Genomic DNA, 278,982 nt, shown 5'->3' with positions numbered 1-278,982 from the left:
ACAAGCAATCAGCCCCAGTCTCTGTGCCTCTGTGCGAGCAGTGCCATGGGCAGATGAGGCTGAGAAACAGCTTTCCAGGCTAGCCCCTTCTGGCTGCCAGCTATCTGCAGACGTTCGCACTTTCGAAGCAGGGCTGCGAAAGGAGCCTGGCAGGGACAACCCACATTCCCCACATGCGTTTGAAGTTTCAAGTGGCAAGATAAGCAAGAAGCCCCATTCTCTGTGCCTCTATGCGAACAGTGCCATGGGCAGATGAGGCTGAGCAACACCTTTCCAGGCTAGCCCCTTCTGGCTGCCTGCTATCTGCAGACGTTCGCATTTCAAGGGCAGGGCTGCGAAACGAGCCTAGCAGGGACACCAACTTTCCCAGGCTATATTTGAAGATTGGGGTGGCAAGACAAGCAATCAGCCCCAGTCTCTGTGCCTCTGTGCGAGCAGTGCCATGGGCAGATGAGGCTGAGCAACAGCTTTCCAGGCTAGCCCCTTCTGGCTGCCAGCTATCTGCAGACGTTCGCATTTTAAGAGCATGGCTGCAAAAGGAGCCTGGCAGGGACACCACCATTCTAAGGCTACGTTTGAATTTTCAAGTGGCAAGACAAGCAAGCAGCCCCAGTCTCTGTGTGAGCAGTGCCATGAGCAGATGAGGCTGAGCAACAGCTTTCCAGGCTAGCCCCTTCTGGCTGCCAGCTATCTGCAGACGTTCGCACTTTCGGAGCAGGGCTGGTAAAGGAGCCTGGCTAGGACACAAACTTTCCCATGCTACATTTGAAGTTTGAGGTGGCAAGACAAGCAAGCAGCCCCAGTCTCTGAGCCTCTGTGCGAGCAGTGCCATGGGCAGATGAGGCTGAGAAACAGCTTTCCAGGCTAGCCCCTTGTGGCTGCCAGCAACCTGCAGACGTTTGCATTTTAAGAGCAGGGCTGGTAAAGGAGCCTGGCAGGGACAATCCACATTCCCCACATGCGTTTGAAGTTTCAAGTGGCAAGATAAGCAAGAAGCACCAGACTCTGTGCCTCTATGCGAACAGTTCCATGGACAGATGAGGCTGAGCAACAGCTTTCCAGGCTAGCCCCTTTGGCTGCCAGCTATCTGCAGACGTTCGCACTTTCGGAGCAGGGCTGGGAAATGAGCCTGACTGTGACAACAAATTTCCCAGGCTACGTTTGAAGATTGGGGTGGCAAGACAAGCAAGCAGCCCCAGTCTCTGTGCCTCTGTGCGAGCAGTGCCATGGGCAGATGAGGCTGAGCAACAGCTTTCCAGGCTAGCCCCTTCTGGCTGACAGCTATCTGCAGACATTCTCATTTTAAGAGCATGGCTGTGAAAGGAGCCTGGCAGGGACAAACCACGTTCCCAGCATGCGTTTGAATTTTCAAGTGGCAAGAAAAGCAAGCAGCCCCATTCTATGTGCCTCTGTGCGAGCACTGCCATGGGCAGATGAGGCTGAGCAACAGCTTTCCAGGCTAGCCCCTTCTGGCTATCAGCTTCTGCAGACGTTCGCAGTTTTGGAGCAGGGCTGGTAAAGGAGCCTGGCTGGGACACCACCATTCCCAGGCTACGTTTGAAGTTTCAGGTGGCAAGAGAAGCAAGCAGCCCCAGTCTATGTGTGAGCAGTTCCATTGGCAGATGAGGCTGAGCAACAGCTTTCCAGGCTAGCCCCTTCTGGCTGCCAGCTATCTGCAGACGTTCGCACTTTCGGAGCAGGGCTGCGAAAGGAGCCTGGCTGGGACACAAACTTTCCCATGCTACATTTGAAGTTTGAGGTGGCAAGACAAGCAAGCAGTCCCATTCTCTGTGCCTCTGTGCGAGCAGTGCCATGGGCAGATGAGGCTGAGCAACAGCTTTCCAGGCTAGCCCCTTCTGGCTGCCAGCTATCTGCAGACGTTCGCACTTTCGGAGCAGGGCTGCGAAAGGAGCCTGGCTGGGACACCAGCTTTCCCAGGCTACGTTTGAAGATTGAGGTGGCAAGACAAGCAAGCAGCCCCAGTCTCTGTGCCTCTGTGCGAGCAGTGCCATGGGCAGATCAGGCTGAGCAACACCTTTCCAGGCTAGCCCCTTCTGGCTGCCAGCTATCTGCAGATGTTCGCATTTCAAGAGCATGGCTGCGAAAGGAGCCTGGCAGGGACACAACCATTCTAAGGCTACGTTTGAAGTTTCAAGTGGCAAGATAAGCAAGCAGCCCCATTCTCTGTGCCTCTATGCGAACAGTGCCATGGGCAGATGAGGCTGAGCAACAGCTTTCCAGGCTAGCCCCTTCTGGCTGCCTGCTATCTGCAGACATTCGCATTTCAAGGGCAGGGCTGCGAAACGAGCCTAGCAGGGACACCAACTTTCCCAGGCTATATTTGAAGATTGGGGTGGCAAGACAAGCAATCAGCCCTAGTCTCTGTGCCTCTGTGCGAGCAGTGCCATGGGCAGATGAGGCTGAGCAACAGCTTTCCAGGCTAGCCCCTTCTGCCTGCCAGCTATCTGCAGACGTTCGCATTTTAAGAGCATGGCTGCGAAAGGAGCCTGGCAGGGACACCACCATTCTAAGGCTACGTTTGAATTTTCAAGTGGCAAGACAAGCAAGCAGCCCCAGTCTCTGTGTGAGCAGTGCCATGAGCAGATGAGGCTGAGCAACAGCTTTCCAGGCTAGCCCCTTCTGGCTGCCAGCTATCTGCAGACGTTCGCACTTTCGGAGCAGGGCTGCGAAAGGAGCCTGGCTAGGACAGAAACTTTCCCATGCTACATTTGAAGTTTGAGGTGGCAAGACAAGCAAGCAGCCCCAGTCTCTGAGCCTCTGTGCGAGCAGTGCCATGGGCAGATGAGGCTGAGAAACAGCTTTCCAGGCTAGCCCCTTCTGGCTGCCAGCTACCTGCAGACGTTTGCATTTTAAGAGCAGGGCTGGTAAAGGAGCCTGGCTGGGACAATCCACATTCCCCACATGCGTTTGAAGTTTCAAGTGGCAAGATAAGCAAGAAGCACCAGACTCTGTGCCTCTATGCGAACAGTGCCATGGACAGATGAGGCTGAGCAACAGCTTTCCAGGCTAGTCCCTTCTGGCTGCCAGCTATCTGCAGACGTTCGCACTTTCGGAGCAGGGCTGGGAAATGAGCCTGACTGTGACAACAAATTTCCCAGGCTACGTTTGAAGATTCAGGTGGCAAGACAAGCAAGCAGCCCCAGTCTCTGAGCCTCTGTGCGAGCAGTGCCATGGGCAGATGAGGCTGAGAAACAGCTTTCCAGGCTAGCACCTTCTGCCTGACAGCTATCTGCAGACATTCTCATTTTAAGAGCATGGCTGGTAAAGGAGCCTGGCAGGGACAATCCACATTCCCAGCATGCGTTTGAAGTTTCAAGTGACAAGACAAGCAAGCAGTCCCAGTCTCTGTGCCTCTGTGCGAGCAGTGCCATGGGCAGATGAGGCTGAGCAACAGCTTTCCAGGCTAGCCCCTTCTGGCTGCCAGCTATCTGCAGACGTTCGCACTTTCGGAGCAGGGCTGCGAAAGGAGCCTGGATGGGACACCAACTTTCCCAGGCTACGTTTGAATTTTGAGGTGGCAAGACAAGCAAGCAGCCCCAGTCTCTGTGCCTCTGTGCGAGCAGTGCCATGAGCAGATGAGGCTGAGCAACAGCTTTCCAGGCTAGCCCCTTCTGGCTGCCAGCTATCTGCAGACGTTCGCACTTCCGGAGCAGGGCTGGTAAAGGAGCCTGGCTGGGAAACCACCATTCCAGGTTACGTTTGAAGTTTGAGGTGGCAAGACAAGCAAGCAGCCCCAGTCTCTGGTCCTCTGTGCGAGCAGTGCCATGGGCAGATGAGGCTGAGAAACAGCTTTCCAGGCTAGCACCTTCTGGCTGACAGCTATCTGCAGACATTCTCATTTTAAGAGCATGGCGGTGAAAGGAGCCTGGCAGGGACTATCCACATTCCCAGCATGCTTTTGAAGTTTCAAGTGGCAAGACAAGCAAGCAGCCCTATTCTCTGTGCCTCTGTGCGAGCAGTGCCATGGGCAGATGAGGCTGAGCAACAGCTTTCCAGGCTAGCCCCTTCTGGCTGCCAGCTATCTGCAGACGTTCGCACTTTCGGAGCAGGGCTGGTAAAGGAGCCTGGCAGGGAAAACCCACATTCCCCACATGCGTTTGAAGTTTCAAGTGGCAAGATAAGCAAGAAGCCTCAGTCTCTGTGCCTCTATGCGAACAGTGCCATGGGCAGATGAGGCTGAGCAACAGCTTTCCAGGCTAGCCCCTTCTGGCTGCCAGCTATCTGCAGACGTTTGCACTTTTAGAGCAGGACTGCGAAAGGAGCCTGGAAGGGACACCACCATTCCCAGGTTACGTTTGAAGTTTGAGGTGGCAAGACAAGCAAGCAGCCCCAGTCTCTGTGCCTCTGTGCGAGCAGTGCCATGGGCAGATGAGGCTGAGAAACAGCTTTCCAGGCTAGCCCCTTCTGGCTGCCAGCTATCTGCAGACGTTCGCACTTTCGAAGCAGGGCTGCGAAAGGAGCCTGGCAGGGACAACCCACATTCCCCACATGCGTTTGAAGTTTCAAGTGGCAAGATAAGCAAGAAGCCCCATTCTCTGTGCCTCTATGCGAACAGTGCCATGGGCAGATGAGGCTGAGCAACACCTTTCCAGGCTAGCCCCTTCTGGCTGCCTGCTATCTGCAGACGTTCGCATTTCAAGGGCAGGGCTGCGAAACGAGCCTAGCAGGGACACCAACTTTCCCAGGCTATATTTGAAGATTGGGGTGGCAAGACAAGCAATCAGCCCCAGTCTCTGTGCCTCTGTGCGAGCAGTGCCATGGGCAGATGAGGCTGAGCAACAGCTTTCCAGGCTAGCCCCTTCTGGCTGCCAGCTATCTGCAGACGTTCGCATTTTAAGAGCATGGCTGCAAAAGGAGCCTGGCAGGGACACCACCATTCTAAGGCTACGTTTGAATTTTCAAGTGGCAAGACAAGCAAGCAGCCCCAGTCTCTGTGTGAGCAGTGCCATGAGCAGATGAGGCTGAGCAACAGCTTTCCAGGCTAGCCCCTTCTGGCTGCCAGCTATCTGCAGACGTTCGCACTTTCGGAGCAGGGCTGGTAAAGGAGCCTGGCTAGGACACAAACTTTCCCATGCTACATTTGAAGTTTGAGGTGGCAAGACAAGCAAGCAGCCCCAGTCTCTGAGCCTCTGTGCGAGCAGTGCCATGGGCAGATGAGGCTGAGAAACAGCTTTCCAGGCTAGCCCCTTCTGGCTGCCAGCAACCTGCAGACGTTTGCATTTTAAGAGCAGGGCTGGTAAAGGAGCCTGGCACGGACAATCCACATTCCCCACATGCGTTTGAAGTTTCAAGTGGCAAGATAAGCAAGAAGCACCAGACTCTGTGCCTCTATGCGAACAGTTCCATGGACAGATGAGGCTGAGCAACAGCTTTCCAGGCTAGCCCCTTTGGCTGCCAGCTATCTGCAGACGTTCGCACTTTCGGAGCAGGGCTGGGAAATGAGCCTGACTGTGACAACAAATTTCCCAGGCTACGTTTGAAGATTGGGGTGGCAAGACAAGCAAGCAGCCCCAGTCTCTGTGCCTCTGTGCGAGCAGTGCCATGGGCAGATGAGGCTGAGCAACAGCTTTCCAGGCTAGCCCCTTCTGGCTGCCAGCTATCTGCAGACGTTCGCACTTTCGGAGCAGGGCTGCGAAAGGAGCCTGGCTGGGACACCACCATTCCCAGGTTACGTTTGAAGTTTGAGGTGGCAAGACAAGCAAGCAGTCCCAGTCTCTGGGCCTCTGTGCGAGCACTGCCATGGGCAGATGAGGCTGAGCAACAGCTTTCCAGGCTAGCCCCTTCTGGCTGACAGCTATCTGCAGACATTCTCATTTTAAGAGCATGGCTGTGAAAGGAGCCTGGCAGGGACAAACCACGTTCCCAGCATGCGTTTGAATTTTCAAGTGGCAAGAAAAGCAAGCAGCCCCATTCTATGTGTCTCTGTGCGAGCACTGCCATGGGCAGATGAGGCTGAGCAACAGCTTTCCAGGCTAGCCCCTTCTGGCTATCAGCTTCTGCAGACGTTCGCAGTTTTGGAGCAGGGCTGGTAAAGGAGCCTGGCTGGGACACCACCATTCCCAGGCTACGTTTGAAGTTTGAGGTGGCAAGAGAAGCAAGCAGCCCCAGTCTATGTGTGAGCAGTTCCATTGGCAGATGAGGCTGAGCAACAGCTTTCCAGGCTAGCCCCTTCTGGCTGCCAGCTATCTGCAGACGTTCGCACTTTCGGAGCAGGGCTGCGAAAGGAGCCTGGCTGGGACACCACCATTCCCAGGTTACGTTTGAAGTTTGAGGTGGCAAGACAAGCAAGCAGCCCCAGTCTCTGGGCATCTGTGCGAGCAGTGCCATGAGCAGATGAGGCTGAGCAACAGCTTTCCAGGCTAGCCCCTTCTGGCTGACAGCTACCTGCAGACGTTGGCATTTTAAGAGCAGGGCTGGTAAAGGAGCCTGGCAGGGACACCACCATTCTAAGGCTACGCTTGAAGTTGGAGGTGGCAAGACAAGCAAGCAGTCCCAGTCTCTGGGCCTCTGTGCGAGCACTGCCATGGGCAGATGAGGCTGAGCAACAGCTTTCCAGGCTAGCCCCTTCTGGCTATCAGCTTCTGCAGACGTTCGCAGTTTAGGAGCAGGGCTGGTAAAGGAGCCTGGCAGGGACAACACACATTCCCGACATGCGTTTGAAGTTTCAAGTGGCAAGATAAGCAAGCACCCCATTCTCTGTGCCTCTTTGCGAGCAGTGCCATGAGCAGATGAGGCTGAGCAACAGTTTTCCAGGCTAGCCCCTTCTGGCTGCCAGCTATCTGCAGACGTTCGCATTTTAAGAGCATGGCTGCGAAAGGAGCCTGGCAGGGACACCACCATTCTAACGCTACATTTGAATTTTCAAGTGGCAAGACAAGCAAGCAGCCCCAGTCTCTGTGTGAGCAGTGCCATGAGCAGATGAGGTTGAGCAACAGCTTTCCAGGCTAGCCCCTTCTGCCTGCCAGCTATCTGCAGACGTTCGCATTTCCGGAGCAGGGCTGGTAAAGGAGCCTGGCTGGGACACTACCATTACCCACATGCGTTTGAAGTTTGAGGTGGCAAGACAAGCAAGCAGCCCCAGTCTCTGTGCCTCTATGTGAACAGTGCCATGGGCAGATGAGGCTGAGCAACAGCTTTCCAGGCTAGCCCCTTCTGGCTGCCAGCTATCTGCAGACGTTTGCACTTTTGGAGCAGGGCTGCAAAAGGAGACTGGCAGGGACACCACCATTCCCAGGTTACGTTTGAAGTTTGAGGTGGCAAGACAAGCAAGCAGCCCAAGTCTCTGTGCCTCTGTGCGAGCAGTGCCATGGGCAGATGAGGCTGAGCAACAGCTTTCCAGGCTAGCCCCTTCTGGCTGCCTGCTATCTGCAGACGTTCGCATTTCAAGAGCAGGGCTGCGAAGCAAGCCTAGCAGGGACACCAACTTTCCCAGGCTATATTTGAAGATTGGGGTGGCAAGACAAGCAATCAGCCCCAGTCTCTGTGCCTCTGTGCGAGCAGTGCCATGAGCAGATGAGGCTGAGCGACAGCTTTCAGGCTAGCCCCTTCTGGCTGACAGCTATATGCAGACATTCTCATTTTAAGAGCATCGCTGTGAAAGGAGCCTGGCAGGGACAATCCACTTTCCCAGCATGCCTTTGAAGTTTGAGGTGGCAAGACAATCAAGCAGCCCCATTTTCTGTGCCTCTGTGCAAGCAATGCCATGGACAGATGAGGCTGAGCAACAGCTTTCCAGGCTAGCCCCTTCTGGCTGACAGCTATCTGCAGACGTTCGCACTTTCGGAGCAGGGCTTGTAAAGGAGCCTGGCAGGGACAACCCACATTCCCCACATGCGTTTGAAGTTTCAAGTGGCAAGATAAGCAAGCAGCCCCAGTCTCTGTGTGAGCAGTGCCATGAGCAGATGAGGCTGAGCAACAGCTTTCCAGGCTAGCCCCTTGTGGCTGTCAGCTACCTGCAGACATTTGCGTTTTAAGAGCAGGTCTGGTAAAGGAGCCTGGCTGGGACACCACCATTCCCAGGCTACGTTTGAAGTTTGAGGTGACAAGACAAGCAAGCAGCCCCAGTCTCTGTGCCTCTGTGCGAGCAGTGCCATGGGCAGATGAGGCTGAGCAACAGCTTTCCAGGCTAGCCCCTTCTGGCTGCCAGCTATCTGCAGACGTTCGCATTTTAAGAGCATGGCTGCGAAAGGAGCCTGGCAGGGACACCACCATTCTAAGGCTACGTTTGAATTTTCAAGTGGCAAGACAAGCAAGCAGCCCCAGTCTCTGTGTGAGCAGTGCCATGAGCAGATGAGGTTGAGCAACAGCTTTCCAGGCTAGCCCCTTCTGCCTGCCAGCTATCTGCAGACGTTCGCACTTCCGGAGCAGGGCTGGTAAAGGAGCCTGGCTGGGACACCACCATTCCCAGGGTACGTTTGAAGTTTGAGGTGGCAAGACAAGCAAGCAGCCCCAGTCTCTGTGCCTCTGTGCGAGCAGTGCCATGGGCAGATGAGGTTGAGCAACAGCTTTCCAGGCTAGCCCCTTCTGGCTGCCAGCTATATGCAGACACCTCATTTTAAGAGCATGGCTGTGAAAGGAGCCTGGCAGGCACAATCCACATTCCCAGCATGCGTTTGAAGTTTCAAGTGGCAAGACAAGCAAGCAGCCCCAGTCTCTGGGCCTCTGTGCGAGCAGTGCCATGGGCAGATGAGGCTGAGCAAAGCTTTCCAGGCTAGCCCCTTCTGGCTGACAGCTATATGCAGACATTCACATTTTAAGAGCATAGCTGTGAAAGGAGCCTGGCAGGGACAATCCACTTTCCCAGCATGCTTTTGAAGTTTGAGGTGGCAAGACAAGCAAGCAGCCCTATTCTCTGTGCCTCTGTGCGAGCAGTGCCATGGGCAGATGAGGCTGAGCAACAGCTTTCCAGGCTAGCCCCTTCTGGCTGCCAGCTATCTGCAGACGTTCGCACTTTCGGAGCAGGGCTGCGAAAGGAGCCTGGCAGGGACAACCCACATTCACCACATGCGTTTGAAGTTTCAAGTTGCAAGATAAGCAAGAAGCCCTAGTCTCAGTGCCTCTATGCGAACAGTGCCATGGGCAGATGAGTCTGAGCAACAGCTTTCCAGGCTAGCCCCTTCTGCCTGACAGCTATCTGCAGACGTTTGCACTTTTGGAGCAGGGCTGCGAAAGGAGCCTGGCAGGGACACCACCATTCCCAGGCTACGTTTGAAGTTTGAGGTGGCAAGACAAGCAAGCAGCCCCAGTCTCTGTGCCTCTGTGCGAGCAGTGCCATGGGCAGATGAGGCTGAGCAACAGCTTTCCAGGCTAGCCCCTTCTGGCTGCCAGCTATCTGCAGACGTTCGCATTTTAAGAGCATGGCTGCGAAAGGAGCCTGGCAGGGACACCACCATTCTAAGGCTACGTTTGAATTTTGAGGTGGCAAGACAAGCAAGCAGCCCCAGTCTCTGTGTGAGCAGTGCCATGAGCAGATGAGGCTGAGCAACAGCTTTCCAGGCTAGCCCCTTCTGGCTGCCAGCTATCTGCAGACGTTCGCACTTTCGGAGCAGGGCTTTTAAAGGAGCCTGGCAGGGACAACCCACATTCCCCACATGCGTTTGAAGTTTCAAGTGGCAAGATAAGCAAGAAGCCCCAGTCTCTGTGCCTCTATGCGAACAGTGCCATGGGCAGATGAGGCTGAGCAACAGCTTTCCAGGCTAGCCCCTTCTGGCTGCCAGCTATCTGCAGACGTTTGCACTTTTGGAGCAGGGCTGCGAAAGGAGCCTGGCAGGGACACCACCATTCCCAGGTTACGTTTGAAGTTTGAGGTGGCAAGACAAGCAAGGAGCCCAAGTCTCTGTGCCTCTGTGCGAGCAGTGCCATGGGCAGATGAGGCTGAGCAACAGCTTTCCAGGCTAGCCCCTTCTGGCTGCCTGCTATCTGCAGACGTTCGCATTTCAAGAGCAGGGCTGCGAAGCGAGCCTAGCAGGGACACCAACTTTCCCAGGCTATATTTGAAGATTGGGGTGGCAAGACAAGCAATCAGCCCCAGTCTCTGTGCCTCTGTGCGAGCAGTGCCATGAGCAGATGAGGCTGAGCAACAGCTTTCCAGGCTAGCCCCTTCTGGCTATCAGCTATCTGCAGACATTCGCACTTTCGGAGCATGGCTGCGAAAGGAGCCTGGCTGGGACACCAACTTTCCCAGGTTACGTTTGAAGTTTGAGGTGGCAAGACAAGCAAGCAGCCCCATTTTCTGTGCCTCTGTGCAAGCAATGCCATGGACAGATGAGGCTGAGCAACAGCTTTCCAGGCTAGCCCCTTCTGGCTGACAGCTATCTGCAGACGTTCGCACTTTCGGAGCAGGGCTTGTAAAGGAGGCTGGCAGGGACAACCCACATTCCCCACATGCGTTTGAAGTTTCAAGTGGCAAGATAAGCAAGCAGCCCCAGTCTCTGTGTGAGCAGTGCCATGAGCAGATGAGGCTGAGCAACAGCTTTCCAGGCTAGCCCCTTGTGGCTGTCAGCTACCTGCAGACGTTTGCGTTTTAAGAGCAGGTCTGCGAAAGGAGCCTGGCTGGGACACCACCATTCCCAGGCTACGTTTGAAGTTTGAGGTGGCAAGACAAGCAAGCAGCCCCAGTCTCTGTGCCTCTGTGCGAGCAGTGCCATGGGCAGATGAGGCTGAGCAACAGCTTTCCAGGCTAGCCTCTTCTGGCTATCAGCTATCTGCAGACGTTCGCACTTTCGGAGCAGGGCTTGTAAAGGAGGCTGGCAGGGACAACCCACATTCCCCACATGCGTTTGAAGTTTCAAGTGGCAAGATAAGCAAGCAGCCCCAGTCTCTGTGTGAGCAGTGCCATGAGCAGATGAGGCTGAGCAACAGCTTTTCAGGCTAGCCCCTTGTGGCTGTCAGCTACCTGCAGACGTTTGCGTTTTAAGAGCAGGGCTGGTAAAGGAGCCTGGCAGGGATACCACCATTCTAAGGCTACGTTTGAATTTTCAAGTGGCAAGACAAGCAAGCAGCCCCAGTCTCTGTGTGAGCAGTGCCATGAGCAGATGAGGTTGAGCAACAGCTTTCCAGGCTAGCCCCTTCTGCCTGCCAGCTATCTGCAGACGTTCGCACTTCCGGAGCAGGGCTGGTAAAGGAGCCTGGCTGGGACACCACCATTCCCAGGCAACGTTTGAAGTTTGAGGTGGCAAGACAAGCAAGCAGCCCCAGTCTCTGTGCCTCTGTGCGAGCAGTGCCATGGGCAGATGAGGCTGAGCAACAGCTTTCCAGGCTAGCCCCTTCTGGCTGCCAGCTATCTGCAGACACCTCATTTTAAGAGCATGGCTGGTAAAGGAGCCTGGCAGGGACAATCCACATTCCCAGCATGCGTTTGAAGTTTCAAGTGGCAAGACAAGCAAGCAGCCCCAGTCTCTGGGCCTCTGTGCGAGCAGTGCCATGGGCAGATGAGGCTGAGCAACAGCTTTCCAGGCTAGCCCCTTCTGGCTGCCAGCTATCTGCAGACGTTCGCACTTTCGGAGCAGGGCTGCGAAAGGAGCCTGGCAGGGACAACCCACATTCCCCACATGCGTTTGAAGTTTCAAGTGGCAAGATAAGCAAGAACCCCCATTCTCTGTGCCTCTATGCAAACAGTGCCATGGGCAGATGAGGCTGAGCAACAGCTTTCCAGGCTAGCCCCTTCTGGCTGCCTGCTATCTGCAGACGTTCGCATTTCAAGAGCAGGGCTGCGAAACGAGCCTAGCAGGGACACCAACTTTCCCAGGCTATATTTGAAGATTGGGGTGGCAAGACAAGCAATCAGCCCCAGTCTCTGTGCCTCTGTGCGAGCAGTGCCATGAGCAGATGAGGCTGAGCAACAGCTTTCCAGGCTAGCCCCTTCTGGCTGCCAGCTATCTGCAGACGTTCGCACTTTCGGAGCAGGACTGCGAAAGGAGCCTGGCTGGGACAACAACTTTCCCAGGCTACATTTGAAGTTTGAGGTGGCAAGACAAGCAAGCAGCCCAAGTCTCTGTGCCTCTGTGCGAGCAGTGCCATGGGCAGATGAGGCTGAGCAACAGCTTTCCAGGCTAGCCCCTTCTGCCTGCCAGCTATCTGCAGACATTCTCATTTTAAGAGCATGGCTGTTAAAGGAGCCTGGCAGGGACAATCCACTTTCCCAGCATGCTTTTGAAGTTTGAGGTGGCAAGACAAGCAAGCAGCCCCAGTCTCTGTGCCTCTGTGCGAGCAGTGCCATGGGCAGATGAGGCTGAGCAACAGCTTTCCAGGCTAGCCCCTTCTGGCTGCCAGCTATCTGCAGACGTTCGCATTTTAAGAGCATGGCTGCGAAAGGAGCCTGGCAGGGACACCACCATTCTAAGGCTACGTTTGAATTTTGAGGTGGCAAGACAAGCAAGCAGCCCCAGTCTCTGTGTGAGCTGTGCCATGAGCAGATGAGGCTGAGCAACAGCTTTCCAGGCTAGCCCCTTCTGGCTGCCAGCTATCTGCAGACGTTCGCATTTTAAGAGCATGGCTGCGAAAGGAGCCTGGCAGGGACACCACCATTCTAAGGCTACGTTTGAATTTTCAAGTGGCAAGACAAGCAAGCAGCCCCAGTCTCTGTGTGAGCAGTGCCATGAGCAGATGAGGCTGAGCAACAGCTTTCCAGGCTAGCCCCTTCTGCCTGCCAGCTATCTGCAGACGTTCGCACTTTCGGAGCAGGACTGCGAAAGGAGCCTGGCTGGGACAACAACTTTCCCAGGCTACATTTGAAGTTTGAGGTGGCAAGACAAGCAAGCAGCCCTAGTCTCTGTGCCTCAGTGCGAGCAGTGCCATGAGCAGATGAGGCTGAGCAACAGCTTTCCAGGCTAGCCCCTTCTGCCTGACAGCTATCTGCAGACATTCTCATTTTAAGAGCATGGCTGTTAAAGGAGCCTGGCAGGGACAATCCACATTCCCAGCATGCGTTTGAAGTTTCAAGTGACAAGACAAGCAAGCAGCCCCAGTCTCTGTGCCTCTGTCCGAGCAGTGCCATGGGCAGATGAGGCTGAGCAACAGCTTTCCAGGCTAGCCCCTTCTGGCTGCCAGCTATCTGCAGACGTTCGCACTTTCGGAGCAGGGCTGCGAAAGGAGCCTGGCTGGGACACCATCTTTCCCAGACTACGTTTGAATTTTGAGGTGGAAAGACAAGCAAGCAGCCCCAGTCTCTGTGCCTCTGTGCGAGCAGTGCCATGAGCAGATGAGGCTGAGCAACAGCTTTCCAGGCTAGCCCCTTCTGCCTGCCAGCTATCTGCAGACGTTCGCACTTTCGGAGCAGGACTGCGAAAGGAGCCTGGCTGGGACACCACCATTCCCAGGTTACGTTTGAAGTTTGAGGTGGCAAGACAAGCAAGCAGCCCCAGTCTCTGGTCCTCTGTGCGAGCAGTGCCATGGGCAGATGAGGCTGAGCAACAGCTTTCCAGGCTAGCCCCTTCTGGCTGCCAGCTATCTGCAGACGTTCGCACTTTCGGAGCAGGATTGCGAAAGTAGCCTGGCTGGGACAACAACTTTCCCAGGCTACATTTGAAGTTTGAGGTGGCAAGACAAGCAAGCAGCCCCAGTCTCTGTGCCTCAGTGCGAGCAGTGCCATGGGCAGATGAGGCTGAGCAACAGCTTTCCAGGCTAGCCCCTTCTGGCTGCCAGCTATCTGCAGACGTTCTCATTTTAAGAGCATGGCTGTTAAAGGAGCCTAGCAGGGACAATCCACATTCCCAGCATGCGTTTGAAGTTTCAAGTGACAAGACAAGCAAGCAGCCCCAGTCTCTGAGCCTCTGTGCGAGCAGTGCCATGGGCAGATGAGGCTGAGCAACAGCTTTCCAGGCTAGCCCCTTCTGGCTGCCAGCTATCTGCAGACGTTCGCACTTTCGGAGCAGGGCTGCGAAAGGAGCCTGGCTGGGACACCATCTTTCCCAGGCTACGTTTGAATTTTGAGGTGGAAAGACAAGCAAGCAGCCCCAGTCTCTGTGCCTCTGTGCGAGCAGTGCCATGAGCAGATGAGGCTGAGCAACAGCTTTCCAGGCTAGCCCCTTCTGGCTGCCAGCTATCTGCAGACGTTCGCACTTCCGGAGCAGGGCTGCGAAAGGAGCCTGGCTGGGACACCACCATTCCCAGGTTACGTTTGAAGTTTGAGGTGGCAAGACAAACAAGCAGCCCCAGTCTCTGGGCCTCTGTGCGAGCAGTGCCATGGGCAGATGAGGCTGAGCAACAGCTTTCCAGGCTAGCCCCTTCTGGCTGACAGCTATATGCAGACATTCTCATTTTAAGAGCATGGCTGTGAAAGGAGCCTGGCAGGGACAATCCACATTCCCAGCATGCGTTTGAAGTTTCAAGTGGCAAGATAAGCAAGAACCCCCATTCTCTGTGCCTCTATGCGAACAGTGCCATGGGCAGATGAGGCTGAGCAACAGCTTTCCAGGCTAGCCCCTTCTGGCTGCCAGCTATCTGCAGACGTTCGCATTTCAAGAGCAGGGCTGCAAAACGAGCCTAGCAGGGACACCAACTTTCCCAGGTTATATTTGAAGATTGGGGTGGCAAGACAAGCAATCAGCCCCATTCTCTGTGCCTCTGTGCGAGCAGTGCCATGAGCAGATGAGGCTGAGCAACAGCTTTCCAGGCTAGCCCCTTCTGGCTGCCAGCTTTCTGCAGACGTTCGCACTTTCGGAGCAGGGCTGCGAAAGGAGCCTGGCTGGGACACCAACTTTCCCAGTTTACGTTTGAAGTTTGAGGTGGCAAGACAAGCAAGCAGCACCATTCTCTGGTCCTCTGTGCAAGCAATGCCATGGACAGATGAGGCTGAGCAACAGCTTTCCAGGCTAGCCCCTTCTGGCTGCCAGCTATCTGCAGACGTTCGCACTTTCGGAGCATGGCTTGTAAAGGAGGCTGGCAGGGACAACCCACATTCCCCACATGCGTTTGAAGTTTCAAGTGGCAAGATAAGCAAGCAGCCCCAGTCTCTCTGCCTCTATGCGAACAGTGCCATGGGCAGATGAGGCTGAGCAACAGCTTTTCAATCTAGCCCCTTTTGGCTACCAGCTATCTGCAGACGTTCGCATTTCAAGAGCAGGGCTGCGCAACGAGTCTAGCAGGGACACCAACTTTCCCAGGCTATATTTGAAGATTGAGGTGGCAAGACAAGCAAGCAGCCCCAGTCTCTGTGCCTCTGTGTGAGCAGTGCCATGAGCAGATGAGGCTGAGCAACAGCTTTCCAGGCTAGCCCCTTCTGGCTGCCAGCTATCTGCAGACGTTCGCACTTTCGGAGCAGGACTGCGAAAGGAGCCTGGCTGGGACACAAACTTTCCCATGCTACATTTGAAGTTTGAGGTGGCAAGACAAGCAAGCAGTCCCAGTCTCTGTGCCTCTGTGCGAGCAGTGCCATGGGCAGATGAGGCTGAGCAACAGCTTTCCAGGCTAGCCCCTTCTGCGTGACAACTATCTACAGACATTCTCATTTTAAGAGCATGGCTGTGTAAGGATCCTGGCAGGGACAATCCACATTCCCCACATGCGTTTGAAGTTTCAAGTGGCAAGATAAGCAAGCAGCCCCATTCTCTGTGCCTCTGTGCGAGCAGTTGCATGGGCAGATGAGGCTGAGCAACAGCTTTCCAGGCTAGCCCCTTCTGGCTGACAGCTATCTGCAGACGTTCGCACTTTCGGAGCAGGACTGCGAAAGGAGCCTGGCTGGGACACCAACTTTCCCAGGCTACGTTTGAAGTTTGAGGTGGCAAGACAAGCAAGCAGCCCCAGTCTCTGTGCCTCTGTGCGAGCAGTGCCATGAGCAGATGAGGCTGAGCAACAGCTTTCCAGGCTAGCCCCTTGTGGCTGTCAGCTACCTGCAGACGTTTGCGTTTTAAGTGCAGGGCTGGTAAAGGAGCCTGGCTGGGACACCACCATTCCCAGGCTACGTTTGAAGTTTGAGGTGGCAAGACAAGCAAGCAGCCCCAGTCTCTGAGCCTCTGTGCGAGCAGTGCCATGGGCAGATGAGGCTGAGCAACAGCTTTCCAGGCTAGCCCCTTCTGTCTGCCAGCTATCTGCAGACGTTCGCATTTCAAGAGCAGGGCTGCGAAACGAGCCTAGCAGGGACACCAACTTTCCCAGGCTATATTTGAAGTTTGAGGTGGCAAGACAAGCAAGCAGCCCCAGTCTCTGTGTGAGCAGTGCCATGAGCAGATGAGGCTGAGCAACAGCTTTCCAGGCTAGCCCCTTGTGGCTGTCAGCTACCTGCAGACGTTTGCGTTTTAAGAGCAGGGCTGGTAAAGGAGCCTGGCTGGGACACCACCATTCCCAGGACACGTTTGAAGTTTGAGGTGGCAAGAGAAGCAAGCAGTCCCAGTCTCTCTGCCTCTGTGCGAGCAGTGCCATGGGCAGATGAGGCTGAGAAACAGCTTTCCAGGCTAGCCCCTTCTGGCTGCCAGCTACCTGCAGACGTTTGCATTTTAAGAGCAGGGCTGCGAAAGGAGCCTGGCTGGGACAATCCACATTCCCAGCATGCGTTTGAAGTTTCAAGTGGCAAGACAAGCAAGCAGTCCCAGTCTGTGGGCCTCTGTGCGAGCAGTGCCATGGGCAGATGAGGCTGAGCAACAGCTTTCCAGGCTAGCTCCTTCTGGCTATCAGCTATCTGCAGACGTTCGCACTTTCGGAGCAGGGCTGCGAAAGGAGCCTGGCTGGGACACCAACTTTCCCAGTTTTCGTTTGAAGTTTGAGGTGGCAAGACAAGCAAGCAGCCCCATTCTCTGTGCCTCTGTGCAAGCAATGCCATGGACAGATGAGGCTGAGCAACAGCTTTCCAGGCTAGCCCCTTCTGGCTGCCAGCTATCTGCAGACGTTCGCACTTTCGGAGCAGGGCTGCGAAAGGAGCCTGGCAGGGACAACCCACATTCCCCACATGCGTTTGAAGTTTCAAGTGGCAAGATAAGCAAGAAGCCCCATTCTCTGTGCCTCTATGCGAACAGTGCCATGGGCAGATGAGGCTGAGCAACAGCTTTCCAGGCTAGCCCCTTCTGGCTATCAGCTATCTGCAGACGTTCGCATTTCAAGAGCAGGGCTGCGAAACGAGCCTAGCAGGGACACCAACTTTCCCAGGATATATTTGAAGTTTGAGGTGGCAAGACAAGCAATTAGCCCCAGTCTCTGTGCCTCTGTGCAAGCAATGCCATGGACAGATGAGGCTGAGCAACAGCTTTCCAGGCTAGCCCCTTCTGGCTGCCAGCTATCTGCAGACGTTCGCACTTTCGGAGCAGGGCTTGTAAAGGAGCCTGGCAGGGACATCCCACATTCCCCACATGCGTTTGAAGTTTAAATTGGCAAGATAAGCAAGAAGCCCCATTCTCTGTGCCTCTATGCGAACAGTGCCATGGGCAGATGAGGCTGAGCAACAGCTTTCCAATCTAGCCCTTTTTGGCTACCAGCTATCTGCAGACGTTCGCACTTTCGGAGCACGGCTGCGAAAGGAGCCTGGCAGGGACACCACCATTCTAAGGCTACGTTTGAAGTTTCAAGTGGCAAGATAAGCAAGCAGCCCCAGTCTCTGGGCCTCTGTGCGAGCAGTGCCATGAGCAGATGAGGCTGAGCAACAGCTTTCCAGGCTAGCCCCTTGTGGCTGTCAGCTACCTGCAGACGTTTGCGTTTTAAGTGCAGGGCTGGTAAAGGAGCCTGGCTGGGACACCACCATTCCCAGGCTACGTTTGAAGTTTGAGGTGGCAAGACAAGCAAGCAGCCCCAGTCTCTGAGCCTCTGTGCGAGCAGTGCCATGGGCAGATGAGGCTGAGCAACAGCTTTCCAGGCTAGCCCCTTCTGTCTGCCAGCTATCTGCAGACGTTCGCATTTCAAGAGCAGGGCTGCGAAACGAGCCTAGCAGGGACACCAACTTTCCCAGGCTATATTTGAAGTTTGAGGTGGCAAGACAAGCAAGCAGCCCCAGTCTCTGTGTGAGCAGTGCCATGAGCAGATGAGGCTGAGCAACAGCTTTCCAGGCTAGCCCCTTGTGGCTGTCAGCTACCTGCAGACGTTTGCGTTTTAAGAGCAGGGCTGGTAAAGGAGCCTGGCTGGGACACCACCTTTCCCAGGATACGTTTGAAGTTTGAGGTGGCAAGAGAAGCAAGCAGTCCCAGTCTCTCTGCCTCTGTGCGAGCAGTGCCATGGGCACATGAGGCTGAGAAACAGCTTTCCAGGCTAGCCCCTTCTGGCTGCCAGCTACCTGCAGACGTTTGCATTTTAAGAGCAGGGCTGCGAAAGGAGCCTGGCTGGGACAATCCACATTCCCAGCATGCGTTTGAAGTTTCAAGTGGCAAGACAAGCAAGCAGCCCCAGTCTGTGGGCCTCTGTGCGAACAGTGCCATGGGCAGATGAGGCTGAGCAACAGCTTTCCAGGCTAGCCCCTTCTGGCTATCAGCTATCTGCAGACGTTCGCACTTTCGGAGCAGGGCTGCGAAACGAGCCTAGCAGGGACACCAACTTTCCCAGGCTATATTTGAAGTTTGAGGTGGCAAGACAAGCAATTAGCCCCAGTCTCTGTGCCTCTGTGCGAGCAGTGCCATGAGCAGATGAGGCTGAGCAACAGCTTTCCAGGCTAGCCCCTTCTGGCTATCAGCTATCTGCAGACGTTCGCACTTTCGGAGCAGGGCTGGGAAAGGAGCCTGGCTGGGACACCAACTTTCCCAGTTTACGTTTGAAGTTTGAGGTGGCAAGACAAGCAAGCAGCCCCAGTCTCTGTGCTTCTCTGTGCAAGCAATGCCATGGACAGATGAGGCTGAGCAACAGCTTTCCAGGCTACCCCCTTCTGGCTGCCAGCTATCTGCAGACGTTCGCACTTTCGGAGCAGGGCTTGTAAAGGAGCCTGGCAGGGACATCCCACATTCCCCACATGCGTTTGAAGTTTAAATTGGCAAGATAAGCAAGAAGCCCCATTCTCTGTGCCTCTATGCGAACAGTGCAATGGGCAGATGAGGCTGAGCAACAGCTTTCCAATCTAGCCCTTTTTGGCTACCAGCTATCTGCAGACGTTCGCACTTTCGGAGCAGGGCTGCGAAAGGAGCCTGGCTGGGACACCACCATTCTAAGGCTACGTTTGAAGTTTCAAGTGGCAAGATAAGCAAGCAGCCCCAGTCTCTGGGCCTCTGTGCGAGCAGTGCCATGGGCAGATGAGGCTGAGCAACAGCTTTCCACGTTAGCACCTTCTGGCTGCCTGCTATCTGCAGACGTTCGCATTTCAAGAGCAGGGCTGCGAAACGAGCCTAGCAGGGACACCAACTTTCCCAGGCTATATTTGAAGATTGGAGTGGCAAGACAAGCAATCAGCCCCAGTCTCTGTGCCTCTGTGCGAGCAGTGCCATGAGCAGATGAGGCTGAGCACAGCTTTCCAGGCTAGCCTTTTCTGGCTGCCAGCTATCTGCAGACGTTCGCATTTTAAGAGCATGGCTGCGAAAGGAGCCTGGCAGGGACACCTCCATTCTAAGGCTACGTTTGAATTTTCAAGTGGCAAGACAAGCAAGCAGCCCCAGTCTCTGTGTGAGCAGTGCCATGAGCAGATGAGGCTGAGCAACAGCTTTCCAGGCTAGCCCCTTCTGGCTGCCAGCTATCTGCAGACGTTCGCACTTTCGGAGCAGGACTGCGAAAGGAGCCTGGCTGGGACACAAACTTTTCCATGCTACATTTGAAGTTTGAGGGGGCAAGACAAGCAAGCAGTCCCATTCTCTGTGCCTCTTTGCGAAGAGTGCCATGAGCAGATGAGGCTGAGCAACAGCTTTCCACGCTAGCACCTTCTGGCTGCCTGCTATCTGCAGACTTTCGCATTTTAAGAGCAGGGCTGGTAATGGAGCCTGGCAGGGACAATCCTCATTTCCCACATGCGTTTGAAGTTTCAAGTGGCAAGATAAGCAAGAAGCCCCATTCTCTGTGCCTCTGTGCGAGCAGTGCCATGGGCAGATGAGGCTGAGCAACAGCTTTCCAGGCTAGCCCCTTCTGGCTATCAGCTATCTGCAGACGTTCGCACTTTCGGAGCAGGGCTGCGAAAGGAGCCTGGCTGGGACACCAACTTTCCCAGTTTACGTTTGAAGTTTGAGGTGGCAAGACAAGCAAGCAGCCCCATTCTCTGTGCCTCTGTGCAAGCAATGCCATGGACAGATGAGGCTGAGCAACAGCTTTCCAGGCTAGCCCCTTCTGGCTGCCAGCTATCTGCAGACGTTCGCACTTTCGGAGCAGGGCTGGTAAAGGAGCCTGGCAGGGACAACCCACATTCCCCACATGCGTTTGAAGTTTCAAGTGGCAAGATAAGCAAGAAGCCCCATTCTCTGTGCCTCTATGCGAACAGTGCCATGGGCAGATGAGGCTGAGCAACAGCTTTCCAGGCTAGCCCCTTCTGGCTTACAGCTATCTGCAGACGTTCGCATTTCAAGAGCAGGGCTGCGAAACGAGCCTAGCAGGGACACCAACTTTCCCAGGCTGCATTTGAAGTTTGAGGTGGCAAGACAACAAGCAGCCCCAGTCTCTGTGTGAGCAGTGCCATGAGCAGATGAGGCTGAGCAACAGCTTTCCAGGCTAGCCCCTTGTGGCTGTCAGCTACCTGCAGACGTTTGCGTTTTAAGAGCAGGGCTGGTAAAGGAGCCTGGCTGGGATACCACCATTCCCAGGCTACGTTTGAAGTTTGAGGTGGCAAGAGAAGCAAGCAGCCCCAGTCTCTGAGCCTCTGTGCGAGCAGTGCCATGGGCAAATGAGGCTGAGAAAAGGCTTTCCAGGCTAGCCCCTTCTGGCTGCCAGCTATCTGCAGACGTTTGCATTTTAAGAGCAGGGCTGCGAAAGGAGCCTGGCTGGGACAATCCACATTCCCAGCATGCGTTTGAAGTTTCAAGTGGCAAGACAAGCAAGCAGCCCCAGTCTCTGGGCCTCTGTGCGAGCAGTGCCATGGGCAGATGAGGCTGAGCAACAGCTTTCCAGGCTAGCCCCTTCTGGCTATCAGCTATCTGCAGACGTTCGCACTTTCGGAGCAGGGCTGGTAAAGGAGCCTGGCAGGGACAACCCACATTCCCCACATGCGTTTGAAGTTTCAAGTGGCAAGATAAGCAAGAAGCCCCATTCTCTGTGCCTCTATGCGAACAGTGCCATGGGCAGATGAGGCTGAGCAACAGCTTTCCAGGCTAGCCCCTTCTGGCTGCCAGCTATCTGCAGACGTTCGCACTTTCGGAGCAGGGCGGCGAAAGGAGCCTGGCTGGGACACCAGCTTTCCCAGGCTATATGTGAAGATTGGGGTGGCAAGACAAGCAAGCAGCCCCAGTCTCTGTGCCTCTGTGCGAGCAGTGCCATGGGCAGATGAGGCTGAGCAACAGCTTTCCAGGCTAGCCCCTTCTGGCTGCCAGCTATCTGCAGACGTTTGCACTTTTGGAGCAGGACTGCGAAAGGAGCCTGGCTGGGACACCAACTTTCCCATGCTACATTTGAAGTTTGAGGTTGCAAGACAAGCAAGCAGTCCCAGTCTCTCTGCCTCTGTGCGAGCAGTGCCATGGGCAGATGAGGCTGAGCAACAGCTTTCCAGGCTAGCCCCTTCTGCATGACAGCTATCTGCAGACATTCTCATTTTAAGAGCATGGCTGTTAAAGTAGCCTGGCAGGGACAATCCACATTCCCAGCATGCGTTTGAAGTTTCAAGTGACAAGACAAGCAAGCAGCCCCATTCTCTGTGCCTCTGTGCGAGCACTGCCATTGGCAGATGAGGCTGAGCAACAGCTTTCCAGGCTAGCCCCTTCTGGCTGCCAGCTATCTGCAGACGTTAGCGCTTTCGGAGCAGGGCTGCGAAAGGAGCCTGGCAGGGACACCACCATTCCCAGCATGCGTTTGAAGTTTCAAGTGGCAAGATAAGCAATCAGCCCCATTCTCTGTGCCTCTGTGCGAGCAGTGCCATGAGCAGATGAGGCTGAGCAACAGCTTTCCAGGCTAGCCCCTTCTGGCTGCCAGCTAAATGCAGACGTTCGCATTTTAAGAACATGGCTGTGAAAGGAGCCTGGCAGGGACAATCCACATTCGCAGCATGCGTTTGAAGTTTCAAGTGGCAAGATAAGCAAGAAGCCCCATTCTCTGTGCCTCTATGCGAACAGTGCCATGGGCAGATGAGGCTGAGCAATAGCTTTCCAGGCTAGCCCCTTCTGGCTGCAATCTGTCTGCAGACGTTCGCACTTTCGGAGCAGGGCTGCGAAAGGAGCCTGGCTGGGACACCAACTTTCCCAGGCTACGTTTGAAGTTTGAGGGGGAAGACAAGCAAGTAGCCCCATTCTCTGTGCCTCTGTGCGAGCACTGCCATGAGCAGATGAGGCTGAGCAACAGCTTTCCAGGCTACCCCCTTCTGGATGTCAGCTATCTGCAGACGTTCGCACTTTCGGAGCAGGGCTGCGAAAGGAGCCTGGCTGGGACACCAACTTTCCCAGTCTACGTTTGAAGTTTGAGGTGGCAAGACAAGCAAGCAGCCCCAGTCTCTGTGCCTCTGTACGAGCAATGCCATGGACAGATGAGGCTGAGCAACAGCTTTCCAGGCTACCCCCTTCTGGATGTCAGCTATCTGCAGACGTTCGCACTTTCGGAGCAGGGCTGGTAAAGGAGCCTGGCAGGGACAACCCACATTCCCCACATGCGTTTGAAGTTTCAAGTGGCAAGATAAGCAACCAGCCCCATTCTCTGTGCCTCTGTGCGAGCAGTGCCATGGGCAGATGAGGCTGAGCAACAGATTTCCAGGCTAGCCCATTCTGGCTACCCCTTCAGGTAGCTACCTGCAGACGTTCGCATTTTAAGAGCAGGGCTGGTAAAGGAACCTGGCTGGGACACCACCATTCCCAGGCTACGTTTGAAGTGTGAGGTGGCAAGACAAGCAAGCAGCCCCAGTCTATGTGTGAGCAGTGCCATGAGCAGATGAGGCTGAGCAACAGCTTTCCAGGCTAGCCCCTTCTGGCTGGCAGCTATCTGCAGACGTTCGCACTTTCGGAGCAGGGCTGTGAAAAGAGCCTGGCAGAGACACCACCATTCCCAGCATGCGTTTGAAGTTTCAAGTGGCAAGATAAGCAAGCAGCCCCAGTCTCTGGGCCTCTGTGCGAGCAGTGCCATGAGCAGATGAGGCTGAGCAACAGCTTTCCAGGCTAGCCCCTTCTGGCTGCCAGCTATCTGCAGACGTTCTCATTTTAAGAGCAGGTCTGCGAAAGGAGCCTGGCTGGGACACCACCATTCCCAGGCTACGTTTGAAGTTTGAGGTGGCAAGACAAGCAAGCAGCCCCAGTCTCTGTGCCTCTATGCGAGCAGTGCCATGAGCAGATGAGGCTGAGCAACAGCTTTCCAGGCTAGCCCCTTCTGGCTATCAGCTATCTGCAGACGTTCGCACTTTCGGAGCAGGGCTGCGAAAGGAGCCTGGCTGGGACACCAACTTTCCCAGTTTACGTTTGAAGTTTGAGGTGGCAAGACAAGCAAGCAGCCCCATTCTCTGTGCCTCTGTGCAAGCAATGCCATGGACAGATGAGGCTGAGCAACAGCTTTCCAGGCTAGCCCCTTCTGGCTGCCAGCTATCTGCAGACGTTCGCACTTTCGGAGCAGGGCTGGTAAAGGAGCCTGGCAGGGACAACCCACATTCCCCACATGCGTTTGAAGTTTCAAGTGGCAAGATAAGCAAGAAGCCCCATTCTCTGTGCCTCTATGCGAACAGTTCCATGGGCAGATGAGGCTGAGCAACAGCTTTCCAGGCTAGCCCCTTCTGGCTGCCAGCTATCTGCAGACGTTCGCATTTCAAGAGCAGGGCAGCGAAACGAGCCTAGCAGGGACACCAACTTTCCCAGGCTATATTTGAAGTTTGAGGTGGCAAGACAACAAGCAGCCCCAGTCTCTGTGTGAGCAGTGCCATGAGCAGATGAGGCTGAGCAACAGCTTTCCAGGCTAGCCCCTTCTGGCTGTCAGCTACCTGCAGACGTTCGCACTTTCGGAGCAGGGCTGCGAAAGGAGCCTGGCTGGGACAATCCACATTCCCAGCATGCGTTTGAAGTTTCAAGTGGCAAGACAAGCAAGCAGCCCCATTCTCTGTGCCTCTGTGCGAGCAGTGCCATGGGCAGATGAGGCTGAGCAACAGCTTTCCAGGCTAGCCCCTTCTGGCTGCCAGCTATCTGCAGACGTTAGCGCTTTCGGAGCAGAACTGCGAAAGGAGCCTGGCAGGGACACCACCATTCCCAGCATGCGTTTGAAGTTTCAAGTGGCAAGATAAGCAATCAGCCCCATTCTCTGTGCCTCTGTGCGAGCAGTGCCATGAGCAGATGAGGCTGAGCAACAGCTTTCCAGGCTAGCCCCTTCTGGCTGCCAGCTAAATGCAGACGTTCGCATTTTAAGAACATGGCTGTGAAAGGAGCCTGGCAGGGACAATCCACATTCGCAGCATGCGTTTGAAGTTTCAAGTGGCAAGATAAGCAAGAAGCCCCATTCTCTGTGCCTCTATGCGAACAGTGCCATGGGCAGATGAGGCTGAGCAACAGCTTTCCAGGCTAGCCCCTTCTGGCTATCAGCTATCTGCAGACGTTCGCACTTTCGGAGCAGGGCTGCGAAAGGAGCCTGGCTGGGACACCAACTTTCCCAGTCTACGTTTGAAGTTTGAGGTGGCAAGACAAGCAAGCAGCCCCAGTCTCTGTGCCTCTGTACGAGCAATGCCATGGACAGATGAGGCTGAGCAACAGCTTTCCAGGCTACCCCCTTCTGGATGTCAGCTATCTGCAGACGTTCGCACTTTCGGAGCAGGGCTGGTAAAGGAGCCTGTCAGGGACAACCCACATTCCCCACATGCGTTTGAAGTTTCAAGTGGCAAGATAAGCAACCAGCCCCATTCTCTGTGCCTCTGTGCGAGCAGTGCCATGGGCAGATGAGGCTGAGCAACAGATTTCCAGGCTAGCCCATTCTGGCTACCCCTTCAGGTAGCTACCTGCAGACGTTCGCATTTTAAGAGCAGGGCTGGTAAAGGAACCTGGCTGGGACACCACCATTCCCAGGCTACGTTTGAAGTGTGAGGTGGCAAGACAAGCAAGCAGCCCCAGTCTATGTGTGAGCAGTGCCATGAGCAGATGAGGCTGAGCAACAGCTTTCCAGGCTAGCCCCTTCTGGCTGGCAGCTATCTGCAGACGTTCGCACTTTCGGAGCAGGGCTGTGAAAAGAGCCTGACAGAGACACCACCATTCCCAGCATGCGTTTGAAGTTTCAAGTGGCAAGATAAGCAAGCAGCCCCAGTCTCTGGGCCTCTGTGCGAGCAGTGCCATGAGCAGATGAGGCTGAGCAACAGCTTTCCAGGCTAGCCCCTTCTGGCTGCCAGCTATCTGCAGACGTTCGCATTTTAAGAGCAGGTCTGCTAAAGGAGCCTGGCTGGGACACCACCATTCCCAGGCTACGTTTGAAGTTTGAGGTGGCAAGACAAGCAAGCAGCCCCAGTCTCTGTGCCTCTATGCGAGCAGTGCCATGAGCAGATGAGGCTGAGCAACAGCTTTCCAGGCTAGCCCCTTCTGGCTATCAGCTATCTGCAGACGTTCGCACTTTCGGAGCAGGGCTGCGAAAGGAGCCTGGCTGGGACACCAACTTTCCCAGTTTACGTTTGAAGTTTGAGGTGGCAAGACAAGCAAGCAGCCCCATTCTCTGTGCTTCTGTGCAAGCAATGCCATGGACAGATGAGGCTGAGCAACAGCTTTCCAGGCTAGCCCCTTCTGGCTGCCAGCTATCTGCAGACGTTCGCACTTTCGGAGCAGGGCTGGTAAAGGAGCCTGGCAGGGACAACCCACATTCCCCACATGCGTTTGAAGTTTCAAGTGGCAAGATAAGCAAGAAGCCCCATTCTCTGTGCCTCTATGCGAACAGTTCCATGGGCAGATGAGGCTGAGCAACAGCTTTCCAGGCTAGCCCCTTCTGGCTGCCAGCTATCTGCAGACGTTCGCATTTCAAGAGCAGGGCAGCGAAACGAGCCTAGCAGGGACACCAACTTTCCCAGGCTATATTTGAAGTTTGAGGTGGCAAGACAACAAGCAGACCCAGTCTCTGTGTGAGCAGTGCCATGAGCAGATGAGGCTGAGCAACAGCTTTCCAGGCTAGCCCCTTCTGGCTGTCAGCTACCTGCAGACGTTCGCACTTTCGGAGCAGGGCTGCGAAAGAAGCCTGGCTGGGACAATCCACATTCCCAGCATGCGTTTGAAGTTTCAAGTGGCAAGACAAGCAAGCAGCCCCAGTCTGTGGGCCTCTGTGCGAACAGTGCCATGGGCAGATGAGGCTGAGCAACAGCTTTCCAGGCTAGCCCCTTCTGGCTATCAGCTATCTGCAGACGTTCGCACTTTCGGAGCAGGGCTGCGAAAGGAGCCTGGCTGGGACACCAACTTTCCCAGTATTCGTTTGAAGTTTGAGGTGGCAAGACAAGCAAGCAGCCCCATTCTCTGTGCCTCTGTGCGAGCAATGCCATGGACACATGAGGCTGAGCAACAGCTTTCCAGGCTAGCCCCTTCTGGCTGCCAGCTATCTGCAGACGTTCGCACTTTCGGAGCAGGGCTGCGAAAGGAGCCTGGCAGTGACAACCCACATTCCCCACATGCGTTTGAAGTTTCAAGTGGCAAGATAAGCAAGAAGCCCCATTCTCTGTGCCTCTATGCGAACAGTGCCATGGGCAGATGAGGCTGAGCAACAGCTTTCCAGGCTAGCCCCTTCTGGCTATCAGCTATCTGCAGACGTTCGCATTTCAAGAGCAGGGCTGCGAAACGAGCCTAGCAGGGACACCAACTTTCCCAGGCTATATTTGAAGTTTGAGGTGGCAAGACAAGCAATTAGCCCCAGTCTCTGTGCCTCTGTGCGAGCAGTGCCATGAGCAGATGAGGCTGAGCAACAGCTTTCCAGGCTAGCCCCTTCTGGCTGTCAGCTATCTGCAGACGTTCGCACTTTCGGAGCAGGGCTGCGAAAGGAGCCTGGCTGGGACAATCCACATTCCCAACATGCGTTTGAAGTTTCAAGTGGCAAGACAAGCAAGCAGCCCCAGTCTGTGGGCCTCTGTGCGAACAGTGCCATGGGCAGATGAGGCTGAGCAACAGCTTTCCAGGCTAGCCCCTTCTGGCTATCAGCTATCTGCAGACGTTCGCACTTTCGGAGCAGGGCTGCGAAAGGAGCCTGGCTGGGACACCAACTTTCCCAGTATTCGTTTGAAGTTTGAGGTGGCAAGACAAGCAAGCAGCCCCATTCTCTGTGCCTCTGTGCGAGCAATGCCATGGACACATGAGGCTGAGCAACAGCTTTCCAGGCTAGCCCCTTCTGGCTGCCAGCTATCTGCAGACGTTCGCACTTTCGGAGCAGGGCTGCGAAAGGAGCCTGGCAGTGACAACCCACATTCCCCACATGCGTTTGAAGTTTCAAGTGGCAAGATAAGCAAGAAGCCCCATTCTCTGTGCCTCTATGCGAACAGTGCCATGGGCAGATGAGGCTGAGCAACAGCTTTCCAGGCTAGCCCCTTCTGGCTATCAGCTATCTGCAGACGTTCGCATTTCAAGAGCAGGGCTGCGAAACGAGCCTAGCAGGGACACCAACTTTCCCAGGCTATATTTGAAGTTTGAGGTGGCAAGACAAGCAATTAGCCCCAGTCTCTGTGCCTCTGTGCGAGCAGTGCCATGAGCAGATGAGGCTGAGCAACAGCTTTCCAGGCTAGCCCCTTCTGGCTATCAGCTATCTGCAGACGTTCGCACTTTCGGAGCAGGGCTGGGAAAGGAGCCTGGCTGGGACAACAACTTTCCCAGTTTACGTTTGAAGTTTGAGGTGGCAAGACAAGCAAGCAGCCCCATTCTCTGTGCCTCTGTGCAAGCAATGCCATGGACAGATGAGGCTGAGCAACAGCTTTCCAGGCTAGACCCTTCTGGCTGCCAGCTATCTGCAGACGTTCGCACTTTCGGAGCAGGGCTTGTAAAGGAGCCTGGCAGGGACATCCCACATTCCCCACATGCGTTTGAAGTTTAAATTGGCAAGATAAGCAAGAAGCCCCATTCTCTGTGCCTCTATGCGAACAGTGCCATGGGCAGATGAGGCTGAGCAACAGCTTTCCAATCTAGCCCTTTTTGGCTACCAGCTATCTGCAGACGTTCGCACTTTCGGAGCAGGGCTGCGAAAGGAGCCTGGCAGGGACACCACCATTCTAAGGCTACGTTTGAAGTTTCAAGTGGCAAGATAAGCAAGCAGCCCCAGTCTCTGGGCCTCTGTGCGAGCAGTGCATGGGCAGATGAGGCTGAGCAACAGCTTTCCACGTTAGCACCTTCTGGCTGCCTGCTATCTGCAGACGTTCGCATTTCAAGAGCAGGGCTGCGAAACGAGCCTAGCAGGGACACCAACTTTCCCAGGCTATATTTGAAGATTGGAGTGGCAAGACAAGCAATCAGCCCCAGTCTCTGTGCCTCTGTGCGAGCAGTGCCATGAGCAGATGAGGCTGAGCACAGCTTTCCAGGCTAGCCTTTTCTGGCTGCCAGCTATCTGCAGACGTTCGCATTTTAAAAGCATGGCTGCGAAAGGAGCCTGGCAGGGACACCTCCATTCTAAGGCTACGTTTGAATTTTCAAGTGGCAAGACAAGCAAGCAGCCGCAGTCTCTGTGTGAGCAGTGCCATGAGCAGATGAGGCTGAGCAACAGCTTTCCAGGCTAGCCCCTTCTGGCTGCCAGCTATCTGCAGACGTTCGCACTTTCGGAGCAGGACTGCGAAAGGAGCCTGGCTGGGACACAAACTTTCCCATGCTACATTTGAAGTTTGAGGGGGCAAGACAAGCAAGCAGTCCCATTCTCTGTGCCTCTTTGCGAAGAGTGCCTTGGGCAGATGAGGCTGAGCAACAGCTTTCCACGCTAGCACCTTCTGGCTGCCTGCTATCTGCAGACTTTCGCATTTTAAGAGCATGGCTGTGAAAGGAGCCTGGCAGGGACAATCCTCATTCCCCACATGCGTTTGAAGTTTCAAGTGGCAAGATAAGCAAGAAGCCCCATTCTCTGTGCCTCTGTGCGAGCAGTGCCATGGGCAGATGAGGCTGAGCAACAGCTTTCCAGGCTAGCCCCTTCTGGCTATCAGCTATCTGCAGACGTTCGCATTTTAAGAGCATGGCTGCGAAAGCAGCCTGGCAGGGACAACCCACATTCCCCACATGCGTTTGAAGTTTCAAGTGGCAAGATAAGCAAGAAGCCCCATTCTCTGTGCCTCTATGCGAACAGTGTCATGGGCAGATGAGGCTGAGCAACAGCTTTCCAGGCTAGCCCCTTCTGGCTGCCAGCTATCTGCAGACATTCGCACTTTCGGAGCAGGGCGGCGAAAGGAGCCTGGCTGGGACACCAGCTTTCCCAGGCTATATGTGAAGATTGGGGTGGCAAGACAAGCAAGCAGCCCCAGTCTCTGTGCCTCTGTGCGAGCAGTGCCATGGGCAGATGAGGCTGAGCAACAGCTTTCCAGGCTAGCCCCTTCTGGCTGCCAGCTATCTGCAGACGTTTGCACTTTTGGAGCAGGACTGCGAAAGGAGCCTGGCTGGGACACCAACTTTCCCATGCTACATTTGAAGTTTGAGGTTGCAAGACAAGCAAGCAGTCCCAGTCTCTCTGCCTCTGTGCGAGCAGTGCCATGGGCAGATGAGGCTGAGCAACAGCTTTCCAGGCTAGCCCCTTCTGCATGACAGCTATCTGCAGACATTCTCATTTTAAGAGCATGGCTGTTAAAGTAGTCTGGCAGGGACAATCCACATTCCCAGCATGCGTTTGAAGTTTCAAGTGACAAGACAAGCAAGCAGCCCCATTCTCTGTGCCTCTGTGCGAGCACTGCCATTGGCAGATGAGGCTGAGCAACAGCTTTCCAGGCTAGCCCCTTCTGGCTGCCAGCTATCTGCAGACGTTAGCGCTTTCGGAGCAGGGCGGCGAAAGGAGCCTGGCAGGGACACCACCATTCCCAGCATGCGTTTGAAGTTTCAAGTGGCAAGATAAGCAACCAGCCCCATTCTCTGTGCCTCTGTGCGAGCAGTGCCATGAGCAGATGAGGCTGAGCAACAGCTTTCCAGGCTAGCCCCTTCTGGCTGCCAGCTAAATGCAGACGTTCGCATTTTAAGAACATGGCTGTGAAAGGAGCCTGGCAGGGACAATCCACATTCGCAGCATGCGTTTGAAGTTTCAAGTGACAAGATAAGCAAGAAGCCCCATTCTCTGTGCCTCTATGCGAACAGTGCCATGGGCAGATGAGGCTGAGCAACAGCTTTCCAGGCTAGCCCCTTCTGGCTATCAGCTATCTGCAGACGTTCGCACTTTCGGAGCAGGGCTGCGAAAGGAGCCTGGCTGGGACACCAACTTTCCCAGTCTACGTTTGAAGTTTGAGGTGGCAAGACAAGCAAGCAGCCCCAGTCTCTGTGCCTCTGTACGAGCAATGCCATGGACAGATGAGGCTGAGCAACAGCTTTCCAGGCTACCCCCTTCTGGATGTCAGCTATCTGCAGACGTTCGCACTTTCGGAGCAGGGCTGGTAAAGGAGCCTGTCAGGGACAACCCACATTCCCCACATGCGTTTGAAGTTTCAAGTGGCAAGATAAGCAACCAGCCCCATTCTCTGTGCCTCTGTGCGAGCAGTGCCATGGGCAGATGAGGCTGAGCAACAGATTTCCAGGCTAGCCCATTCTGGCTACCCCTTCAGGTAGCTACCTGCAGACGTTCGCATTTTAAGAGCAGGGCTGGTAAAGGAACCTGGCTGGGACACCACCATTCCCAGGCTACGTTTGAAGTGTGAGGTGGCAAGACAAGCAAGCAGCCCCAGTCTATGTGTGAGCAGTGCCATGAGCAGATGAGGCTGAGCAACAGCTTTCCAGGCTAGCCCCTTCTGGCTGGCAGCTATCTGCAGACGTTCGCACTTTCGGAGCAGGGCTGTGAAAAGAGCCTGACAGAGACACCACCATTCCCAGCATGCGTTTGAAGTTTCAAGTGGCAAGATAAGCAAGCAGCCCCAGTCTCTGGGCCTCTGTGCGAGCAGTGCCATGAGCAGATGAGGCTGAGCAACAGCTTTCCAGGCTAGCCCCTTCTGGCTGCCAGCTATCTGCAGACGTTCGCATTTTAAGAGCAGGTCTGCTAAAGGAGCCTGGCTGGGTCACCACCATTCCCAGGCTACGTTTGAAGTTTGAGGTGGCAAGACAAGCAAGCAGCCCCAGTCTCTGTGCCTCTATGCGAGCAGTGCCATGAGCAGATGAGGCTGAGCAACAGCTTTCCAGGCTAGCCCCTTCTGGCTATCAGCTATCTGCAGACGTTCGCACTTTCGGAGCAGGGCTGCGAAAGGAGCCTGGCTGGGACACCAACTTTCCCAGTTTACGTTTGAAGTTTGAGGTGGCAAGACAAGCAAGCAGCCCCATTCTCTGTGCCTCTGTGCAAGCAATGCCATGGACAGATGAGGCTGAGCAACAGCTTTCCAGGCTAGCCCCTTCCGGCTGCCAGCTATCTGCAGACGTTCGCACTTTCGGAGCAGGGCTGGTAAAGGAGCCTGGCAGGGACAACCCACATTCCCCACATGCGTTTGAAGTTTCAAGTGGCAAGATAAGCAAGAAGCCCCATTCTCTGTGCCTCTATGCGAACAGTTCCATGGGCAGATGAGGCTGAGCAACAGCTTTCCAGGCTAGCCCCTTCTGGCTGCCAGCTATCTGCAGACGTTCGCATTTCAAGAGCAGGGCAGCGAAACGAGCCTAGCAGGGACACCAACTTTCCCAGGCTATATTTGAAGTTTGAGGTGGCAAGACAACAAGCAGACCCAGTCTCTGTGTGAGCAGTGCCATGAGCAGATGAGGCTGAGCAACAGCTTTCCAGGCTAGCCCCTTCTGGCTGTCAGCTACCTGCAGACGTTCGCACTTTCGGAGCAGGGCTGCGAAAGAAGCCTGGCTGGGACAATCCACATTCCCAGCATGCGTTTGAAGTTTCAAGTGGCAAGACAAGCAAGCAGCCCCAGTCTGTGGGCCTCTGTGCGAACAGTGCCATGGGCAGATGAGGCTGAGCAACAGCTTTCCAGGCTAGCCCCTTCTGGCTATCAGCTATCTGCAGACGTTCGCACTTTCGGAGCAGGGCTGCGAAAGGAGCCTGGCTGGGACACCAACTTTCCCAGTATTCGTTTGAAGTTTGAGGTGGCAAGACAAGCAAGCAGCCCCATTCTCTGTGCCTCTGTGCGAGCAATGCCATGGACACATGAGGCTGAGCAACAGCTTTCCAGGCTAGCCCCTTCTGGCTGCCAGCTATCTGCAGACGTTCGCACTTTCGGAGCAGGGCTGCGAAAGGAGCCTGGCAGTGACAACCCACATTCCCCACATGCGTTTGAAGTTTCAAGTGGCAAGATAAGCAAGAAGCCCCATTCTCTGTGCCTCTATGCGAACAGTGCCATGGGCAGATGAGGCTGAGCAACAGCTTTCCAGGCTAGCCCCTTCTGGCTATCAGCTATCTGCAGACGTTCGCATTTCAAGAGCAGGGCTGCGAAACGAGCCTAGCAGGGACACCAACTTTCCCAGGCTATATTTGAAGTTTGAGGTGGCAAGACAAGCAATTAGCCCCAGTCTCTGTGCCTCTGTGCGAGCAGTGCCATGAGCAGATGAGGCTGAGCAACAGCTTTCCAGGCTAGCCCCTTCTGGCTGTCAGCTATCTGCAGACGTTCGCACTTTCGGAGCAGGGCTGCGAAAGGAGCCTGGCTGGGACAATCCACATTCCCAGCATGCGTTTGAAGTTTCAAGTGGCAAGACAAGCAAGCAGCCCCAGTCTGTGGGCCTCTGTGCGAACAGTGCCATGGGCAGATGAGGCTGAGCAACAGCTTTCCAGGCTAGCCCCTTCTGGCTATCAGCTATCTGCAGACGTTCGCACTTTCGGAGCAGGGCTGCGAAAGGAGCCTGGCTGGGACACCAACTTTCCCAGTATTCGTTTGAAGTTTGAGGTGGCAAGACAAGCAAGCAGCCCCATTCTCTGTGCCTCTGTGCGAGCAATGCCATGGACACATGAGGCTGAGCAACAGCTTTCCAGGCTAGCCCCTTCTGGCTGCCAGCTATCTGCAGACGTTCGCACTTTCGGAGCAGGGCTGCGAAAGGAGCCTGGCAGTGACAACCCACATTCCCCACATGCGTTTGAAGTTTCAAGTGGCAAGATAAGCAAGAAGCCCCATTCTCTGTGCCTCTATGCGAACAGTGCCATGGGCAGATGAGGCTGAGCAACAGCTTTCCAGGCTAGCCCCTTCTGGCTATCAGCTATCTGCAGACGTTCGCATTTCAAGAGCAGGGCTGCGAAACGAGCCTAGCAGGGACACCAACTTTCCCAGGCTATATTTGAAGTTTGAGGTGGCAAGACAAGCAATTAGCCCCAGTCTCTGTGCCTCTGTGCGAGCAGTGCCATGAGCAGATGAGGCTGAGCAACAGCTTTCCAGGCTAGCCCCTTCTGGCTGTCAGCTATCTGCAGACGTTCGCACTTTCGGAGCAGGGCTGCGAAAGGAGCCTGGCTGGGACAATCCACATTCCCAGCATGCGTTTGAAGTTTCAAGTGGCAAGACAAGCAAGCAGCCCCAGTCTGTGGGCCTCTGTGCGAACAGTGCCATGGGCAGATGAGGCTGAGCAACAGCTTTCCAGGCTAGCCCCTTCTGGCTATCAGCTATCTGCAGACGTTCGCACTTTCGGAGCAGGGCTGCGAAAGGAGCCTGGCTGGGACACCAACTTTCCCAGTATTCGTTTGAAGTTTGAGGTGGCAAGACAAGCAAGCAGCCCCATTCTCTGTGCCTCTGTGCGAGCAATGCCATGGACACATGAGGCTGAGCAACAGCTTTCCAGGCTAGCCCCTTCTGGCTGCCAGCTATCTGCAGACGTTCGCACTTTCGGAGCAGGGCTGCGAAAGGAGCCTGGCAGTGACAACCCACATTCCCCACATGCGTTTGAAGTTTCAAGTGGCAAGATAAGCAAGAAGCCCCATTCTCTGTGCCTCTATGCGAACAGTGCCATGGGCAGATGAGGCTGAGCAACAGCTTTCCAGGCTAGCCCCTTCTGGCTATCAGCTATCTGCAGACGTTCGCATTTCAAGAGCAGGGCTGCGAAACGAGCCTAGCAGGGACACCAACTTTCCCAGGCTATATTTGAAGTTTGAGGTGGCAAGACAAGCAATTAGCCCCAGTCTCTGTGCCTCTGTGCGAGCAGTGCCATGAGCAGATGAGGCTGAGCAACAGCTTTCCAGGCTAGCCCCTTCTGGCTATCAGCTATCTGCAGACGTTCGCACTTTCGGAGCAGGGCTGGGAAAGGAGCCTGGCTGGGACAACAACTTTCCCAGTTTACGTTTGAAGTTTGAGGTGGCAAGACAAGCAAGCAGCCCCATTCTCTGTGCCTCTGTGCAAGCAATGCCATGGACAGATGAGGCTGAGCAACAGCTTTCCAGGCTAGACCCTTCTGGCTGCCAGCTATCTGCAGACGTTCGCACTTTCGGAGCAGGGCTTGTAAAGGAGCCTGGCAGGGACATCCCACATTCCCCACATGCGTTTGAAGTTTAAATTGGCAAGATAAGCAAGAAGCCCCATTCTCTGTGCCTCTATGCGAACAGTGCCATGGGCAGATGAGGCTGAGCAACAGCTTTCCAATCTAGCCCTTTTTGGCTACCAGCTATCTGCAGACGTTCGCACTTTCGGAGCAGGGCTGCGAAAGGAGCCTGGCAGGGACACCACCATTCTAAGGCTACGTTTGAAGTTTCAAGTGGCAAGATAAGCAAGCAGCCCCAGTCTCTGGGCCTCTGTGCGAGCAGTGCATGGGCAGATGAGGCTGAGCAACAGCTTTCCACGTTAGCACCTTCTGGCTGCCTGCTATCTGCAGACGTTCGCATTTCAAGAGCAGGGCTGCGAAACGAGCCTAGCAGGGACACCAACTTTCCCAGGCTATATTTGAAGATTGGAGTGGCAAGACAAGCAATCAGCCCCAGTCTCTGTGCCTCTGTGCGAGCAGTGCCATGAGCAGATGAGGCTGAGCACAGCTTTCCAGGCTAGCCTTTTCTGGCTGCCAGCTATCTGCAGACGTTCGCATTTTAAAAGCATGGCTGCGAAAGGAGCCTGGCAGGGACACCTCCATTCTAAGGCTACGTTTGAATTTTCAAGTGGCAAGACAAGCAAGCAGCCGCAGTCTCTGTGTGAGCAGTGCCATGAGCAGATGAGGCTGAGCAACAGCTTTCCAGGCTAGCCCCTTCTGGCTGCCAGCTACCTGCAGACGTTCGCACTTTCGGAGCAGGACTGCGAAAGGAGCCTGGCTGGGACACAAACTTTCCCATGCTACATTTGAAGTTTGAGGGGGCAAGACAAGCAAGCAGTCCCATTCTCTGTGCCTCTTTGCGAAGAGTGCCTTGGGCAGATGAGGCTGAGCAACAGCTTTCCACGCTAGCACCTTCTGGCTGCCTGCTATCTGCAGACTTTCGCATTTTAAGAGCATGGCTGTGAAAGGAGCCTGGCAGGGACAATCCTCATTCCCCACATGCGTTTGAAGTTTCAAGTGGCAAGATAAGCAAGAAGCCCCATTCTCTGTGCCTCTGTGCGAGCAGTGCCATGGGCAGATGAGGCTGAGCAACAGCTTTCCAGGCTAGCCCCTTCTGGCTATCAGCTATCTGCAGACGTTCGCACTTTCGGAGCAGGGCTGGTAAAGGAGCCTGGCAGGGACAACCCACATTCCCCACATGCGTTTGAAGTTTCAAGTGGCAAGATAAGCAAGAAGCCCCATTCTCTGTGCCTCTATGCGAACAGTGTCATGGGCAGATGAGGCTGAGCAACAGCTTTCCAGGCTAGCCCCTTCTGGCTGCCAGCTATCTGCAGACGTTCGCACTTTCGGAGCAGGGCGGCGAAAGGAGCCTGGCTGGGACACCAGCTTTCCCAGGCTATATGTGAAGATTGGGGTGGCAAGACAAGCAAGCAGCCCCAGTCTCTGTGCCTCTGTGCGAGCAGTGCCATGGGCAGATGAGGCTGAGCAACAGCTTTCCAGGCTAGCCCCTTCTGGCTGCCAGCTATCTGCAGACGTTTGCACTTTTGGAGCAGGACTGCGAAAGGAGCCTGGCTGGGACACCAACTTTCCCATGCTACATTTGAAGTTTGAGGTTGCAAGACAAGCAAGCAGTCCCAGTCTCTCTGCCTCTGTGCGAGCAGTGCCATGGGCAGATGAGGCTGAGCAACAGCTTTCCAGGCTAGCCCCTTCTGCATGACAGCTATCTGCAGACATTCTCATTTTAAGAGCATGGCTGTTAAAGTAGTCTGGCAGGGACAATCCACATTCCCAGCATGCGTTTGAAGTTTCAAGTGACAAGACAAGCAAGCAGCCCCATTCTCTGTGCCTCTGTGCGAGCACTGCCATTGGCAGATGAGGCTGAGCAACAGCTTTCCAGGCTAGCCCCTTCTGGCTGCCAGCTATCTGCAGACGTTAGCGCTTTCGGAGCAGGGCGGCGAAAGGAGCCTGGCAGGGACACCACCATTCCCAGCATGCGTTTGAAGTTTCAAGTGGCAAGATAAGCAACCAGCCCCATTCTCTGTGCCTCTGTGCGAGCAGTGCCATGAGCAGATGAGGCTGAGCAACAGCTTTCCAGGCTAGCCCCTTCTGGCTGCCAGCTAAATGCAGACGTTCGCATTTTAAGAACATGGCTGTGAAAGGAGCCTCGCAGGGACAATCCACATTCCCAGCATGCGTTTGAAGTTTCAAGTGGCAAGATAAGCAAGAAGCCCCATTCTCTGTGCCTCTATGCGAACAGTGCCATGGGCAGATGAGGCTGAGCAACAGCTTTCCAGGCTAGCCCCTTCTGGCTGCAAGCTGTCTGCAGACGTTCGCACTTTTGGAGCAGGGCTGCTAAAGGAGCCTGGCTGGGACACCAACTTTCCCAGGCTACGTTTGAAGTTTGAGGGGGAAGACAAGCAAGTAGCCCCATTCTCTGTGCCTCTGTGTGAGCAGTGCCATGAGCAGATGAGGCTGAGCAACAGCTTTCCAGCCTAGCCCCTTCTGGCTATCAGCTATCTGCAGACGTTCGCACTTTCGGAGCAGGGCTGCGAAAGGAGCCTGGCTGGGACACCAACTTTCCCAGTCTACGTTTGAAGTTTGAGGTGGCAAGACAAGCAAGCAGCCCCATTCTCTGTGCCTCTGTACGAGCAATGCCATGGACAGATGAGGCTGAGCAACAGCTTTCCAGGCTACCCCCTTCTGGATGTCAGCTATCTGCAGACGTTCGCACTTTCGGAGCAGGGCTGGTAAAGGAGCCTGGCAGGGACAACCCACATTCCCCACATGCGTTTGAACTTTCAAGTGGCAAGATAAGCAACCAGCCCCATTCTCTGTGCCTCTGTGCGAGCAGTGCCATGGGCAGATGAGGCTGAGCAACAGATTTCCAGGCTAGCCCATTCTGGCTACCCCTTCAGGTAGCTACCTGCAGACGTTCGCATTTTAAGAGCAGGGCTGGTAAAGGAACCTGGCTGGGACACCACCATTCCCAGGCTACATTTGAAGTGTGAGATGGCAAGACAAGCAAGCAGCCCCAGTCTATGTGTGAGCAGTGCCATGAGCAGATGAGGCTGAGCAACAGCTTTCCAGGCTAGCCCCTTCTGGCTGGCAGCTATCTGCAGACGTTCGCACTTTCGGAGCAGGGCTCTGAAAAGAGCCTGGCAGAGACACCACCATTCCCAGCATGCGTTTGAAGTTTCAAGTGGCAAGATAAGCAAGAAGCCCCATTCTCTGTGCCTCTATGCGAACAGTTCCATGGGCAGATGAGGCTGAGCAACAGCTTTCCAGGCTAGCCCCTTCTGGCAGCCAGCTATCTGCAGACGTTCGCATTTCAAGAGCAGGGCTGCGAAACGAGCCTAGCAGGGACACCAACTTTCCCAGGCTATATTTGAAGTTTGAGGTGGCAAGACAACAAGCAGCCCCAGTCTCTGTGTGAGCAGTGCCATGAGCAGATGAGGCTGAGCAACAGCTTTCCAGGCTAGCCCATTGTGGCTGTCAGCTACCTGCAGACGTTTGCGTTTTAAGAGCAGGGCTGGTAAAGGAGCCTGGCTGGGATACCACCATTCCCAGGCTACGTTTGAAGTTTGAGGTGGCAAGAGAAGCAAGCAGCCCCAGTCTCTGAGCCTCTGTGCGAGCAGTGCCATGGGCAAATGAGGCTGAGAAACAGCTTTCCAGGCTAGCCCCTTCTGGCTGCCAGCTACCTGCAGACGTTTGCATTTTAAGAGCAGGGCTGCGAAAGGAGACTGGCTGGGACAATCCACATTCCCAGCATGCGTTTGAAGTTTCAAGTGGCAAGACAAGCAAGAAGCCCCAGTCTCTGGGCCTCTGTGCGAGCAGTGCCATGGGCAGATGAGGCTGAGCAACAGCTTTCCAGGCTAGCCCCTTCTGGCTATCAGCTATCTGCAGACGTTCGCACTTTCGGAGCAGGGCTGCGAAAGGAGCCTGGCAGGGACAACCCACATTCCCCACATGCGTTTGAAGTTTCAAGTGGCAAGATAAGCAAGAAGCCCCATTCTCTGTGCCTCTATGTGAACAGTGCCATGGGCAGATGAGGCTGAGCAACAGCTTTCCAGGCTAGCCCCTTCTGGCTGCCAGCTATCTGCAGACGTTCGCACTTTCGGAGCAGGGCTGCGAAAGGAGCCTGGCTGGGACACCAGCTTTCCCAGGCTATATGTGAAGATTGGGGTGGCAAGACAAGCAAGCAGCCCCAGTCTCTGTGCCTCTGTGCGAGCAGTGCCATGGGCAGATGAGGCTGAGCAACAGCTTTCCAGGCTAGCCCCTTCTGGCTGCCAGCTATCTGCAGACGTTTGCACTTTTGGAGCAGGACTGCGAAAGGAGCCTGGCTGGGACACCAACTTTCCCATGCTACATTTGAAGTTTGAGGTGGCAAGACAAGCAAGCAGTCCCAGTCTCTCTGCCTCTGTGCGAGCAGTGCCATGGGCAGATGAGGCTGGGCAACAGCTTTCCAGGCTAGCCCCTTCTACCTGACAGCTATCTGCAGACATTCTCATTTTAAGAGCATGGCTGTTAAAGGAGCCTGGCAGGGACAATCCACATTCCCAGCATGCGTTTGAAGTTTCAAGTGACAAGACAAGCAAGCAGCCCCATTCTCTGTGCCTCTGTGCGAGCACTGCCATTGGCAGATGAGGCTGAGCAACAGCTTTCCAGGCTAGCCCCTTCTGGCTGCCAGCTATCTGCAGACGTTAGCGCTTTCGGAGCAGGGCTGCGAAAGGAGCCTGGCAGGGACACCACCATTCCCAGCATGCGTTTGAAGTTTCAAGTGGCAAGATAAGCAACCAGCCCCATTCTCTGTGCCTCTGTGCGAGCAGTGCCATGAGCAGATGAGGCTGAGCAACAGCTTTCCAGGCTAGCCCCTTCTGGCTGCCAGCTATCTGCAGACGTTCGCATTTTAAGAACATGGCTGTGAAAGGAGCCTGGCAGGGACAATCCACATTCGCAGCATGCGTTTGAAGTTTCAAGTGGCAAGATAAGCAAGAAGCCCCATTCTCTGTGCCTCTATGCGAACAGTGCCATGGGCAGATGAGGCTGAGCAACAGCTTTCCAGGCTAGCCCCTTCTGGCTGCCAGCTATCTGCAGACGTTCGCACTTTAGGAGCAGGGCTGCGAAAGGAGCCTGGCTGGGACACCAACTTTCCCAGGCTACGTTTGAAGTTTGAGGGGGAAGACAAGCAAGCAGCCCCATTCTCTGTGCCTCTGTGCGAGCACTGCCATTGGCAGATGAGGCTGAGCAACAGCTTTCCAGCCTAGCCCCTTCTGGCTATCAGTAATCTGCAGACGTTCGCACTTTCGGAGCAGGGCTGCGAAAGGAGCCTGGCTGGGACACCAACTTTCCCAGTCTACGTTTGAAGTTTGAGGTGGCAAGACAAGCAAGCAGCCCCATTCTCTGTGCCTCTTTACGAGCAATGCCATGGACAGATGAGGTTGAGCAACAGCTTTCCAGGCTACCCCCTTCTGGATGTCAGCTATCTGCAGACGTTCGCACTTTCGGAGCAGGGCTGGTAAAGGAGCCTGGCAGGGACAACCCACATTCCCCACATGCGTTTGAAGTTTCAAGTGGCAAGATAAGCAACCAGCCCCATTCTCTGTGCCTCTGTGCGAGCAGTGCCATGTGCAGATGAGGCTGAGCAACAGATTTCCAGGCTAGCCCATTCTGGCTACCCCTTCAGGTAGCTACCTGCAGACGTTCGCATTTTAAGAGCAGGGCTGGTAAAGGAACCTGGCTGGGACACCACCATTCCCAGGCTACGTTTGAAGTGAGAGGTGGCAAGACAAGCAAGCAGCCCCAGTCTATGTGTGAGCAGTGCCATGAGCAGATGAGGCTGAGCAACAGCTTTCCAGGCTAGCCCCTTCTGGCTGCCAGCTATCTGCAGACGTTCGCACTTTCGGAGCAGGGCTGTGAAAAGAGCCTGGCAGAGACACCACCATTCCCAGCATGCATTTGAAGTTTCAAGTGGCAAGATAAGCAAGCAGCCCCATTCTCTGTGCTTCTGCGCGAGCACTGCCATTGGCAGATGAGGCTGAGCAACAGCTTTCCAGGCTAGCCCCTTCTGGCTGCCAGCTATCTGCAGACGTTCGCACTTTCGGAGCAGGGCTGCGAAAGGAGCCTGGCTGGGACACCAACTTTCCCACGCTACGTTTGAAGTTTAAGGTGGCAAGACAAGCAAGCAGCCCCATTCTCTGTGCCTCTGTGCGAGCAGTGCCATGAGCAGATGAGGCTGAGCAACAGCTTTCCAGGCTAGCCCCTTCTGGCTGCCAGCTATCTGCAGACATTCGCACTTCCGGAGCAGGGCTGGTAAAGGAGCCTGGCTGGGACACCACCATTCCCAGGTAACGTTTGAAGTTTGAGGTGGCAAGACAAGCAAGCAGCCCCAGTCTCTCTGCCTCTATGCGAGCAGTGCCATGGGCAGATGAGGCTGAGCAACAGCTTTCCAGGCTAGCCCCTGCTGGCTGCCAGCTATCTGCAGACGTTCGCATTTTAAGAGCATGGCTGCGAAAGCAGCCTGGCAGGGACACCACCATTCTAAGGCTATGTTTGAAGTTTCAAGTGGCAAGATAAGCAAGCAGCCCCAGTCTATGTGTGAGCAGTGCCATGAGCAGATGAGGCTGAGCAACAGCTTTCCAGGCTAGCCCCTTCTGGCTGCCAGCTATCTGCAGACGTTCGCACTTTCGGAGCAGGGCTGCGAAAGGAGCCTGGCTGGGACACCAACTTTCCCAGGCTATGTTTGAAGTTTGAGGTGGCAAGACAAGCAAGCAGCCCCAGTCTCTGTGCCTCTGTGCGAGCAATGCCATGAGCAGATGAGGCTGAGCAACACCTTTCCAGGCTAGCCCCTTCTGGCTGCCAGCTATCTGCAGACGTTCGCACTTTCGGAGCAGGGCTGCGAAAGGAGCCTGGCTGGGACACCAACTTTCCCAGGCTACATTTGAAGTTTGAAGTGGCAAGACAAGCAAGCAGCCCCATTCTCTGTGCCTCTGTGCGAGCAGTGCCATGAGCAGATGAGGCTGAGCAACAGCTTTCCAGGCTAGCCCCTTCTGGCTGCCAGCTATCTGCAGACGTTCGCACTTTCGGAGCAGGGCTGCGAAAGGAGCCTGGCTGGGACACCAACTTTCCCAGGCTACATTTGAAGTTTGAGGTGGCAAGACAAGCAAGCAGCCCCATTCTCTGTGCCTCTGTGCGAGCACTGCCATTGGCAGATGACGCTGAGCAACAGCTTTCCAGGCTAGCCCCTTCTGGCTGCCAGCTATCTGCAGACGTTAGCGCTTTCGGAGCAGGGCTGCGAAAGGAGGCTGGCAGGGACACCACCATTCCCAGCATGCGTTTGAAGTTTCACGTGGCAAGATAAGCAAGCAGCCCCATTCTCTGTGCCTCTGTGCGAGCAGTGCCATGGGCAGATGAGGCTGAGCAACAGATTTCCAGGCTAGCCCCTTCTGGCTGCCAGCTACCTGCAGACGTTCGCATTTTAAGAGCATGGCTGTGAAAGGAGCCTGGCAGGGACAATCCACATTCGCAGCATGCGTCTGAAGTTTGAAGTGGCAAGACAAGCAAGCAGCCCCAGTCTCTGGGCCTCTGTGCGAGCACTGCCATGGGCAGATGAGGCTGAGCAACAGCTTTCCAGGCTAGCCCCTTCTGGCTGCCAGCTATCTGCAGACGTTCGCACTTTCGGAGCAGGGCGGCGAAAGGAGCCTGGCTGGGACACCAGCTTTCCCAGGCTATATGTGAAGATTGGGGTGGCAAGACAAGCAAGCAGCCCCAGTCTCTGTGCCTCTGTGCGAGCAGTGCCATGGGCAGATGAGGCTGAGCAACAGCTTTCCAGGCTAGCCCCTTCTGGCTGCCAGCTATCTGCAGACGTTTGCACTTTTGGAGCAGGACTGCGAAAGGAGCCTGGCTGGGACACCAACTTTCCCATGCTACATTTGAAGTTTGAGGTTGCAAGACAAGCAAGCAGTCCCAGTCTCTCTGCCTCTGTGCGAGCAGTGCCATGGGCAGATGAGGCTGGGCAACAGCTTTCCAGGCTAGCCCCTTCTGCCTGACAGCTATCTGCAGACATTCTCATTTTAAGAGCATGGCTGTTAAAGGAGCCTGGCAGGGACAATCCACATTCCCAGCATGCGTTTGAAGTTTCAAGTGACAAGACAAGCAAGCAGCCCCATTCTCTGTGCCTCTGTGCGAGCACTGCCATTGGCAGATGAGGCTGAGCAACAGCTTTCCAGGCTAGCCCCTTCTGGCTGCCAGCTATCTGCAGACGTTAGCGCTTTCGGAGCAGGGCTGCGAAAGGAGCCTGGCAGGGACACCACCATTCCCAGCATGCGTTTGAAGTTTCAAGTGGCAAGATAAGCAACCAGCCCCATTCTCTGTGCCTCTGTGCGAGCAGTGCCATGAGCAGATGAGGCTGAGCAACAGCTTTCCAGGCTAGCCCCTTCTGGCTGCCAGCTGAATGCAGACGTTCGCATTTTAAGAACATGGCTGTGAAAGGACCCTGGCAGGGACAATCCACATTCGCAGCATGCGTTTGAAGTTTCAAGTGGCAAGATAAGCAAGAAGCCCCATTCTCTGTGCCTCTATGCGAACAGTGCCATGGGCAGATGAGGCTGAGCAACAGCTTTCCAGGCTAGCCCCTTCTGGCTGCCAGCTATCTGCAGACGTTCGCACTTTAGGAGCAGGGCTGCGAAAGGAGCCTGGCTGGGACACCAACTTTCCCAGGCTACGTTTGAAGTTTGAGGGGGAAGACAAGCAAGCAGCCCCATTCTCTGTGCCTCTGTGCGAGCACTGCCATGAGCAGATGAGGCTGAGCAACAGCTTTCCAGCCTAGCCCCTTCTGGCTATCAGCTATCTGCAGACGTTCGCACTTTCGGAGCAGGGCTGCGAAAGGAGCCTGGCTGGGACACCAACTTTCCCAGTCTACGTTTGAAGTTTGAGGTGGCAAGACAAGCAAGCAGCCCCATTCTCTGTGCCTCTGTACGAGCAATGCCATGGACAGATGAGGCTGAGCAACAGCTTTCCAGGCTACCCCCTTCTGCCTGACAGCTATCTGCAGACATTCTCATTTTAAGAGCATGGCTGTTAAAGGAGCCTGGCAGGGACAATCCACATTCCCAGCATGCGTTTGAAGTTTCAAGTGACAAGACAAGCAAGCAGCCCCATTCTCTGTGCCTCTGTGCGAGCACTGCCATTGGCAGATGAGGCTGAGCAACAGCTTTCCAGGCTAGCCCCTTCTGGCTGCCAGCTATCTGCAGACGTTAGCGCTTTCGGAGCAGGGCTGCGAAAGGAGCCTGGCAGGGACACCACCATTCCCAGCATGCGTTTGAAGTTTCAAGTGGCAAGATAAGCAACCAGCCCCATTCTCTGTGCCTCTGTGCGAGCAGTGCCATGAGCAGATGAGGCTGAGCAACAGCTTTCCAGGCTAGCCCCTTCTGGCTGCCAGCTAAATGCAGACGTTCGCATTTTAAGAACATGGCTTTGAAAGGAGCCTGGCAGGGACAATCCACATTCGCAGCATGCGTTTGAAGTTTCAAGTGGCAAGATAAGCAAGAAGCCCCATTCTCTGTGCCTCTATGCGAACAGTGCCATGGGCAGATGAGGCTGAGCAACAGCTTTCCAGGCTAGCCCCTTCTGGCTGCCAGCTATCTGCAGACGTTCGCACTTTAGGAGCAGGGCTGCGAAAGGAGCCTGGCTGGGACACCAACTTTCCCAGGCTACGTTTGAAGTTTGAGGGGGAAGACAAGCAAGCAGCCCCATTCTCTGTGCCTCTGTGCGAGCACTGCCATGAGCAGATGAGGCTGAGCAACAGCTTTCCAGCCTAGCCCCTTCTGGCTATCAGCTATCTGCAGACGTTCTCACTTTCGGAGCAGGGCTGCGAAAGGAGCCTGGCTGGGACACCAACTTTCCCAGTCTACGTTTGAAGTTTGAGGTGGCAAGACAAGCAAGCAGCCCCATTCTCTGTGCCTCTGTACGAGCAATGCCATGGACAGATGAGGCTGAGCAACAGCTTTCCAGGCTACCCCCTTCTGGATGTCAGCTATCTGCAGACGTTCGCACTTTCGGAGCAGGGCTGGTAAAGGAGCCTGGCAGGGACAACCCACATTCCCCACATGCGTTTGAAGTTTCAAGTGGCAAGATAAGCAACCAGCCCCATTCTCTGTGCCTCTGTGCGAGCAGTGCCATGGGCAGATGAGGCTGAGCAACAGATTTCCAGGCTAGCCCATTCTGGCTACCCCTTCAGGTAGCTACCTGCAGACGTTCGCATTTTAAGAGCAGGGCTGGTAAAGGAACCTGGCTGGGACACCACCATTCCCAGGCTACGTTTGAAGTGTGAGGTGGCAAGACAAGCAAGCAGCCCCAGTCTATGTGTGAGCAGTGCCATGAGCAGATGAGGCTGAGCAACATCTTTCCAGGCTAGCCCCTTCTGGCCGCCAGCTATCTGCAGACGTTCGCATTTTCGGAGCAGGGCTGCAAAAGGAGCCTGGCTGGGACACCAACTTTCCCAGGCTATGTTTGAAGTTTGAGGTGGCAAGACAAGCAAGCAGCCCCAGTCTCTGTGCCTCTGTGCGAGCACTGCCATGAGCAGATGAGGCTGAGCAACAGCTTTCCAGGCTAGCCCCTTCTGGCTGCCAGCTATCTGCAGACGTTCGCACTTTCGGAGCAGGGCTGCGAAAGGAGCCTGGCTGGGACACCAACTTTCCCAGGCTACTTTTGAAGTTTCAAGTGGCAAGACAAGCAAGCAGCCCCATTCTCTGTGCCTCTGTGCGAGCACTGCCATTGGCAGATGACGCTGAGCAACAGCTTTCCAGGCTAGCCCCTTCTGGCTGCCAGCTATCTGCAGACGTTAGCGCTTTCGGAGCAGGGCTGCGAAAGGAGGCTGGCAGGGACACCACCATTCCCAGCATGCGTTTGAAGTTTCACGTGGCAAGATAAGCAAGCAGCCCATTCTCTGTGCCTCTGTGCGAGCAGTGCCATGGGCAGATGAGGCTGAGCAACAGATTTCCAGGCTAGCCCCTTCTGCCTGCCAGCTACCTGCAGACGTTCGCATTTTAAGAGCATGGCTGTGAAAGGAGCCTGGCAGGGACAATCCACATTCGCAGCATGCGTTTGAAGTTTGAAGTGGCAAGACAAGCAAGCAGCCCCAGTCTCTGGGCCTCTGTGCGAGCAGTGCCATGGGCAGATGAGGCTGAGCAACAGCTTTCCAGGCTAGCCCCTTCTGGCTTACAGCTATCTGCAGACGTTCGCACTTTCGGAGCAGGGCTGCGAAAGGAGTCTGGCAGGTACAACCCACATTCCCCACATGTGTTTGAAGTTTCAAGTGGCAAGATAAGCAAGCAGCCCCATTCTCTGTGCCTCTGTGCGAGCAGTGCCATGGGCAGATGAGGCTGAGCAACAGATTTCCAGGCTAGCCCCTTCTGGCTGTCAGCTACCTGCAGACGTTCGCATTTTAAGAGCAGGGCTGGTAAAGGAACCTGGCTGGGACACCACCATTCCCAGGCTACGTTTGAAGTGTGAGGTGGCAAGACAAGCAAGCAGCCCCAGTCTCTGTGCCTCTATGCGAGCAGTGCCATGAGCAGATGAGGCTGAGCAACAGCTTTCCAGGCTAGCCCCTTCTGGCTCCCAGCTATCTGCAGACGTTCACACTTTCGGAGCAGGGCTGCGAAAGGAGCCTGGCTGGGACACCAACTTTCCCAGGATACATTTGAAGTTTGAAGTGGCAAGACAAGCAAGCAGCCCCATTCTCTGTGCCTCTGTGCGAGCGCTGCCATTGGCAGATGAGGCTGAGCAACAGCTTTCCAGGCTAGCCACTTCTGGCTGCCAGCTATCTGCAGACGTTCGCACTTTCGGAGCAGGGCTGCGAAAGGAGCCTGGCTGGGACACCACCTTTCCCAGGCTACGTTTGAATTTTGAGATGGCAAGACAAGCAAGCAGCCCCATTCTATGTGTGAGCAGTGCCATGAGCAGATGAGGCTGAGCAACAGCTTTCCAGGCTAGCCCCTTCTGGCTGCCAGCTATCTGCAGACGTTCGCACTTTCGGAGCAGGGCTGCGAAAGGAGCCTGGCTGGGACACCAACTTTCCCAGGCTATGTATGAAGTTTGAGGTGGCAAGAAAAGCAAGCAGCCCCAGTCTCTGTGCCTCTGTGCGAGCAGTGCCATGAGCAGATGAGGCTGAGCAACAGCTTTCCAGGCTAGCCCCTTCTGGCTGCCAGCTATCTGCAGACGTTCGCACTTTCGGAGCAGGGATTGTAAAGGAGCCTGGCAGGGACACCACCATTCCCAGCATGCGTTTTAAGTTTCAAGTGGCAAGATAAGCAACCAGCCCCATTCTCTGTGCCTCTGTGCGAGCAGTGCCATGGGCAGATGAGGCTGAGAAACAGATTTCCAGGCTAGCCCCTTCTGCCTGCCAGCTACCTGCAGACGTTCGCATTTTAAGAGCATGGCTGTGAAAGGAGCCTGGCAGGGACAATCCACATTCGCAGCATGCGTTTGAAGTTAGAAGTGGCAAGACAAGCAAGCAGCCCCAGTCTCTGGGACTCTGTGCGAGCACTGCCATGGGCAGATGAGGCTGAGCAACAGCTTTCCAGGCTAGCCCCTTCTGGCTGCCAGCTATCTGCAGACGTTCGCACTTTCGGAGCAGGGCTGCGAAAGGAGCCTGGCTGGGACACCAACTTTCCCAGGCTACGTTTGAAGTTTGAGGGGGCAAGACAAGCAAGCAGCCCCAGTCTCTGTGCCTCTGTGCGAGCACTGCCATGAGCAGATGAGGCTGAGCAACAGCTTTCCAGGCTAGCCCCTTCTGGCTATCAGCTATCTGCAGACGTTCGCACTTTCGGAGCAGGGCTGCGAAAGGAGCCTGGCTGGGACACCACCTTTCCCAGGCTACGTTTCAATTTTGAGGTGGCAAGACAAGCAAGCAGCCCCATTCTATGTGTGAGCAGTGCCATGAGCAGATGAGGCTGAGCAACAGCTTTCCAGGCTAGCCCCTTCTGGCTGCCAGCTATCTGCAGACGTTCGCACTTTCGGAGTAGGGCTGTGAAAAGAGCCTGGCAGAGACACCACCATTCCCAACATGCATTTGAAGTTTCAAGTGGCAAGATAAGCAAGCAGCCCCATTCTCTGTGCTTCTGTGCGAGCACTGCCATTGGCAGATGAGGCTGAGCAACAGCTTTACAGGCTAGCCCCTTCAGGCTGCCAGCTATCTGCAGACGTTCGCACTTTCGGAGCAGGGCTGCGAAAGGAGCCTGGCTGGGACACCAACTTTCCCAGGCTACATTTGAAGTTTAAGGTGGCAAGACAAGCAAGCAGCCCCATTCTCTGTGCCTCTGTGCGAGCAGTGCCATGAGCAGATGAGGCTGAGCAACAGCTTTCCAGGCTAGCCCCTTCTGGCTGCCAGCTATCTGCAGACATTCGCACTTCCGGAGCAGGGCTGGTAAAGGAGCCTGGCTGGGGCACCACCATTCCCAGGTAACGTTTGAAGTTTCATGTGGCAAGACAAGCAAGCAGCCCCAGTCTCTGTGCCTCTATGCGAGCAGTGCCATGGGCAGATGAGGCTGAGCAACAGCTTTCCAGGCTAGCCCCTTCTGGCTGCCAGCTATCTGCAGACGTTCGCATTTTAAGAGTATGGCTGCGAAAGCAGCCTGGCAGGGACACCACCATTCTAAGGCTATGTTTGAAGTTTCAAGTGGCAAGATAAGCAAGCAGCCCCAGTCTATGTGTGAGCAGTGCCATGAGCAGATGAGGCTGAGCAACAGCTTTCCAGGCTAGCCCCTTCTGGCTGTCAGCTATCTGCAGACGTTCGCACTTTCGGAGCAGGGCTGCGAAAGGAGCCTGGCTGGGACACCAACTTTCCCAGGCTACATTTGAAGTTTGAGGTGGCAAGACAAGCAAGCAGCCCCATTCTCTGTGCCTCTGTGCGAGCAGTGCCATGGGCAGATGAGGCTGAGCAACAGATTTCCAGGCTAGCCCCTTCTGCCTGCCAGCTACCTGCAGACGTTCGCATTTTAAGAGCATGGCTGTGAAAGGAGCCTGGCAGGGACAATCCACATTCGCAGCATGCGTTTGAAGTTTGAGGTGGCAAGACAAGCAAGCAGCCCCAGTCTCTGGGCCTCTGTGCGAGCACTGCCATGGGCAGATGAGGCTGAGCAACACCTTTCCAGGCTAGCCCCTTCTGGCTGCCAGCTATCTGGAGACGTTCGCACTTTCGGAGCATGGCTGCGAAAGGAGCCTGGCAGGGACACCAACTTTCCCAGGCTACGTTTGAAGTTTGAGGGGGCAAGACAAGCAAGCAGCCCCAGTCTCTGGGCCTCTGTGCGAGCACTGCCATGAGCAGATGAGGCTGAGCAACAGCTTTCCAGGCTAGCCCCTTCTGGCTATCAGCTATCTGCACACGTTCGCACTTTCGGAGTAGGGCTGCGAAAGGAGCCTCGCTGGGACACCAACTTTCCCAGTCTACGTTTGAAGTTTGAGGTGGCAAGACAAGCAAGCAGCCCCATTCTCTGTGCCTCTGTGCGAGCAATGCCATGGACAGATGAGGCTGAGCAACAGCTTTCCAGGCTAGCCCCTTCTGGCTGCCAGCTATCTGCAGACGTTCGCACTTTCGGAGCAGGGCTGCGAAAGGAGCCTGGCAGGGACACCACCATTCCCAGCATGCGTTTTAAGTTTCAAGTGGCAAGATAAGCAAGCAGCCCCATTCTCTGTGCCTCTGTGCGAGCAGTGCCATGGGCAGATGAGGCTGAGCAACAGCTTTCCAGGCTAGCCCCTTCTGGCTGCCAGCTACCTGCAGACGTTCGCATTTTAAGAGCATGGCTGTGAAAGGAGCCTGGCAGGTACAATCCACATTCGCAGCATGCGTTTGAAGTTTGAAGTGGCAAGACAAGCAAGCAGCCCCAGTCTCTGGGACTCTGTGCGAGCACTGCCATGGGCAGATGAGGCTGAGAAACAGCTTTCCAGGCTAGCCTTTTCTGGCTGCAAGCTATCTGCAGACGTTCTCATTTTAAGAGTATGGCTGCGAAAGCAGCCTGGCAGGGACACCACCATTCCAAGGCTATGTTTGAAGTTTCAAGTGGCAAGATAAGCAAGCAGCCCCAGTCTATGTGTGAGCAGTGCCATGAGCAGATGAGGCTGAGCAACATCTTTCCAGGCTAGCCCCTTCTGGCTGCCAGCTATCTGCAGACGTTCGCATTTTCGGAGCAGGGCTGCGAAAGGAGCCTGGCTGGGACACCAACTTTCCCAGGCTATGTTTGAAGTTTGAGGTGGCAAGACAAGCAAGCAGCCCCAGTCTCTGTGCCTCTGTGCGAGCACTGCCATGAGCAGATGAGGCTGAGCAACACCTTTCCAGGCTAGCCCCTTCTGGCTGCCAGCTATCTGCAGACGTTCGCACTTTCGGAGCAGGGCTGCGAAAGGAGCCTGGCTGGGACACCAACTTTCCCAGGCTACATTTGAAGTTTGAAGTGGCAAGACAAGCAAGCAGCCCCATTCTCTGTGCCTCTGTGCGAGCACTGCCATTGGCAGATGAGGCTGAGCAACAGCTTTCCAGGCTAGCCCCTTCTGGCTGCCAGCTATCTGCAGACGTTAGCGCTTTCGGAGCAGGGCTGCGAAAGGAGGCTGGCAGGGACACCATCATTCCCAGCATGCGTTTGAAGTTTCACGTGGCAAGATAAGCAAGCAGCCCATTCTCTGTGCCTCTGTGCGAGCAGTGCCATGGGCAGATGAGGCTGAGCAACAGATTTCCAGGCTAGCCCCTTCTGCCTGCCAGCTACCTGCACACGTTCGCATTTTAAGAGCATGGCTGTGAAAGGAGCCTGGCAGGGACAATCCACATTCGCAGCATGCGTTTGAAGTTTGAAGTGGCAAGACAAGCAAGCAGCCCCAGTCTCTGGGCCTCTGTGCGAGCAGTGCCATGGGCAGATGAGGCTGAGCAACAGCTTTCCAGGCTAGCCCCTTCTGGCTTACAGCTATCTGCAGACGTTCGCACTTTCGGAGCAGGGCTGCGAAAGGAGTCTGGCAGGTACAACCCACATTCCCCACATGTGTTTGAAGTTTCAAGTGGCAAGATAAGCAAGCAGCCCCATTCTCTGTGCCTCTGTGCGAGCACTGCCATTGGCAGATGACGCTGAGCAACAGCTTTCCAGGCTAGCCCCTTCTGGCTGCCAGCTATCTGCAGACGTTAGCGCTTTCGGAGCAGGGCTGCGAAAGGAGGCTGGCAGGGACACCACCATTCCCAGCATGCGTTTGAAGTTTCACGTGGCAAGATAAGCAAGCAGCCCATTCTCTGTGCCTCTGTGCGAGCAGTGCCATGGGCAGATGAGGCTGAGCAACAGATTTCCAGGCTAGCCCCTTCTGGCTGTCAGCTACCTGCAGACGTTCGCATTTTAAGAGCAGGGCTGGTAAAGGAACCTGGCTGGGACACCACCATTCCCAGGCTACGTTTGAAGTGTGAGGTGGCAAGACAAGCAAGCAGCCCCAGTCTCTGTGCCTCTATGCGAGCAGTGCCATGAGCAGATGAGGCTGAGCAACAGCTTTCCAGGCTAGCCCCTTCTGGCTGCCAGCTATCTGCAGACGTTCACACTTTCGGAGCAGAGCTGCGAAAGGAGCCTGGCTGGGACACCAACTTTCCCAGGATACATTTGAAGTTTGAAGTGGCAAGACAAGCAAGCAGCCCCATTCTCTGTGCCTCTGTGCGAGCACTGCCATTGGCAGATGAGGCTGAGCAACAGCTTTCCAGGCTAGCTCCTTCTGGCTATCAGCTATCTGCAGACGTTCGCACTTTCGGAGCAGGGCTGCGAAAGGAGCCTGGCTGGGACACCAACTTTCCCAGGCTACGTTTGAATTTTGAGGTGGCAAGACAAGCAAGCAGCCCCATTCTATGTGTGAGCAGTGCCATGAGCAGATGAGGCTGAGCAACAGCTTTCCAGGCTAGCCCCTTCTGGCTGCCAGCTATCTGCAGACGTTCGCACTTTCGGAGCAGGGCTGCGAAAGGAGCCTGGCTGGGACACCAACTTTCCCAGGCTATGTTTGAAGTTTGAGGTGGCAAGAAAAGCAAGCAGCCCCAGTCTCTGTGCCTCTGTGCGAGCAGTGCCATGAGCAGATGAGGCTGAGCAACAGCTTTCCAGGCTAGCCCCTTCTGGCTGCCAGCTATCTGCAGACGTTCGCACTTTCGGAGCAGGGCTGCGAAAGGAGCCTGGCAGGGACACCACCATTCCCAGCATGCGTTTTAAGTTTCAAGTGGCAAGATAAGCAAGCAGCCCCATTCTCTGTGCCTCTGTGCGAGCAGTGCCATGGGCAGATGAGGCTGAGCAACAGATTTCCAGGCTAGCCCCTTCTGCCTGCCAGCTACCTGCAGACGTTCGCATTTTAAGAGCATGGCTGTGAAAGGAGCCTGGCAGGGACAATCCACATTCCCAGCATGCGTTTGAAGTTAGAAGTGGCAAGACAAGCAAGCAGCCCCAGTCTCTGGTACTCTGTGTGAGCACTGCCATGGGCAGATGAGGCTGAGCAACAGCTTTACAGGCTAGCCCCTTCTGGCTGCCAGCTATCTGCAGACGTTCGCACTTTCGGAGCAGGGCTGCGAAAGGATCCTGGCTGGGACACCAACTTTCCCAGGCTACGTTTGAAGTTTGAGGGGGCAAGACAAGCAAGCAGCCCCAGTCTCTGGGCCTCTGTGCGAGCACTGCCATGAGCAGATGAGGCTGAGCAACAGCTTTCCAGGCTAGCCCCTTCTGGCTATCAGCTATCTGCAGACGTTCGCACTTTCGGAGTAGGGCTGCGAAAGGAGCCTGGCTGGGACACCAACTTTCCCAGGCTACATTTGAAGTTTGAGGTGGCAAGACAAGCAAGCAGCCCCATTCTCTGTGCCTCTGTGCGAGCAATGCCATGGACAGATGAGGCTGAGCAACAGCTTTCCAGGATAGCCTCTTCTGGCTGCCAGCTATCTGCAGATGTTAGCACTTTCGGAGCAGGGCTGGTAAAGGAGCCTTGCAGGGACAACCAACATTCCCCACATGCGTTTGAAGTTTCAAGTGGCAAGATAAGCAAGCAGCCCCATTCTCTGTGCCTCTGTGCGAGCAGTGCCATGGGCAGATGAGGTTGAGCAACAGATTTCCAGGCTAGCCCCTTCTGGCTGTCAGCTACCTGCAGACGTTCGCATTTTAAGAGCAGTGCTGGTAAAGGAGCCTGGCTGGGACACCACCATTCCCAGGCTACGTTTGAAGTTTGAGGTGGCAAGACAAGCAAGCAGCCCCAGTCTATGTGTGAGCAGTGCCATGAGCAGATGAGGCTGAGCAACAGCTTTCCAGGATAGCCCCTTCTGGCTGCCAGCTATCTGCAGACGTTCACACTTTCGGAGCAGGGCTGCGAAAGGAGCCTGGCTGGGACACCACCATTCCCAGCATGCGTTTGAAGTTTGAAGTGGCAAGACAAGCAAGCAGCCCCATTCTCTGTGCCTCTGTGCGAGCACTGCCATTGGCAGATGAGGCTGAGCAACAGCTTTCCAGGATAGCCCCTTCTGGCTGCCAGCTATCTGCAGACGTTCGCGCTTTCGGAGCAGGGCTGCGAAAGGAGGCTGGCAGGGACACCAACATTCCCAGCATGCGTTTGAAGTTTCAAGTGGCAAGATAAGCAACCAGCCCCATTCTCTGTGCCTCTGTACGAGCAGTGCCATGGGCAGATGAGGCTGAGCAACAGCTTTCCAGGCTAGCCCCTTCTGGCTGCCAGCTACATGCAGACGTTCGCAATTTAAGAGCATGGCTGTGAAAGGAGCCTGGCAGAGACAATCCACATTCGCAGCATGCGTTTGAATTTTGAAGTGGCAAGACAAGCAAGCAGCCCCAGTCTCTGTGCCTCTGTGCGAGCACTGCCATGGGCAGATGAGGCTGAGCAACAGCTTTCCAGGCTAGCCCCTTCTGGCTGCCAGCTATCTGCAGACGTTCGCACTTTCGGAGCAGGGCTGCCAAAGGAGCCTGGCTGGGACACAAACTTTCCCAGTCTACGTTTGAAGTTTGAGTTGGCAAGACAAGCAAGCAGCCCCATTCTCTGTGCCTCTGTGCGTGCAATGCCATGGGCAGATGAGGCTGAGCAACAGCTTTCCAGGCTAGCCCCTGCTGGCTGCCAGCTATCTGCAGACGTTCGCATTTTAAGAGTATGGCTGCGAAAGCAGCCTGTCAGGGACACCACCATTCTAAGGCTATGTTTGAAGTTTGAAGTGGCAAGATAAGCAAGCAGCCCCAGTCTATGTGTGAGCAGTGCCATGAGCAGATGAGGCTGAGCAACAGCTTTCCAGGCTAGCCCCTTCTGGCTGCCAGCTATCTGCAGACGTTCGCATTTTCGGAGCAGGGCTGCGAAAGGAGCCTGGCTGGGACACCAACTTTCCCAGGCTATGTTTGAAGTTTGAGGTGGCAAGACAAGCAAGCAGCCCCAGTCTCTGTGCCTCTGTGCGAGCACTGCCATGAGCAGATGAGGCTGAGCAACAGCTTTCCAGGCTAGCCCCTTCTGGCTGCCAGCTATCTGCAGACGTTCGCACTTTCGGAGCAGGGCTGCGAAAGGAGCCTGGCTGGGACACCACCATTCCCAGGCTACATTTGAAGTTTGAAGTGGCAAGACAAGCAAGCAGCCCCATTCTCTGTGCCTCTGTGCGAGCACTGCCATTGGCAGATGACGCTGAGCAACAGCTTTCCAGGCTAGCCCCTTCTGGCTGCCAGCTATCTGCAGACGTTAGCGCTTTCGGAGCAGGGCTGCGAAAGGAGTCTGGCAGGGACACCACCATTCCCAGCATGCGTTTGAAGTTTCAAGTGGCAAGATAAGCAAGCAGCCCCATTCTCTGTGCCTCTGTGCGAGCAGTGCCATGGGCAGATGAGGTTGAGCAACAGATTTCCAGGCTAGCCCCTTCTGGCTGTCAGCTACCTGCAGACGTTCGCATTTAAAGAGCAGTGCTGGTAAAGGAGCCTGGCTGGGACACCACCATTCCCAGGCTACGTTTGAAGTTTGAGGTGGCAAGACAAGCAAGCAGCCCCACTCTATGTGTGAGCAGTGCCATGAGCAGATGAGGCTGAGCAACAGCTTTCCAGGATAGCCCCTTCTGGCTGCCAGCTATCTGCAGACGTTCACACTTTCGGAGCAGGGCTGCGAAAGGAGCCTGGCTGGGACACCAACTTTCCCAGGCTACATTTGAAGTTTGAAGTGGCAAGACAAGCAAGCAGCCCCATTCTCTGTGCCTCTGTGCGAGCACTGCCATTGGCAGATGAGGCTGAGCAACAGCTTTCCAGGATAGCCCCTTCTGGCTGCCAGCTATCTGCAGACGTTCGCGCTTTCGGAGCAGGGCTGCGAAAGGAGGCTGACAGGGACACCAACATTCCCAGCATGCGTTTGAAGTTTCAAGTGGCAAGATAAGCAACCAGCCCCATTCTCTGTGCCTCTGTACGAGCAGTGCCATGGGCAGATGAGGCTGAGCAACAGCTTTCCAGGCTAGCCCCTTCTGGCTGCCAGCTACATGCAGACGTTCGCATTTTAAGAGCATGGCTGTGAAAGGAGCCTGGCAGAGACAATCCACATTCGCAGCATGCGTTTGAATTTTCAAGTGGCAAGACAAGCAAGCAGCCCCAGTCTCTGTGCCTCTGTGCGAGCACTGCCATGGGCAGATGAGGCTGAGCAACAGCTTTCCAGGCTAGCCCCTTCTGGCTGCCAGCTATCTGCAGACGTTCGCACTTTCGGAGCAGGGCTGCGAAAGGAGCCTGGATGGGACACGAACTTTCCCAGTCTACGTTTGAAGTTTGAGTTGGCAAGACAAGCAAGCAGCACCATTCTCTGTGCCTCTGTGCGTGCAAGGCCATGGGCAGATGAGGCTGAGCAACAGCTTTCCAGGCTAGCCCCTGCTGGCTGCCAGCTATCTGCAGACGTTCGCATTTTAAGAGTATGGCTGCGAAAGCAGCCTGTCAGGGACACCACCATTCTAAGGCTATGTTTGAAGTTTGAAGTGGCAAGATAAGCAAGCAGCCCCAGTCTATGTGTGAGCAGTGCCATGAGCAGATGAGGCTGAGCAACAGCTTTCCAGGCTAGCCCCTTCTGGCTGCCAGCTATCTGCAGACGTTCGCATTTTCGGAGCAGGGCTGCGAAAGGAGCCTGGCTGGGACACCAACTTTCCCAGGCTATGTTTGAAGTTTGAGGTGGCAAGACAAGCAAGCAGCCCCAGTCTCTGTGCCTCTGTGCGAGCACTGCCATGAGCAGATGAGGCTGAGCAACAGCTTTCCAGGCTAGCCCCTTCTGGCTGCCAGCTATCTGCAGACGTTCGCACTTTCGGAGCAGGGCTGCGAAAGGAGCCTGGCTGGGACACCACCATTCCCAGGCTACATTTGAAGTTTGAAGTGGCAAGACAAGCAAGCAGCCCCATTCTCTGTGCCTCTGTGCGAGCACTGCCATTGGCAGATGACGCTGAGCAACAGCTTTCCAGGCTAGCCCCTTCTGGCTGCCAGCTATCTGCAGACGTTAGCGCTTTCGGAGCAGGGCTGCGAAAGGAGGCTGGCAGGGACACCACCATTCCCAGCATGCGTTTGAAGTTTCACGTGGCAAGATAAGCAAGCAGCCCATTCTCTGTGCCTCTGTGCGAGCAGTGCCATGGGCAGATGAGGCTGAGCAACAGATTTCCAGGCTAGCCCCTTCTGCCTGCCAGCTACCTGCAGACGTTCGCATTTTAAGAGCATGGCTGTGAAAGGAGCCTGGCAGGGACAATCCACATTCGCAGCATGCGTTTGAAGTTTGAAGTGGCAAGACAAGCAAGCAGCCCCATTTTCTGTGCCTCTGTGCAAGCACTGCCATGGGTAGATGAGGCTGAGCAACAGCTTTCCAGGCTAGCCCCTTCTGGCTATCTGCTATCTGCAGACGTTCGCACTTTCGGAGCATGGCTGCGAAAGGAGCCTGGCAGGGACACCAACATTCCCAGGCTACGTTTGAAGTTTGAGGGGGCAAGACAAGCAAGCAGCCCCAGTCTCTGGGCCTCTGTGCGAGCACTGCGATGAGCAGATGAGGCTGAGCAACAGCTTTCCAGGCTAGCCCCTTCTGGCTATCAGCTATCTGCACACGTTTGCACTTTCGGAGTAGGGCTGCGAAAGGAGCCTCGCTGGGACACCAACTTTCCCAGTCTACGTTTGAAGTTTGAGGTGGCAAGACAAGCAAGCAGCCCCATTCTCTGTGCCTCTGTGCGAGCAATGCCATGGACAGATGAGGCTGAGCAACAGCTTTCCAGGCTAGCCCCTTCTGGCTGCCAGCTATCTGCAGACGTTCGCACTTTCGGAGCAGGGCTGGTAAAGGAGCCTGGCAGGGACAACCCACATTCCCCACATGCGTTTGAAGTTTCAAGTGGCAAGATAAGCAAGCAGCCCCATTCTCTATGCCTCTGTGCGAGCAGTGCCATGGGCAGATGAGGCTGAGCAACAGCTTTCCAGGCTAGCCCCTTCTGGCTGTCAGCTACCTGCAGACGTTCGCAATTTAAGAGCAGGGCTGGTAAAGGAACCTGGCTGGGACACCACCATGCCCAGGCTACGTTTGAAGTTTGAGGTGGCAAGACAAGCAAGCAGCCCCAGTCTATGTGTGAGCAGTGCCATGAGCAGATGAGGCTGAGCAACAGCTTTCCAGGCTAGCCCCTTCTGGCTGCCAGCTATCTGCAGACGTTCGCACTTTCGGAGCATGGCTGCGAAAGGAGCCTGGCAAAGTCACCACCATTCCCAGCATGCGTTTTAAGTTTCAAGTGGCAAGATAAGCAAGCAGCCCCATTCTCTGTGCCTCTGTGCGAGCAGTGCCATTGGCAGATGAGGCTGAACAACAGCTTTCCAGGCTAGCCCCTTCTGGCTGCCAGCTACCTGCAGACGTTCGCATTTTAAGAGCATGGCTGTGAAAGGAGCCTGGCAGGGACAATCCACATTCGCAGCATGCGTTTGAAGTTAGAAGTGGCAAGACAAGCAAGCAGCCCCAGTCTCTGGGACTCTGTGCGAGCACTGCCATGAGCAGATGAGGCTGAGCAACAGCTTTCCATGCTAGCCCCTTCTGGCTATCAGATATCTGCAGACGTTCGCACTTTCGGAGTAGGGCTGCGAAAGGAGCCTGGCTGGGACACCAACTTTCCCAGTCTACGTTTGAAGTTTGAGGTGGCAAGACAAGCAAGCAGCCCCAGTCTCTGTGCCTCTGTGCGAGCAATGCCATGGACAGATGAGGCTGAGCAACAGCTTTCCAGGATAGCCCCTTCTGGCTGCCAGCTATCTGCAGATGTTAGCACTTTCGGAGCAGGGCTGGTAAAGGAGCCTGGCAGGGACAACCCACATTCACCACATTCGTTTGAAGTTTCAAGTGGCAAGATAAGCAAGCAGCCCCATTCTCTGTGCCTCTGTGCGAGCAGTGCCATGAGCAGATGAGGCTGAGCAACAGCTTTCCAGGCTAGCCCCTTCTGGCTGCCAGCTATCTGCAGACGTTCGCACTTTCGGAGCAGGGCTGCGAAAGGAGCCTGGCAGGGACACCACCATTCCCAGCATGCGTTTTAAGTTTCAAGTGGCAAGATAAGCAAGCAGCCCCATTCTCTGTGCCTCTGTGCGAGCAGTGCCATGGGCAGATGAGGCTGAGCAACAGATTTCCAGGCTAGCCCCTTCTGCCTGCCAGCTACCTGCAGACGTTCGCATTTTAAGAGCATGGCTGTGAAAGGAGCCTGGCAGGGACAATCCACATTCGCAGCATGCGTTTGAAGTTAGAAGTGGCAAGACAAGCAAGCAGCCCCAGTCTCTGGGACTCTGTGCGAGCACTGCCATGGGCAGATGAGGCTGAGCAACAGCTTTCCAGGCTAGCCCCTTCTGGCTGCCAGCTATCTGCAGACGTTCGCACTTTCGGAGCAGGGCTGCGAAAGGAGCCTGGCTGGGACACCAACTTTCCCAGGCTACGTTTGAAGTTTGAGGGGGCAAGACAAGCAAGCAGCCCCAGTCTCTGTGCCTCTGTGCGAGCACTGCCATGAGCAGATGAGGCTGAGCAACAGCTTTCCAGGCTAGCCCCTTCTGGCTATCAGCTATCTGCAGACGTTCGCACTTTCGGAGTAGGGCTGCGAAAGGAGCCTGGCTGGGACACCAACTTTCCCAGTCTACGTTTGAAGTTTGAGGTGGCAAGACAAGCAAGCAGCCCCATTCTCTGTGCCTCTGTGCGTGCAATGCCATGGACAGATGAGGCTGAGCAACAGCTTTCCAGGATAGCCTCTTCTGGCTGCCAGCTATCTGCAGATGTTAGCACTTTCGGAGCAGGGCTGCGAAAGGAGCCTGGCAGGGACAACGGACATTCCCCACATGCGTTTGAAGTTTCAAGTGGCAAGATAAGCAACCAGCCCCATTCTCTGTGCCTCTGTGCGAGCAGTGCCATGAGCAGATGAGGCTGAGCAACAGCTTTCCAGGCTAGCCCCTTCCGGCTATCAGCTATCTGCAGACGTTCGCACTTTCGGAGCAGGGCTGCGAAAGGAGCCTGGCTGGGACACCCCCTTTCCCAGGCTACGTTTCAATTTTGAGGTGGCAAGACAAGCAAGCAGCCCCATTCTATGTGTGAGCAGTGCCATGAGCAGATGAGGCTGAGCAACAGCTTTCCAGGCTAGCCCCTTCCGGCTGCCAGCTATCTGCAGACGTTCGCACTTTCGGAGCAGGGCTGTGAAAAGAGCCTGGCAGAGACACCACCATTCCCAACATGCATTTGAAGTTTCAAGTGGCAAGATCAGCAAGCAGCCCCATTCTCTGTGCTTCTGTGCGAGCACTGCCATTGGCAGATGAGGCTGAGCAACAGCTTTACAGGCTAGCCCCTTCAGGCTGCCAGCTATCTGCAGACGTTCGCACTTTCGGAGCAGGGCTGGTAAAGGAGCCTGGCTGGGACACCACCATTCCCAGGTAACGTTTGAAGTTTGAGGTGGCAAGACAAGCAAGCAGCCCCAGTCTCTGTGCCTCTATGCGAGCAGTGCCATGGGCAGATGAGGCTGAGCAACAGCTTTCCAGGCTAGCCCCTGCTGGCTGCCAGCTATCTGCAGACGTTCGCATTTTAAGAGTATGGCTGCGAAAGCAGCCTGGCAGGGACACCACCATTCTAAGGCTATGTTTGAAGTTTCAAGTGGCAAGATAAGCAAGCAGCCCCAGTCTCTGTGTGAGCAGTGCCATGAGCAGATGAGGCTGAGCAACAGCTTTCCAGGCTAGCCCCTTCTGGCTGCCAGCTATCTGCAGACGTTCGCACTTTTCGAGCAGGGCTGCGAAAGGAGCCTGGCTGGGACACCAACTTTTCCAGGCTATGTTTGAAGTTTGAGGTGGCAAGACAAGCAAGCAGCCCCATTCTCTGTGCCTCTGTGCGAGCAGTGCCATGAGCAGATGAGGCTGAGCAACAGCTTTCCAGGCTAGCCCCTTCTGGCTGCCAGCTATCTGCAGACGTTCGCACTTTCGGAGCAGGGCTGCGAAAGGAGCCTGGCAGGGACACCACCATTCCCAGCATGCGTTTTAAGTTTCAAGTGGCAAGATAAGCAACCAGCCCCATTCTCTGTGCCTCTGTGCGAGCAGTGCCATGGGCAGATGAGGCTGAGCAACAGATTTCCAGGCTAGCCCCTTCTGGCTGCCAGCTACCTGCAGACGTTCGCATTTTAAGAGCATGGCTGTGAAAGGAGCCTGGCAGGGACAATCCACATTCGCAGCATGCGTTTGAAGTTTGAAGTGGCAAGACAAGCAAGCAGCCCCAGTCTCTGGGACTCTGTGCGAGCACTGCCATGGGCAGATGAGGCTGAGAAACAGCTTTCCAGGCTAGCCTTTTCTGGCTGCAAGCTATCTGCAGACGTTCTCATTTTAAGAGTATGGCTGCGAAAGCAGCCTGGCAGGGACACCACCATTCCAAGGCTATGTTTGAAGTTTCAAGTGGCAAGATAAGCAAGCAGCCCCAGTCTATGTGTGAGCAGTGCCATGAGCAGATGAGGCTGAGCAACATCTTTCCAGGCTAGCCCCTTCTGGCTGCCAGCTATCTGCAGACGTTCGCATTTTCGGAGCAGGGCTGCGAAAGGAGCCTGGCTGGGACACCAACTTTCCCAGGCTATGTTTGAAGTTTGAGGTGGCAAGACAAGCAAGCAGCCCCAGTCTCTGTGCCTCTGTGCGAGCACTGCCATGAGCAGATGAGGCTGAGCAACACCTTTCCAGGCTAGCCCCTTCTGGCTGCCAGCTATCTGCAGACGTTCGCACTTTCGGAGCAGGGCTGCGAAAGGAGCCTGGCTGGGACACCAACTTTCCCAGGCTACATTTGAAGTTTGAAGTGGCAAGACAAGCAAGCAGCCCCATTCTCTGTGCCTCTGTGCGAGCACTGCCATTGGCAGATGACGCTGAGCAACAGCTTTCCAGGCTAGCCCCTTCTGGCTGCCAGCTATCTGCAGACGTTAGCGCTTTCGGAGCAGGGCTGCGAAAGGAGGCTGGCAGGGACACCACCATTCCCAGCATGCGTTTGAAGTTTCACGTGGCAAGATAAGCAAGCAGCCCATTCTCTGTGCCTCTGTGCGAGCAGTGCCATGGGCAGATGAGGCTGAGCAACAGATTTCCAGGCTAGCCCCTTCTGCCTGCCAGCTACCTGCAGACGTTCGCATTTTAAGAGCATGGCTGTGAAAGGAGCCTGGCAGGGACAATCCACATTCGCAGCATGCGTTTGAAGTTTGAAGTGGCAAGACAAGCAAGCAGCCCCAGTCTCTGGGCCTCTGTGCGAGCAGTGCCATGGGCAGATGAGGCTGAGCAACAGCTTTCCAGGCTAGCCCCTTCTGGCTTACAGCTATCTGCAGACGTTCGCACTTTCGGAGCAGGGCTGCGAAAGGAGTCTGGCAGGTACAACCCACATTCCCCACATGTGTTTGAAGTTTCAAGTGGCAAGATAAGCAAGCAGCCCCATTCTCTGTGCCTCTGTGCGAGCAGTGCCATGGGCAGATGAGGCTGAGCAACAGCTTTCCAGGCTAGCCCCTTCTGGCTGTCAGCTACCTGCAGACGTTCGCATTTTAAGAGCAGGGCTGGTAAAGGAACCTGGCTGGGACACCACCATTCCCAGGCTACGTTTGAAGTGTGAGGTGGCAAGACAAGCAAGCAGCCCCAGTCTCTGTGCCTCTATGCGAGCAGTGCCATGAGCAGATGAGGCTGAGCAACAGCTTTCCAGGCTAGCCCCTTCTGGCTTCCAGCTATCTGCAGACGTTCACACTTTCGGAGCAGGGCTGCGAAAGGAGCCTGGCTGGGACATCAACTTTCCCAGGATACATTTGAAGTTTGAAGTGGCAAGACAAGCAAGCAGCCCCATTCTCTGTGCCTCTGTGCGAGCACTGCCATTGGCAGATGAGGCTGAGCAACAGCTTTCCAGGCTAGCCCCTTCTGGCTATCAGCTATCTGCAGACGTTCGCACTTTCGGAGCAGGGCTGCGAAAGGAGCCTGGCTGGGACACCAACTTTCCCAGGCTACGTTTGAATTTTGAGGTGGCAAGACAAGCAAGCAGCCCCAGTCTATGTGTGAGCAGTGCCATGAGCAGATGAGGCTGAGCAACAGCTTTCCAGGCTAGCCCCTTCTGGCTGCCAGCTATCTGCAGACGTTCGCACTTTCGGAGCAGGGCTGCGAAAGGAGCCTGGCTGGGACAACAACTTTCCCAGGCTATGTTTGAAGTTTGAGGTGGCAAGAAAAGCAAGCAGCCCCAGTCTCTGTGCCTCTGTGCGAGCAGTGCCATGAGCAGATGAGGCTGAGCAACAGCTTTCCAGGCTAGCCCCTTCTGGCTGCCAGCTATCTGCAGACGTTCGCACTTTCGGAGCAGGGCTGCGAAAGGAGCCTGGCAGGGACACCACCATTCCCAGCATGCGTTTTAAGTTTCAAGTGGCAAGATAAGCAAGCAGCCCCATTCTCTGTGCCTCTGTGCGAGCAGTGCCATGGGCAGATGAGGCTGAGCAACAGATTTCCAGGCTAGCCCCTTCTGCCTGCCAGCTACCTGCAGACGTTCGCATTTTAAGAGCATGGCTGTGAAAGGAGCCTGGCAGGGACAATCCACATTCGCAGCATGCGTTTGAAGTTAGAAGTGGCAAGACAAGCAAGCAGCCCCAGTCTCTGGGACTCTGTGCGAGCACTGCCATGGGTAGATGAGGCTGAGCAACAGCTTTACAGGCTAGCCCATTCTGGCTGCCAGCTATCTGCAGACGTTCGCACTTTCGGAGCAGGGCTGCGAAAGGAGCCTGGCTGGGACACCAACTTTCCCAGGCTACGTTTGAAGTTTGAGGGGGCAAGACAAGCAAGCAGCCCCAGTCTCTGTGCCTCTGTGCGAGCACTGCGATGAGCAGATGAGGCTGAGCAACAGCTTTCCAGGCTAGCCCCTTCTGGCTATCAGCTATCTGCAGACGTTCGCACTTTCGGAGTAGGGCTGCGAAAGGAGCCTGGCTGGGACACCAACTTTCCCAGTCTACGTTTGAAGTTTGAGGTGGCAAGACAAGCAAGCAGCCCCATTCTCTGTGCCTCTGTGCGAGCAATGCCATGGACAGATGAGGCTGAGCAACAGCTTTCCAGGATAGCCTCTTCTGGCTGCCAGCTATCTGCAGATGTTAGCACTTTCGGAGCAGGGCTGGTAAAGGAGCCTGGCAGGGACAACCAACATTCCCCACATGCGTTTGAAGTTTCAAGTGGCAAGATAAGCAAGCAGCCCCATTCTCTGTGCCTCTGTGCGAGCAGTGCCATGGGCAGATGAGGTTGAGCAACAGATTTCCAGGCTAGCCCCTTCTGGCTGTCAGCTACCTGCAGACGTTCGCATTTTAAGAGCAGTGCTGGTAAAGGAGCCTGGCTGGGACACCACCAATCCCAGGCTACGTTTGAAGTTTGAGGTGGCAAGACAAGCAAGCAGCCCCAGTCTATGTGTGAGCAGTGCCATGAGCAGATGAGGCTGAGCAACAGCTTTCCAGGATAGCCCCTTCTGGCTGCCAGCTATCTGCAGACGTTCACACTTTCGGAGCAGGGCTGCGAAAGGAGCCTGGCTGGGACACCACCATTCCCAGGCTACATTTGAAGTTTGAAGTGGCAAGACAAGCAAGCAGCCCCATTCTCTGTGCCTCTGTGCGAGCAGTGCCATTGGCAGATGAGGCTGAGCAACAGCTTTCCAGGATAGCCCCTTCTGGCTGCCAGCTATCTGCAGACGTTCGCGCTTTCGGAGCAGGGCTGCGAAAGGAGGCTGGCAGGGACACCAACATTCCCAGCATGCGTTTGAAGTTTCAAGTGGCAAGATAAGCAACCAGCCCCAGTCTCTGGGCCTCTGTGCGAGCAGTGCCATGGGCAGATGAGGCTGAGCAACAGCTTTCCAGGCTAGCCCCTTCTGGCTGCCAGCTATCTGCAGACGTTCGCATTTTAAGAGTATGGCTGCGAAAGCAGCCTGTCAGGGACACCACCATTCTAAGGCTATGTTTGAAGTTTGAAGTGGCAAGATAAGCAAGCAGCCCCAGTCTATGTGTGAGCAGTGCCATGAGCAGATGAGGCTGAGCAACAGCTTTCCAGGCTAGCCCCTTCTGGCTGCCAGCTATCTGCAGACGTTCGCATTTTCGGAGCAGGGCTGCGAAAGGAGCCTGGCTGGGACACCAACTTTCCCAGGCTATGTTTGAAGTTTGAGGTGGCAAGACAAGCAAGCAGCCCCAGTCTCTGTGCCTCTGTGCGAGCAGTGCCATGAGCAGATGAGGCTGAGCAACACCTTTCCAGGCTAGCCCCTTCTGGCTGCCAGCTATCTGCAGACGTTCGCACTTTCGGAGCAGGGCTGCGAAAGGAGCCTGGCTGGGACACCACCATTCCCAGGCTACATTTGAAGTTTGAAGTGGCAAGACAAGCAAGCAGCCCCATTCTCTGTGCCTCTGTGCGAGCACTGCCATTGGCAGATGACGCTGAGCAACAGCTTTCCAGGCTAGCCCCTTCTGGCTGCCAGCTATCTGCAGACGTTAGCGCTTTCGGAGCAGGGCTGCGAAAGGAGGCTGGCAGGGACACCACCATTCCCAGCATGCGTTTTAAGTTTCACGTGGCAAGATAAGCAAGCAGCCCATTCTCTGTGCCTCTGTGCGAGCAGTGCCATGGGCAGATGAGGCTGAGCAACAGATTTCCAGGCTAGCCCCTTCTGCCTGCCAGCTACCTGCAGACGTTCGCATTTTAAGAGCATGGCTGTGAAAGGAGCCTGGCAGGGACAATCCACATTCGCAGCATGCGTTTGAAGTTTGAAGTGGCAAGACAAGCAAGCAGCCCCAGTCTCTGGGCCTCTGTGCGAGCACTGCCATGGGCAGATGAGGCTGAGCAACAGCTTTCCAGGCTAGCCCCTTCTGGCTGCCAGCTATCTGCAGACGTTCGCACTTTCGGAGCAGGGCTGCGAAAGGAGTCTGGCAGGTACAACCCACATTCCCCACATGTGTTTGAAGTTTCAAGTGGCAAGATAAGCAAGCAGCCCCATTCTCTGTGCCTCTGTGCGAGCAGTGCCATGGGCAGATGAGGCTGAGCAACAGCTTTCCAGGCTAGCCCCTTCTGGCTGTCAGCTACCTGCAGACGTTCGCATTTTAAGAGCAGGGCTGGTAAAGGAACCTGGCTGGGACACCACCATTCCCAGGCTACGTTTGAAGTGTGAGGTGGCAAGACAAGCAAGCAGCCCCAGTCTCTGTGCCTCTATGCGAGCAGTGCCATGAGCAGATGAGGCTGAGCAACAGCTTTCCAGGCTAGCCCCTTCTGGCTGCCAGCTATCTGCAGACGTTCACACTTTCGGAGCAGGGCTGCGAAAGGAGCCTGGCTGGGACACCAACTTTCCCAGGATACATTTGAAGTTTGAAGTGGCAAGACAAGCAAGCAGCCCCATTCTCTGTGCCTCTGTGCGAGCACTGCCATTGGCAGATGAGGCTGAGCAACAGCTTTCCAGGCTAGCCCCTTCTGGCTATCAGCTATCTGCAGACGTTCGCACTTTCGGAGCAGGGCTGCGAAAGGAGCCTGGCTGGGACACCAACTTTCCCAGGCTACGTTTGAATTTTGAGGTGGCAAGACAAGCAAGCAGCCCCATTCTATGTGTGAGCAGTGCCATGAGCAGATGAGGCTGAGCAACAGCTTTCCAGGCTAGCCCCTTCTGGCTGCCAGCTATCTGCAGACGTTCGCACTTTCGGAGCAGGGCTGCGAAAGGAGCCTGGCTGGGACACCAACTTTCCCAGGCTATGTTTGAAGTTTGAGGTGGCAAGAAAAGCAAGCAGCCCCAGTCTCTGTGCCTCTGTGCGAGCAGTGCCATGAGCAGATGAGGCTGAGCAACAGCTTTCCAGGCTAGCCCCTTCTGGCTGCCAGCTATCTGCAGACGTTCGCACTTTCGGAGCAGGGCTGCGAAAGGAGCCTGGCAGGGACACCACCATTCCCAGCATGCGTTTTAAGTTTCAAGTGGCAAGATAAGCAAGCAGCCCCATTCTCTGTGCCTCTGTGCGAGCAGTGCCATGGGCAGATGAGGCTGAGCAACAGATTTCCAGGCTAGCCCCTTCTGCCTGCCAGCTACCTGCAGACGTTCGCATTTTAAGAGCATGGCTGTGAAAGGAGCCTGGCAGGGACAATCCACATTCGCAGCATGCGTTTGAAGTTAGAAGTGGCAAGACAAGCAAGCAGCCCCAGTCTCTGGGACTCTGTGCGAGCACTGCCATGGGCAGATGAGGCTGAGCAACAGCTTTACAGGCTAGCCCATTCTGGCTGCCAGCTATCTGCAGACGTTCGCACTTTCGGAGCAGGGCTGCGAAAGGAGCCTGGCTGGGACACCAACTTTCCCAGGCTACGTTTGAAGTTTGAGGGGGCAAGACAAGCAAGCAGCCCCAGTCTCTGTGCCTCTGTGCGAGCACTGCGATGAGCAGATGAGGCTGAGCAAGAGCTTTCCAGGCTAGCCCCTTCTGGCTATCAGCTATCTGCAGACGTTCGCACTTTCGGAGTAGGGCTGCGAAAGGAGCCTGGCTGGGACACCAACTTTCCCAGTCTACGTTTGAAGTTTGAGGTGGCAAGACAAGCAAGCAGCCCCATTCTCTGTGCCTCTGTGCGAGCAATGCCATGGACAGATGAGGCTGAGCAACAGCTTTCCAGGATAGCCTCTTCTGGCTGCCAGCTATCTGCAGATGTTAGCACTTTCGGAGCAGGGCTGGTAAAGGAGCCTGGCAGGGACAACCAACATTCCCCACATGCGTTTGAAGTTTCAAGTGGCAAGATAAGCAAGCAGCCCCATTCTCTGTGCCTCTGTGCGAGCAGTGCCATGGGCAGATGAGGTTGAGCAACAGATTTCCAGGCTAGCCCCTTCTGGCTGTCAGCTACCTGCAGACGTTCGCATTTTAAGAGCAGTGCTGGTAAAGGAGCCTGGCTGGGACACCACCAATCCCAGGCTACGTTTGAAGTTTGAGGTGGCAAGACAAGCAAGCAGCCCCAGTCTATGTGTGAGCAGTGCCATGAGCAGATGAGGCTGAGCAACAGCTTTCCAGGATAGCCCCTTCTGGCTGCCAGCTATCTGCAGACGTTCACACTTTCGGAGCAGGGCTGCGAAAGGAGCCTGGCTGGGACACCACCATTCCCAGGCTACATTTGAAGTTTGAAGTGGCAAGACAAGCAAGCAGCCCCATTCTCTGTGCCTCTGTGCGAGCAGTGCCATTGGCAGATGAGGCTGAGCAACAGCTTTCCAGGATAGCCCCTTCTGGCTGTCAGCTATCTGCAGACGTTCGCGCTTTCGGAGCAGGGCTGCGAAAGGAGGCTGGCAGGGACACCAACATTCCCAGCATGCGTTTGAAGTTTCAAGTGGCAAGATAAGCAACCAGCCCCAGTCTCTGGGCCTCTGTGCGAGCAGTGCCATGGGCAGATGAGGCTGAGCAACAGCTTTCCAGGCTAGCCCCTTCTGGCTGCCAGCTATCTGCAGACGTTCGCATTTTAAGAGTATGGCTGCGAAAGCAGCCTGTCAGGGACACCACCATTCTAAGGCTATGTTTGAAGTTTGAAGTGGCAAGATAAGCAAGCAGCCCCAGTCTATGTGTGAGCAGTGCCATGAGCAGATGAGGCTGAGCAACAGCTTTCCAGGCTAGCCCCTTCTGGCTGCCAGCTATCTGCAGACGTTCGCATTTTCGGAGCAGGGCTGCGAAAGGAGCCTGGCTGGGACACCAACTTTCCCAGGCTATGTTTGAAGTTTGAGGTGGCAAGACAAGCAAGCAGCCCCAGTCTCTGTGCCTCTGTGCGAGCACTGCCATGAGCAGATGAGGCTGAGCAACACCTTTCCAGGCTAGCCCCTTCTGGCTGCCAGCTATCTGCAGACGTTCGCACTTTCGGAGCAGGGCTGCGAAAGGAGCCTGGCTGGGACACCGCCATTCCCAGGCTACATTTGAAGTTTGAAGTGGCAAGACAAGCAAGCAGCCCCATTCTCTGTGCCTCTGTGCGAGCACTGCCATTGGCAGATGACGCTGAGCAACAGCTTTCCAGGCTAGCCCCTTCTGGCTGCCAGCTATCTGCAGACGTTAGCGCTTTCGGAGCAGGGCTGCGAAAGGAGGCTGGCAGGGACACCACCATTCCCAGCATGCGTTTGAAGTTTCACGTGGCAAGATAAGCAAGCAGCCCATTCTCTGTGCCTCTGTGCGAGCAGTGCCATGGGCAGATGAGGCTGAGCAACAGATTTCCAGGCTAGCCCCTTCTGCCTGCCAGCTACCTGCAGACGTTCGCATTTTAAGAGCATGGCTGTGAAAGGAGCCTGGCAGGGACAATCCACATTCGCAGCATGCGTTTGAAGTTTGAAGTGGCAAGACAAGCAAGCAGCCCCAGTCTCTGGGCCTCTGTGCGAGCACTGCCATGGGCAGATGAGGCTGAGCAACAGCTTTCCAGGCTAGCCCCTTCTGGCTGCCAGCTATCTGCAGACGTTCGCACTTTCGGAGCATGGCTGCGAAAGCAGCCTGGCTGGGACACCAACTTTCCCAGTCTACGTTTGAAGTTTGAGGTGGCAAGACAAGCAAGCAGCCCCATTCTCTGTGCCTCTGTGCGAGCAATGCCATGGACAGATGAGGCTGAGCAACAGCTTTCCAGGATAGCCCCTTCTGGCTGTCAGCTATCTGCAGATGTTAGCACTTTCGGAGCAGGGCTGGTAAAGGAGCCTGGCAGGGACAACCCACATTCACCACATTCGTTTGAAGTTTCAAGTGGCAAGATAAGCAAGCAGCCCCATTCTCTGTGCCTCTGTGCGAGCAGTGCCATGGGCAGATGAGGTTGAGCAACAGATTTCCAGGCTAGCCCCTTCTGGCTGTCAGCTACCTGCAGACGTTCGCATTTTAAGAGCAGTGCTGGTAAAGGAGCCTGGCTGGGACACCACCATTCCCAGGCTACGTTTGAAGTTTGAGGTGGCAAGACAAGCAAGCAGCCCCAGTCTCTGTGTGAGCAGTGCCATGAGCAGATGAGGCTGAGCAACAGCTTTCCAGGCTAGCCCCTTCTGGCTGCCAGCTATCTGCAGACGTTCACACTTTCGGAGCATGGCTGTGAAAGGAGCCTGGCAGAGACAATCCACATTCGCAGTATGCGTTTGAATTTTGAAGTGGCAAGACAAGCAAGCAGCCCCAGTCTCTGAGCCTCTGTGCGAGCACTGCCATGGGCAGATGAGGCTGAGCAACAGCTTTCCAGGCTAGCCCCTTCTGGCTGCCAGCTATCTGCAGACGTTCGCACTTTCGGAGCAGGGCTGGTAAAGGAGCCTGGCTGGGACACCAACTTTCCCAGTCTACGTTTGAAGTTTGAGTTGGCAAGACAAGCAAGCAGCCCCATTCTCTGTGCCTCTGTGCGTGCAAGGCCATGGGCAGATGAGGCTGAGCAACTGATTTCCAGGCTAGCTCCTTCTGGCTGTCAGCTACCTGCAGACGTTCTCATTTTAAGAGCAGGGCTGGTAAAGGAGCCTGGTTGGGACACCACCATTCCCAGGCTACGTTTGAAGTTTGAGGTGGCAAGACAAGCAAGCAGCCCCATTCTCTGTGCCTCTGTGCAAGCAGTGCCATGAGCAGATGAGGCTGAGCAACAGCTTTCCAGGCTAGCCCCTTCTGGCTGCCAGCTATCTGCAGACGTTCGCACTTTCGGAGCAGGGCTGCGAAAGGAGCCTGGCTGGGACACCACCATTCTCAGGATACTTTTGAAGTTTCAAGTTGCAAGACAAGCAAGCAGCCCCATTCTCTGTGCCTCTGTGCGAGCAGTGCCATGAGCAGATGAGGCTGAGCAACAGCTTTCCAGGCTAGCCCCTTCTGGCTGCCAGCTATCTGCAGACGTTCGCACTTTCGGAGCAGGGCTGCGAAAGGAGCCTGGCTGGGACACCACCATTCCCAGGCTACGTTTGAAGTTTGAGGTGGCAAGACAAGCAAGCAGCCCCAGTCTATGTGTGAGCAGTGCCATGAGCAGATGAGGCTGAGCAACAGCTTTACAGGCTAGCCCCTTCTGGCTATCAGTTATCTGCAGACGTTCGCACTTTCGGAGCAGGGCTGCGAAAGGAGTCTGACTGGGACACCACCATTCTCAGGCTACTTTTGAAGTTTCAAGTGGCAAGACAAGCAAGCAGCCCCATTCTCTGTGCCTCTGTGCGAGCAGTGCCATGGGCAGATGAGGCTGAGCAACAGCTTTCCAGGCTAGCCCCTTCTGGCTGCCAGCTATCTGCAGACGTTTGCACTTTCGGAGCAGGGCTGCGAAAGGAGCCTGGCTGGGACACCAACTTTCCCAGTCTACGTTTGAAGTTTGAGAGGGCAAGACAAGCAAGCAGCCCCAGTCTCTGTGCCTCTGTGCGAGCAGTGCCATGAGCAGATGAGGCTGAGCAACAGCGTTCCAGGCTACCCCCTTCAGGATGCCAGCTATCTGCAGACGTTCGCACTTTCGGAGCAGGGCTGCGAAAGGAGCCTGGCTGGGACACCAACTTTCCCAGGCTACGTTTGTAGTTTGAGGTGGCAAGATAAGCAAGCAGTCCCATTCTCTGTGCCTCTGTGCGAGCAGTGCCATGGGCAGATGAGGCTGAGCAACAGCTTTCCAGGCTAGCCCCTTCTGGCTATCAGCTATCTGCAGACATTCTCATTTTAAGAGCATGGCTGTGAAAGGAGCCTGGCAGGGACAATCCACATTCCCCACATACGTTTGAAGTTACAAGTGGCAAGACAAGCAAGCAGCCCCATTCTCTGTGTGAGCAGTGCCATGAGCAGATGAGGTTGAGCAACAGCTTTCCAGGCTAGCCCCTTCTGGCTGCCAGCTATCTGCAGACGTTCGCAGTTTCGGAGCAGGGCTGCGAAAGGAGCCTGGCTTGGACACCACTATTCCAATGTTACGTTTGAAGTTTGAGGTGGCAAGACAAGCAAGCAGTCCCAGTCTCTGTGCCTCTATGCGAGCAGTGCCATGGGCAGATGAGGCTGAGCAACAGCTTTCCAGGCTAGCCCCTTCTGGCTGCCAGCTATCTGCAGACGTTCGCGCTTTCGTAGCAGGGCTTCGAAAGGAGGCTGGCAGGGACACCACCATTCCCAGCATGCGTTTGAAGTTTCAAGTGGCAAGATAAGCAAGCAGCCCCATTCTCTGTGCCTCTGTGCGAGCAGTGCCATGGGCAAATGAGGCTGAGCAACAGCTTTCCAGGCTAGCCCCTTCTGACTGCCAGCTACCTGCAGACGTTCGCACTTTCGGAGCAGGGCTGCGAAAGGAGCCTGGCTGGGACAACAACTTTCCCATGCTACATTTGAAGTTTGAGGTGGCAAGACAAGCAAGCAGCCCCATTCTCTGTGTCTCTGTGCGTGCAATGCCATGGACAGATGAGGCTGAGCAAAAGCTTTCCAGGCTAGCCCCTTCTGGCTGCCAGCTATCTGCAGACGTTCGCACCTTCGGAGCAGGGCTGCGAAAGGAGCCTGGCAGGGACAACCCACATTCCCCACATGCGTTTGAAGTTTCAAGTGGCAAGATAAGCAAGCAGCCCCATTCTCTGTGCCTCTGTGCGAGCAGTGCCATGGGCAGATGAGGCTGAGCAACTGATTTCCAGGCTAGCCCCTTCTGGCTGTCAGCTACCTGCAGACGTTCGCATTTTAAGAGCAGGGCTGGTAAAGGAGCCTGGCTGGGACACCACCATTCCCAGGCTACGTTTGAAGTTTGAGGTGGCAAGACAAGCAAGCAGCCCCATTCTCTGTGCCTCTGTGCGAGCAGTGCCATGAGCAGATGAGGCTGAGCAACAGCTTTCCAGGCTAGCCAATTCTGGCTATCAGCTATCTGCAGACGTTCGCACTTTCGGAGCAGGGCTGCGAAAGGAGCCTGGCAGGGACAACCCACATTCCCCACATGCGTTTGAATTTCAAGTAGCAAGATAAGCAAGCAGTCACAGTCTCTGTGCCTCTGTGCGAGCAGTGCCATGGGCAGATGAGGCTGAGCAACAGATTTCCAGGCTAGCCCCTTCTGGCTGTCATCTACCTGCAGACGTTCGCATTTTAAGAGCAGGGCTGCGAAAGGAGCCTGGCTGGGACACCACCATTCCCGGACTACGTTTGAAGTTTGAGGTGGCAAGGCAAGCAAGCAGCCCCAGTCTATGTGTGAGCAGTGCCATGAGCAGATGAGGCTGAGCAACAGTTTTCCAGGCTAGCCCCTTCTGGCTGTCAGCTATCTGCAGACGTTCGCACTTTCGGAGCAGGTCTGCGAAAGCATCCTGGCTGGGACACCACCATTCTCCGGCTACTTTTGAAGCTTCAAGTTGCAAGATAAGCAAGCAGCCCCAGTCTCTGCGCCTCTGTGCGAGCAGTGCCATGAGCAGATGAGGCTGAGCAACAGCTTTCCAGGCTAGCCCCTTCTGGCTGCCAGCTATCTGCAGACGTTCGCACTTTCGGAGCAGGGCTGTGAAAGGAGCCTGGCAGAGACACCACCATTCCCAGGCTACATTTGAAGTTTCAAGTGGCAATATAAGCAAGCAGAACCATTCTCTGTGCCTCTGTGCGAGCAGTGCCATGAGCAGATGAGGCTGAGCAACAGCTTTACAGGCTAGCCCCTTCTGGCTGTCAGCTACCTGCAGACGTTCGCATTTTAAGAGCAGGGCTGCGAAAGGAGCCTGGTTGGGACACCACCATTCCCGGGCTACGTTTGAAGTTTGAGGTGGCAAGACAAGCAAGCAGCCCCAGTCTCTGTGCCTCTGTGCGAGCAGTGCCATGAGCAGATGAGTCTGAGCAACAGCTTTACAGGCTAGCCCCTTCAGGCTGCCAGCTATCTGCAGACGTTCGCACTTTCGGAGCAGGGCTCCGAAAGGAGCCTGGCAGGGACACCACAATTCCCAGGCTACGTTTGAAGTTTGAGGTGGCAAGACAAGCAAGCAGCCCCATTCTCTGTGCCTCTGTGTGAGCAGTGCCATGAGCAGATGAGGCTGAGCAACAGCTTTCCAGGCTAGCCCCTTCTGGCTGACAGCTATCTGCAGACATTCTCATTTTAAGAGCATGGCTGTGAAAGGAGCCTGGCACGGACAATCCACATTCCTCACATGCGCTTGAAGTTACAAGTGGCAAAACAAACAAGCAGCCCCAGTCTCTGGGCCTCTGTGCGAGCAGTGCCATGGGCAGATGAGGCTGAGCAACAGCTTTCCAGGCTAGCCCCTTCTGGCTGCCAGCTATCTGCAGACGTTCGCACTTTCGGAGCAGGGCTGCGAAAGGAGCCTGGCTGGGACACCACCATTCCCAGGCTACGTTTGAAGTTTGAGGTGGCAAGACAAGCAAGCAGCCCCAGTCTATGTGTGAGCAGTGCCATGAGCAGATGAGGCTGAGCAACAGCTTTCCAGGCTAGCCCCTTGTGGCTATCAGTTATCTGCAGACGTTCGCACTTTCGGAGCAGGGCTGCGAAAGGAGTCTGACTGGGACACCACCATTCTCAGGCTACTTTTGAAGTTTCAAGTGGCAAGACAAGCAAGCAGCCCCATTCTCTGTGCCTCTGTGCGAGCAGTGCCATGGGCAGATGAGGCTGAGCAACAGCTTTCCAGGCTAGCCCCTTCTGGCTGCCAGCTATCTGCAGACGTTTGCACTTTCGGAGCAGGGCTGCGAAAGGAGCCTGGCTGGGACACCAACTTTCCCAGTCTACGTTTGAAGTTTGAGAGGGCAAGACAAGCAAGCAGCCCCAGTCTCTGTGCTTCTGTGCGAGCAGTGCCATGAGCAGATGAGGCTGAGCAACAGCGTTCCAGGCTAGCCCCTTCAGGATGCCAGCTATCTGCAGACGTTCGCACTTTCGGAGCAGGGCTGCGAAAGGAGCCTGTCTGGGACACCAACTTTCCCAGGCTACATTTGAAATTTGAAGTGGCAAGACAAGCAAGCAGCCCCATTCTCTATGCCTCTGTGCGAGCACTGCCATTGGCAGATGAGGCTGAGCAACAGCTTTCCAGGCTAGCCCCTTCTGGCTGCCAGCTATCTGCAGACGTTCGCGCTTTCGTAGCAGGGTTTCGAAAGGAGGCTGGCAGGGACACCACCATTCCCAGCATGCATTTGAAATTTCAAGTGGCAAGATAAGCAAGCAGCCCCATTCTCTGTGCCTCTGTGCGAGCAGTGCCATGGGCAGATGAGGCTGAGCAACAGCTTTCCAGGCTAGCCCCTTCTGGCTGCCAGCTACCTGCAGACGTTCGCATTTTAAGAGCATGGCTGTGAAAGGAGCCTGGCAGGGACAATCCACATTCGCAGCATGCGTTTGAAGTTTCAAGTGGCAAGACAAGCAAGCAGCCCCATTCTCTGTGCCTCTGTGCGAGCAGTGCCATGGACAGATGAGGCTGAGCAACTGATTTCCAGGCTAGCCCCTTCTGGCTGTCAGCTACCTGCAGACGTTCGCATTTTAAGAGCAGGGCTGGTAAAGGAGCCTGGCTGGGACACCACCATTCCCAGGCTACGTTTGAAGTTTGAGGTGGCAAGACAAGCAAGCAGCCCCATTCTCTGTGCCTCTGTGCGAGCAGTGCCATGAGCAGATGAGGCTGAGCAACAGCTTTCCAGGCTAGCCCCTTCTGGCTGCCAGCTATCTGCAGACGTTCGCACTTTCGGAGCAGGGCTGCGAAAGGAGCCTGGCTGGGACACCACCATTCTCAGGCTACTTTTGAAGTTTCAAGTTGCAAGACAAGCAAGCAGCCCCATTCTCTGTGCCTCTGTGCGAGCAGTGCCATGAGCAGATGAGGCTGAGCAACAGCTTTCCAGGCTAGCCCCTTCTCGCTATCAGCTATCTGCAGACGTTCGCACTTTCGGAGCAGGGCTGCGAAAGGAGCCTGGCAGGGACAACCCACATTCCCCACATGCGTTTGAAGTTTCAAGTAGCAAGATAATCAAGCAGTCACAGTCTCTGTGCCTCTGTGCGAGCAGTGCCATGGGCAGATGAGGCTGAGCAACAGATTTCCAGGCTAGCCCCTTCTGGCTGTCATCTACCTGCAGACGTTCGCATTTTAGGAGCAGGGCTGCGAAAGGAGCCTGGCTGGGACACCACCATTCCCGGACTACGTTTTAAGTTTCAGGTGGCAAGGCAAGCAAGCAGCCCCAGTCTATGTGTGAGCAGTGCCATGAGCAGATGAGGCTGAGCAACAGTTTTCCAGGCTAGCCCCTTCTGGCTGTCAGCTATCTGCAGACGTTCGCACTTTCGGAGCAGGTCTGCGAAAGCATCCTAGCTGTGACACCACCATTCTCAGGCTACTTTTGAAGCTTAAAGTTGCAAGATAAGCAAGCAGCCCCAGTCTCTGCGCCTCTGTGCGAGCAGTGCCATGAGCAGATGAGGCTGAGCAACAGCTTTCCAGGCTAGCCCCTTCTGGCTGCCAGCTATCTGCAGACGTTCGCACTTTCGGAGCAGGGCTGCGAAAGGAGCCTGGCTGGGACACCACCATTCTCAGGCTACTTTTGAAGTTTCAAGTTGCAAGACAAGCAAGCAGCCCCATTCTCTGTGCCTCTGTGCGAGCAGTGCCATGAGCAGATGAGGCTGAGCAACAGCTTTCCTGGCTAGCCCCTTCTCGCTATCAGCTATCTGCAGATGTTCGCACTTTCGGAGCAGGGCTGCGAAAGGAGCCTGGCAGGGACAACCCACATTCCCCACATGCGTTTGAAGTTTCAAGTAGCAAGATAAGCAAGCAGTCACAGTCTCTGTGCCTCTGTGCGAGCAGTGCCATGGGCAGATGAGGCTGAGCAACAGATTTCCAGGCTAGCCCCTTCTGGCTGTCATCTACCTGCAGAAATTCGCATTTTAAGAGCAGGGCTGCGAAAGGAGCCTGGTTGGGACACCAACTTTCCCGGGCTACGTTTGAAGTTTGAGGTGGCAAGACAAGCAAGCAGCCCCAGTCTATGTGTGAGCAGTGCCATGAGCAGATGAGGCTGAGCAACAGCTTTCCAGGCTAGCCCCTTCTGGCTGTCAGCTATCTGCAGACGTTCGCACTTTCGGAGCAGGGCTGCGAAAGCAGCCTGGCTGGGACACCACCATTCTCAGGCTACTTTTGAAGCTTCAAGTTGCAAGACAAGCAAGCAGCCCCAGTCTCTGCGCCTCTGTGCGAGCAGTGCCATGAGCAGATGAGGCTGAGCAACAGCTTTACATGCTAGCCCCTTCTGGCTGTCATCTACCTGCAGACGTTCGCATTTTAAGAGCAGGGCTGCGAAAGGAGCCTGGTTGGGACACCACCATTCCCGGGATACGTTTGAAGTTTGAGGTGGCAAGACAAGCAAGCAGCCCCATTCTCTGTGCCTCTGTGCGAGCAGTGCCATGAGCAGATGAGTCTGAGCAACAGCTTTACAGGCTAGCCCCTTCAGGCTGCCAGCTATCTGCAGACATTCGCACTTTCGGAGCAAGGCTCCGAAAGGAGCCTGGCTGGGACACCACAATTCCCAGGCTACGTTTGAAGTTTGAGGTGGCAAGACAAGCAAGCAGCCCCATTCTCTGTGCCTCTGTGCGAGCAGTGCCATGGGCAGATGAGGCTGAGCAACAGCTTTCCAGGCTAGCCCCTTCTGGCTGACAGCTATCTGCAGACATTCTCATTTTAAGAGCATGGCTGTGAAAGGAGCCTGGCACGGACAATCCACATTCCTCACATGCGCTTGAAGTTACAAGTGGCAAAACAAACAAGCAGCCCCAGTCTCTGGGCCTCTGTGCGAGCAGTGCCATGGGCAGATGAGGCTGAGCAACAGCTTTCCAGGCTAGCCCCTTCTGGCTGCCAGCTATCTGCAGACGTTCGCACTTTCGGAGCAGGGCTGCGAAAGGAGCCTGGCTGGGACACCACCATTCCCATTCTACGTTTGAAGTTTGAGGTGGCAAGACAAGCAAGCAGCTTGTCTATGTGTGAGCAGTGCCATGAGCAGATGAGGCTGAGCAACAGCTTTCCAGGCTAGCCCCTTCTGGCTATCAGTTATCTGCAGACGTTCGCACTTTCGGAGCATGGCTGCGAAAGGAGTCTGACTGGGACACCACCATTCTCAGGCTACTTTTGAAGTTTCAAGTGGCAAGACAAGCAAGCAGCCCCATTCTCTGTGCCTCTGTGCGAGCAGTGCCATGGGCAGATGAGGCTGAGCAACAGCTTTCCAGGCTAGCCCCTTCTGGCTGCCAGCTATCTGCAGACGTTTGCACTTTCGGAGCAGGGCTGCGAAAGGAGCCTGGCTGGGACACCAACTTTCCCAGTCTACGTTTGAAGTTTGAGGTGGCAAGACAAGCAAGCAGCCCCATTCTCTGTGCCTCTGTGCGAGCAGTGCCATGGGCAGATGAGGCTGAGCAACAGCTTTCCAGGCTAGCCCCTTCTGGCTATCAGCTATCTGCAGACATTCTCATTTTAAGAGCATGGCTGTGAAAGGAGCCTGGCAGGGACAATCCACATTCCCCACATACGTTTGAAGTTACAAGTGGCAAGACAAGCAAGCAGCCCCATTCTCTGTGTGAGCAGTGCCATGAGCAGATGAGGTTGAGCAACAGCTTTCCAGGCTAGCCCCTTCTGGCTGCCAGCTATCTGCAGACGTTCGCAGTTTCGGAGCAGGGCTGCGAAAGGAGCCTGGCTTGGACACCACTATTCCCATGTTACGTTTGAACTTTGAGGTGGCAAGACAAGCAAGCAGTCCCAGTCTCTGTGCCTCTATGCGAGCAGTGCAATGGGCAGATGAGGCTGAGCAACAGCTTTCCAGGCTAGCCCCTTCTGTCTGCCAGCTATCTGCAGACGTTCGCATTTTAAGAGCATGGCTGTGAAAGGAGCCTGGCAGGGACAATCCACATTCGCAGCATGCGTTTGAAGTTTCAAGTAGCAAGACAAGCAAGCAGCCCCAGTCTCTGGGCCTCTGTGCGAGCACTGCCATGGGCAGATGAGGCTGAGCAACAGCTTTCCAGGCTAGCCCCTTCTGGCTGCCAGCTATCTGCAGACGTTCGCACTTTCGGAGCAGGGCTGCGAAAGGAGCCTGGCTGGGACACCAACTTTCCCAGGCTACGTTTGAATTTTGAGGTGGCAAGACAAGCAAGCAGCCCCATTCTCTGTGCCTCTGTGCGTGCAATGCCATGGACAGATGAGGCTGAGCAACAGCTTTCCAGGCTAGCCTCTTCTGGCTGCCAGCTATCTGCAGACGTTCGCACCTTCGGAGCAGGGCTGCGAAAGGAGCCTGGCTGGGACAACCCACATTCCCCACATGCGTTTGAAGTTTCAAGTGGCAAGATAAGCAAGCAGCCCCATTCTCTGTGCCTCTGTGCGAGCAGTGCCATGGTCAGATGAGGCTGAGCAACTGATTTCCAGGCTAGCCCCTTCTGGCTGTCAGCTACCTGCAGACGTTCGCATTTTAAGAGCAGGGCTGGTAAAGGAGCCTGGCTGGGACACCACCATTCCCAGGCTACGTTTGAAGTTTGAGGTGGCAAGACAAGCAAGCAGCCCCATTCTCTGTGCCTCTGTGCGAGCAGTGCCATGAGCAGATGAGGCTGAGCAACAGCTTTCCAGGCTAGCCCCTTCTGGCTGCCAGCTATCTGCAGACGTTCGCACTTTCGGAGCAGGGCTGCGAAAGGAGCCTGGCTGGGACACCACCATTCTCAGGCTACTTTTGAAGTTTCAAGTTGCAAGACAAGCAAGCAGCCCCATTCTCTGTGCCTCTGTGCGAGCAGTGCCATGAGCAGATGAGGCTGAGCAACAGCTTTCCAGGCTAGCCCCTTCTGGCTATCAGCTATCTGCAGACGTTCGCACTTTCGGAGCAGGGCTGGTAAAGGAGCCTGGCTGGGACACCACAATTCCCAGGCTACGTTTGAAGTTTGAGGGGGCAAGACAAGCAAGCAGCACCATTCTCTGTGCCTCTGTGCGTGCAATGCCATGAGCAGATGAGGCTGAGCAACAGCTTTCCAGGCTAGCCCCTTCTGGCTGCCAGTTATCTGCAGACGTTCGCACTTTCGGAGCAGGGCTGCGAAAGGAGCCTGGCTGGGACACCACCATTCCCAGGCTACGTTTGAAGTTTGAGGTGGCAAGACAAGCAAGCAGCCCCATTCTCTGTGCCTCTGTGCGAGCAGTGCCATGGGCAGATGAGGCTGAGCAACAGCTTTCCAGGCTAGCCCCTTCTGGCTGCCAGCTATCTGCAGACATTCTCATTTTAAGAGCATGGCTGTGAAAGGAGCCTGGCACGGACAATCCACATTCCTCACATGCGCTTGAAGTTACAAGTGGCAAAACAAACAAGCAGCCCCAGTCTCTGGGCCTCTGTGCGAGCAGTGCCATGGGCAGATGAGGCTGAGCAACAGCTTTCCAGGCTAGCCCCTTCTGGCTGCCAGCTATCTGCAGACGTTCGCACTTTCGGAGCAGGGCTGCGAAAGGAGCCTGGCTGGGACACCACCATTCCCAGGCTACGTTTGAAGTTTGAGGTGGCAAGACAAGCAAGCAGCCCCAGTCTATGTGTGAGCAGTGCCATGAGCAGATGAGGCTGAGCAACAGCTTTCCAGGCTAGCCCCTTCTGGCTATCAGTTATCTGCAGACGTTCGCACTTTCGGAGCAGGGCTGCGAAAGGAGTCTGACTGGGACACCACCATTCTCAGGCTACTTTTGAAGTTTCAAGTGGCAAGACAAGCAAGCAGCCCCATTCTCTGTGCCTCTGTGCGAGCAGTGCCATGGGCAGATGAGGCTGAGCAACAGCTTTCCAGGCTAGCCCCTTCTGGCTGCCAGCTATCTGCAGACGTTTGCACTTTCGGAGCAGGGCTGCGAAAGGAGCCTGGCTGGGACACCAACTTTCCCAGTCTACGTTTGAAGTTTGAGAGGGCAAGACAAGCAAGCAGCCCCAGTCTCTGTGCCTCTGTGCGAGCAGTGCCATGAGCAGATGAGGCTGAGCAACAGCGTTCCAGGCTACCCCCTTCAGGATGCCAGCTATCTGCAGACGTTCGCACTTTCGGAGCAGGGCTGCGAAAGGAGCCTGGCTGGGACACCAACTTTCCCAGGCTACGTTTGTAGTTTGAGGTGGCAAGATAAGCAAGCAGTCCCATTCTCTGTGCCTCTGTGCGAGCAGTGCCATGGGCAGATGAGGCTGAGCAACAGCTTTCCAGGCTAGCCCCTTCTGGCTATCAGCTATCTGCAGACATTCTCATTTTAAGAGCATGGCTGTGAAAGGAGCCTGGCAGGGACAATCCACATTCCCCACATACGTTTGAAGTTACAAGTGGCAAGACAAGCAAGCAGCCCCATTCTCTGTGTGAGCAGTGCCATGAGCAGATGAGGTTGAGCAACAGCTTTCCAGGCTAGCCCCTTCTGGCTGCCAGCTATCTGCAGACGTTCGCAGTTTCGGAGCAGGGCTGCGAAAGGAGCCTGGCTTGGACACCACTATTCCCATGTTACGTTTGAACTTTGAGGTGGCAAGACAAGCAAGCAGTCCCAGTCTCTGTGCCTCTATGCGAGCAGTGCAATAGGCAGATGAGGCTGAGCAACAGCTTTCCAGGCTAGCCCCTTCTGGCTGCCAGCTACCTGCAGACGTTCGCATTTTAAGAGCATGGCTGTGAAAGGAGCCTGGCAGGGACAATCCACATTCGCAGCATGCGTTTGAAGTTTCAAGTAGCAAGACAAGCAAGCAGCTCCAGTCTCTGGGACTCTGTGCGAGCACTGCCATGGGCAGATGAGGCTGAGCAACAGCTTTCCAGGCTAGCCCCTTCTGGCTGCCAGCTATCTGCAGACGTTCGCACTTTCGGAGAAGGGCTGCGAAAGGAGCCTGGCTGGGACACCAACTTTCCCAGGCTACGTTTGAAGTTTGAGGTGGCAAGACAAGCAAGCAGCCCCATTCTCTGTGCCTCTGTGCGTGCAATGCCATGGACAGATGAGGCTGAGCAACAGCTTTCCAGGCTAGCCTCTTCTGGCTGCCAGCTATCTGCAGACGTTCGCACCTTCGGAGCAGGGCTGCGAAAGGAGCCTGGCAGGGACACCACCATTATCAGGATACTTTTGAAGTTTCAAGTTGCAAGACAAGCAAGCAGCCCCATTCTCTGTGCCTCTGGGCGAGCAGTGCCATGAGCAGATGAGGCTGAGCAACAGCTTTCCAGGCTAGCCCCTTCTCGCTATCAGCTATCTGCAGACGTTCGCACTTTCGGAGCAGGGCTGCGAAAGGAGCGTGGCAGGGACAACCAACATTCCCCACATGCGTTTGAAGTTTCAAGTAGCAAGATAAGCAAGCAGTCACAGTCTCTGTGCCTCTGTGGGAGCAGTGCCATGGGCAGATGAGGCTGAGCAACAGATTTCCAGGCTAGCCCCTTCTGGCTGTCATCTACCTGCAGACGTTCGCATTTTAAGAGCAGGGCTGCGAAAGGAGCCTGGTTGGGACACCAACTTTCCTGGGCTACGTTTGAAGTTTGAGGTGGCAAGACAAGAGAGCAGCCCCAGTCTCTGTGTCTCTGTGCGAGCAGTGCCATGAGCAGATGAGGCTGAGCATCAGCTTTCCAGGCTAGCCCCTTCTCGCTATCAGCTATCTGCAGACGTTCGCACTTTCGGAGCAGGGCTGCGAAAGGAGCCTGGCAGGGACAACCCACATTCCCCACATGCGTTGGAAGTTTCAAGTAGCAAGATAAGCAAGCAGTCACAGTCTCTGTGCCTCTGTGCGAGCAGTGCCATGGGCAGATGAGGCTGAGCAACAGATTTCCAGGCTAGCTCCTTCTGGCTGTCATCTACCTGCAGACGTTCGCATTTTAAGAGCAGGGCTGCGAAAGGAGCCTGGTTGGGACACCACCATTCCCGCGCTACGTTTGAAGTTTGAGGTGGCAAGACAAGCAAGCAGCCCCAGTCTATGTGTGAGCAGTGCCATGAGCAGATGAGGCTGAGCAACAGCTTTCCAGGCTAGCCCCTTCTGGCTGTCAGCTATCTGCAGACGTTCGCACTTTCGGAGCAGGGCTGCGAAAGGAGCCTGGCTGGGACACCAACTTTCCCAGGCTACGTTTGTAGTTTGAGGTGGCAAGATAAGCAAGCAGTACCATTCTCTGTGCCTCTGTGCGAGCAGTGCCATGGGCAGATGAGGCTGAGCAACAGCTTTCCAGGCTAGCCCCTTCTGGCTATCAGCTATCTGCAGACATTCTCATTTTAAGAGCATGGCTGTGAAAGGAGCCTGGCAGGGACAATCCACATTCCCCACATACGTTTGAAGTTACAAGCGGCAAGACAAGCAAGCAGCCGCATTCTCTGTGCCTCTGTGCGAGCAGTGCCATGAGCAGATGAGGCTGAGCAACTGATTTCCAGGCTAGCCCCTTCTGGCTGTCAGCTACCTGCAGACGTTCGCATTTTAAGAGCAGGGCTGGTAAAGGAGCCTGGCTGGGACACCACCATTCCCAGGCTACGTTTGAAGTTTGAGGTGGCAAGACAAGCAAGCAGCCCCATTCTCTGTGCCTCTGTGCGAGCAGTGCCATGAGCAGATGAGGCTGAGCAACAGCTTTCCAGGCTAGCCCCTTCTGGCTGCCAGCTATCTGCAGACGTTCGCACTTTCGGAGCAGGGCTGCGAAAGGAGCCTGGCTGGGACACCACCATTCTCAGGCTACTTTTGAAGTTTCAAGTTGCAAGACAAGCAAGCAGCCCCATTCTCTGTGCCTCTGTGCGAGCAGTGCCATGAGCAGATGAGGCTGAGCAACAGCTTTCCAGGCTAGCCCCTTCTCGCTATCAGCTATCTGCAGACGTTCGCACTTTCGGAGCAGGGCTGCGAAAGGAGCCTGGCTGGGACACCAACTTTCCCAGGCTACGTTTGAAGTTTGAGGGGGCAAGACAAGCAAGCAGCCCCAGTCTCTGGGCCTCTGTGCGAGCACTGCCATGAGCAGATGAGGCTGAGCAACAGCTTTCCAGGCTAGCCCCTTCTGGCTGCCAGCTATCTGCAGACGTTCGCACTTTCGGAGCAGGGCTGCGAAAGGAGCCTGGCTGGGACACCAACTTTCCCAGGCTACGTTTGAAGTTTGAGGGGGCAAGACAAGCAAGCAGCCCCAGTCTCTGGGCGTCTGTGCGAGCAGTGCCATGGGCAGATGAGGCTGAGCAACAGCTTTCCAGGCTAGCCCCTTCTGGCTGCCAGCTATCTGCAGACGTTCGCACTTTCGGAGCAGGGCTGCGAAAGGAGCCTGGCTGGGACACCAACTTTCCCAGGCTACGTTTGTAGTTTGAGGTGGCAAGATAAGCAAGCAGTCCCATTCTCTGTGCCTCTGTGCGAGCAGTGCCATGGGCAGATGAGGCTGAGCAACAGATTTCCAGGCTAGTCCCTTCTGGCTATCAGCTATCTGCAGACATTCTCATTTTAAGAGCATGGCTTTGAAAGGAGCCTGGCAGGGACAATCCACATTCCCCACATGCGTTTGAAGTTACAAGTGGCAAGACAAGCAAGCAGCCCCATTCTCTGTGTGAGCAGTGCCATGAGCAGATGAGGTTGCGCAACAGCTTTCCAGGCTAGCCCCTTCTGGCTGCCAGCTACCTGCAGACGTTCGCGCTTTCGTAGCAGGGCTTCGAAAGGAGGCTGGCAGGGACACAACCATTCCCAGCATGCGTTTGAAGTTTCAAGTGGCAAGATAAGCAACCAGCCCCATTCTCTGTGCCTCTGTGCGAGCAGTGCCATGGGCAAATGAGGCTGAGCAACAGCTTTCCAGGCTAGCCCCTTCTGGCTGCCAGCTACCTGCAGACGTTCGCATTTTAAGAGCATGGCTGTGAAAGGACCCTGGCAGGGACAATCCACATTCGCAGCATGCGTTTGAAGTTTCAAGTAGCAAGACAAGCAAGCAGCCCCAGTCTCTGGGCCTCTGTGCGAGCACTGCCATGGGCAGATGAGGCTGAGCAACAGCTTTCCAGGCTAGCCCCTTCTGGCTGCCAGCTATCTGCAGACGTTCGCACTTTCGGAGCAGGGCTGCGAAAGGAGCCTGGCTGGGACACCAACTTTCCCAGGCTACGTTTGAAGTTTGAGGTGGCAAGACAAGCAAGCAGCCCCATTCTCTGTGCCTCTGTGCGTGCAATGCCATGGACAGATGAGGCTGAGCAACAGCTTTCCAGGCTAGCCTCTTCTGGCTGCTAGCTATCTGCAGACGTTCGCACCTTCGGAGCAGGGCTGCGAAAGGAGCCTGGCAGGGACAACCCACATTCCCCACATGCGTTTGAAGTTTCAAGTGGCAAGATAAGCAAGCAGCCCCAGTCTCTCTGCCTCTGTGCGAGCAGTGCCATAGTTAGATGAGTCTCAGCAACTGATTTCCAGGCTAGCCCCTTCTGGCTGTCAGCTACCTGCAGACGTTCGCATTTTAAGAGCAGGGCTGGTAAAGGAGCCTGGCTGGGACACCACCATTCCCAGGCTACGTTTGAAGTTTGAGGTGGCAAGACAAGCATGCAGCCCCATTCTCTGTGCCTCTGTGCGAGCAGTGCCATGAGCAGATGAGGCTGAGCAACAGCTTTCCAGGCTAGCCCCTTCTGGCTGCCAGCTATCTGCAGACGTTCGCACTTTCGGAGCAGGGCTGCGAAAGGAGCCTGGCAGGGACACCAACTTTCCCAGCATGCGTTTGAAGTTTCAAGTTGCAAGACAAGCAAGCAGCCCCATTCTCTGTGCCTCTGTGCGAGCAGTGCCATGGGCAGATGAGGCTGAGCAACAGATTTCCAGGCTAGACCCTTCTGGCTGTCATCTACCTGCAGACGTTCGCATTTTAAGAGCAGGGCTGCGAAAGGAGCCTGGCAGGGACACCACCATTCCCGGGCTACGTTTGAAGTTTGAGGTGGCAAGACAAGCAAGCAGCCCCAGTCTATGTGTGAGCAGTGCCATGAGCAGATGAGGCTGAGCAACAGCTTTCCAGGCTAGCCCCTTCTGGCTGCCAGCTATCTGCAGACGTTCGCACTTTCGGAGCAGGGCTGCGAAAGCATCCTGGCTGGGACACCACCATCCTCAGGCTACTTTTGAAGCTTCAAGTTGCAAGACAAGCAAGCAGCCCCAGTCTCTGCGCCTCTGTGCGAGCAGTGCCATGAGCAGATGAGGCTGAGCAACAGCTTTCCAGGCTAACCCCTTCTGGCTGCCAGCTATCTGCAGACGTTCGCACTTTCGGAGCAGGGCTGTGAAAGGAGCCTGGCTGAAACACCACCATTCCCAGCATGCGTTTGAAGTTTCAAGTGGCAATATAAGCAAGCAGCCCCATTCTCTGTGCCTCTGTGCGAGCAGTGCCATGGGCAGATGAGGCTGAGCAACAGATTTCCAGGCTAGCCCCTTCTGGCTGTCAGCTACCTGCAGACGTTCGCATTTTAAGAGCAGGGCTGCGAAAGGAGCCTGGTTGGGACACCACCATTCCCAGGCTACGTTTGAAGTTTGAGGTGGCAAGACAAGCAAGCAGCCCCAGTCTCTGTGTGAGCAGTGCCATGAGCAGATGAGGCTGAGCAACAGCTTTCCAGGCTAGCCCCTTCTGGCTGCCAGCTATCTGCAGACGTTCGCAGTTTCGGAGGAGGGCTGCGAAAGGAGCCTGGCTGGGACACCTCTATTCCCATGTTACGTTTGAAGTTTGAGGTGGCAAGACAAGCAGGCAGCCCCAGTCTCTGTGCCTCTGTGCGAGCAGTGCCATGGGCAGATGAGGCTGAGCAACAGCTTTCCAGGCTAGCCCCTTCTGGCTGCCAGCTATCTGCAGACGTTCGCATTTTCGTAGCATGGCTGCGAAAGGAGCCTGGCAGGGACACCACCATTCTAAGGCTACGTTTGAATTTTCAAGTGGCAAGACAAGCAAGCAGCCCCAGTCTATGTGTGAGCAGTGCCATGAGCAGATGAGGCTGAGCAACAGCTTTCCAGGCTAGCCCCTTCTGGCTGCCAGCTATCTGCAGACGTTCGCACTTTCGGAGCAGGGCTGCGAAAGGAGCATGGCTGGGACACCACCATTCTCAGGCTACTTTTGAAGTTTCAAGTTGCAAGACAAGCAAGCAGCCCCATTCTCTGTGCCTCTGTGCGAGCACTGCCATGGGCAGATGAGGCTGAGCAACAGCTTTCCAGGCTAACCCCTTCTGGCTGTCAGCTATCTGTAGACGTTCGCACTTTCGGAGCAGGGCTGCGAAAGGAGCCTGGCTGGGACACCAACTTTCCCAGGCTACGTTTGAAGTTTGAGGTGGCAAGACAAGCAAGCAGCCCCATTCTCTGTGCCTCTGTGCGTGCAATGCCATGGACAGATGAGGCTGAGCAACAGATTTCCAGGCTAGTCCCTTCTGGCTGCCAGCTACCTGCAGATGTTCGCATTTTAAGAGCATGGCTGTGAAAGGAGCCTGGCAGGAACAATCCACATTCGCAGCATGCGTTTGAAGTTTCAAGTGGCAAGACAAGCAAGCAGCCCCAGTGTCTGGGCCTCTGTGCGAGCAGAGCCATGAGCAGATGAGGCTGAGCAACAGCTTTCCAGGCTAGCCCCTTCTGGCTGCCAGCTATCTGCAGACGTTCGCACTTTCGGAGCAGGGCTGCGAAAGGAGCCTGGCTGGGACACCACCATTCCCAGGCTACGTTTGAAGTTTCAAGTGGCAAGACAAGCAAGCAGCCCCAGTCTCTGTGCCTCTGTGCGAGCACCGCCATGAGCAGATGAGGCTGAGCAACAGCTTTCCAGGCTAGCCCCTTCTGGCTATCAGCTATCTGCAGACGTTCGCACTTTCGGAGCAGGGCTGGTAAAGGAGCCTGGCTGGGACACCACAATTCCCAGGCTACGTTTGAAGTTTGAGGTGGCAAGACAAGCAAGCAGCACCATTCTCTGTGCCTCTGTGCGAGCAGTGCCATGGGCAGATGAGACTGAGCAACAGCTTTCCAGGCTAGCCCCTTCTGGCTGCCAGCTATCTGCAGACGTTCGCACTTTCGGAGCAGGGCTGGTAAAGGAGCCTGGCAGGGACAACCCACATTCCCCACATGCGATTGAAGTTTCAAGTGGCAAGATAAGCAAGCAGCCCCATTCTCTGTGCCTCTGTGCGAGCAGTGCCATGGGCAGATGAGGCTGAGCAACAGATTTCCAGGCTAGCCCCTTCTGGCTGTCAGCTACCTGCAGACGTTCGCATTTTAAGAGCAGGGCTGGTAAAGGAGCCTGGCTGGGACACCACCATTCCCAGGCTACGTTTGAAGTTTGAGGTGGCAAGACAAGCAAGCAGCCCCAGTTTCTGTGTGAGCAGTGCCATGAGCAGATGAGGCTGAGCAACAGCTTTCCAGGCTAGCCCCTTCTGGCTGCCAGCTATCTGCAGACGTTCGCACTTTCGGAGCAGGGCTGCGAAAGGAGCCTGGCTGGGACAACAACTTTCCCAGGCTACGTTTCAAGTTTGAGGGGGCAAGACAAGCAAGCAGCCCCAGTCTCTGTGCCTCTGTGCGAGCACCGCCATGAGCAGATGAGGCTGAGCAACAGCTTTCCAGGCTAGCCCCTTCTGGCTGCCAGCTATCTGCAGACGTTCGCACTTTCGGAGCAGGGCTGCGAAAGGAGCCTGGCTGGGACACCAACTTTCCCAGGCTACGTTTGAAGTTTGAGGGGGCAAGACAAGCAAGCAGCCCCAGTCTCTGGGCCTCTGTGCGAGCACTGCCATGGACAGATGAGGCTGAGCAACAGCTTTCCAGGCTAGCCCCTTCTGTCTGCCAGCTATCTGCAGACGTTCGCATTTTAAGAGCAGGGCTGCGAAAGGAGCCTGGCAGGAACAATCCACATTCGCAGCATGCGTTTGAAGTTTCAAGTGGCAAGACAAGCAAGCAGCCCCAGACTCTGTGCCTCTGTGCGAGCAGTGCCATGGGCAGATGAGGCTGAGCAACAGATTTCCAGGCTAGCCCCTTCTGGCTGTCAGCTACCTGCAGACGTTCGCATTTTAAGAGCAGGGCTGGTAAAGGAGCCTGGCTGGGACACCAACTTTCCCAGTTTACGTTTGAAGTTTGAGGTGGCAAGACAAGCAAGCAGCCCCATTCTATGTGTGAGCACTGCCATGAGCAGATGAGGCTGAGCAACAGCTTTCCAGGCTAGCCCCTTCTGGCTGCCAGCTATCTGCAGACGTTCGCACTTTCGGAGCATGTCTGCGAAAGGAGCCTGGCTGGGACACCACCATTCTCAGGCTACTTTTGAAGTTTCAAGTTGCAAGACAAGCAAGCAGCCCCATTCTCTGTGCCTCTGTGCGAGCAGTGCCATGGGCAGTTGAGGCTGAGCAACTGATTTCCAGGCTAGCCCCTTCTGGGTGTCAGCTACCTGCAGACGTTCGCATTTTAAGAGCAGGGCTGGTAAAGGAGCCTGGCTGGGACACCACCATTCCCAGGCTACTTTTGAAGTTTGAGGTGGCAAGACAAGCAAGCAGCCCCAGTCTCTGTGTGAGCAGTGCCATGAGCAGATGAGGCTGAGCAAGAGCTTTCCAGGCTAGCCCCTTCTGGCTGCCAGCTATCTGCAGACGTTCGCACTTTCGGAGCAGGACTGCGAAAGGAGCCTGTCTGGGACACAACCATTCCCATGTTACATTTGAAGTTTGAGGTGGCAAGACAAGCAAGCAGCCCCATTCTCTGTGCCTCTGTGCGAGCAGTGCCATGAGCAGATGAGGCTGAGCAACAGCTTTCCAGGATGGCCCCTTCTGGCTGCCAGTTATCTGCAGACGTTCGCACTTTCGGAGCAGGGCTGCGAAAGGAGCCTGGCTGGGACACCAACTTTCCCAGGTTACATTTGAAGTTTGAAGTGGCAAGACAAGCAAGCAGCCCCATTCTCTGTGCCTCTGTGCGAGCACTGCCATTGGCAGATGAGGCTGAGCAACAGCTTTCCAGGCTAGCCCCTTCTGGCTGCCAGCTATCTGCAGACTTTCGCGCTTTCGGAAGAGGGCTGCGAAAGGAGGCTCGCAGGGACACCACCATTCCCATCATGCGTTTGAAGTTTCGAGTGGCAAGATAAGCAAGCAGCCCCATTCTCTGTGCCTCTGTGCGAGCAGTGCCATGGGCAGATGAGACTGAGCAACAGCTTTCCAGGCTAGGCTCTTCTGGCTGCCAGCTACCTGCAGAAGTTCGCATTTTAAGAGCATGGCTGTGAAAGGAGCCTGGCAGGGACAATCCACATTCGCAGCATGCGTTTGAAGTTTCAAGTGGCAAGACAAGCAAGCAGCCCCAGTCTCTGGGACTCTATGCGAACAGTGCCATGGGCAGATGAGGCTGAGCAACAGCTTTCCAGGCTAGCCCCTTCTGGCTGCCAGCTATCTGCAGACGTTCGCAGTTTCGGAGCAGGGCTGCGAAAGGAGCCTGGCTTGGACACCACTATTCCCATGTTACGTTTGAAGTTTGAGGTGGCAAGACAAGCAAGCAGTCCCAGTCTCTGTGCCTCTATGCGAGCAGTGCCATGGGCAGATGAGGCTGAGCAACAGCTTTCCAGGCTAGCCCCTTCTGTCTGCCAGCTATCTGCAGACGTTCGCGCTTTCGTAGCAGGGCTTCGAAAGAAGGCTGGCAGGGACACCACCATTCCCAGCATGCGTTTGAAGTTTCAAGTGGCAAGATAAGCAACCAGCCCCATTCTCTGTGCCTCTGTGCGAGCAGTGCCATGGGCAAATGAGGCTGAGCAACAGCTTTCCAGGCTAGCCCCTTCTGGCTGCCAGCTACCTGCAGACGTTCGCATTTTAAGAGCATGGCTGTGAAAGGAGCCTGGCAGGGACAATCCACATTCGCAGCATGCGTTTGAAGTTTCAAGTAGCAAGACAAGCAAGCAGCCCCAGTCTCTGGGACTCTGTGCGAGCACTGCCATGGGCAGATGAGGCTGAGCAACAGCTTTCCAGGCTAGCCCCTTCTCGCTATCAGCTATCTGCAGACGTTCGCACTTTCGGAGCAGGGCTGCGAAAGGAGCGTGGCAGGGACAACCCACATTCCCCACATGCGTTTGAAGTTTCAAGTAGCAAGATAAGCAAGCAGTCACAGTCTCTGTGCCTCTGTGGGAGCAGTGCCATGGGCAGATGAGGCTGAGCAACAGATTTCCAGGCTAGCCCCTTCTGGCTGTTATCTACCTGCAGACGTTCGCATTTTAAGAGCAGGGCTGCGAAAGGAGCCTGGTTGGGACACCAACTTTCCCGGGCTACGTTTGAAGTTTGAGGTGGCAAGACAAGAGAGCAGCCCCAGTCTCTGTGTCTCTGTGCGAGCAGTGCCATGAGCAGATGAGGCTGAGCATCAGCTTTCCAGGCTAGCCCCTTCTCGCTATCAGCTATCTGCAGACGTTCGCACTTTCGGAGCAGGGCTGCGAAAGGAGCCTGGCTGGGACAACCCACATTCCCCACATGCGTTGGAAGTTTCAAGTAGCAAGATAAGCAAGCAGTCACAGTCTCTGTGCCTCTGTGCGAGCAGTGCCATGGGCAGATGAGGCTGAGCAACAGATTTCCAGGCTAGCTCCTTCTGGCTGTCATCTACCTGCAGACGTTCGCATTTTAAGAGCAGGGCTGCGAAAGGAGCCTGGTTGGGACACCACCATTCCCGCGCTACGTTTGAAGTTTGAGGTGGCAAGACAAGCAAGCAGCCCCAGTCTATGTGTGAGCAGTGCCATGAGCAGATGAGGCTGAGCAACAGCTTTCCAGGCTAGCCCCTTCTGGCTGTCAGCTATCTGCAGACGTTCGCACTTTCGGAGCAGGGCTGCGAAAGGAGCCTGGCTGGGACACCAACTTTCCCAGGCTACGTTTGAAGTTACAAGTGGCAAGATAAGCAAGCAGTCCCATTCTCTGTGCCTCTGTGCGAGCAGTGCCATGGGCAGATGAGGCTGAGCAACAGCTTTCCAGGCTAGCCCCTTCTGGCTATCAGCTATCTGCAGACATTCTCATTTTAAGAGCATGGCTGTGAAAGGAGCCTGGCAGGGACAATCCACATTCCCCACATACGTTTGAAGTTACAAGTGGCAAGACAAGCAAGCAGCCGCATTCTCTGTGTGAGCAGTGCCATGAGCAGATGAGGTTGAGCAACAGCTTTCCAGGCTAGCCCCTTCTGGCTGCCAGCTATCTGCAGACGTTCGCATTTTAAGAGCATGGCTGTGAAAGGAGCCTGGCAGGGACAATCCACATTCGCAGCATGCGTTTGAAGTTTCAAGTAGCAAGACAAGCAAGCAGCCCCAGTCTCTGGGACTCTGTGCGAGCACTGCCATGGGCAGATGAGGCTGAGCAACAGCTTTCCAGGCTAGCCCCTTCTGGCTGCCAGCTATCTGCAGACGTTCGCACTTTCGGAGCAGGGCTGCGAAAGGAGCCTGGCTGGGACACCAACTTTCCCAGGCTACGTTTGAAGTTTGAGGGGGCAAGACAAGCAAGCAGCCCCATTCTCTGTGCCTCTGTGCGTGCAATGCCATGGACAGATGAGGCTGAGCAACAGCTTTCCAGGCTAGCCTCTTCTGGCTGCCAGCTATCTGCAGACGTTCGCACCTTCGGAGCAGGGCTGCGAAAGGAGCCTGGCTGGAACAACCCACATTCCCCACATGCGTTTGAAGTTTCAAGTGGCAAGATAAGCAAGCAGCCCCATTCTCTGTGCCTCTGTGCGAACAGTGCCATGGTCAGATGAGGCTGAGCAACTGATTTCCAGGCTAGCCCCTTCTGGCTGTCAGCTACCTGCAGACGTTCGCATTTTAAGAGCAGGGCTGGTAAAGGAGCCTGGCTGGGACACCACCATTCCCAGGCTACGTTTGAAGTTTGAGGTGGCAAGACAAGCAAGCAGCCCCATTCTCTGTGCCTCTGTGCGAGCAGTGCCATGAGCAGATGAGGCTGAGCAACAGCTTTCCAGGCTAGCCCCTTCTGGCTGCCAGCTATCTGCAGACGTTCGCACTTTCGGAGCAGGGCTGCGAAAGGAGCCTGGCTGGGACACCACCATTCTCAGGCTACTTTTGAAGTTTCAAGTTGCAAGACAAGCAAGCAGCACCATTCTCTGTGCCTCTGTGCGAGCAGTGCCATGAGCAGATGAGGCTGAGCAACAGCTTTCCAGGCTAGCCCCTTCTCGCTATCAGCTATCTGCAGACGTTCGCACTTTCGGAGCAGGGCTGGTAAAGGAGCCTGGCTGGGACACCACAATTCCCAGGCTACGTTTGAAGTTTGAGGTGGCAAGACAAGCAAGCAGCCCCATTCTCTGTGCCTCTGTGCGAGCACTGCCATTGGCAGATGAGGCTGAGCAACAGCTTTCCAGGCTAGCCCCTTCTGGCTGCCAGCTATCTGCAGACTTTCGCGCTTTCGGAGGAGGGCTGCGAAAGGAGGCTCGCAGGGACACCACCATTCCCATCATGCGTTTGAAGTTTCGAGTGGCAAGATAAGCAAGCAGCCCCATTCTCTGTGCCTCTGTGCGAGCAGTGCCATGGGCAGATGAGACTGAGCAACAGCTTTCCAGGCTAGGCTCTTCTGGCTGCCAGCTACCTGCAGAAGTTCGCATTTTAAGAGCATGGCTGTGAAAGGAGCCTGGCAGGGACAATCCACATTCGCAGCATGCGTTTGAAGTTTCAAGTGGCAAGACAAGCAAGCAGCCCCAGTCTCTGGGACTCTATGCGAACAGTGCCATGGGCAGATGAGGCTGAGCAACAGCTTTCCAGGCTAGCCCCTTCTGGCTGCCAGCTATCTGCAGACGTTCGCAGTTTCGGAGCAGGGCTGCGAAAGGAGCCTGGCTTGGACACCACTATTCCCATGTTACGTTTGAAGTTTGAGGTGGCAAGACAAGCAAGCAGTCCCAGTCTCTGTGCCTCTATGCGAGCAGTGCCATGGGCAGATGAGGCTGAGCAACAGCTTTCCAGGCTAGCCCCTTCTGTCTGCCAGCTATCTGCAGACGTTCGCGCTTTCGTAGCAGGGCTTCGAAAGAAGGCTGGCAGGGACACCACCATTCCCAGCATGCGTTTGAAGTTTCAAGTGGCAAGATAAGCAACCAGCCCCATTCTCTGTGCCTCTGTGCGAGCAGTGCCATGGGCAAATGAGGCTGAGCAACAGCTTTCCAGGCTAGCCCCTTCTGGCTGCCAGCTACCTGCAGACGTTCGCATTTTAAGAGCATGGCTGTGAAAGGAGCCTGGCAGGGACAATCCACATTCGCAGCATGCGTTTGAAGTTTCAAGTAGCAAGACAAGCAAGCAGCCCCAGTCTCTGGGACTCTGTGCGAGCACTGCCATGGGCAGATGAGGCTGAGCAACAGCTTTCCAGGCTAGCCCCTTCTCGCTATCAGCTATCTGCAGACGTTCGCACTTTCGGAGCAGGGCTGCGAAAGGAGCGTGGCAGGGACAACCCACATTCCCCACATGCGTTTGAAGTTTCAAGTAGCAAGATAAGCAAGCAGTCACAGTCTCTGTGCCTCTGTGGGAGCAGTGCCATGGGCAGATGAGGCTGAGCAACAGATTTCCAGGCTAGCCCCTTCTGGCTGTTATCTACCTGCAGACGTTCGCATTTTAAGAGCAGGGCTGCGAAAGGAGCCTGGTTGGGACACCAACTTTCCCGGGCTACGTTTGAAGTTTGAGGTGGCAAGACAAGAGAGCAGCCCCAGTCTCTGTGTCTCTGTGCGAGCAGTGCCATGAGCAGATGAGGCTGAGCATCAGCTTTCCAGGCTAGCCCCTTCTCGCTATCAGCTATCTGCAGACGTTCGCACTTTCGGAGCAGGGCTGCGAAAGGAGCCTGGCTGGGACAACCCACATTCCCCACATGCGTTGGAAGTTTCAAGTAGCAAGATAAGCAAGCAGTCACAGTCTCTGTGCCTCTGTGCGAGCAGTGCCATGGGCAGATGAGGCTGAGCAACAGATTTCCAGGCTAGCTCCTTCTGGCTGTCATCTACCTGCAGACGTTCGCATTTTAAGAGCAGGGCTGCGAAAGGAGCCTGGTTGGGACACCACCATTCCCGCGCTACGTTTGAAGTTTGAGGTGGCAAGACAAGCAAGCAGCCCCAGTCTATGTGTGAGCAGTGCCATGAGCAGATGAGGCTGAGCAACAGCTTTCCAGGCTAGCCCCTTCTGGCTGTCAGCTATCTGCAGACGTTCGCACTTTCGGAGCAGGGCTGCGAAAGGAGCCTGGCTGGGACACCAACTTTCCCAGGCTACGTTTGAAGTTACAAGTGGCAAGATAAGCAAGCAGTCCCATTCTCTGTGCCTCTGTGCGAGCAGTGCCATGGGCAGATGAGGCTGAGCAACAGCTTTCCAGGCTAGCCCCTTCTGGCTATCAGCTATCTGCAGACATTCTCATTTTAAGAGCATGGCTGTGAAAGGAGCCTGGCAGGGACAATCCACATTCCCCACATACGTTTGAAGTTACAAGTGGCAAGACAAGCAAGCAGCCGCATTCTCTGTGTGAGCAGTGCCATGAGCAGATGAGGTTGAGCAACAGCTTTCCAGGCTAGCCCCTTCTGGCTGCCAGCTATCTGCAGACGTTCGCATTTTAAGAGCATGGCTGTGAAAGGAGCCTGGCAGGGACAATCCACATTCGCAGCATGCGTTTGAAGTTTCAAGTAGCAAGACAAGCAAGCAGCCCCAGTCTCTGGGACTCTGTGCGAGCACTGCCATGGGCAGATGAGGCTGAGCAACAGCTTTCCAGGCTAGCCCCTTCTGGCTGCCAGCTATCTGCAGACGTTCGCACTTTCGGAGCAGGGCTGCGAAAGGAGCCTGGCTGGGACACCAACTTTCCCAGGCTACGTTTGAAGTTTGAGGGGGCAAGACAAGCAAGCAGCCCCATTCTCTGTGCCTCTGTGCGTGCAATGCCATGGACAGATGAGGCTGAGCAACAGCTTTCCAGGCTAGCCTCTTCTGGCTGCCAGCTATCTGCAGACGTTCGCACCTTCGGAGCAGGGCTGCGAAAGGAGCCTGGCTGGAACAACCCACATTCCCCACATGCGTTTGAAGTTTCAAGTGGCAAGATAAGCAAGCAGCCCCATTCTCTGTGCCTCTGTGCGAACAGTGCCATGGTCAGATGAGGCTGAGCAACTGATTTCCAGGCTAGCCCCTTCTGGCTGTCAGCTACCTGCAGACGTTCGCATTTTAAGAGCAGGGCTGTGAAAGGAGCCTGGCTGGGACACCACCATTCCCAGGCTACGTTTGAAGTTTGAGGTGGCAAGACAAGCAAGCAGCCCCATTCTCTGTGCCTCTGTGCGAGCAGTGCCATGAGCAGATGAGGCTGAGCAACAGCTTTCCAGGCTAGCCCCTTCTGGCTGCCAGCTATCTGCAGACGTTCGCACTTTCGGAGCAGGGCTGCGAAAGGAGCCTGGCTGGGACATCACCATTCTCAGGCTACTTTTGAAGTTTCAAGTTGCAAGACAAGCAAGCAGCACCATTCTCTGTGCCTCTGTGCGAGCAGTGCCATGAGCAGATGAGGCTGAGCAACAGCTTTCCAGGCTAGCCCCTTCTCGCTATCAGCTATCTGCAGACGTTCGCACTTTCGGAGCAGGGCTGGTAAAGGAGCCTGGCTGGGACACCACAATTCCCAGGCTACGTTTGAAGTTTGAGGTGGCAAGACAAGCAAGCAGCCCCATTCTCTGTGCCTCTGTGCTTGCAATGCCATGAGCAGATGAGGCTGAGCAACAGCTTTCCAGGCTAGCCCCTTCTGGCTGCCAGCTATCTGCAGACGTTCGCACTTTCGGAGCAGGGCTGCGAAAGGAGCCTGGCTGGGACACCAACTTTCCCAGGCTACGTTTGAAGTTTGAGGGGGCAAGACAAGCAAGCAGCCCCAGTCTCTGGGCCTCTGTGCGAGCACTGCCATGAGCAGATGAGGCTGAGCAACAGCTTTCCAGGCTAGCCCCTTCTGGCTGCCAGCTATCTGCAGACGTTCGCACTTTCGGAGCAGGGCTGCGAAAGGAGCCTGGCTGGGACACCAACTTTCCCAGGCTACGTTTGAAGTTTGAGGGGGCAAGACAAGCAAGCAGCCCCAGTCTCTGGGCGTCTGTGCGAGCAGTGCCATGAGCAGATGAGGCTGAGCAACAGCTTTCCAGGCTAGCCCCTTCAGGATGCCAGCTATCTGCAGACGTTCGCACTTTCGGAGCATGGCTGCGAAAGGAGCCTGGCTGGGACACCAACTTTCCCAGGCTACGTTTGTAGTTTGAGGTGGCAAGATAAGCAAGCAGTCCCATTCTCTGTGCCTCTGTGCGAGCAGTGCCATGGGCAGATGAGGCTTAGCAACAGATTTCCAGGCTAGTCCCTTCTGGCTATCAGCTATCTGCAGACATTCTCATTTTAAGAGCATGGCTGTGAAAGGAGCCTGGCAGGGACAATCCACATTCCCCACATGCGTTTGAAGTTACAAGTGGCAAGACAAGCAAGCAGCCCCATTCTCTGTGTGAGCAGTGCCATGAGCAGATGAGGTTGCGCAACAGCTTTCCAGGCTAGCCCCTTCTGGCTGCCAGCTACCTGCAGACGTTCGCGCTTTCGTAGCAGGGCTTCGAAAGGAGGCTGGCAGGGACACAACCATTCCCAGCATGCGTTTGAAGTTTCAAGTGGCAAGATAAGCAACCAGCCCCATTCTCTGTGCCTCTGTGCGAGCAGTGCCATGGGCAAATGAGGCTGAGCAACAGCTTTCCAGGCTAGCCCCTTCTGGCTGCCAGCTACCTGCAGACGTTCGCATTTTAAGAGCATGGCTGTGAAAGAACCCTGGCAGGGACAATCCACATTCGCAGCATGCGTTTGAAGTTTCAAGTAGCAAGACAAGCAAGCAGCCCCAGTCTCTGGGCCTCTGTGCGAGCACTGCCATGGGCAGATGAGGCTGAGCAACAGCTTTCCAGGCTAGCCCCTTCTGGCTGCCAGCTATCTGCAGACGTTCGCACTTTCGGAGCAGGGCTGCGAAAGGAGCCTGGCTGGGACACCACCATTCCCAGGCTACGTTTGAAGTTTCAAGTGGCAAGACAAGCAAGCAGCCCCAGTCTCTGTGCCTCTGTGCGAGCACTGCCATTGGCAGATGAGGCTGAGCAACAGCTTTCCAGGCTAGCCCCTTCTGGCTATCAGCTATCTGCAGACGTTCGCACTTTCGGAGCAGGGCTGGTAAAGGAGCCTGGCTGGGACACCACAATTCCCAGGCTACGTTTGAAGTTTGAGGTGGCAAGACAAGCAAGCAGCACCATTCTCTGTGCCTCTGTGCGAGCAGTGCCATGGGCAGATGAGACTGAGCAACAGCTTTCCAGGCTAGCCCCTTCTGGCTGCCAGCTATCTGCAGACGTTCGCACTTTCGGAGCAGGGCTGGTAAAGGAGCCTGGCAGGGACAACCCACATTCCCCACATGCGATTGAAGTTTCAAGTGGCAAGATAAGCAAGCAGCCCCATTCTCTGTGCCTCTGTGCGAGCAGTGCCATGGGCAGATGAGGCTGAGCAACAGATTTCCAGGCTAGCCCCTTCTGGCTGTCAGCTACCTGCAGACGTTCGCATTTTAAGAGCAGGGCTGGTAAAGGAGCCTGGCTGGGACACCACCATTCCCAGGCTACGTTTGAAGTTTGAGGTGGCAAGACAAGCAAGCAGCCCCAGTTTCTGTGTGAGCAGTGCCATGAGCAGATGAGGCTGAGCAACAGCTTTCCAGGCTAGCCCCTTCTGGCTGCCAGCTATCTGCAGACGTTCGCACTTTCGGAGCAGGGCTGCGAAAGGAGCCTGGCTGGGACAACAACTTTCCCAGGCTACGTTTCAAGTTTGAGGGGGCAAGACAAGCAAGCAGCCCCAGTCTCTGTGCCTCTGTGCGAGCACCGCCATGAGCAGATGAGGCTGAGCAACAGCTTTCCAGGCTAGCCCCTTCTGGCTGCCAGCTATCTGCAGACGTTCGCACTTTCGGAGCAGGGCTGCGAAAGGAGCCTGGCTGGGACACCAACTTTCCCAGGCTACGTTTGAAGTTTGAGGGGGCAAGACAAGCAAGCAGCCCCAGTCTCTGGGCCTCTGTGCGAGCACTGCCATGGACAGATGAGGCTGAGCAACAGCTTTCCAGGCTAGCCCCTTCTGTCTGCCAGCTATCTGCAGACGTTCGCATTTTAAGAGCAGGGCTGCGAAAGGAGCCTGGCAGGAACAATCCACATTCGCAGCATGCGTTTGAAGTTTCAAGTGGCAAGACAAGCAAGCAGCCCCAGACTCTGTGCCTCTGTGCGAGCAGTGCCATGGGCAGATGAGGCTGAGAAACAGATTTCCAGGCTAGCCCCTTCTGGCTGTCAGCTACCTGCAGACGTTCGCATTTTAAGAGCAGGGCTGGTAAAGGAGCCTGGCTGGGACACCACCATACCCAGGCTACGTTTGAAGTTTGAGGTGGCAAGACAAGCAAGCAGCCCCATTCTATGTGTGAGCACTGCCATGAGCAGATGAGGCTGAGCAACAGCTTTCCAGGCTAGCCCCTTCTGGCTGCCAGCTATCTGCAGACGTTCGCACTTTCGGAGCATGTCTGCGAAAGTAGCCTGGCTGGGACACCACCATTCTCAGGCTACTTTTGAAGTTTCAAGTTGCAAGACAAGCAAGCAGCCCCATTCTCTGTGCCTCTGTGCGAGCAGTGCCATGGGCAGTTGAGGCTGAGCAACAGATTTCCAGGCTAGCCCCTTCTGGGTGTCAGCTACCTGCAGACGTTCGCATTTTAAGAGCAGGGCTGGTAAAGGAGCCTGGCTGGGACACCACCATTCCCAGGCTACTTTTGAAGTTTGAGGTGGCAAGACAAGCAAGCAGCCCCAGTCTCTGTGTGAGCAGTGCCATGAGCAGATGAGGCTGAGCAAGAGCTTTCCAGGCTAGCCCCTTCTGGCTGCCAGCTATCTGCAGACGTTCGCACTTTCGGAGCAGGACTGCGAAAGGAGCCTGTCTGGGACACAACCATTCCCATGTTACATTTGAAGTTTGAGGTGGCAAGACAAGCAAGCAGCCCCATTCTCTGTGCCTCTGTGCGAGCAGTGCCATGAGCAGATGAGGCTGAGCAACAGCTTTCCAGGATGGCCCCTTCTGGCTGCCAGTTATCTGCAGACGTTCGCACTTTCGGAGCAGGGCTGCGAAAGGAGCCTGGCTGGGACACCAAGTTTCCCAGGTTACATTTGAAGTTTGAAGTGGCAAGACAAGCAAGCAGCCCCATTCTCTGTGCCTCTGTGCGAGCACTGCCATTGGCAGATGAGGCTGAGCAACAGCTTTCCAGGCTAGCCCCTTCTGGCTGCCAGCTATCTGCAGACTTTCGCGCTTTCGGAGGAGGGCTGCGAAAGGAGGCTCGCAGGGACACCACCATTCCCATCATGCGTTTGAAGTTTCGAGTGGCAAGATAAGCAAGCAGCCCCATTCTCTGTGCCTCTGTGCGAGCAGTGCCATGGGCAGATGAGGCTGAGCAACAGCTTTCAGGCTAGGCTCTTCTGGCTGCCAGCTACCTGCAGAAGTTCGCATTTTAAGAGCATGGCTGTGAAAGGAGCCTGGCAGGGACAATCCACATTCGCAGCATGCGTTTGAAGTTTCAAGTGGCAAGACAAGCAAGCAGCCCCAGTCTCTGGGACTCTATGCGAACAGTGCCATGGGCAGATGAGGCTGAGCAACAGCTTTCCGGGCTAGCCCCTTCTGGCTGCCAGCTATCTGCAGACGTTCGCAGTTTCGGAGCAGGGCTGCGAAAGGAGCCTGGCTTGGACACCACTATTCCCATGTTACGTTTGAAGTTTGAGGTGGCAAGACAAGCAAGCAGTCCCAGTCTCTGTGCCTCTATGCGAGCAGTGCCATGGGCAGATGAGGCTGAGCAACAGCTTTCCAGGCTAGCCCCTTCTGTCTGCCAGCTATCTGCAGACGTTCGCGCTTTCGTAGCAGGGCTTCGAAAGGAGGCTGGCAGGGACACCACCATTCCCAGCATGCGTTTGAAGTTTCAAGTGGCAAGATAAGCAACCAGTCCCATTCTCTGTGCCTCTGTGCGAGCAGTGCCATGGGCAAATGAGGCTGAGCAACAGCTTTCCAGGCTAGCCCCTTCTGGCTGCCAGCTACCTGCAGACGTTCGCATTTTAAGAGCATGGCTGTGAAAGGAGCCTGGCAGGGACAATCCACATTCGCAGCATGCGTTTGAAGTTTCAAGTAGCAAGACAAGCAAGCAGCCCCAGTCTCTGGGACTCTGTGCGAGCACTGCCATGGGCAGATGAGGCTGAGCAACAGCTTTCCAGGCTAGCCCCTTCTGGCTGCCAGCTATCTGCAGACGTTCGCACTTTCGGAGCAGGGCTGCGAAAGGAGCCTGGCTGGGACACCAACTTTCCCAGGCTACGTTTGAAGTTTGAGGTGGCAAGACAAGCAAGCAGCCCCATTCTCTGTGCCTCTGTGCGTGCAATGCCATGGACAGATGAGGCTGAGCAACAGCTTTCCAGGCTAGCCCCTTCTCGCTATCAGCTATCTGCAGACGTTCGCACTTTCGGAGCAGGGCTGCGAAAGGAGCGTGGCAGGGACAACCCACATTCCCCACATGCGTTTGAAGTTTCAAGTAGCAAGATAAGCAAGCAGTCACAGTCTCTGTGCCTCTGTGGGAGCAGTGCCATGGGCAGATGAGGCTGAGCAACAGATTTCCAGGCTAGCCCCTTCTGGCTGTTATCTACCTGCAGACGTTCGCATTTTAAGAGCAGGGCTGCGAAAGGAGCCTGGTTGGGACACCAACTTTCCCGGGCTACGTTTGAAGTTTGAGGTGGCAAGACAAGAGAGCAGCCCCAGTCTCTGTGTCTCTGTGCGAGCAGTGCCATGAGCAGATGAGGCTGAGCAACAGCTTTCCAGGCTAGCCCCTTCTGGCTGTCAGCTATCTGCAGACGTTCGCACTTTCGGAGCAGGGCTGCGAAAGGAGCCTGGCTGGGACACCAACTTTCCCAGGCTACGTTTGAAGTTACAAGTGGCAAGATAAGCAAGCAGTCCCATTCTCTGTGCCTCTGTGCGAGCAGTGCCATGGGCAGATGAGGCTGAGCAACAGCTTTCCAGGCTAGCCCCTTCTGGCTATCAGCTATCTGCAGACATTCTCATTTTAAGAGCATGGCTGTGAAAGGAGCCTGGCAGGGACAATCCACATTCCCCACATACGTTTGAAGTTACAAGTGGCAAGACAAGCAAGCAGCCGCATTCTCTGTGTGAGCAGTGCCATGAGCAGATGAGGTTGAGCAACAGCTTTCCAGGCTAGCCCCTTCTGGCTGCCAGCTATCTGCAGACGTTCGCATTTTAAGAGCATGGCTGTGAAAGGAGCCTGGCTGGGACAATCCACATTCGCAGCATGCGTTTGAAGTTTCAAGTAGCAAGACAAGCAAGCAGCCCCATTCTCTGTGCCTCTGTGCGAGCAGTGCCATGGGCAGATGAGGCTGAGCAACTGATTTCCAGGCTAGCCCCTTCTGGCTGTCAGCTACCTGCAGACGTTCGCATTTTAAGAGCAGGGCTGGTAAAGGAGCCTGGCTGGGACACCACCATTCCCAGGCTACGTTTGAAGTTTGAGGTGGCAAGACAAGCAAGCAGCCCCATTCTCTGTGCCTCTGTGCGAGCAGTGCCATGAGCAGATGAGGCTGAGCAACAGCTTTCCAGGCTAGCCCCTTCTGGCTGCCAGCTATCTGCAGACGTTCGCACTTTCGGAGCAGGGCTGCGAAAGGAGCCTGGCTGGGACACCACCATTCTCAGGCTACTTTTGAAGTTTCAAGTTGCAAGACAAGCAAGCAGCACCATTCTCTGTGCCTCTGTGCGAGCAGTGCCATGAGCAGATGAGGCTGAGCAACAGCTTTCCAGGCTAGCCCCTTCTCGCTATCAGCTATCTGCAGACGTTCGCACTTTCGGAGCAGGGCTGGTAAAGGAGCCTGGCTGGGACACCACAATTCCCAGGCTACGTTTGAAGTTTGAGGTGGCAAGACAAGCAAGCAGCCCCATTCTCTGTGCCTCTGTGCTTGCAATGCCATGAGCAGATGAGGCTGAGCAACAGCTTTCCAGGCTAGCCCCTTCTGGCTGCCAGCTATCTGCAGACGTTCGCACTTTCGGAGCAGGGCTGCGAAAGGAGCCTGGCTGGGACACCAACTTTCCCAGGCTACGTTTGAAGTTTGAGGGGGCAAGACAAGCAAGCAGCCCCAGTCTCTGGGCCTCTGTGCGAGCACTGCCATGAGCAGATGAGGCTGAGCAACAGCTTTCCAGGCTAGCCCCTTCTGGCTGCCAGCTATCTGCAGACGTTCGCACTTTCGGAGCAGGGCTGCGAAAGGAGCCTGGCTGGGACACCAACTTTCCCAGGCTACGTTTGAAGTTTAAGGGGGCAAGACAAGCAAGCAGCCCCAGTCTCTGGGCGTCTGTGCGAGCAGTGCCATGAGCAGATGAGGCTGAGCAACAGCTTTCCAGGCTAGCCCCTTCAGGATGCCAGCTATCTGCAGACGTTCGCACTTTCGGAGCATGGCTGCGAAAGGAGCCTGGCTGGGACACCAACTTTCCCAGGCTACGTTTGTAGTTTGAGGTGGCAAGATAAGCAAGCAGTCCCATTCTCTGTGCCTCTGTGCGAGCAGTGCCATGGGCAGATGAGGCTTAGCAACAGATTTCCAGGCTAGTTCCTTCTGGCTATCAGCTATCTGCAGACATTCTCATTTTAAGAGCATGGCTGTGAAAGGAGCCTGGCAGGGACAATCCACATTCCCCACATGCGTTTGAAGTTACAAGTGGCAAGACAAGCAAGCAGCCCCATTCTCTGTGTGAGCAGTGCCATGAGCAGATGAGGTTGCGCAACAGCTTTCCAGGCTAGCCCCTTCTGGCTGCCAGCTACCTGCAGACGTTCGCGCTTTCGTAGCAGGGCTTCGAAAGGAGGCTGGCAGGGACACAACCATTCCCAGCATGCGTTTGAAGTTTCAAGTGGCAAGATAAGCAACCAGCCCCATTCTCTGTGCCTCTGTGCGAGCAGTGGCATGGGCAAATGAGGCTGAGCAACAGCTTTCCAGGCTAGCCCCTTCTGGCTGCCAGCTACCTGCAGACGTTCGCATTTTAAGAGCATGGCTGTGAAAGAACCCTGGCAGGGACAATCCACATTCGCAGCATGCGTTTGAAGTTTCAAGTAGCAAGACAAGTAAGCAGCCCCAGTCTCTGGGCCTCTGTGCGAGCACTGCCATGGGCAGATGAGGCTGAGCAACAGCTTTCCAGGCTAGCCCCTTCTGGCTGCCAGCTATCTGCAGACGTTCGCACTTTCGGAGCAGGGCTGCGAAAGGAGCCTGGCTGGGACACCAACTTTCCCAGGCTACGTTTGAAGTTTGAGGTGGCAAGACAAGCAAGCAGCCCCATTCTCTGTGCCTCTGTGCGTGCAATGCCATGGACAGATGAGGCTGAGCAACAGCTTTCCAGGCTAGCCTCTTCTGGCTGCTAGCTATCTGCAGACGTTCGCACCTTCGGAGCAGGGCTGCGAAAGGAGCCTGGCAGGGACAACCCACATTCCCCACATGCGTTTGATATTTCAAGTGGCAAGATAAGCAAGCAGCCCCATTCTCTCTGCCTCTGTGCGAGCAGTGCCATAGTTAGATGAGTCTCAGCAACTGATTTCCAGGCTAGCCCCTTCTGGCTGTCAGCTACCTGCAGACGTTCGCATTTTAAGAGCAGGGCTGGTAAAGGAGCCTGGCTGGGACACCACCATTCCCAGGCTACGTTTGAAGTTTGAGGTGGCAAGACAAGCAAGCAGCCCCATTCTCTGTGCCTCTGTGCGAGCAGTGCCATGAGCAGATGAGGCTGAGCAACAGCTTTCCAGGCTAGCCCCTTCTGGCTGCCAGCTATCTGCAGACGTTCGCACTTTCGGAGCAGGGCTGCGAAAGGAGCCTGGCTGGGACACCACCATTCTCAGGCTACTTTTGAAGTTTCAAGTTGCAAGACAAGCAAGCAGCCCCATTCTCTGTGCCTCTGTGCGAGCAGTGCCATGGGCAGATGAGGCTGAGCAACAGATTTCCAGGCTAGACCCTTCTGGCTGTCATCTACCTGCAGACGTTCGCATTTTAAGAGCAGGGCTGCGAAAGGAGCCTGGCAGGGACACCACCATTCCCGGGCTACGTTTGAAGTTTGAGGTGGCAAGACAAGCAAGCAGCCCCAGTCTATGTGTGAGCAGTGCCATGAGCAGATGAGGCTGAGCAACAGCTTTCCAGGCTAGCCCCTTCTGGCTGCCAGCTATCTGCAGACGTTCGCACTTTCGGAGCAGGGCTGCGAAAGCAGCCTGCCTGGGACACCACCATTCTCAGGATACTTTTGAAGCTTCAAGTTGCAAGACAAGCAAGCAGCCCCAGTCTCTGGGCCTCTGTGCGAGCACTGCCATGAGCAGATGAGGCTGAGCAACAGCTTTCCAGGCTAGCCCCTTCTGGCTGCCAGCTATCTGCAGACGTTCGCACTTTCGGAGCAGGGCTGTGAAAGGAGCCTGGCTGAAAAACCACCATTCCCAGCATGCGTTTGAAGTTTCAAGTGGCAATATAAGCAAGCAGCCCCATTCTCTGTGCCTCTGTGCGAGCAGTGCCATGGGCAGATGAGGCTGAGCAACAGATTTCCAGGCTAGCCCCTTCTGACTGCCAGCTACCTGCAGACGTTCGCATTTTAAGAGCAGGGCTGGTAAAGGAGCATGGCTGGGACACCACCATTCCCAGGCTACGTTTGAAGTTTGAGGTGGCAAGACAAGCAAGCAGCCCCATTCTCTGTGCCTCTGTGCGAGCACTGCCATGGGCAGATGAGGCTGAGCAACAGCTTTCCAGGCTAGCCCCTTCTAGCTATCAGCTACCTGCAGACATTCTCATTTTAAGAGCATGGCTGTGAAAGGAGCCTGGCAGGGACAATCAACATTCCCCACATGCGTTTGAAGTTACAAGTGGCAAGACAAGCAAGCAGCCCCATTCTCTGTGCCTCTGTGCGAGCAGTGCCATGGGCAGATGAGGCTGAGCAACAGCTTTCCAGGCTAGCCCCTTCTGGCTGCCAGCTATCTGCAGACGTTCGCATTTTAAGAGCAGGTCTGCGAAAGGAGCCTGGCTGGGACACCACAATTCCCAGGCTACGTTTGAAGTTTGAGGTGGCAAGACAAGCAAGCAGCCCCAGTCTCTGTGTGAGCAGTGCCATGAGCAGATGAGGCTGAGCAACAGCTTTCCAGGCTAGCCCCTTCTGGCTGCCAGCTATCTGCAGACGTTCGCAGTTTCGGAGCAGGGCTGCGAAAGGAGCCTGGCTGGGACACCTCTATTCCCATGTTACGTTTGAAGTTTGAGGTGGCAAGACAAGCAGGCAGCCCCAGTCTCTGGGCCTCTGTGCGAGCAGTGCCATGAGCAGATGAGTCTGAGCAACAGCTTTCCAGGCTAGCCCCTTCTGGCTGCCAGCTATCTGCAGACGTTCGCATTTTCGTAGCATGGCTGCGAAAGGAGCCTGGCAGGGACACCACCATTCTAAGGCTACGTTTGAATTTTCAAGTGGCAAGACAAGCAAGCAGCCCCAGTCTATGTGTGAGCAGTGCCATGAGCAGATGAGGCTGAGCAACAGCTTTCCAGGCTAGCCCCTTCTGGCTGCCAGCTATCTGCAGACGTTCGCACTTTCGGAGCAGGGCTGCGAAAGGAGCCTGGCTGGGACACCACCATTCTCAGGCTACTTTTGAAGTTTCAAGTTGCAAGACAAGCAAGCAGCCCCATTCTCTGTGCCTCTGTGCGAGCACTGCCATGGACAGATGAGACTGAGCAACAGATTTCCAGGCTAGTCCCTTCTGGCTGCCAGCTACCTGCAGACGTTCGCATTTTAAGAGCATGGCTGTGAAAGGAGCCTGGCAGGAACAATCCACATTCGCAGCATGCGTTTGAAGTTTCAAGTGGCAAGACAAGCAAGCAGCCCTAGTGTCTGGGCCTCTGTGCGAGCAGAGCCATGAGCAGATGAGGCTGAGCAACAGCTTTCCAGGCTAGCCACTTCTGGCTGCCAGCTATCTGCAGACGTTCGCACTTTCGGAGCAGGGCTGCGAAAGGAGCCTGGCTGGGACACCAACTTTCCCAGGCTATGTTTGAAGTTTCAAGTGGCAAGACAAGCAAGCAGCCCCAGTCTCTGTGCCTCTGTGCGAGCACTGCCATTGGCAGATGAGGCTGAGCAACAGCTTTCCAGGCTAGCCCCTTCTGGCTATCAGCTATCTGCAGACGTTCGCACTTTCGGAGCAGGGCTGGTAAAGGAGCCTGGCTGGGACACCACAATTCCCAGGCTACGTTTGAAGTTTGAGGTGGCAAGACAAGCAAGCAGCCCCATTCTCTGTGCCTCTGTGCGTGCAATGCCATGGACAGATGAGACTGAGCAACAGCTTTCCAGGCTAGCCCCTTCTGGCTGCCAGCTATCTGCAGACGTTCGCACTTTCGGAGCAGGGCTGGTAAAGGAGCCTGGCAGGGACAACCCACATTCCCCACATGCGATTGAAGTTTCAAGTGGCAAGATAAGCAAGCAGCCCCATTCTCTGTGCCTCTGTGCGAGCAGTGCCATGGGCAGATGAGGCTGAGCAACAGATTTCCAGGCTAGCCCCTTCTGGCTGTCAGCTACCTGCAGACGTTCGCATTTTAAGAGCAGGGCTGGTAAAGGAGCCTGGCTGGGACACCATCATTCCCAGGCTACGTTTGAAGTTTGAGGTGGCAAGACAAGCAAGCAGCCCCAGTTTCTGTGTGAGCAGTGCCATGAGCAGATGAGGCTGAGCAACAGCTTTCCAGGCTAGCCCCTTCTGGCTGCCAGCTATCTGCAGACGTTCGCACTTTCGGAGCAGGGCTGCGAAAGGAGCCTGGCTGGGACAACAACTTTCCCAGGCTACGTTTCAAGTTTGAGGGGGCAAGACAAGCAAGCAGCCCCAGTCTCTGTGCCTCTGTGCGAGCACCGCCATGAGCAGATGAGGCTGAGCAACAGCTTTCCAGGCTAGCCCCTTCTGGCTGCCAGCTATCTGCAGACGTTCGCACTTTCGGAGCAGGGCTGCGAAAGGAGCCTGGCTGGGACAACAACTTTCCCAGGCTACGTTTGAAGTTTGAGGGGGCAAGACAAGCAAGCAGCCCCAGTCTCTGGGCCTCTGTGCGAGCACTGCCATGGACAGATGAGGCTGAGCAACAGCTTTCCAGGCTAGCCCCTTCTGGCTGCCAGCTATCTGCAGACGTTCGCATTTTAAGAGCAGGGCTGCGAAAGGAGCCTGGCAGGAACAATCCACATTCGCAGCATGCGTTTGAAGTTTCAAGTGGCAAGACAAGCAAGCAGCCCCAGACTCTGTGCCTCTGTGCGAGCAGTGCCATGGGCAGATGAGGCTGAGCAACAGATTTCCAGGCTAGCCCCTTCTGGCTGTCAGCTACCTGCAGACGTTCGCATTTTAAGAGCAGGGCTGGTAAAGGAGCCTGGCTGGGACACCACCATACCCAGGCTACGTTTGAAGTTTGAGGTGGCAAGACAAGCAAGCAGCCCCATTCTATGTGTGAGCAGTGCCATGAGCAGATGAGGCTGAGCAACAGCTTTCCAGGCTAGCCCCTTCTGGCTGCCAGCTATCTGCAGACGTTCGCACTTTCGGAGCATTTCTGCGAAAGTAGCCTGGCTGGGACACCACCATTCTCAGGCTACTTTTGAAGATTCAAGTTGCAAGACAAGCAAGCAGCCCCAGTCTCTGTGCCTCTGTGCGAGCAGTGCCATGGGCAGTTGAGGCTGAGCAACAGATTTCCAGGCTAGCCCCTTCTGGGTGTCAGCTACCTGCAGACGTTCGCATTTTAAGAGCAGGGCTGGTAAAGGAGCCTGGCTGGGACACCACCATTCCCAGGCTACTTTTGAAGTTTGAGGTGGCAAGACAAGCAAGCAGCCCCAGTCTCTGTGTGAGCAGTGCCATTGGCAGATGAGGCTGAGCAACAGCTTTCCAGGCTAGCCCCTTCTGGCTGCCAGCTATCTGCAGACTTTCGCGCTTTCGGAAGAGGGCTGCGAAAGGAGGCTCGCAGGGACACCACCATTCCCATCATGCGTTTGAAGTTTCGAGTGGCAAGATAAGCAAGCAGCCCCATCCTCTGTGCCTCTGTGCGAGCAGTGCCATGGGCAGATGAGGCTGAGCAACAGCTTTCCAGGCTAGGCTCTTCTGGCTGCCAGCTACCTGCAGAAGTTCGCATTTTAAGAGCATGGCTGTGAAAGGAGCCTGGCAGGGACAATCCACATTCGCAGCATGCGTTTGAAGTTTCAAGTGGCAAGACAAGCAAGCAGCCCCAGTCTCTGGGACTCTATGCGAACAGTGCCATGGGCAGATGAGGCTGAGCAACAGCTTTCCAGGCTAGCCCCTTCTGGCTGCCAGCTATCTGCAGACGTTCGCACTTTCGGAGAAGGGCTGCGAAAGGAGCCTGGCTGGGACACCAACTTTCCCAGGCTACGTTTGAAGTTTGAGGGGGTAAGACAAGCAAGCAGCCCCATTCTCTGTGCCTCTGTGCGAGCAGTGCCATGAGCAGATGAGGCTGAGCAACAGCTTTCCAGGCTAGCCCCTTCTGGCTGCCAGCTATCTGCAGACGTTCGCACTTTCGGAGAAGGGCTGCGAAAGGAGCCTGGCTGGGACACCAACATTCCCAGGCTACGTTTGAAGTTTGAGGTGGCAAGACAAGCAAGCAGCCCCATTCTCTGTGCCTCTGTGCAAGCAATGCCATGGACAGATGAGGCTGAGCAACAGCTTTCCAGGCTAGCCCCTTCTGGCTATCAGCTATCTGCAGACGTTCGCACTTTCGGAGCAGGGCTGCGAAAGGAGCCTGGCTGGGACACCACCATTCTCAGGCTACTTTTGAAGTTTCAAGTTGCAAGACAAGCAAGCAGCCCCATTCTCTGTGCCTCTGTGCGAGCAGTGCCATGAGCAGATGAGGCTGAGCAACAGCTTTCCAGGCTAGCCCCTTCTCGCTATCAGCTATCTGCAGACGTTCGCACTTTCGGAGCAGGGCTGCGAAAGGAGCCTGGCAGGGACAACCCACATTCCCCACATGCGTTTGAAGTTTCAAGTAGCAAGATAAGCAAGCAGTCACAGTCTCTGTGCCTCTGTGCCAGCAGTGCCATGAGCAGATGAGGCTGAGCAACAGCTTTCCAGGCTAGCCCCTTCTGGCTGTCATCTACCTGCAGACGTTCGCATTTTAAGAGCAGGGCTGCGAAAGGAGCCTGGTTGGGACACGACCATTCCCGGGCTACGTTTGAAGTTTGAGGTGGCAAGACAAGCAAGCAGCCCCAGTCTCTGGGCCTCTGTGCGAGCAGTGCCATGAGCAGATGAGTCTGAGCAACAGCTTTACAGGCTAGCCCCTTCAGGCTGCCAGCTATCTGCAGACGTTCGCACTTTCGGAGCAGGGCTGCGAAAGGAGCCTGGCTGGGACACCACCATTCTCAGGCTACTTTTGAAGCTTCAAGTTGCAAGACAAGCAAGCAGCCCCAGTCTCTGTGCCTCTGTGCGAGCAGTGCCATGGGCAGATGAGGCTGAGCAACAGCTTTCCAGGCTAGCCCCTTCTGGCTGACAGCTATGTGCAGACATTCTCATTTTAAGAGCATGGCTGTGAAAGGAGCCTGGCACGGACAATCCACATTCCTCACATGCGCTTGAAGTTACAAGTGGCAAAACAAACAAGCAGCCCCAGTCTCTGGGCCTCTGTGCGAGCAGTGCCATGGGCAGATGAGGCTGAGCAACAGCTTTCCAGGCTAGCCCCTTCTGGCTGCCAGCTATCTGCAGACGTTCGCACTTTCGGAGCAGGGCTGCGAAAGGAGCCTGGCTGGGACACCACCATTCCCAGGCTACGTTTGAAGTTTGAGGTGGCAAGACAAGCAAGCAGCCCCAGTCTATGTGTGAGCAGTGCCATGAGCAGATGAGGCTGAGCAACAGCTTTCCAGGCTAGCCCCTTCTGGCTATCAGTTATCTGCAGACGTTCGCACTTTCGGAGCAGGGCTGCGAAAGGAGTCTGACTGGGACACCACCATTCTCAGGCTACTTTTGAAGTTTCAAGTGCAAGACAAGCAAGCAGCCCCATTCTCTGTGCCTCTGTGCGAGCAGTGCCATGAGCAGATGAGGCTGAGCAACAGCTTTCCAGGCTAGCCCCTTCTCGCTATCAGCTATCTGCAGACGTTCGCACTTTCGGAGCAGGGCTGCGAAAGGAGCCTGGCAGGGACAACCCACATTCCCCACATGCGTTTGAAGTTTCAAGTAGCAAGATAAGCAAGCAGTCACAGTCTCTGTGCCTCTGTGCCAGCAGTGCCATGAGCAGATGAGGCTGAGCAACAGCTTTACAGGCTAGCCCCTTCAGGCTGCCAGCTATCTGCAGACGTTCGCACTTTCGGAGCAGGGCTGCGAAAGGAGCCTGGCTGGGACACCACCATTCTCAGGCTACTTTTGAAGCTTCAAGTTGCAAGACAAGCAAGCAGCCCCAGTCTCTGTGCCTCTGTGCGAGCAGTGCCATGGGCAGATGAGGCTGAGCAACAGCTTTCCAGGCTAGCCCCTTCTGGCTGACAGCTATGTGCAGACATTCTCATTTTAAGAGCATGGCTGTGAAAGGAGCCTGGCACGGACAATCCACATTCCTCACATGCGCTTGAAGTTACAAGTGGCAAAACAAACAAGCAGCCCCAGTCTCTGGGCCTCTGTGCGAGCAGTGCCATGGGCAGATGAGGCTGAGCAACAGCTTTCCAGGCTAGCCCCTTCTGGCTGCCAGCTATCTGCAGACGTTCGCACTTTCGGAGCAGGGCTGCGAAAGGAGCCTGGCTGGGACACCACCATTCCCAGGCTACGTTTGAAGTTTGAGGTGGCAAGACAAGCAAGCAGCCCCAGTCTATGTGTGAGCAGTGCCATGAGCAGATGAGGCTGAGCAACAGCTTTCCAGGCTAGCCCCTTCTGGCTATCAGTTATCTGCAGACGTTCGCACTTTCGGAGCAGGGCTGCGAAAGGAGTCTGACTGGGACACCACCATTCTCAGGCTACTTTTGAAGTTTCAAGTGCAAGACAAGCAAGCAGCCCCAGTCTCTGTGCCTCTGTGCGAGCAGTGCCATGAGCAGATGAGGCTGAGCAACAGCGTTCCAGGCTACCCCCTTCAGGATGCCAGCTATCTGCAGACGTTCGCACTTTCGGAGCAGGGCTGCGAAAGGAGCCTGGCTGGGACACCAACTTTCCCAGGCTACGTTTGAAGTTTGAGGTGGCAAGATAAGCAAGCAGTCCCATTCTCTGTGCCTCTGTGCGAGCAGTGCCATGGGCAGATGAGGCTGAGCAACAGCTTTCCAGGCTAGCCCCTTCTGGCTGCCAGCTATCTGCAGACATTCTCATTTTAAGAGCATGGCTGTGAAAGGAGCCTGGCAGGGACAATCCACATTCCCCACATACGTTTGAAGTTACAAGTTGCAAGACAAGCAAGCAGCCCCATTCTCTGTGTGAGCAGTGCCATGAGCAGATGACGTTGAGCAACAGCTTTCCAGGCTAGCCCCTTCTGGCTGCCAGCTATCTGCAGACGTTCGCAGTTTCGGAGCAGGGCTGCGAAAGGAGCCTGGCTGGGACACCACTATTCCCATGTTACATTTGAAGTTTGAGGTGGCAAGACAAGCAAGCAGTCCCAGTCTCTGTGCCTCTATGCGAGCAGTGCCATGGGCAGATGAGGCTGAGCAACAGCTTTCCAGGCTAGCCCCTTCTGTCTGCCAGCTATCTGCAGACGTTCGCGCTTTCGTAGCAGGGCTTCGAAAGGAGGCTGGCAGGGACACCACCATTCCCAGCATGCGTTTGAAGTTTCAAGTGGCAAGATAAGCAACCAGCCCCATTCTCTGTGCCTCTGTGCGAGCAGTGCCATGGGCAAATGAGGCTGAGCAACAGCTTTCCAGGCTAGCCCCTTCTGGCTGCCAGCTACCTGCAGACGTTCGCATTTTAAGAGCATGGCTGTGAAAGGAGCCTGGCAGGGACAATCCACATTCGCAGCATGCGTTTGAAGTTTCAAGTAGCAAGACAAGCAAGCAGCCCCAGTCTCTGGGACTCTGTGCGAGCACTGCCATGGGCAGATGAGGCTGAGAAACAGCTTTCCAGGCTAGCCCCTTCTGGCTGCCAGCTATCTGCAGACGTTCGCACTTTCGGAGCAGGGCTGCGAAAGGAGCCTGGCTGGGACACCAACTTTCCCAGGCTACGTTTGAAGTTTGAGGTGGCAAGACAAGCAAGCAGCCCCATTCTCTGTGCCTCTGTGCGTGCAATGCCATGGGCAGATGAGGCTGAGCAACAGCTTTCCAGGCTAGCCTCTTCTGGCTGCCAGCTATCTGCAGACGTTCGCACCTTCGGAGCAGGGCTGCGAAAGGAGCCTGGCTGGGACAACCCACATTCCCCACATGCGTTTGAAGTTTCAAGTGGCAAGATAAGCAAGCAGCCCCATTCTCTGTGCCTCTGTGCGAGCAGTGCCATGGTCAGATGAGGCTGAGCAACTGATTTCCAGGCTAGCCCCTTCTGGCTGTCAGCTACCTGCAGACGTTCGCATTTTAAGAGCAGGGCTGCGAAAGTAGCCTGGTTGGGACACCACCATTCCCGGGCTACGTTTGAAGTTTGAGGTGGCAAGACAAGCACACAGCCCCAGTCTATGTGTGAGCAGTGCCATGAGCAGATGAGGCTGAGCAACAGCTTTCCAGGCTAGCCCCTTCTGGCTGTCAGCTATCTGCAGACGTTCGCACTTTCGGAGCAGGGCTGCGAAAGCAGCCTGGCTGGGACACCACCATTCTCAGGCTACTTTTGAAGCTTCAAGTTGCAAGACAAGCAAGCAGCCCCAGTCTCTGCGCCTCTGTGTGAGCAGTGCCATGAGCAGATGAGGCTGAGCAACAGCTTTACAGGCTAGCCCCTTCTGGCTGTCATCTACCTGCAGACGTTCGCATTTTAAGAGCAGGGCTGCGAAAGGAGCCTGGTTGGGACACCACCATTCCCGGGCTACGTTTGAAGTTTGAGGTGGCAAGACAAGCAAGCAGCCCCAGTCTCTGTGCCTCTGTGCGAGCAGTGCCATGAGCAGATGAGTCTGAGCAACAGCTTTACAGGCTAGCCCCTTCAGGCTGCCAGCTATCTGCAGACGTTCGCACTTTCGGAGCAGGGCTGCGAAAGGAGCCTGGCTGGGACACCACAATTCCCAGGCTACGTTTGAAGTTTGAGGTGGCAAGACAAGCAAGCAGCCCCATTCTCTGTGCCTCTGTGCGAGCAGTGCCATGGGCAGATGAGGCTGAGCAACAGCTTTCCAGGCTAGCCCCTTCTGGCTGACAGCTATCTGCAGACATTCTCATTTTAAGAGCATGGCTGTGAAAGGAGCCTGGCACGGACAGTCCACATTCCTCACATGCGCTTGAAGATACAAGTGGCAAAACAAACAAGCAGCCCCAGTCTCTGGGCCTCTGTGCGAGCAGTGCCATGGGCAGATGAGGCTGAGCAACAGCTTTCCAGGCTAGCCCCTTCTGGCTGCCAGCTATCTGCAGACGTTCGCACTTTCGGAGCAGGGCTGGCAAAGGAGCCTGGCTGGGACACCACCATTCCCAGGCTACGTTTGAAGTTTGAGGTGGCAAGACAAGCAAGCAGCCCCAGTCTATGTGTGAGCAGTGCCATGAGCAGATGAGGCTGAGCAACAGCTTTCCAGGCTAGCCCCTTCTGGCTATCAGTTATCTGCAGACGTTCGCACTTTCGGAGCAGGGCTGCGAAAGGAGTCTGACTGGGACACCACCATTCTCAGGCTACTTTTGAAGTTTCAAGTGGCAAGACAAGCAAGCAGCCCCAGTCTCTGTGCCTCTGTGCGAGCAGTGCCATGAGCAGATGAGGCTGAGCAACAGCGTTCCAGGCTACCCCCTTCAGGATGCCAGCTATCTGCAGACGTTCGCACTTTCGGAGCAGGGCTGCGAAAGGAGCCTGGCTGGGACACCAACTTTCCCAGGCTACGTTTGTAGTTTGAGGTGGCAAGATAAGCAAGCAGTACCATTCTCTGTGCCTCTGTGCGAGCAGTGCCATGGGCAGATGAGGCTGAGCAACAGCTTTCCAGGCTAGCCCCTTCTGGCTGCCAGCTATCTGCAGACATTCTCATTTTAAGAGCATGGCTGTGAAAGGAGCCTGGCAGGGACAATCCACATTCCCCACATACGTTTGAAGTTACAAGTGGCAAGACAAGCAAGCAGCCCCATTCTCTGTGTGAGCAGTGCCATGAGCAGATGAGGTTGAGCAACAGCTTTCCAGGCTAGCCCCTTCTGGCTGCCAGCTATCTGCAGATGTTCGCACTTTCGGAGCAGGGCTGCGAAAGGAGCCTGGCTGGGACACCAACTTTCCCAGGCTACGTTTGAAGTTTGAGGTGGCAAGACAAGCAAGCAGTCCCAGTCTCTGTGCCTCTATGCGAGCAGTGCCATGGGCAGATGAGGCTGAGCAACAGCTTTCCAGGCTAGCCCCTTCTGTCTGCCAGCTATCTGCAGACGTTCGCGCTTTCGTAGCAGGGCTTCGAAAGGAGGCTGGCAGGGACACCACCATTCCCAGCATGCGTTTGAAGTTTCAAGTGGCAAGATAAGCAACCAGCCCCATTCTCTGTGCCTCTGTGCGAGCAGTGCCATGGGCAAATGAGGCTGAGCAACAGCTTTCCAGGCTAGCCCCTTCTGGCTGCCAGCTACCTGCAGACGTTCGCATTTTAAGAGCATGGCTGTGAAAGGAGCCTGGCAGGGACAATCCACATTCGCAGCATGCGTTTGAAGTTTCAAGTAGCAAGACAAGCAAGCAGCCCCAGTCTCTGGGACTCTGTGCGAGCACTGCCATGGGCAGATGAGGCTGAGCAACAGCTTTCCAGGCTAGCCCCTTCTGGCTGCCAGCTATCTGCAGACGTTCGCACTTTCGGAGCAGGGCTGCGAAAGGAGCCTGGCTGGGACACCAACTTTCCCAGGCTACGTTTGAAGTTTGAGGTGGCAAGACAAGCAAGCAGCCCCATTCTCTGTGCCTCTGTGCGTGCAATGCCATGGACAGATGAGGCTGAGCAACAGCTTTCCAGGCTAGCCTCTTCTGGCTGCCAGCTATCTGCAGACGTTCGCACTTTCGGAGCAGGGCTGTGAAAGGAGCCTGGCTGAGACACCACCAATCCCAGCATGCGTTTGAAGTTTCAAGTGGCAATATAAGCAAGCAGCCCCATTCTCTGTGCCTCTGTGCGAGCAGTGCCATGGGCAGATGAGGCTGAGCAACAGCTTTCCAGGCTAGCCTCTTCTGGCTGCCAGCTATCTGCAGACGTTCGCACCTTCGGAGCAGGGCTGCGAAAGGAGCCTGGCTGGGACAACCCACATTCCCCACATGCGTTTGAAGTTTCAAGTAGCAAGATAAGCAAGCAGCCCCATTCTCTGTGCCTCTGTGCGAGCAGTGCCATGGTCAGATGAGGCTGAGCAACTGATTTCCAGGCTAGCCCCTTCTGGCTGTCAGCTACCTGCAGACGTTCGCATTTTAAGAGCAGGGCTGGTAATGGAGCCTGGCTGGGACACCACCATTCCCAGGCTACGTTTGAAGTTTGAGGTGGCAAGACAAGCAAGCAGCCCCATTCTCTGTGCCTCTGTGCGAGCAGTGCCATGAGCAGATGAGGCTGAGCAACAGCTTTCCAGGCTAGCCCCTTCTGGCTGTCATCTACCTGCAGACGTTCGCATTTTAAGAGCAGGGCTGCGAAAGGAGCCTGGTTGGGACACCACCATTCCCGGGCTACGTTTGAAGTTTGAGGTGGCAAGACAAGCAAGCAGCCCCAGTCTATGTGTGAGCAGTGCCATGAGCAGATGAGGCTGAGCAACAGCTTTCCAGGCTAGCCCCTTCTGGCTGTCAGCTATCTGCAGACGTTCGCACTTTCGGAGCAGGGCTGCGAAAGCAGCCTGGCTGGGACACCACCATTCTCAGGCTACTTTTGAAGCTTCAAGTTGCAAGACAAGCAAGCAGCCCCAGTCTCTGCGCCTCTGTGTGAGCAGTGCCATGAGCAGATGAGGCTGAGCAACAGCTTTACAGGCTAGCCCCTTCTGGCTGTCATCTACCTGCAGACGTTCGCATTTTAAGAGCAGGGCTGCGAAAGGAGCCTGGTTGGGACACCACCATTCCCGGGCTACGTTTGAAGTTTGAGGTGGCAAGACAAGCAAGCAGCCCCAGTCTCTGTGCCTCTGTGCGAGCAGTGCCATGAGCAGATGAGTCTGAGCAACAGCTTTACAGGCTAGCCCCTTCAGGCTGCCAGCTATCTGCAGACGTTCGCACTTTCGTAGCAGGACTCCGAAAGGAGCCTGGCTGGGACACCACAATTCCCAGGCTACGTTTGAAGTTTGAGGTGGCAAGACAAGCAAGCAGCCCCATTCTCTGTGCCTCTGTGCGAGCAGTGCCATGGGCAGATGAGGCTGAGCAACAGCTTTCCAGGCTAGCCCCTTCTGGCTGACAGCTATCTGCAGACATTCTCATTTTAAGAGCATGGCTGTGAAAGGAGCCTGGCACGGACAATCCACATTCGCAGCATGCGTTTGAAGTTTCAAGTAGCAAGACAAGCAAGCAGCCCCAGTCTCTGGGACTCTGTGCGAGCACTGCCATGGGCAGATGAGGCTGAGCAACAGCTTTCCAGGCTAGCCCTTCTGGCTGCCAGCTATCTGCAGACGTTCGCACTTTCGGAGCAGAGCTGCGAAAGGAGCCTGGCTGGGACACCAACTTTCCCAGGCTAAGTTTGAAGTTTGAGGTGGCAAGACAAGCAAGCAGCCCCATTCTCTGTGCCTCTGTGCGTGCAATGCCATGGACAGATGAGGCTGAGCAACAGCTTTCCAGGCTAGCCTCTTCTGGCTGCCAGCTATCTGCAGACGTTCGCACTTTCGGAGCAGGGCTGTGAAAGGAGCCTGGCTGAGACACCACCATTCCCAGCATGCGTTTGAAGTTTCAAGTGGCAATATAAGCAAGCAGCCCCATTCTCTGTGCCTCTGTGCGAGCAGTGCCATGGGCAGATGAGGCTGAGCAACAGATTTCCAGGCTAGCCCCTTCTGACTGCCAGCTACCTGCAGACGTTCGCATTTTAAGAGCAGGGCTGGTAAAGGAGCATGGCTGGGACACCACCATTCCCAGGCTACGTTTGAAGTTTGAGGTGGCAAGACAAGCAAGCAGCCCCATTCTCTGTGCCTCTGTGCGAGCAGTGCCATGGGCAGATGAGGCTGAGCAACAGCTTTCCAGGCTAGCCCCTTCTGGCTATCAGCTATCTGCAGACATTCTCATTTTAAGAGCATGGCTGTGAAAGGAGCCTGGCAGGGACAATCAACATTCCCCACATGCGTTTGAAGTTACAAGTGGCAAGACAAGCAAGCAGCCCCATTCTCTGTGCATCTGTGCGAGCAGTTGCATGGGCAGATGAGGCTGAGCAACAGCTTTCCAGGCTAGCCCCTTCTGGCTGACAGCTATCTGCAGACGTTCGCATTTTAAGAGCAGGTCTGCGAAAGGAGCCTCGCTGGGACACCACAATTCCCAGGCTACGTTTGAAGTTTGAGGTGGCAAGACAAGCAAGCAGCCCCAGTCTCTGTGTGAGCAGTGCCATGAGCAGATGAGGCTGAGCAACAGCTTTCCAGGCTAGCCCCTTCTGGCTGCCAGCTATCTGCAGACGTTCGCAGTTTCGGAGCAGGGCTGCGAAAGGAGCCTGGCTGGGACACCACTATTCCCATGTTACGTTTGAAGTTTGAGGTGGCAAGACAAGCAGGCAGCCCCAGTCTCTGTGCCTCTGTGCGAGCAGTGCCATGGGCAGATGAGGCTGAGCAACAGCTTTCCAGGCTAGCCCCTTCTGGCTGCCAGCTATCTGCAGACGTTCGCATTTTCGTAGCATGGCTGCGAAAGGAGCCTGGCAGGGACACCACCATTCTAAAGCTACGTTTGAATTTTCAAGTGGCAAGACAAGCAAGCAGCCCCAGTCTATGTGTGAGCAGTGCCATGAGCAGATGAGGCTGAGCAACAGCTTTCCAGGCTAGCCCCTTCTGGCTGCCAGCTATCTGCAGACGTTCGCATTTTAAGAGCATGGCTGTGAAAGGAGCCTGGCAGGGACAATCCACATTCGCAGCATGCGTTTGAAGTTTCAAGTAGCAAGACAAGCAAGCAGCCCCAGTCTCTGGGACTCTGTGCGAGCACTGCCATGGGCAGATGAGGCTGAGCAACAGCTTTCCAGGCTAGCCCCTTCTGGCTGCCAGCTATCTGCAGACGTTCGCACTTTCGGAGCAGGGCTGCGAAAGGAGCCTGGCTGGGACACCAACTTTCCCAGGCTACGTTTGAAGTTTGAGGTGGCAAGACAAGCAAGCAGCCCCATTCTCTGTGCCTCTGTGCGTGCAATGCCATGGACAGATGAGGCTGAGCAACAGCTTTCCAGGCTAGCCTCTTCTGGCTGCCAGCTATCTGCAGACGTTCGCACTTTCGGAGCAGGGCTGTGAAAGGAGCCTGGCTGAGACACCACCATTCCCAGCATGCGTTTGAAGTTTCAAGTGGCAATATAAGCAAGCAGCCCCATTCTCTGTGCCTCTGTGCGAGCAGTGCCATGGGCAGATGAGGCTGAGCAACAGCTTTCCAGGCTAGCCTCTTCTGGCTGCCAGCTATCTGCAGATGTTCGCACCTTCGGAGCAGGGCTGCGAAAGAAGCCTGGCTGGGACAACCCACATTCCCCACATGCGTTTGAAGTTTCAAGTAGCAAGATAAGCAAGCAGCCCCATTCTCTGTGCCTCTGTGCGAGCAGTGCCATGGTCAGATGAGGCTGAGCAACTGATTTCCAGGCTAGCCCCTTCTGGCTGTCAGCTACCTGCAGACGTACGCATTTTAAGAGCAGGGCTGGTAATGGAGCCTGGCTGGGACACCACCATTCCCAGGCTACGTTTGAAGTTTGAGGTGGCAAGACAAGCAAGCAGCCCCATTCTCTGTGCCTCTGTGCGAGCAGTGCCATGAGCAGATGAGGCTGAGCAACAGCTTTCCAGGCTAGCCCCTTCTGGCTGTCATCTACCTGCAGACGTTCGCATTTTAAGAGCAGGGCTGCGAAAGGAGCCTGGTTGGGACACCACCATTCCCGGGCTACGTTTGAAGTTTGAGGTGGCAAGACAAGCAAGCAGCCCCATTCTCTGTGCCTCTGTGCGAGCAGTGCCATGGGCAGATGAGGCTGAGCAACAGCTTTCCAGGCTAGCCCCTTCTGGCTATCAGCTATCTGCAGACATTCTCATTTTAAGAGCATGGCTGTGAAAGGAGCCTGGCAGGGACAATCAACATTCCCCACATGCGTTTGAAGTTACAAGTGGCAAGACAAGCAAGCAGCCCCATTCTCTGTGCATCTGTGCGAGCAGTTGCATGGGCAGATGAGGCTGAGCAACAGCTTTCCAGGCTAGCCCCTTCTGGCTGACAGCTATCTGCAGACGTTCGCATTTTAAGAGCAGGTCTGCGAAAGGAGCCTCGCTGGGACACCACAATTCCCAGGCTACGTTTGAAGTTTGAGGTGGCAAGACAAGCAAGCAGCCCCAGTCTCTGTGTGAGCAGTGCCATGAGCAGATGAGGCTGAGCAACAGCTTTCCAGGCTAGCCCCTTCTGGCTGCCAGCTATCTGCAGACGTTCGCAGTTTCGGAGCAGGGCTGCGAAAGGAGCCTGGCTGGGACACCACTATTCCCATGTTACGTTTGAAGTTTGAGGTGGCAAGACAAGCAGGCAGCCCCAGTCTCTGTGCCTCTGTGCGAGCAGTGCCATGGGCAGATGAGGCTGAGCAACAGCTTTCCAGGCTAGCCCCTTCTGGCTGCCAGCTATCTGCAGACGTTCGCATTTTCGTAGCATGGCTGCGAAAGGAGCCTGGCAGGGACACCACCATTCTAAAGCTACGTTTGAATTTTCAAGTGGCAAGACAAGCAAGCAGCCCCAGTCTATGTGTGAGCAGTGCCATGAGCAGATGAGGCTGAGCAACAGCTTTCCAGGCTAGCCCCTTCTGGCTGCCAGCTATCTGCAGACGTTCGCATTTTAAGAGCATGGCTGTGAAAGGAGCCTGGCAGGGACAATCCACATTCGCAGCATGCGTTTGAAGTTTCAAGTAGCAAGACAAGCAAGCAGCCCCAGTCTCTGGGACTCTGTGCGAGCACTGCCATGGGCAGATGAGGCTGAGCAACAGCTTTCCAGGCTAGCCCCTTCTGGCTGCCAGCTATCTGCAGACGTTCGCACTTTCGGAGCAGGGCTGCGAAAGGAGCCTGGCTGGGACACCAACTTTCCCAGGCTACGTTTGAAGTTTGAGGTGGCAAGACAAGCAAGCAGCCCCATTCTCTGTGCCTCTGTGCGTGCAATGCCATGGACAGATGAGGCTGAGCAACAGCTTTCCAGGCTAGCCTCTTCTGGCTGCCAGCTATCTGCAGACGTTCGCACTTTCGGAGCAGGGCTGTGAAAGGAGCCTGGCTGAGACACCACCATTCCCAGCATGCGTTTGAAGTTTCAAGTGGCAATATAAGCAAGCAGCCCCATTCTCTGTGCCTCTGTGCGAGCAGTGCCATGGGCAGATGAGGCTGAGCAACAGCTTTCCAGGCTAGCCTCTTCTGGCTGCCAGCTATCTGCAGATGTTCGCACCTTCGGAGCAGGGCTGCGAAAGAAGCCTGGCTGGGACAACCCACATTCCCCACATGCGTTTGAAGTTTCAAGTAGCAAGATAAGCAAGCAGCCCCATTCTCTGTGCCTCTGTGCGAGCAGTGCCATGGTCAGATGAGGCTGAGCAACTGATTTCCAGGCTAGCCCCTTCTGGCTGTCAGCTACCTGCAGACGTACGCATTTTAAGAGCAGGGCTGGTAATGGAGCCTGGCTGGGACACCACCATTCCCAGGCTACGTTTGAAGTTTGAGGTGGCAAGACAAGCAAGCAGCCCCATTCTCTGTGCCTCTGTGCGAGCAGTGCCATGAGCAGATGAGGCTGAGCAACAGCTTTCCAGGCTAGCCCCTTCTGGCTGTCATCTACCTGCAGACGTTCGCATTTTAAGAGCAGGGCTGCGAAAGGAGCCTGGTTGGGACACCACCATTCCCGGGCTACGTTTGAAGTTTGAGGTGGCAAGACAAGCAAGCAGCCCCAGTCTATGTGTGAGCAGTGCCATGAGCAGATGAGGCTGAGCAACAGCTTTCCAGGCTAGCCCCTTCTGGCTGTCAGCTATCTGCAGACGTTCGCACTTTCGGAGCAGGGCTGCGAAAGCAGCCTGGCTGGGACACCACCATTCTCAGGCTACTTTTGAAGCTTCAAGTTGCAAGACAAGCAAGCAGCCCCAGTCTCTGCGCCTCTGTGTGAGCAGTGCCATGAGCAGATGAGGCTGAGCAACAGATTTCCAGGCTAGCCCCTTCTGGCTGTCATCTACCTGCAGACGTTCGCATTTTAAGAGCAGGGCTGCGAAAGGAGCCTGGTTGGGACACCACCATTCCCGGGCTACGTTTGAAGTTTGAGGTGGCAAGACAAGCAAGCAGCCCCAGTCTCTGTGCCTCTGTGCGAGCAGTGCCATGAGCAGATGAGTCTGAGCAACAGCTTTACAGGCTAGCCCCTTCAGGCTGCCAGCTATCTGCAGACGTTCGCACTTTCGGAGCAGGACTCCCAAAGGAGCCTGGCTGGGACACCACAATTCCAAGGCTACGTTTGAAGTTTGAGGTGGCAAGACAAGCAAGCAGCCCCATTCTCTGTGCCTCTGTGCGAGCAGTGCCATGGGCAGATGAGGCTGAGCAACAGCTTTCCAGGCTAGCCCCTTCTGGCTGACAGCTATCTGCAGACATTCTCATTTTAAGAGCATGGCTGTGAAAGGAGCCTGGCACGGACAATCCACATTCGCAGCATGCGTTTGAAGTTTCAAGTAGCAAGACAAGCAAGCAGCCCCAGTCTCTGGGACTCTGTGCGAGCACTGCCATGGGCAGATGAGGCTGAGCAACAGCTTTCCAGGCTAGCCCCTTCTGGCTGCCAGCTATCTGCAGACGTTCGCACTTTCGGAGCAGAGCTGCGAAAGGAGCCTGGCTGGGACACCAACTTTCCCAGGCTAAGTTTGAAGTTTGAGGTGGCAAGACAAGCAAGCAGCCCCATTCTCTGTGCCTCTGTGCGTGCAATGCCATGGACAGATGAGGCTGAGCAACAGCTTTCCAGGCTAGCCTCTTCTGGCTGCCAGCTATCTGCAGACGTTCGCACTTTCGGAGCAGGGCTGTGAAAGGAGCCTGGCTGAGACACCACCATTCCCAGCATGCGTTTGAAGTTTCAAGTGGCAATATAAGCAAGCAGCCCCATTCTCTGTGCCTCTGTGCGAGCAGTGCCATGGGCAGATGAGGCTGAGCAACAGATTTCCAGGCTAGCCCCTTCTGACTGCCAGCTACCTGCAGACGTTCGCATTTTAAGAGCAGGGCTGGTAAAGGAGCATGGCTGGGACACCACCATTCCCAGGCTACGTTTGAAGTTTGAGGTGGCAAGACAAGCAAGCAGCCCCATTCTCTGTGCCTCTGTGCGAGCAGTGCCATGGGCAGATGAGGCTGAGCAAGAGCTTTCCAGGCTAGCCCCTTCTGGCTATCAGCTATCTGCAGACATTCTCATTTTAAGAGCATGGCTGTGAAAGGAGCCTGGCAGGGACAATCAACATTCCCCACATGCGTTTGAAGTTACAAGTGGCAAGACAAGCAAGCAGCCCCATTCTCTGTGCATCTGTGCGAGCAGTGCCATGGGCAGATGAGGCTGAGAAACAGATTTCCAGGCTAGCCCCTTCTGGCTGACAGCTATCTGCAGACGTTCGCATTTTAAGAGCAGGTCTGCGAAAGGAGCCTGGCTGGGACACCACAATTCCCAGGCTACGTTTGAAGTTTGAGGTGGCAAGACAAGCAAGCAGCCCCAGTCTCTGTGTGAGCAGTGCCATGAGCAGATGAGGCTGAGCAACAGCTTTCCAGGCTAGCCCCTTCTGGCTGCCAGCTATCTGCAGACGTTCGCAGTTTCGGAGCAGGGCTGCGAACGGAGCCTGGCTGGGACACCACTATTCCCATGTTACGTTTGAAGTTTGAGGTGGCAAGACAAGCAGGCAGCCCCAGTCTCTGTGCCTCTGTGCGAGCAGTGCCATGGGCAGATGAGGCTGAGCAACAGCTTTCCAGGCTAGCCCCTTCTGGCTGCCAGCTATCTGCAGACGTTCGCACTTTCGGAGCAGGGCTGCGAAAGGAGCCTGGCTGGGACACCACCATTCTCAGGCTACTTTTGAAGTTTCAAGTTGCAAGACAAGCAAGCAGCCCCATTCTCTGTGCCTCTGTGCGAGCAGCGCCATGGGCAGATGAGGCTGAGCAACAGCTTTCCAGGCTAACCCCTTCTGGCTGTCAGCTATCTGGAGACGTTCGCACTTTCGGAGCAGGGCTGGTAAAGGAGCCTGGCTGGGACACCAACTTTCCCAGGCTACGTTTGAAGTTTGAGGTGGCAAGACAAGCAAGCAGCCCCATTCTCTGTGCCTCTGTGCGTGCAATGCCATGGACAGATGAGGCTGAGCAACAGATTTCCAGGCTAGTCCCTTCTGGCTGCCAGCTACCTGCAGACGTTCGCATTTTAAGAGCATGGCTGTGAAAGGAGCCTGGCAGGAACAATCCACATTCGCAGCATGCGTTTGAAGTTTCAAGTGGCAAGACAAGCAAGAAGCCCCAGTGTCTGGGCCTCTGTGCGAGCAGAGCCATGAGCAGATGAGGCTGAGCAACAGCTTTCCAGGCTAGCCACTTCTGGCTGCCAGCTATCTGCAGACGTTCGCACTTTCGGAGCAGGGCTGGTAAAGGAGCCTGGCTGGGACACCAACTTTCCCAGGCTACGTTTCAAGTTTCAAGTGGCAAGACAAGCAAGCAGCCCCAGTCTCTGGGACTCTGTGCGAGCACTGCCATTGGCAGATGACACTGAGCAACAGCTTTCCAGGCTAGCCCCTTCTGGCTATCAGCTATCTGCAGACGTTCGCACTTTCGGAGCAGGGCTGGTAAAGGAGCCTGGCTGGGACACCACAATTCCCAGGCTACGTTTGAAGTTTGAGGTGGCAAGACAAGCAAGCAGCCCCAGTCTCTGTGCCTCTGTGCGTGCAATGCCATGGACAGATGAGACTGAGCAACAGCTTTCCAGGCTAGCCCCTTCTGGCTGCCAGCTATCTGCAGACGTTCGCACTTTCGGAGCAGGGCTGGTAAAGGAGCCTGGTAGGAACAATCCACATTCGCAGCATGCGTTTGAAGTTTCAAGTGGCAAGACAAGCAAGCAGTCCCATACTCTGTGCCTCTGTGCGAGCAGTGCCATGGGCAGATGAGGCTGAGCAACAGATTTCCAGGCTAGCCCCTTCTGGCTGTCAGCTACCTGCAGACGTTCGCATTTTAAGAGCAGGTCTGGCAAAGGAGCCTGGCTGGGACACCACCATTCCCAGGCTACGTTTGAAGTTTGAGGTGGCAAGACAAGCAAGCAGCCCCATTCTATGTGTGAGCACTGCCATGAGCAGATGAGGCTGAGCAACAGCTTTCCAGGCTAGCCCCTTCTGGCTGCCAGCTATCTGCAGACGTTCGCACTTTCGGAGCAGGGCTGCGAAAGGAGCCTGGCTGGGACACCACCATTCTCAGGCTACTTTTGAAGTTTCAAGTTGCAAGACAAGCAAGCAGCCCCATTCTCTGTGCCTCTGTGCGAGCAGTGCCATGGGCAGTTGAGGCTGAGCAACAGATTTCCAGGCTAGCCCCTTCTGGCTGTCAGCTACCTGCAGACGTTCGCATTTTAAGAGCAGGGCTGGTAAAGGAGCCTGGCTGGGACACCACCATTCCCAGGCTACTTTTGAAGTTTGAGGTGGCAAGACAAGCAAGCAGCCCCAGTCTCTGTGTGAGCAGTGCCATGAGCAGATGAGGCTGAGCAAGAGCTTTCCAGGCTAGCCCCTTCTGGCTGCCAGCTATCTGCAGATGTTCGCACTTTCGGAGCAGGACTGCGAAAGGAGCCTGTCTGGGACACAACCATTCCCATGTTACATTTGAAGTTTGAGGTGGCAAGACAAGCAAGCAGCCCCATTCTCTGTGCCTCTGTGCGAGCAGTGCCATGAGCAGATGAGGCTGTGCAACAGCTTTCCAGGATGGCCCCTTCTGGCTGCCAGCTATCTGCAGACGTTCGCACTTTCGGAGCAGGGCTGCGAAAGGAGCCTGGCTGTGACACCAACTTTCCCAGGTTACATTTGAAGTTTGAAGTGGCAAGACAAGCAAGCAGCCCCATTCTCTGTGCCTCTGTGCGAGCACTGCCATTGGCAGATGAGGCTGAGCAACAGCTTTCCAGGCTAGCCCCTTCTGGCTGCCAGCTATCTGCAGACTTTCGCGCTTTCGGAGCAGGGCTGCGAAAGGAGGCTCGCAGGGACACCACCATTCCCATCATGCGTTTGAAGTTTCGAGTGGCAAGATAAGCAACCAGCCCCATTCTCTGTGCCTCTGTGCGAGCAGTGCCATGGGCAAATGAGGCTGAGCAACAGCTTTCCAGGCTAGCCCCTTCTGGCTGCCAGCTACCTGCAGACGTTCGCATTTTAAGAGCATGGCTGTGAAAGGAGCCTGGCAGGGACAATCCACATTCGCAGCATGCGTTTGAAGTTTCAAGTGGCAAGACAAGCAAGCAGCCCCAGTCTCTGGGACTCTATGCGAACAGTGCCATGGGCAGATGAGGCTGAGCAACAGCTTTCCAGGCTAGCCCCTTCTGGCTGCCAGCTATCTGCAGACGTTCGCACTTTCGGAGCAGGGCTGCGAAAGGAGCCTGGCTGGGACACCAACTTTCCCAGGCTACGTTTGAAGTTTGAGGGGGTAAGACAAGCAAACAGCCCCATTCTCTGTGCCTCTGTGCGAGCAGTGCCATGAGCAGATGAGGCTGAGCAACAGCTTTCCAGGCTAGCCCCTTCTGGCTATCAGCTATCTGCAGACGTTCGCACTTTCGGAGAAGGGCTGCGAAAGGAGCCTGGCTGGGACACCAACATTCCCAGGCTACGTTTGAAGTTTGAGGTGGCAAGACAAGCAAGCAGCCCCATTCTCTGTGCCTCTGTGCGAGGACTGCCATGGGCAGATGAGGCTGAGCAACAGCTTTCCAGGCTAGCCCCTTCTGGCTATCAGCTATCTGCAGACGTTCGCACTTTCGGAGCAGGGCTGCGAAAGGAGCCTGGCTGGGACACCACCATTCTCAGGCTACGTTTGAAGTTTCAAGTTGCAAGACAAGCAAGCAGCCCCATTCTCTGTGCCTCTGTGCGAGCAGTGCCATGGGCAGATGAGGCTGAGCAACAGCTTTCCAGGCTAGCCCCTTCTCGCTATCAGCTATCTGCAGACGTTCGCACTTTCGGAGCAGGGCTGCGAAAGGAGCCTGGCAGGGACAACCCACATTCCCCACATGCGTTTGAAGTTTCAAGTAGCAAGATAAGCAAGCAGTCACAGTCTCTGTGCCTCTGTGCGAGCAGTGCCATGGGCAGATGAGGCTGAGCAACAGATTTCCAGGCTAGCCCCTTCTGGCTGTCATCTACCTGCAGACGTTCGCATTTTAAGAGCAGGGCTGCGAAAGGAGCCTGGCTGGGACACCACCATTCCCGAACTACGTTTGAAGTTTGAGGTGGCAAGGCAAGCAAGCAGCACCATTCTCTGTGCCTCTGTGCGTGCAATGCCATGGACAGATGAGACTGAGCAACAGCTTTCCAGGCTAGCCCCTTCTGGCTGCCAGCTATCTGCAGACATTCGCACTTTCGGAGCAGGGCTGCGAAAGGAGCCTGGCAGGGACAACCCACATTCCCCACATGCGTTTGAAGTTTCAAGTGGCAAGATAAGCAAGCAGCCCCATTCTCTGTGCCTCTGTGCGAGCAGTGCCATGGGCAGATGAGGCTGAGCAACAGATTTCCAGGCTAGCCCCTTCTGGCTGTCAGCTACCAGCAGACGTTCGCATTTTAAGAGCAGGGCTGGTAAAGGAGCCTGGCTGGGACACCACCATTCCCAGGCTACGTTTGAAGTTTGAGGTGGCAAGACAAGCAAGCAGCCCCAGTTTCTGTGTGAGCAGTGCCATGAGCAGATGAGGCTGAGCAACAGCTTTCCAGGCTAGCCCCTTCTGGCTGCCAGCTATCTGCAGACGTTCGCACTTTCGGAGCAGGGCTGCGACAGGAGCCGGGCTGGGACAACAACTTTCCCAGGCTACGTTTCAAGTTTCAAGTGGCAAGACAAGCAAGCAGCCCCAGTCTCTGTGCCTCTGTGCGTGCAATGCCATGGACAGATGAGACTGAGCAACAGCTTTCCAGGCTAGCCCCTTCAGGCTGCCAGCTATCTGCAGACGTTCGCACTTTCGGAGCAGGGCTGGTAAAGGAGCCTGGTAGGAACAATCCACATTCGCAGCATGCGTTTGAAGTTTCAAGTGGCAAGACAAGCAAGCAGTCCCAGACTCTGTGCCTCTGTGCGAGCAGTGCCATGGGCAGATGAGGCTGAGCAACAGATTTCCAGGCTAGCCCCTTCTGGCTGTCAGCTACCTGCAGACGTTCGCATTTTAAGAGCAGGTCTGGCAAAGGAGCCTGGCTGGGACACCACCATTCCCAGGCTACGTTTGAAGTTTGAGGTGGCAAGACAAGCAAGCAGCCCCATTCTATGTGTGAGCACTGCCATGAGCAGATGAGGCTGAGCAACAGCTTTCCAGGCTAGCCCCTTCTGGCTGCCAGCTATCTGCAGACGTTCGCACTTTCGGAGCAGGGCTGCGAAAGGAGCCTGGCTGGGACACCACCATTCTCAGGCTACTTTTGAAGTTTCAAGTTGCAAGACAAGCAAGCAGCCCCATTCTCTGTGCCTCTGTGCGAGCAGTGCCATGGGCAGTTGAGGCTGAGCAACAGATTTCCAGGCTAGCCCCTTCTGGCTGTCAGCTACCTGCAGACGTTCGCATTTTAAGAGCAGGGCTGGTAAAGGAGCCTGGCTGGGACACCACCATTCCCAGGCTACTTTTGAAGTTTGAGGTGGCAAGACAAGCAAGCAGCCCCAGTCTCTGTGTGAGCAGTGCCATGAGCAGATGAGGCTGAGCAAGAGCTTTCCAGGCTAGCCCCTTCTGGCTGCCAGCTATCTGCAGATGTTCGCACTTTCGGAGCAGGACTGCGAAAGGAGCCTGTCTGGGACACAACCATTCCCATGTTACATTTGAAGTTTGAGGTGGCAAGACAAGCAAGCAGCCCCATTCTCTGTGCCTCTGTGCGAGCAGTGCCATGAGCAGATGAGGCTGTGCAACAGCTTTCCAGGCTAGCCCCTTCTGGCTGCCAGCTATCTGCAGACGTTCGCACTTTCGGAGCAGGGCTGCGAAAGGAGCCTGGCTGTGACACCAACTTTCCCAGGTTACATTTGAAGTTTGAAGTGGCAAGACAAGCAAGCAGCCCCATTCTCTGTGCCTCTGTGCGAGCACTGCCATTGGCAGATGAGGCTGAGCAACAGCTTTCCAGGCTAGCCCCTTCTGGCTGCCAGCTATCTGCAGACTTTCGCGCTTTCGGAGCAGGGCTGCGAAAGGAGGCTCGCAGGGACACCACCATTCCCATCATGCGTTTGAAGTTTCGAGTTGCAAGATAAGCAACCAGCCCCATTCTCTGTGCCTCTGTGCGAGCAGTGCCATGGGCAAATGAGGCTGAGCAACAGCTTTCCAGGCTAGCCCCTTCTGGCTGTCAGCTACCTGCAGACGTTCGCATTTTAAGAGCATGGCTGTGAAAGGAGCCTGGCAGGGACAATCCACATTCGCAGCATGCGTTTGAAGTTTCAAGTGGCAAGACAAGCAAGCAGCCCTAGTCTCTGGGACTCTATGCGAACAGTGCCATGGGCAGATGAGGCTGAGCAACAGCTTTCCAGGCTAGCCCCTTCTGGCTGCCAGCTATCTGCAGACGTTCGCACTTTCGGAGCAGGGCTGCGAAAGGAGCCTGGCTGGGACACCAACTTTCCCAGGCTACGTTTGAAGTTTGAGGGGGTAAGACAAGCAAACAGCCCCAGTCTCTGTGCCTCTGTGCGAGCAGTGCCATGAGCAGATGAGGCTGAGCAACAGCTTTCCAGGCTAGCCCCTTCTGGCTATCAGCTATCTGCAGACGTTCGCACTTTCGGAGAAGGGCTGCGAAAGGAGCCTGGCTGGGACACCAACATTCCCAGGCTACGTTTGAAGTTTGAGGTGGCAAGACAAGCAAGCAGCCCCATTCTCTGTGCCTCTGTGCGAGGACTGCCATGGGCAGATGAGGCTGAGCAACAGCTTTCCAGGCTAGCCCCTTCTGCTATCAGCTATCTGCAGACGTTCGCACTTTCGGAGCAGGGCTGCGAAAGGAGCCTGGCTGGGACACCACCATTCTCAGGCTACGTTTGAAGTTTCAAGTTGCAAGACAAGCAAGCAGCCCCATTCTCTGTGCCTCTGTGCGAGCAGTGCCATGAGCAGATGAGGCTGAGCAACAGCTTTCCAGGCTAGCCCCTTCTCGCTATCAGCTATCTGCAGACGTTCGCACTTTCGGAGCAGGGCTGCGAAAGGAGCCTGGCAGGGACAACCCACATTCCCCACATGCGTTTGAAGTTTCAAGTAGCAAGATAAGCAAGCAGTCACAGTCTCTGTGCCTCTGTGCGAGCAGTGCCATGGGCAGATGAGGCTGAGCAACAGATTTCCAGGCTAGCCCCTTCTGGCTGTCATCTACCTGCAGACGTTCGCATTTTAAGAGCAGGGCTGCGAAAGGAGCCTGGCTGGGACACCACCATTCCCGAACTACGTTTGAAGTTTGAGGTGGCAAGGCAAGCAAGCAGCACCATTCTCTGTGCCTCTGTGCGTGCAATGCCATGGACAGATGAGACTGAGCAACAGCTTTCCAGGCTAGCCCCTTCTGGCTGCCAGCTATCTGCAGACATTCGCACTTTCGGAGCAGGGCTGCGAAAGGAGCCTGGCAGGGACAACTCACATTCCCCACATGCGTTTGAAGTTTCAAGTGGCAAGATAAGCAAGCAGCCCCATTCTCTGTGCCTCTGTGCGAGCAGTGCCATGGGCAGATGAGGCTGAGCAACAGATTTCCAGGCTAGCCCCTTCTGGCTGTCAGCTACCAGCAGACGTTCGCATTTTAAGAGCAGGGCTGGTAAAGGAGCCTGGCTGGGACACCACCATTCCCAGGCTACGTTTGAAGTTTGAGGTGGCAAGACAAGCAAGCAGCCCCAGTTTCTGTGTGAGCAGTGCCATGAGCAGATGAGGCTGAGCAACAGCTTTCCAGGCTAGCCCCTTCTGGCTGCCAGCTATCTGCAGACGTTCGCACTTTCGGAGCAGGGCTGCGACAGGAGCCGGGCTGGGACAACAACTTTCCCAGGCTACGTTTCAAGTTTGAGGGGGCAAGACAAGCAAGCAGCCCCAGTCTCTGTGCCTCTGTGCGAGCACCGCCATGAGCAGATGAGGCTGAGCAACAGCTTTCCAGGCTAGCCCCTTCTGGCTGCCAGCTATCTGCAGACGTTCGCACTTTCGGAGCAGGGCTGCGAAAGGAGCCTGGCTGGGACACCAACTTTCCCAGGCTACGTTTGAAGCTTGAGGTGGCAAGACAAGCAAGCAGCCCCAGTCTCTGGGCCTCTGTGCGAGCACTGCCATGGACAGATGAGGCTGAGCAACAGCTTTCCAGGCTAGCCCCTTCTGGCTGCCAGCTATCTGCAGACGTTCGCATTTTAAGAGCAGGGCTGCGAAAGGAGCCTGGTAGGAACAATCCACATTCGCAGCATGCGTTTGAAGTTTCAAGTGGCAAGACAAGCAAGCAGTCCCAGACTCTGTGCCTCTGTGCGAGCAGTGCCATGGGCAGATGAGGCCGAGCAACAGATTTCCAGGCTAGCCCCTTCTGGCTGTCAGCTACCTGCAGACGTTCTCATTTTAAGAGCAGGGCTGGTAAAGGAGCCTGGCTGGGACACCACCATTCCCAGGCTACGTTTGAAGTTTGAGGTGGCAAGACAAGCAAGCAGCCCCATTCTATGTGTGAGCACTGCCATGAGCAGATGAGGCTGAGCAACAGCTTTCCAGGCTAGCCCCTTCTGGCTGCCAGCTATCTGCAGACGTTCGCACTTTCGGAGCATGTCTGCGAAAGTAGCCTGGCTGGGACACCACCATCCCAGGCTACTTTTGAAGTTTGAGGTGGCAAGACAAGCAAGCAGCCCCAGTCTCTGTGTGAGCAGTGCCATGAGCAGATGAGGCTGAGCAAGAGCTTTCCAGGCTAGCCCCTTCTGGCTGCCAGCTATCTGCAGATGTTCGCACTTTCGGAGCAGGACTGCGAAAGGAGCCTGTCTGGGACACAACCATTCCCATGTTACATTTGAAGTTTGAGGTGGCAAGACAAGCAAGCAGCCCCATTCTCTGTGCCTCTGTGCGAGCAGTGCCATGAGCAGATGAGGCTGTGCAACAGCTTTCCAGGATGGCCCCTTCTGGCTGCCAGCTATCTGCAGACGTTCGCACTTTCGGAGCAGGGCTGCGAAAGGACCCTGGCTGTGACACCAACTTTCCCAGGTTACATTTGAAGTTTGAAGTGGCAAGACAAGCAAGCAGCCCCATTCTCTGTGCCTCTGTGCGAGCACTGCCATTGGCAGATGAGGCTGAGCAACAGCTTTCCAGGCTAGCCCCTTCTGGCTGCCAGCTATCTGCAGACTTTCGCGCTTTCGGAGCAGGGCTGCGAAAGGAGGCTCGCAGGGACACCACCATTCCCATCATGCGTTTGAAGTTTCGAGTGGCAAGATAAGCAAGCAGCCCCATTCTCTGTGCCTCTGTGCGAGCAGTGCCATGGGCAGATGAGGCTGAGCAACAGCTTTCCAGGCTAGCCCCTTCTGGCTGCCAGCTACCTGCAGAAGTTCGCATTTTAAGAGCATGGCTGTGAAAGGAGCCTGGCAGGGACAATCCACATTCGCAGCATGCGTTTGAAGTTTCAAGTGGCAAGACAAGCAAGCAGCCCCATTCTCTGTGCCTCTGTGCGAGCAGTGCCATGAGCAGATGAGGCTGAGCAACAGCTTTCCAGGCTAGCCCCTTCTGGCTATCAGCTATCTGCAGACGTTCGCACTTTCGGAGAAGGGCTGCGAAAGGAGCCTGGCTGGGACACCAACATTCCCAGGCTACGTTTGAAGTTTGAGGTGGCAAGACAAGCAAGCAGCCCCATTCTCTGTGCCTCTGTGCAAGCAATGCCATGGACAGATGAGGCTGAGCAACAGCTTTCCAGGCTAGCCCCTTCTGGCTATCAGCTATCTGCAGACGTTCGCACTTTCGGAGCAGGGCTGCGAAAGGAGCCTGGCTGGGACACCACCATTCTCAGGCTACGTTTGAAGTTTCAAGTTGCAAGACAAGCAAGCAGCCCCATTCTCTGTGCCTCTGTGCGAGCAGTGCCATGAGCAGATGAGGCTGAGCAACAGCTTTCCAGGCTAGCCCCTTCTCGCTATCAGCTATCTGCAGACGTTCGCACTTTCGGAGCAGGGCTGCGAAAGGAGCCTGGCAGGGACAACCCACATTCCCCACATGCGTTTGAAGTTTCAAGTAGCAAGATAAGCAAGCAGTCACAGTCTCTGTGCCTCTGTGCGAGCAGTGCCATGGGCAGATGAGGCTGAGCAACAGATTTCCAGGCTAGCCCCTTCTGGCTGTCATCTACCTGCAGACGTTCGCATTTTAAGAGCAGGGCTGCGAAAGGAGCCTGGCTGGGACACCACCATTCCCGAACTACGTTTGAAGTTTGAGGTGGCAAGGCAAGCAAGCAGCCCCAGTCTATGTGTGAGCAGTGCCATGAGCAGATGAGGCTGAGCAACAGCTTTCCAGGCTAGCCCCTTCTGGCTATCAGCTATCTGCAGACGTTCGCACTTTCGGAGAAGGGCTGCGAAAGGAGCCTGGCTGGGACACCAACATTCCCAGGCTACGTTTGAAGTTTGAGGTGGCAAGACAAGCAAGCAGCCCCATTCTCTGTGCCTCTGTGCGAGCAGTGCCATGGGCAGATGAGGCTGAGCAACAGCTTTCCAGGCTAGCCCCTTCTGCTATCAGCTATCTGCAGACGTTCGCACTTTCGGAGCAGGGCTGCGAAAGGAGCCTGGCTGGGACACCACCATTCTCAGGCTACGTTTGAAGTTTCAAGTTGCAAGACAAGCAAGCAGCCCCATTCTCTGTGCCTCTGTGCGAGCAGTGCCATGAGCAGATGAGGCTGAGCAACAGCTTTCCAGGCTAGCCCCTTCTCGCTATCAGCTATCTGCAGACGTTCGCACTTTCGGAGCAGGGCTGCGAAAGGAGCCTGGCAGGGACAACCCACATTCCCCACATGCGTTTGAAGTTTCAAGTAGCAAGATAAGCAAGCAGTCACAGTCTCTGTGCCTCTGTGCGAGCAGTGCCATGGGCAGATGAGGCTGAGCAACAGATTTCCAGGCTAGCCCCTTCTGGCTGTCATCTACCTGCAGACGTTCGCATTTTAAGAGCAGGGCTGCGAAAGGAGCCTGGCTGGGACACCACCATTCCCGAACTACGTTTGAAGTTTGAGGTGGCAAGGCAAGCAAGCAGCACCATTCTCTGTGCCTCTGTGCGTGCAATGCCATGGACAGATGAGACTGAGCAACAGCTTTCCAGGCTAGCCCCTTCTGGCTGCCAGCTATCTGCAGACATTCGCACTTTCGGAGCAGGGCTGCGAAAGGAGCCTGGCAGGGACAACCCACATTCCCCACATGCGTTTGAAGTTTCAAGTGGCAAGATAAGCAAGCAGCCCCATTCTCTGTGCCTCTGTGCGAGCAGTGCCATGGGCAGATGAGGCTGAGCAACAGATTTCCAGGCTAGCCCCTTCTGGCTGTCAGCTACCAGCAGACGTTCGCATTTTAAGAGCAGGGCTGGTAAAGGAGCCTGGCTGGGACACCACCATTCCCAGGCTACGTTTGAAGTTTGAGGTGGCAAGACAAGCAAGCAGCCCCAGTTTCTGTGTGAGCAGTGCCATGAGCAGATGAGGCTGAGCAACAGCTTTCCAGGCTAGCCCCTTCTGGCTGCCAGCTATCTGCAGACGTTCGCACTTTCGGAGCAGGGCTGCGACAGGAGCCGGGCTGGGACAACAACTTTCCCAGGCTACGTTTCAAGTTTCAAGTGGCAAGACAAGCAAGCAGCCCCAGTCTCTGTGCCTCTGTGCGTGCAATGCCATGGACAGATGAGACTGAGCAACAGCTTTCCAGGCTAGCCCCTTCAGGCTGCCAGCTATCTGCAGACGTTCGCACTTTCGGAGCAGGGCTGGTAAAGGAGCCTGGTAGGAACAATCCACATTCGCAGCATGCGTTTGAAGTTTCAAGTGGCAAGACAAGCAAGCAGTCCCAGACTCTGTGCCTCTGTGCGAGCAGTGCCATGGGCAGATGAGGCTGAGCAACAGATTTCCAGGCTAGCCCCTTCTGGCTGTCAGCTACCTGCAGACGTTCGCATTTTAAGAGCAGGTCTGGCAAAGGAGCCTGGCTGGGACACCACCATTCCCAGGCTACGTTTGAAGTTTGAGGTGGCAAGACAAGCAAGCAGCCCCATTCTATGTGTGAGCACTGCCATGAGCAGATGAGGCTGAGCAACAGCTTTCCAGGCTAGCCCCTTCTGGCTGCCAGCTATCTGCAGACGTTCGCACTTTCGGAGCAGGGCTGCGAAAGGAGCCTGGCTGGGACACCACCATTCTCAGGCTACTTTTGAAGTTTCAAGTTGCAAGACAAGCAAGCAGCCCCATTCTCTGTGCCTCTGTGCGAGCAGTGCCATGGGCAGTTGAGGCTGAGCAACAGATTTCCAGGCTAGCCCCTTCTGGCTGTCAGCTACCTGCAGACGTTCGCATTTTAAGAGCAGGGCTGGTAAAGGAGCCTGGCTGGGACACCACCATTCCCAGGCTACTTTTGAAGTTTGAGGTGGCAAGACAAGCAAGCAGCCCCAGTCTCTGTGTGAGCAGTGCCATGAGCAGATGAGGCTGAGCAAGAGCTTTCCAGGCTAGCCCCTTCTGGCTGCCAGCTATCTGCAGATGTTCGCACTTTCGGAGCAGGACTGCGAAAGGAGCCTGTCTGGGACACAACCATTCCCATGTTACATTTGAAGTTTGAGGTGGCAAGACAAGCAAGCAGCCCCATTCTCTGTGCCTCTGTGCGAGCAGTGCCATGAGCAGATGAGGCTGTGCAACAGCTTTCCAGGCTAGCCCCTTCTGGCTGCCAGCTATCTGCAGACGTTCGCACTTTCGGAGCAGGGCTGCGAAAGGAGCCTGGCTGTGACACCAACTTTCCCAGGTTACATTTGAAGTTTGAAGTGGCAAGACAAGCAAGCAGCCCCATTCTCTGTGCCTCTGTGCGAGCACTGCCATTGGCAGATGAGGCTGAGCAACAGCTTTCCAGGCTAGCCCCTTCTGGCTGCCAGCTATCTGCAGACTTTCGCGCTTTCGGAGCAGGGCTGCGAAAGGAGGCTCGCAGGGACACCACCATTCCCATCATGCGTTTGAAGTTTCGAGTTGCAAGATAAGCAACCAGCCCCATTCTCTGTGCCTCTGTGCGAGCAGTGCCATGGGCAAATGAGGCTGAGCAACAGCTTTCCAGGCTAGCCCCTTCTGGCTGTCAGCTACCTGCAGACGTTCGCATTTTAAGAGCATGGCTGTGAAAGGAGCCTGGCAGGGACAATCCACATTCGCAGCATGCGTTTGAAGTTTCAAGTGGCAAGACAAGCAAGCAGCCCTAGTCTCTGGGACTCTATGCGAACAGTGCCATGGGCAGATGAGGCTGAGCAACAGCTTTCCAGGCTAGCCCCTTCTGGCTGCCAGCTATCTGCAGACGTTCGCACTTTCGGAGCAGGGCTGCGAAAGGAGCCTGGCTGGGACACCAACTTTCCCAGGCTACGTTTGAAGTTTGAGGGGGTAAGACAAGCAAACAGCCCCAGTCTCTGTGCCTCTGTGCGAGCAGTGCCATGAGCAGATGAGGCTGAGCAACAGCTTTCCAGGCTAGCCCCTTCTGGCTATCAGCTATCTGCAGACGTTCGCACTTTCGGAGAAGGGCTGCGAAAGGAGCCTGGCTGGGACACCAACATTCCCAGGCTACGTTTGAAGTTTGAGGTGGCAAGACAAGCAAGCAGCCCCATTCTCTGTGCCTCTGTGCGAGGACTGCCATGGGCAGATGAGGCTGAGCAACAGCTTTCCAGGCTAGCCCCTTCTGCTATCAGCTATCTGCAGACGTTCGCACTTTCGGAGCAGGGCTGCGAAAGGAGCCTGGCTGGGACACCACCATTCTCAGGCTACGTTTGAAGTTTCAAGTTGCAAGACAAGCAAGCAGCCCCATTCTCTGTGCCTCTGTGCGAGCAGTGCCATGAGCAGATGAGGCTGAGCAACAGCTTTCCAGGCTAGCCCCTTCTCGCTATCAGCTATCTGCAGACGTTCGCACTTTCGGAGCAGGGCTGCGAAAGGAGCCTGGCAGGGACAACCCACATTCCCCACATGCGTTTGAAGTTTCAAGTAGCAAGATAAGCAAGCAGTCACAGTCTCTGTGCCTCTGTGCGAGCAGTGCCATGGGCAGATGAGGCTGAGCAACAGATTTCCAGGCTAGCCCCTTCTGGCTGTCATCTACCTGCAGACGTTCGCATTTTAAGAGCAGGGCTGCGAAAGGAGCCTGGCTGGGACACCACCATTCCCGAACTACGTTTGAAGTTTGAGGTGGCAAGGCAAGCAAGCAGCACCATTCTCTGTGCCTCTGTGCGTGCAATGCCATGGACAGATGAGACTGAGCAACAGCTTTCCAGGCTAGCCCCTTCTGGCTGCCAGCTATCTGCAGACATTCGCACTTTCGGAGCAGGGCTGCGAAAGGAGCCTGGCAGGGACAACTCACATTCCCCACATGCGTTTGAAGTTTCAAGTGGCAAGATAAGCAAGCAGCCCCATTCTCTGTGCCTCTGTGCGAGCAGTGCCATGGGCAGATGAGGCTGAGCAACAGATTTCCAGGCTAGCCCCTTCTGGCTGTCAGCTACCAGCAGACGTTCGCATTTTAAGAGCAGGGCTGGTAAAGGAGCCTGGCTGGGACACCACCATTCCCAGGCTACGTTTGAAGTTTGAGGTGGCAAGACAAGCAAGCAGCCCCAGTTTCTGTGTGAGCAGTGCCATGAGCAGATGAGGCTGAGCAACAGCTTTCCAGGCTAGCCCCTTCTGGCTGCCAGCTATCTGCAGACGTTCGCACTTTCGGAGCAGGGCTGCGACAGGAGCCGGGCTGGGACAACAACTTTCCCAGGCTACGTTTCAAGTTTGAGGGGGCAAGACAAGCAAGCAGCCCCAGTCTCTGTGCCTCTGTGCGAGCACCGCCATGAGCAGATGAGGCTGAGCAACAGCTTTCCAGGCTAGCCCCTTCTGGCTGCCAGCTATCTGCAGACGTTCGCACTTTCGGAGCAGGGCTGCGAAAGGAGCCTGGCTGGGACACCAACTTTCCCAGGCTACGTTTGAAGCTTGAGGTGGCAAGACAAGCAAGCAGCCCCAGTCTCTGGGCCTCTGTGCGAGCACTGCCATGGACAGATGAGGCTGAGCAACAGCTTTCCAGGCTAGCCCCTTCTGGCTGCCAGCTATCTGCAGACGTTCGCATTTTAAGAGCAGGGCTGCGAAAGGAGCCTGGTAGGAACAATCCACATTCGCAGCATGCGTTTGAAGTTTCAAGTGGCAAGACAAGCAAGCAGTCCCAGACTCTGTGCCTCTGTGCGAGCAGTGCCATGGGCAGATGAGGCCGAGCAACAGATTTCCAGGCTAGCCCCTTCTGGCTGTCAGCTACCTGCAGACGTTCTCATTTTAAGAGCAGGGCTGGTAAAGGAGCCTGGCTGGGACACCACCATTCCCAGGCTACGTTTGAAGTTTGAGGTGGCAAGACAAGCAAGCAGCCCCATTCTATGTGTGAGCACTGCCATGAGCAGATGAGGCTGAGCAACAGCTTTCCAGGCTAGCCCCTTCTGGCTGCCAGCTATCTGCAGACGTTCGCACTTTCGGAGCATGTCTGCGAAAGTAGCCTGGCTGGGACACCACCATCCCAGGCTACTTTTGAAGTTTGAGGTGGCAAGACAAGCAAGCAGCCCCAGTCTCTGTGTGAGCAGTGCCATGAGCAGATGAGGCTGAGCAAGAGCTTTCCAGGCTAGCCCCTTCTGGCTGCCAGCTATCTGCAGATGTTCGCACTTTCGGAGCAGGACTGCGAAAGGAGCCTGTCTGGGACACAACCATTCCCATGTTACATTTGAAGTTTGAGGTGGCAAGACAAGCAAGCAGCCCCATTCTCTGTGCCTCTGTGCGAGCAGTGCCATGAGCAGATGAGGCTGTGCAACAGCTTTCCAGGATGGCCCCTTCTGGCTGCCAGCTATCTGCAGACGTTCGCACTTTCGGAGCAGGGCTGCGAAAGGACCCTGGCTGTGACACCAACTTTCCCAGGTTACATTTGAAGTTTGAAGTGGCAAGACAAGCAAGCAGCCCCATTCTCTGTGCCTCTGTGCGAGCACTGCCATTGGCAGATGAGGCTGAGCAACAGCTTTCCAGGCTAGCCCCTTCTGGCTGCCAGCTATCTGCAGACTTTCGCGCTTTCGGAGCAGGGCTGCGAAAGGAGGCTCGCAGGGACACCACCATTCCCATCATGCGTTTGAAGTTTCGAGTGGCAAGATAAGCAAGCAGCCCCATTCTCTGTGCCTCTGTGCGAGCAGTGCCATGGGCAGATGAGGCTGAGCAACAGCTTTCCAGGCTAGCCCCTTCTGGCTGCCAGCTACCTGCAGAAGTTCGCATTTTAAGAGCATGGCTGTGAAAGGAGCCTGGCAGGGACAATCCACATTCGCAGCATGCGTTTGAAGTTTCAAGTGGCAAGACAAGCAAGCAGCCCCATTCTCTGTGCCTCTGTGCGAGCAGTGCCATGAGCAGATGAGGCTGAGCAACAGCTTTCCAGGCTAGCCCCTTCTGGCTATCAGCTATCTGCAGACGTTCGCACTTTCGGAGAAGGGCTGCGAAAGGAGCCTGGCTGGGACACCAACATTCCCAGGCTACGTTTGAAGTTTGAGGTGGCAAGACAAGCAAGCAGCCCCATTCTCTGTGCCTCTGTGCAAGCAATGCCATGGACAGATGAGGCTGAGCAACAGCTTTCCAGGCTAGCCCCTTCTGGCTATCAGCTATCTGCAGACGTTCGCACTTTCGGAGCAGGGCTGCGAAAGGAGCCTGGCTGGGACACCACCATTCTCAGGCTACGTTTGAAGTTTCAAGTTGCAAGACAAGCAAGCAGCCCCATTCTCTGTGCCTCTGTGCGAGCAGTGCCATGAGCAGATGAGGCTGAGCAACAGCTTTCCAGGCTAGCCCCTTCTCGCTATCAGCTATCTGCAGACGTTCGCACTTTCGGAGCAGGGCTGCGAAAGGAGCCTGGCAGGGACAACCCACATTCCCCACATGCGTTTGAAGTTTCAAGTAGCAAGATAAGCAAGCAGTCACAGTCTCTGTGCCTCTGTGCGAGCAGTGCCATGGGCAGATGAGGCTGAGCAACAGATTTCCAGGCTAGCCCCTTCTGGCTGTCATCTACCTGCAGACGTTCGCATTTTAAGAGCAGGGCTGCGAAAGGAGCCTGGCTGGGACACCACCATTCCCGAACTACGTTTGAAGTTTGAGGTGGCAAGGCAAGCAAGCAGCCCCAGTCTATGTGTGAGCAGTGCCATGAGCAGATGAGGCTGAGCAACAGCTTTCCAGGCTAGCCCCTTCTGGCTATCAGCTATCTGCAGACGTTCGCACTTTCGGAGAAGGGCTGCGAAAGGAGCCTGGCTGGGACACCAACATTCCCAGGCTACGTTTGAAGTTTGAGGTGGCAAGACAAGCAAGCAGCCCCATTCTCTGTGCCTCTGTGCGAGCAGTGCCATGGGCAGATGAGGCTGAGCAACAGCTTTCCAGGCTAGCCCCTTCTGCTATCAGCTATCTGCAGACGTTCGCACTTTCGGAGCAGGGCTGCGAAAGGAGCCTGGCTGGGACACCACCATTCTCAGGCTACGTTTGAAGTTTCAAGTTGCAAGACAAGCAAGCAGCCCCATTCTCTGTGCCTCTGTGCGAGCAGTGCCATGAGCAGATGAGGCTGAGCAACAGCTTTCCAGGCTAGCCCCTTCTCGCTATCAGCTATCTGCAGACGTTCGCACTTTCGGAGCAGGGCTGCGAAAGGAGCCTGGCAGGGACAACCCACATTCCCCACATGCGTTTGAAGTTTCAAGTAGCAAGATAAGCAAGCAGTCACAGTCTCTGTGCCTCTGTGCGAGCAGTGCCATGGGCAGATGAGGCTGAGCAACAGATTTCCAGGCTAGCCCCTTCTGGCTGTCATCTACCTGCAGACGTTCGCATTTTAAGAGCAGGGCTGCGAAAGGAGCCTGGCTGGGACACCACCATTCCCGAACTACGTTTGAAGTTTGAGGTGGCAAGGCAAGCAAGCAGCACCATTCTCTGTGCCTCTGTGCGTGCAATGCCATGGACAGATGAGACTGAGCAACAGCTTTCCAGGCTAGCCCCTTCTGGCTGCCAGCTATCTGCAGACATTCGCACTTTCGGAGCAGGGCTGCGAAAGGAGCCTGGCAGGGACAACTCACATTCCCCACATGCGTTTGAAGTTTCAAGTGGCAAGATAAGCAAGCAGCCCCATTCTCTGTGCCTCTGTGCGAGCAGTGCCATGGGCAGATGAGGCTGAGCAACAGATTTCCAGGCTAGCCCCTTCTGGCTGTCAGCTACCAGCAGACGTTCGCATTTTAAGAGCAGGGCTGGTAAAGGAGCCTGGCTGGGACACCACCATTCCCAGGCTACGTTTGAAGTTTGAGGTGGCAAGACAAGCAAGCAGCCCCGGTTTCTGTGTGAGCAGTGCCATGGGCAGATGAGGCTGAGCAACAGCTTTCCAGGCTAGCCCCTTCTGGCTGCCAGCTATCTGCAGACGTTCGCACTTTCGGAGCAGGGCTGCGACAGGAGCCGGGCTGGGACAACAACTTTCCCAGGCTACGTTTCAAGTTTGAGGGGGCAAGACAAGCAAGCAGCCCCAGTCTCTGTGCCTCTGTGCGAGCACCGCCATGAGCAGATGAGGCTGAGCAACAGCTTTCCAGGCTAGCCCCTTCTGGCTGCCAGCTATCTGCAGACGTTCGCACTTTCGGAGCAGGGCTGCGAAAGGAGCCTGGCTGGGACACCAACTTTCCCAGGCTACGTTTGAAGCTTGAGGTGGCAAGACAAGCAAGCAGCCCCAGTCTCTGGGCCTCTGTGCGAGCACTGCCATGGACAGATGAGGCTGAGCAACAGCTTTCCAGGCTAGCCCCTTCTGGCTGCCAGCTATCTGCAGACGTTCGCATTTTAAGAGCAGGGCTGCGAAAGGAGCCTGGTAGGAACAATCCACATTCGCAGCATGCGTTTGAAGTTTCAAGTGGCAAGACAAGCAAGCAGTCCCAGACTCTGTGCCTCTGTGCGAGCAGTGCCATGGGCAGATGAGGCCGAGCAACAGATTTCCAGGCTAGCCCCTTCTGGCTGTCAGCTACCTGCAGACGTTCGCATTTTAAGAGCAGGGCTGGTAAAGGAGCCTGGCTGGGACACCACCATTCCCAGGCTACGTTTGAAGTTTGAGGTGGCAAGACAAGCAAGCAGCCCCATTCTATGTGTGAGCACTGCCATGAGCAGATGAGGCTGAGCAACAGCTTTCCAGGCTAGCCCCTTCTGGCTGCCAGCTATCTGCAGACGTTCGCACTTTCGGAGCATGTCTGCGAAAGTAGCCTGGCTGGGACACCACCATTCTCAGGCTACTGTTGAAGTTTCAAGTTGCAAGACAAGCAAGCAGCCCCATTCTCTGTGCCTCTGTGCGAGCAGTGCCATGGGCAGTTGAGGCTGAGCAACAGATTTCCAGGCTAGCCCCTTCTGGCTGTCAGCTACCTGCAGACGTTCGCATTTTAAGAGCAGGGCTGGTAAAGGAGCCTGGCTGGGACACCACCATCCCAGGCTACTTTTGAAGTTTGAGGTGGCAAGACAAGCAAGCAGCCCCAGTCTCTGTGTGAGCAGTGCCATGAGCAGATGAGGCTGAGCAAGAGCTTTCCAGGCTAGCCCCTTCTGGCTGCCAGCTATCTGCAGATGTTCGCACTTTCGGAGCAGGACTGCGAAAGGAGCCTGTCTGGGACACAACCATTCCCATGTTACATTTGAAGTTTGAGGTGGCAAGACAAGCAAGCAGCCCCATTCTCTGTGCCTCTGTGCGAGCAGTGCCATGAGCAGATGAGGCTGTGCAACAGCTTTCCAGGATGGCCCCTTCTGGCTGCCAGCTATCTGCAGACGTTCGCACTTTCGGAGCAGGGCTGCGAAAGGACCCTGGCTGTGACACCAACTTTCCCAGGTTACATTTGAAGTTTGAAGTGGCAAGACAAGCAAGCAGCCCCATTCTCTGTGCCTCTGTGCGAGCACTGCCATTGGCAGATGAGGCTGAGCAACAGCTTTCCAGGCTAGCCCCTTCTGGCTGCCAGCTATCTGCAGACTTTCGCGCTTTCGGAGCAGGGCTGCGAAAGGAGGCTCGCAGGGACACCACCATTCCCATCATGCGTTTGAAGTTTCGAGTGGCAAGATAAGCAAGCAGCCCCATTCTCTGTGCCTCTGTGCGAGCAGTGCCATGGGCAGATGAGGCTGAGCAACAGCTTTCCAGGCTAGCCCCTTCTGGCTGCCAGCTACCTGCAGAAGTTCGCATTTTAAGAGCATGGCTGTGAAAGGAGCCTGGCAGGGACAATCCACATTCGCAGCATGCGTTTGAAGTTTCAAGTGGCAAGACAAGCAAGCAGCCCCATTCTCTGTGCCTCTGTGCGAGCAGTGCCATGAGCAGATGAGGCTGAGCAACAGCTTTCCAGGCTAGCCCCTTCTGGCTATCAGCTATCTGCAGACGTTCGCACTTTCGGAGAAGGGCTGCGAAAGGAGCCTGGCTGGGACACCAACATTCCCAGGCTACGTTTGAAGTTTGAGGTGGCAAGACAAGCAAGCAGCCCCATTCTCTGTGCCTCTGTGCAAGCAATGCCATGGACAGATGAGGCTGAGCAACAGCTTTCCAGGCTAGCCCCTTCTGGCTATCAGCTATCTGCAGACGTTCGCACTTTCGGAGCAGGGCTGCGAAAGGAGCCTGGCTGGGACACCACCATTCTCAGGCTACGTTTGAAGTTTCAAGTTGCAAGACAAGCAAGCAGCCCCATTCTCTGTGCCTCTGTGCGAGCAGTGCCATGAGCAGATGAGGCTGAGCAACAGCTTTCCAGGCTAGCCCCTTCTCGCTATCAGCTATCTGCAGACGTTCGCACTTTCGGAGCAGGGCTGCGAAAGGAGCCTGGCAGGGACAACCCACATTCCCCACATGCGTTTGAAGTTTCAAGTAGCAAGATAAGCAAGCAGTCACAGTCTCTGTGCCTCTGTGCGAGCAGTGCCATGGGCAGATGAGGCTGAGCAACAGATTTCCAGGCTAGCCCCTTCTGGCTGTCATCTACCTGCAGACGTTCGCATTTTAAGAGCAGGGCTGCGAAAGGAGCCTGGCTGGGACACCACCATTCCCGAACTACGTTTGAAGTTTGAGGTGGCAAGGCAAGCAAGCAGCCCCAGTCTATGTGTGAGCAGTGCCATGAGCAGATGAGGCTGAGCAACAGTTTTCCAGGCTAGCCCCTTCTGGCTGTCAGCTATCTGCAGACGTTCGCACTTTCGGAGCAGGTCTGCGAAAGCATCCTGGCTGGGACACAACCATTCTCAGGCTACTTTTGAAGCTTCAAGTTGCAAGATAAGCAAGAAGCCCCATTCTCTGCGCCTCTGTGCGAGCAGTGCCATGAGCAGATGAGGCTGAGCAACAGCTTTCCAGGCTAGCCCCTTCTGGCTGCCAGCTATCTGCAGACGTTCGCACTTTCGGAGCAGGGCTGCGAAAGGAGCCTGGCTGGGACACCACCATTCTCAGGCTACTTTTGAAGTTTCAAGTTGCAAGACAAGCAAGCAGCCCCATTCTCTGTGCCTCTGTGCGAGCAGTGCCATGAGCAGATGAGGCTGAGCAACAGCTTTCCATGCTAGCCCCTTCTCGCTATCAGCTATCTGCAGATGTTCGCACTTTCGGAGCAGGGCTGCGAAAGGAGCCTGGGAGGGACAACCCACATTCCCCACATGCGATTGAAGTTTCAAGTGGCAAGATAAGCAAGCAGCCCCATTCTCTGTGCCTCTGTGCGAGCAGTGCCATGGGCAGATGAGGCTGAGCAACAGATTTCCAGGCTAGCCCCTTCTGGCTGCCAGCTACCTGCAGACGTTCGCATTTTAAGAGCAGGGCTGGTAAAGAGCCTGGCTGGGACACCACCATTCCCAGGCTACGTTTGAAGTTTGAGGTGGCAAGACAAGCAAGCAGCCCCAGTTTCTGTGTGAGCAGTGCCATGAGCAGATGAGGCTGAGCAACAGCTTTCCAGGCTAGCCCCTTCTGGCTGCCAGCTATCTGCAGACGTTCGCACTTTCGGAGCAGGGCTGCGAAAGGAGCCTGGCTGGGACAACAACTTTCCCAGGCTACGTTTCAAGTTTGAGGGGGCAAGACAAGCAAGCAGCCCCAGTCTCTGTGCCTCTGTGCGAGCACCGCCATGAGCAGATGAGGCTGAGCAACAGCTTTCCAGGCTAGCCCCTTCTGGCTGCCAGCTATCTGCAGACGTTCGCACTTTCGGAGCAGGGCTGCGAAAGGAGCCTGGCTGGGACACCAACTTTCCCAGGCTACGTTTGAAGTTTGAGGTGGCAAGACAAGCAAGCAGCCCCAGTCTCTGGGCCTCTGTGCGAGCACTGCCATGGACAGATGAGGCTGAGCAACAGCTTTCCAGGCTAGCCCCTTCTGGCTGCCAGCTATCTGCAGACGTTCGCATTTTAAGAGCAGGGCTGCGAAAGGAGCCTGGTAGGAACAATCCACATTCGCAGCATGCGTTTGAAGTTTCAAGTGGCAAGACAAGCAAGCAGTCCCAGACTCTGTGCCTCTGTGCGAGCAGTGCCATGGGCAGTTGAGGCTGAGCAACAGATTTCCAGGCTAGCCCCTTCTGGCTGTCAGCTACCTGCAGACGTTCGCATTTTAAGAGCAGGGCTGGTAAAGGAGCCTGGCTGGGACACCACCATTCCCAGGCTACTTTTGAAGTTTGAGGTGGCAAGACAAGCAAGCAGCCCCAGTCTCTGTGTGAGCAGTGCCATGAGCAGATGAGGCTGAGCAAGAGCTTTCCAGGCTAGCCCCTTCTGGCTGCCAGCTATCTGCAGATGTTCGCACTTTCGGAGCAGGACTGCGAAAGGAGCCTGTCTGGGACACAACCATTCCCATGTTACATTTGAAGTTTGAGGTGGCAAGACAAGCAAGCAGCCCCATTCTCTGTGCCTCTGTGCGAGCAGTGCCATGAGCAGATGAGGCTGTGCAACAGCTTTCCAGGATGGCCCCTTCTGGCTGCCAGCTATCTGCAGACGTTCGCACTTTCGGAGCAGGGCTGCGAAAGGAGCCTGGCTGTGACACCAACTTTCCCAGGTTACATTTGAAGTTTGAAGTGGCAAGACAAGCAAGCAGCCCCATTCTCTGTGCCTCTGTGCGAGCACTGCCATTGGCAGATGAGGCTGAGCAACAGCTTTCCAGGCTAGCCCCTTCTGGCTGCCAGCTATCTGCAGACTTTCGCGCTTTCGGAGCAGGGCTGCGAAAGGAGGCTCGCAGGGACACCACCATTCCCATCATGCGTTTGAAGTTTCGAGTGGCAAGATAAGCAAGCAGCCCCATTCTCTGTGCCTCTGTGCGAGCAGTGCCATGGGCAGATGAGGCTGAGCAACAGCTTTCCAGGCTAGGCTCTTCTGGCTGCCAGCTACCTGCAGAAGTTCGCATTTTAAGAGCATGGCTGTGAAAGGAGCCTGGCAGGGACAATCCACATTCGCAGCATGCGTTTGAAGTTTCAAGTGGCAAGACAAGCAAGCAGCCCCATTCTCTGTGCCTCTGTGCGAGCAGTGCCATGAGCAGATGAGGCTGAGCAACAGCTTTCCAGGCTAGCCCCTTCTGGCTATCTGCTATCTGCAGACGTTCGCACTTTCGGAGAAGGGCTGCGAAAGGAGCCTGGCTGGGACACCAACATTCCCAGGCTACGTTTGAAGTTTGAGGTGGCAAGACAAGCAAGCAGCCCCATTCTCTGTGCCTCTGTGCAAGCAATGCCATGGACAGATGAGGCTGAGCAACAGCTTTCCAGGCTAGCCCCTTCTGGCTATCAGCTATCTGCAGACGTTCGCACTTTCGGAGCAGGGCTGCGAAAGGAGCCTGGCTGGGACACCACCATTCTCAGGCTACGTTTGAAGTTTCAAGTTGCAAGACAAGCAAGCAGCCCCATTCTCTGTGCCTCTGTGCGAGCAGTGCCATGAGCAGATGAGGCTGAGCAACAGCTTTCCAGGCTAGCCCCTTCTCGCTATCAGCTATCTGCAGACGTTCGCACTTTCGGAGCAGGGCTGCGAAAGGAGCCTGGCAGGGACAACCCACATTCCCCACATGCGTTTGAAGTTTCAAGTAGCAAGATAAGCAAGCAGTCACAGTCTCTGTGCCTCTGTGCGAGCAGTGCCATGGGCAGATGAGGCTGAGCAACAGCTTTCCAGGCTAGCCCCTTCTCGCTATCAGCTATCTGCAGATGTTCGCACTTTCGGAGCAGGGCTGCGAAAGGAGCCTGGCAGGGACAACCCACATTCCCCACATGCGATTGAAGTTTCAAGTGGCAAGATAAGCAAGCAGCCCCATTCTCTGTGCCTCTGTGCGAGCAGTGCCATGGGCAGATGAGGCTGAGCAACAGATTTCCAGGCTAGCCCCTTCTGGCTGTCAGCTACCTGCAGACGTTCGCATTTTAAGAGCAGGGCTGGTAAAGAGCCTGGCTGGGACACCACCATTCCCAGGCTACGTTTGAAGTTTGAGGTGGCAAGACAAGCAAGCAGCCCCAGTTTCTGTGTGAGCAGTGCCATGAGCAGATGAGGCTGAGCAACAGCTTTCCAGGCTAGCCCCTTCTGGCTGCCAGCTATCTGCAGACGTTCGCACTTTCGGAGCAGGGCTGCGAAAGGAGCCTGGCTGGGACAACAACTTTCCCAGGCTACGTTTCAAGTTTGAGGGGGCAAGACAAGCAAGCAGCCCCAGTCTCTGTGCCTCTGTGCGAGCACCGCCATGAGCAGATGAGGCTGAGCAACAGCTTTCCAGGCTAGCCCCTTCTGGCTGCCAGCTATCTGCAGACGTTCGCACTTTCGGAGCAGGGCTGCGAAAGGAGCCTGGCTGGGACACCAACTTTCCCAGGCTACGTTTGAAGTTTGAGGTGGCAAGACAAGCAAGCAGCCCCAGTCTCTGGGCCTCTGTGCGAGCACTGCCATGGGCAGATGAGGCTGAGCAACAGCTTTCCAGGCTAGCCCCTTCTGGCTGCCAGCTATCTGCAGACGTTCGCATTTTAAGAGCAGGGCTGCGAAAGGAGCCTGGTAGGAACAATCCACATTCACAGCATGCGTTTGAAGTTTCAAGTGGCAAGACAAGCAAGCAGTCCCAGACTCTGTGCCTCTGTGCGAGCAGTGCCATGGGCAGTTGAGGCTGAGCAACAGATTTCCAGGCTAGCCCCTTCTGGCTGTCAGCTACCTGCAGACGTTCGCATTTTAAGAGCAGGGCTGGTAAAGGAGCCTGGCTGGGACACCACCATTCCCAGGCTACGTTTGAAGTTTGAGGTGGCAAGACAAGCAAGCAGCCCCAGTCTCTGTGTGAGCAGTGCCATGAGCAGATGAGGCTGAGCAAGAGCTTTCCAGGCTAGCCCCTTCTGGCTGCCAGCTATCTGCAGATGTTCGCACTTTCGGAGCAGGACTGCGAAAGGAGCCTGTCTGGGACACAACCATTCCCATGTTACATTTGAAGTTTGAGGTGGCAAGACAAGCAAGCAGCCCCAGTCTCTGTGCCTCTGTGCGAGCAGTGCCATGAGCAGATGAGGCTGTGCAACAGCTTTCCAGGATGGCCCCTTCTGGCTGCCAGCTATCTGCAGACGTTCGCACTTTCGGAGCAGGGCTGCGAAAGGAGCCTGGCTGTGACACCAACTTTCCCAGGTTACATATGAAGTTTGAAGTGGCAAGACAAGCAAGCAGCCCCATTCTCTGTACCTCTGTGCGAGCACTGCCATTGGCAGATGAGGCTGAGCAACAGCTTTCCAGGCTAGCCCCTTCTGGCTGCCAGCTATCTGCAGACTTTCGCGCTTTCGGAGCAGGGCTGCGAAAGGAGGCTCGCAGGGACACCACCATTCCCATCATGCGTTTGAAGTTTCGAGTGGCAAGATAAGCAAGCAGCCCCATTCTCTGTGCCTCTGTGCGAGCAGTGCCATGGGCAGATGAGGCTGAGCAACAGCTTTCCAGGCTAGGCTCTTCTGGCTGCCAGCTATCTGCAGACGTTCGCATTTTAAGAGCAGGGCTGTGAAAGGAGCCTGGCAGGGACAATCCACATTCGCAGCATGCGTTTGAAGTTTCAAGTGGCAAGACAAGCAAGCAGCCCCAGTCTCTGGGACTCTATGCGAACAGTGCCATGGGCAGATGAGGCTGAGCAACAGCTTTCCAGGCTAGCCCCTTCTGGCTGCCAGCTATCTGCAGACGTTCGCACTTTCGGAGCAGGGCTGCGAAAGGGGCCTGGCTGGGACACCAACTTTCCCAGGCTACGTTTGAAGTTTGAGGGGGTAAGACAAGCAAGCAGCCCCATTCTCTGTGCCTCTGTGCGAGCAGTGCCATGGGCAGATGAGGCTGAGCAACAGCTTTCCAGGCTAGCCCCTTCTGGCTGACAGCTATCTGCAGACATTCTCATTTTAAGAGCATGGCTGTGAAAGGAGCCTGGCACGGACAATCCACATTCCTCACATGCGCTTGAAGTTACAAGTGGCAAAACAAACAAGCAGCCCCAGTCTCTGGGCCTCTGTGCGAGCAGTGCCATGGGCAGATGAGGCTGAGCAACAGCTTTCCAGGCTAGCCCCTTCTGGCTGCCAGCTATCTGCAGACGTTCGCACTTTCGGAGCAGGGCTGCGAAAGGAGCCTGGCTGGGACACCACCATTCCCAGGCTACGTTTGAAGTTTGAGGTGGCAAGACAAGCAAGCAGCCCCAGTCTATGTGTGAGCAGTGCCATGAGCAGATGAGGCTGAGCAACAGCTTTCCAGGCTAGCCCCTTCTGGCTATCAGTTATCTGCAGACGTTCGCACTTTCGGAGCAGGGCTGCGAAAGGAGTCTGACTGGGACACCACCATTCTCAGGCTACTTTTGAAGTTTCAAGTGGCAAGACAAGCAAGCAGCCCCAGTCTCTGAGCCTCTGTGCGAGCAGTGCCATGAGCAGATGAGGCTGAGCAAGAGCGTTCCAGGCTACCCCCTTCAGGATGCCAGCTATCTGCAGACGTTCGCACTTTCGGAGCAGGGCTGCGAAAGGAGCCTGGCTGGGACAATCCACATTCCCCACATACGTTTGAAGTTACAAGTGGCAAGACAAGCAAGCAGCCCCATTCTCTGTGTGAGCAGTGCCATGAGCAGATGAGGTTGAGCAACAGCTTTCCAGGCTAGCCCCTTCTGGCTGCCAGCTATCTGCAGACGTTCACAGTTTCGGAGCAGGGCTGCGAAAGGACCCTGGCTGTGACACCAACTTTCCCAGGTTACATTTGAAGTTTGAAGTGGCAAGACAAGCAAGCAGCCCCATTCTCTGTGCCTCTGTGCGAGCACTGCCATTGGCAGATGAGGCTGAGCAACAGCTTTCCAGGCTAGCCCCTTCTGGCTGCCAGCTATCTGCAGACTTTCGCGCTTTCGGAGCAGGGCTGCGAAAGGAGGCTCGCAGGGACACCACCATTCCCATCATGCGTTTGAAGTTTCGAGTGGCAAGATAAGCAAGCAGCCCCATTCTCTGTGCCTCTGTGCGAGCAGTGCCATGGGCAGATGAGGCTGAGCAACAGCTTTCCAGGCTAGCCCCTTCTGGCTGCCAGCTACCTGCAGAAGTTCGCATTTTAAGAGCATGGCTGTGAAAGGAGCCTGGCAGGGACAATCCACATTCGCAGCATGCGTTTGAAGTTTCAAGTGGCAAGACAAGCAAGCAGCCCCATTCTCTGTGCCTCTGTGCGAGCAGTGCCATGAGCAGATGAGGCTGAGCAACAGCTTTCCAGGCTAGCCCCTTCTGGCTATCAGCTATCTGCAGACGTTCGCACTTTCGGAGAAGGGCTGCGAAAGGAGCCTGGCTGGGACACCAACATTCCCAGGCTACGTTTGAAGTTTGAGGTGGCAAGACAAGCAAGCAGCCCCATTCTCTGTGCCTCTGTGCAAGCAATGCCATGGACAGATGAGGCTGAGCAACAGCTTTCCAGGCTAGCCCCTTCTGGCTATCAGCTATCTGCAGACGTTCGCACTTTCGGAGCAGGGCTGCGAAAGGAGCCTGGCTGGGACACCACCATTCTCAGGCTACGTTTGAAGTTTCAAGTTGCAAGACAAGCAAGCAGCCCCATTCTCTGTGCCTCTGTGCGAGCAGTGCCATGAGCAGATGAGGCTGAGCAACAGCTTTCCAGGCTAGCCCCTTCTCGCTATCAGCTATCTGCAGACGTTCGCACTTTCGGAGCAGGGCTGCGAAAGGAGCCTGGCAGGGACAACCCACATTCCCCACATGCGTTTGAAGTTTCAAGTAGCAAGATAAGCAAGCAGTCACAGTCTCTGTGCCTCTGTGCGAGCAGTGCCATGGGCAGATGAGGCTGAGCAACAGATTTCCAGGCTAGCCCCTTCTGGCTGTCATCTACCTGCAGACGTTCGCATTTTAAGAGCAGGGCTGCGAAAGGAGCCTGGCTGGGACACCACCATTCCCGAACTACGTTTGAAGTTTGAGGTGGCAAGGCAAGCAAGCAGCCCCAGTCTATGTGTGAGCAGTGCCATGAGCAGATGAGGCTGAGCAACAGTTTTCCAGGCTAGCCCCTTCTGGCTGTCAGCTATCTGCAGACGTTCGCACTTTCGGAGCAGGTCTGCGAAAGCATCCTGGCTGGGACACAACCATTCTCAGGCTACTTTTGAAGCTTCAAGTTGCAAGATAAGCAAGAAGCCCCATTCTCTGCGCCTCTGTGCGAGCAGTGCCATGAGCAGATGAGGCTGAGCAACAGCTTTCCAGGCTAGCCCCTTCTGGCTGCCAGCTATCTGCAGACGTTCGCACTTTCGGAGCAGGGCTGCGAAAGGAGCCTGGCTGGGACACCACCATTCTCAGGCTACTTTTGAAGTTTCAAGTTGCAAGACAAGCAAGCAGCCCCATTCTCTGTGCCTCTGTGCGAGCAGTGCCATGAGCAGATGAGGCTGAGCAACAGCTTTCCATGCTAGCCCCTTCTCGCTATCAGCTATCTGCAGATGTTCGCACTTTCGGAGCAGGGCTGCGAAAGGAGCCTGGGAGGGACAACCCACATTCCCCACATGCGATTGAAGTTTCAAGTGGCAAGATAAGCAAGCAGCCCCATTCTCTGTGCCTCTGTGCGAGCAGTGCCATGGGCAGATGAGGCTGAGCAACAGATTTCCAGGCTAGCCCCTTCTGGCTGCCAGCTACCTGCAGACGTTCGCATTTTAAGAGCAGGGCTGGTAAAGAGCCTGGCTGGGACACCACCATTCCCAGGCTACGTTTGAAGTTTGAGGTGGCAAGACAAGCAAGCAGCCCCAGTTTCTGTGTGAGCAGTGCCATGAGCAGATGAGGCTGAGCAACAGCTTTCCAGGCTAGCCCCTTCTGGCTGCCAGCTATCTGCAGACGTTCGCACTTTCGGAGCAGGGCTGCGAAAGGAGCCTGGCTGGGACAACAACTTTCCCAGGCTACGTTTCAAGTTTGAGGGGGCAAGACAAGCAAGCAGCCCCAGTCTCTGTGCCTCTGTGCGAGCACCGCCATGAGCAGATGAGGCTGAGCAACAGCTTTCCAGGCTAGCCCCTTCTGGCTGCCAGCTATCTGCAGACGTTCGCACTTTCGGAGCAGGGCTGCGAAAGGAGCCTGGCTGGGACACCAACTTTCCCAGGCTACGTTTGAAGTTTGAGGTGGCAAGACAAGCAAGCAGCCCCAGTCTCTGGGCCTCTGTGCGAGCACTGCCATGGACAGATGAGGCTGAGCAACAGCTTTCCAGGCTAGCCCCTTCTGGCTGCCAGCTATCTGCAGACGTTCGCATTTTAAGAGCAGGGCTGCGAAAGGAGCCTGGTAGGAACAATCCACATTCGCAGCATGCGTTTGAAGTTTCAAGTGGCAAGACAAGCAAGCAGTCCCAGACTCTGTGCCTCTGTGCGAGCAGTGCCATGGGCAGTTGAGGCTGAGCAACAGATTTCCAGGCTAGCCCCTTCTGGCTGTCAGCTACCTGCAGACGTTCGCATTTTAAGAGCAGGGCTGGTAAAGGAGCCTGGCTGGGACACCACCATTCCCAGGCTACTTTTGAAGTTTGAGGTGGCAAGACAAGCAAGCAGCCCCAGTCTCTGTGTGAGCAGTGCCATGAGCAGATGAGGCTGAGCAAGAGCTTTCCAGGCTAGCCCCTTCTGGCTGCCAGCTATCTGCAGATGTTCGCACTTTCGGAGCAGGACTGCGAAAGGAGCCTGTCTGGGACACAACCATTCCCATGTTACATTTGAAGTTTGAGGTGGCAAGACAAGCAAGCAGCCCCATTCTCTGTGCCTCTGTGCGAGCAGTGCCATGAGCAGATGAGGCTGTGCAACAGCTTTCCAGGATGGCCCCTTCTGGCTGCCAGCTATCTGCAGACGTTCGCACTTTCGGAGCAGGGCTGCGAAAGGAGCCTGGCTGTGACACCAACTTTCCCAGGTTACATTTGAAGTTTGAAGTGGCAAGACAAGCAAGCAGCCCCATTCTCTGTGCCTCTGTGCGAGCACTGCCATTGGCAGATGAGGCTGAGCAACAGCTTTCCAGGCTAGCCCCTTCTGGCTGCCAGCTATCTGCAGACTTTCGCGCTTTCGGAGCAGGGCTGCGAAAGGAGGCTCGCAGGGACACCACCATTCCCATCATGCGTTTGAAGTTTCGAGTGGCAAGATAAGCAAGCAGCCCCATTCTCTGTGCCTCTGTGCGAGCAGTGCCATGGGCAGATGAGGCTGAGCAACAGCTTTCCAGGCTAGGCTCTTCTGGCTGCCAGCTACCTGCAGAAGTTCGCATTTTAAGAGCATGGCTGTGAAAGGAGCCTGGCAGGGACAATCCACATTCGCAGCATGCGTTTGAAGTTTCAAGTGGCAAGACAAGCAAGCAGCCCCATTCTCTGTGCCTCTGTGCGAGCAGTGCCATGAGCAGATGAGGCTGAGCAACAGCTTTCCAGGCTAGCCCCTTCTGGCTATCTGCTATCTGCAGACGTTCGCACTTTCGGAGAAGGGCTGCGAAAGGAGCCTGGCTGGGACACCAACATTCCCAGGCTACGTTTGAAGTTTGAGGTGGCAAGACAAGCAAGCAGCCCCATTCTCTGTGCCTCTGTGCAAGCAATGCCATGGACAGATGAGGCTGAGCAACAGCTTTCCAGGCTAGCCCCTTCTGGCTATCAGCTATCTGCAGACGTTCGCACTTTCGGAGCAGGGCTGCGAAAGGAGCCTGGCTGGGACACCACCATTCTCAGGCTACGTTTGAAGTTTCAAGTTGCAAGACAAGCAAGCAGCCCCATTCTCTGTGCCTCTGTGCGAGCAGTGCCATGAGCAGATGAGGCTGAGCAACAGCTTTCCAGGCTAGCCCCTTCTCGCTATCAGCTATCTGCAGACGTTCGCACTTTCGGAGCAGGGCTGCGAAAGGAGCCTGGCAGGGACAACCCACATTCCCCACATGCGTTTGAAGTTTCAAGTAGCAAGATAAGCAAGCAGTCACAGTCTCTGTGCCTCTGTGCGAGCAGTGCCATGGGCAGATGAGGCTGAGCAACAGCTTTCCAGGCTAGCCCCTTCTCGCTATCAGCTATCTGCAGATGTTCGCACTTTCGGAGCAGGGCTGCGAAAGGAGCCTGGCAGGGACAACCCACATTCCCCACATGCGATTGAAGTTTCAAGTGGCAAGATAAGCAAGCAGCCCCATTCTCTGTGCCTCTGTGCGAGCAGTGCCATGGGCAGATGAGGCTGAGCAACAGATTTCCAGGCTAGCCCCTTCTGGCTGTCAGCTACCTGCAGACGTTCGCACTTTAAGAGCAGGGCTGGTAAAGAGCCTGGCTGGGACACCACCATTCCCAGGCTACGTTTGAAGTTTGAGGTGGCAAGACAAGCAAGCAGCCCCAGTTTCTGTGTGAGCAGTGCCATGAGCAGATGAGGCTGAGCAACAGCTTTCCAGGCTAGCCCCTTCTGGCTGCCAGCTATCTGCAGACGTTCGCACTTTCGGAGCAGGGCTGCGAAAGGAGCCTGGCTGGGACAACAACTTTCCCAGGCTACGTTTCAAGTTTGAGGGGGCAAGACAAGCAAGCAGCCCCAGTCTCTGTGCCTCTGTGCGAGCACCGCCATGAGCAGATGAGGCTGAGCAACAGCTTTCCAGGCTAGCCCCTTCTGGCTGCCAGCTATCTGCAGACGTTCGCACTTTCGGAGCAGGGCTGCGAAAGGAGCCTGGCTGGGACACCAACTTTCCCAGGCTACGTTTGAAGTTTGAGGTGGCAAGACAAGCAAGCAGCCCCAGTCTCTGGGCCTCTGTGCGAGCACTGCCATGGGCAGATGAGGCTGAGCAACAGCTTTCCAGGCTAGCCCCTTCTGGCTGCCAGCTATCTGCAGACGTTCGCATTTTAAGAGCAGGGCTGCGAAAGGAGCCTGGTAGGAACAATCCACATTCACAGCATGCGTTTGAAGTTTCAAGTGGCAAGACAAGCAAGCAGTCCCAGACTCTGTGCCTCTGTGCGAGCAGTGCCATGGGCAGTTGAGGCTGAGCAACAGATTTCCAGGCTAGCCCCTTCTGGCTGTCAGCTACCTGCAGACGTTCGCATTTTAAGAGCAGGGCTGGTAAAGGAGCCTGGCTGGGACACCACCATTCCCAGGCTACGTTTGAAGTTTGAGGTGGCAAGACAAGCAAGCAGCCCCAGTCTCTGTGTGAGCAGTGCCATGAGCAGATGAGGCTGAGCAAGAGCTTTCCAGGCTAGCCCCTTCTGGCTGCCAGCTATCTGCAGATGTTCGCACTTTCGGAGCAGGACTGCGAAAGGAGCCTGTCTGGGACACAACCATTCCCATGTTACATTTGAAGTTTGAGGTGGCAAGACAAGCAAGCAGCCCCAGTCTCTGTGCCTCTGTGCGAGCAGTGCCATGAGCAGATGAGGCTGTGCAACAGCTTTCCAGGATGGCCCCTTCTGGCTGCCAGCTATCTGCAGACGTTCGCACTTTCGGAGCAGGGCTGCGAAAGGAGCCTGGCTGTGACACCAACTTTCCCAGGTTACATATGAAGTTTGAAGTGGCAAGACAAGCAAGCAGCCCCATTCTCTGTACCTCTGTGCGAGCACTGCCATTGGCAGATGAGGCTGAGCAACAGCTTTCCAGGCTAGCCCCTTCTGGCTGCCAGCTATCTGCAGACTTTCGCGCTTTCGGAGCAGGGCTGCGAAAGGAGGCTCGCAGGGACACCACCATTCCCATCATGCGTTTGAAGTTTCGAGTGGCAAGATAAGCAAGCAGCCCCATTCTCTGTGCCTCTGTGCGAGCAGTGCCATGGGCAGATGAGGCTGAGCAACAGCTTTCCAGGCTAGGCTCTTCTGGCTGCCAGCTATCTGCAGACGTTCGCATTTTAAGAGCAGGGCTGTGAAAGGAGCCTGGCAGGGACAATCCACATTCGCAGCATGCGTTTGAAGTTTCAAGTGGCAAGACAAGCAAGCAGCCCCAGTCTCTGGGACTCTATGCGAACAGTGCCATGGGCAGATGAGGCTGAGCAACAGCTTTCCAGGCTAGCCCCTTCTGGCTGCCAGCTATCTGCAGACGTTCGCACTTTCGGAGCAGGGCTGCGAAAGGGGCCTGGCTGGGACACCAACTTTCCCAGGCTACGTTTGAAGTTTGAGGGGGTAAGACAAGCAAGCAGCCCCATTCTCTGTGCCTCTGTGCGAGCAGTGCCATGGGCAGATGAGGCTGAGCAACAGCTTTCCAGGCTAGCCCCTTCTGGCTGACAGCTATCTGCAGACATTCTCATTTTAAGAGCATGGCTGTGAAAGGAGCCTGGCACGGACAATCCACATTCCTCACATGCGCTTGAAGTTACAAGTGGCAAAACAAACAAGCAGCCCCAGTCTCTGGGCCTCTGTGCGAGCAGTGCCATGGGCAGATGAGGCTGAGCAACAGCTTTCCAGGCTAGCCCCTTCTGGCTGCCAGCTATCTGCAGACGTTCGCACTTTCGGAGCAGGGCTGCGAAAGGAGCCTGGCTGGGACACCACCATTCCCAGGCTACGTTTGAAGTTTGAGGTGGCAAGACAAGCAAGCAGCCCCAGTCTATGTGTGAGCAGTGCCATGAGCAGATGAGGCTGAGCAACAGCTTTCCAGGCTAGCCCCTTCTGGCTATCAGTTATCTGCAGACGTTCGCACTTTCGGAGCAGGGCTGCGAAAGGAGTCTGACTGGGACACCACCATTCTCAGGCTACTTTTGAAGTTTCAAGTGGCAAGACAAGCAAGCAGCCCCAGTCTCTGAGCCTCTGTGCGAGCAGTGCCATGAGCAGATGAGGCTGAGCAAGAGCGTTCCAGGCTACCCCCTTCAGGATGCCAGCTATCTGCAGACGTTCGCACTTTCGGAGCAGGGCTGCGAAAGGAGCCTGGCTGGGACAATCCACATTCCCCACATACGTTTGAAGTTACAAGTGGCAAGACAAGCAAGCAGCCCCATTCTCTGTGTGAGCAGTGCCATGAGCAGATGAGGTTGAGCAACAGCTTTCCAGGCTAGCCCCTTCTGGCTGCCAGCTATCTGCAGACGTTCACAGTTTCGGAGCAGGGCTGCGAAAGGAGCCTGGCTGGGACACCACTATTCCCATGTTACGTTTGAAGTTTGAGGTGGCAAGACAAGCAAGCAGTCCCAGTCTCTGTGCCTCTATGCGAGCAGTGCCATGAGCAGATGAGGCTGAGCAACAGCTTTCCAGGCTTGCCCCTTCTGTCTGCCAGCTATCTGCAGACGTTCGCGCTTTCGTAGCAGGGCTTCGAAAGGAGGCTGGCAGGGACACCACCATTCCCAGCATGCGTTTGAAGTTTCAAGTGGCAAGATAAGCAACCAGCCCCATTCTCTGTGCCTCTGTGCGAGCAGTGCCATGGGCAAATGAGGCTGAGCAACAGCTTTCCAGGCTAGCCCCTTCTGGCTGCCAGCTACCTGCAGACGTTCGCATTTTAAGAGCATGGCTGTGAAAGGAGCCTGGCAGGGACAATCTACATTCGCAGCATGTTTTTGAAGTTTCAAGTAGCAAGAAAAGCAAGCAGTCCCATTCTCTGTGCCTCTGTGCGAGCAGTGCCATGGGCAGATGAGGCTGAGCAACAGCTTTCCAGGCTAGCCCCTTCTGGCTGCCAGCTATCTGCAGACGTTCGCGCTTTCGTAGCAGGGCTTCGAAAGGAGGCTGGCAGGGACACCACCATTCCCAGCATGCGTTTGAAGTTTCAAGTGGCAAGACAAGCAAGCAGCCCCATTCTCTGTGCCTCTGTGCGTGCAATGCCATGGACAGATGAGGCTGAGCAACTGATTTCCAGGCTAGCCCCTTCTGGCTGTCAGCTACCTGCAGACGTTCGCATTTTAAGAGCAGGGCTGCGAAAGGAGCCTGGTTGGGACACCAACTTTCCCGGGCTACGTTTGAAGTTTGAGGTGGCAAGATGGCAAGAAGCCCCAGTCTCTGTGTCTCTGTGCGAGCAGTGCCATGAGCAGATGAGGCTGAGCATCAGCTTTCCAGGCTAGCCCATTCTCGCTATCAGCTATCTGCAGACGTTCGCACTTTCGGAGCAGGGCTGCGAAAGGAGCCTGGCAGGGACAACCCACATTCCCCACATGCGTTGGAAGTTTCAAGTATCAAGATAAGCAAGCAGTCACAGTCTCTGTGCCTCTGTGCGAGCAGTGCCATGAGCAGATGAGGCTGAGCAACAGATTTCCAGGCTAGCCCCTTCTGGCTGTCATCTACCTGCAGACGTTCGCATTTTAAGAGCAGGGCTGCGAAAGGAGCGTGGTTGGGACACCACCATTCCCGGGCTACGTTTGAAGTTTGAGGTGGCAAGACAAGCAAGCAGCCCCAGTCTATGTGTGAGCAGTGCCATGAGCAGATGAGGCTGAGCAAGAGCTTTCCAGGCTAGCCCCTTCTGGCTGTCAGCTATCTGCAGACGTTCGCACTTTCGGAGCAGGGCTGCGAAAGCAGCCTGGCTGGGACACCACCATTCTCAGGCTACTTTTGAAGCTTCAATTTGCAAGAGAAGCAAGCAGCCCCAGTCTCTGCGCCTCTGTGCGAGCAGTGCCATGAGCAGATGAGGCTGAGCAACAGCTTTCCAGGCTAGCCCCTTCTGGCTGTCAGCTATCTGCAGACGTTCGCACTTTCGGAGCAGGGCTGTGAAAGGAGCCTGGCAGAGACACCACCATTCCCAGCATGCGTTTGAAATTTCAAGTGGCAAGATAGGCAAGCAGCCCCATTCTCTGTGCCTCTGTGCGTGCAATGCCATGGACAGATGAGGCTGAGCAACAGCTTTCCAGGCTAGCCTCTTCTGGCTGCCAGCTATCTGCAGACGTTCGCACTTTCGGAGCAGGGCTGCGAAAGGAGCCTGGCTGGGACAACAAACATTCCCCACATGCGTTTGAAGTTTCAAGAAGCAAGATAAGCAAGCAGCCCCATTCTCTGTGCCTCTGTGCGAGCAGTGCCATGGGCAGATGAGGCTGAGCAACTGATTTCCAGGCTAGCCCCTTCTGGCTGTCAGCTACCTGCAGACGTTCGCATTTTAAGAGCAGGGCTGCGAAAGGAGCCTGGTTGGGACACCAACTTTCCCGGGCTACGTTTGAAGTTTGAGGTGGCAAGATGGCAAGAAGCCCCAGTCTCTGTGTCTCTGTGCGAGCAGTGCCATGAGCAGATGAGGCTGAGCATCAGCTTTCCAGGCTAGCCCCTTCTCGCTATCAGCTATCTGCAGACGTTCGCACTTTCGGAGCAGGGCTGCGAAAGGAGCCTGGCTGGGACACCAACTTTCCCAGGCTACGTTTGTAGTTTGAGGTGGCAAGATAAGCAAGCAGTCCCATTCTCTGTGCCTCTGTGCGAGCAGTGCCATGGGCAGATGAGGCTGAGCAACAGCTTTCCAGGCTAGCCCCTTCTGGCTGCCAGCTATCTGCAGACATTCTCATTTTAAGAGCATGGCTGTGAAAGGAGCCTGGCAGGGACAATCCACATTCCCCACATACGTTTGAAGTTACAAGTGGCAAGACAAGCAAGCAGCCCCATTCTCTGTGTGAGCAGTGCCATGAGCAGATGAGGTTGAGCAACAGCTTTCCAGGCTAGCCCCTTCTGGCTGCCAGCTATCTGCAGACGTTCACAGTTTCGGAGCAGGGCTGCGAAAGGAGCCTGGCTGGGACACCACTATTCCCATGTTACGTTTGAAGTTTGAGGTGGCAAGACAAGCAAGCAGTCCCAGTCTCTGTGCCTCTATGCGAGCAGTGCCATGAGCAGATGAGGCTGAGCAACAGCTTTCCAGGCTTGCCCCTTCTGTCTGCCAGCTATCTGCAGACGTTCGCGCTTTCGTAGCAGGGCTGCGAAAGGAGGCTGGCAGGGACACCACCATTCCCAGCATGCGTTTGAAGTTTCAAGTGGCAAGATAAGCAACCAGCCCCATTCTCTGTGCCTCTGTGCGAGCAGTGCCATGGGCAAATGAGGCTGAGCAACAGCTTTCCAGGCTAGCCCCTTCTGGCTGCCAGCTACCTGCAGACGTTCGCATTTTAAGAGCATGGCTGTGAAAGGAGCCTGGCAGGGACAATCTACATTCGCAGCATGCGTTTGAAGTTTCAAGTAGCAAGAAAAGCAAGCAGTCCCATTCTCTGTGCCTCTGTGCGAGCAGTGCCATGGGCAGATGAGGCTGAGCAACTGATTTCCAGGCTAGCCCCTTCTGGCTGTCAGCTACCTGCAGACGTTCGCATTTTAAGAGCAGGGCTGCGAAAGGAGCCTGGTTGGGACACCAACTTTCCCGGGCTACGTTTGAAGTTTGAGGTGGCAAGATGGCAAGAAGCCCCAGTCTCTGTGTCTCTGTGCGAGCAGTGCCATGAGCAGATGAGGCTGAGCATCAGCTTTCCAGGCTAGCCCATTCTCGCTATCAGTTATCTGCAGACGTTCGCACTTTCGGAGCAGGGCTGCGAAAGGAGCCTGGCAGGGACAACCCACATTCCCCACATGCGTTGGAAGTTTCAAGTAGCAAGATAAGCAAGCAGTCACAGTCTCTGTGCCTCTGTGCGAGCAGTGCCATGAGCAGATGAGGCTGAGCAACAGATTTCCAGGCTAGCCCCTTCTGGCTGTCATCTACCTGCAGACGTTCGCATTTTAAGAGCAGGGCTGCGAAAGGAGCGTGGTTGGGACACCACCATTCCCGGGCTACGTTTGAAGTTTGAGGTGGCAAGACAAGCAAGCAGCCCCAGTCTATGTGTGAGCAGTGCCATGAGCAGATGAGGCTGAGCAAGAGCTTTCCAGGCTAGCCCCTTCTGGCTGTCAGCTATCTGCAGACGTTCGCACTTTCGGAGCAGGGCTGCGAAAGCAGCCTGGCTGGGACACCACCATTCTCAGGCTACTTTTGAAGCTTCAATTTGCAAGAGAAGCAAGCAGCCCCAGTCTCTGCGCCTCTGTGCGAGCAGTGCCATGAGCAGATGAGGCTGAGCAACAGCTTTCCAGGCTAGCCCCTTCTGGCTGTCAGCTATCTGCAGACGTTCGCACTTTCGGAGCAGGGCTGTGAAAGGAGCCTGGCAGAGACACCACCATTCCCAGCATGCGTTTGAAATTTCAAGTGGCAAGATAGGCAAGCAGCCCCATTCTCTGTGCCTCTGTGCGTGCAATGCCATGGACAGATGAGGCTGAGCAACAGCTTTCCAGGCTAGCCTCTTCTGGCTGCCAGCTATCTGCAGACGTTCGCACTTTCGGAGCAGGGCTGCGAAAGGAGCCTGGCTGGGACAACAAACATTCCCCACATGCGTTTGAAGTTTCAAGAAGCAAGATAAGCAAGCAGCCCCATTCTCTGTGCCTCTGTGCGAGCAGTGCCATGGGCAGATGAGGCTGAGAAACTGATTTCCAGGCTAGCCCCTTCTGGCTGTCAGCTACCTGCAGACGTTCGCATTTTAAGAGCAGGGCTGCGAAAGGAGCCTGGTTGGGACACCAACTTTCCCGGGCTACGTTTGAAGTTTGAGGTGGCAAGATGGCAAGAAGCCCCAGTCTCTGTGTCTCTGTGCGAGCAGTGCCATGAGCAGATGAGGCTGAGCATCAGCTTTCCAGGCTAGCCCCTTCTCGCTATCAGCTATCTGCAGACGTTCGCACTTTCGGAGCAGGGCTGCGAAAGGAGCCTGGCTGGGACACCAACTTTCCCAGGCTACGTTTGTAGTTTGAGGTGGCAAGATAAGCAAGCAGTCCCATTCTCTGTGCCTCTGTGCGAGCAGTGCCATGGGCAGATGAGGCTGAGCAACAGCTTTCCAGGCTAGGCCCTCCTGGCTATCAGCTATCTGCAGACATTCTCATTTTAAGAGCATGGCTGTGAAAGGAGCCTGGCAGGGACAATCCACATTCCCCACATACGTTTGAAGTTACAAGTGGCAAGACAAGCAAGCAGCCCCATTCTCTGTGTGAGCAGTGCCATGAGCAGATGAGGTTGAGCAACAGCTTTCCAGGCTAGCCCCTTCTGGCTGCCAGCTATCTGCGGAAGTTCGCATTTTAAGAGCATGGCTGTGAAAGGAGCCTGGCAGGGACAATCCACATTCGCAGCATGCGTTTGAAGTTTCAAGTAGCAAGACAAGCAAGCAGCCCCAGTCTCTGGGACTCTGTGCGAGCACTGCCATGGGCAGATGAGGCTGAGCAACAGCTTTCCAGGCTAGCCCCTTCTGGCTGCCAGCTATCTGCAGACGTTCACACTTTCGGAGCAGGGCTGCGAAAGGAGCCTGGCTGGGACACCAACTTTCCCAGCCTACGTTTGAAGTTTGAGGTGGCAAGACAAGCAAGCAGCCCCATTCTCTGTGCCTCTGTGCGTGCAATGCCATGGACAGATGAGGCTGAGCAACAGCTTTCCAGGCTACCCTCTTCTGGCTGCCAGCTATCTGCAGACGTTCGCACCTTCGGAGCAGGGCTGTGAAAGGAGCCTGGCTGGGACAACCCACATTCCCCACATGTGTTTGAAGTTTCAAGTGGCAAGATAAGCAAGCAGCCCCATTCTCTGTGCCTCTGTGCGAGCAGTGCCATGGGCAGATGAGGCTGAGCAACTGATTTCCAGGCTAGCCCCTTCTGGCTGTCAGCTACCTGCAGACGTTCGCATTTTAAGAGCAGGGCTGGTAAAGGAGCCTGGCTGGCACACCACCATTCCCAGGCTACGTTTGAAGTTTGAGGGGGCAAGATAAGCAAGCAGTCCCATTCTCTGTGCCTCTGTGCGAGCAGTGCCATGGGCAGATGAGGCTGAGCAACAGCTTTCCAGGCTAGGCCCTTCTGGCTATCAGCTATCTGCAGACATTCTCATTTTAAGAGCATGGCTGTGAAAGGAGCCTGGCAGGGACAATCCACATTCCCCACATACGTTTGAAGTTACAAGTGGCAAGACAAGCAAGCAGCCCCATTCTCTGTGTGAGCAGTGCCATGAGCAGATGAGGTTGAGCAACAGCTTTCCAGGCTAGCCCCTTCTGGCTGCCAGCTATCTGCAGAAGTTCGCATTTTAAGAGCATGGCTGTGAAAGGAGCCTGGCAGGGACAATCCACATTCGCAGCATGCGTTTGAAGTTTCAAGTAGCAAGACAAGCAAGCAGCCCCAGTCTCTGGGACTCTGTGCGAGCACTGCCATGGGCAGATGAGGCTGAGCAACAGCTTTCCAGGCTAGCCCCTTCTGGCTGCCAGCTATCTGCAGACGTTCACACTTTCGGAGCAGGGCTGCGAAAGGAGCCTGGCTGGGACACCAACTTTCCCAGCCTACGTTTGAAGTTTGAGGTGGCAAGACAAGCAAGCAGCCCCATTCTCTGTGCCTCTGTGCGTGCAATGCCATGGACAGATGAGGCTGAGCAACAGCTTTCCAGGCTACCCTCTTCTGGCTGCCAGCTATCTGCAGACGTTCGCACCTTCGGAGCAGGGCTGCGAAAGGAGCCTGGCTGGGACAACCCACATTCCCCACATGCGTTTGAAGTTTCAAGTGGCAAGATAAGCAAGCAGCCCCATTCTCTGTGCCTCTGTGCGAGCAGTGCCATGGGCAGATGAGGCTGAGCAACTCATTTCCAGGCTAGCCCCTTCTGGCTGTCAGCTACCTGCAGACGTTCGCATTTTAAGAGCAGGGCTGGTAAAGGAGCCTGGCTGGGACACCACCATTCCCAGGCTACGTTTGAAGTTTGAGGGGGCAAGACAAGCAAGCAGCCCCATTCTCTGTGCCTCTGTGCGAGCAGTGCCATGAGCAGATGAGGCTGAGCAACAGCTTTCCAGGCTAACCCCTTCTGGCTGCCAGCTATCTGCAGACGTTCGCACTTTCGGAGCAGGGCTGCGAAAGGAGCCTGGCTGGGACACCACCATTCTCAGGCTACTTTTGAAGTTTCAAGTTGCAAGACAAGCAAGCAGCCCCATTCTCTGTGCCTCTGTGCGAGCAGTGCCTTGAGCAGATGAGGCTGAGCAACAGCTTTCCAGGCTAGCCCCTTCTCGCTATCAGCTATCTGCAGACGTTCGCACTTTCGGAGCAGGGCTGGTAAAGGAGCCTGGCTGAGACACCACAATACCCAGGCTACGTTTGAAGTTTGAGGTGGCAAGACAAGCAAGCAGCACCATTCTCTGTGCCTCTGTGCGTGCAATACCATGGACAGATGACACTGAGCAACAGCTTTCCAGGCTAGCCCCTTCTGGCTGCCAGCTATCTGCAGACGTTCGCACTTTCGGAGCAGGGCTGGTAAAGGAGCCTGGCAGGGACAACCCACATTCCCCACATGCGATTGAAGTTTCAAGTGGCAAGATAAGCAAGCAGCCCCATTCTCTGTGCCTCTGTGCGAGCAGTGCCATGGGCAGATGAGGCTGAGCAACAGATTTCCAGGCTAGCCCCTTCTGGCTGTCAGCTACCTGCAGACGTTCGCATTTTAAGAGCAGGGCTGGTAAAGGAGCCTGGCTGGCACACCACCATTCCCAGGCTATATTTGAAGTTTGAGGTGGCAAGACAAGCAAGCAGCCCCAGTTTCTGTGTGAGCAGTGCCATGAGCAGATGAGGCTGAGCAACAGCTTTCCAGGCTAGCCCCTTCTGGCTGCCAGCTATCTGCAGACGTTCGCACTTTCGGAGCAGGGCTGCGAAAGGAGCCTGGCTGGGACACCAACTTTCCCAGGCTATGTTTGAAGTTTGAGGTGGCAAGATAAGCAAGCAGCCCCATTCTCTGTGCCTCTGTGCGTGCAATGCCATGGACAGATGAGGCTGAGCAACAGCTTTCCAGGCTAGCCTCTTCTGGCTGCCAGCTATCTGCAGACGTTCGCACCTTCGGAGCAGGGCTGCGAAAGGAGCCTGGCTGGGACAACATACATTCCCCACATGCGTTTGAAGTTTCAAGTAGCAAGATATGCAAGCAGCCCCATTCTCTGTGCCTCTGTGCGAGCAGTGCCATGGTCAGATGAGGCTGAGCAACTGATTTCCAGGCTAGCCCCTTCTGGCTGTCAGCTACCTGCAGACGTTCGCATTTTAAGAGCAGGGCTGCGAAAGGAGCCTGGTTGGGACACCAACTTTCCCGGGCTACGTTTGAAGTTTGAGGTGGCAAGACAAGCAAGCAGCCCCAGTCTCTGTGTCTCTGTGCGAGCAGTGCCATGAGCAGATGAGGCTGAGCATCAGCTTTCCAGGCTAGCCCCTTCTCGCTATCAGCTATCTGCAGACGTTCGCACTTTCGGAGCAGGGCTGCGAAAGGAGCCTGGCAGGGACAAACCACATTCCCCACATGCGTTGGAAGTTTCAAGTAGCAAGATAAGCAAGCAGCCCCAGTCTCTGCGCCTCTGTGCGAGCAGTGCCATGAGCAGATGAGGCTGAGCAACAGCTTTCCAGGCTAGCCCCTTCTGGCTGCCAGCTATCTGCAGACGTTCGCACTTTCGGAGCAGGGCTGCGAAAGGAGCCTGGCTGGGACACCACCATTCTCAGGCTACTTTTGAAGTTTCAAGTTGCAAGACAAGCAAGCAGCCCCATTCTCTGTGCCTCTGTGCGAGCAGTGCCATGAGCAGATGAGGCTGAGCAACAGCTTTACAGGCTAGCCCCTTCTGGCTGTCAGCTACCTGCAGACGTTCGCATTTTAAGAGCATGGCTGCGAAAGGAGCCTGGTTGGGACACCACCATTCCCGGGCTACGTTTGAATTTGAGGTGGCAAGACAAGCAAGCAGCCCCAGTCTCTGTGCCTCTGTGCGAGCAGTGCCATGAGCAGATGAGTCTGAGCAACAGCTTTACAGGCTAGCCCCTTCAGGCTGCCGGCTATCTGCAGACGTTCGCACTTTCGGAGCAGGGCTCCGAAAGGAGCCTGGCTGGGACACCACAATTCCCAGGCTACGTTTGAAGTTTGAGGTGGCAAGACAAGCAAGCAGCCCCATTCTCTGTGCCTCTGAGCGAGCAGTGCCATGGGCAGATGAGGCTGAGCAACAGCTTTCCAGGCTAGCCCCTTCTGGCTGACAGCTATCTGCAGACATTCTCATTTTAAGAGCATGGCTGTGAAAGGAGCCTGGCATGGACAATCCACATTCCTCACATGCGCTTGAAGTTACAAGTGGCAAAACAAACAATCAGCCCCAGTCTCTGGGCCTCTGTGCGAGCAGTGCCATGGGCAGATGAGGCTGAGCAACAGCTTTCCAGGCTAGCCCCTTCTGGCTGCCAGCTATCTGCAGACGTTCGCACTTTCGGAGCAGGGCTGCGAAAGGAGCCTGGCTGGGACACCACCATTCCCAGGCTACGTTTGAAGTTTGAGGTGGCAAGACAAGCAAGCAGCCCCAGTCTATGTGTGAGCAGTGCCATGAGCAGATGAGGCTGAGCAACAGCTTTCCAGGCTAGCCCCTTCTGGCTATCAGTTATCTGCAGACGTTCGCACTTTCGGAGCAGGGCTGCGAAAGGAGTCTGACTGGGACACCACCATTCTCAGGCTACTTTTGAAGTTTCAAGTGGCAAGACAAGCAAGCAGCCCCAGTCTCTGTGCCTCTGTGCGAGCAGTGCCATGAGCAGATGAGGCTGAGCAAGAGCGTTCCAGGCTACCCCCTTCAGGATGCCAGCTATCTGCAGACGTTCGCACTTTCGGAGCAGGGCTGCGAAAGGAGCCTGGCTGGGACACCAACTTTCCCAGGCTACGTTTGTAGTTTGAGGTGGCAAGACAAGCAAGCAGCCCCATTCTCTGTGCCTCTGTGCGAGCAGTGCCATGGTCAGATGAGGCTGAGCAACTGATTTCCAGGCTAGCCCCTTCTGGCTGTCAGCTACCTGCAGACGTTCGCATTTTAAGAGCAGGGCTGGTAATGGAGCCTGGCTGGGACACCACCATTCCCAGGCTACGTTTGAAGTTTGAGGTGGCAAGACAAGCAAGCAGCCCCATTCTCTGTGCCTCTGTGCGAGCAGTGCCATGAGCAGATGAGGCTGAGCAACAGCTTTCCAGGCTAGCCCCTTCTGGCTGTCATCTACCTGCAGACGTTCGCATTTTAAGAGCAGGGCTGCGAAAGGAGCCTGGTTGGGACACCACCATTCCCGGGCTACGTTTGAAGTTTGAGGTGGCAAGACAAGAAAGCAGCCCCAGTCTATGTGTGAGCAGTGCCATGAGCAGATGAGGCTGAGCAACAGCTTTCCAGGCTAGCCCCTTCTGGCTGCCAGCTATCTGCAGACGTTCGCACTTTCGGAGCAGGGCTGCGAAAGCAGCCTAGCTGGGACACCACCATTCTCAGGCGACTTTTGAAGCTTCAAGTTGCAAGACAAGCAAGCAGCCCCAGTCTCTGCGCCTCTGTGTGAGCAGTGCCATGAGCAGATGAGGCTGAGCAACAGCTTTCCAGGCTAGCCCCTTCTGGCTGTCATCTACCTGCAGACGTTCGCATTTTAAGAGCAGGGCTGCGAAAGGAGCCTGGTTGGGACACCACCATTCCCGGGCTACGTTTGAAGTTTGAGGTGGCAAGACAAGCAAGCAGCCCCAGTCTCTGTGCCTCTGTGCGAGCAATGCCATGAGCAGATGAGGCTGAGCAACAGCTTTACAGGCTAGCCCCTTCAGGCTGCCAGCTATCTGCAGACGTTCGCACTTTCGGAGCAGGGCTCCGAAAGGAGCCTGGCTGGGACACCACAATTCCCAGGCTACGTTTGAAGTTTGAGGTGGCAAGACAAGCAAGCAGCCCCAGTCTATGTGTGAGCAGTGCCATGAGCAGATGAGGCTGAGCAACAGCTTTCCAGGCTAGCCCCTTCTGGCTGCCAGCTATCTGCAGACGTTCGCACTTTCGGAGCAGGGCTGCGAAAGGAGCCTGGCTGGGACACCACCATTCCCAGGCTACGTTTGAAGTTTGAGGTGGCAAGACAAGCAAGCAGCCCCAGTCTATGTGTGAGCAGTGCCATTGGCAGATGAGGCTGAGCAACAGCTTTCCAGGCTAGCCCCTTCTGGCTATCAGTTATCTGCAGACGTTCGCACTTTCGGAGCAGGGCTGCGAAAGGAGTCTGACTGGGACACCACCATTCTCAGGCTACTTTTGAAGTTTCAAGTGGCAAGACAAGCAAGCAGCCCCAGTCTCTGTGCCTCTGTGCGAGCAGTGCCATGAGCAGATGAGGCTGAGCAACAGCGTTCCAGGCTACCCCCTTCAGGATGCCAGCTATCTGCAGACGTTCGCACTTTCGGAGCAGGGCTGCGAAAGGAGCCTGGCTGGGACACCAACTTTCCCAGGCTACGTTTGTAGTTTGAGGTGGCAAGATAAGCAAGCAGTCCCATTCTCTGTGCCTCTGTGCGAGCAGTGCCATGGGCAGATGAGGCTGAGCAACAGCTTTCCAGGCTAGCCCCTTCTGGCTGCCAGCTATCTGCAGACATTCTCATTTTAAGAGCATGGCTGTGAAAGGAGCCTGGCAGGGACAATCCACATTCCCCACATACGTTTGAAGTTACAAGTGGCAAGACAAGCAAGCAGCCCCATTCTCTGTGTGAGCAGTGCCATGAGCAGATGAGGTTGAGCAACAGCTTTCCAGGCTAGCCCCTTCTGGCTGCCAGCTATCTGCAGACGTTCGCAGTTTCGGAGCAGGGCTGCGAAAGGAGCCTGGCTGGGACACCACTATTCCCATGTTACGTTTGAAGTTTGAGGTGGCAAGACAAGCAAGCAGTCCCAGTCTCTGTGCCTCTATGCGAGCAGTGCCATGGGCAGATGAGGCTGAGCAACAGCTTTCCAGGCTAGCCCCTTCTGGCTGTCAGCTACCTGCAGACGTTCGCATTTTAAGAGCAGGGCTGGTAAAGGAGCCTGGCTGGCACACCACCATTCCCAGGCTATATTTGAAGTTTGAGGTGGCAAGACAAGCAAGCAGCCCCAGTTTCTGTGTGAGCAGTGCCATGGGCAGATGAGGCTGAGCAACAGCTTTCCAGGCTAGCCCCTTCTGGCTGCCAGCTATCTGCAGACGTTCGCACTTTCGGAGCAGGGCTGCGAAAGGAGCCTGGCTGGGACACCAACTTTCCCAGGCTACGTTTGAAGTTTGAGGTGGCAAGACAAGCAAGCAGCCCCATTCTCTGTGCCTCTGAGCGAGCAGTGCCATGGGCAGATGAGGCTGAGCAACAGCTTTCCAGGCTAGCCCCTTCTGGCTGACAGCTATCTGCAGACATTCTCATTTTAAGAGCATGGCTGTGAAAGGAGCCTGGCATGGACAATCCACATTCCTCACATGCGCTTGAAGTTACAAGTGGCAAAACAAACAATCAGCCCCAGTCTCTGGGCCTCTGTGCGAGCAGTGCCATGGGCAGATGAGGCTGAGCAACAGCTTTCCAGGCTAGCCCCTTCTGGCTGCCAGCTATCTGCAGACGTTCGCACTTTCGGAGCAGGGCTGCGAAAGGAGCCTGGCTGGGACACCACCATTCCCAGGCTACGTTTGAAGTTTGAGGTGGCAAGACAAGCAAGCAGCCCCAGTCTATGTGTGAGCAGTGCCATGAGCAGATGAGGCTGAGCAACAGCTTTCCAGGCTAGCCCCTTCTGGCTATCAGTTATCTGCAGACGTTCGCACTTTCGGAGCAGGGCTGCGAAAGGAGTCTGACTGGGACACCACCATTCTCAGGCTACTTTTGAAGTTTCAAGTGGCAAGACAAGCAAGCAGCCCCAGTCTCTGTGCCTCTGTGCGAGCAGTGCCATGAGCAGATGAGGCTGAGCAAGAGCGTTCCAGGCTACCCCCTTCAGGATGCCAGCTATCTGCAGACGTTCGCACTTTCGGAGCAGGGCTGCGAAAGGAGCCTGGCTGGGACACCAACTTTCCCAGGCTACGTTTGTAGTTTGAGGTGGCAAGACAAGCAAGCAGCCCCATTCTCTGTGCCTCTGTGCGAGCAGTGCCATGGTCAGATGAGGCTGAGCAACTGATTTCCAGGCTAGCCCCTTCTGGCTGTCAGCTACCTGCAGACGTTCGCATTTTAAGAGCAGGGCTGGTAATGGAGCCTGGCTGGGACACCACCATTCCCAGGCTACGTTTGAAGTTTGAGGTGGCAAGACAAGCAAGCAGCCCCATTCTCTGTGCCTCTGTGCGAGCAGTGCCATGAGCAGATGAGGCTGAGCAACAGCTTTCCAGGCTAGCCCCTTCTGGCTGTCATCTACCTGCAGACGTTCGCATTTTAAGAGCAGGGCTGCGAAAGGAGCCTGGTTGGGACACCACCATTCCCGGGCTACGTTTGAAGTTTGAGGTGGCAAGACAAGAAAGCAGCCCCAGTCTATGTGTGAGCAGTGCCATGAGCAGATGAGGCTGAGCAACAGCTTTCCAGGCTAGCCCCTTCTGGCTGCCAGCTATCTGCAGACGTTCGCACTTTCGGAGCAGGGCTGCGAAAGCAGCCTAGCTGGGACACCACCATTCTCAGGCGACTTTTGAAGCTTCAAGTTGCAAGACAAGCAAGCAGCCCCAGTCTCTGCGCCTCTGTGTGAGCAGTGCCATGAGCAGATGAGGCTGAGCAACAGCTTTCCAGGCTAGCCCCTTCTGGCTGTCATCTACCTGCAGACGTTCGCATTTTAAGAGCAGGGCTGCGAAAGGAGCCTGGTTGGGACACCACCATTCCCGGGCTACGTTTGAAGTTTGAGGTGGCAAGACAAGCAAGCAGCCCCAGTCTCTGTGCCTCTGTGCGAGCAATGCCATGAGCAGATGAGGCTGAGCAACAGCTTTACAGGCTAGCCCCTTCAGGCTGCCAGCTATCTGCAGACGTTCGCACTTTCGGAGCAGGGCTCCGAAAGGAGCCTGGCTGGGACACCACAATTCCCAGGCTACGTTTGAAGTTTGAGGTGGCAAGACAAGCAAGCAGCCCCAGTCTATGTGTGAGCAGTGCCATGAGCAGATGAGGCTGAGCAACAGCTTTCCAGGCTAGCCCCTTCTGGCTGCCAGCTATCTGCAGACGTTCGCACTTTCGGAGCAGGGCTGCGAAAGGAGCCTGGCTGGGACACCACCATTCCCAGGCTACGTTTGAAGTTTGAGGTGGCAAGACAAGCAAGCAGCCCCAGTCTATGTGTGAGCAGTGCCATTGGCAGATGAGGCTGAGCAACAGCTTTCCAGGCTAGCCCCTTCTGGCTATCAGTTATCTGCAGACGTTCGCACTTTCGGAGCAGGGCTGCGAAAGGAGTCTGACTGGGACACCACCATTCTCAGGCTACTTTTGAAGTTTCAAGTGGCAAGACAAGCAAGCAGCCCCAGTCTCTGTGCCTCTGTGCGAGCAGTGCCATGAGCAGATGAGGCTGAGCAACAGCGTTCCAGGCTACCCCCTTCAGGATGCCAGCTATCTGCAGACGTTCGCACTTTCGGAGCAGGGCTGCGAAAGGAGCCTGGCTGGGACACCAACTTTCCCAGGCTACGTTTGTAGTTTGAGGTGGCAAGATAAGCAAGCAGTCCCATTCTCTGTGCCTCTGTGCGAGCAGTGCCATGGGCAGATGAGGCTGAGCAACAGCTTTCCAGGCTAGCCCCTTCTGGCTGCCAGCTATCTGCAGACATTCTCATTTTAAGAGCATGGCTGTGAAAGGAGCCTGGCAGGGACAATCCACATTCCCCACATACGTTTGAAGTTACAAGTGGCAAGACAAGCAAGCAGCCCCATTCTCTGTGTGAGCAGTGCCATGAGCAGATGAGGTTGAGCAACAGCTTTCCAGGCTAGCCCCTTCTGGCTGCCAGCTATCTGCAGACGTTCGCAGTTTCGGAGCAGGGCTGCGAAAGGAGCCTGGCTGGGACACCACTATTCCCATGTTACGTTTGAAGTTTGAGGTGGCAAGACAAGCAAGCAGTCCCAGTCTCTGTGCCTCTATGCGAGCAGTGCCATGGGCAGATGAGGCTGAGCAACAGCTTTCCAGGCTAGCCCCTTCTGGCTGTCAGCTACCTGCAGACGTTCGCATTTTAAGAGCAGGGCTGGTAAAGGAGCCTGGCTGGCACACCACCATTCCCAGGCTATATTTGAAGTTTGAGGTGGCAAGACAAGCAAGCAGCCCCAGTTTCTGTGTGAGCAGTGCCATGGGCAGATGAGGCTGAGCAACAGCTTTCCAGGCTAGCCCCTTCTGGCTGCCAGCTATCTGCAGACGTTCGCACTTTCGGAGCAGGGCTGCGAAAGGAGCCTGGCTGGGACACCAACTTTCCCAGGCTACGTTTGAAGTTTGAGGTGGCAAGATAAGCAAGCAGCCCCATTCTCTGTGCCTCTGTGCGTGCAATGCCATGGACAGATGAGGCTGAGCAACAGCTTTCCAGGCTAGCCTCTTCTGGCTGCCAGCTATCTGCAGACGTTCGCACCTTCGGAGCAGGGCTGCGAAAGGAGCCTGGCTGGGACAACATACATTCCCCACATGCGTTTGAAGTTTCAAGTAGCAAGATATGCAAGCAGCCCCATTCTCTGTGCCTCTGTGCGAGCAGTGCCATGGTCAGATGAGGCTGAGCAACTGATTTCCAGGCTAGCCCCTTCTGGCTGTCAGCTACCTGCAGACGTTCGCATTTTAAGAGCAGGGCTGCGAAAGGAGCCTGGTTGGGACACCAACTTTCCCGGGCTACGTTTGAAGTTTGAGGTGGCAAGACAAGCAAGCAGCCCCAGTCTCTGTGTCTCTGTGCGAGCAGTGCCATGAGCAGATGAGGCTGAGCATCAGCTTTCCAGGCTAGCCCCTTCTCGCTATCAGCTATCTGCAGACGTTCGCACTTTCGGAGCAGGGCTGCGAAAGGAGCCTGGCAGGGACAAACCACATTCCCCACATGCGTTGGAAGTTTCAAGTAGCAAGATAAGCAAGCAGCCCCAGTCTCTGCGCCTCTGTGCGAGCAGTGCCATGAGCAGATGAGGCTGAGCAACAGCTTTCCAGGCTAGCCCCTTCTGGCTGCCAGCTATCTGCAGACGTTCGCACTTTCGGAGCATGGCTGCGAAAGGAGCCTGGCTGGGACACCACCATTCTCAGGCTACTTTTGAAGTTTCAAGTTGCAAGACAAGCAAGCAGCCCCATTCTCTGTGCCTCTGTGCGAGCAGTGCCATGAGCAGATGAGGCTGAGCAACAGCTTTACAGGCTAGCCCCTTCTGGCTGTCATCTACCTGCAGACGTTCGCATTTTAAGAGCAGGGCTGCGAAAGGAGCCTGGTTGGGACACCACCATTCCCGGGCTACGTTTGAAGTTTGAGGTGGCAAGACAAGCAAGCAGCCCCAGTCTCTGTGCCTCTGTGCGAGCAGTGCCATGAGCAGATGAGGCTGAGCAACAGCTTTCCAGGCTAGCCCCTTCTGGCTGACAGCTATCTGCAGACATTCTCATTTTAAGAGCATGGCTGTGAAAGGAGCCTGGCACGGACAATCCACTTTCCTCACATGCGCTTGAAGTTACTAGTGGCAAAACAAACAAGCAGCCCCAGTCTCTGGGCCTCTGTGCGAGCAGTGCCATGGGCAGATGAGGCTGAGCAACAGCTTTCCAGGCTAGCCTCTTCTGGCTGCCAGCTATCTGCAGACGTTCGCACTTTCGGAGCAGGGCTGCGAAAGGAGCCTGGCTGGGACACCACCATTCCCAGGCTACGTTTGAAGTTTGAGGTGGCAAGACAAGCAAGCAGCCCCAGTCTATGTGTGAGCAGTGCCATGAGCAGATGAGGCTGAGCAACAGCTTTCCAGGCTAGCCCCTTCTGGCTATCAGTTATCTGCAGACGTTCGCACTTTCGGAGCAGGGCTGCGAAAGGAGTCTGACTGGGACACCACCATTCTCAGGCTACTTTTGAAGTTTCAAGTGGCAAGACAAGCAAGCAGCCCCAGTCTCTGTGCCTCTGTGCGAGCAGTGCCATGAGCAGATGAGGCTGAGAAAGAGCGTTCCAGGCTACCCCCTTCAGGATGCCAGCTATCTGCAGACGTTCGCACTTTCGGAGCAGGGCTGCGAAAGGAGCCTGGCTGGGACACCAACTTTCCCAGGCTACGTTTGTAGTTTGAGGTGGCAAGACAAGCAAGCAGCCCCATTCTCTGTGCCTCTGTGCGAGCAGTGCCATGAGCAGATGAGGCTGAGCAACAGCTTTCCAGGCTAGCCCCTTCTGGCTGTCATCTACCTGCAGACGTTCGCATTTTAGGAGCAGGGCTGCGAAAGGAGCCTGGTTGGGACACCACCATTCCCGGGCTACGTTTGAAGTTTGAGGTGGCAAGACAAGCAAGCAGCCCCAGTCTATGTGTGAGCAGTGCCATGAGCAGATGAGGCTGAGCAACAGCTTTCCAGGCTAGCCCCTTCTGGCTGCCAGCTATCTGCAGACGTTCGCACTTTCGGAGCAGGGCTGCGAAAGCAGCCTAGCTGGGACACCACCATTCTCAGGCGACTTTTGAAGCTTCAAGTTGCAAGACAAGCAAGCAGCCCCAGTCTCTGCGCCTCTGTGTGAGCAGTGCCATGAGCAGATGAGGCTGAGCAACAGCTTTCCAGGCTAGCCCCTTCTGGCTGTCATCTACCTGCAGATGTTCGCATTTTAAGAGCAGGGCTGCGAAAGGAGCCTGGTTGGGACACCACCATTCCCGGGCTACGTTTGAAGTTTGAGGTGGCAAGACAAGCAAGCAGCCCCAGTCTCTGTGCCTCTGTGCGAGCAATGCCATGAGCAGATGAGTCTGAGCAACAGCTTTACAGGCTAGCCCCTTCAGGCTGCCAGCTATCTGCAGACGTTCGCACTTTCGGAGCAGGGCTCCGAAAGGAGCCTGGCTGGGACACCACAATTCCCAGGCTACGTTTGAAGTTTGAGGTGGCAAGACAAGCAAGCAGCCCCAGTCTATGTGTGAGCAGTGCCATGAGCAGATGAGGCTGAGCAACAGCTTTCCAGGCTAGCCCCTTCTGGCTGCCAGCTATCTGCAGACGTTCGCAGTTTCGGAGCAGGGCTGCGAAAGGAGCCTGGCTGGGACACCACCATTCCCAGGCTACGTTTGAAGTTTGAGGTGGCAAGACAAGCAAGCAGCCCCAGTCTATGTGTGAGCAGTGCCATGAGCAGATGAGGCTGAGCAACAGCTTTCCAGGCTAGCCCCTTCTGGCTATCAGTTATCTGCAGACGTTCGCACTTTCGGAGCAGGGCTGCGAAAGGAGTCTGACTGGGACACCACCATTCTCAGGCTACTTTTGAAGTTTCAAGTGGCAAGACAAGCAAGCAGCCCCAGTCTCTGTGCCTCTGTGCGAGCAGTGCCATGAGCAGATGAGGCTGAGCAACAGCGTTCCAGGCTACCCCCTTCAGGATGCCAGCTATCTGCAGACGTTCGCACTTTCGGAGCAGGGCTGCGAAAGGAGCCTGGCTGGGACACCAACTTTCCCAGGCTACGTTTGTAGTTTGAGGTGGCAAGATAAGCAAGCAGTCCCATTCTCTGTGCCTCTGTGCGAGCAGTGCCATGGGCAGATGAGGCTGAGCAACAGCTTTCCAGGCTAGCCCCTTCTGTCTGCCAGCTATCTGCAGACGTTCGCGCTTTCGGAGCAGGGCTTCGAAATGAGGCTGGCAGGGACACCACCATTCCCAGCATGCGTTTGAAGTTTCAAGTGGCAAGATAAGCAACCAGCCCCATTCTCTGTGCCTCTGTGCGAGCAGTGCCATGGGCAAATGAGGCTGAGCAACAGCTTTCCAGGCTAGCCCCTTCTGGCTGCCAGCTACCTGCAGACGTTCGCATTTTAAGAGCATGGCTGTGAAAGGAGCCTGGCAGGGACAATCCACATTCGCAGCATGCGTTTGAAGTTTCAAGTAGCAAGACAAGCAAGCAGCCCCAGTCTCTGGGACTCTGTGCGAGCACTGCCATGGGCAGATGAGGCTGAGCAACAGCTTTCCAGGCTAGCCCCTTCTGGCTGCCATCTATCTGCAGACGTTCGCACTTTCGGAGCAGGTCTGCGAAAGGAGCCTGGCTGGGACACCAACTTTCCCAGGCTACGTTTGAAGTTTGAGGTGGCAAGACAAGCAAGCAGCCCCATTCTCTGTGCCTCTGTGCGTGCAATGCCATGGACAGATGAGGCTGAGCAACAGCTTTCCAGGCTAGCCTCTTCTGGCTGCCAGCTATCTGCAGACGTTCGCACCTTCGGAGCAGGGCTGCGAAAGGAGCCTGGCTGGGACAACAAACATTCCCCACATGCGTTTGAAGTTTCAAGTAGCAAGATAAGCAAGCAGCCCCATTCTCTGTGCCTCTGTGCGAGCAGTGCCATGGTCAGATGAGGCTGAGCAACTGATTTCCAGGCTAGCCCCTTCTGGCTGTCAGCTACCTGCAGACGTTCGCATTTTAAGAGCAGGGCTGCGAAAGGAGCCTGGTTGGGACACCAACTTTCCCGGGCTACGTTTGAAGTTTGAGGTGGCAAGACAAGCAAGCAGCCCCAGTCTCTGTGTCTCTGTGCGAGCAGTGCCATGAGCAGATGAGGCTGAGCATCAGCTTTCCAGGCTAGCCCCTTCTCGCTATCAGCTATCTGCAGACGTTCGCACTTTCGGAGCAGGGCTGCGAAAGGAGCCTGGCAGGGACAACCCACATTCCCCACATGCGTTGGAAGTTTCAAGTAGCAAGATAAGCAAGCAGTCACAGTCTCTGTGCCTCTGTGCGAGCAGTGCCATGGGCAGATGAGGCTGAGCAACAGCTTTCCAGGCTAGCCCCTTCTGGCTGCCAGCTATCTGCAGACGTTCGCACTTTCGGAGCAGGGCTGCGAAAGGAGCCTGGCTGGGACACCACCATTCTCAGGCTACTTTTGAAGTTTCAAGTTGCAAGACAAGCAAGCAGCCCCATTCTCTGTGCCTCTGTGCGAGCAGTGCCATGAGCAGATGAGGCTGAGCAACAGCTTTACAGGCTAGCCCCTTCTGGCTGTCATCTACCTGCAGACGTTCGCATTTTAAGAGCAGGGCTGCGAAAGGAGCCTGGTTGGGACACCACCATTCCCGGGCTACGTTTGAAGTTTGAGGTGGCAAGACAAGCAAGCAGCCCCAGTCTCTGTGCCTCTGTGCGAGCAGTGCCATGAGCAGATGAGTCTGAGCAACAGCTTTACAGGCTAGCCCCTTCAGGCTGCCAGCTATCTGCAGACGTTCGCACTTTCGGAGCAGGGCTCCGAAAGGAGCCTGGCTGGGACACCACAATTCCCAGGCTACGTTTGAAGTTTGAGGTGGCAAGACAAGCAAGCAGCCCCATTCTCTGTGCCTCTGTGCGAGCAGTGCCATGGGCAGATGAGGCTGAGCAACAGCTTTCCAGGCTAGCCCCTTCTGGCTGCCAGCTATCTGCAGACATTCTCATTTTAAGAGCATGGCTGTGAAAGGAGCCTGGCACGGACAATCCACATTCCTCACATGCGCTTGAAGTTACAAGTGGCAAAACAAACAAGCAGCCCCAGTCTCTGGGCCTCTGTGCGAGCAGTGCCATGGGCAGATGAGGCTGAGCAACAGCTTTCCAGGCTAGCCCCTTCTGGCTGCCAGCTATCTGCAGACGTTCGCACTTTCGGAGCAGGGCTGCGAAAGGAGCCTGGCTGGGACACCACCATTCCCAGGCTACGTTTGAAGTTTGAGGTGGCAAGACAAGCAAGCAGCCCCAGTCTATGTGTGAGCAGTGCCATGAGCAGATGAGGCTGAGCAACAGCTTTCCAGGCTAGCCCCTTCTGGCTATCAGTTATCTGCAGACGTTCGCACTTTCGGAGCAGGGCTGCGAAAGGAGTCTGACTGGGACACCACCATTCTCAGGCTACTTTTGAAGTTTCAAGTGGCAAGACAAGCAAGCAGCCCCAGTCTCTGTGCCTCTGTGCGAGCAGTGCCATGAGCAGATGAGGCTGAGCAAGAGCGTTCCAGGCTACCGCCTTCAGGATGCCAGCTATCTGCAGACGTTCGCACTTTCGGAGCAGGGCTGCGAAAGGAGCCTGGCTGGGACACCAACTTTCCCAGGCTACGTTTGTAGTTTGAGGTGGCAAGACAAGCAAGCAGCCCCATTCTCTGTGCCTCTGTGCGAGCAGTGCCATGGTCAGATGAGGCTGAGCAACTGATTTCCAGGCTAGCCCCTTCTGGCTGTCAGCTACCTGCAGACGTTCGCATTTTAAGAGCAGGGCTGGTAATGGAGCCTGGCTGGGACACCACCATTCCCAGGCTACGTTTGAAGTTTGAGGTGGCAAGACAAGCAAGCAGCCCCATTCTCTGTGCCTCTGTGCGAGCAGTGCCATGAGCAGATGAGGCTGAGCAACAGCTTTCCAGGCTAGCCCCTTCTGGCTGTCATCTACCTGCAGACGTTCGCATTTTAAGAGCAGGGCTGCGAAAGGAGCCTGGTTGGGACACCACCATTCCCGGGCTACGTTTGAAGTTTGAGGTGGCAAGACAAGAAAGCAGCCCCAGTCTATGTGTGAGCAGTGCCATGAGCAGATGAGGCTGAGCAACAGCTTTCCAGGCTAGCCCCTTCTGGCTGCCAGCTATCTGCAGACGTTCGCACTTTCGGAGCAGGGCTGCGAAAGCAGCCTAGCTGGGACACCACCATTCTCAGCTGACTTTTGAAGCTTCAAGTTGCAAGACAAGCAAGCAGCCCCAGTCTCTGTGCCTCTGTGCGAGCAGTGCCATGAGCAGATGAGGCTGAGCAACAGCGTTCCAGGCTACCCCCTTCAGGATGCCAGCTATCTGCAGACGTTCGCACTTTCGGAGCAGGGCTGCGAAAGGAGCCTGGCTGGGACACCAACTTTCCCAGGCTACGTTTGTAGTTTGAGGTGGCAAGATAAGCAAGCAGTCCCATTCTCTGTGCCTCTGTGCGAGCAGTGCCATGGGCAGATGAGGCTGAGCAACAGCTTTCCAGGCTAGCCCCTTCTGGCTGCCAGCTATCTGCAGACGTTCGCAGTTTCGGAGCAGGGCTGCGAAAGGAGCCTGGCTGGGACACCACTATTCCCATGTTACGTTTGAAGTTTGAGGTGGCAAGACAAGCAAGCAGTCCCAGTCTCTGTGCCTCTATGCGAGCAGTGCCATGGGCAGATGAGGCTGAGCAACAGCTTTCCAGGCTAGCCCCTTCTGTCTGCCAGCTATCTGCAGACGTTCGCGCTTTCGGAGCAGGGCTTCGAAATGAGGCTGGCAGGGACACCACCATTCCCAGCATGCGTTTGAAGTTTCAAGTGGCAAGATAAGCAACCAGCCCCATTCTCTGTGCCTCTGTGCGAGCAGTGCCATGGGCAAATGAGGCTGAGCAACAGCTTTCCAGGCTAGCCCCTTCTGGCTGCCAGCTATCTGCAGACGTTCGCATTTTAAGAGCATGGCTGTGAAAGGAGCCTGGCAGGGACAATCCACATTCGCAGCATGCGTTTGAAGTTTCAAGTAGCAAGACAAGCAAGCAGCCCCAGTCTCTGGGACTCTGTGCGAGCACTGCCATGGGCAGATGAGGCTGAGCAACAGCTTTCCAGGCTAGCCCCTTCTGGCTGCCAGCTATCTGCAGACGTTCGCACTTTCGGAGCAGGGCTCCGAAAGGAGCCTGGCTGGGACACCAACTTTCCCAGGCTACGTTTGAAGTTTGAGGTGGCAAGACAAGCAAGCAGCCCCATTCTCTGTGCCTCTGTGCGTGCAATGCCATGGACAGATGAGGCTGAGCAACAGCTTTCCAGGCTAGCCTCTTCTGGCTGCCAGCTATCTGCAGACGTTCGCACCTTCGGAGCAGGGCTGCGAAAGGAGCCTGGCTGGGACAACAAACATTCCCCACATGCGTTTGAAGTTTCAAGTAGCAAGATAAGCAAGCAGCCCCATTCTCTGTGCCTCTGTGCGAGCAGTGCCATGGTCAGATGAGGCTGAGCAACTGATTTCCAGGCTAGCCCCTTCTGGCTGTCAGCTACCTGCAGACGTTCGCATTTTAAGAGCAGGGCTGCGAAAGCAGCCTGGCTGGGACACCACCATTCTCAGGCTACTTTTGAAGTTTCAAGTTGCAAGACAAGCAAGCAGCCCCATTCTCTGTGCCTCTGTGCAAGCAGTGCCATGAGCAGATGAGGCTGAGCAACAGCTTTACAGGCTAGCCCCTTCTGGCTGTCATCTACCTGCAGACGTTCGCATTTTAAGAGCAGGGCTGCGAAAGGAGCCTGGTTGGGACACCACCATTCCCGGGCTACGTTTGAAGTTTGAGGTGGCAAGACAAGCAAGCAGCCCCAGTCTCTGTGCCTCTGTGCGAGCAGTGCCATGAGCAGATGAGTCTGAGCAACAGCTTTACAGGCTAGCCCCTTCAGGCTGCCAGCTATCTGCAGACGTTCGCACTTTCGGAGCAGGGCTCCGAAAGGAGCCTGGCTGGGACACCACAATTCCCAGGCTACGTTTGAAGTTTGAGGTGGCAAGACAAGCAAGCAGCCCCATTCTCTGTGCCTCTGTGCGAGCAGTGCCATGGTCAGATGAGGCTGAGCAACAGCTTTCCAGGCTAGCCCCTTCTGGCTGACAGCTATCTGCAGACATTCTCATTTTAAGAGCATGGCTGTGAAAGGAGCCTGGCACGGACAATCCACATTCCTCACATGCGCTTGAAGTTACAAGTGGCAAAACAAACAAGCAGCCCCAGTCTCTGGGCCTCTGTGCGAGCAGTGCCATGGGCAGATGAGGCTGAGCAACAGCTTTCCAGGCTAGCCCCTTCTGGCTGCCAGCTATCTGCAGACGTTCGCACTTTCGGAGCAGGGCTGCGAAAGGAGCCTGGCTGGGACACCACCATTCCCAGGCTACGTTTGAAGTTTGAGGTGGCAAGACAAGCAAGCAGCCCCAGTCTATGTGTGAGCAGTGCCATGAGCAGATGAGGCTGAGCAACAGCTTTCCAGGCTAGCCCCTTCTGGCTATCAGTTATCTGCAGACGTTCGCACTTTCGGAGCAGGGCTGCGAAAGGAGTCTGACTGGGACACCACCATTCTCAGGCTACTTTTGAAGTTTCAAGTGGCAAGACAAGCAAGCAGCCCCAGTCTCTGTGCCTCTGTGCGAGCAGTGCCATGAGCAGATGAGGCTGAGCAAGAGCGTTCCAGGCTACCCCCTTCAGGATGCCAGCTATCTGCAGACGTTCGCACTTTCGGAGCAGGGCTGCGAAAGGAGCCTGGCTGGGACACCAACTTTCCCAGGCTACGTTTGTAGTTTGAGGTGGCAAGACAAGCAAGCAGCCCCATTCTCTGTGCCTCTGTGCGAGCAGTGCCATGGTCAGATGAGGCTGAGCAACTGATTTCCAGGCTAGCCCCTTCTGGCTGTCAGCTACCTGCAGACGTTCGCATTTTAAGAGCAGGGCTGGTAATGGAGCCTGGCTGGGACACCACCATTCCCAGGCTACGTTTGAAGTTTGAGGTGGCAAGACAAGCAAGCAGCCCCATTCTCTGTGCCTCTGTGCGAGCAGTGCCATGAGCAGATGAGGCTGAGCAACAGCTTTCCAGGCTAGCCCCTTCTGGCTGTCATCTACCTGCAGACGTTCGCATTTTAAGAGCAGGGCTGCGAAAGGAGCCTGGTTGGGACACCACCATTCCCGGGCTACGTTTGAAGTTTGAGGTGGCAAGACAAGAAAGCAGCCCCAGTCTATGTGTGAGCAGTGCCATGAGCAGATGAGGCTGAGCAACAGCTTTCCAGGCTAGCCCCTTCTGGCTGCCAGCTATCTGCAGACGTTCGCACTTTCGGAGCAGGGCTGCGAAAGCAGCCTAGCTGGGACACCACCATTCTCAGGCGACTTTTGAAGCTTCAAGTTGCAAGACAAGCAAGCAGCCCCAGTCTCTGCGCCTCTGTGTGAGCAGTGCCATGAGCAGATGAGGCTGAGCAACAGCTTTCCAGGCTAGCCCCTTCTGGCTGTCATCTACCTGCAGACGTTCGCATTTTAAGAGCAGGGCTGCGAAAGGAGCCTGGTTGGGACACCACCATTCCCGGGCTACGTTTGAAGTTTGAGGTGGCAAGACAAGCAAGCAGCCCCAGTCTCTGTGCCTCTGTGCGAGCAATGCCATGAGCAGATGAGTCTGAGCAACAGCTTTACAGGCTAGCCCCTTCAGGCTGCCAGCTATCTGCAGACGTTCGCACTTTCGGAGCAGGGCTGCGAAAGGAGCCTGGCTGGGACACCACAATTCCCAGGCTACGTTTGAAGTTTGAGGTGGCAAGACAAGCAAGCAGCCCCAGTCTATGTGTGAGCAGTGCCATGAGCAGATGAGGCTGAGCAACAGCTTTCCAGGCTAGCCCCTTCTGGCTGCCAGCTATCTGCAGACGTTCGCACTTTCGGAGCAGGGCTGCGAAAGGAGCCTGGCTGGGACACCACCATTCCCAGGCTACGTTTGAAGTTTGAGGTGGCAAGACAAGCAAGCAGCCCCAGTCTATGTGTGAGCAGTGCCATTGGCAGATGAGGCTGAGCAACAGCTTTCCAGGCTAGCCCCTTCTGGCTATCAGTTATCTGCAGACGTTCGCACTTTCGGAGCAGGGCTGCGAAAGGAGTCTGACTGGGACACCACCATTCTCAGGCTACTTTTGAAGTTTCAAGTGGCAAGACAAGCAAGCAGCCCCAGTCTCTGTGCCTCTGTGCGAGCAGTGCCATGAGCAGATGAGGCTGAGCAACAGCGTTCCAGGCTACCCCCTTCAGGATGCCAGCTATCTGCAGACGTTCGCACTTTCGGAGCAGGGCTGCGAAAGGAGCCTGGCTGGGACACCAACTTTCCCAGGCTACGTTTGTAGTTTGAGGTGGCAAGATAAGCAAGCAGTCCCATTCTCTGTGCCTCTGTGCGAGCAGTGCCATGGGCAGATGAGGCTGAGCAACAGCTTTCCAGGCTAGCCCCTTCTGGCTGCCAGCTATCTGCAGACATTCTCATTTTAAGAGCATGGCTGTGAAAGGAGCCTGGCAGGGACAATCCACATTCCCCACATACGTTTGAAGTTACAAGTGGCAAGACAAGCAAGCAGCCCCATTCTCTGTGTGAGCAGTGCCATGAGCAGATGAGGTTGAGCAACAGCTTTCCAGGCTAGCCCCTTCTGGCTGCCAGCTATCTGCAGACGTTCGCAGTTTCGGAGCAGGGCTGCGAAAGGAGCCTGGCTGGGACACCACTATTCCCATGTTACGTTTGAAGTTTGAGGTGGCAAGACAAGCAAGCAGTCCCAGTCTCTGTGCCTCTATGCGAGCAGTGCCATGGGCAGATGAGGCTGAGCAACAGCTTTCCAGGCTAGCCCCTTCTGTCTGCCAGCTATCTGCAGACGTTCGCGCTTTCGTAGCAGGGCTTCGAAATGAGGCTGGCAGGGACACCACCATTCCCAGCATGCGTTTGAAGTTTCAAGTGGCAAGATAAGCAACCAGCCCCATTCTCTGTGCCTCTGTGCGAGCAGTGCCATGGGCAAATGAGGCTGAGCAACAGCTTTCCAGGCTAGCCCCTTCTGGCTGCCAGCTACCTGCAGACGTTCGCATTTTAAGAGCATGGCTGTGAAAGGAGCCTGGCAGGGACAATCCACATTCGCAGCATGCGTTTGAAGTTTCAAGTAGCAAGACAAGCAAGCAGCCCCAGTCTCTGGGACTCTGTGCGAGCACTGCCATGGGCAGATGAGGCTGAGCAACAGCTTTCCAGGCTAGCCCCTTCTGGCTGCCAGCTATCTGCAGACGTTCGCACTTTCGGAGCAGGGCTCCGAAAGGAGCCTGGCTGGGACACCAACTTTCCCAGGCTACGTTTGAAGTTTGAGGTGGCAAGACAAGCAAGCAGCCCCATTCTCTGTGCCTCTGTGCGTGCAATGCCATGGACAGATGAGGCTGAGCAACAGCTTTCCAGGCTAGCCTCTTCTGGCTGCCAGCTATCTGCAGACGTTCGCACCTTCGGAGCAGGGCTGCGAAAGGAGCCTGGCTGGGACAACAAACATTCCCCACATGCGTTTGAAGTTTCAAGTAGCAAGATAAGCAAGCAGCCCCATTCTCTGTGCCTCTGTGCGAGCAGTGCCATGGTCAGATGAGGCTGAGCAACTGATTTCCAGGCTAGCCCCTTCTGGCTGTCAGCTACCTGCAGACGTTCGCATTTTAAGAGCAGGGCTGCGAAAGGAGCCTGGTTGGGACACCAACTTTCCCGGGCTACGTTTGAAGTTTAGGTGGCAAGACAAGCAAGTAGCCCCAGTCTCTGTGTCTCTGTGCGAGCAGTGCCATGAGCAGATGAGGCTGAGCATCAGCTTTCCAGGCTAGCCCCTTCTCGCTATCAGCTATCTGCAGACGTTCGCACTTTCGGAGCAGGGCTGCGAAAGGAGCCTGGCAGGGACAACCCACATTCCCCACATGCGTTGGAAGTTTCAAGTAGCAAGATAAGCAAGCAGTCACAGTCTCTGTGCCTCTGTGCGAGCAGTGCCATGGGCAGATGAGGCTGAGCAACAGCTTTCCAGGCTAGCCCCTTCTGGCTGCCAGCTATCTGCAGACATTCTCATTTTAAGAGCATGGCTGTGAAAGGAGCCTGGCAGGGACAATCCACATTACCCACATACGTTTGAAGTTACAAGTGGCAAGACAAGCAAGCAGCCCCATTCTCTGTGTGAGCAGTGCCATGAGCAGATGAGGTTGAGCAACAGCTTTCCAGGCTAGCCCCTTCTGGCTGCCAGCTATCTGCAGACGTTCGCAGTTTCGGAGCAGGGCTGCGAAAGGAGCCTGGCTGGGACACCACTATTCCCATGTTACGTTTGAAGTTTAAAGTGGCAAGATAAGCAAACAGCCCCATTCTCTGTGCCTCTGTGCGAGCAGTGCCATGGGCAAATGAGGCTGAGCAACAGCTTACCAGGCTAGCCCCTTCTGGCTGCCAGCTATCTGCAGACGTTCGCGCTTTCGTAGCAGGGCTTCGAAAGGAGGCTGGCAGGGACACCACCATTCCCAGCATGCGTTTGAAGTTTCAAGTAGCAAGACAAGCAAGCAGCCCCATTCTCTGTGCCTCTGTGCGTGCAATGCCATGGACAGATGAGGCTGAGCAACAGCTTTCCAGGCTAGCCTCTTCTGGCTGCCAGCTATCTGCAGACGTTCGCACTTTCGGAGCAGGGCTCTGAAAGGCGCCTGGCAGAGACACCACCATTCCCAGCATGCGTTTGAAATTTCAAGTGGCAAGATAGGCAAGCAGCCCCATTCTCTGTGCCTCTGTGCGAGCAGCGCCATGGGCAGATGAGGCTGAGCAACAGCTTTCCAGGCTAGCCCCTTCTGGCTGCCAGCTATCTGCAGACGTTCGCACTTTCGGAGCAGGGCTGCGAAAGGAGCCTGGCTGGGACACCACCATTCCCAGGCTACGTTTGAAGTTTGAGGTGGCAAGACAAGCAAGCAGCCCCAGTCTATGTGTGAGCAGTGCCATGAGCAGATGAGGCTGAGCAACAGCTTTCCAGGCTAGCCCCTTCTCGCTATCAGTTATCTGCAGACGTTCGCACTTTCGGAGCAGGGCTGCGAAAGGAGCCTGGCTGGGACACCAACTTTCCCAGGCTACGTTTGTAGTTTGAGGTGGCAAGACAAGCAAGCAGCCCCATTCTCTGTGCCTCTGTGCGAGCAGTGCCATGGTCAGATGAGGCTGAGCAACAGCTTTCCAGGCTAGCCCCTTCTGGCTGTCAGCTACCTGCAGACGTTCGCATTTTAAGAGCAGGGCTGGTAATGGAGCCTGGCTGGGACACCACTATTCCCAGGCTACGTTTGAAGTTTGAGGTGGCAAGACAAGCAAGCAGCCCCATTCTCTGTGCCTCTGTGCGAGCAGTGCCATGAGCAGATGAGGCTGAGCAACAGCTTTCCAGGCTAGCCCCTTCTGGCTGTCATCTACCTGCAGACGTTCGCATTTTAAGAGCAGGGCTGCGAAAGGAGCCTGGTTGGGACACCACCATTCCCGGGCTACGTTTGAAGTTTGAGGTGGCAAGACAAGCAAGCAGCCCCAGTCTATGTGTGAGCAGTGCCATGAGCAGATGAGGCTGAGCAACAGCTTTCCAGGCTAGCCCCTTCTGGCTGCCAGCTATCTGCAGACGTTCGCACTTTCGGAGCAGGGCTGCGAAAGGAGCCTGGCTGGGACACCACCATTCTCAGGCGACTTTTGAAGCTTCAAGTTGCAAGACAAGCAAGCAGCCCCAGTCTCTGTGCCTCTGTGCGAGCAGTGCCATGAGCAGATGAGTCTGAGCAACAGCTTTACAGGCTAGCCCCTTCAGGCTGCCAGCTATCTGCAGACGTTCGCAGTTTCGGAGCAGGGCTCCGAAAGGAGCCTGGCTGGGACACCACAATTCCCAGGCTACGTTTGAAGTTTGAGGTGGCAAGACAAGCAAGCAGCCCCAGTCTATGTGTGAGCAGTGCCATGAGCAGATGAGGCTGAGCAACAGCTTTCCAGGCTAGCCCCTTCTGGCTGCCAGCTATCTGCAGACGTTCGCACTTTCGGAGCAGGGCTGCGAAAGGAGCCTGGCTGGGACACCACCATTCCCAGGCTACGTTTGAAGTTTGAGGTGGCAAGACAAGCAAGCAGCCCCAGTCTATGTGTGAGCAGTGCCATGAGCAGATGAGGCTGAGCAACAGCTTTCCAGGCCAGCCCCTTCTGGCTATCAGCTATCTGCAGACGTTCGCACTTTCGGAGCAGGGCTGCGAAAGGAGTCTGACTGGGACACCACCATTCTCAGGCTACTTTTGAAGTTTCAAGTGGCAAGACAAGCAAGCAGCCCCAGTCTCTGTGCCTCTGTGCGAGCAGTGCCATGAGCAGATGAGGCTGAGCAACAGCGTTCCAGGCTACCCCCTTCAGGATGCCAGCTATCTGCAGACGTTCGCACTTTCGGAGCAGGGCTGCGAAAGGAGCCTGGCTGGGACACCAACTTTCCCAGGCTACGTTTGTAGTTTGAGGTGGCAAGATAAGCAAGCAGTCCCATTCTCTGTGCCTCTGTGCGAGCAGTGCCATGGGCAGATGAGGCTGAGCAACAGCTTTCCAGGCTAGCCCCTTCTGGCTGCCAGCTATCTGCAGACATTCTCATTTTAAGAGCATGGCTGTGAAAGGAGCCTGGCAGGGACAATCCACATTCCCCACATACGTTTGAAGTTACAAGTGGCAAGACAAGCAAGCAGCCCCATTCTCTGTGTGAGCAGTGCCATGAGCAGATGAGGTTGAGCAACAGCTTTCCAGGCTAGCCCCTTCTGGCTGCCAGCTATCTGCAGACGTTCGCACTTTCGGAGCAGGGCTGCGAAAGGAGCCTGGCTGGGACACCACTATTCCCATGTTACGTTTGAAGTTTGAGGTGGCAAGACAAGCAAGCAGTCCCAGTCTCTGTGCCTCTATGCGAGCAGTGCCATGGGCAGATGAGGCTGAGCAACAGCTTTCCAGGCTAGCCCCTTCTGTCTGCCAGCTATCTGCAGACGTTCGCGCTTTCGGAGCAGGGCTTCGAAATGAGGCTGGCAGGGACACCACCATTCCCAGCATGCGTTTGAAGTTTCAAGTGGCAAGATAAGCAACCAGCCCCATTCTCTGTGCCTCTGTGCGAGCAGTGCCATGGGCAAATGAGGCTGAGCAACAGCTTTCCAGGCTAGCCCCTTCTGGCTGCCAGCTACCTGCAGACGTTCGCATTTTAAGAGCATGGCTGTGAAAGGAGCCTGGCAGGGACAATCCACATTCGCAGCATGCGTTTGAAGTTTCAAGTAGCAAGACAAGCAAGCAGCCCCAGTCTCTGGGACTCTGTGCGAGCACTGCCATGGGCAGATGAGGCTGAGCAACAGCTTTCCAGGCTAGCCCCTTCTGGCTGCCAGCTATCTGCAGACGTTCGCACTTTCGGAGCAGGGCTGCAAAAGGAGCCTGGCTGGGACACCAACTTTCCCAGGCTACGTTTGAAGTTTGAGGTGGCAACACAAGCAAGCAGCCCCATTCTCTGTGCCTCTGTGCGTGCAATGCCATGGACAGATGAGGCTGAGCAACAGCTTTCCAGGCTAGCCTCTTCTGGCTGCCAGCTATCTGCAGACGTTCGCATTTTAGGAGCAGGGCTTCGAAAGGAGCCTGGCAGGGACACCACCATTCCCAGCATGCGTTTGAAGTTTCAAGTAGCAAGATAAGCAAGCAGCCCCATTCTCTGTGCCTCTGTGCGAGCAGTGCCATGGTCAGATGAGGCTGAGCAACTGATTTCCAGGCTAGCCCCTTCTGGCTGTCAGCTACCTGCAGACGTTCGCATTTTAAGAGCAGGGCTGCGAAAGGAGCCTGGTTGGGACACCAACTTTCCCGGGCTACGTTTGAAGTTTGAGGTGGCAAGACAAGCAAGCAGCCCCAGTCTCTGTGTCTCTGTGCGAGCAGTGCCATGAGCAGATGAGGCTGAGCATCAGCTTTCCAGGCTAGCCCCTTCTCGCTATCAGCTATCTGCAGACGTTCGCACTTTCGGAGCAGGGCTGCGAAAGGAGCCTGGCAGGACAACCCACATTCCCCACATGCGTTGGAAGTTTCAAGTAGCAAGATAAGCAAGCAGTCACAGTCTCTGTGCCTCTGTGCGAGCAGTGCCATGGGCAGATGAGGCTGAGCAACAGCTTTCCAGGCTAGACCCTTCTGGCTGCCAGCTATCTGCAGACATTCTCATTTTAAGAGCATGGCTGTGAAAGGAGCCTGGCAGGGACAATCCACATTCCCCACATACGTTTGAAGTTACAAGTGGCAAGACAAGCAAGCAGCCCCATTCTCTGTGTGAGCAGTGCCATGAGCAGATGAGGTTGAGCAACAGCTTTCCAGGCTAGCCCCTTCTGGCTGCCAGCTATCTGCAGACGTTCGCAGTTTCGGAGCAGGGCTGCGAAAGGAGCCTGGCTGGGACACCACTATTCCCATGTTACGTTTGAAGTTTGAGGTGGCAAGACAAGCAAGCAGTACCAGTCTCTGTGCCTCTATGCGAGCAGTGCCATGGGCAGATGAGGCTGAGCAACAGCTTTCCAGGCTAGCCCCTTCTGGCTGCCAGCTATCTGCAGACGTTCACGCTTTCGGAGCAGGGCTGCGAAAGGAGCCTGGCTGGGACAACAAACATTCCCCACATGCGTTTGAAGTTTCAAGTAGCAAGATAAGCAAGCAGCCCCATTCTCTGTGCCTCTGTGCGAGCAGTGCCATGGTCAGATGAGGCTGAGCTACTGATTTCCAGGCTAGCCCCTTCTGGCTGTCAGCTACCTGCAGACCTTCGCATTTTAAGAGCAGGGCTGCGAAAGGAGCCTGGCTGGGACACCACTATTCCCATGTTACGTTTGAAGTTTGAGGTGGCAAGACAAGCAAGCAGTCCCAGTCTCTGTGCCTCTATGCGAGCAGTGCCATGAGCAGATGAGGCTGAGCAACAGCTTTCCAGGCTAGCCCCTTCTGGCTGCCAGCTATCTGCAGACGTTCGCACTTTCGGAGCAGGGCTGTGAAAGGAGCCTGGCAGAGACACCACCATTCCCAGCATGCGTTTGAAATTTCAACTGGCAAGATAGGCAAGCAGCCCCATTCTCTGTGCCTCTGTGCGAGCAGTGCCATGGGCAGATGAGTCTGAGCAACAGCGTTCCAGGCTAGCCCCTTCTGGCTGCCAGCTATCTGCAGACGTTCGCACTTTCGGAGCAGGGCTGCGAAAGGAGCCTGGCTGGGACACCAACTTTCCCAGGCTACGTTTGTAGTTTGAGGTGGCAAGATAAGCAAGCAGTCCCATTCTCTGTGCCTCTGTGCGAGCAGTGCCATGGGCAGATGAGGCTGAGCAACAGCTTTCCAGGCTAGCCCCTTCTGGCTATCAGCTATCTGCAGACATTCTCATTTTAAGAGCATGGCTGTGAAAGGAGTCTGGCAGGGACAATCCACATTCCCCACATACGTTTGAAGTTACAAGTGGCAAGACAAGCAAGCAGCCCCATTCTCTGTGCCTCTGTGCGTGCAATGCCATGGACAGATGACACTGAGCAACAGCTTTCCAGGCTACCCTCTTCTGGCTGCCAGCTATCTGCAGACGTTCGCACCTTCGGAGCAGGGCTGCGAAAGGAGCCTGGCTGGGACAACCCACATTCCCCACATGCGTTTGAAGTTTCAAGTGGCAAGATAAGCAAGCAGCCCCATTCTCTGTGCCTCTGTGCGAGCAGTGCCATGGGCAGATGAGGCTGAGCAACTGATTTCCAGGCTAGCCCCTTCTGGCTGTCAGCTACCTGCAGACGTTCGCATTTTAAGAGCAGGGCTGGTAAAGGAGCCTGGCTGGGACACCACCATTCCCAGGCTACGTTTGAAGTTTGAGGGGGCAAGACAAGCAAGCAGCCCCATTCTCTGTGCCTCTGTGCGAGCAGTGCCATGAGCAGATGAGGCTGAGCAACAGCTTTCCAGGCTAGCCCCTTCTGGCTATCAGCTATCTGCAGACGTTCGCACTTTCGGAGCAGGGCTGCGAAAGGAGCCTGGCTGGGACACCACCATTCTCAGGCTACTTTTGAAGTTTCAAGTTGCAAGACAAGCAAGCAGCACCATTCTCTGTGCCTCTGTGCGAGCAGTGCCATGAGCAGATGAGGCTGAGCAACAGCTTTCCAGGCTAGCCCCTTCTCGCTATCAGCTATCTGCAGACGTTCGCACTTTCGGAGCAGGGCTGGTAAAGGAGCCTGGCTGAGACACCACAATACCCAGGCTACGTTTGAAGTTTGAGGTGGCAAGACAAGCAAGCAGCACCATTCTCTGTGCCTCTGTGCGTGCAATACCATGGACAGATGAGACTGAGCAACAGCTTTCCAGGCTAGCCCCTTCTGGCTGCCAGCTATCTGCAGACGTTCGCACTTTCGGAGCAGGGCTGGTAAAGGAGCCTGGCAGGGACAACCCACATTCCCCACATGCGATTGAAGTTTCAAGTGGCAAGATAAGCAAGCAGCCCCATTCTCTGTGCCTCTGTGCGAGCAGTGCCATGGGCAGATGAGGCTGAGCAACAGATTTCCAGGCTAGCCCCTTCTGGCTGTCAGCTACCTGCAGACGTTCGCATTTTAAGAGCAGGGCTGGTAAAGGAGCCTGGCTGGGACACCACCATTCCCAGGCTATATTTGAAGTTTGAGGTGGCAAGACAAGCAAGCAGCCCCAGTTTCTGTGTGAGCAGTGCCATGAGCAGATGAGGCTGAGCAACAGCTTTCCAGGCTAGGCCCTTCTGGCTATCAGCTATCTGCAGACATTCTCATTTTAAGAGCATGGTTGTGAAAGGAGCCTGGCAGGGACAATCCACATTCCCCACATACATTTCAAGTTACAAGTGGCAAGACAAGCAAGCAGCCCCATTCTCTGTGTGAGCAGTGCCATGAGCAGATGAGGTTGAGCAACAGCTTTCCAGGCTAGCCCCTTCTGGCTGCCAGCTATCTGCAGACTTTTGCAGTTTCGGAGCAGGGCTGCGAAAGGAGCCTGGCTGGGACAACACTATTCCCATGTTACGTTTGAAGTTTGAGGTGGCAAGACAAGCAAGCAGTCCCAGTCTCTGTGCCTCTATGCGAGCAGTGCCATGGGCAGATGAGGCTGAGCAACAGCTTTCCAGGCTAGACCCTTCTGTCTGCCAGCTATCTGCAGACGTTCGCGCTTTCGTAGCAGGGCTTCGAAAGGAGGCTGGCAGGGACACCACCATTCCCAGCATGCGTTTGAAGTTTCAAGTGGCAAGATAAGCAACCAGCCCCATTCTCTGTGCCTCTGTGCGAGCAGTGCCATGGGCAAATGAGGCTGAGCAACAGCTTTCCAGGCTAGCCCCTTCTGGCTGCCAGCTATCTGCAGACGTTCGCATTTTAAGAGCATGGCTGTGAAAGGAGCCTGGCAGGGACAATCCACATTCGCAGCATGCGTTTGAAGTTTCAAGTAGCAAGACAAGCAAGCAGCCCCAGTCTCTGGGACTCTGTGCGAGCACTGCCATGGGCAGATGAGGCTGAGCAACAGCTTTCCAGGCTAGCCCCTTCTGGCTGCCAGCTATCTGCAGACGTTCGCGCTTTCGTAGCAGGGCTTCGAAAGGAGGCTGGCAGGGACACCACCATTCCCAGCATGCGTTTGAAGTTTCAAGTGGCAAGACAAGCAAGCAGCCCCATTCTCTGTGCCTCTGTGCGTGCAATGCCATGGACAGATGAGGCTGAGCAACAGCTTTCCAGGCTAGCCTCTTCTGGCTGCCAGCTATCTGCAGACGTTCGCACTTTCGGAGCAGGGCTGCGAAAGGAGCCTGGCTGGGACAACAAACATTCCCCACATGCGTTTGAAGTTTCAAGTAGCAAGATAAGCAAGCAGCCCCATTCTCTGTGCCTCTGTGCGAGCAGTGCCATGGTCAGATGAGGCTGAGCTACTGATTTCCAGGCTAGCCCCTTCTGGCTGTCAGCTACCTGCAGACCTTCGCATTTTAAGAGCAGGGCTGCGAAAGGAGCCTGGCTGGGACACCACTATTCCCATGTTACGTTTGAAGTTTGAGGTGGCAAGACAAGCAAGCAGTCCCAGTCTCTGTGCCTCTATGCGAGCAGTGCCATGAGCAGATGAGGCTGAGCAACAGCTTTCCAGGCTAGCCCCTTCTGGCTGCCAGCTATCTGCAGACGTTCGCACTTTCGGAGCAGGGCTGTGAAAGGAGCCTGGCAGAGACACCACCATTCCCAGCATGCGTTTGAAATTTCAAGTGGCAAGATAGGCAAGCAGCCCCATTCTCTGTGCCTCTGTGAGAGCAGTGCCATGGGCAGATGAGGCTGAGCAACAGCGTTCCAGGCTAGCCCCTTCTGGCTGCCAGCTATCTGCAGACGTTCGCACTTTCGGAGCAGGACTGCGAAAGGAGCCTGGCTGGGACACCAACATTCCCAGGCTACGTTTGTAGTTTGAGGTGGCAAGATAAGCAAGCAGTCCCATTCTCTGCCTCTGTGCGAGCAGTGCCATGGGCAGATGAGGCTGAGCAACAGCTTTCCAGGCTAGGCCCTTCTGGCTATCAGCTATCTGCAGACATTCTCATTTTAAGAGCATGGCTGTGAAAGGAGCCTGGCAGGGACAATCCACATTCCCCACATACGTTTGAAGTTACAAGTGGCAAGACAAGCAAGCAGCCCCATTCTCTGTGCCTCTGTGCGAGCAGTGCCATGAGCAGATGAGGCTGAGCAACAGCTTTCCAGGCTAGCCCCTTCTGGCTGCCAGCTATCTGCAGACGTTCGCACTTTCGGAGCAGGGCTGTGAAAGGAGCCTGGCAGAGACACCACCATTCCCAGCATGCGTTTGAAATTTCAAGTGGCAAGATAGGCAAGCAGCCCCATTCTCTGTGCCTCTGTGAGAGCAGTGCCATGGACAGATGAGGCTGAGCAACAGCTTTCCAGGCTAGGCTCTTCTGGCTGCCAGCTATCTGCAGACGTTCGCACCTTCGGAGCAGGGCTGCGAAAGGAGCCTGGCTGGGACAACCCACATTCCCCACATGCGTTTGAAGTTTCAAGTGGCAAGATAAGCAAGCAGCCCCATTCTCTGTGCCTCTGTGCGAGCAGTGCCATGGGCAGATGAGGCTGAGCAACTGATTTCCAGGCTAGCCCCTTCTGGCTGTCAGCTACCTGCAGACGTTCGCATTTTAAGAGCAGGGCTGGTAAAGGAGCCTGGCTGGGACACCACCATTCCCAGGCTACGTTTGAAGTTTGAGGGGGCAAGACAAGCAAGCAGCCCCATTCTCTGTGCCTCTGTGCGAGCAGTGCCATGAGCAGATGAGGCTGAGCAACAGCTTTCCAGGCTAGCCCCTTCTGGCTATCAGCTATCTGCAGACGTTCGCACTTTCGGAGCAGGGCTGCGAAAGGAGCCTGGCTGGGACACCACCATTCTCAGGCTACTTTTGAAGTTTCAAGTTGCAAGACAAGCAAGCAGCACCATTCTCTGTGCCTCTGTGCGAGCAGTGCCATGAGCAGATGAGGCTGAGCAACAGCTTTCCAGGCTAGCCCCTTCTCGCTATCAGCTATCTGCAGACGTTCGCACTTTCGGAGCAGGGCTGGTAAAGGAGCCTGGCTGAGACACCACAATACCCAGGCTACGTTTGAAGTTTGAGGTGGCAAGACAAGCAAGCAGCACCATTCTCTGTGCCTCTGTGCGTGCAATACCATGGACAGATGAGACTGAGCAACAGCTTTCCAGGCTAGCCCCTTCTGGCTGCCAGCTATCTGCAGACGTTCGCACTTTCGGAGCAGGGCTGGTAAAGGAGCCTGGCAGGGACAACCCACATTCCCCACATGCGATTGAAGTTTCAAGTGGCAAGATAAGCAAGCAGCCCCATTCTCTGTGCCTCTGTGCGAGCAGTGCCATGGGCAGATGAGGCTGAGCAACAGATTTCCAGGCTAGCCCCTTCTGGCTGTCAGCTACCTGCAGACGTTCGCATTTTAAGAGCAGGGCTGGTAAAGGAGCCTGGCTGGGACACCACCATTCCCAGGCTACGTTTGAAGTTTGAGGTGGCAAGACAAGCAAGCAGCCCCAGTTTCTGTGTGAGCAGTGCCATGAGCAGATGAGGCTGAGCAACAGCTTTCCAGGCTAGGCCCTTCTGGCTATCAGCTATCTGCAGACATTCTCATTTTAAGAGCATGGCTGTGAAAGGAGCCTGGCAGGGACAATCCACATTCCCCACATACATTTGAAGTTACAAGTGGCAAGACAAGCAAGCAGCCCCATTCTCTGTGTGAGCAGTGCCATGAGCAGATGAGGTTGAGCAACAGCTTTCCAGGCTAGCCCCTTCTGGCTGCCAGCTATCTGCAGACGTTCGCAGTTTCGGAGCAGGGCTGCGAAAGGAGCCTGGCTGGGACACCACTATTCCCATGTTACGTTTGAAGTTTGAGGTGGCAAGACAAGCAAGCAGTCCCAGTCTCTGTGCCTCTATGCGAGCAGTGCCATGGGCAGATGAGGCTGAGCAACAGCTTTCCAGGCTAGACCCTTCTGTCTGCCAGCTATCTGCAGACGTTCGCGCTTTCGTAGCAGGGCTTCGAAAGGAGGCTGGCAGGGACACCACCATTCCCAGCATGCGTTTGAAGTTTCAAGTGGCAAGATAAGCAACCAGCCCCATTCTCTGTGCCTCTGTGCGAGCAGTGCCATGGGCAAATGAGGCTGAGCAACAGCTTTCCAGGCTAGCCCCTTCTGGCTGCCAGCTACCTGCAGACGTTCGCATTTTAAGAGCATGGCTGTGAAAGGAGCCTGGCAGGGACAATCCACATTCGCAGCATGCGTTTGAAGTTTCAAGTAGCAAGAAAAGCAAGCAGCCCCAGTCTCTGGGACTCTGTGCGAGCACTGCCATGGGCAGATGAGGCTGAGCAACAGCTTTCCAGGCTAGCCCCTTCTGGCTGCCAGCTATCTGCAGACGTTCGCACTTTCAGAGCAGGGCTGCGAAAGGAGCCTGGCTGGGACACCAACTTTCCCAGGCTACGTTTGAAGTTTGAGGTGGCAACACAAGCAAGCAGCCCCATTCTCTGTGCCTCTGTGCGTGCAATGCCATGGACAGATGAGGCTGAGCAACAGCTTTCCAGGCTAGCCTCTTCTGGCTGCCAGCTATCTGCAGACGTTCGCACCTTCGGAGCAGGGCTGCGAAAGGAGCCTGGCTGGGACAACAAACATTCCCCACATGCGTTTGAAGTTTCAAGTAGCAAGATAAGCAAGCAGCCCCATTCTCTGTGCCTCTGTGCGAGCAGTGCCATGGTCAGATGAGGCTGAGCAACTGATTTCCAGGCTAGCCCCTTCTGGCTGTCAGCTACCTGCAGACGTTCGCATTTTAAGAGCAGGGCTGCGAAAGGAGCCTGGTTGGGACACCAACTTTCCCGGGCTACGTTTGAAGTTTGAGGTGGCAAGACAAGCAAGCAGCCCCAGTCTCTGTGTCTCTGTGCGAGCAGTGCCATGAGCAGATGAGGCTGAGCATCAGCTTTCCAGGCTAGCCCCTTCTCGCTATCAGCTATCTGCAGACGTTCGCACTTTCGGAGCAGGGCTGCGAAAGGAGCCTGGCAGGGACAACCCACATTCCCCACATGCGTTGGAAGTTTCAAGTAGCAAGATAAGCAAGCAGTCACAGTCTCTGTGCATCTGTGCGAGCAGTGCCATGGGCAGATGAGGCTGAGCAACAGCTTTCCAGGCTAGCCCCTTCTGGCTGCCAGCTATCTGCAGACATTCTCATTTTAAGAGCATGGCTGTGAAAGGAGCCTGGCAGGGACAATCCACATTCCCCACATACGTTTGAAGTTACAAGTGGCAAGACAAGCAAGCAGCCCCATTCTCTGTGTGAGCAGTGCCATGAGCAGATGAGGTTGAGCAACAGCTTTCCAGGCTAGCCCCTTCTGGCTGCCAGCTATCTGCAGACGTTCGCAGTTTCGGAGCAGGGCTGCGAAAGGAGCCTGGCTGGGACACCACTATTCCCATGTTACGTTTGAAGTTTGAGGTGGCAAGACAAGCAAGCAGTCCCAGTCTCTGTGCCTCTATGCGAGCAGTGCCATGGGCAGATGAGGCTGAGCAACAGCTTTCCAGGCTAGCCCCTTCTGGCTGCCAGCTATCTGCAGACGTTCGCGCTTTCGTAGCAGGGCTTCGAAAGGAGGCTGGCAGGGACACCACCATTCCCAGCATGCGTTTGAAGTTTCAAGTGGCAAGACAAGCAAGCAGCCCCATTCTCTGTGCCTCTGTGCGTGCAATGCCATGGACAGATGAGGCTGAGCAACAGCTTTCCAGGCTAGCCCCTTCTGGCTGCCAGCTATCTGCAGACGTTCGCACTTTAAGAGCAGGGCTGTGAAAGGAGCCTGGCAGAGACACCACCATTCCCAGCATGCGTTTGAAATTTCAAGTGGCAAGATAGGCAAGCAGCCCCATTCTCTGTGCCTCTGTGAGAGCAGTGCCATGGGCAGATGAGGCTGAGCAACAGCGTTCCAGGCTAGCCCCTTCTGGCTGCCAGCTATCTGCAGACGTTCGCACTTTCGGAGCAGGACTGCGAAAGGAGCCTGGCTGGGACACCAACATTCCCAGGCTACGTTTGTAGTTTGAGGTGGCAAGATAAGCAAGCAGTCCCATTCTCTGCCTCTGTGCGAGCAGTGCCATGGGCAGATGAGGCTGAGCAACAGCTTTCCAGGCTAGGCCCTTCTGGCTATCAGCTATCTGCAGACATTCTCATTTTAAGAGCATGGCTGTGAAAGGAGCCTGGCAGGGACAATCCACATTCCCCACATACGTTTGAAGTTACAAGTGGCAAGACAAGCAAGCAGCCCCATTCTCTGTGCCTCTGTGCGAGCAGTGCCATGAGCAGATGAGGCTGAGCAACAGCTTTCCAGGCTAGCCCCTTCTGGCTGCCAGCTATCTGCAGACGTTCGCACTTTCGGAGCAGGGCTGTGAAAGGAGCCTGGCAGAGACACCACCATTCCCAGCATGCGTTTGAAATTTCAAGTGGCAAGATAGGCAAGCAGCCCCATTCTCTGTGCCTCTGTGAGAGCAGTGCCATGGACAGATGAGGCTGAGCAACAGCTTTCCAGGCTACCCTCTTCTGGCTGCCAGCTATCTGCAGACGTTCGCACCTTCGGAGCAGGGCTGCGAAAGGAGCCTGGCTGGGACAACCCACATTCCCCACATGCGTTTGAAGTTTCAAGTGGCAAGATAAGCAAGCAGCCCCATTCTCTGTGCCTCTGTGCGAGCAGTGCCATGGGCAGATGAGGCTGAGCAACTGATTTCCAGGCTAGCCCCTTCTGGCTGTCAGCTACCTGCAGACGTTCGCATTTTAAGAGCAGGGCTGGTAAAGGAGCCTGGCTGGGACACCACCATTCCCAGGCTACGTTTGAAGTTTGAGGGGGCAAGACAAGCAAGCAGCCCCATTCTCTGTGCCTCTGTGCGAGCAGTGCCATGAGCAGATGAGGCTGAGCAACAGCTTTCCAGGCTAGCCCCTTCTGGCTATCAGCTATCTGCAGACGTTCGCACTTTCGGAGCAGGGCTGCGAAAGGAGCCTGGCTGGGACACCACCATTCTCAGGCTACTTTTGAAGTTTCAAGTTGCAAGACAAGCAAGCAGCACCATTCTCTGTGCCTCTGTGCGAGCAGTGCCATGAGCAGATGAGGCTGAGCAACAGCTTTCCAGGCTAGCCCCTTCTCGCTATCAGCTATCTGCAGACGTTCGCACTTTCGGAGCAGGGCTGGTAAAGGAGCCTGGCTGAGACACCACAATACCCAGGCTACGTTTGAAGTTTGAGGTGACAAGACAAGCAAGCAGCACCATTCTCTGTGCCTCTGTGCGTGCAATACCATGGACAGATGAGACTGAGCAACAGCTTTCCAGGCTAGCCCCTTCTGGCTGCCAGCTATCTGCAGACGTTCGCACTTTCGGAGCAGGGCTGGTAAAGGAGCCTGGCAGGGACAACCCACATTCCCCACATGCGATTGAAGTTTCAAGTGGCAAGATAAGCAAGCAGCCCCATTCTCTGTGCCTCTGTGCGAGCAGTGCCATGGGCAGATGAGGCTGAGCAACAGATTTCCAGGCTAGCCCCTTCTGGCTGCCAGCTACCTGCAGACGTTCGCATTTTAAGAGCAGGGCTGGTAAAGGAGCCTGGCTGGGACACCACCATTCCCAGGCTATATTTGAAGTTTGAGGTGGCAAGACAAGCAAGCAGCCCCAGTTTCTGTGTGAGCAGTGCCATGAGCAGATGAGGCTGAGCAACAGCTTTCCAGGCTAGGCCCTTCTGGCTATCAGCTATCTGCAGACATTCTCATTTTAAGAGCATGGCTGTGAAAGGAGCCTGGCAGGGACAATCCACATTCCCCACATACATTTGAAGTTACAAGTGGCAAGACAAGCAAGCAGCCCCATTCTCTGTGTGAGCAGTGCCATGAGCAGATGAGGTTGAGCAACAGCTTTCCAGGCTAGACCCTTCTGTCTGCCAGCTATCTGCAGACGTTCGCGCTTTCGTAGCAGGGCTTCGAAAGGAGGCTGGCAGGGACACCACCATTCCCAGCATGCGTTTGAAGTTTCAAGTGGCAAGATAAGCAACCAGCCCCATTCTCTGTGCCTCTGTGCGAGCAGTGCCATGGGCAAATGAGGCTGAGCAACAGCTTTCCAGGCTAGCCCCTTCTGGCTGCCAGCTACCTGCAGACGTTCGCATTTTAAGAGCATGGCTGTGAAAGGAGCCTGGCAGGGACAATCCACATTCGCAGCATGCGTTTGAAGTTTCAAGTAGCAAGAAAAGCAAGCAGCCCCAGTCTCTGGGACTCTGTGCGAGCACTGCCATGGGCAGATGAGGCTGAGCAACAGCTTTCCAGGCTAGCCCCTTCTGGCTGCCAGCTATCTGCAGACGTTCGCACTTTCAGAGCAGGGCTGCGAAAGGAGCCTGGCTGGGACACCAACTTTCCCAGGCTACGTTTGAAGTTTGAGGTGGCAACACAAGCAAGCAGCCCCATTCTCTGTGCCTCTGTGCGTGCAATGCCATGGTCAGATGAGGCTGAGCAACTGATTTCCAGGCTAGCCCCTTCTGGCTGTCAGCTACCTGCAGACGTTCGCATTTTAAGAGCAGGGCTGCGAAAGGAGCCTGGTTGGGACACCAACTTTCCCGGGCTACGTTTGAAGTTTGAGGTGGCAAGACAAGCAAGCAGCCCCAGTCTCTGTGTCTCTGTGCGAGCAGTGCCATGAGCAGATGAGGCTGAGCATCAGCTTTCCAGGCTAGCCCCTTCTCGCTATCAGCTATCTGCAGACGTTCGCACTTTCGGAGCAGGGCTGCGAAAGGAGCCTGGCAGGGACAACCCACATTCCCCACATGCGTTGGAAGTTTCAAGCAGCAAGATAAGCAAGCAGTCACAGTCTCTGTGCATCTGTGCGAGCAGTGCCATGGGCAGATGAGGCTGAGCAACAGCTTTCCAGGCTAGCCCCTTCTGGCTGCCAGCTATCTGCAGACATTCTCATTTTAAGAGCATGGCTGTGAAAGGAGCCTGGCAGGGACAATCCACATTCCCCACATACGTTTGAAGTTACAAGTGGCAAGACAAGCAAGCAGCCCCATTCTCTGTGTGAGCAGTGCCATGAGCAGATGAGGTTGAGCAACAGCTTTCCAGGCTAGCCCCTTCTGGCTGCCAGCTATCTGCAGACGTTCGCAGTTTCGGAGCAGGGCTGCGAAAGGAGCCTGGCTGGGACACCACTATTCCCATGTTACGTTTGAAGTTTGAGGTGGCAAGACAAGCAAGCAGTCCCAGTCTCTGTGCCTCTATGCGAGCAGTGCCATGGGCAGATGAGGCTGAGCAACAGCTTTCCAGGCTAGCCCCTTCTGGCTGCCAGCTATCTGCAGACGTTCGCGCTTTCGTAGCAGGGCTTCGAAAGGAGGCTGGCAGGGACACCACCATTCCCAGCATGCGTTTGAAGTTTCAAGTGGCAAGACAAGCAAGCAGCCCCATTCTCTGTGCCTCTGTGCGTGCAATGCCATGGACAGATGAGGCTGAGCAACAGCTTTCCAGGCTAGCCCCTTCTGGCTGCCAGCTATCTGCAGACGTTCGCACTTTAAGAGCATGGCTGTGAAAGGAGCCTGGCAGGGACAATCCACATTCGCAGCATGCGTTTGAAGTTTCAAGTAGCAAGAAAAGCAAGCAGCCCCAGTCTCTGGGACTCTGTGCGAGCACTGCCATGGGCAGATGAGGCTGAGCAACAGCTTTCCAGGCTAGCCCCTTCTGGCTGCCAGCTATCTGCAGACGTTCGCACTTTCAGAGCAGGGCTGCGAAAGGAGCCTGGCTGGGACACCAACTTTCCCAGGTTACGTTTGAAGTTTGAGGTGGCAACACAAGCAAGCAGCCCCATTCTCTGTGCCTCTGTGCGTGCAATGCCATGGACAGATGAGGCTGAGCAACAGCTTTCCAGGCTAGCCTCTTCTGGCTGCCAGCTATCTGCAGACGTTCGCACCTTCGGAGCAGGGCTGCGAAAGGAGCCTGGCTGGGACAACAAACATTCCCCACATGCGTTTGAAGTTTCAAGTTGCAAGATAAGCAAGCAGCCCCATTCTCTGTGCCTCTGTGCGAGCAGTGCCATGAGCAGATGAGGCTGAGCATCAGCTTTCCAGGCTAGCCCCTTCTCGCTATCAGCTATCTGCAGACGTTCGCACTTTCGGAGCAGGGCTGCGAAAGGAGCCTGGCAGGGACAACCCACATTCCCCACATGCGTTGGAAGTTTCAAGTAGCAAGATAAGCAAGCAGTCACAGTCTCTGTGCATCTGTGCGAGCAGTGCCATGGGCAGATGAGGCTGAGCAACAGCTTTCCAGGCTAGCCCCTTCTGGCTGCCAGCTATCTGCAGACATTCTCATTTTAAGAGCATGGCTGTGAAAGGAGCCTGGCAGGGACAATCCACATTCCCCACATACGTTTGAAGTTACAAGTGGCAAGACAAGCAACCAGCCCCATTCTCTGTGTGAGCAGTGCCATGAGCAGATGAGGTTGAGCAACAGCTTTCCAGGCTAGCCCCTTCTGGCTGCCAGCTATCTGCAGACGTTCGCAGTTTCGGAGCAGGGCTGCGAAAGGAGCCTGGCTGGGACACCACTATTCCCATGTTACGTTTGAAGTTTGAGGTGGCAAGACAAGCAAGCAGTCCCAGTCTCTGTGCCTCTATGCGAGCAGTGCCATGGGCAGATGAGGCTGAGCAACAGCTTTCCAGGCTAGCCCCTTCTGGCTGCCAGCTATCTGCAGACGTTCGCGCTTTGGTAGCAGGGCTTCGAAAGGAGGCTGGCAGGGACACCACCATTCCCAGCATGCGTTTGAAGTTTCAAGTGGCAAGACAAGCAAGCAGCCCCATTCTCTGTGCCTCTGTGCGTGCAATGCCATGGACAGATGAGGCTGAGCAACAGCTTTCCAGGCTAGCCTCTTCTGGCTGCCAGCTATCTGCAGACGTTCGCACTTTCGGAGCAGGGCTGCGAAAGGAGCCTGGCTGGGACAACAAACATTCCCCACATGCGTTTCAAGTTTCAAGTAGCAAGATAAGCAAGCAGCACCATTCTCTGTGCCTCTGTGCGAGCAGTGCCATGGTCAGATGAGGCTGAGCTACTGATTTCCAGGCTAGCCCCTTCTGGCTGTCAGCTACCTGCAGACGTTCGCATTTTAAGAGCAGGGCTGCGAAAGGAGCCTGGCTGGGACACCACTATTCCCATGTTACGTTTGAAGTTTGAGGTGGCAAGACAAGCAAGCAGTCCCAGTCTCTGTGCCTCTATGCGAGCAGTGCCATGAGCAGATGAGGCTGAGCAACAGCTTTCCAGGCTAGCCCCTTCTGGCTGCCAGCTATCTGCAGACGTTCGCACTTTCGGAGCAGGGCTGTGAAAGGAGCCTGGCAGAGACACCACCATTCCCAGCATGCGTTTGAAATTTCAAGTGGCAAGATAGGCAAGCAGCCCCATTCTCTGTGCCTCTGTGCGAGCAGTGCCATGGGCAGATGAGGCTGAGCAAGAGCGTTCCAGGCTAGCCCCTTCTGGCTGCCAGCTATCTGCAGACGTTCGCACTTTCGGAGCAGGGCTGCGAAAGGAGCCTGGCTGGGACACCAACTTTCCCAGGCTACGTTTGTAGTTTGAGGTGGCAAGATAAGCAAGCAGTCCCATTCTCTGTGCCTCTGTGCGAGCAGTGCCATGGGCAGATGAGGCTGAGCAACAGCTTTCCAGGCTAGGCCCTTCTGGCTATCAGCTATCTGCAGACATTCTCATTTTAAGAGCATGGCTGTGAAAGGAGCCTGGCAGGGACAATCCACATTCCCCACATACGTTTGAAGTTACAAGTGGCAAGACAAGCAAGCAGCCCCATTCTCTGTGCCTCTGTGCGTGCAATGCCATGGACAGATGAGGCTGAGCAACAGCTTTCCAGGCTAGCCTCTTCTGGCTGCCAGCTATCTGCAGACGTTCGCACCTTCGGAGCAGGGCTGCGAAAGGAGCCTGGCTGGGACAACCCACATTCCCCACATGCGTTTGAAGTTTCAAGTGGCAAGATAAGCAAGCAGCCCCATTCTCTGTGCCTCTGTGCGAGCAGTGCCATGAGCAGATGAGCCTGAGCAACAGCTTTCCAGGCTAGCCCCTTCTCGCTATCAGCTATCTGCAGACGTTCGCACTTTCGGAGCAGGGCTGCGAAAGGAGCCTGGCTGAGACACCACAATACCCAGGCTACGTTTGAAGTTTGAGGTGGCAAGACAAGCAAGCAGCACCATTCTCTGTGCCTCTGTGCGTGCAATACCATGGACAGATGAGACTGAGCAACAGCTTTCCAGGCTAGCCCCTTCTGGCTGCCAGCAGACGTTCGCACTTTCGGAGCAGGGCTGGTAAAGGAGCCTGGCAGGGACAACCCACATTCCCCACATCCGATTGAAGTTTCAAGTGGCAAGATAAGCAAGCAGCCCCATTCTCTGTGCCTCTGTGCGAGCAGTGCCATGGGCAGATGAGGCTGAGCAACAGATTTCCAGGCTAGCCCCTTCTGGCTGTCAGCTACCTGCAGACGTTCGCATTTTAAGAGCAGGGCTGGTAAAGGAGCCTGGCTGGGACACCACCATTCCCAGGCTATATTTGAAGTTTGAGGTGGCAAGACAAGCAAGCAGCCCCAGTTTCTGTGTGAGCAGTGCCATGAGCAGATGAGGCTGAGCAACAGCTTTCCAGGCTAGGCCCTTCTGGCTATCAGCTATCTGCAGACATTCTCATTTTAAGAGCATGGCTGTGAAAGGAGCCTGGCAGGGACAATCCACATTCCCCACATACATTTGAAGTTACAAGTGGCAAGACAAGCAAGCAGCCCCATTCTATGTGTGAGCAGTGCCATGAGCAGATGAGGTTGAGCAACAGCTTTCCAGGCTAGCCCCTTCTGGCTGCCAGCTATCTGCAGACGTTCGCAGTTTCGGAGCAGGGCTGCGAAAGGAGCCTGGCTGGGACACCACTATTCCCATGTTACGTTTGAAGTTTGAGGTGGCAAGACAAGCAAGCAGTCCCAGTCTCTGTGCCTCTATGCGAGCAGTGCCATGGGCAGATGAGGCTGAGCAACAGCTTTCCAGGCTAGACCCTTCTGTCTGCCAGCTATCTGCAGACGTTCGCGCTTTCGTAGCAGGGCTTCGAAAGGAGGCTGGCAGGGACACCACCATTCCCAGCATGCGTTTGAAGTTTCAAGTAGCAAGATAAGCAACCAGCCCCATTCTCTGTGCCTCTGTGCGAGCAGTGCCATGGGCAAATGAGGCTGAGCAACAGCTTTCCAGGCTAGCCCCTTCTGGCTGCCAGCTACCTGCAGACGTTCGCATTTTAAGAGCATGGCTGTGAAAGGAGCCTGGCAGGGACAATCCACATTCGCAGCATGCGTTTGAAGTTTCAAGTAGCAAGACAAGCAAGCAGCCCCAGTCTCTGGGACTCTGTGCGAGCACTGCCATGGGCAGATGAGGCTGAGCAACAGCTTTCCAGGCTAGCCCCTTCTGGCTGCCAGCTATCTGCAGACGTTCGCACTTTCGGAGCAGGGCTGCGAAAGGAGCCTGGCTGGGACACCAACTTTCCCAGGCTACGTTTGAAGTTTGAGGTGGCAAGACAAGCAAGCAGCCCCATTCTCTGTGCCTCTGTGCGTGCAATGCCATGGACAGATGAGGCTGAGCAACAGCTTTCCAGGCTAGCCTCTTCTGGCTGCCAGCTATCTGCAGACGTTTGCACCTTCGGAGCAGGGCTGCGAAAGGAGCCTGGCTGGGACAACAAACATTCCCCACATGCGTTTGAAGTTTCAAGTAGCAAGATAAGCAAGCAGCCCCATTCTCTGTGTCTCTGTGCGAGCAGTGCCATGGGCAGATGAGGCTGAGCAACTGATTTCCAGGCTAGCCCCTTCTGGCTGTCAGCTACCTGCAGACGTTCGCATTTTAAGAGCAGGGCTGCGAAAGGAGCCTGGTTGGGACACAAACTTTCCCGGGCTACGTTTGAAGTTTGAGGTGGCAAGACAAGCAAGCAGCCCCAGTCTCTGTGTCTCTGTGCGAGCAGTGCCATGAGCAGATGAGGCTGAGCATCAGATTTCCAGGCTAGCCCCTTCTCGCTGTCATCTACCTGCAGACGTTCGCATTTTAAGAGCAGGGCTGCGAAAGGAGCCTGGTTGGGACACCACCATTCCCGGGCTACGTTTGAAGTTTGAGGTGGCAAGACAAGCAAGCAGCCCCAGTCTCTGTGTCTCTGTGCGAGCAGTGCCATGAGCAGATGAGGCTGAGCATCAGCTTTCCAGGCTAGCCCCTTCTCGCTATCAGCTATCTGCAGACGTTCGCACTTTCGGAGCAGGGCTGCGAAAGGAGCCTGGCAGGGACAACCCACATTCCCCACATGCGTTTGAAGTTTCAAGTAGCAAGATAAGCAAGCAGCCCCAGTCTCTGTGCCTCTGTGCGAGCAGTGCCATGGGCAGATGAGGCTGAGCAACAGCTTTCCAGGCTAGCCCCTTCTGGCTGCCAGCTATCTGCAGACATTCTCATTTTAAGAGCATGGCTGTGAAAGGAGCCTGGCAGGGACAATCCACATTCCCCACATACGTTTGAAGTTACAAGTGGCAAGACAAGCAAGCAGCCCCATTCTCTGTGTGAGCAGTGCCATGAGCAGATGAGGTTGAGCAACAGCTTTCCAGGCTAGCCCCTTCTGTCTGCCAGCTATCTGCAGACGTTCGCGCTTTCGTAGCAGGGCTTCGAAAGGAGGCTGGCAGGGACACCACCATTCCCAGCATGCGTTTGAAGTTTCAGGTGGCAAGATAGGCAAGCAGCCCCATTCTCTGTGCCTCTGTGCGAGCAGTGCCATTGGCAGATGAGGCTGAGCAACAGCGTTCCAGGCTAGCCCCTTCTGGCTGCCAGCTATCTGCAGACGTTCGCACTTTCGGAGCAGGGCTGCGAAAGGAGCCTGGCTGGGACACCAACTTTCCCAGGCTACGTTTGTAGTTTGAGGTGGCAAGATAAGCAAGCAGTCCCATTCTCTGTGCCTCTGTGCGAGCAGTGCCATGGGCAGATGAGGCTGAGCAACAGCTTTCCAGGCTAGGCCCTTCTGGCTATCAGCTATCTGCAGACATTCTCATTTTAAGAGCATGGCTGTGAAAGGAGCCTGGCAGGGACAATCCACATTCCCCACATACGTTTGAAGTTTCAAGTGGCAAGACAAGCAAGCAGCCCCATTCTCTGTGTGAGCAGTGCCATGAGCAGATGAGGTTGAGCAACAGCTTTCCAGGCTAGCCCCTTCTGGCTGCCAGCTATCTGCAGACGTTCGCATTTTAAGAGCAGGGCTGGTAAAGGAGCCTGGCAGGGACAATCCACATTCGCAGCATGCGTTTGAAGTTTCAAGTAGCAAGACAAGCAAGCAGCCCCAGTCTCTGGGACTCTGTGCGAGCACTGCCATGGGCAGATGAGGCTGAGCAACAGCTTTCCAGGATGGCCCCTTCTGGCTGCCAGCTATCTGCAGACGTTCGCACCTTCGGAGCAGGGCTGCGAAAGGAGCCTGGCTGGGACAACCCACATTCCCCACATGCGTTTGAAGTTTCAAGTGGCAAGATAAGCAAGCAGCCCCATTCTCTGTGCCTCTGTGCGAGCAGTGCCATGGTCAGATGAGGCTGAGCAACAGCTTTCCAGGCTAGCCCCTTCTGGCTATCAGCTATCTGCAGACGTTCGCATTTTAAGAGCAGGGCTGGTAAAGGAGCCTGGCTGGGACACCACCATTCCCAGGCTACGTTTGAAGTTTGAGGTGGCAAGACAAGCAAGCAGCCCCATTCTCTGTGCCTCTGTGCGAGCAGTGCCATGAGCAGATGAGGCTGAGCAACAGCTTTCCAGGCTAGCCCTTTCTGCCTGCCAGCTATCTGCAGACGTTCGCACTTTCGGAGCAGGGCTGCGAAAGGAGCCTGGCTGGGACACCACCATTCTCAGGCTACTTTTGAAGTTTCAAGTTGCAAGACAAGCAAGCAGCCCCATTCTCTGTGCCTCTGTGCGAGCAGTGCCTTGAGCAGATGAGGCTGAGCAACAGCTTTCCAGGCTAGCCCCTTCTCGCTATCAGCTATCTGCAGACGTTCGCACTTTCGGAGCAGGACTGGTAAAGGAGCCTGGCTGGGACACCACAATACCCAGGCTACGTTTGAAGTTTGAGGTGGCAAGACAAGCAAGCAGCACCATTCTCTGTGCCTCTGTGCGTGCAATACCATGGACAGATGAGACTGAGCAACAGCTTTCCAGGCTAGCCCCTTCTGGCTGCCAGCTATCTGCAGACGTTCGCACTTTCGGAGCAGGGCTGTTAAAGGAGCCTGGCAGGGACAACCCACGTTCCCCACATGCGATTGAAGTTTCAAGTGGCAAGATAAGCAAGCAGCCCCATTCTCTGTGCCTCTGTGCGAGCAGTGCCATGGGCAGATGAGGCTGAGCAACAGATTTCCAGGCTAGCCCCTTCTGGCTGTCAGCTACCTGCAGACGTTCGCATTTTAAGAGCAGGGCTGGTAAAGGAGCCTGGCTGGGACACCACCATTCCCAGGCTATATTTGAAGTTTGAGGTGGCAAGACAAGCAAGCAGCCTTAGTTTCTGTGTGAGCAGTGCCATGAGCAGATGAGGCTGAGCAACAGCTTTCCAGGCTAGCCCCTTCTGGCTGCCAGCTATCTGCAGAAGTTCGCACTTTCGGAGTAGGGCTGCGAAAGGAGCCTGGTTTTGACACCAACTTTCCCAGGCTACGTTTGAAGTTTGAGGGGGCAAGACAAGCAAGCAGCCCCAGTCTCTGGGCCTCTGTGCGAGCACTGCCATGAGCAGATGAGGCTGAGCAACAGCTTTCCAGGCTAGCCCCTTCTGGCTGCCAGCTATCTGCAGACGTTCGCACTTTCGGAGCAGGACTGGTAAAGGAGCCTGGCTGGGACACCACAATTCCCAGGCTACGTTTGAAGTTTGAGGGGGCAAGGCAAGCAAGCAGCCCCAGTCTCTGGGCCTCTGTGCGAGCAGTGCCATGAGCAGATGAGGCTGAGCAACAGCTTTCCAGGCTAGCCCCTTCAGGATGCCAGCTATCTGCAGAGGTTCGCACTTTCGGAGCATGGCTGCGAAAGGAGCCTGGCTGGGACACCAACTTTCCCAGGCTACGTTTGTAGTTTGAGGTGGCAAGATAAGCAAGCAGTCCCATTCTCTGTGCCTCTGTGCGAGCAGTGCCATGGGCAGATGAGGCTGAGCAACAGATTTCCAGGCTAGTCCCTTCTGGCTATCAGCTATCTGCAGACATTCTCATTTTAAGAGCATGGCTGTGAAAGGAGACTGGCAGGGACAATCCACATTCCCCACATACGTTTGAAGTTACAAGTAGCAAGACAAGCAAGCAGCCCCATTCTCTGTGTGAGCAGTGCCATGAGCAGATGAGGTTGAGCAACAGCTTTCCAGGCTAGCCCCTTCTGGCTGCCAGCTATCTGCAGACGTTCGCACTTTCGGAGCAGGGCTGCGAAAGGAGCCTGGCTGGGACACCACCATTCCCAGGCTACGTTTGAAGTTTGAGGTGGCAAGACAAGCAAGCAGCCCCAGTCTATGTGTGAGCAGTGCCATGAGCAGATGAGGCTGAGCAACAGCTTTACACGCTAGCCCCTTCTGGCTGCCAGCTATCTGCAGACGTTCGCACTTTCGGAGCAGGGCTGCGAAAGGAGCCTGGCTGGGACACCAACTTTCCCAGGCTACGTTTGAAGTTTGAGGGGGCAAGACAAGCAAGCAGACCCAGTCTCTGCGCCTCTGTGCGAGCACTGCCATGAGCAGATGAGGCTGAGCAACAGCTTTCCAGGCTAGCCCCTTCTGGCTGCCAGCTATCTGCAGACGTTCGCACTTTCGGAGCAGGGCTGCGAAAGGAGCCTGGCTGGGACACCAACTTTCCCAGGCTACGATTGAAGTTTGAGGGGGCAAGGCAAGCAAGCAGCCCCAGTCTCTGGGCCTCTGTGCGAGCAGTGCCATGAGCAGATGAGGCTGAGCAACAGCTTTCCAGGCTAGCCCCTTCAGGATGCCAGCTATCTGCAGACGTTCGCACTTTCGGAGCAGGGCTGCGAAAGGAGCCTGGCTGGGACACCAACTTTCCCAGGCTACGTTTGTAGTTTGAGGTGGCAAGATAAGCAAGCAGTCCCATTCTCTGTGCCTCTGTGCGAGCAGTGCCATGGGCAGATGAGGCTGAGCAACAGATTTCCAGGCTAGTCCCTTCTGGCTATCAGCTATCTGCAGACATTCTCATTTTAAGAGCATGGCTGTGAAAGGAGCCTGGCAGGGACAATCCACATTCCCCACATACGTTTGAAGTTACAAGTGGCAAGACAAGCAAGCAGCCCCATTCTCTGTGTGAGCAGTGCCATGAGCAGATGAGGTTGAGCAACAGATTTCCAGGATAGCCCCTTCTGGCTGCCAGCTATCTGCAGACGTTCGCACTTTCGGAGCAGGGCTGCGAAAGGAGCCTGGCTGGGACACCACCATTCCCAGGCTACGTTTGAAGTTTGAGGTGGCAAGACAAGCAAGCAGCCCCAGTCTATGTGTGAGCAGTGCCATGAGCAGATGAGGCTGAGCAACAGCTTTCCAGGCTAGCCCCTTCTGTCTGCCAGCTATCTGCAGACGTTCGCGCTTTCGTAGCAGGGCTTCGAAAGGAGGCTGGCAGGGACACCACCATTCCCAGCATGCGTTTGAAGTTTCAAGTGGCAAGATAAGCAACCAGTCCCATTCTCTGTGCCTCTGTGCGAGCAGTTCCATGGGCAAATGAGGCTGAGCAACAGCTTTCCAGGCTAGCCCCTTCTGGCTGCCAGCTACCTGCAGATGTTCGCATTTTAAGAGCATGGCTGTGAAAGGAGCCTGGCAGGGACAATCCACATTCGCAGCATGCGTTTGAAGTTTCAAATAGCAAGACAAGCAAGCAGCCCCAGTCTCTGGGACTCTGTGCGAGCACTGCCATGGGCAGATGAGGCTGAGCAACAGCTTTCCAGGCTAGCCTCTTCTGGCTGCCAGCTATCTGCAGACGTTCGCACCTTCGGAGCAGGGCTGCGAAAGGAGCCTGGCTGGGACAACCCACATTCCCCACATCCGTTTGAAGTTTCAAGTAGCAAGATAAGCAAGCAGCCCCATTCTCTGTGCCTCTGTGCGAGCAGTGCCATGGTCAGATGAGGCTGAACAACTGATTTCCAGGCTAGCCCCTTCTGGCTGTCAGCTACCTGCAGACGTTCGCATTTTAAGAGCAGGGCTGCGAAAGGAGCCTGGTTGGGACACCAACTTTCCGGGCTACGTTTGAAGTTTGAGGTGGCAAGACAAGCAAGCAGCCCCAGTCTCTGTGTCTCTGTGCGAGCAGTGCCATGAGCAGATGAGGCTGAGCATCAGCTTTCCAGGCTAGCCCCTTCTCGCTATCAGCTATCTGCAGACGTTCGCACTTTCGGAGCATGGCTGCGAAAGGAGCCTGGCAGGGACAACCCACATTCCCCACATGCGTTGGAAGTTTCAAGTAGCAAGATAAGCAAGCAGTCACAGTCTCTGTGCCTCTGTGCGAGCAGTGCCATGAGCAGATGAGGCTGAGCAACAGATTTCCAGGCTAGCCCCTTCTGGCTGTCATCTACCTGCAGACGTTCGCATTTTAAGAGCAGGGCTGCGAAAGGAGCCTGGTTGTGACACCACCATTCCCGGGCTACGTTTGAAGTTTGAGGTGGCAAGACAAGCAAGCAGCCCCAGTCTATGTGTGAGCAGTGCCATGGGCAGATGAGGCTGAGCAACAGCTTTCCAGGCTAGCCCCTTCTGGCTGTCAGCTATCTGCAGACGTTCGCACTTTCGGAGCAGGGCTGCGAAAGCAGCCTGGCTGGGACACCACCATTCTCAGGCTACTTTTGAAGCTTCAATTTGCAAGACAAGCAAGCAGCCCCAGTCTCTGCGCCTCTGTGCGAGCAGTGCCATGAGCAGATGAGGCTGAGCAACAGCTTTCTAGGCTAGCCCCTTCTGGCTGCCAGCTATCTGCAGACGTTCGCACTTTCGGAGCAGGGCTGTTAAAGGAGCCTGGCAGAGACACCACCATTCCCAGCATGCTTTTGAAGTTTCAAGTGGCAAGATAGGCAAGCAGACACATTCTCTGTGCCTCTGTGCGAGCAGTGCCATGGGCAGATGAGGCTGAGCAACAGCGTTCCAGGCTAGCCCCTTCTGGCTGCCAGCTATCTGCAGACGTTCGCGCTTTCGGAGCAGGGCTGCGAAAGGAGGCTGGCTGGGACACCAACTTTCCCAGGTTACGTTTGTAGTTTGAGGTGGCAAGATAAGCAAGCAGTCCCATTCTCTGTGCCTCTGTGCGAGCAGTGCCATGGGCAGATGAGGCTGAGCAACAGCTTTCAGGCTAGGCCCTTCTGGCTATCAGCTATCTGCAGACATTCTCATTTTAAGAGCATGGCTGTGAAAGGAGCCTGGCAGGGACAATCCACATTCGCAGCATGCGTTTGAAGTTTCAAGTAGCAAGACAAGCAAGCAGCCCCAGTCTCTGGGACTCTGTGCGAGCACTGCCATGGGCAGATAAGGCTGAGCAACAGCTTTCCAGGCTAGCCCCTTCTGGCTGCCAGCTATCTGCAGACGTTCGCACTTTCGGAGCAGGGCTGCGAAAGGAGCATGGCTGGGACACCAACTTTCCCAGGCTACGTTTGAAGTTTGAGGTGGCAAGACAAGCAAGCAGCCACATTCTCTGTGCCTCTGTGCGTGCAATGCCATGGACAGATGAGGCTGAGCAACAGCTTTCCAGGCTAGCCTCTTCTGGCTGCCAGCTATCTGCAGACGTTCGCACTTTCGGAGCATGGCTGCGAAAGGAGCCTGGCTGGGACAACCCACATTCCCCACATGCGTTTGAAGTTTCAAGTGGCAAGATAAGCAAGCAGCCCCATTCTCTGTGCCTCTGTGCGAGCAGTGCCATGGTCAGATGAGGCTGAGCAACTGGTTTCCAGGCTAGCCCCTTCTGGCTGTCAGCTACCTGCAGACGTTCGCATTTTAAGAGCAGGGCTGGTAAAGGAGCCTGGCTGGGACACCACCATTCCCAGGCTACGTTTGAAGTTTGAGGTGGCAAGACAAGCAAGCAGCCCCATTCTCTGTGCCTCTGTGCGAGCAGTGCCATGAGCAGATGAGGCTGAGCAACAGCTTTCCAGGCTAGCCCCTTCTGGCTGCCAGCTATCTGCAGACGTTCGCACTTTCGGAGCAGGGCTGCGAAAGGAGCCTGGCTGGGACACCACCATTCTCAGGCTACTTTTGAAGTTTCAAGTTGCAAGACAAGCAAGCAGCCCCATTCTCTGTGCCTCTGTGCCAGCAGTGCCTTGAGCAGATGAGGCTGAGCAACAGCTTTCCAGGCTAGCCCCTTCTCGCTATCAGCTATCTGCAGACGTTCGCATTTTAAGAGCAGGGCTGGTAATGGAGCCTGGCTGGGACACCACAATTCCAAGGCTACGTTTGAAGTTTGAGGTGGCAAGACAAGCAAGCAGCCCCAGTTTCTGTGTGAGCAGTGCCATGAGCAGATGAGGCTGAGCAACAGCTTTCCAGGCTAGCCCCTTCTGGCTGCCAGCTATCTGCAGACGTTCGCACTTTCGGAGCAGGGCTGCGAAAGGAGCCTGTCTGGGACACCAACTTTCCCAGGCTACGTTTGAAGTTTGAGGGGGCAAGACAAGCAAGCAGCCCCAGTCTCTGTGCCTCTGTGCGAGCACCGCCATGAGCAGATGAGGCTGAGCAACAGCTTTCCAGGCTAGCCCCTTCTGGCTGCCAGCTATCTGCATACGTTCGCACTTTCGGAGCAGGGCTGCGAAAGGAGCCTGGCTGGGACACCAACTTTCCCAGGCTACGTTTGAAGTTTGAGGTGGCAAGACAAGCAAGCAGCCCCAGTCTCTGCGCCTCTGTGCGAGCACTGCCATGAGCAGATGAGGCTGAGCAACAGCTTTCCAGGCTAGCCCCTTCTGGCTGCCAGCTATCTGCAGACGTTCGCACCTTCGGAGCAGGGCTGCGAAAGGAGCCTGGCTGGGACAACCCACATTCCCCACATGCGTTTGAAGTTTCAAGTGCAAGATAAGCAAGCAGCCCCATTCTCTGTGCCTCTGTGCGAGCAGTGCCATGGTCAGATGAGGCTGAGCAACAGCTTTCCAGGCTAGCCCCTTCTGGCTGTCAGCTACCTGCAGACGTTCGCATTTTAAGAGCAGGGCTGGTAAAGGAGCCTGGCTGGGACACCACCATTCCCAGGCTACGTTTGAAGTTTGAGGTGGCAAGACAAGCAAGCAGCCCCATTCTCTGTGCCTCTGTGCGAGCAGTGCCATGAGCAGATGAGGCTGAGCAACAGCTTTCCAGGCTAGCCCTTTCTGCCTGCCAGCTATCTGCAGACGTTCGCACTTTCGGAGCAGGGCTGCGAAAGGAGCCTGGCTGGGACACCACCATTCTCAGGCTACTTTTGAAGTTTCAAGTTGCAAGACAAGCAAGCAGCCCCATTCTCTGTGCCTCTGTGCGAGCAGTGCCTTGAGCAGATGAGGCTGAGCAACAGCTTTCCAGGCTAGCCCCTTCTCGCTATCAGCTATCTGCAGACGTTCGCACTTTCGGAGCAGGACTGGTAAAGGAGCCTGGCTGGGACACCACAATACCCAGGCTACGTTTGAAGTTTGAGGTGGCAAGACAAGCAAGCAGCACCATTCTCTGTGCCTCTGTGCGTGCAATACCATGGACAGATGAGACTGAGAAACAGCTTTCCAGGCTAGCCCCTTCTGGCTGCCAGCTATCTGCAGACGTTCGCACTTTCGGAGCAGGGCTGCGAAAGGAGCCTGGCTAGGACAACAACTTTCCCAGGCTACGTTTGAAGTTTGAGGGGGCAAGACAAGCAAGCAGCCCCAGTCTCTGTGCCTCTGTGCGAGCACCGCCATGAGCAGATGAGGCTGAGCAACAGCTTTCCAGGCTAGCCCCTTCTGGCTGCCAGCTATCTGCAGACGTTCGCACTTTCGGAGCAGGGCTGCGAAAGGAGCCTGGCTGGGACACCAACTTTCCCAGGCTACGTTTGAAGTTTGAGGTGGCAAGACAAGCAAGCAGCCCCAGTCTCTGGGACTCTGTGCGAGCACTGCCATGGGCAGATGAGGCTGAGCAACAGCTTTCCAGGCTAGCCCCTTCTGGCTGCCAGCTATCTGCAGACGTTCGCACTTTCGGAGCAGGGCTGCGAAAGGAGCCTGGCTGGGACACCAACTTTCCCAGGCTACGTTTGAAGTTTGAGGGGGCAAGGCAAGCAAGCAGCCCCAGTCTCTGGGCCTCTGTGCGAGCAGTGCCATGAGCAGATGAGGCTGAGCAACAGCTTTCCAGGCTAGCCCCTTCAGGATGCCAGCTATCTGCAGACGTTCGCACTTTCGGAGCATGGCTGCGAAAGGAGCCTGGCTGGGACACCAACTTTCCCAGGCTACGTTTGTAGTTTGAGGTGGCAAGATAAGCAAGCAGTCCCATTCTCTGTGCCTCTGTGCGAGCAGTGCCATGGGCAGATGAGGCTGAGCAACAGATTTCCAGGCTAGTCCCTTCTGGCTATCAGCTATCTGCAGACATTCTCATTTTAAGAGCATGGCTGTGAAAGGAGACTGGCAGGGACAATCCACATTCCCCACATACGTTTGAAGTTACAAGTGGCAAGACAAGCAAGCAGCCCCATTCTCTGTGTGAGCAGTGCCATGAGCAGATGAGGTTGAGCAACAGCTTTCCAGGCTAGCCCCTTCTGGCTGCCAGCTATCTGCAGACGTTCGCACTTTCGGAGCAGGGCTGCGAAAGGAGCCTGGCTGGGACACCACCATTCCCAGGCTACGTTTGAAGTTTGAGGGGGCAAGACAAGCAAGCAGCCCAGTCTCTGCGCCTCTGTGCGAGCACTGCCATGAGCAGATGAGGCTGAGCAACAGCTTTCCAGGCTAGCCCCTTCTGGCTGCCAGCTATCTGCAGACGTTCGCACTTTCGGAGCAGGGCTGCGAAAGGAGCCTGGCTGGGACACCAACTTTCCCAGGCTACGTTTGAAGTTTGAGGGGGCAAGGCAAGCAAGCAGCCCCAGTCTCTGGGCCTCTGTGCGAGCAGTGCCATGAGCAGATGAGGCTGAGCAACAGCTTTCCAGGCTAGCCCCTTCAGGATGCCAGCTATCTGCAGACGTTCGCACTTTCGGAGCATGGCTGCGAAAGGAGCCTGGCTGGGACACCAACTTTCCCAGGCTACGTTTGTACTTTGAGGTGGCAAGATAAGCAAGCAGCCCCATTCTCTGTGCCTCTGTGCGAGCAGTGCCATGGTCAGATGAGGCTGAACAACTGATTTCCAGGCTAGCCCCTTCTGGCTGACAGCTACCTGCAGACGTTCGCATTTTAAGAGCAGGGCTGCGAAAGGAGCCTGGTTGGGACACCAACTTTCCCGGGCTACGTTTGAAGTTTGAGGTGGCAAGACAAGCAAGCAGCCCCAGTCTCTGTGTCTCTGTGCGAGCAGTGCCATGAGCAGATGAGGCTGAGCATCAGCTTTCCAGGCTAGCCCCTTCTCGCTATCAGCTATCTGCAGACGTTCGCACTTTCGGAGCATGGCTGCGAAAGGAGCCTGGCAGGGACAACCCACATTCCCCACATGCGTTGGAAGTTTCAAGTAGCAAGATAAGCAAGCAGTCACAGTCTCTGTGCCTCTGTGCGAGCAGTGCCATGAGCAGATGAGGCTGAGCAACAGATTTCCAGGCTAGCCCCTTCTGGCTGTCATCTACCTGCAGACGTTCGCATTTTAAGACCAGGGCTGCGAAAGGAGCCTGGTTGGGACACCACCATTCCCGGGCTACGTTTGAAGTTTGAGGTGGCAAGACAAGCAAGCAGCCCCAGTCTATGTGTGAGCAGTGCCATGAGCAGATGAGGCTGAGCAACAGCTTTCCAGGCTAGCCCCTTCTGGCTGTCAGCTATCTGCAGACGTTCGCACTTTCGGAGCAGGGCTGCGAAAGCAGCCTGGCTGGGACACCACCATTCTCAGGCTACTTTTGAAGCTTCAATTTGCAAGACAAGCAAGCAGCCCCAGTCTCTGCGCCTCTGTGCGAGCAGTGCCATGAGCAGATGAGGCTGAGCAACAGCTTTCCAGGCTAGCCCCTTCTGGCTGCCAGCTATCTGCAGACGTTCGCACTTTCGGAGCAGGGCTGTGAAAGGAGCCTGGCAGAGACACCACCATTCCCAGCATGCGTTTGAAGTTTCAAGTGGCAAGATAGGCAAGCAGACACATTCTCTGTGCCTCTGTGCGAGCAGTGCCATGGGCAGATGAGGCTGAGCAACAGCTTTCCAGGCTAGCCCCTTCTGGCTGCCAGCTATCTGCAGACGTTCGCACTTTCGGAGCAGGGCTGCGAAAGGAGGCTGGCTGGGACACCAACTTTCCCAGGTTACGTTTGTAGTTTGAGGTGGCAAGATAAGCAAGCAGTCCCATTCTCTGTGCCTCTGTGCGAGCAGTGCCATGGGCAGATGAGGCTGAGCAACAGCTTTCAGGCTAGGCCCTTCTGGCTATCAGCTATCTGCAGACATTCTCATTTTAAGAGCATGGCTGTGAAAGGAGCCTGGCAGGGACAATCCACATTCCCCACATACATTTGAAGTTACAAGTGGCAAGACAAGCAAGCAGCCCCATTCTCTGTGTGAGCAGTGCCATGAGCAGATGAGGTTGAGCAACAGCTTTCCAGGCTAGCCCCTTCTGGCTGCCAGCTATCTGCAGACGTTCGCATTTTAAGAGCATGGCTGTGAAAGGAGCCTGGCAGGGACAATCCACATTCGCAGCATGCGTTTGAAGTTTCAAGTAGCAAGACAAGCAAGCAGCCCCAGTCTCTGGGACTCTGTGCGAGCACTGCCATGGGCAGATAAGGCTGAGCAACAGCTTTCCAGGCTAGCTCCTTCTGGCTGCCAGCTATGTGCAGACGTTCGCACTTTCGGAGCAGGGCTGCGAAAGGAGCCTGGCTGGGACACCAACTTTCCCAGGCTACGTTTGAAGTTTGAGGTGGCAAGACAAGCAAGCAGCCCCATTCTCTGTGCCTCTGTGCGTGCAATGCCATGGACAGATGAGGCTGAGCAACAGCTTTCCAGGCTAGCCTCTTCTGGCTGCCAGCTATCTGCAGACGTTCGCACTTTCGGAGCATGGCTGCGAAAGGAGCCTGGCTGGGACAACCCACATTCCCCACATGCGTTTGAAGTTTCAAGTGGCAAGATAAGCAAGCAGCCCCATTCTCTGTGCCTCTGTGCGAGCAGTGCCATGGTCAGATGGGGCTGAGCAACTGGTTTCCAGGCTAGCCCCTTCTGGCTGTCAGCTACCTGCAGACGTTCGCATTTTAAGAGCAGGGCTGGTAAAGGAGCCTGGCTGGGACACCACCATTCCCAGGCTACGTTTGAAGTTTGAGGTGGCAAGACAAGCAAGCAGCCCCATTCTCTGTGCCTCTGTGCGAGCAGTGCCATGAGCAGATGAGGCTGAGCAAGAGCTTTCCAGGCTAGCCCCTTCTGGCTGCCAGCTATCTGCAGACGTTCGCATTTTCGGAGCAGGGCTGCGAAAGGAGACTGAGTGGGACACCACCATTCTCAGGCTACTTTTGAAGTTTCAAGTTGCAAGACAAGCAAGCAGCCCCATTCTCTGTGCCTCTGTGCCAGCAGTGCCTTGAGCAGATGAGGCTGAGCAACAGCTTTCCAGGCTAGCCCCTTCTCGCTATCAGCTATCTGCAGACGTTCGCACTTTCGGAGCAGGACTGGTAAAGGAGCCTGGCTGGGACACCACAATTCCCAGGCTACGTTTGAAGTTTGAGGTGGCAAGACAAGCAAGCAGCCCCAGTTTCTGTGTGAGCAGTGCCATGAGCAGATGAGGCTGAGCAACAGCTTTCCAGGCTAGCCCCTTCTGGCTGCCAGCTATCTGCAGACGTTCGCACTTTCGGAGCAGGGCTGCGAAAGGAGCCTGTCTGGGACACCAACTTTCCCAGGCTACGTTTGAAGTTTGAGGGGGCAAGACAAGCAAGCAGCCCCAGTCTCTGTGCCTCTGTGCGAGCACCGCCATGAGCTATGAGGCTGAGCAACAGCTTTCCAGGCTAGCCCCTTCTGGCTGCCAGCTATCTGCATACGTTCGCACTTTCGGAGCAGGGCTGCGAAAGGAGCCTGGCTGGGACACCAACTTTCCCAGGCTACGTTTGAAGTTTGAGGGGGCAAGACAAGCAAGCAGCCCCAGTCTCTGCGCCTCTGTGCGAGCACTGCCATGAGCAGATGAGGCTGAGCAACAGCTTTCCAGGCTAGCCCCTTCTGGCTGCCAGCTATCTGCAGACGTTCGCACCTTCGGAGCAGGGCTGCGAAAGGAGCCTGGCTGGGACAACCCACATTCCCCACATGCGTTTGAAGTTTCAAGTGCAAGATAAGCAAGCAGCCCCATTCTCTGTGCCTCTGTGCGAGCAGTGCCATGGTCAGATGAGGCTGAGCAACAGCTTTCCAGGCTAGCCACTTCTGGCTGTCAGCTACCTGCAGACGTTCGCATTTTAAGAGCAGGGCTGGTAAAGGAGCCTGGCTGGGACACCACCATTCCCAGGCTACGTTTGAAGTTTGAGGTGGCAAGACAAGCAAGCAGCCCCATTCTCTGTGCCTCTGTGCGAGCAGTGCCATGAGCAGATGAGGCTGAGCAACAGCTTTCCAGGCTAGCCCCTTCTGGCTGCCAGCTATCTGCAGACGTTCGCACTTTCGGAGCAGGGCTGCGAAAGGAGCCTGGCTGGGACACCACAATACCCAGGCTACGTTTGAAGTTTGAGGTGGCAAGACAAGCAAGCAGCACCATTCTCTGTGCCTCTGTGCGTGCAATACCATGGACAGATGAGACTGAGCAACAGCTTTCCAGGCTAGCCCCTTCTGGCTGCCAGCTATCTGCAGACATTCTCATTTTAAGAGCATGGCTGTGAAAGGAGCCTGGCAGGGACAATCCACATTCCCCACATACGTTTGAAGTTACAAGTGGCAAGACAAGCAAGCAGCCCCATTCTCTGTGTGAGCAGTGCCATGAGCAGATGAGGTTGAGCAACAGATTTCCAGGATAGCCCCTTCTGGCTGCCAGCTATCTGCAGACGTTCGCGCTTTCGGAGCAGGGCTGCGAAAGGAGCCTGGCTGGGACACCACCATTCCCAGGCTACGTTTGAAGTTTGAGGTGGCAAGACAAGCAAGCAGCCCCAGTCTATGTGTGAGCAGTGCCATGAGCAGATGAGGCTGAGCAACAGCTTTCCAGGCTAGCCCCTTCTGTCTGCCAGCTATCTGCAGACGTTCGCGCTTTCGTAGCAGGGCTTCGAAAGGAGGCTGGCAGGGACACCACCATTCCCAGCATGCGTTTGAAGTTTCAAGTGGCAAGATAAGCAACCAGTCCCATTCTCTGTGCCTCTGTGCGAGCAGTTCCATGGGCAAATGAGGCTGAGCAACAGCTTTCCAGGCTAGCCCCTTCTGGCTGCCAGCTACCTGCAGACGTTCGCATTTTAAGAGCATGGCTGTGAAAGGAGCCTGGCAGGGACAATCCACATTCGCAGCATGCGTTTGAAGTTTCAAATAGCAAGACAAGCAAGCAGCCCCAGTCTCTGGGACTCTGTGCGAGCACTGCCATGGGCAGATGAGGCTGAGCAACAGCTTTCCAGGCTAGCCTCTTCTGGCTGCCAGCTATCTGCAGACGTTCGCACCTTCGGAGCAGGGCTGCGAAAGGAGCCTGGCTGGGACAACCCACATTCCCCACATCCGTTTGAAGTTTCAAGTAGCAAGATAAGCAAGCAGCCCCATTCTCTGTGCCTCTGTGCGAGCAGTGCCATGGTCAGATGAGGCTGAACAACTGATTTCCAGGCTAGCCCCTTCTGGCTGTCAGCTACCTGCAGACGTTCGCATTTTAAGAGCAGGGCTGCGAAAGGAGCCTGGTTGGGACACCAACTTTCCCGGGCTACGTTTGAAGTTTGAGGTGGCAAGACAAGCAAGCAGCCCCAGTCTCTGTGTCTCTGTGCGAGCAGTGCCATGAGCAGATGAGGCTGAGCATCAGCTTTCCAGGCTAGCCCCTTCTCGCTATCAGCTATCTGCAGACGTTCGCACTTTCGGAGCATGGCTGCGAAAGGAGCCTGGCAGGGACAACCCACATTCCCCACATGCGTTGGAAGTTTCAAGTAGCAAGATAAGCAAGCAGTCACAGTCTCTGTGCCTCTGTGCGAGCAGTGCCATGCGCAGATGAGGCTGAGCAACAGATTTCCAGGCTAGCCCCTTCTGGCTGTCATCTACCTGCAGACGTTCGCATTTTAAGAGCAGGGCTGCGAAAGGAGCCTGGCTGGGACACCACCATTCTCAGGCTACTTTTGAAGCTTCAATTTGCAAGACAAGCAAGCAGCCCCAGTCTCTGCGCCTCTGTGCGAGCAGTGCCATGAGCAGATGAGGCTGAGCAACAGCTTTCCAGGCTAGCCCCTTCTGGCTGCCAGCTATCTGCAGACGTTCGCACTTTCGGAGCAGGGCTGTGAAAGGAGCCTGGCAGAGACACCACCATTCCCAGCATGCTTTTGAAGTTTCAAGTGGCAAGATAGGCAAGCAGACACATTCTCTGTGCCTCTGTGCGAGCAGTGCCATGGGCAGATGAGGCTGAGCAACAGCGTTCCAGGCTAGCCCCTTCTGGCTGCCAGCTATCTGCAGACGTTCGCACTTTCGGAGCAGGGCTGCGAAAGGAGGCTGGCTGGGACACCAACTTTCCCAGGTTACGTTTGTAGTTTGAGGTGGCAAGATAAGCAAGCAGTCCCATTCTCTGTGCCTCTGTGCGAGCAGTGCCATGGGCAGATGAGGCTGAGCAACAGCTTTCAGGCTAGGCCCTTCTGGCTATCAGCTATCTGCAGACATTCTCATTTTAAGAGCATGGCTGTGAAAGGAGCCTGGCAGGGACAATCCACATTCCCCACATACATTTGAAGTTACAAGTGGCAAGACAAGCAAGCAGCCCCATTCTCTGTGTGAGCAGTGCCATGAGCAGATGAGGTTGAGCAACAGCTTTCCAGGCTAGCCCCTTCTGGCTGCCAGCTATCAGCAGACGTTCGCATTTTAAGAGCATGGCTGTGAAAGGAGCCTGGCAGGCACAATCCACATTCGCAGAATGCGTTTGAAGTTTCAAGTAGCAAGACAAGCAAGCAGCCCCATTCTCTGTGCCTCTGTGCGAGCAGTGCCATGGTCAGATGAGGCTGAACAACAGCTTTCCAGGCTAGCCCCTTCTGGCTGTCAGCTACCTGCAGACGTTCGCATTTTAAGAGCAGGGCTGCGAAAGGAGCCTGGTTGGGACACCAACTTTCCCGGGCTACGTTTGAAGTTTGAGGTGGCAAGACAAGCAAGCAGCCCCAGTCTCTGTGTCTCTGTGCGAGCAGTGCCATGAGCAGATGAGGCTGAGCATCAGCTTTCCAGGCTAGCCCCTTCTCGCTATCAGCTATCTGCAGACGTTCGCACTTTCGGAGCATGGCTGCGAAAGGAGCCTGGCAGGGACAACCCACATTCCCCACATGCGTTGGAAGTTTCAAGTAGCAAGATAAGCAAGCAGTCACAGTCTCTGTGCCTCTGTGCGAGCAGTGCCATGAGCAGATGAGGCTGAGCAACAGATTTCCAGGCTAGCCCCTTCTGGCTGTCATCTACCTGCAGACGTTCGCATTTTAAGAGCAGGGCTGCGAAAGGAGCCTGGCTGGGACACCACCATTCTCAGGCTACTTTTGAAGCTTCAATTTGCAAGACAAGCAAGCAGCCCCAGTCTCTGCGCCTCTGTGCGAGCAGTGCCATGAGCAGATGAGGCTGAGCAACAGCTTTCCAGGCTAGCCCCTTCTGGCTGCCAGCTATCTGCAGACGTTCGCACTTTCGGAGCAGGGCTGTGAAAGGAGCCTGGCAGAGACACCACCATTCCCAGCATGCGTTTGAAGTTTCAAGTGGCAAGATAGGCAAGCAGACACATTCTCTGTGCCTCTGTGCGAGCAGTGCCATGGGCAGATGAGGCTGAGCAACAGCGTTCCAGGCTAGCCCCTTCTGGCTGCCAGCTATCTGCAGACGTTCGCACTTTCGGAGCAGGGCTGCGAAAGGAGGCTGGCTGGGACACCAACTTTCCCAGGTTACGTTTGTAGTTTGAGGTGGCAAGATAAGCAAGCAGTCCCATTCTCTGTGCCTCTGTGCGAGCAGTGCCATGGGCAGATGAGGCTGAGCAACAGCTTTCAGGCTAGGCCCTTCTGGCTATCAGCTATCTGCAGACATTCTCATTTTAAGAGCATGGCTGTGAAAGGAGCCTGGCAGGGACAATCCACATTCGCAGCATGCGTTTGAAGTTTCAAGTAGCAAGACAAGCAAGCAGCCCCAGTCTCTGGGACTCTGTGCGAGCACTGCCATGGGCAGATAAGGCTGAGCAACAGCTTTCCAGGCTAGCCCCTTCTGGCTGCCAGCTATCTGCAGACGTTCGCACTTTCGGAGCAGGGCTGCGAAAGGAGCATGGCTGGGACACCAACTTTCCCAGGCTACGTTTGAAGTTTGAGGTGGCAAGACAAGCAAGCAGCCACATTCTCTGTGCCTCTGTGCGTGCAATGCCATGGACAGATGAGGCTGAGCAACAGCTTTCCAGGCTAGCCTCTTCTGGCTGCCAGCTATCTGCAGACGTTCGCACTTTCGGAGCATGGCTGCGAAAGGAGCCTGGCTGGGACAACCCACATTCCCCACATGCGTTTGAAGTTTCAAGTGGCAAGATAAGCAAGCAGCCGCATTCTCTGTGCCTCTGTGCGAGCAGTGCCATGGTCAGATGAGGCTGAGCAACTGGTTTCCAGGCTAGCCCCTTCTGGCTGTCAGCTACCTGCAGACGTTCGCATTTTAAGAGCAGGGCTGCGAAAGGAGCCTGGTTGGGACACCAACTTTCCCGGGCTACGTTTGAAGTTTGAGGTGGCAAGACAAGCAAGCAGCCCCAGTCTCTGTGTCTCTGTGCGAGCAGTGCCATGAGCAGATGAGGCTGAGCATCAGCTTTCCAGGCTAGCCCCTTCTCGCTATCAGCTATCTGCAGACGTTCGCACTTTCGGAGCATGGCTGCGAAAGGAGCCTGGCAGGGACAACCCACATTCCCCACATGCGTTGGAAGTTTCAAGTAGCAAGATAAGCAAGCAGTCACAGTCTCTGTGCCTCTGTGCGAGCAGTGCCATGAGCAGATGAGGCTGAGCAACAGATTTCCAGGCTAGCCCCTTCTGGCTGTCATCTACCTGCAGACGTTCGCATTTTAAGAGCAGGGCTGCGAAAGGAGCCTGGCTGGGACACCACCATTCTCAGGCTACTTTTGAAGCTTCAATTTGCAAGACAAGCAAGCAGCCCCAGTCTCTGCGCCTCTGTGCGAGCAGTGCCATGAGCAGATGAGGCTGAGCAACAGCTTTCCAGGCTAGCCCCTTCTGGCTGCCAGCTATCTGCAGACGTTCGCACTTTCGGAGCAGGGCTGTGAAAGGAGCCTGGCAGAGACACCACCATTCCCAGCATGCGTTTGAAGTTTCAAGTGGCAAGATAGGCAAGCAGACACATTCTCTGTGCCTCTGTGCGAGCAGTGCCATGGGCAGATGAGGCTGAGCAACAGCGTTCCAGGCTAGCCCCTTCTGGCTGCCAGCTATCTGCAGACGTTCGCACTTTCGGAGCAGGGCTGCGAAAGGAGGCTGGCTGGGACACCAACTTTCCCAGGTTACGTTTGTAGTTTGAGGTGGCAAGATAAGCAAGCAGTCCCATTCTCTGTGCCTCTGTGCGAGCAGTGCCATGGGCAGATGAGGCTGAGCAACAGCTTTCAGGCTAGGCCCTTCTGGCTATCAGCTATCTGCAGACATTCTCATTTTAAGAGCATGGCTGTGAAAGGAGCCTGGCAGGGACAATCCACATTCGCAGCATGCGTTTGAAGTTTCAAGTAGCAAGACAAGCAAGCAGCCCCAGTCTCTGGGACTCTGTGCGAGCACTGCCATGGGCAGATAAGGCTGAGCAACAGCTTTCCAGGCTAGCCCCTTCTGGCTGCCAGCTATCTGCAGACGTTCGCACTTTCGGAGCAGGGCTGCGAAAGGAGCATGGCTGGGACACCAACTTTCCCAGGCTACGTTTGAAGTTTGAGGTGGCAAGACAAGCAAGCAGCCACATTCTCTGTGCCTCTGTGCGTGCAATGCCATGGACAGATGAGGCTGAGCAACAGCTTTCCAGGCTAGCCTCTTCTGGCTGCCAGCTATCTGCAGACGTTCGCACTTTCGGAGCATGGCTGCGAAAGGAGCCTGGCTGGGACAACCCACATTCCCCACATGCGTTTGAAGTTTCAAGTGGCAAGATAAGCAAGCAGCCCCATTCTCTGTGCCTCTGTGCGAGCAGTGCCATGGTCAGATGAGGCTGAGCAACTGGTTTCCAGGCTAGCCCCTTCTGGCTGTCAGCTACCTGCAGACGTTCGCATTTTAAGAGCAGGGCTGGTAAAGGAGCCTGGCTGGGACACCACCATTCCCAGGCTACGTTTGAAGTTTGAGGTGGCAAGACAAGCAAGCAGCCCCATTCTCTGTGCCTCTGTGCGAGCAGTGCCATGAGCAGATGAGGCTGAGCAACAGCTTTCCAGGCTAGCCCCTTCTGGCTGCCAGCTATCTGCAGACGTTCGCACTTTCGGAGCAGGGCTGCGAAAGGAGACTGGCTGGGACACCACCATTCTCAGGCTACTTTTGAAGTTTCAAGTTGCAAGACAAGCAAGCAGCCCCATTCTCTGTGCCTCTGTGCCAGCAGTGCCTTGAGCAGATGAGGCTGAGCAACAGCTTTCCAGGCTAGCCCCTTCTCGCTATCAGCTATCTGCAGACGTTCGCATTTTAAGAGCAGGGCTGGTAATGGAGCCTGGCTGGGACACCACAATTCCCAGGCTACGTTTGAAGTTTGAGGTGGCAAGACAAGCAAGCAGCCCCAGTTTCTGTGTGAGCAGTGCCATGAGCAGATGAGGCTGAGCAACAGCTTTCCAGGCTAGCCCCTTCTGGCTGCCAGCTATCTGCAGACGTTCGCACTTTCGGAGCAGGGCTGCGAAAGGAGCCTGTCTGGGACACCAACTTTCCCAGGCTACGTTTGAAGTTTGAGGGGGCAAGACAAGCAAGCAGCCCCAGTCTCTGTGCCTCTGTGCGAGCACCGCCATGAGCAGATGAGGCTGAGCAACAGCTTTCCAGGCTAGCCCCTTCTGGCTGCCAGCTATCTGCATACGTTCGCACTTTCGGAGCATGGCTGCGAAAGGAGCCTGGCTGGGACACCAACTTTCCCAGGCTACGTTTGAAGTTTGAGGGGGCAAGACAAGCAAGCAGCCCCAGTCTCTGCGCCTCTGTGCGAGCACTGCCATGAGCAGATGAGGCTGAGCAACAGCTTTCCAGGCTAGCCCCTTCTGGCTGCCAGCTATCTGCAGACGTTCGCACCTTCGGAGCAGGGCTGCGAAAGGAGCCTGGCTGGGACAACCCACATTCCCCACATGCGTTTGAAGTTTCAAGTGCAAGATAAGCAAGCAGCCCCATTCTCTGTGCCTCTGTGCGAGCAGTGCCATGGTCAGATGAGGCTGAGCAACAGCTTTCCAGGCTAGCCCCTTCTGGCTGTCAGCTACCTGCAGACGTTCGCATTTTAAGAGCAGGGCTGGTAAAGGAGCCTGGCTGGGACACCACCATTCCCAGGCTACGTTTGAAGTTTGAGGTGGCAAGACAAGCAAGCAGCCCCATTCTCTGTGCCTCTGTGCGAGCAGTGCCATGAGCAGATGAGGCTGAGCAACAGCTTTCCAGGCTAGCCCTTTCTGCCTGCCAGCTATCTGCAGACGTTCGCACTTTCGGAGCAGGGCTGCGAAAGGAGCCTGGCTGGGACACCACCATTCTCAGGCTACTTTTGAAGTTTCAAGTTGCAAGACAAGCAAGCAGCCCCATTCTCTGTGCCTCTGTGCGAGCAGTGCCTTGAGCAGATGAGGCTGAGCAACAGCTTTCCAGGCTAGCCCCTTCTCGCTATCAGCTATCTGCAGACGTTCGCACTTTCGGAGCAGGACTGGTAAAGGAGCCTGGCTGGGACACCACAATACCCAGGCTACGTTTGAAGTTTGAGGTGGCAAGACAAGCAAGCAGCACCATTCTCTGTGCCTCTGTGCGTGCAATACCATGGACAGATGAGACTGAGAAACAGCTTTCCAGGCTAGCCCCTTCTGGCTGCCAGCTATCTGCAGACGTTCGCACTTTCGGAGCAGGGCTGCGAAAGGAGCCTGGCTGGGACACCAACTTTCCCAGGCTACGTTTGAAGTTTGAGGGGGCAAGGCAAGCAAGCAGCCCCAGTCTCTGGGCCTCTGTGAGAGCAGTGCCATGAGCAGATGAGGCTGAGCAACAGCTTTCCAGGCTAGCCCCTTCAGGATGCCAGCTATCTGCAGACGTTCGCACTTTCGGAGCATGGCTGCGAAAGGAGCCTGGCTGGGACACCAACTTTCCCAGGCTACGTTTGTAGTTTGAGGTGGCAAGATAAGCAAGCAGTCCCATTCTCTGTGCCTCTGTGCGAGCAGTGCCATGGGCAGATGAGGCTGAGCAACAGATTTCCAGGCTAGTCCCTTCTGGCTATCAGCTATCTGCAGACATTCTCATTTTAAGAGCATGGCTGTGAAAGGAGCCTGGCAGGGACAATCCACATTCCCCACATACGTTTGAAGTTACAAGTGGCAAGACAAGCAAGCAGCCCCATTCTCTGTGTGAGCAGTGCCATGAGCAGATGAGGTTGAGCAACAGCTTTCCAGGCTAGCCCCTTCTGGCTGCCAGCTATCTGCAGACGTTCGCACTTTCGGAGCAGGGCTGCGAAAGGAGCCTGGCTGGGACACCACCATTCCCAGGCTACGTTTGAAGTTTGAGGGGGCAAGACAAGCAAGCAGCCCAGTCTCTGCGCCTCTGTGCGAGCACTGCCATGAGCAGATGAGGCTGAGCAACAGCTTTCCAGGCTAGCCCCTTCTGGCTGCCAGCTATCTGCAGACGTTCGCACTTTCGGAGCAGGGCTGCGAAAGGAGCCTGGCTGGGACACCAACTTTCCCAGGCTACGTTTGAAGTTTGAGGGGGCAAGGCAAGCAAGCAGCCCCAGTCTCTGGGCCTCTGTGCGAGCAGTGCCATGAGCAGATGAGGCTGAGCAACAGCTTTCCAGGCTAGCCCCTTCAGGATGCCAGCTATCTGCAGACGTTCGCACTTTCGGAGCATGGCTGCGAAAGGAGCCTGGCTGGGACACCAACTTTCCCAGGCTACGTTTGTACTTTGAGGTGGCAAGATAAGCAAGCAGCCCCATTCTCTGTGCCTCTGTGCGAGCAGTGCCATGGTCAGATGAGGCTGAACAACTGATTTCCAGGCTAGCCCCTTCTGGCTGTCAGCTACCTGCAGACGTTCGCATTTTAAGAGCAGGGCTGCGAAAGGAGCCTGGTTGGGACACCAACTTTCCCGGGCTACGTTTGAAGTTTGAGGTGGCAAGACAAGCAAGCAGCCCCAGTCTCTGTGTCTCTGTGCGAGCAGTGCCATGAGCAGATGAGGCTGAGCATCAGCTTTCCAGGCTAGCCCCTTCTCGCTATCAGCTATCTGCAGACGTTCGCACTTTCGGAGCATGGCTGCGAAAGGAGCCTGGCAGGGACAACCCACATTCCCCACATGCGTTGGAAGTTTCAAGTAGCAAGATAAGCAAGCAGTCACAGTCTCTGTGCCTCTGTGCGAGCAGTGCCATGAGCAGATGAGGCTGAGCAACAGATTTCCAGGCTAGCCCCTTCTGGCTGTCATCTACCTGCAGACGTTCGCATTTTAAGAGCAGGGCTGCGAAAGGAGCCTGGTTGGGACACCACCATTCCCGGGCTACGTTTGAAGTTTGAGGTGGCAAGACAAGCAAGCAGCCCCAGTCTATGTGTGAGCAGTGCCATGAGCAGATGAGGCTGAGCAACAGCTTTCCAGGCTAGCCCCTTCTGGCTGTCAGCTATCTGCAGACGTTCGCACTTTCGGAGCAGGGCTGCGAAAGCAGCCTGGCTGGGACACCACCATTCTCAGGCTACTTTTGAAGCTTCAATTTGCAAGACAAGCAAGCAGCCCCAGTCTCTGCGCCTCTGTGCGAGCAGTGCCATGAGCAGATGAGGCTGAGCAACAGCTTTCCAGGCTAGCCCCTTCTGGCTGCCAGCTATCTGCAGACGTTCGCACTTTCGGAGCAGGGCTGTGAAAGGAGCCTGGCAGAGACACCACCATTCCCAGCATGCGTTTGAAGTTTCAAGTGGCAAGATAGGCAAGCAGACACATTCTCTGTGCCTCTGTGCGAGCAGTGCCATGGGCAGATGAGGCTGAGCAACAGCTTTCCAGGCTAGCCCCTTCTGGCTGCCAGCTATCTGCAGACGTTCGCACTTTCGGAGCAGGGCTGCGAAAGGAGGCTGGCTAGGACACCAACTTTCCCAGGTTACGTTTGTAGTTTGAGGTGGCAAGATAAGCAAGCAGTCCCATTCTCTGTGCCTCTGTGCGAGCAGTGCCATGGGCAGATGAGGCTGAGCAACAGCTTTCAGGCTAGGCCCTTCTGGCTATCAGCTATCTGCAGACATTCTCATTTTAAGAGCATGGCTGTGAAAGGAGCCTGGCAGGGACAATCCACATTCCCCACATACATTTGAAGTTACAAGTGGCAAGACAAGCAAGCAGCCCCATTCTCTGTGTGAGCAGTGCCATGAGCAGATGAGGTTGAGCAACAGCTTTCCAGGCTAGCCCCTTCTGGCTGCCAGCTATCTGCAGACGTTCGCATTTTAAGAGCATGGCTGTGAAAGGAGCCTGGCAGGGACAATCCACATTCGCAGCATGCGTTTGAAGTTTCAAGTAGCAAGACAAGCAAGCAGCCCCAGTCTCTGGGACTCTGTGCGAGCACTGCCATGGGCAGATAAGGCTGAGCAACAGCTTTCCAGGCTAGCTCCTTCTGGCTGCCAGCTATGTGCAGACGTTCGCACTTTCGGAGCAGGGCTGCGAAAGGAGCCTGGCTGGGACACCAACTTTCCCAGGCTACGTTTGAAGTTTGAGGTGGCAAGACAAGCAAGCAGCCCCATTCTCTGTGCCTCTGTGCGTGCAATGCCATGGACAGATGAGGCTGAGCAACAGCTTTCCAGGCTAGCCTCTTCTGGCTGCCAGCTATCTGCAGACGTTCGCACTTTCGGAGCATGGCTGCGAAAGGAGCCTGGCTGGGACAACCCACATTCCCCACATGCGTTTGAAGTTTCAAGTGGCAAGATAAGCAAGCAGCCCCATTCTCTGTGCCTCTGTGCGAGCAGTGCCATGGTCAGATGGGGCTGAGCAACTGGTTTCCAGGCTAGCCCCTTCTGGCTGTCAGCTACCTGCAGACGTTCGCATTTTAAGAGCAGGGCTGGTAAAGGAGCCTGGCTGGGACACCACCATTCCCAGGCTACGTTTGAAGTTTGAGGTGGCAAGACAAGCAAGCAGCCCCATTCTCTGTGCCTCTGTGCGAGCAGTGCCATGAGCAGATGAGGCTGAGCAACAGCTTTCCAGGCTAGCCCCTTCTGGCTGCCAGCTATCTGCAGACGTTCGCACTTTCGGAGCAGGGCTGCGAAAGGAGCCTGGCTGGGACACCACCATTCTCAGGCTACTTTTGAAGTTTCAAGTTGCAAGACAAGCAAGCAGCCCCATTCTCTGTGCCTCTGTGCCAGCAGTGCCTTGAGCAGATGAGGCTGAGCAACAGCTTTCCAGGCTAGCCCCTTCTCGCTATCAGCTATCTGCAGACGTTCGCACTTTCGGAGCAGGACTGGTAAAGGAGCCTGGCTGGGACACCACAATTCCCAGGCTACGTTTGAAGTTTGAGGTGGCAAGACAAGCAAGCAGCCCCAGTTTCTGTGTGAGCAGTGCCATGAGCAGATGAGGCTGAGCAACAGCTTTCCAGGCTAGCCCCTTCTGGCTGCCAGCTATCTGCAGACGTTCGCACTTTCGGAGCAGGGCTGCGAAAGGAGCCTGTCTGGGACACCAACTTTCCCAGGCTACGTTTGAAGTTTGAGGGGGCAAGACAAGCAAGCAGCCCCAGTCTCTGTGCCTCTGTGCGAGCACCGCCATGAGCTATGAGGCTGAGCAACAGCTTTCCAGGCTAGCCCCTTCTGGCTGCCAGCTATCTGCAGACGTTCGCACTTTCGAAGCAGGGCTGCGAAAGGAGCCTGGCTGGGACACCAACTTTCCCAGGCTACGTTTGAAGTTTGAGGGGGCAAGACAAGCAAGCAGCCCCAGTCTCTGCGCCTCTATGCGAGCACTGCCATGAGCAGATGAGGCTGAGCAACAGCTTTCCAGGCTAGCCCCTTCTGGCTGCCAGCTATCTGCAGACGTTCGCACCTTCGGAGCAGGGCTGCGAAAGGAGCCTGGCTGGGACAACCCACATTCCCCACATGCGTTTGAAGTTTCAAGTGCAAGATAAGCAAGCAGCCCCATTCTCTGTGCCTCTGTGCGAGCAGTGCCATGGTCAGATGAGGCTGAGCAACAGCTTTCCAGGCTAGCCACTTCTGGCTGTCAGCTACCTGCAGACGTTCGCATTTTAAGAGCAGGGCTGGTAAAGGAGCCTGGCTGGGACACCACCATTCCCAGGCTACGTTTGAAGTTTGAGGTGGCAAGACAAGCAAGCAGCCCCATTCTCTGTGCCTCTGTGCTAGCAGTGCCATGAGCAGATGAGGCTGAGCAACAGCTATCCAGGCTAGCCCCTTCTCGCTATCAGCTATCTGCAGACGTTCGCACTTTCGGAGCAGGGCTGCGAAAGGAGCCTGGCTGGGACACCACAATACCCAGGCTACGTTTGAAGTTTGAGGTGGCAAGACAAGCAAGCAGCACCATTCTCTGTGCCTCTGTGCGTGCAATACCATGGACAGATGAGACTGAGCAACAGCTTTCCAGGCTAGCCCCTTCTGGCTGCCAGCTATCTGCAGACATTCTCATTTTAAGAGCATGGCTGTGAAAGGAGCCTGGCAGGGACAATCCACATTCCCCACATACGTTTGAAGTTACAAGTGGCAAGACAAGCAAGCAGCCCCATTCTCTGTGTGAGCAGTGCCATGAGCAGATGAGGTTGAGCAACAGATTTCCAGGCTAGCCCCTTCTGGCTGCCAGCTATCTGCAGACGTTCGCGCTTTCGGAGCAGGGCTGCGAAAGGAGCCTGGCTGGGACACCACCATTCCCAGGCTACGTTTGAAGTTTGAGGTGGCAAGACAAGCAAGCAGCCCCAGTCTATGTGTGAGCAGTGCCATGAGCAGATGAGGCTGAGCAACAGCTTTCCAGGCTAGCCCCTTCTGTCTGCCAGCTATCTGCAGACGTTCGCGCTTTCGTAGCAGGGCTTCGAAAGGAGGCTGGCAGGGACACCACCATTCCCAGCATGCGTTTGAAGTTTCAAGTGGCAAGATAAGCAACCAGTCCCATTCTCTGTGCCTCTGTGCGAGCAGTTCCATGGGCAAATGAGGCTGAGCAACAGCTTTCCAGGCTAGCCCCTTCTGGCTGCCAGCTACCTGCAGACGTTCGCATTTTAAGAGCATGGCTGTGAAAGGAGCCTGGCAGGGACAATCCACATTCGCAGCATGCGTTTGAAGTTTCAAATAGCAAGACAAGCAAGCAGCCCCAGTCTCTGGGACTCTGTGCGAGCACTGCCATGGGCAGATGAGGCTGAGCAACAGCTTTCCAGGCTAGCCTCTTCTGGCTGCCAGCTATCTGCAGACGTTCGCACCTTCGGAGCAGGGCTGCGAAAGGAGCCTGGCTGGGACAACCCACATTCCCCACATCCGTTTGAAGTTTCAAGTAGCAAGATAAGCAAGCAGCCCCATTCTCTGTGCCTCTGTGCGAGCAGTGCCATGGTCAGATGAGGCTGAACAACTGATTTCCAGGCTAGCCCCTTCTGGCTGTCAGCTACCTGCAGACGTTCGCATTTTAAGAGCAGGGCTGCGAAAGGAGCCTGGTTGGGACACCAACTTTCCCGGGCTACGTTTGAAGTTTGAGGTGGCAAGACAAGCAAGCAGCCCCAGTCTCTGTGTCTCTGTGCGAGCAGTGCCATGAGCAGATGAGGCTGAGCATCAGCTTTCCAGGCTAGCCCCTTCTCGCTATCAGCTATCTGCAGACGTTCGCACTTTCGGAGCGTGGCTGCGAAAGGAGCCTGGCAGGGACAACCCACATTCCCCACATGCGTTGGAAGTTTCAAGTAGCAAGATAAGCAAGCAGTCACAGTCTCTGTGCCTCTGTGCGAGCAGTGCCATGAGCAGATGAGGCTGAGCAACAGATTTCCAGGCTAGCCCCTTCTGGCTGTCATCTACCTGCAGACGTTCGCATTTTAAGAGCAGGGCTGCGAAAGGAGCCTGGCTGGGACACCACCATTCTCAGGCTACTTTTGAAGCTTCAATTTGCAAGACAAGCAAGCAGCCCCAGTCTCTGCGCCTCTGTGCGAGCAGTGCCATGAGCAGATGAGGCTGAGCAACAGCTTTCCAGGCTAGCCCCTTCTGGCTGCCAGCTATCTGCAGACGTTCGCACTTTCGGAGCAGGGCTGTGAAAGGAGCCTGGCAGAGACACCACCATTCCCAGCATGCGTTTGAAGTTTCAAGTGGCAAGATAGGCAAGCAGACACATTCTCTGTGCCTCTGTGCGAGCAGTGCCATGGGCAGATGAGGCTGAGCAACAGCGTTCCAGGCTAGCCCCTTCTGGCTGCCAGCTATCTGCAGACGTTCGCACTTTCGGAGCAGGGCTGCGAAAGGAGGCTGGCTGGGACACCAACTTTCCCAGGTTACGTTTGTAGTTTGAGGTGGCAAGATAAGCAAGCAGTCCCATTCTCTGTGCCTCTGTGCGAGCAGTGCCATGGGCAGATGAGGCTGAGCAACAGCTTTCAGGCTAGGCCCTTCTGGCTATCAGCTATCTGCAGACATTCTCATTTTAAGAGCATGGCTGTGAAAGGAGCCTGGCAGGGACAATCCACATTCCCCACATACATTTGAAGTTACAAGTGGCAAGACAAGCAAGCAGCCCCATTCTCTGTGTGAGCAGTGCCATGAGCAGATGAGGTTGAGCAACAGCTTTCCAGGCTAGCCCCTTCTGGCTGCCAGCTATCTGCAGACGTTCGCATTTTAAGAGCATGGCTGTGAAAGGAGCCTGGCAGGGACAATCCACATTCGCAGCATGCGTTTGAAGTTTCAAGTAGCAAGACAAGCAAGCAGCCCCATTCTCTGTGCCTCTGTGCGAGCAGTGCCATGGTCAGATGAGGCTGAACAACTGATTTCCAGGCTAGCCCCTTCTGGCTGTCAGCTACCTGCAGACGTTCGCATTTTAAGAGCAGGGCTGCGAAAGGAGCCTGGTTGGGACACCAACTTTCCCGGGCTACGTTTGAAGTTTGAGGTGGCAAGACAAGCAAGCAGCCCCAGTCTCTGTGTCTCTGTGCGAGCAGTGCCATGAGCAGATGAGGCTGAGCATCAGCTTTCCAGGCTAGCCCCTTCTCGCTATCAGCTATCTGCAGACGTTCGCACTTTCGGAGCATGGCTGCGAAAGGAGCCTGGCAGGGACAACCCACATTCCCCACATGCGTTGGAAGTTTCAAGTAGCAAGATAAGCAAGCAGTCACAGTCTCTGTGCCTCTGTGCGAGCAGTGCCATGAGCAGATGAGGCTGAGCAACAGATTTCCAGGCTAGCCCCTTCTGGCTGTCATCTACCTGCAGACGTTCGCATTTTAAGAGCAGGGCTGCGAAAGGAGCCTGGCTGGGACACCACCATTCTCAGGCTACTTTTGAAGCTTCAATTTGCAAGACAAGCAAGCAGCCCCAGTCTCTGCGCCTCTGTGCGAGCAGTGCCATGAGCAGATGAGGCTGAGCAACAGCTTTCCAGGCTAGCCCCTTCTGGCTGCCAGCTATCTGCAGACGTTCGCACTTTCGGAGCAGGGCTGTGAAAGGAGCCTGGCAGAGACACCACCATTCCCAGCATGCGTTTGAAGTTTCAAGTGGCAAGATAGGCAAGCAGACACATTCTCTGTGCCTCTGTGCGAGCAGTGCCATGGGCAGATGAGGCTGAGCAACAGCGTTCCAGGCTAGCCCCTTCTGGCTGCCAGCTATCTGCAGACGTTCGCACTTTCGGAGCAGGGCTGCGAAAGGAGGCTGGCTGGGACACCAACTTTCCCAGGTTACGTTTGTAGTTTGAGGTGGCAAGATAAGCAAGCAGTCCCATTCTCTGTGCCTCTGTGCGAGCAGTGCCATGGGCAGATGAGGCTGAGCAACAGCTTTCAGGCTAGGCCCTTCTGGCTATCAGCTATCTGCAGACATTCTCATTTTAAGAGCATGGCTGTGAAAGGAGCCTGGCAGGGACAATCCACATTCCCCACATACATTTGAAGTTACAAGTGGCAAGACAAGCAAGCAGCCCCATTCTCTGTGTGAGCAGTGCCATGAGCAGATGAGGTTGAGCAACAGCTTTCCAGGCTAGCCCCTTCTGGCTGCCAGCTATCTGCAGACGTTCGCATTTTAAGAGCATGGCTGTGAAAGGAGCCTGGCAGGGACAATCCACATTCGCAGCATGCGTTTGAAGTTTCAAGTAGCAAGACAAGCAAGCAGCCCCAGTCTCTGGGACTCTGTGCGAGCACTGCCATGGGCAGATAAGGCTGAGCAACAGCTTTCCAGGCTAGCCCCTTCTGGCTGCCAGCTATCTGCAGACGTTCGCACTTTCGGAGCAGGGCTGCGAAAGGAGCCTGGCTGGGACACCAACTTTCCCAGGCTACGTTTGAAGTTTGAGGTGGCAAGACAAGCAAGCAGCCCCATTCTCTGTGCCTCTGTGCGTGCAATGCCATGGACAGATGAGGCTGAGCAACAGCTTTCCAGGCTAGCCTCTTCTGGCTGCCAGCTATCTGCAGACGTTCGCACTTTCGGAGCATGGCTGCGAAAGGAGCCTGGCTGGGACAACCCACATTCCCCACATGCGTTTGAAGTTTCAAGTGGCAAGATAAGCAAGCAGCCCCATTCTCTGTGCCTCTGTGCGAGCAGTGCCATGGTCAGATGAGGCTGAGCAACTGGTTTCCAGGCTAGCCCCTTCTGGCTGTCAGCTACCTGCAGACGTTCGCATTTTAAGAGCAGGGCTGGTAAAGGAGCCTGGCTGGGACACCACCATTCCCAGGCTACGTTTGAAGTTTGAGGTGGCAAGACAAGCAAGCAGCCCCATTCTCTGTGCCTCTGTGCGAGCAGTGCCATGAGCAGATGAGGCTGAGCAACAGCTTTCCAGGCTAGCCCCTTCTGGCTGCCAGCTATCTGCAGACGTTCGCACTTTCGGAGCAGGGCTGCGAAAGGAGCCTGGCTGGGACACCACCATTCTCAGGCTACTTTTGAAGTTTCAAGTTGCAAGACAAGCAAGCAGCCCCATTCTCTGTGCCTCTGTGCCAGCAGTGCCTTGAGCAGATGAGGCTGAGCAACAGCTTTCCAGGCTAGCCCCTTCTCGCTATCAGCTATCTGCAGACGTTCGCATTTTAAGAGCAGGGCTGGTAATGGAGCCTGGCTGGGACACCACAATTCCCAGGCTACGTTTGAAGTTTGAGGTGGCAAGACAAGCAAGCAGCCCCAGTTTCTGTGTGAGCAGTGCCATGAGCAGATGAGGCTGAGCAACAGCTTTCCAGGCTAGCCCCTTCTGGCTGCCAGCTATCTGCAGACGTTCGCACTTTCGGAGCAGGGCTGCGAAAGGAGCCTGTCTGGGACACCAACTTTCCCAGGCTACGTTTGAAGTTTGAGGTGGCAAGACAAGCAAGCAGCCCCAGTCTCTGTGCCTCTGTGCCAGCACCGCCATGAGCAGATGAGGCTGAGCAACAGCTTTCCAGGCTAGCCCCTTCTGGCTGCCAGCTATGTGCATACGTTCGCACTTTCGGAGCAGGGCTGCGAAAGGAGCCTGGCTGGGACACCAACTTTCCCAGGCTACGTTTGAAGTTTGAGGGGGCAAGACAAGCAAGCAGCCCCAGTCTCTGCGCCTCTGTGCGAGCACTGCCATGAGCAGATGAGGCTGAGCAACAGCTTTCCAGGCTAGCCCCTTCTGGCTGCCAGCTATCTGCAGACGTTCGCACCTTCGGAGCAGGGCTGCGAAAGGAGCCTGGCTGGGACAACCCACATTCCCCACATGCGTTTGAAGTTTCAAGTGCAAGATAAGCAAGCAGCCCCATTCTCTGTGCCTCTGTGCGAGCAGTGCCATGGTCAGATGAGGCTGAGCAACAGCTTTCCAGGCTAGCCCCTTCTGGCTGTCAGCTACCTGCAGACGTTCGCATTTTAAGAGCAGGGCTGGTAAAGGAGCCTGGCTGGGACACCACCATTCCCAGGCTATGTTTGAAGTTTGAGGTGGCAAGACAAGCAAGCAGCCCCATTCTCTGTGCCTCTGTGCGAGCAGTGCCATGAGCAGATGAGGCTGAGCAACAGCTTTCCAGGCTAGCCCTTTCTGCCTGCCAGCTATCTGCAGACGTTCGCACTTTCGGAGCAGGGCTGCGAAAGGAGCCTGGCTGGGACACCACCATTCTCAGGCTACTTTTGAAGTTTCAAGTTGCAAGACAAGCAAGCAGCCCCATTCTCTGTGCCTCTGTGCGAGCAGTGCCTTGAGCAGATGAGGCTGAGCAACAGCTTTCCAGGCTAGCCCCTTCTCGCTATCAGCTATCTGCAGACGTTCGCACTTTCGGAGCAGGACTGGTAAAGGAGCCTGGCTGGGACACAAACTTTCCCAGGCTACGTTTGAAGTTTGAGGTGGCAAGACAAGCAAGCAGCACCATTCTCTGTGCCTCTGTGCGTGCAATACCATGGACAGATGAGACTGAGCAACAGCTTTCCAGGCTAGCCCCTTCTGGCCGCCAGCTATCTGCAGACGTTCGCACTTTCGGAGCAGGGCTGCGAAAGGAGCCTGGCTAGGACAACAACTTTCCCAGGCTACGTTTGAAGTTTGAGGGGGCAAGACAAGCAAGCAGCCCCAGTCTCTGTGCCTCTGTGCGAGCACCGCCATGAGCAGATGAGGCTGAGCAACAGCTTTCCAGGCTAGCCCCTTCTGGCTGCCAGCTATCTGCAGACGTTCGCACTTTCGGAGCAGGGCTGCGAAAGGAGCCTGGCTGGGACACCAACTTTCCCAGGCTACGTTTGAAGTTTGAGGTGGCAAGACAAGCAAGCAGCCCCAGTCTCTGGGCCTCTGTGCGAGCACTGCCATGGGCAGATGAGGCTGAGCAACAGCTTTCCAGGCTAGCCCCTTCTGGCTGCCAGCTATCTGCAGACGTTCGCACTTTCGGAGCAGGGCTGCGAAAGGAGCCTGGCTGGGACACCAACTTTCCCAGGCTACGTTTGAAGTTTGAGGGGGCAAGGCAAGCAAGCAGCCCCAGTCTCTGGGCCTCTGTGCGAGCACTGCCATGAGCAGATGAGGCTGAGCAACAGCTTTCCAGGCTAGCCCCTTCAGGATGCCAGCTATCTGCAGACGTTCGCACTTTCGGAGCATGGCTGCGAAAGGAGCCTGGCTGGGACACCAACTTTCCCAGGCTACGTTTGTAGTTTGAGGTGGCAAGATAAGCAAGCAGTCCCATTCTCTGTGCCTCTGTGCGAGCAGTGCCATGGGCAGATGAGGCTGAGCAACAGATTTCCAGGCTAGTCCCTTCTGGCTATCAGCTATCTGCAGACATTCTCATTTTAAGAGCATGGCTGTGAAAGGAGACTGGCAGGGACAATCCACATTCCCCACATACGTTTGAAGTTACAAGTGGCAAGACAAGCAAGCAGCCCCATTCTCTGTGTGAGCAGTGCCATGAGCAGATGAGGTTGAGCAACAGCTTTCCAGGCTAGCCCCTTCTGGCTGCCAGCTATCTGCAGACGTTCGCACTTTCGGAGCAGGGCTGCGAAAGGAGGCTGGCAGGGACACCACCATTCCCAGGCTACGTTTGAAGTTTGAGGGGGCAAGACAAGCAAGCAGCCCAGTCTCTGCGCCTCTGTGCGAGCACTGCCATGAGCAGATGAGGCTGAGCAACAGCTTTCCAGGCTAGCCCCTTCTGGCTGCCAGCTATCTGCAGACGTTCGCACTTTCGGAGCAGGGCTGCGAAAGGAGCCTGGCTGGGACACCAACTTTCCCAGGCTACGTTTGAAGTTTGAGGGGGCAAGGCAAGCAAGCAGCCCCAGTCTCTGGGCCTCTGTGCGAGCAGTGCCATGAGCAGATGAGGCTGAGCAACAGCTTTCCAGGCTAGCCCCTTCAGGATGCCAGCTATCTGCAGACGTTCGCACTTTCGGAGCATGGCTGCGAAAGGAGCCTGGCTGGGACACCAACTTTCCCAGGCTACGTTTGTACTTTGAGGTGGCAAGATAAGCAAGCAGCCCCATTCTCTGTGCCTCTGTGCGAGCAGTGCCATGGTCAGATGAGGCTGAACAACTGATTTCCAGGCTAGCCCCTTCTGGCTGTCAGCTACCTGCAGACGTTCGCATTTTAAGAGCAGGGCTGCGAAAGGAGCCTGGTTGGGACACCAACTTTCCCGGGCTACGTTTGAAGTTTGAGGTGGCAAGACAAGCAAGCAGCCCCAGTCTCTGTGTCTCTGTGCGAGCAGTGCCATGAGCAGATGAGGCTGAGCATCAGCTTTCCAGGCTAGCCCCTTCTCGCTATCAGCTATCTGCAGACGTTCGCACTTTCGGAGCATGGCTGCGAAAGGAGCCTGGCAGGGACAACCCACATTCCCCACATGCGTTGGAAGTTTCAAGTAGCAAGATAAGCAAGCAGTCACAGTCTCTGTGCCTCTGTGCGAGCAGTGCCATGAGCAGATGAGGCTGAGCTACAGATTTCCAGGCTAGCCCCTTCTGGCTGTCAGCTACCTGCAGACGTTCGCATTTTAAGAGCAGGGCTGCGAAAGGAGCCTGGTTGGGACACCACCATTCCCGGGCTACGTTTGAAGTTTGAGGTGGCAAGACAAGCAAGCAGCCCCAGTCTATGTGTGAGCAGTGCCATGAGCAGATGAGGCTGAGCAACAGCTTTCCAGGCTAGCCCCTTCTGGCTGTCAGCTATCTGCAGACGTTCGCACTTTCGGAGCAGGGCTGCGAAAGCAGCCTGGCTGGGACACCACCATTCTCAGGCTACTTTTGAAGCTTCAATTTGCAAGACAAGCAAGCAGCCCCAGTCTCTGCGCCTCTGTGCGAGCAGTGCCATGAGCAGATGAGCCTGAGCAACAGCTTTCCAGGCTAGCCCCTTCTGGCTGCCAGCTATCTGCAGACGTTCGCACTTTCGGAGCAGGGCTGTGAAAGGAGCCTGGCAGAGACACCACCATTCCCAGCATGCGTTTGAAGTTTCAAGTGGCAAGATAGGCAAGCAGACACATTCTCTGTGCCTCTGTGCGAGCAGTGCCATGGGCAGATGAGGCTGAGCAACAGCGTTCCAGGCTAGCCCCTTCTGGCTGCCAGCTATCTGCAGACGTTCGCACTTTCGGAGCAGGGCTGCGAAAGGAGGCTGGCTGGGACACCAACTTTCCCAGGTTACGTTTGTAGTTTGAGGTGGCAAGATAAGCAAGCAGTCCCATTCTCTGTGCCTCTGTGCGAGCAGTGCCATGGGCAGATGAGGCTGAGCAACAGCTTTCAGGCTAGGCCCTTCTGGCTATCAGCTATCTGCAGACATTCTCATTTTAAGAGCATGGCTGTGAAAGGAGCCTGGCAGGGACAATCCACATTCCCCACATACATTTGAAGTTACAAGTGGCAAGACAAGCAAGCAGCCCCATTCTCTGTGTGAGCAGTGCCATGAGCAGATGAGGTTGAGCAACAGCTTTCCAGGCTAGCCCCTTCTGGCTGCCAGCTATCTGCAGACGTTCGCATTTTAAGAGCATGGCTGTGAAAGGAGCCTGGCAGGGACAATCCACATTCGCAGCATGCGTTTGAAGTTTCAAGTAGCAAGACAAGCAAGCAGCCCCAGTCTCTGGGACTCTGTGCGAGCACTGCCATGGGCAGATAAGGCTGAGCAACAGCTTTCCAGGCTAGCTCCTTCTGGCTGCCAGCTATCTGCAGACGTTCGCACTTTCGGAGCAGGGCTGCGAAAGGAGCCTGGCTGGGACACCAACTTTCCCAGGCTACGTTTGAAGTTTGAGGTGGCAAGACAAGCAAGCAGCCCCATTCTCTGTGCCTCTGTGCGTGCAATGCCATGGACAGATGAGGCTGAGCAACAGCTTTCCAGGCTAGCCTCTTCTGGCTGCCAGCTATCTGCAGACGTTCGCACTTTCGGAGCATGGCTGCGAAAGGAGCCTGGCTGGGACAACCCACATTCCCCACATGCGTTTGAAGTTTCAAGTGGCAAGATAAGCAAGCAGCCCCATTCTCTGTGCCTCTGTGCGAGCAGTGCCATGGTCAGATGAGGCTGAGCAACTGGTTTCCAGGCTAGCCCCTTCTGGCTGTCAGCTACCTGCAGACGTTCGCATTTTAAGAGCAGGGCTGGTAAAGGAGCCTGGCTGGGACACCACCATTCCCAGGCTACGTTTGAAGTTTGAGGTGGCAAGACAAGCAAGCAGCCCCATTCTCTGTGCCTCTGTGCGAGCAGTGCCATGAGCAGATGAGGCTGAGCAACAGCTTTCCAGGCTAGCCCCTTCTGGCTGCCAGCTATCTGCAGACGTTCGCACTTTCGGAGCAGGGCTGCGAAAGGAGACTGGCTGGGACACCACCATTCTCAGGCTACTTTTGAAGTTTCAAGTTGCAAGACAAGCAAGCAGCCCCATTCTCTGTGCCTCTGTGCCAGCAGTGCCTTGAGCAGATGAGGCTGAGCAACAGCTTTCCAGGCTAGCCCCTTCTCGCTATCAGCTATCTGCAGACGTTCGCACTTTCGGAGCAGGACTGGTAAAGGAGCCTGGCTGGGACACCACAATTCCCAGGCTACGTTTGAAGTTTGAGGTGGCAAGACAAGCAAGCAGCCCCAGTTTCTGTGTGAGCAGTGCCATGAGCAGATGAGGCTGAGCAACAGCTTTCTAGGCTAGCCCCTTCTGGCTGCCAGCTATCTGCAGACGTTCGCACTTTCGGAGCAGGGCTGCGAAAGGAGCCTGTCTGGGACACCAACTTTCCCAGGCTACGTTTGAAGTTTGAGGGGGCAAGACAAGCAAGCAGCCCCAGTCTCTGTGCCTCTGTGCGAGCACCGCCATGAGCAGATGAGGCTGAGCAACAGCTTTCCAGGCTAGCCCCTTCTGGCTGCCAGCTATCTGCAGACGTTCGCACTTTCGGAGCAAGGCTGCGAAAGGAGCCTGGCTGGGACACCAACTTTCCCAGGCTACGTTTGAAGTTTGAGGGGGCAAGACAAGCAAGCAGCCCCAGTCTCTGCGCCTCTGTGCGAGCACTGCCATGAGCAGATGAGGCTGAGCAACAGCTTTCCAGGCTAGCCCCTTCTGGCTGCCAGATATCTGCAGACGTTCGCACCTTCGGAGCAGGGCTGCGAAAGGAGCCTGGCTGGGACAACCCACATTCCCCACATGCGTTTGAAGTTTCAAGTGCAAGATAAGCAAGCAGCCCCATTCTCTGTGCCTCTGTGCGAGCAGTGCCATGGTCAGATGAGGCTGAGCAACAGCTTTCCAGGCTAGCCCCTTCTGGCTGTCAGCTACCTGCAGACGTTCGCATTTTAAGAGCAGGGCTGGTAAAGGAGCCTGGCAGGGACACCACCATTCCCAGGCTACGTTTGAAGTTTGAGGTGGCAAGACAAGCAAGCAGCCCCATTCTCTGTGCCTCTGTGCGAGCAGTGCCATGAGCAGATGAGGCTGAGCAACAGCTTTCCAGGCTAGCCCTTTCTGCCTGCCAGCTATCTGCAGACGTTCGCACTTTCGGAGCAGGGCTGCGAAAGGAGCCTGGCTGGGACACCACCATTCTCAGGCTACTTTTGAAGTTTCAAGTTGCAAGACAAGCAAGCAGCCCCATTCTCTGTGCCTCTGTGCGAGCAGTGCCTTGAGCAGATGAGGCTGAGCAACAGCTTTCCAGGCTAGCCCCTTCTCGCTATCAGCTATCTGCAGACGTTCGCACTTTCGGAGCAGGACTGGTAAAGGAGCCTGGCTGGGACACCACAATACCCAGGCTACGTTTGAAGTTTGAGGTGGCAAGACAAGCAAGCAGCACCATTCTCTGTGCCTCTGTGCGTGCAATACCATGGACAGATGAGACTGAGCAACAGCTTTCCAGGCTAGCCCCTTCTGGCTGCCAGCTATCTGCAGACGTTCGCACTTTCGGAGCAGGGCTGGTAAAGGAGCCTGGCAGGGACAACCCACGTTCCCCACATGCGATTGAAGTTTCAAGTGGCAAGATAAGCAAGCAGCCCCATTCTCTGTGCCTCTGTGCTAGCAGTGCCATGGGCAGATGAGGCTGAGCAACAGATTTCCAGGCTAGCCCCTTCTGGCTGTCAGCTACCTGCAGACGTTCGCATTTTAAGAGCAGGGCTGGTAAAGGAGCCTGGCTGGGACACCACCATTCCCAGGCTATATTTGAAGTTTGAGGTGGCAAGACAAGCAAGCAGCCTTAGTTTCTGGGTGAGCAGTGCCATGAGCAGATGAGGCTGAGCAACAGCTTTCCAGGCTAGCCCCTTCTGGCTGCCAGCTATCTGCAGACGTTCGCACTTTCGGAGCAGGGCTGCGAAAGGAGCCTGGCTAGGACAACAACTTTCCCAGGCTACGTTTGAAGTTTGAGGGGGCAAGACAAGCAAGCAGCCCCAGTCTCTGTGCCTCTGTGCGAGCACCGCCATGAGCAGATGAGGCTGAGCAACAGCTTTCCAGGCTAGCCCCTTCTGGCTGCCAGCTATCTGCAGACGTTCGCACTTTCGGAGCAGGGCTGCGAAAGGAGCCTGGCTGGGACACCAACTTTCCCAGGCTACGTTTGAAGTTTGAGGGGGCAAGACAAGCAAGCAGCCCCAGTCTCTGGGCCTCTGTGCGAGCACTGCCATGGGCAGATGAGGCTGAGCAACAGCTTTCCAGGCTAGCCCCTTCTGGCTGCCAGCTATCTGCAGACGTTCGCACTTTCGGAGCAGGGCTGCGAAAGGAGCCTGGCTGGGACACCAACTTTCCCAGGCTACGTTTGAAGTTTTAGGGGGCAAGGCAAGCAAGCAGCCCCAGTCTCTGGGCCTCTGTGCGAGCAGTGCCATGAGCAGATGAGGCTGAGCAACAGCTTTCCAGGCTAGCCCCTTCAGGATGCCAGCTATCTGCAGACGTTCGCACTTTCGGAGCAGGGCTGCGAAAGGAGCCTGGCTGGGACACCAACTTTCCCAGGCTACGTTTGTAGTTTGAGGTGGCAAGATAAGCAAGCAGTCCCATTCTCTGTGCCTCTGTGCGAGCAGTGCCATGGGCAGATGAGGCTGAGCAACAGATTTCCAGGCTAGTCCCTTCTGGCTATCAGCTATCTGCAGACATTCTCATTTTAAGAGCATGGCTGTGAAAGGAGACTGGCAGGGACAATCCACATTCCCCACATACGTTTGAAGTTACAAGTGGCAAGACAAGCAAGCAGCCCCATTCTCTGTGTGAGCAGTGCCATGAGCAGATGAGGTTGAGCAACAGCTTTCCAGGCTAGCCCCTTCTGGCTGCCAGCTATCTGCAGACGTTCGCACTTTCGGAGCAGGGCTGCGAAAGGAGCCTGGCTGGGACACCACCATTCCCAGGCTACGTTTGAAGTTTGAGGGGGCAAGACAAGCAAGCAGCCCAGTCTCTGGGCCTCTGTGCGAGCACTGCCATGAGCAGATGAGGCTGAGCAACAGCTTTCCAGGCTAGCCCCTTCTGGCTGCCAGCTATCTGCAGACGTTCGCACTTTCGGAGCAGGGCTGCGAAAGGAGCCTGGCTGGGACACCAACTTTCCCAGGCTACGTTTGAAGTTTGAGGGGTCAAGGCAAGCAAGCAGCCCCAGTCTCTGGGCCTCTGTGCGAGCAGTGCCATGAGCAGATGAGGCTGAGCAACAGCTTTCCAGGCTAGCCCCTTCAGGATGCCAGCTATCTGCAGACGTTCGCACTTTCGGAGCATGGCTGCGAAAGGAGCCTGGCTGGGACACCAACTTTCCCAGGCTACGTTTGTACTTTGAGGTGGCAAGATAAGCAAGCAGTCCCATTCTCTGTGCCTCTGTGCGAGCAGTGCCATGGGCAGATGAGGCTGAGCAACAGATTTCCAGGCTAGTCCCTTCTGGCTATCAGCTATCTGCAGACATTCTCATTTTAAGAGCATGGCTGTGAAAGGAGCCTGGCAGGGACAATCCACATTCCCCACATACGTTTGAAGTTACAAGTGGCAAGACAAGCAAGCAGCCCCATTCTCTGTGTGAGCAGTGCCATGAGCAGATGAGGTTGAGCAACAGATTTCCAGGATAGCCCCTTCTGGCTGCCAGCTATCTGCAGACGTTCGCACTTTCTGAGCAGGGCTGCGAAAGGAGCCTGGCTGGGACACCACCATTCCCAGGCTACGTTTGAAGTTTGAGGTGGCAAGACAAGCAAGCAGTCCCAGTCTATGTGTGAGCAGTGCCATGAGCAGATGAGGCTGAGCAAGAGCTTTCCAGGCTAGCCCCTTCTGTCTGCCAGCTATCTGCAGACGTTCGCGCTTTCGTAGCAGGGCTTCGAAAGTAGGCTGGCAGGGACACCACCATTCCCAGCATGCGTTTGAAGTTTCAAGAGGCAAGATAAGCAACCAGCCCCATTCTCTGTGCCTCTGTGCGAGCAGTGCCATGGGCAAATGAGGCTGAGCAACAGCTTTCCAGGCTAGCCCCTTCTGGCTGCCAGCTACCTGCAGACGTTCGCATTTTAAGAGCATGGCTGTGAAAGGAGCCTGGCAGGGACAATCCACATTCGCAGCATGCGTTTGAAGTTTCAAATAGCAAGACAAGCAAGCAGCCCCAGTCTCTGTGCCTCTGTGCGAGCACTGCCATGGGCAGATGAGGCTGAGCAACAGCTTTCCAGGCTAGCCTCTTCTGGCTGCCAGCTATCTGCAGACGTTCGCACCTTCGGAGCAGGGCTGCGAAAGGAGCCTGGCTGGGACAACCCACATTCCCCACATCCGTTTGAAGTTTCAAGTAGCAAGATAAGCAAGCAGCCCCATTCTCTGTGCCTCTGTGCGAGCAGTGCCATGGTCAGATGAGGCTGAGCAACTGATTTCCAGGCTAGCCCCTTCTGGCTGTCAGCTACCTGCAGACGTTCGCATTTTAAGAGCAGGGCTGCGAAAGGAGCCTGGTTGGGACACCAACTTTCCCGGGCTACGTTTGAAGTTTGAGGTGGCAAGACAAGCAAGCAGCCCCAGTCTCTGTGTCTCTGTGCGAGCAGTGCCATTAGCAGATGAGGCTGAGCATCAGCTTTCCAGGCTAGCCCCTTCTCGCTATCAGCTATCTGCAGACGTTCGCACTTTCGGAGCAGGGCTGTGAAAGGAGCCTGGCAGAGACACCACCATTCCCAGCATGCGTTTGAAGTTTCAAGTGGCAAGATAAGCAAGCAGCCCCATTCTCTGTGCCTCTGTGCGAGCAGTGCCATGGTCAGATGAGGCTGAGCAACTGGTTTCCAGGCTAGCCCCTTCTGGCTGTCAGCTACCTGCAGACGTTCGCATTTTAAGAGCAGGGCTGGTAAAGGAGCCTGGCTGGGACACCACCATTCCCAGGCTACGTTTGAAGTTTGAGGTGGCAAGACAAGCAAGCAGCCCCATTCTCTGTGCCTCTGTGCGAGCAGTGCCATGAGCAGATGAGGCTGAGAAACAGCTTTCCAGGCTAGCCCCTTCTGGCTGCCAGCTATCTGCAGACGTTCGCACTTTCGGAGCAGGGCTGCGAAAGGAGACTGGCTGGGACACCACCATTCTCAGGCTACTTTTGAAGTTTCAAGTTGCAAGACAAGCAAGCAGCCCCATTCTCTGTGCCTCTGTGCCAGCAGTGCATTGAGCAGATGAGGCTGAGCAACAGCTTTCCAGGCTAGCCCCTTCTCGCTATCAGCTATCTGCAGACGTTCGCACTTTCGGAGCAGGACTGGTAAAGGAGCCTGGCTGGGACACCACAATTCCCAGGCTACGTTTGAAGTTTGAGGTGGCAAGACAAGCAAGCAGCCCCAGTTTCTGTGTGAGCAGTGCCATGAGCAGATGAGGCTGAGCAACAGCTTTCCAGGCTAGCCCCTTCTGGCTGCCAGCTATCTGCAGACGTTCGCACTTTCGGAGCAGGGCTGCGAAAGGAGCCTGGCTGGGACAACAACTTTCCCAGGCTACGTTTGAAGTTTGAGGGGGCAAGACAAGCAAGCAGCCCCAGTCTCTGTGCCTCTGTGCGAGCACCGCCATGGGCAGATGAGGCTGAGCAACAGCTTTCCAGGCTAGCCCCTTCTGGCTGCCAGCTATCTGCAGACGTTCGCACTTTCGGAGCAGGGCTGCGAAAGGAGCCTGGCTGGGACACCAACTTTCCCAGGCTACGTTTGAAGTTTGAGGGGGCAAGACAAGCAAGCAGCCCCAGTCTCTGCGCCTCTGTGCGAGCACTGCCATGAGCAGATGAGGCTGAGCAACAGCTTTCCAGGCTAGCCCCTTCTGGCTGCCAGCTATCTGCAGACGTTCGCACTTTCGGAGCAGGGCTGCGAAAGGAGCCTAGCAGGTACACCAACTTTCCCAGGCTACGTTTGAAGTTTGAGGGGGCAAGGCAAGCAAGCAGCCCCAGTCTCTGGGCCTCTGTGCGAGCAGTGCCATGAGCAGATGAGGCTGAGCAACAGCTTTCCAGGCTAGCCCCTTCAGTATGCCAGCTACCTGCAGACGTTCGCATTTTAAGAGCAGGGCTGGTAAAGGAGCCTGGCTGGGACACCAACTTTCCCAGGCTACGTTTGCAGTTTGAGGTGGCAAGATAAGCAAGCAGCCCCATTCTCTGTGTGAGCAGTGCCATGAGCAGATGAGGTTGAGCAACAGCTTTCCAGGATAGCCCCTTCTGGCTGCCAGCTATCTGCAGACGTTCGCACTTTCGGAGCAGGGCTGCGAAAGGAGCCTGGCTGAAACACCACCATTCCCAGGCTACGTTTGAAGTTTGAGGTGGCAAGACAAGCAAGCAGCCCCAGTCTATGTGTGAGCAGTGCCATGAGCAGATGAGGCTGAGCAACAGCTTTCCAGGCTAGCCCCTTCTGTCTGCCAGCTATCTGCAGACGTTCGCGCTTTCGTAGCAGGGCTTCGAAAGGAGGCTGGCAGGGACACCACCATTCCCAGCATGCGTTTGAAGTTTCAAGTGGCAAGATAAGCAACCAGCCCCATTCTCTGTGCCTCTGTGCGAGCAGTGCCATGGGCAAATGAGGCTGAGCAACAGCTTTCCAGGCTAGCCCCTTCTGGCTGCCAGCTACCTGCAGACGTTCGCATTTTAAGAGCATGGCTGTGAAAGGAGCCTGGCAGGGACAATCCACATTCGCAGCATGCGTTTGAAGTTTCAAGTAGCAAGACAAGCAAGCAGCCCCAGTCTCTGGGACTCTGTGCGAGCACTGCCATGGGCAGATGAGGCTGAGCAACAGCTTTCCAGGCTAGCCTCTTCTGGCTGCCAGCTATCTGCAGACGTTCGCACCTTCGGAGCAGGGCTGCGAAAGGAGCCTGGCTGGGACAACCCACATTCCCCACATCCGTTTGAAGTTTCAAGTAGCAAGATAAGCAAGCAGCCCCATTCTCTGTGCCTCTGTGCGAGCAGTGCCATGGGCAGATGAGGCTGAGCAACTGATTTCCAGGCTATCCCCTTCTGGCTGTCAGCTACCTGCAGACGTTCGCATTTTAAGAGCAGGGCTGCGAAAGGAGCCTGTTGGGACACCAACTTTCCCGGGCTACGTTTGAAGTTTGAGGTGGCAAGACAAGCAAGCAGCCCCAGTCTCTGTGTCTCTGTGCGAGCAGTGCCATGAGCAGATGAGGCTGAGCATCAGCTTTCCAGGCTAGCCCCTTCTCGCTATCAGCTATCTGCAGACGTTCGCACTTTCGGAGCAGGGCTGCGAAAGGAGCCTGGCAGGGACAACCCACATTCCCCACATGCGTTGGAAGTTTCAAGTAGCAAGATAAGCAAGCAGTCACAGTCTCTGTGCCTCTGTGCGAGCAGTGCCATGAGCAGATGAGGCTGAGCAACAGATTTCCAGGCTAGCCCCTTCTGGCTGTCATCTACCTGCAGACGTTCGCATTTTAAGAGCAGGGCTGCCAAAGGAGCCTGGTTGGGACACCACCATTCCCGGGCTACGTTTGAAGTTTGAGGTGGCAAGACAAGCAAGCAGCCCCAGTCTATGTGTGAGCAGTGCCATGAGCAGATGAGGCTGAGCAACAGCTTTCCAGGCTAGCCCCTTCTGGCTGTCAGCTATCTGCAGACGTTCGCACTTTCGGAGCAGGGCTGCGAAAGCAGCCTGGCTGGGACACCACCATTCTCAGGCTACTTTTGAAGCTTCAATTTGCAAGACAAGCAAGCAGCCCCAGTCTCTGCGCCTCTGTGCGAGCAGTGCCATGAGCAGATGAGGCTGAGCAACAGCTTTCCAGGCTCGCCCCTTCTGGCTGCCAGCTATCTGCAGACGTTCGCACTTTCGGAGCAGGGCTGCAAAAGGAGCCTGGTTGGGACACCACCATTCCCAGGCTACGTTTGAAGTTTGAGGTGGCAAGACAAGCAAGCAGCCCCATTCTCTGTGTGAGCAGTGCCATGAGCAGATGAGGTTGAGCAACAGCTTTCCAGGCTAGCCCCTTCTGGCTGCCAGCTATCTGCAGACGTTCGCATTTTAAGAGCATGGCTGTGAAAGGAGCCTGGCAGGGACAATCCACATTCGCAGCATGCGTTTGAAGTTTCAAGTAGCAAGACAAGCAAGCAGCCCCAGTCTCTGGGACTCTGTGCGAGCACTGCCATGGGCAGATAAGGCTGAGCAACAGCTTTCCAGGCTAGCCCCTTCTGGCTGCCAGCTATCTGCAGACGTTCGCACTTTCGGAGCAGGGCTGCGAAAGGAGCCTGGCTGGGACACAAACTTTCCCAGGCTACGTTTGAAGTTTGAGGTGGCAAGACAAGCAAGCAGCCCCATTCTCTGTGCCTCTGTGCGTGCAATGCCATGGACAGATGAGGCTGAGCAACAGCTTTCCAGGCTAGCCTCTTCTGGCTGCCAGCTATCTGCAGACGTTCGCACTTTCGGAGCATGGCTGCGAAAGGAGCCTGGCAGGGACAACCCACATTCCCCACATGCGTTTGAAGTTTCAAGTGGCAAGATAAGCAAGCAGCCCCATTCTCTGTGCCTCTGTGCAAGCAGTGCCATGGTCAGATGAGGCTGAGCAACTGATTTCCAGGCTAGCCCCTTCTGGCTGTCAGCTACCTGCAGACGTTCGCATTTTAAGAGCAGGGCTGGTAAAGGAGCCTGGCTGGGACACCACCATTCCCAGGCTACGTTTGAAGTTTGAGGTGACAAGACAAGCAAGCAGCCCCATTCTCTGTGCCTCTGTGCGAGCAGTGCCATGAGCAGATGAGGCTGAGCAACAGCTTTCCAGGCTAGCCCTTTCTGCCTGCCAGCTATCTGCAGACGTTCGCACTTTCGGAGCAGGGCTGCGAAAGGAGACTGGCTGGGACACCACCATTCTCAGGCTACTTTTGAAGTTTCAAGTTGCAAGACAAGCAAGCAGCCCCATTCTCTGTGCCTCTGTGCCAGCAGTGCCTTGAGCAGATCAGGCTGAGCAACAGCTTTCCAGGCTAGCCCCTTCTCGCTATCAGCTATCTGCAGACGTTCGCACTTTCGGAGCAGGACTGGTAAAGGAGCCTGGCTGGGACACCACAATTCCCAGTGTACGTTTGAAGTTTGAGGTGGCAAGACAAGCAAGCAGCACCATTCTCTGTGCCTCTGTGCGTGCAATACCATGGACAGATGAGACTGAGCAACAGCTTTCCAGGCTAGCCCCTTCTGGCTGCCAGCTATCTGCAGACGTTCGCACTTTCGGAGCAGGGCTGGTAAAGGAGCCAGGCAGGGACAACCCACATTCCCCACATGCGATTGAAGTTTCAAGTGGCAAGATAAGCAAGCAGCCCCATTCTCTGTGCCTCTGTGCTAGCAGTGCCATGGGCAGATGAGGCTGAGCAACAGATTTCCAGGCTAGCCCCTTCTGGCTGTCAGCTACCTGCAGACGTTCGCATTTTAAGAGCAGGGCTGGTAAAGGAGCCTGGCTGGGACACCACCATTCCCAGGCTATATTTGAAGTTTGAGGTGGCAAGACAAGCAAGCAGCCCCAGTTTCTGTGTGAGCAGTGCCATGAGCAGATGAGGCTGAGCAACAGCTTTCCAGGCTAGCTTCTTCTGACTGCCAGCTATCTGCAGACGTTCGCACTTTCGGAGCAGGGCTGCGAAAGGAGCCTGGCTGGGACAACAGCTTTCCCAGGCTACGTTTGAAGTTTGAGGGGGCAAGACAAGCAAGCAGCCCCAGTCTCTGGGCCTCTGTGCGAGCAGTGCCATGAGCAGATGAGGCTGAGCAACAGCTTTCCAGGCTAGCCCCTTCAGGATGCCAGCTATCTGCAGACGTTCGCACTTTCGGAGCATGGCTGCGAAAGGAGCCTGGCTGGGACACCAACTTTCCCAGGCTACGTTTGTAGTTTGAGGTGGCAAGATAAGCAAGCAGTCCCATTCTCTGTGCCTCTGTGCGAGCAGTGCCATGGGCAGATGAGGCTGAGCAACAGATTTCCAGGCTAGTCCCTTCTGGCTATCAGCTATCTGCAGACATTCTCATTTTAAGAGCATGGCTGTGAAAGGAGCCTGGCAGGGACAATCCACATTCCCCACATGCGTTTGAAGTTACAAGTGGCAAGACAAGCAAGCAGCCCCATTCTCTGTGTGAGCAGTGCCATGAGCAGATGAGGTTAAGCAACAGCTTTCCAGGCTAGCCCCTTCTGGCTGCCAGCTACCTGCAGACGTTCGCGCTTTCGTAGCAGGGCTTCGAAAGGAGGCTGGCAGGGACGCAACCATTCCCAGCATGCGTTTGAAGTTTCAAGTGGCAAGATAAGCAACCAGCCCCATTCTCTTGCCTCTGTGCGAGCAGTGCCATGGGCAAATGAGGCTGAGCAACAGCTTTCCAGGCTAGCCCCTTCTGGCTGCCAGCTACCTGCAGACGTTCGCATTTTAAGAGCATGGCTGTGAAAGGAGCCTGGCAGGGACAATCCACATTCGCAGCATGCGTTTGAAGTTTCAAGTAGCAAGACAAGCAAGCAGCCCCAGTCTCTGTGCCTCTGTGCGAGCACTGCCATGGGCAGATGAGGCTGAGCAACAGCTTTCCAGGCTAGCCCCTTCTGGCTGCCAGCTATCTGCAGACGTTCGCACTTTCGGAGCAGGGCGGCGAAAGGAGCCTGGCTGGGACACCAACTTTCCCAGGCTACGTTTGAAGTTTGAGGTGGCAAGACAAGCAAGCAGCCCCAGTCTCTGGGCCTCTGTGCGTGCAATGCCATGGACAGATGAGCCTGAGCAACAGCTTTCCAGGCTAGCCTCTTCTGGGTGCTAGCTATCTGCAGACGTTCGCACCTTCGGAGCAGGGCTGCGAAAGGAGCCTGGCAGGGACAACCCACATTCCCCACATGCGTTTGAAGTTTCAAGTGGCAAGATAAGCAAGCAGCCCCATTCTCTCTGCCTCTGTGCGAGCAGTACCATAGTCAGATGAGGCTCAGCAACAGCTTTCCAGGCTAGCCCCTTCTGGCTGTCAGCTATCTGCAGACGTTCGCACTTTCGGAGCAGGGCTGCGAAAGGAGCCTGGCTGGGACACCACCATTCTCAGGCTACTTTTGAAGCTTCAATTTGCAAGACAAGCAAGCAGACCCATTCTCTGTGCCTCTGTGCGAGCAGTGCCATGGGCAGATGAGGCTGAGCAACAGCGTTCCAGGCTAGCCCCTTCTGGCTGCCAGCTATCTGCAGACGTTCGCACTTTCGGAGCAGGGCTGCGAAAGCAGCCTGGCTGGGACACCAACTTTCCCAGGCTACGTTTGTAGTTTGAGGTGGCAAGATAAGCAAGCAGTCCCATTCTCTGTGCCTCTGTGCGAGCAGTGCCATGGGCAGATGAGGCTGAGCAACAGCTTTTCAGGCTAGGCCCTTCTGGCTATCAGCTATCTGCAGACATTCTCATTTTAAGAGCATGGCTGTGAAAGGAGCCTGGCAGGGACAATCCACATTCCCCACATACATTTGAAGTTACAAGTGGCAAGACAAGCAAGCAGCCCCATTCTCTGTGTGAGCAGTGCCATGAGCAGATGAGGTTGAGCAACAGCTTTCCAGGCTAGCCCCTTCTGGCTGCCAGCTATCTGCAGACGTTCGCACTTTCGGAGCAGGGCTGCGAAAGGAGCCTGGCTGGGACACCAACTTTCCCAGGCTACGTTTGAAGTTTGAGGTGGCAAGACAAGCAAGCAGCCCCATTCTCTGTGCCTCTGTGCGTGCAATGCCATGGACAGATGAGGCTGAGCAACAGCTTTCCAGGCTAGCCCCTTCTGGCTGCCAGCTATCTGCAGACGTTCGCACCTTCGGAGCATGGCTGCGAAAGGAGCCTGGCTGGGACAACCCTCATTCCCCACATGCGTTTGAAGTTTCAAGTGGCAAGATAAGCAAGCAGCCCCATTCTCTGTGCCTCTGTGCGAGCAGTGCCATGGTCAGATGAGGCTGAGCAACTGATTTCCAGGCTAGCCCCTTCTGGCTGTCAGCTACCTGCAGACGTTCGCATTTTAAGAGCAGGGCTGGTAAAGGAGCCTGGCTGGGACACCACAATTCCCAGTGTACGTTTGAAGTTTGAGGTGGCAAGACAAGCAAGCAGCACCATTCTCTGTGCCTCTGTGCGTGCAATACCATGGACAGATGAGACTGAGCAACAGCTTTCCAGGCTAGCCCCTTCTGGCTGCCAGCTATCTGCAGACGTTCGCACTTTCGGAGCAGGGCTGCGAAAGGAGCCTGGCAGGGATAACCCACATTCCCCACATGCGATTGAAGTTTCATGTGGCAAGATAAGCAAGCAGCCCCATTCTCTGTGCCTCTGTGCGAGCAGTGCCATGGGCAGATGAGGCTGAGCAACAGATTTCCAGGCTAGCCCCTTCTGGCTGTCAGCTACCTGCAGACGTTCGCATTTTAAGAGCAGGGCTGGTAAAGGAGCCTGGCTGGGACACCACCATTCCCAGGCTATATTTGAAGTTTGAGGTGGCAAGACAAGCAAGCAGCCCCAGTTTCTGTGTGAGCAGTGCCATGAGCAGATGAGGCTGAGCAACAGCTTTCCAGGCTAGCTTCTTCTGACTGCCAGCTATCTGCAGACGTTCGCACTTTCGGAGCAGGGCTGCGAAAGGAGCCTGGCTGGGACAACAGCTTTCCCAGGCTACGTTTGAAGTTTGAGGGGGCAAGACAAGCAAGCAGCCCCAGTCTCTGGGCCTCTGTGCGAGCAGTGCCATGAGCAGATGAGGCTGAGCAACAGCTTTCCAGGCTAGCCCCTTCAGGATGCCAGCTATCTGCAGACGTTCGCACTTTCGGAGCATGGCTGCGAAAGGAGCCTGGCTGGGACACCAACTTTCCCAGGCTACGTTTGTAGTTTGAGGTGGCAAGATAAGCAAGCAGTCCCATTCTCTGTGCCTCTGTGCGAGCAGTGCCATGGGCAGATGATTCTGAGCAACAGATTTCCAGGCTAGTCCCTTCTGGCTATCAGCTATCTGCAGACATTCTCATTTTAAGAGCATGGCTGTGAAAGGAGCCTGGCAGGGACAATCCACATTCCCCACATGCGTTTGAAGTTACAAGTGGCAAGACAAGCAAGCAGCCCCATTCTCTGTGTGAGCAGTGCCATGAGCAGATGAGATTAAGCAACAGCTTTCCAGGCTAGCCCCTTCTGGCTGCCAGCTACCTGCAGACGTTCGCGCTTTCGTAGCAGGGCTTCGAAAGGAGGCTGGCAGGGACACCACCATTCCCAGCATGCGTTTGAAGTTTCAAGTGGCAAGATAAGCAACCAGCCCCATTCTCTGTGCCTCTGTGCGAGCAGTGCCATGGGCAAATGAGGCTGAGCAACAGCTTTCCAGGCTAGCCCCTTCTGGCTGCCAGCTACCTGCAGACGTTCGCATTTTAAGAGCATGGCTGTGAAAGGAGCCTGGCAGGGACAATCCACATTCGCAGCATGCGTTTGAAGTTTCAAGTAGCAAGACAAGCAAGCAGCCCCAGTCTCTGTGCCTCTGTGCGAGCAGTGCCATGGGCAGATGAGGCTGAGCAACAGCTTTCCAGGCTAGGCCCCTTCTGGCTGCCAGCTATCTGCAGACGTTCGCACTTTCGGAGCAGGGCTGCGAAAGGAGCCTGGCTGGGACACCAACTTTCCCAGGCTACGTTTGAAGTTTGAGGTGGCAAGACAAGCAAGCAGCCCCAGTCTCTGGGCCTCTGTGCGTGCAATGCCATGGACAGATGAGCCTGAGCAACAGCTTTCCAGGCTAGCCTCTTCCGGGTGCTAGCTATCTGCAGACGTTCGCACCTTCGGAGCAGGGCTGCGAAAGGAGCCTGGCAGGGACAACCCACATTCCCCACATGCGTTTGAAGTTTCAAGTGGCAAGATAAGCAAGCAGCCCCATTCTCTCTGCCCCTGTGCGAGCAGTGCCATAGTCAGATGAGGCTCAGCAACTGATTTCCAGGCTAGCCCCTTCTGGCTGTCAGCTTCCTGCAGACGTTCGCATTTTAAGAGCAGGGCTGGTAAAGGAGCCTGGCTGGGACACCACAATTCCCAGGCTACGTTTGAAGTTTGAGGTGGCAAGACAAGCAAGCAGCACCATTCTCTGTGCCTCTGTGCGTGCAATACCATGGACAGATGAGACTGAGCAACAGCTTTCCAGGCTAGCCCCTTCTGGCTGCCAGCTATCTGCAGAAGTTCGCACTTTCGGAGCAGGGCTGGTAAAGGAGCCTGGCAGGGACAACCCACATTCCCCACATGCGATTGAAGTTTCAAGTGGCAAGATAAGCAAGCAGCCCCATTCTCTGTGCCTCTGTGCGAGCAGTGCCATGGGCAGATGAGGCTGAGCAACAGATTTCCAGGCTAGCCCCTTCTGGCTGTCAGCTACCTGCAGACGTTCGCATTTTAAGAGCAGGGCTGGTAAAGGAGCCTGGCTGGGACACCACCATTCCCAGGCTATATTTGATGTTTGAGGTGGCAAGACAAGCAAGCAGCCCCAGTTTCTGTGTGAGCAGTGCCATGAGCACATGAGGCTGAGCAACAGCTTTCCAGGCTAGCCCCTTCTGACTGCCAGCTATCTGCAGACGTTCGCACTTTCGGAGCAGGGCTGCGAAAGGAGCCTGGCTGGGACAACAACTTTCCCAGGCTACGTTTGAAGTTTGAGGGGGCAAGACAAGCAAGCAGCCCCAGTCTCTGTGCCTCTGTGCGAGCACCGCCATGAGCAGATGAGGCTGAGCAACAGCTTTCCAGGCTAGCCCCTTCTGGCTGCCAGCTATCTGCAGACGTTCGCACTTTCGGAGCAGGGCTGCGAAAGGAGCCTGGCTGGGACACAAACTTTCCCAGGCTACGTTTGAAGTTTGAGGGGGCAAGACAAGCAAGCAGCCCCAGTCTCTGGGCCTCTGTGCGAGCACTGCCATGAGCAGATGAGGCTGAGCAACAGCTTTCCAGGCTAGCCCCTTCTGGCTGCCAGCTATCTGCAGACGTTTGCACTTTCGGAGCAGGGCTGCGAAAGGAGCCTGGCTGGGACACCAACTTTCCCAAGCTACGTTTGAAGTTTGAGGGGGCAAGGCAAGCAAGCAGCCCCAGTCTCTGGGCCTCTGTGCGAGCAGTGCCATGAGCAGATGAGGCTGAGCAACAGCTTTCCAGGCTAGCCCCTTCAGGATGCAGCTATCTGCAGACGTTCGCACTTTCGGAGCATGGCTGCGAAAGGAGCCTGGCTGGGACACCAACTTTCCCAGGCTACGTTTGTAGTTTGAGGTGGCAAGATAAGCAAGCAGTCCCATTCTCTGTGCCTCTGTGCGAGCAGTGCCATGGGCAAATGAGGCTGAGCAACAGATTTCCAGGCTAGTCCCTTCTGGCTATCAGCTATCTGCAGACATTCTCATTTTAAGAGCATGGCTGTGAAAGGAGCCTGGCAGGGACAATCCACATTCGCAGCATGCATTTGAAGTTTCAAGTAGCAAGACAAGCAAGCAGCCCCAGTCTCTGGGCCTCTGTGCGAGCACCGCCATGAGCAGATGAGGCTGAGCAACAGCTTTCCAGGCTAGCCCCTTCTGGCTGCCAGCTATCTGCAGACGTTCGCACTTTCGGAGCAGGTCTGCGAAAGGAGCCTGGCTGGGACACCAACTTTCCCAGGCTACGTTTGAAGTTTGAGGTGGCAAGACAAGCAAGCAGCCCCATTCTCTGTGCCTCTGTGCGTGCAATGCCATGGACAGATGAGGCTGAGCAACAGCTTTCCAGGCTAGCCTCTTCTGGGTGCTAGCTATCTGCAGACGTTCGCACCTTCGGAGCAGGGCTGCGAAAGGAGCCTGGCAGGGACAACCCACATTCCCCACATGCGTTTGAAGTTTCAAGTGGCAAGATAAGCAAGCAGCCCCATTCTCTGTGCCTCTGTGCGAGCAGTGCCATAGTCAGATGAGGCTCAGCAACTGATTTCCAGGCTAGCCCCTTCTGGCTGTCAGCTATCTGCAGACGTTCGCACTTTCGGAGCAGGGCTGCGAAAGGAGCCTGGCTGGGACACCACCATTCTCAGGCTACTTTTGAAGCTTCAATTTGCAAGACAAGCAAGCAGACCCATTCTCTGTGCCTCTGTGCGAGCAGTGCCATGGGCAGATGAGGCTGAGCAACAGCGTTCCAGGCTAGCCCCTTCTGGCTGCCAGCTATCTGCAGACGTTCGCACTTTCGGAGCAGGGCTGCGAAAGCAGCCTGGCTGGGACACCAACTTTCCCAGGCTACGTTTGTAGTTTGAGGTGGCAAGATAAGCAAGCAGTCCCATTCTCTGTGCCTCTGTGCGAGCAGTGCCATGGGCAGATGAGGCTGAGCAACAGCTTTTCAGGCTAGGCCCTTCTGGCTATCAGCTATCTGCAGACATTCTCATTTTAAGAGCATGGCTGTGAAAGGAGCCTGGCAGGGACAATCCACATTCCCCACATACATTTGAAGTTACAAGTGGCAAGACAAGCAAGCAGCCCCATTCTCTGTGTGAGCAGTGCCATGAGCAGATGAGGTTGAGCAACAGCTTTCCAGGCTAGCCCCTTCTGGCTGCCAGCTATCTGCAGACGTTCGCACTTTCGGAGCAGGGCTGCGAAAGGAGCCTGGCTGGGACACCAACTTTCCCAGGCTACGTTTGAAGTTTGAGGTGGCAAGACAAGCAAGCAGCCCCATTCTCTGTGCCTCTGTGCGTGCAATGCCATGGACAGATGAGGCTGAGCAACAGCTTTCCAGGCTAGCCCCTTCTGGCTGCCAGCTATCTGCAGACGTTCGCACCTTCGGAGCATGGCTGCGAAAGGAGCCTGGCTGGGACAACCCTCATTCCCCACATGCGTTTGAAGTTTCAAGTGGCAAGATAAGCAAGCAGCCCCATTCTCTGTGCCTCTGTGCGAGCAGTGCCATGGTCAGATGAGGCTGAGCAACTGATTTCCAGGCTAGCCCCTTCTGGCTGTCAGCTACCTGCAGACGTTCGCATTTTAAGAGCAGGGCTGGTAAAGGAGCCTGGCTGGGACACCACAATTCCCAGTGTACGTTTGAAGTTTGAGGTGGCAAGACAAGCAAGCAGCACCATTCTCTGTGCCTCTGTGCGTGCAATACCATGGACAGATGAGACTGAGCAACAGCTTTCCAGGCTAGCCCCTTCTGGCTGCCAGCTATCTGCAGACGTTCGCACTTTCGGAGCAGGGCTGCGAAAGGAGCCTGGCAGGGATAACCCACATTCCCCACATGCGATTGAAGTTTCATGTGGCAAGATAAGCAAGCAGCCCCATTCTCTGTGCCTCTGTGCGAGCAGTGCCATGGGCAGATGAGGCTGAGCAACAGATTTCCAGGCTAGCCCCTTCTGGCTGTCAGCTACCTGCAGACGTTCGCATTTTAAGAGCAGGGCTGGTAAAGGAGCCTGGCTGGGACACCACCATTCCCAGGCTATATTTGAAGTTTGAGGTGGCAAGACAAGCAAGCAGCCCCAGTTTCTGTGTGAGCAGTGCCATGAGCAGATGAGGCTGAGCAACAGCTTTCCAGGCTAGCTTCTTCTGACTGCCAGCTATCTGCAGACGTTCGCACTTTCGGAGCAGGGCTGCGAAAGGAGCCTGGCTGGGACAACAGCTTTCCCAGGCTACGTTTGAAGTTTGAGGGGGCAAGACAAGCAAGCAGCCCCAGTCTCTGGGCCTCTGTGCGAGCAGTGCCATGAGCAGATGAGGCTGAGCAACAGCTTTCCAGGCTAGCCCCTTCAGGATGCCAGCTATCTGCAGACGTTCGCACTTTCGGAGCATGGCTGCGAAAGGAGCCTGGCTGGGACACCAACTTTCCCAGGCTACGTTTGTAGTTTGAGGTGGCAAGATAAGCAAGCAGTCCCATTCTCTGTGCCTCTGTGCGAGCAGTGCCATGGGCAGATGATTCTGAGCAACAGATTTCCAGGCTAGTCCCTTCTGGCTATCAGCTATCTGCAGACATTCTCATTTTAAGAGCATGGCTGTGAAAGGAGCCTGGCAGGGACAATCCACATTCCCCACATGCGTTTGAAGTTACAAGTGGCAAGACAAGCAAGCAGCCCCATTCTCTGTGTGAGCAGTGCCATGAGCAGATGAGGTTAAGCAACAGCTTTCCAGGCTAGCCCCTTCTGGCTGCCAGCTACCTGCAGACGTTCGCGCTTTCGTAGCAGGGCTTCGAAAGGAGGCTGGCAGGGACACCACCATTCCCAGCATGCGTTTGAAGTTTCAAGTGGCAAGATAAGCAACCAGCCCCATTCTCTGTGCCTCTGTGCGAGCAGTGCCATGGGCAAATGAGGCTGAGCAACAGCTTTCCAGGCTAGCCCCTTCTGGCTGCCAGCTACCTGCAGACGTTCGCATTTTAAGAGCATGGCTGTGAAAGGAGCCTGGCAGGGACAATCCACATTCGCAGCATGCGTTTGAAGTTTCAAGTAGCAAGACAAGCAAGCAGCCCCAGTCTCTGTGCCTCTGTGCGAGCAGTGCCATGGGCAGATGAGGCTGAGCAACAGCTTTCCAGGCTAGGCCCCTTCTGGCTGCCAGCTATCTGCAGACGTTCGCACTTTCGGAGCAGGGCTGCGAAAGGAGCCTGGCTGGGACACCAACTTTCCCAGCCTACGTTTGAAGTTTGAGGTGGCAAGACAAGCAAGCAGCCCCAGTCTCTGGGCCTCTGTGCGTGCAATGCCATGGACAGATGAGCCTGAGCAACAGCTTTCCAGGCTAGCCTCTTCCGGGTGCTAGCTATCTGCAGACGTTCGCACCTTCGGAGCAGGGCTGCGAAAGGAGCCTGGCAGGGACAACCCACATTCCCCACATGCGTTTGAAGTTTCAAGTGGCAAGATAAGCAAGCAGCCCCATTCTCTCTGCCCCTGTGCGAGCAGTGCCATAGTCAGATGAGGCTCAGCAACTGATTTCCAGGCTAGCCCCTTCTGGCTGTCAGCTTCCTGCAGACGTTCGCATTTTAAGAGCAGGGCTGGTAAAGGAGCCTGGCTGGGACACCACAATTCCCAGGCTACGTTTGAAGTTTGAGGTGGCAAGACAAGCAAGCAGCACCATTCTCTGTGCCTCTGTGCGTGCAATACCATGGACAGATGAGACTGAGCAACAGCTTTCCAGGCTAGCCCCTTCTGGCTGCCAGCTATCTGCAGAAGTTCGCACTTTCGGAGCAGGGCTGGTAAAGGAGCCTGGCAGGGACAACCCACATTCCCCACATGCGATTGAAGTTTCAAGTGGCAAGATAAGCAAGCAGCCCCATTCTCTGTGCCTCTGTGCGAGCAGTGCCATGGGCAGATGAGGCTGAGCAACAGATTTCCAGGCTAGCCCCTTCTGGCTGTCAGCTACCTGCAGACGTTCGCATTTTAAGAGCAGGGCTGGTAAAGGAGCCTGGCTGGGACACCACCATTCCCAGGCTATATTTGATGTTTGAGGTGGCAAGACAAGCAAGCAGCCCCAGTTTCTGTGTGAGCAGTGCCATGAGCACATGAGGCTGAGCAACAGCTTTCCAGGCTAGCCCCTTCTGACTGCCAGCTATCTGCAGACGTTCGCACTTTCGGAGCAGGGCTGCGAAAGGAGCCTGGCTGGGACAACAACTTTCCCAGGCTACGTTTGAAGTTTGAGGGGGCAAGACAAGCAAGCAGCCCCAGTCTCTGTGCCTCTGTGCGAGCACCGCCATGAGCAGATGAGGCTGAGCAACAGCTTTCCAGGCTAGCCCCTTCTGGCTGCCAGCTATCTGCAGACGTTCGCACTTTCGGAGCAGGGCTGCGAAAGGAGCCTGGCTGGGACACAAACTTTCCCAGGCTACGTTTGAAGTTTGAGGGGGCAAGACAAGCAAGCAGCCCCAGTCTCTGGGCCTCTGTGCGAGCACTGCCATGAGCAGATGAGGCTGAGCAACAGCTTTCCAGGCTAGCCCCTTCTGGCTGCCAGCTATCTGCAGACGTTTGCACTTTCGGAGCAGGGCTGCGAAAGGAGCCTGGCTGGGACACCAACTTTCCCAAGCTACGTTTGAAGTTTGAGGGGGCAAGGCAAGCAAGCAGCCCCAGTCTCTGGGCCTCTGTGCGAGCAGTGCCATGAGCAGATGAGGCTGAGCAACAGCTTTCCAGGCTAGCCCCTTCAGGATGCAGCTATCTGCAGACGTTCGCACTTTCGGAGCATGGCTGCGAAAGGAGCCTGGCTGGGACACCAACTTTCCCAGGCTACGTTTGTAGTTTGAGGTGGCAAGATAAGCAAGCAGTCCCATTCTCTGTGCCTCTGTGCGAGCAGTGCCATGGGCAAATGAGGCTGAGCAACAGATTTCCAGGCTAGTCCCTTCTGGCTATCAGCTATCTGCAGACATTCTCATTTTAAGAGCATGGCTGTGAAAGGAGCCTGGCAGGGACAATCCACATTCGCAGCATGCATTTGAAGTTTCAAGTAGCAAGACAAGCAAGCAGCCCCAGTCTCTGGGCCTCTGTGCGAGCACCGCCATGAGCAGATGAGGCTGAGCAACAGCTTTCCAGGCTAGCCCCTTCTGGCTGCCAGCTATCTGCAGACGTTCGCACTTTCGGAGCAGGTCTGCGAAAGGAGCCTGGCTGGGACACCAACTTTCCCAGGCTACGTTTGAAGTTTGAGGTGGCAAGACAAGCAAGCAGCCCCATTCTCTGTGCCTCTGTGCGTGCAATGCCATGGACAGATGAGGCTGAGCAACAGCTTTCCAGGCTAGCCTCTTCTGGGTGCTAGCTATCTGCAGACGTTCGCACCTTCGGAGCAGGGCTGCGAAAGGAGCCTGGCAGGGACAACCCACATTCCCCACATGCGTTTGAAGTTTCAAGTGGCAAGATAAGCAAGCAGCCCCATTCTCTGTGCCTCTGTGCGAGCAGTGCCATAGTCAGATGAGGCTCAGCAACTGATTTCCAGGCTAGCCCCTTCTGACTGTCAGCTTCCTGCAGACGTTCGCATTTTAAGAGCAGGGCTGGTAAAGGAGCCTGGCTGGGACACCACAATTCCCAGGCTACGTTTGAAGTTTGAGGTGGCAAGACAAGCAAGCAGCACCATTCTCTGTGCCTCTGTGCGTGCAATACCATGGACAGATGAGGCTGAGCAACAGCTTTCCAGGCTAGCCCCTTCTGGCTGCCAGCTACCTGCAGACGTTCGCATTTTAAGAGCAGGGCTGGTAAAGGAGCCTGGCTGGGACACCACCTTTCCCAGGCTATATTTGAAGTTTGAGGTGGCAAGACAAGCAAGCAGCCCCAGTTTCTGTGTGAGCAGTGCCATGAGCAGATGAGGCTGAGCAACAGCTTTCCAGGCTAGCCCCTTCAGGCTGCCAGCTATCTGCAGACGTTCGCACTTTCGGAGCAGGGCTGCGAAAGGAGCCTGGCTGGGACATCAACTTTCCCAGGCTACGTTTGAAGTTTGAGGGGGCAAGACAAGCAAGCAGCCCCAGTCTCTGTGCCTCTGTGCGAGCACCGCCATGAGCAGATGAGGCTGAGCAACAGCTTTCCAGGCTAGCCCCTTCTGGCTGCCAGCTATCTGCAGACGTTCGCACTTTCGGAGCATGGCTGCGAGAGGAGCCTGGCTGGGACACAAACTTTCCCAGGCTACGTTTGAAGTTTGAGAGGGCAAGACAAGCAAGCAGCCCCAGTCTCTGGGCCTCTGTGCGAGCACTGCCATGAGCAGATGAGGCTGAGCAACAGCTTTCCAGGCTAGCCCCTTCTGGCTGCCAGCTATCTGCAGACGTTCGCACTTTCGGAGCAGGACTGGTAAAGGAGCCTGGCTGGGACACCAACATTCCCAGGCTACGTTTGAAGTTTGAGGTGGCAAGACAAGCAAGCAGCACCATTCTCTGTGCCTCTGTGCGTGCAATACCATGGACAGATGAGACTGAGCAACAGCTTTCCAGGCTAGCCCCTTCTGGCTGCCAGCTATCTGCAGACGTTCGCACTTTCGGAGCAGGGCTGGTAAAGGAGTCTGGCAGGGACAACCCACATTCCCCACATGCGATTGAAGTTTCAAGTGGCAAGATAAGCAAGCAGCCCCATTCTCTGTGCCTCTGTGCTAGCAGTGCCATGGGCAGATGAGGCTGAGCAACAGATTTCCAGGCTAGCCCCTTCTGGCTGTCAGCTACCTGCAGACGTTCGCATTTTAAGAGCAGGGCTGGTAAAGGAGCCTGGCTGGGACACCACCATTCCCAGGCTATATTTGAAGTTTGAGGTGGCAAGACAAGCAAGCAGCCCCAGTTTCTGTGTGAGCAGTGCCATGAGCAGATGAGGCTGAGCAACAGCTTTCCAGGTTAGCTTCTTCTGACTGCCAGCTATCTGCAGACGTTCGCACTTTCGGAGCAGGGCTGCGAAAGGAGCCTGGCTGGGACAACAGCTTTCCCAGGCTACGTTTGAAGTTTGAGGGGGCAAGACAAGCAAGCAGCCCCAGTCTCTGGGCCTCTGTGCGAGCAGTGCCATGAGCAGATGAGGCTGAGCAACAGCTTTCCAGGCTAGCCCCTTCTGGCTGCCAGCTATCTGCAGACGTTCGCACTTTCGGAGCATGGCTGCGAAAGGAGCCTGGCTGGGACACCAACTTTCCCAGGCTACGTTTGTAGTTTGAGGTGGCAAGATAAGCAAGCAGTCCCATTCTCTGTGCCTCTGTGCGAGCAGTGCCATGGGCAGATGAGGCTGAGCAACAGATTTCCAGGCTAGTCCCTTCTGGCTATCAGCTATCTGCAGACATTCTCATTTTAAGAGCATGGCTGTGAAAGGAGCCTGGCAGGGACAATCCACATTCCCCACATGCGTTTGAAGTTACAAGTGGCAAGACAAGCAAGCAGCCCCATTCTCTGTGTGAGCAGTGCCATGAGCAGATGAGGTTAAGCAACAGCTTTCCAGGCTAGCCCCTTCTGGCTGCCAGCTACCTGCAGACGTTCGCGCTTTCGTAGCAGGGCTTCGAAAGGAGGCTGGCAGGGACACAACCATTCCCAGCATGCGTTTGAAGTTTCAAGTGGCAAGATAAGCAACCAGCCCCATTCTCTGTGCCTCTGTGCGAGCAGTGCCATGGGCAAATGAGGCTGAGCAACAGCTTTCCAGGCTAGCCCCTTCTGGCTGCCAGCTATCTGCAGACGTTCGCACCTTCGGAGCATGGCTGCGAAAGGAGCCTGGCAGGGACAACCCACATTCCCCACATGCGTTTGAAGTTTCAAGTGGCAAGATAAGCAAGCAGCCCCATTCTCTGTGCCTCTGTGCGAGCAGTGCCATGGTCAGATGAGGCTGAGCAACTGATTTCCAGGCTAGCCCCTTCTGGCTGTCAGCTACCTGCAGACGTTCGCATTTTAAGAGCAGGGCTGGTAAAGGAGCCTGGCTGGGACACCACAATTCCCAGGCTACGTTTGAAGTTTGAGGTGGCAAGACAAGCAAGCAGCACCATTCTCTGTGCCTCTGTGCGTGCAATACCATGGACAGATGAGACTGAGCAACAGCTTTCCAGGCTAGCCTCTTCTGGCTGCCAGCTATCTGCAGACGTTCGCACTTTCGGAGCAGGGCTGCGAAAGGAGCCTGGCAGGGACAACCCACATTCCCCACATGCGATTGAAGTTTCATGTGGCAAGATAAGCAAGCAGCCCCATTCTCTGTGCCTCTGTGCGAGCAGTGCCATGGGCAGATGAGGCTGAGCAACAGATTTCCAGGCTAGCCCCTTCTGGCTGTCAGCTACCTGCAGACGTTCGCATTTTAAGAGCAGGGCTGGTAAAGGAGCCTGGCTGGGACACCACCATTCCCAGGCTATATTTGAAGTTTGAGGTGGCAAGACAAGCAAGCAGCCCCAGTTTCTGTGTGAGCAGTGCCATGAGCAGATGAGGCTGAGCAACAGCTTTCCAGGCTAGCCCCTTCTGACTGCCAGCTATCTGCAGACGTTCGCACTTTCGGAGCAGGGCTGCGAAAGGAGCCTGGCTGGGACAACAACTTTCCCAGGCTACGTTTGAAGTTTGAGGGGGCAAGACAAGCAAGCAGCCCCAGTCTCTGTGCCTCTGTGCGAGCACCGCCATGAGCAGATGAGGCTGAGCAACAGCTTTCCAGGCTAGCCCCTTCTGGCTGCCAGCTATCTGCAGACGTTCGCACTTTCGGAGCAGGGCTGCGAAAGGAGCCTGGCTGGGACACAAACTTTCACAGGCTACGTTTGAAGTTTGAGAGGGCAAGACAAGCAAGCAGCCCCAGTCTCTGGGCCTCTGTGCGAGCACTGCCATGAGCAGATGAGGCTGAGCAACAGCTTTCCAGGCTAGCCCCTTCTGGCTGCCAGCTATCTGCAGACGTTCGCACTTTCGGAGCAGGACTGGTAAAGGAGCCTGGCTGGGACACCAACATTCCCAGGCTACGTTTGAAGTTTGAGGTGGCAAGACAAGCAAGCAGCACCATTCTCTGTGCCTCTGTGCGTGCAATACCATGGACAGATGAGACTGAGCAACAGCTTTCCAGGCTAGCCCCTTCTGGCTGCCAGCTATCTGCAGACGTTCGCACTTTCGGAGCAGGGCTGGTAAAGGAGCCTGGCAGGGACAACCCACGTTCCCCACATGCGATTGAAGTTTCAAGTGGCAAGATAAGCAAGCAGCCCCATTCTCTGTGCCTCTGTGCTAGCAGTGCCATGGGCAGATGAGGCTGAGCAACAGATTTCCAGGCTAGCCCCTTCTGGCTGTCAGCTACCTGCAGACGTTCGCATTTTAAGAGCAGGGCTGGTAAAGGCGCCTGGCTGGGACACCACCATTCCCAGGCTATATTTGATGTTTGAGGTGGCAAGACAAGCAAGCAGCCCCAGTTTCTGTGTGAGCAGTGCCATGAGCAGATGAGGCTGAGCAACAGCTTTCCAGGCTAGCCCCTTCTGACTGCCAGCTATCTGCAGACGTTCGCACTTTCGGAGCAGGGCTGCGAAAGGAGCCTGGCTGGGACAACAACTTTCCCAGGCTACGTTTGAAGTTTGAGGGGGCAAGACAAGCAAGCAGCCCCAGTCTCTGGGCCTCTGTGCGAGCACCGCCATGAGCAGATGAGGCTGAGCAACAGCTTTCCAGGCTAGCCCCTTCTGGCTGCCAGCTATCTGCAGACGTTCGCACTTTCGGAGCAGGGCTGCGAAAGGAGCCTGGCTGGGACACAAACTTTCCCAGGCTACGTTTGAAGTTTGAGGGGGCAAGACAAGCAAGCAGCCCCAGTCTCTGGGCCTCTGTGCGAGCACTGCCATGAGCAGATGAGGCTGAGCAACAGCTTTCCAGGCTAGCCCCTTCTGGCTGCCAGCTATCTGCAGACGTTTGCACTTTCGGAGCAGGGCTGCGAAAGGAGCCTGGCTGGGACACCAACTTTCCCAAGCTACGTTTGAAGTTTGAGGGGGCAAGGCAAGCAAGCAGCCCCAGTCTCTGGGCCTCTGTGCGAGCAGTGCCATGAGCAGATGAGGCTGAGCAACAGCTTTCCAGGCTAGCCCCTTCAGGATGCAGCTATCTGCAGACGTTCGCACTTTCGGAGCATGGCTGCGAAAGGAGCCTGGCTGGGACACCAACTTTCCCAGGCTACGTTTGTAGTTTGAGGTGGCAAGATAAGCAAGCAGTCCCATTCTCTGTGCCTCTGTGCGAGCAGTGCCATGGGCAAATGAGGCTGAGCAACAGATTTCCAGGCTAGTCCCTTCTGGCTATCAGCTATCTGCAGACATTCTCATTTTAAGAGCATGGCTGTGAAAGGAGCCTGGCAGGGACAATCCACATTCGCAGCATGCATTTGAAGTTTCAAGTAGCAAGACAAGCAAGCAGCCCCAGTCTCTGGGCCTCTGTGCGAGCAGCGCCATGAGCAGATGAGGCTGAGCAACAGCTTTCCAGGCTAGCCCCTTCTGGCTGCCAGCTATCTGCAGACGTTCGCACTTTCGGAGCAGGGCTGCGAAAGGAGCCTGGCTGGGACACCAACTTTCCCAGGCTACGTTTGAAGTTTGAGGTGGCAAGACAAGCAAGCAGCCCCATTCTCTGTGCCTCTGTGCGTGCAATGCCATGGACAGATGAGGCTGAGCAACAGCTTTCCAGGCTAGCCTCTTCTGGGTGCTAGCTATCTGCAGACGTTCGCACCTTCGGAGCAGGGCTGCGAAAGGAGCCTGGCAGGGACAACCCACATTCCCCACATGCGTTTGAAGTTTCAAGTGGCAAGATAAGCAAGCAGCCCCATTCTCTGTGCCTCTGTGCGAGCAGTGCCATAGTCAGATGAGGCTCAGCAACTGATTTCCAGGCTAGCCCCTTCTGACTGTCAGCTTCCTGCAGACGTTCGCATTTTAAGAGCAGGGCTGGTAAAGGAGCCTGGCTGGGACACCACAATTCCCAGGCTACGTTTGAAGTTTGAGGTGGCAAGACAAGCAAGCAGCACCATTCTCTGTGCCTCTGTGCGTGCAATACCATGGACAGATGAGACAGAGCAACAGCTTTCCAGGCTAGCCCCTTCTGGCTGTCAGCTACCTGCAGACGTTCGCATTTTAAGAGCAGGGCTGGTAAAGGAGCCTGGCTGGGACACCACCTTTCCCAGGCTATATTTGAAGTTTGAGGTGGCAAGACAAGCAAGCAGCCCCAGTTTCTGTGTGAGCAGTGCCATGAGCAGATGAGGCTGAGCAACAGCTTTCCAGGCTAGCCCCTTCTGACTGCCAGCTATCTGCAGACGTTCGCACTTTCAGAGCAGGCCTGCGAAAGGAGCCTGGCTGGGACAACAACTTTCCCAGGCTACGTTTGAAGTTTGAGGTGGCAAGACAAGCAAGCAGCCCCAGTCTCTGTGCCTCTGTGCGAGCACCGCCATGAGCAGATGAGGCTGAGCAACAGCTTTCCAGGCTAGCCCCTTCTGGCTGTCAGCTACCTGCAGACGTTCGCATTTTAAGAGCAGGGCTGGTAAAGGAGCCTGGCTGGGACACCACCTTTCCCAGGCTATATTTGAAGTTTGAGGTGGCAAGACAAGCAAGCAGCCCCAGTTTCTGTGTGAGCAGTGCCATGAGCAGATGAGGCTGAGCAACAGCTTTCCAGGCTAGCCCCTTCTGACTGCCAGCTATCTGCAGACGTTCGCACTTTCGGAGCAGGGCTGCGAAAGGAGCCTGGCTGGGACACAAACTTTCCCAGGCTACGTTTGAAGTTTGAGAGGGCAAGACAAGCAAGCAGCCCCAGTCTCTGGGCCTCTGTGCGAGCACTGCCATGAGCAGATGAGGCTGAGCAACAGCTTTCCAGGCTAGCCCCTTCTGGCTGCCAGCTATCTGCAGACGTTCGCACTTTCGGAGCAGGACTGGTAAAGGAGCCTGGCTGGGACACCAACATTCCCAGGCTACGTTTGAAGTTTGAGGTGGCAAGACAAGCAAGCAGCACCATTCTCTGTGCCTCTGTGCGTGCAATACCATGGACAGATGAGACTGAGCAACAGCTTTCCAGGCTAGCCCCTTCTGGCTGCCAGCTATCTGCAGACGTTCGCACTTTCGGAGCAGGGCTGGTAAAGGAGTCTGGCAGGGACAACCCACATTCCCCACATGCGATTGAAGTTTCAAGTGGCAAGATAAGCAAGCAGCCCCATTCTCTGTGCCTCTGTGCTAGCAGTGCCATGGGCAGATGAGGCTGAGCAACAGATTTCCAGGCTAGCCCCTTCTGGCTGTCAGCTACCTGCAGACGTTCGCATTTTAAGAGCAGGGCTGGTAAAGGAGCCTGGCTGGGACACCACCATTCCCAGGCTATATTTGAAGTTTGAGGTGGCAAGACAAGCAAGCAGCCCCAGTTTCTGTGTGAGCAGTGCCATGAGCAGATGAGGCTGAGCAACAGCTTTCCAGGCTAGCTTCTTCTGACTGCCAGCTATCTGCAGACGTTCGCACTTTCGGAGCAGGGCTGCGAAAGGAGCCTGGCTGGGACAACAGCTTTCCCAGGCTACGTTTGAAGTTTGAGGGGGCAAGACAAGCAAGCAGCCCCAGTCTCTGGGCCTCTGTGCGAGCAGTGCCATGAGCAGATGAGGCTGAGCAACAGCTTTCCAGGCTAGCCCCTTCTGGCTGCCAGCTATCTGCAGACGTTCGCACTTTCGGAGCATGGCTGCGAAAGGAGCCTGGCTGGGACACCAACTTTCCCAGGCTACGTTTGTAGTTTGAGGTGGCAAGATAAGCAAGCAGTCCCATTCTCTGTGCCTCTGTGCGAGCAGTGCCATGGGCAGATGAGGCTGAGCAACAGATTTCCAGGCTAGTCCCTTCTGGCTATCAGCTATCTGCAGACATTCTCATTTTAAGAGCATGGCTGTGAAAGGAGCCTGGCAGGGACAATCCACATTCCCCACATGCGTTTGAAGTTACAAGTGGCAAGACAAGCAAGCAGCCCCATTCTCTGTGTGAGCAGTGCCATGAGCAGATGAGGTTAAGCAACAGCTTTCCAGGCTAGCCCCTTCTGGCTGCCAGCTACCTGCAGACGTTCGCGCTTTCGTAGCAGGGCTTCGAAAGGAGGCTGGCAGGGACACAACCATTCCCAGCATGCGTTTGAAGTTTCAAGTGGCAAGATAAGCAACCAGCCCCATTCTCTGTGCCTCTGTGCGAGCAGTGCCATGGGCAAATGAGGCTGAGCAACAGCTTTCCAGGCTAGCCCCTTCTGGCTGCCAGCTATCTGCAGACGTTCGCACCTTCGGAGCATGGCTGCGAAAGGAGCCTGGCAGGGACAACCCACATTCCCCACATGCGTTTGAAGTTTCAAGTGGCAAGATAAGCAAGCAGCCCCATTCTCTGTGCCTCTGTGCGAGCAGTGCCATGGTCAGATGAGGCTGAGCAACTGATTTCCAGGCTAGCCCCTTCTGGCTGTCAGCTACCTGCAGACGTTCGCATTTTAAGACCAGGGCTGGTAAAGGAGCCTGGCTGGGACACCACAATTCCCAGGCTACGTTTGAAGTTTGAGGTGGCAAGACAAGCAAGCAGCACCATTCTCTGTGCCTCTGTGCGTGCAATACCATGGACAGATGAGACTGAGCAACAGCTTTCCAGGCTAGCCCCTTCTGGCTGCCAGCTATCTGCAGACGTTCGCACTTTCGGAGCAGGGCTGCGAAAGGAGCCTGGCAGGGACAACCCACATTCCCCACATGCGATTGAAGTTTCATGTGGCAAGATAAGCAAGCAGCCCCATTCTCTGTGCCTCTGTGCGAGCAGTGCCATGGGCAGATGAGGCTGAGCAACAGATTTCCAGGCTAGCCCCTTCTGGCTGTCAGCTACCTGCAGACGTTCGCATTTTAAGAGCAGGGCTGGTAAAGGAGCCTGGCTGGGACACCACCATTCCCAGGCTATATTTGAAGTTTGAGGTGGCAAGACAAGCAAGCAGCCCCAGTTTCTGTGTGAGCAGTGCCATGAGCAGATGAGGCTGAGCAACAGCTTTCCAGGCTAGCCCCTTCTGACTGCCAGCTATCTGCAGACGTTCGCACTTTCGGAGCAGGGCTGCGAAAGGAGCCTGGCTGGGACAACAACTTTCCCAGGCTACGTTTGAAGTTTGAGGGGGCAAGACAAGCAAGCAGCCCCAGTCTCTGTGCCTCTGTGCGAGCACCGCCATGAGCAGATGAGGCTGAGCAACAGCTTTCCAGGCTAGCCCCTTCTGGCTGCCAGCTATCTGCAGACGTTCGCACTTTCGGAGCAGGGCTGCGAAAGGAGCCTGGCTGGGACACAAACTTTCACAGGCTACGTTTGAAGTTTGAGAGGGCAAGACAAGCAAGCAGCCCCAGTCTCTGGGCCTCTGTGCGAGCACTGCCATGAGCAGATGAGGCTGAGCAACAGCTTTCCAGGCTAGCCCCTTCTGGCTGCCAGCTATCTGCAGACGTTCGCACTTTCGGAGCAGGACTGGTAAAGGAGCCTGGCTGGGACACCAACATTCCCAGGCTACGTTTGAAGTTTGAGGTGGCAAGACAAGCAAGCAGCACCATTCTCTGTGCCTCTGTGCGTGCAATACCATGGACAGATGAGACTGAGCAACAGCTTTCCAGGCTAGCCCCTTCTGGCTGCCAGCTATCTGCAGACGTTCGCACTTTCGGAGCAGGGCTGGTAAAGGAGCCTGGCAGGGACAACCCACGTTCCCCACATGCGATTGAAGTTTCAAGTGGCAAGATAAGCAAGCAGCCCCATTCTCTGTGCCTCTGTGCTAGCAGTGCCATGGGCAGATGAGGCTGAGCAACAGATTTCCAGGCTAGCCCCTTCTGGCTGTCAGCTACCTGCAGACGTTCGCATTTTAAGAGCAGGGCTGGTAAAGGCGCCTGGCTGGGACACCACCATTCCCAGGCTATATTTGATGTTTGAGGTGGCAAGACAAGCAAGCAGCCCCAGTTTCTGTGTGAGCAGTGCCATGAGCAGATGAGGCTGAGCAACAGCTTTCCAGGCTAGCCCCTTCTGACTGCCAGCTATCTGCAGACGTTCGCACTTTCGGAGCAGGGCTGCGAAAGGAGCCTGGCTGGGACAACAACTTTCCCAGGCTACGTTTGAAGTTTGAGGGGGCAAGACAAGCAAGCAGCCCCAGTCTCTGTGCCTCTGTGCGAGCACCGCCATGAGCAGATGAGGCTGAGCAACAGCTTTCCAGGCTAGCCCCTTCTGGCTGCCAGCTATCTGCAGACGTTCGCACTTTCGGAGCAGGGCTGCGAAAGGAGCCTGGCTGGGACACAAACTTTCCCAGGCTACGTTTGAAGTTTGAGGGGGCAAGACAAGCAAGCAGCCCCAGTCTCTGGGCCTCTGTGCGAGCACTGCCATGAGCAGATGAGGCTGAGCAACAGCTTTCCAGGCTAGCCCCTTCTGGCTGCCAGCTATCTGCAGACGTTTGCACTTTCGGAGCAGGGCTGCGAAAGGAGCCTGGCTGGGACACCAACTTTCCCAAGCTACGTTTGAAGTTTGAGGGGGCAAGGCAAGCAAGCAGCCCCAGTCTCTGGGCCTCTGTGCGAGCAGTGCCATGAGCAGATGAGGCTGAGCAACAGCTTTCCAGGCTAGCCCCTTCAGGATGCAGCTATCTGCAGACGTTCGCACTTTCGGAGCATGGCTGCGAAAGGAGCCTGGCTGGGACACCAACTTTCCCAGGCTACGTTTGTAGTTTGAGGTGGCAAGATAAGCAAGCAGTCCCATTCTCTGTGCCTCTGTGCGAGCAGTGCCATGGGCAAATGAGGCTGAGCAACAGATTTCCAGGCTAGTCCCTTCTGGCTATCAGCTATCTGCAGACATTCTCATTTTAAGAGCATGGCTGTGAAAGGAGCCTGGCAGGGACAATCCACATTCGCAGCATGCATTTGAAGTTTCAAGTAGCAAGACAAGCAAGCAGCCCCAGTCTCTGGGCCTCTGTGCGAGCACCGCCATGAGCAGATGAGGCTGAGCAACAGCTTTCCAGGCTAGCCCCTTCTGGCTGCCAGCTATCTGCAGACGTTCGCACTTTCGGAGCAGGGCTGCGAAAGGAGCCTGGCTGGGACACCAACTTTCCCAGGCTACGTTTGAAGTTTGAGGTGGCAAGACAAGCAAGCAGCCCCATTCTCTGTGCCTCTGTGCGTGCAATGCCATGGACAGATGAGGCTGAGCAACAGCTTTCCAGGCTAGCCTCTTCTGGGTGCTAGCTATCTGCAGACGTTCGCACCTTCGGAGCAGGGCTGCGAAAGGAGCCTGGCAGGGACAACCCACATTCCCCACATGCGTTTGAAGTTTCAAGTGGCAAGATAAGCAAGCAGCCCCATTCTCTGTGCCTCTGTGCGAGCAGTGCCATAGTCAGATGAGGCTCAGCAACTGATTTCCAGGCTAGCCCCTTCTGACTGTCAGCTTCCTGCAGACGTTCGCATTTTAAGAGCAGGGCTGGTAAAGGAGCCTGGCTGGGACACCACAATTCCCAGGCTACGTTTGAAGTTTGAGGTGGCAAGACAAGCAAGCAGCACCATTCTCTGTGCCTCTGTGCGTGCAATACCATGGACAGATGAGACTGAGCAACAGCTTTCCAGGCTAGCCCCTTCTGGCTGTCAGCTACCTGCAGACGTTCGCATTTTAAGAGCAGGGCTGGTAAAGGAGCCTGGCTGGGACACCACCTTTCCCAGGCTATATTTGAAGTTTGAGGTGGCAAGACAAGCAAGCAGCCCCAGTTTCTGTGTGAGCAGTGCCATGAGCAGATGAGGCTGAGCAACAGCTTTCCAGGCTAGCCCCTTCTGACTGCCAGCTATCTGCAGACGTTCGCACTTTCAGAGCAGGCCTGCGAAAGGAGCCTGGCTGGGACAACAACTTTCCCAGGCTACGTTTGAAGTTTGAGGTGGCAAGACAAGCAAGCAGCCCCAGTCTCTGTGCCTCTGTGCGAGCACCGCCATGAGCAGATGAGGCTGAGCAACAGCTTTCCAGGCTAGCCCCTTCTGGCTGTCAGCTACCTGCAGACGTTCGCATTTTAAGAGCAGGGCTGGTAAAGGAGCCTGGCTGGGACACCACCTTTCCCAGGCTATATTTGAAGTTTGAGGTGGCAAGACAAGCAAGCAGCCCCAGTTTCTGTGTGAGCAGTGCCATGAGCAGATGAGGCTGAGCAACAGCTTTCCAGGCTAGCCCCTTCTGACTGCCAGCTATCTGCAGACGTTCGCACTTTCGGAGCAGGGCTGCGAGAGGAGCCTGGCTGGGACACAAACTTTCCCAGGCTACGTTTGAAGTTTGAGGTGGCAAGACAAGCAAGCAGCCCCAGTCTCTGTGCCTCTGTGCGAGCACCGCCATGAGCAGATGAGGCTGAGCAACAGCTTTCCAGGCTAGCCCCTTCTGGCTGCCAGCTATCTGCAGACGTTCGCACTTTCGGAGCAGGGCTGGTAAAGGAGCCTGGCAGGGACAACCCACATTCCCCACATGCGATTGAAGTTTCAAGTGGCAAGATAAGCAAGCAGCCCCATTCTCTGTGCCTCTGTGCTAGCAGTGCCATGGGCAGATGAGGCTGAGCAACAGATTTCCAGGCTAGCCCCTTCTGGCTGTCAGCTACCTGCAGACGTTCGCATTTTAAGAGCAGGGCTGGTAAAGGAGCCTGGCTGGGACACCACCATTCCCAGGCTATATTTGAAGTTTGAGGTGGCAAGACAAGCAAGCAGCCCCAGTTTCTGTGTGAGCAGTGCCATGAGCAGATGAGGCTGAGCAACAGCTTTCCAGGCTAGCTTCTTCTGACTGCCAGCTATCTGCAGACGTTCGCACTTTCGGAGCAGGGCTGCGAAAGGAGCCTGGCTGGGACAACAGCTTTCCCAGGCTACGTTTGAAGTTTGAGGGGGCAAGACAAGCAAGCAGCCCCAGTCTCTGGGCCTCTGTGCGAGCAGTGCCATGAGCAGATGAGGCTGAGCAACAGCTTTCCAGGCTAGCCCCTTCTGGCTGCCAGCTATCTGCAGACGTTCGCACTTTCGGAGCATGGCTGCGAAAGGAGCCTGGCTGGGACACCAACTTTCCCAGGCTACGTTTGTAGTTTGAGGTGGCAAGATAAGCAAGCAGTCCCATTCTCTGTGCCTCTGTGCGAGCAGTGCCATGGGCAGATGAGGCTGAGCAACAGATTTCCAGGCTAGTCCCTTCTGGCTATCAGCTATCTGCAGACATTCTCATTTTAAGAGCATGGCTGTGAAAGGAGCCTGGCAGGGACAATCCACATTCCCCACATGCGTTTGAAGTTACAAGTGGCAAGACAAGCAAGCAGCCCCATTCTCTGTGTGAGCAGTGCCATGAGCAGATGAGGTTAAGCAACAGCTTTCCAGGCTAGCCCCTTCTGGCTGCCAGCTACCTGCAGACGTTCGCGCTTTCGTAGCAGGGCTTCGAAAGGAGGCTGGCAGGGACACAACCATTCCCAGCATGCGTTTGAAGTTTCAAGTGGCAAGATAAGCAACCAGCCCCATTCTCTGTGCCTCTGTGCGAGCAGTGCCATGGGCAAATGAGGCTGAGCAACAGCTTTCCAGGCTAGCCCCTTCTGGCTGCCAGCTATCTGCAGACGTTCGCACCTTCGGAGCATGGCTGCGAAAGGAGCCTGGCAGGGACAACCCACATTCCCCACATGCGTTTGAAGTTTCAAGTGGCAAGATAAGCAAGCAGCCCCATTCTCTGTGCCTCTGTGCGAGCAGTGCCATGGTCAGATGAGGCTGAGCAACTGATTTCCAGGCTAGCCCCTTCTGGCTGTCAGCTACCTGCAGACGTTCGCATTTTAAGAGCAGGGCTGGTAAAGGAGCCTGGCTGGGACACCACAATTCCCAGGCTACGTTTGAAGTTTGAGGTGGCAAGACAAGCAAGCAGCACCATTCTCTGTGCCTCTGTGCGTGCAATACCATGGACAGATGAGACTGAGCAACAGCTTTCCAGGCTAGCCCCTTCTGGCTGCCAGCTATCTGCAGACGTTCGCACTTTCGGAGCAGGTCTGCGAAAGGAGCCTGGCAGGGACAACCCACATTCCCCACATGCGATTGAAGTTTCATGTGGCAAGATAAGCAAGCAGCCCCATTCTCTGTGCCTCTGTGCGAGCAGTGCCATGGGCAGATGAGGCTGAGCAACAGATTTCCAGGCTAGCCCCTTCTGGCTGTCAGCTACCTGCAGACGTTCGCATTTTAAGAGCAGGGCTGGTAAAGGAGCCTGGCTGGGACACCACCATTCCCAGGCTATATTTGAAGTTTGAGGTGGCAAGACAAGCAAGCAGCCCCAGTTTCTGTGTGAGCAGTGCCATGAGCAGATGAGGCTGAGCAACAGCTTTCCAGGCTAGCCCCTTCTGACTGCCAGCTATCTGCAGACGTTCGCTCTTTCGGAGTAGGGCTGCGAAAGGAGCCTGGCTGGGACAACAACTTTCCCAGGCTACGTTTGAAGTTTGAGGGGGCAAGACAAGCAAGCAGCCCCAGTCTCTGTGCCTCTGTGCGAGCACCGCCATGAGCAGATGAGGCTGAGCAACAGCTTTCCAGGCTAGCCCCTTCTGGCTGCCAGCTATCTGCAGACGTTCGCACTTTCGGAGCAGGGCTGCGAAAGGAGCCTTGCTGGGACACAAACTTTCCCAGGCTACGTTTGAAGTTTGAGAGGGCAAGACAAGCAAGCAGCCCCAGTCTCTGGGCCTCTGTGCGAGCACTGCCATGAGCAGATGAGGCTGAGCAACAGCTTTCCAGGCTAGCCCCTTCTGGCTGCCAGCTATCTGCAGACGTTCGCACTTTCGGAGCAGGACTGGTAAAGGAGCCTGGCTGGGACACCAACATTCCCAGGCTACGTTTGAAGTTTGAGGTGGCAAGACAAGCAAGCAGCACCATTCTCTGTGCCTCTGTGCGTGCAATACCATGGACAGATGAGACTGAGCAACAGCTTTCCAGGCTAGCCCCTTCTGGCTGCCAGCTATCTGCAGACGTTCGCACTTTCGGAGCAGGGCTGGTAAAGGAGCCTGGCAGGGACAACCCACGTTCCCCACATGCGATTGAAGTTTCAAGTGGCAAGATAAGCAAGCAGCCCCATTCTCTGTGCCTCTGTGCGAGCAGTGCCATGGGCAGATGAGGCTGAGCAACAGATTTCCAGGCTAGCCCCTTCTGGCTGTCAGCTACCTGCAGACGTTCGCATTTTAAGAGCAGGGCTGGTAAAGGAGCCTGGCTGGGACACCACCATTCCCAGGCTATATTTGAAGTTTGAGGTGGCAAGACAAGCAAGCAGCCCCAGTTTCTGTGTGAGCAGTGCCATGAGCAGATGAGGCTGAGCAACAGCTTTCCAGGCTAGCCCCTTCTGGCTGCCAGCTATCTGCAGACGTTCGCACTTTCGGAGCAGGGCTGCGAAAGGAGCCTGGCTGGGACAACAGCTTTCCCAGGCTACGTTTGAAGTTTGAGGGGGCAAGACAAGCAAGCAGCCCCAGTCTCTGGGCCTCTGTGCGAGCAGTGCCATGAGCAGATGAGGCTGAGCAACAGCTTTCCAGGCTAGCCCCTTCAGGATGCCAGCTATCTGCAGACGTTCGCACTTTTGGAGCATGGCTGCGAAAGGAGCCTGGCTGGGACACCAACTTTCCCAGGCTACGTTTGTAGTTTGAGGTGGCAAGATAAGCAAGCAGTCCCATTCTCTGTGCCTCTGTGCGAGCAGTGCCATGGGCAGATGAGGCTGAGCAACAGATTTCCAGGCTAGTCCCTTCTGGCTATCAGCTATCTGCAGACATTCTCATTTTAAGAGCATGGCTGTGAAAGGAGCCTGGCAGGGACAATCCACATTCCCCACATGCGTTTGAAGTTACAAGTGGCAAGACAAGCAAGCAGCCCCATTCTCTGTGTGAGCAGTGCCATGAGCAGATGAGGTTAAGCAACAGCTTTCCAGGCTAGCCCCTTCTGGCTGCCAGCTACCTGCAGACGTTCGCGCTTTCGTAGCAGGGCTTCGAAAGGAGGCTGGCAGGGACACAACCATTCCCAGCATGCGTTTGAAGTTTCAAGTGGCAAGATAAGCAACTAGCCCCATTCTCTGTGCCTCTGTGCGAGCAGTGCCATGGGCAAATGAGGCTGAGCAACAGCTTTCCAGGCTAGCCCCTTCTGGCTGCCAGCTACCTGCAGACGTTCGCATTTTAAGAGCATGGCTGTGAAAGGAGCCTGACAGGGACAATCCACATTCGCAGCATGCGTTTGAAGTTTCAAGTAGCAAGACAAGCAAGCAGCCCCAGTCTCTGTGCCTCTGTGCGAGCAGTGCCATGGGCAGATGAGGCTGAGCAACAGCTTTCCAGGCTAGCCCCTTCTGGCTGCCAGCTATCTGCAGACGTTCGCACTTTCGGAGCAGGGCTGCGAAAGGAGCCTGGCTGGGACACCAACTTTCCCAGGCTACGTTTGAAGTTTGAGGTGGCAAGACAAGCAAGCAGCCCCAGTCTCTGGGCCTCTGTGCGTGCAATGCCATGGACAGATGAGCCTGAGCAACAGCTTTCCAGGCTAGCCTCTTCTGGGTGCTAGCTATCTGCAGACGTTCGCACCTTCGGAGCAGGGCTGCGAAAGGAGCCTGGCAGGGACAACCCACATTCCCCACATGCGTTTGAAGTTTCAAGTGGCAAGATAAGCAAGCAGCCCCATTCTCTGTGCCTCTGTGCGAGCAGTGCCATAGTCAGATGAGGCTCAGCAACTGATTTCCAGGCTAGCCCCTTCTGGCTGTCAGCTTCCTGCAGACGTTCGCATTTTAAGAGCAGGGCTGGTAAAGGAGCCTGGCTGGGACACCACAATTCCCAGGCTACGTTTGAAGTTTGAGGTGGCAAGACAAGCAAGCAGCACCATTCTCTGTTCCTCTGTGCGTGCAATACCATGGACAGATGAGACTGAGCAACAGCTTTCCAGGCTAGCCCCTTCTGGCTGCCAGCTATCTGCAGAAGTTCGCACTTTCGGAGCAGGGCTGGTAAAGGAGCCTGGCAGGGACAACCCACATTCCCCACATGCGATTGAAGTTTCAAGTGGCAAGATAAGCAAGCAGCCCCATTCTCTGTGCCTCTGTGCGAGCAGTGCCATGGGCAGATGAGGCTGAGCAACAGATTTCCAGGCTAGCCCCTTCTGGCTGTCAGCTACCTGCAGACGTTCGCATTTTAAGAGCAGGGCTGGTAAAGGAGCCTGGCTGGGACACCACCATTCCCAGGCTATATTTGAAGTTTGAGGTGGCAAGACAAGCAAGCAGCCCCAGTTTCTGTGTGAGCAGTGCCATGAGCAGATGAGGCTGAGCAACAGCTTTCCAGGCTAGCCCCTTCTGACTGCCAGCTATCTGCAGACGTTCGCACTTTCGGAGCAGGGCTGCGAAAGGAGCCTGGCTGGGACAACAACTTTCCCAGGCTACGTTTGAAGTTTGAGGGGGCAAGACAAGCAAGCAGCCCCAGTCTCTGTGCCTCTGTGCGAGCACCGCCATGAGCAGATGAGGCTGAGCAACAGCTTTCCAGGCTAGCCCCTTCTGGCTGCCAGCTATCTGCAGACGTTCGCACTTTCGGAGCAGGGCTGCGAAAGGAGCCTGGCTGGGACACAAACTTTCCCAGGCTACGTTTGAAGTTTGAGGGGGCAAGACAAGCAAGCAGCCCCAGTCTCTGGGCCTCTGTGCGAGCACTGCCATGAGCAGATGAGGCTGAGCAACAGCTTTCCAGGCTAGCCCCTTCTGGCTGCCAGCTATCTGCAGACGTTTGCACTTTCGGAGCAGGGCTGCGAAAGGAGCCTGGCTGGGACACCAACTTTCCCAAGCTACGTTTGAAGTTTGAGGGGGCAAGGCAAGCAAGCAGCCCCAGTCTCTGGGCCTCTGTGCGAGCAGTGCCATGAGCAGATGAGGCTGAGCAACAGCTTTCCAGGCTAGCCCCTTCAGGATGCCAGCTACCTGCAGACGTTCGCACTTTCGGAGCATGGCTGCGAAAGGAGCCTGGCTGGGACACCAACTTTCCCAGGCTACGATTGTAGTTTGAGGTGGCAAGATAAGCAAGCAGCCCCATTCTCTGTGCCTCTGTGCGAGCAGTGCCATGGGCAGATGAGGCTGAGCAACAGATTTCAAGGCTAGTCCCTTCTGGCTATCAGCTATCTGCAGACATTCTCATTTTAAGAGCATGGCTGTGAAAGGAGCCTGGCAGGGACAATCCACATTCGCAGCATGCGTTTGAAGTTTCAAGTAGCAAGACAAGCAAGAAGCCCCAGTCTCTGGGCCTCTGTGCGAGCACCGCCATGAGCAGATGAGGCTGAGCAACAGCTTTCCAGGCTAGCCCCTTCTGGCTGCCAGCTATCTGCAGACGTTCGCACTTTCGGAGCAGGGCTGCGAAAGGAGCCTGGCTGGGACACCAACTTTCCCAGGCTACGTTTGAAGTTTGAGAGGGCAAGACAAGCAAGCAGCCCCATTCTCTGTGCCTCTGTGCGTGCAATACCATGGACAGATGAGACTGAGCAACAGCTTTCCAGGCTAGCCCCTTCTGGCTGCCAGCTATCTGCAGAAGTTCGCACTTTCGGAGCAGGGCTGGTAAAGGAGCCTGGCAGGGACAACCCGCATTCCCCACATGCGATTGAAGTTTCAAGTGGCAAGATAAGCAAGCAGCCCCATTCTCTGTGCCTCTGTGCGAGCAGTGCCATGGGCAGATGAGGCTGAGCAACAGATTTCCAGGCTAGCCCCTTCTGGCTGTCAGCTACCTGCAGACGTTCGCATTTTAAGAGCAGGGCTGGTAAAGGAGCCTGGCTGGGACACCACCATTCCCAGGCTATATTTGAAGTTTGAGGTGGCAAGACAAGCAAGCAGCCCCAGTTTCTGTGTGAGCAGTGCCATGAGCAGATGAGGCTGAGCAACAGCTTTCCAGGCTAGCCCCTTCTGACTGCCAGCTATCTGCAGACGTTCGCACTTTCGGAGCAGGGCTGCGAAAGGAGCCTGGCTGGGACAACAACTTTCCCAGGCTACGTTTGAAGTTTGAGGGGGCAAGACAAGCAAGCAGCCCCAGTCTCTGTGCCTCTGTGCGAGCACCGCCATGAGCAGATGAGGCTGAGCAACAGCTTTCCAGGCTAGCCCCTTCTGGCTGCCAGCTATCTGCAGACGTTCGCACTTTCGGAGCAGGGCTGCGAAAGGAGCCTGGCTGGGACACAAACTTTCCCAGGCTACGTTTGAAGTTTGAGGGGGCAAGACAAGCAAGCAGCCCCAGTCTCTGGGCCTCTGTGCGAGCACTGCCATGAGCAGATGAGGCTGAGCAACAGCTTTCCAGGCTAGCCCCTTCTGGCTGCCAGCTATCTGCAGACGTTTGCACTTTCGGAGCAGGGCTGCGAAAGGAGCCTGGCTGGGACACCAACTTTCCCAAGCTACGTTTGAAGTTTGAGGGGGCAAGGCAAGCAAGCAGCCCCAGT

This window comes from Opisthocomus hoazin, chromosome 16, assembly GCF_030867145.1.
Source record: "Opisthocomus hoazin isolate bOpiHoa1 chromosome 16, bOpiHoa1.hap1, whole genome shotgun sequence".
NCBI lineage: Eukaryota > Metazoa > Chordata > Aves > Opisthocomiformes > Opisthocomidae > Opisthocomus > Opisthocomus hoazin.
The sequence above is the reverse complement of the archived record's forward strand: the minus strand, read 5'-3'. Positions refer to the sequence as shown.